General features: G+C 38.4%; 8 protein-coding genes, 2 long non-coding RNA genes and 1 other non-coding gene across 16 annotated transcripts; 4 read left to right on the top strand and 7 right to left on the bottom strand.

The window, feature by feature from the left end:
• Window positions 1-18900: 18900 nt before the first annotated feature.
• On the top strand, window positions 18901-54867 carry emilin1a (elastin microfibril interfacer 1a). Its single transcript, XM_086061630.1, has 12 exons — window positions 18901-19239; window positions 36246-36362; window positions 39939-40114; window positions 41999-42098; window positions 42186-42294; window positions 42526-42696; window positions 44387-45664; window positions 48084-48498; window positions 50034-50159; window positions 50290-50307; window positions 50395-50529; window positions 52446-54867. The coding sequence occupies exons 1-12, from the start codon at window positions 19130-19132 to the stop codon at window positions 52763-52765; spliced, it is 3075 nt and encodes a 1024-aa protein (XP_085917756.1). The 5' UTR covers window positions 18901-19129; the 3' UTR covers window positions 52766-54867.
• Window positions 54868-55368: 501 nt separating this feature from the next.
• On the top strand, window positions 55369-69400 carry ankef1a (ankyrin repeat and EF-hand domain containing 1a). Of its 4 annotated transcripts, none has more exons than XM_086061359.1 (10): window positions 55369-55454; window positions 57116-57351; window positions 58457-58618; window positions 61065-61264; window positions 63105-63254; window positions 63353-63476; window positions 63553-64354; window positions 66861-67087; window positions 68914-69035; window positions 69128-69400. In XM_086061359.1, the coding sequence occupies exons 2-10, from the start codon at window positions 57162-57164 to the stop codon at window positions 69131-69133; spliced, it is 1983 nt and encodes a 660-aa protein (XP_085917485.1). In that variant the 5' UTR covers window positions 55369-55454; window positions 57116-57161; the 3' UTR covers window positions 69134-69400. The 4 variants fall into 4 exon arrangements, with proteins under 4 accessions (XP_085917485.1, XP_085917483.1, XP_085917486.1 ...); XM_086061357.1 differs by lacking the exon at window positions 55369-55454 and adding an exon at window positions 55801-55939; XM_086061360.1 differs by lacking the exon at window positions 55369-55454 and adding an exon at window positions 56272-56379.
• Window positions 69401-97976: 28576 nt separating this feature from the next.
• On the top strand, window positions 97977-141598 carry snap25a (synaptosome associated protein 25a). Its single transcript, XM_086060711.1, has 8 exons — window positions 97977-98162; window positions 123296-123439; window positions 125337-125378; window positions 128102-128150; window positions 132783-132900; window positions 137312-137431; window positions 139233-139377; window positions 140019-141598. The coding sequence occupies exons 2-8, from the start codon at window positions 123368-123370 to the stop codon at window positions 140085-140087; spliced, it is 615 nt and encodes a 204-aa protein (XP_085916837.1). The 5' UTR covers window positions 97977-98162; window positions 123296-123367; the 3' UTR covers window positions 140088-141598.
• Window positions 113464-117275, bottom strand: LOC147158345 (uncharacterized). The gene is made up of 2 exons (XR_015090857.1): window positions 116878-117275; window positions 113464-113908 (listed from the first exon to the last, which is right to left on the bottom strand). It is a non-coding gene; the product is annotated as an uncharacterized LOC147158345 (long non-coding RNA).
• Window positions 141599-147428: 5830 nt separating the features above from the next.
• On the bottom strand, window positions 147429-156149 carry sccpdhb (saccharopine dehydrogenase b). The gene is made up of 12 exons (XM_086061405.1): window positions 155597-156149; window positions 155219-155331; window positions 155045-155125; window positions 154827-154956; window positions 153833-153882; window positions 153493-153623; window positions 152159-152276; window positions 150248-150367; window positions 149733-149789; window positions 148483-148594; window positions 148059-148140; window positions 147429-147985 (listed from the first exon to the last, which is right to left on the bottom strand). Exons 1-12 carry the CDS (start codon window positions 155790-155792, stop codon window positions 147871-147873), a joined length of 1305 nt encoding a protein of 434 aa, XP_085917531.1. The 5' UTR covers window positions 155793-156149; the 3' UTR covers window positions 147429-147870.
• trnaa-ugc (transfer RNA alanine (anticodon UGC)) lies at window positions 150025-150096 on the bottom strand. The gene has a single exon. It is a non-coding gene; the product is annotated as a tRNA-Ala (tRNA).
• On the top strand, window positions 155570-157697 carry LOC147158348 (uncharacterized). 2 transcript variants are annotated; one of them, XR_015090889.1, is made up of 4 exons: window positions 155570-155762; window positions 156940-157047; window positions 157123-157331; window positions 157575-157697. It is a non-coding gene; the product is annotated as an uncharacterized LOC147158348 (long non-coding RNA). The 2 variants fall into 2 exon arrangements; XR_015090888.1 differs by having other exon boundaries at window positions 157123-157607.
• LOC147158349 (uncharacterized) lies at window positions 156449-167291 on the bottom strand. Of its 2 annotated transcripts, XM_086061407.1 has the most exons (7): window positions 167195-167291; window positions 165976-166065; window positions 162979-163034; window positions 162789-162888; window positions 161769-161879; window positions 161479-161628; window positions 156449-159226 (listed from the first exon to the last, which is right to left on the bottom strand). In XM_086061407.1, exons 2-6 carry the CDS (start codon window positions 165977-165979, stop codon window positions 161513-161515), a joined length of 387 nt encoding a protein of 128 aa, XP_085917533.1. In that variant the 5' UTR covers window positions 165980-166065; window positions 167195-167291; the 3' UTR covers window positions 156449-159226; window positions 161479-161512. The 2 variants fall into 2 exon arrangements, with proteins under 2 accessions (XP_085917533.1, XP_085917532.1); XM_086061406.1 differs by having other exon boundaries at window positions 156449-161628.
• Window positions 167292-172626: 5335 nt separating this feature from the next.
• Window positions 172627-191994, bottom strand: cnstb (consortin, connexin sorting protein b). The gene is made up of 10 exons (XM_086061721.1): window positions 191752-191994; window positions 187631-188013; window positions 184209-184318; window positions 181893-181923; window positions 180295-180381; window positions 180113-180221; window positions 177849-177925; window positions 175844-176064; window positions 173748-173892; window positions 172627-173426 (listed from the first exon to the last, which is right to left on the bottom strand). The coding sequence occupies exons 2-10, from the start codon at window positions 187746-187748 to the stop codon at window positions 173218-173220; spliced, it is 1107 nt and encodes a 368-aa protein (XP_085917847.1). The 5' UTR covers window positions 187749-188013; window positions 191752-191994; the 3' UTR covers window positions 172627-173217.
• Window positions 191995-192678: 684 nt separating this feature from the next.
• LOC147158351 (uncharacterized) lies at window positions 192679-195120 on the bottom strand. The gene is made up of 7 exons (XM_086061212.1): window positions 194965-195120; window positions 194737-194814; window positions 194501-194548; window positions 194345-194410; window positions 193244-193533; window positions 193046-193170; window positions 192679-192947 (listed from the first exon to the last, which is right to left on the bottom strand). The coding sequence occupies exons 1-7, from the start codon at window positions 195062-195064 to the stop codon at window positions 192842-192844; spliced, it is 813 nt and encodes a 270-aa protein (XP_085917338.1). The 5' UTR covers window positions 195065-195120; the 3' UTR covers window positions 192679-192841.
• A 2165-nt stretch (window positions 195121-197285) lies between these two features.
• On the bottom strand, window positions 197286-229529 carry LOC147158352 (kinesin-like protein KIF26B). The gene is made up of 15 exons (XM_086061840.1): window positions 229295-229529; window positions 228741-229091; window positions 224127-224552; window positions 219181-219296; window positions 218904-219075; window positions 213565-213759; window positions 211713-211806; window positions 209630-209901; window positions 208244-208424; window positions 207917-208064; window positions 207399-207558; window positions 203896-206827; window positions 202537-202689; window positions 200158-200281; window positions 197286-198142 (listed from the first exon to the last, which is right to left on the bottom strand). Exons 1-15 carry the CDS (start codon window positions 229352-229354, stop codon window positions 198088-198090), a joined length of 5439 nt encoding a protein of 1812 aa, XP_085917966.1. The 5' UTR covers window positions 229355-229529; the 3' UTR covers window positions 197286-198087.
• Window positions 229530-231012: the final 1483 nt, after the last annotated feature.

Here is a 231012-nt window from a genome sequence, read left to right on the forward strand (position 1 = left end):
ATACAGTATCTGTGTGGATATTGAGGGGGCTTGCATCTTTTTCAGCACTCCTGAGCTAGCATTAAGCAAAGAGAGGACTGTATGCCCCGCCAGAACCATACGCGTCTTCAGGATAAAAAGAGTATTTTAGAAAACAAAAATTCCAAGTTGCAAAGAGAAACACAGGTAGCGTGGTAAGTTGGCTTTGGATGTTTCACTATTATGGTGCGGCTGAGCTGACCCCATTGCTACAAGTGCAGGGCGGCACCGGTGGCTGTTTACAGGACAGTCCGCTCCTCCCTGTTCAGCCCAGAACATTCAAATATACTTCTGTGTCTTTTCCTCCTCTTTTTTTTTTTTATTAGAAGCAGAACACACACACAAAGGAGGCCTTTCTTCCCAGTTGCTTTTTTAACTCTCATTAAAGCTGCTCCCTCCTGCCAGGATTGTACAGCAGAATGAGAAAAGCTGGTGATTGGCAAGGTTGAGCAGAATTCAGTCAAGCACAAGAAGACCCAGAATTTTCAAGACGGGGCAATTCCCTTCTAGGGTGTGGGAAGAAAAGACAGTAGTTTGGGATCGCTTATAAAAGTGGATTAACTTAATTTAGTGACAATCACTTCTTTAATTTTTTTTTTTTTTACTTTCTTTGGCAGTGTTTGCCATAATAAAATCAGTAATCCAGTCCAGGCTACTGTTGTTGCTGCTGGAAACATGAAACATATGACTTCCTGTGGGGATTTTTGCAGATATGGACCTACCTAACACTACATTTGGATACAACTGTGTCAATGTTTTTCCAAAATGGATATTGGTGGAAGCGCAGATGTGTATGATCAGGCAGCAACACATGAGCAGGCTGCTGCCAACGTATTATTACAAAAATAAAAATGCAATATCTGGTATTGTATTTTCTAGCCAACCCCTGTGCTTTGACCTCAGAAGGCCAAGGCAACAAGGTAATTTGTTTTTCACGAGCATTTGATGATGGTGTTAACACTTTGCACTATAATTATGAGACAATCCTAACATTAATCCAGAAACAAGACCCTCGATGTGAAGTTTTGTGCACCTGGGCAAGAGATTGCCCCACCAACACACTCCAGAAAAATGTCAACTATGTGTGAAAATAAAAAATAAAAAAAATATTTTGGCATATTGTGACAGGGTAAAAAGCATTGGGATTAGTTCACACTATTTTCATAATCTTAAAATTCTTGAGCCTAAAGCTAGGCATATACTGAGCAAATGGAAAGCAACAAGGTAGCTGACTTTCAAAGCACTTTCAGAGCTGCTTGTCATTGTCAAGATAGATTTTTTTCTGAAGCTGTAGCCCATTTTCTTTTCTCTTGAAAAACTCTTCAGACTTTATTTTACGAGTGCTAGATGTTTCGAAGGCTTCATTGGGTTGCGTTAGTCTGTACACTCCCCTTGGCTCTGCCTCGTTACCACTTTCACAAATCAGGTCAGGACTGCACTTGTGCAAATGGTTTAGCTTCACTTTAAATATTTCTTTTCAAACACGCGTGGAATCCATGATTTTCACTTTAACGTTTCTTCTACTGTACTTCTATGTACAGGTAAATAACAATCTGAAGGCTTATTGCCATCTAGTGGCCGGAAGCTAAATGATAAATTATTAGGATATGCAAAACATTTGCATATCCTTGGCAAGAGCAACACCTCATTTGTATTTAATTGATAACATATGCTTCCCGAGGTTGATATAACTTATAGCCCAGAGGCGCATAATTTTAATTATTTTGGTTAAGAATCTCTGGGCTAGAGGGGTCTCCAGGACACAAAAAAAATACTGTTTTCTTTCAAAAACAAAATAAATGTCACACATACTTTAAACATGCAAGTCTTATGAATACCAACCAAGTCAAAGTCAAGTTGAGTCTTTCATAAGCTGGCAAGTCTCAGTGTCAAAGGTGAACAAAGACTACTTAAATTTCAAGTTGCGGTCATATATCGAGAGATAGAGATAAAACAAAAGTAGAAGTTTTCTTGTTTAGAACTAGATACTGTATTTCCTAATTCTACCTATTTAATCTGAAGTCACATCTATACAAAACTATGTTCATCATTTTCAGAATAGGCTGTCACTATACCAAAATGTTAAAATTAGCTTATTTCCTGAGGGAATGTGTGCAAACCTACAAATGAAATTCCAAACGACATCGCGGCAAATTGACAAAAAGCAGAGATCATGATAAAGGCCATTTGGGTTTAAACATGCTTCCCCCTTGAGAGAGCACCAAAGTGGCAACACAGCCGCTGCATGATGTGCGCGATTGCTGCAGACACCTGGTAAACATTAAGCTTCAGGTTGACACTAACAAAAGGAAGAATTGAGCAAATCTTTTGTTTTAATTCACTGCAATAAATGACTTTTTTAAATCACGCTCTAGTTTGGGTTCAAACCTAAACCCTGGCAAATGCAATGGACTCAGTCACCCTCTCAACTAATAGTCCCAGAGAATTCCATACCTAGTGTGAGAAAATGTGTTTACTGCCAGTGGCATTTTTATTTGAACACCAAAAAAAAGTGGTGGTGCACCAACCATAGGGAGGTGCCCCGCTTCTCGCCAAAAGTCAGCTTTAGCTCACTGTGACCATGAAAAGAATAATGACAATGTATGAATAATAATAATAATAATAATAATAATTCACATTACACCATCTGCGCCACAAGTTAGACCTGTTTTTTTGCAAGTCTAAAACTAGTCTTCTTTTTGTCACCAAATTGCCAGCAACGGCACGAAAGCACCGCTCGCCGATCGCCAAGCGAGGCACAACACTGTCCCAATCATGGTAGACTAGTCTTGCCCCAGCACGAAAAATGACGATGGGTCCATTTTTACGCCTATGAAAATACAGCCCAAAGTGTTTTTGACTGTATTAGTGGTGCCTCTTGATTAGCATAGCTTTCCACTTTTACTGCACATTGGTGTGTGGCAAAAGCTAGTGCATTTCCCCATAAACTTCCTGGTGCAAGTCCCGCGTGGTTTCTTTATGGGCGCAGTCTCTTCAAACAAAGCCCACACAAGAGGCGGGTTTCATCCCACTGGTTGATGACTGCAATTTTGCATCATTCACTTTAAGCTAAGTGCCACAAAGTCAAGAGGCTTCAGAAATAAGCAACAATAAAAATGAGAAGAATGCTTATTGCTCTCAACTTGGCATGTGATGCTAACAGTAAAATGGTGGCGTGCACCCTCAATGTACTTTCCATGTGCACTACACGGTGTCCCAAATAATTCCAGGCAAGCCAGTATGCTAGAATATTCTGAGATTTGGGACGCAATGAGATTAAGTATGAGATTAATTAACTTTGAAGATCCATTGAAAAATACTACAAGAACGCGGGCCAGGATGAGAAGTACATTAATGCAAAATGCAGTGTACTAATAGAGGAGCTCTTGGAAAAATGTATGGTGATAAGGATAATGACTATAATGATAGAGAAATTGTTTCCCTGCGCCCCACCCGGCATCACTGGGACATCAGCTTCAGCAGAGCAAAATAGATAGAATAGCGCCAGTCTATTTATTTCCATGTGTGATAGGGAGGGGACATTATCTTGGGGAAATAAACATTAGTGTGCCTGTGTTAGTGTTTGGGGCTATCAGATCATGTTGGCTTTCAGGTTACAGCAGGTTTTATCGGATTCCTCGGCTGTAAAAAAAAAAAGAAGACAATAAAGTGTTTTTAAAGCGGCTTTATTTTCATATTTATGTGCCGGCTTGTTTGTAATGGATGCTCAAAAATTATCTTTGACATTTCCCGCAGTGTTATAGTGTTTTATTTGCCTATTGTTTCTCTTTCATTGCTTGTAACTTTACTGTTTTGGGCGACAGCCAATAATGTCTTAAGCAGGTTTTTTTTCTTTTTTTAAGCAGCAGGGAGCTCACTACCTGCTCAGCAGTGAAAGTTTAGCGACAAGCCGCTGAGCTTTCACATTCAATTATTCAGATTCGAATAAAGCGTAGGAAATGTTATTGCATTATTAGAACCACGAGATACTGATATAATGTCCCCAAAGGAGCGTTTCCAACATATGTTCCGCTGACTTTGCCAGAAGATGTAAACACGTTTATAAATTATTCACCGTAGTCAAGAGAATAGTGGCACAGTGACCTGTGGTCCACTTGTTACTTTGTTACTTTGCAGACCACTACCAAGAAGTAGATTTAGGTTGAGTTTGGTATGGTTCACATTTTATAGCATTTGCACTGTAAAGAGCCCCAGAAGCATGCTTTAATTAGAGTAACAGTTGCAGTGTGATACGTTATGTGTAGAGATGAACACGCTGCTACTCTGTGATTGCCCTATGTCCATGTTACAGTACATAGTCTTACTCAAAATGGCACAAAGAAGAATCGCAACATTACCCAAAAGTAGGATTGCAACATTACCCATAACTAACGAACTAACAAACTAACTAACTAACTAACTAACTAACTAACTAACTAACTAACTAACTAACTAACTAACTAACTAACTAACTAACTAACTAACTAACTAACTAACTAACTAACTAGAAGAAAACAACAGTTTATACAGCTGTAGCCTTGGGTCAAGCTTTTTCCTGTAATAAAACTTTGGACTGTATGCTATTGAATATTATTTTGGCATTCAGATATCAGACTTAAAATTCTATCGAGTATTTGGATAAAAAAAATTTTTTTTTACTTAGTTAAAGAACATTTAGTAAACACAAAAGGCAAAAAAAGAAATAAATAACAGATTTCTACTTAACTCATTCAATCCCAAAAATATGTAAAAACTTTTAAAAATACTTTGCCCTTCCCTTTTTATTTTATTTATTATATATTTTTTTAAATGCAAGAGCATACAGAAGGAGTTGATGCTGACATGAAGAGGTGGCTTAAAGCAATGGTAGTAATAAAAAAAAAAAACGGCCAGCAACGTCACAGACTAGCAGCTAGCCGCTAAGCAAGCGCTACTAGCTGCTAACGCTGTATAATATAACGTCAGTGTAATTAAGTAATTTCTAAAAGCATCCTTATTGAGTGATTGAACATGATTTCAGGACAATGTGTTGTTGTCCGTGACAGCAGTTTGCGATGGCATATAAACGCCCCAACTAGCGTTGAGAAGAGGAGTCAAGCCGGGATCAACTTCAAAATAAAAGTGTACCAAGGCATTAGCATCCGTATATTTATTTGCTAAGGTAAGATCCATTTTGAAATTGGCCTTCTCACTACGTTGGTGACTCGTTATTGTGATGCGTATCATGAACAAATGGTGCTGCGGTTGGCTTGACTTCTTCCTGGCGCTAAATAATCGAGTACCCGAAAAAATGCCTCAAGCATTTGTTTGGACCGAGGTACTCGAATTACTTGAGGACTTGTTTCACCCCTAAAAACTTTATTTATCTTATATATACTCTATTTGATGTAATATTTTAACATTCACATTGTTGTTACAATCTGCAGTCTGCAGTGCGGCTCTGCTCCACAGGTTGGCGCATCCTTGCTTTTGTTTTGTTTTTTAATTTTGGCCATCAATGTATTTGACACTGTGGATGTATACGCTTATCGTGACGCGTGGTAGCACGAAGAAGCCCACTGTTTTTGTTTCCTCTTAATAAAATAACCCTGTGGACTTTGTTGCGCTCCAGTTTTTGCTATCCAGCTGCGCCGTTCATGACTGATCAGCCAATGTGTAGATTGAAGTTAACTGTTAACTACCCTTGACTTTGATGTCAAGTGACGGGAAGTATTAAGGAATGTGGTGAGGCAGATGGGTGATTGTGCTTGGGAGTGAGTCATGTCATTTTTGGCAATTTAGCCATCTTGTGCTGAGTAGCCTGGACAGAGAGGCGAACGTAATCACATTTTGTTATGATTCTGTTACCTGTCAGCATTGATGTGTTTTTCAATTTCCCAGTCGCCTGGGTCAGTGATTTTGGGTGGAGTCAGTGCACACCTGACTACAATAAAAATCAGCAAATTTCTTAAGTGCGGGTGAAGTGGAAGGAAGACACCCGTCGATGTCAGTCATTTTTCCATTGTTCTTGTTTCTTTACCTTAAAGAGGAAGTCAACCCCCCCAAGAATTAAATACGGTATTCTGATTAATATTGCATTAGTGGTATATGACATCACAGTTGTTGAGATCTCAGGTAACAACCAATCACAGCACAGCTTCAGAAAACAGGTGAGCTGTGATTGGTCATTGGCTGAGCCCTGAGCAACTGTGATGTCATCGTCAGTCGATAGCATGTGGCAAAATGGCCGCCCCCAGAGTTGGATAAAAACGTCTACATAACTCATATTGCACAAATGTAATATTAATCAGAATGTCATGTTTAGACTAGTGAGGTCACATATAACATATTATTGTCAAGAAATGTGACTTCCCCTTTCTGTTTAGTTGCATCTGTTTTACACAGTTTTTTCTTTATTATTCACATACAATTTTATTGTTTGCTTTGTTAGTACTGTAGTATGATGTGTTGTTTAGTCTATAGTTTCCTTTGTGGGTAACGATTTGGGATTTACGCTTTATTGCATATTTTTGCTCTTTAAATCACTGGTACCTTTCTGTAGGGGCATCACAAGAACACATGCAGAATTTTTTTAAAAACTTTTGAAGGAATTGTTGAATTGGCCTCACATCATGCAAGGTCATAGATCAAAGATGCTGGATTTTTGTACAACATATTTTTGTGTGAAAATTGTGTTATGTGTAGTGCTCTGTTCTCTGTATTTCTGTTTCATAAATAAATCTGGTGGCAAAACAAAGGCAAATTGTTGAAGGTTTCTTATAACAAACATTGAACTTTCAGAGGGAGTAGGGTCTCTGCAAGATTGAATGTATTTACATCAACTAGTACTACCCTTTCTGGAATGTCGAGCTCCCAATTGGCTAATTAATGCGACCACTTGATGACCCATGCTGATTAACATTGGCTCAGCTAAAACTGTCGCGTTTGCACAGCACCCCCCCCCCCCCCCTTGATATTCTCAAGAGTCAAGATAAGTTTCACAATAACTGACTCCTTCTGTGTGTGTTAAGTCTAGGAAAACATAAGAGGTCTGGGTTTGTTTAACACTACTGCATGTTTACCACACACACACACACACACATTGTACTAAGACTAATGAATGCAGGTTGTCTTCTAAGTATGCAGAGCTTCACAAGAACCAGCCAAATGAGTCCAAAAGCTTGACAGAAGCTTGGCTTAACTACACTCCAACGATACCTCCCTTGAACTGCCAATCTTTTTTTGAACAACAGAGCATACCACACCAGCATCGGCATTTTTAAAGTTCCTCTAAAGTGCGAAATAACAACTGGGGGTGTCCCATAATAGTTAACGCAAACAAAACGGCCTGACCTGTACAAATGTGAAATGCGGGCCAGGCCTCAAAAGAATGTCAACATTGCAGATGCAAAGCATCGGAAACATGCGGCGGTCAAACACGGCAACCACGCACAAAAGGTTGAGATAAAGGTTGCAGAGGAAGCAGTGGGAGTAGATAGAAAAGGAATCGGGTACAATGGGAACAATAGTCTTAAGATAAAATACAAATCCTAAGGGGGGAAAAAAAGAAGATAATTCTGACTGGTACACTTCCGTAACAAGAAAAGCTGTCAACAATAATATTGTTATGCAGCTACAGCATGGCGACTTGCTTTTTGTTTTGTTGTGTATCGTGTAATCCACCTATTTATAAACACTCAGATATAGTGGCCCCCTCCCAGAGGAATGTTAATCTTCCCTAGAGGCTTTGGTCAAGAGTCCCGAAACACTGCCAATGAATTCTATGTAGACAAGTGGGTCCAAAAAGACCCTCATGAAGACCAGTTTTCGTGAAAATCTCATTTATCTTAAGTAAATGCTGTGTAGTGCCACAATATTCAAGGAAACTGAGACACGGACAACATTGCTTATCCAGCCACGTTCCAAGTTTGTTATTTGTGTGTTTTTCCCAACTTTATTTAGGACTGTAGTATATTATCATTTGATCATGTTTACTGCACTGTTCTGACTGCATGCTTTTAAAGCATGTTGTTGATTTCATAGTGGTGAGAAGGGGATGTATTCATTTTTTGAGTGGTGGGCTTTTGGGTCCTAGGTCCTCTTTTTGCTGCCTCTACCTGATTGTCTTTAGCCCCAAGGCTGACCATTGACTTTGGCCCTGGTTTGCAGAGCTAAATCTCATTCCCCTGTGGCCCCTTTTCACACTGAGGGATAATAGGCAGGATAAAGGTGCAGTAACCACTTCACCATTGTACCACCTGTATACACTACTGTACTTCCAATTTTGTGTAAAGCCACCCCTAGCTCAGCCGCTGGTCATCCATCACAGGAACGAAATTCATATTGGCTAGTGGTTCCACCGTATTTGTGATGGGAATGGATGAGGGCTGGCTGACTTATATATACGTATTACAGACTGACTAACAGATTGAGTTCAGGAAAACAAGGAACTGGGGGTGAAAAGTGTTTGCATTATTCTTGATCCTTGGATTCATTGATGATAGCATGATATTCGTGTTTATTTATTTATTTAATTAAAAAAAAAATTTTTTTTTTAATTATTATTATTATTATTTATTTTATTGACGATTTTTTAAATTTTATTTTTTATTTTACTTATTGTATTTTAGTATTTTATTGACGTTTTTTAAAATAGTATATTTATAGTAGGTTTTACAAGATGTTACGTGTATGATAGTGTGCGGATCTCAATGCGCAGCACTTTGGAAACGCTTGTTTATAAAATGTGCCATATAGAAATAAAATGTAGTAGTTTGGAGACATGTTATATCATATGACTGTGCATTTGATTTAGTTCTTGATGATTTTGTTTTACAACTGCTTCTTTTGTGACAAGGTGACACTGTATTGGTTACAGTACACTTGCCTTTTTGTGTACTTTTACTCCTTCACTCTGTTTGACCTGACAGCCCCCGTATTCCACCCACATGTGTCATCAAACAGTCACTTTAAAATACAGTATTTAGTCTCTCAGTTTCTGCTCGGTCTTGTTGGATCAGCGTTTTTTTTGCTCTTCATCTTCAATCATGCCAGACACCTCCTAAGTCTAAGGTTTTTGTTTTGTCTGCCCTCATCCTACTTCTCTTTTGTTAGTTCAAATAAACTTCGGTACCACCAGTTTCCAACACGCCACAGAACTTAAAGGGGAAGTCAAACTTAAACATTTCTTGACAATAATATGTTATATGTGAGCTCACTAGTCAAAACATGACATTCTGATGAGTATTACATTTGTGGAATATGAGTTATGAAGCAAAATCCAGCCGGTTTTATCCATCTCAGGGGACGGCCATTTTGCCACTTGCTTTCGACTGAAGATGACATCACAGTTGCTCAGGGCTCAGTCAACGACTTTTTTTTGTTGTCTTTTTAAAAACAACAAATCAATGTTTAGGGGGAATTAACTCTGTAGGGGGAGATAGTATACACTATACAACCCCGTAGTATACCTAAGATACGATTTTGTTAATTTGTTAAGAATACAGTGACATGTTGGAGTACATGTTGTGGTCAACAATTTTTCCCAGAGAAAATAATAAAAATAAAAATGATCTCTTCAAGGATTTCCATAATATTATCATAGAATCATCCATCCATCCATTTTTTTTTTTTTTTTACATTGCTTATCCAGTATCACGTTGCACCCGTTGCCAGTCAATCACAGGGCACATCAATATTAAAATTGACCCATGTTTTTGGAATGTTAGAAAAAACAACAACAATATTTTTCGGGGGGAAAAAACTAAACATTGGGGCTGGGTGAGCATACATACGCCAGAGATTTGAACCCAGATATTTTGACTGTGATGACTGTGTGATCTTAACTTTATGAGTATTTTATCTCATCAGTATTCGATTCTAATTTGTGTCTGCTCTCTTACATAAAATAATTCATGATTAAATGGTCACCGAGGACAAACCATATGTGATGTGTTTTTACAAAATCAGAGGGAGATTAGTTTTGAGTAAATCGCAAAAAGACATTGCTTGGACAAAAATGTCAATTTGGACATTTCTCTCCAAAAACAACCCTTTAACGTCTTTGTCATTTCCCAGCAGTTTACATTTTAGTCTAAGTTTATAAAAATAAGTGATTTTGTACACTATGTTTGTCGTAACTAGGGCGCGTTTTTAGCCGAGCTGCTAGGTAGCGGCGCCTCTCTGGCACCTGTTCCAAAATAATCTGGCGCTCGCCCTGTCACGTCATTCACAAATGATTTATATAAATGGACATAACAACCCATACAAGTTGCAAACACCATAATGTGTCCCTCAGCATGAAACCGAACAGAAGCCAGACGCACGTAGCTTTAACCGCGTTTTTCTCAAAATGAGGGATTTCAACCTGCCGAGATTAAATTTGATCTAACTTCATCCATTTTTAAGGTACCACCACATATTATACATAATTTGAAATGGAATTGAGTGTAGAGTTAGAATATATGAATGCCACAATTTTCATTTTCGGAGGTACAAGCCTGATTTTGTGAAAACACATCACATCTGATTTTTTTTCTGTATATCTGGGATGGTAAGCATCTGTTGAGAATAATTACTTCCCAAAAAGTACTTTGTATGTAGTGTTCGAAGAAGACATACATAAGCTGCAGTCACAATAATTTTGCCATTCTTTTCTTAATTAGAGGTTTGAACACATGAATTTTGTTTATTGTGCATTTCCCCTTTTATAAGAGCTCTCATTATGCTTATCACTCTCGCTGCAGTCTGGCCATCATCTCACAGTAAGGAGCACATAACAGCCAGCCTGACCTTTTCCTGTTTTGAAAAATGTAGATCACCTGTAACAGACTTGTACTTATGATTACCAAAAATATATAAGCCTATGTATATTATTCATAAACTGTGAACGTGGCAGGGAATGTTAGATTGTAGCCAATCAATAACGAAGGTGCTTCGTTATTGATTGGCTCCTGGTTTGTCAATCACACTTCTTGCGTATGTGCCCCGAGTACGTAGCTTGCGTAGGCCTCTAGCGTAACAGTGTTTACCAGCGCAGCGGCGGCGTAGCTTCTTCCTACTGTAGCTAGCTCCTCGCGCGTGTGTTCAAAGTTAACCAACAATGGCAGAGAAGAATACAGGAACACTGAGTCTTAAAAGAAAGACTGTTTTTGAGGTTGCTGAACAGAGGAGACAAGGACCGAAAGAGCGTAGCCAAACAAAAGTCCTTTTGGGCGAGTCTTTTCAGCGATGGCGTTCGCTAAAGCAGCAGAGAGGTCTGAAGACGGATGCTTTGGTCGCTAAGTGCTGGACAGGTAAGTTCAGTTTACTTTTTGAGTAAGAACTATACTTTATGAAGCTTGTTAAACATGTAAACCAGCGTCAATGCAGCTCAACGTTTCCTATTCACACAGCGAATGTTTCGCAAGTAGCCTATGTCGTGTCGCTTATGTAACAACAGTGGAGTAGTACAACCACTGGATGTAAACAAATACACGAGACTCCAGCGCAAGTTTCCAGAGAATGCGTTTCCTGAATAAAAAGCGGGTTTTTACGCATGCGCACTATACAGCAAATTCTGTAGTGTCAAATTGAGTTCAAAATCTAGTCTTAATTATTTTTGAGTAACTGGGTGTCATTTGAACGCTCACAGTGAAATAAAAGCTCTACGGGCGATGTTATTTCAGCAAGTCAAACTCATTGACTGCAGGCTGAGTTACCTTATACGTCCGGGCTCTATTCTCCTGCAAGGCAGCTGCATTTTCCCCTGGATTTTAAGGACAACTCTGGGTCTGGATTATTCGGTTTTATAACGTAAGAATAAAATTGTACAGTTCTTGTTCAGTTATTTTGATCATGAATTAACGTAGAAAAAGCGTGTGAGACATAAAACAAAAAGTTTCCGCATTTTCATGAGTAGTGTCATTTATGTTCATTATTTTTCTGTAAAGATAAAAACCAAGTGGATATGTTGCCTTATCGAGTCGTGCGGGAACTAGGTCTACAAGAAAGAATACGAACATGTACGTACTTGTTAGTGTCGTTGCCCCCCCAAGTGTTAGGTAATAGGTTCAAGTCCCACTGTCTCCATTTGGGTTGGAAAATAAAAACTTGTCAAGAAGTAACACTAAAACTGTGAGAAATTAACACCAAAAAAAGGAATGAAAATAACACTTCGTGGTTAAAAGTAACAACAAAACTGTGAGAAATTAATACAAAAAATATGAAAGGAATAATACTTTTAAGTGTTAAGAAATAAGACTGATATTGTGAAAAAATAACACTGATAGGTCAAAGTAGATAACACTTTAAAGTGTAAAAAAAATTCACTTTTATGTGTCAAATAACACTGCGGGTGTTGTAATTTCCCTCTACCAAAGAGTTAAAATGTTAGACTTTTTGAAGTGTCAATTTAACTTGGAACTGGTGAGAACTGTATAAACTCAGGGAAAGTGTTCAATTTAACACTATGGAAGTTAAATTCACACTTCCGATTTCACTGTGTATTGAGAAAATCACAAACAGCCGTTGGGCTACTCATTTGCCGCAGAATCCTCTCTAATATCTTTCATTTAGCAGGATTTACTAAATATTAAAGCCCAGTTATGTGAGCCCTGACATCCATATTTGTGTTTTAAGCTTAATGTCCATGAGGACTTACAGAATGCACGAGTCTCTCACACATTGCATATTTCAGCTGCCAATTAGATTTATTAGCAAAGAACAGGACAACCTGAGAAAACAAAGTGAATTTGTCATCTCCACACTTGCTTTGTGTCTTTACTAAAGTTCAATGTATCTAACTTAAAGCAGGATTTGGTTCGGTAGATGCCTACTGCAGTTTTAAGCGTTTCTGCTTTACATCACCCATGCTACCTGCTACGTGTTTGTGTAAAAGGCCTCATCCTCCTTAGCGAGCCTGGCAACACTCCGAGCGGGGAGTCACCGAGTCTGTGACAGAGCAGCTGATCTCATTAGTGGGCCGACAGGAGGACTGCTGAGCTGGCCATTCCTCCTTAACGCTAGAGGAAGGGATGCACAGCTTGCAATGAGTTACAAAACTCTACTCGGAAGAAGAAGGGAACTTAAGAGGGGAGTCAACAACCGCCTACAAATATTCTCACCAAAGTTAGTCAGGAGGAAATGTAAGAGTTCATAGATTACTAAAACAGTAAAGGATGCCAGAATGTCTTGCGTACAGATATAAAGTTGTCACTGAAGAGAACTAAATCTGACAAGGTTTAGGCGTAACGTAATTTATAGTACATCGGAATGCGGTGGATGAATGGGAAGGGGATATTAACTTCATTTGATGAGGGCAACTGAGAAAGTTGTTCGGAATCTTCTAAATTTGAACTCCAATAATGACATTAATGAGGTGGACAGTGGAATGAAGTGCAGAGTTAACCGTGGCCGAGAGTCAAAACTCTCTCACGGCTTCAGCAAGGACAACAGCATCAATCACACTCAGAAAACAGCCTCCTTATCTACAAGATAAGGAGGTGCTACTACATGCATGCGTGTGTGTGTGTGCGCATGTGTCATCCTCCTATTTTTAGACTGAAATGTGGTCCAAATGGCAGTGAAACGGTTCCAAAGTATTGTAAAGGAAATAATCGATTATCACAATCATAAAGGGATAGACCGATTATCAGCGAGGCAAATTATCTGTACCAATATTTCACATTTTGACAAATATAGGTATCGGCCTTTTTAATATGAATAGTAATGGCTCCGATTTATATAGCACTTTTTTTTGTACACTCAAAGCTGACGCTTCACAATGGATACATTATTCATGCACTCACACATTCACACTGTGGTGGCTGTAAGCTACTTAAGTAGCCACAGTTGCCCTGGGGCAGGCTGACGGAAGCGTGGCTGCCAGTGTGCGCCTACGGCCCCTCCGACCACCACCAAACATTCGCACTTTTCAGACACCAGTGTCACTGGAGGTAATGTGCGTGAAGTGTCTTGCCCAAGGATACAACAACACATGACTCAAGGAGAGCGGGGATCAAACAGCCAACCTTCCGGTTACCGGACGAGCGGCTCTTCCTCCTGAGTCACAGTCACCACAAATCTGAAGGCCGATAAAACTGGCATCTCACTGCTTGCGAATGTTTACTGAATTTTGGGATTTCATCAGGAATGGCAAGATTTTTACTTGTCGCAAAGACATTTTTAACATGTTCAGACAATTTTTCATTGTCTGTGAAGATATTTTGAAACCTTTTACGAACCCTGATGAAAACCCCAAAATAGCTACATTCATACTTGACTCAGCTGTAAAAAGTTAGTATTTTGTCCAGAATGAATTTGATAACTACATTATCTTTTGTATACAATTAATACCTTTAAAACTATTTGATGACATCACCTGTGCTGAGGAAGTTGGTAACAACCAATCATGGCCAGTGTTGGGCAAGTTACTTCCAAAATCTAACATTTCATATTACTAGTTACTTGCATTTGAAAGTAATACGTTTCTTTTACAATATTACCGTCTGTGTAGAGTAATGAGTTACTCAAGTTTAAGTTACTAAAAAATTTAAATCGAGGATTAATTTATTTAATCATAATGAGATTTAAAAAAAATAATAATAATAATTTGCAACCATAACTGGTAAAGTTAACTTGTAATAAGGACCTTTAACTATATAGTGTGTGGTATAATATTAAATATTTTTACTCTATGGTGTGAGATCACTGCCTTTGATTCATTCATTTTAAAGAATGCCAAAAGCTGATTTGATTTCCTTAATTCTGTAGTCTAAAAAATGTCCCCTGCGCTACTGTGGAACGCTTTTTACCGAGCGTGCCGCCAGCGGCACATTTCCGTAGGTGCACTTTGTACCTCTGGCACAGTTTGTGCTATCTGAAAAACTCCAATGGTGTCTGAAAGCTAAGCCCTTGCGCTTTACAGAAAAAGTACTGTCATTACGGTAATGCAGTGCAGATAAGAACAGTGGGATTTTCAGACATTTCTACATCAATTTGAGCAAAAAATGTTAACAAGAAGGTATGTATATCGACACTTTTATCACATGGTGGCTTTTAATAGAATCGCATGCACGTAATTGTGAGTGACGTATTGTGAGTGGGGAAAAAAACTCTTGGTCAGGTGTCCCTTTTTTTCCCCACAAATCCAATGTGGCAACCCTTATGACGTGATGTCAGCTTTAGTAGACGTCTCAAACTCTCCATACGTCGCCTCATTTCCCCAAAACATATCTAGTTCCTTCTCCTGTCTCACTACTCTGGCGATATGAGATGAAATGGCACGGACTTACATGTGATAAGGTGATCGCCGACGTGACACCATGCGGGACCTTAATTATGTACTTCGGTAAACACGGTGTCACGTTACGTCGTGTTTTGGGTGTACGCTAGTGATGGGCATGACAGTTCTTTTAAGTGAACTGAATCTTTAGAATCAGTTCATTAAAAATAACCTTCAAAAGATTCTTCATCGAATCGTTCGTCTACGCACCCCCCCGAACCCCGCCGTCACGAATGTAAAAAAAAAATGTGTTAATGTTATGTTGCTATATTTGTTGTCATAAGTGTGTTTCTATCAAAAACAAAAGTACGTTTACTCACTGACTCGTTCACTCGCTGATACGTTCGTGAACCGGAAATGGCAACGCGTTCACTCACTGAATTGTTCACTCGCTGATCCAAGTTGGTTTACGCCAATAGCACGGGAGTACGTTCGCCCGTGTCTGACGCTGGCTGCTGATTGGTCGTTCGCGAAGACTGACGACATGAGCGTGGCTGAGCTCAAATGAACTGAGAAAAGGACGAATCACTTCAGGAAGTGATCCGTTCACTCACGTTCACTGAAAAGATTCGTTCTTTTTGAACGAAACGTACGTGAACGACACAACACTAGTGTACGGCACTCGATGTCGTGCGCATGCGATTGGAGTTGCTTTGGAGTGACGTCATCAGCCACTGGAGATCTTCCCAAGAATGCATTTTGCTGGGGTTCCGGGTGGTGGAGTGGTTACCGTCACTTGCCTCCGGTGCAAGTTGGCGTGAGTTTGTTTCCCCGCCTGGGAGACCATATATGTGTGAGAGTGCACCCAAAAAAAATTAAGAATCAGCCAATCAGTGATCATCATTTTCCATACTGCAAGCGATGGCACATTCATTCAAATCATATCTAAAAACACAATAACGCCTACATATTCATAGTTCTAAACGCAGTTTATTATTTTTTTGTTTATGTACTTTGTTTGTTTGTGCTTGTATTTTGAATGTTTGGCGTTTTATTTTGTGACACCGTGACTGTGAGTAGCTTCACAAACAATGACTTCTTGTTGTAATTAATGCCTTTTTTCACTTAGTAGGTGATTATATTTTTGGTCACAAAACTCTAATGCGTTACGGAAGTCAGTAACTGTAATAATATTGTAATAATATTACCAAAATGTATTGCAGTAACTCGTTATATTACGCCGTTACTCACTAACGTAATGTAACGCGTTACCCCAAACACTGATCATGGTTCACCTGTTTTCTGGGTTTGGTCAGCAAACTGAGCCATGATAGGTTGTTACCTACTTCCTCAGCACAGGTGATGTCATCTTTAGCCGACAGCAAGTGGAAAAAAATAGTTTTTAAAGGTATTAATTCTACATGAAAAGTACCGTCACTTGCCTCCGATGCAGGTTGGCGTGGGTTCACTCCCCCGCCTGTATGTGGGCGTGAGTGAGTGCAAATAATAATAATAATAATAATAATAATAATAATAATAATAATAATAATTCTACCTGAAAAATAATTAAGTTATCAAATTCATTCTGGACAAAATATTAAATTTTTACTGCTGAAAATAGCTCAAGTCAAGTATCCCTTTAAATTTCCACTTTTCCTTTCTCTTATGTTGACACTAGGAACTCCCTACACTTTTTTTTTTTTTTTTTTTAATGTTTACATTATGTTAAAATTAAGAAATTCTGTGGAATTTTTGGAAACATTTATCTACAGTAGAAAACTTTAGGTAGCCTTTTACTTGCTTAGTTTTTAATTTAGTGATGACCCGGGAAGCTCCCTGCAATTTAAAAAAAATATTTTTTAAACAAAGCTGTCTATTCTTTATATTTTTTAAATGAAAAGAAAAACCTTCAAAGTGTGTGAAATTTGAAAAGTTGTTTTAACAAACATGCTTAATGGCATTTCAACAAAAGTTACTTAAAAAAATGACGCAAATATTTTATTTTACTGGAAATGAATATCGGCTTGAAATATTGGTTATCGGCCTCGGCCTTGAAAAAAACACATCGGTCTATCACTACGTAAAACCATCACAAAAATATTTTTCAATGACAAACAAAAATAATATCTATGAATATACATTGTGTCATAGATGGGCCTAGCATACTTTATAACATTTGTAATAGTCACTATAAAACTATAAAAATAAGTTAACCTCTGTAAATGGTGACACCAGAATCTGTTTAAATATTAGCCTGTATGTGCATATATAGATATTCACCCACTTCTCAAATTCTTATTATTTTTTTCCACGTGTAGTGTGCGAAATAAGCTACCGCTGGCAGGTAAAGATGCTTCTCAATCTAATGACAATGTTTCTCATTCAAACAAGAACGTTTCTCATCCTGGTGACCAATGGTTGGGCACTTTGGCTGCTAAATGCTATCTTGATTGACAGTTCAACAGCAAGTCAATACACTCACCAGATGCGTCAACTTCCTCGCTCCCTATTCTCCCAGCCTGCTCCTTTTTGGCTCAGTCCCAGCCGGTATTGGGAGCCGGCTGTCTCATATCCCTCTCGGTTCCACAAACCACAATTATATTATCCTACATTGATTTTATTTCACCACGCTGTGTGTGTTTGTGCTTGTGCTGCTTGTGATGTAGTAAGTACATTTTCGAAGCCGATTGGCTGTTGGTGACGAAATACCATAAAAAGGTGAAATTTGTTTCGTGTGACCGCGCAAACTGCATTAATTAATTACTAAATTACATATATGGAAACACGCTACAAGAAACAGCTCACCTTTAGTCTGACTACAGCATTAGATGTTATCCTGGCTTTCTTTGTGATCTTGTTGGCGCTGGGATTTAAAAACAAAAAAAATCACTTGATAAACAAAATCACCGCATTTTATGTTTAGCTATTGGGTTAGCTTTGTCTTATATTTACTGTACATTTGTTTGATGATATTCCACATTCTTTTTGTCAATGGTATTTTTTAAATAATACAAATATACAGTATCATTTTATTACTCACTATAGTGTTGTGGGAGGTACATACGGTAACAAGACTACACTGTGTAACTCCCAATATCAATGTACTAAAATGTATAGACACATCTGTAATGTTTTTGTTGTTATTTATTTATTTTCTATTACAACTGAATGAACATTTTAGCTTGTTAGCAAATGTAGTGGTAATCACTAGGTGGACTGCGGGGGTCTCTCCGTGGACAGAAAAGAAAAATAATCCAATGTCAATGAAGTATACAGAAATAAATTGCATAAACACTTGAAATAACAGTTATGGTGAATGAGTGAGACATAATGACTTGTAGTAGCTGGCAAGGAGTATGCTAGGAGCTGGGGGGCTTAAGAAAATAGCCAAACAAAATACAACTGTGTTAGTGTTTCTGGTGTTTGTTTCTAGCATAAATTCATTATTATTCTGTTGGTGGAAAGGGAGTTTGTTTTGGATACAGATTCACCTATTTTTAGCAACATTTTATACAAGGTGATGATGCTAACGAAACTGACTGCAAGTAAAAAAACACACGTGACGGAGAGAGAGAGAGCGCGCGACAGAGAGAGAGAGAGAGAGAGAGAGAGAGAGAGAGAGAGAGAGAGAGAGAGAGAGAGAGAGAGAGAGACAGAGAGAGAGAGAGAGAGAGAGATGACGCATGAAAGTTTCCTCTAGTTTCCCGGCGCCTGAGGAGGAGTAGTCACACTACTACACTTCCATCTATTAAGCCAACAGTTAGAAGTAAAAAAAGAATGCACTTGACTGTCCTCGGAGGGGCTTCTCATCTTATGACGTCATTTTTATACAGCTGTCGATAACGACAGAGAGGTTTTGTTTTTGTTTTTTCGTCTTTGTTGGATTCATTTTACAACGAAGGCTGACAGGCTGCTACACTGGACTCGAGGATGGAGACGTTGTTTTACCTGCTCACCCTCGCCTTGGCCCGGCTGTCTTGGGGGCTCGGATACGCGGAGCCCGGGGTCCTCAGTGGTCAGAGGGCGGCTAGTAGACACAGGTAGGATCACACGCATGCTATGTTTGTACCCTAAAATAATTTTGAGTTGTACTAAGGCGCGTGCTGGCTTCACTCGGGTTTACCTACAACATTATTAATTTATTCAAAAGCTAGTATGTATGTATGTATTTTCATCGTTATCTTCATCTTCATCATCGTGACAAATTTCTGATGGACATTGTTTAAAAAAAAAAGTTGTACGAATGGCAACAGGTGGATCCCCAACCCCAGGTTAATTCCACCTTCTGCCATCTTGTGGAAGAGCATTTAATTGTTCTTCCTGTTACTATAAATGACAGTCATAGATATATGAACAAAGAAACACTATTTCACGTAAATAAGTAATAAGCTTTCGACCAATTAAGTAAAACTGGATAATTTCTCCTGGCACACTCATAGTACATTATTATTCTGTCGTGGAACTGCGGTTGGAAATCAATGAGCTAAATAAGAAAGTATTAGTAACAAATATACGATTATTTAATTTACCTTTGTGGTCGTGTTAATAAAAACATGATAAAATTATAGTATGTTTGTTAGTTTACATTTGTGACCCATGTGTTAGAGTGATTACACAAACTGTTGCCTGTTAGAAAACTACAGTTGCTTGTTTACTTTCATATTCAGTTTGTAGCAAACATGAGTGACATGATGCATGCTGTGATCGTGAAATTACAATTTTAAGCGTCCTGGTCCTCTCAGACATCTTTGAAAATAAATAAATACATAAATAAATAAATAAATATAGGCATCCTCATCTACAAAAACAACAATAAATTTTGGCAACGTTTTGGTCCTTTGAGACTCAAAGCTTGCTCTTCTTTTTCATCTACTAACATCTTCACACAACACGTGCAACATGAGAGAACAAAACGTTGCACCTCCTGAATGCTAAATTCCAGTCTGTCAATTATTTTGTCATTTAATGGATTAATCAGATTTAAAAACAACTGTTTTAATTTCCATCTATTATTCAAAACCAGGACATTATTTCAAATTTGCAGTGCAGAAAATACACAAATGTGAAATTATTATGATTCAGTGACAGGTTTGGTCCGTAACATCAGTCCAAAAATTGGCAAAATGTTGACTATTGTTTTCCAAAGTAAAAGCAGAAGTCTTATTCTGAAAACACAAGCCTAATCAGTCTGCTTTAATGCATAGTTACTGTTGAGAGGCTGAAATTCTGAAGATTTGGACTATTTTAAGTTTAATAAGGGCTCTAATTTAGTAATCGGTTATCAAAAAAGATTATTAATTTAATGATTGATAAGTTATCAATTAATCATTGCACCTCTATTTTACTTATTGTCTTTTCATAATTAAGTTTGTTACAGCTGTGGTTGTTGTTCATTTATATTACATACAACATAGTGTAGATATTGAATGAGTTCATAGTCTTAAAACATACCAGATTGTGTCTTGTAGAAAGAAATATGGCATAAATCCTGAGTTTCTCAGGAAATCTATCCATCCATCAATCCAGCCATCTCTCCATCCGTTGTGATATCCTTTTCGAGACTATGGGCAAGCTGGAGTCTAACCCTGCTAACTAAAGGTGAAAGGCGGGACAGATCTCTATATCATTCATTTCCATGGCTGACAAATAACACTTTTTTTATACCGCTTATCTTGTTAATGGTTGCAGGGATCTGGAGAGTAGTCTTCAAATGTAACTACCATACTTTGTACATTTTTGGATTGAGTACCAAGAGCGAATACACACAAGTACAGGGAATATGTACTTTACCAACTCCAAGGTAAAATTCAAACACGGATCTGCTGTTGTGTGCAGTGCTTACCAGTCTGCCTCTGTGGTATAAAAAGGCAAATTGATGAGATAATTTTTTTTATATACCCAAATGCTCATGAGAGTCACTAATGCTGTAGTGTTGCATTAGCCTGACGGTGTGAATATGAGAGTGAATAGTCAGTCTCGATATGTAACCTGCGACTGATGGATGACCTGTCCAGTATGTAGTCCATTTTGCTTGTGAAACTGGACAGATAGAAAATGGATGGATGGATAATGCTCAGGGGTGAATGATCCAGGGAGCCGTTTTATAGGACTCCTATTACTGAACCGCCTCTGTTGTATGACCACAGTGTTTTCAGGGGTCAGCAAAGTGCTCAACTGGCCTTCCTGCTAGAAATGTATCATTCTGGTGAATATCATTTGACAAGAAGTTGATGTGTGTTCTCAGGGGAGGTTGATGAAATGCAGGGTCACAGAAACTTTAAGTCCAAAGCCACTGAAATGAAAAATGAAGAAACGTTTGGTGATAGGAATACATAACATAAATCTGTAAGATAGATGTGAGTGTGGCACATATCTACTGAATGAGAGTAGCTGCTTTGATTGGCAGTGAATGGACTCAGCTGTGTTCAAGCCCACAACAGCGCAAGTCACCCTTTTCTATCCCACATATTTTTATAATGAGCTTCCACTGTATCTGTAACAGCACCGCTCAATGTTTCTCTCAACAGTTCCAGTTTAAATTACGCGGGCACAATTTTGTAATGGCTCCCACATCCCTGTTTGTGGAATGTCATTAAGCTCACTTGTATGCTTTTTGTTTTGCTGTTGCCGCCCAGTAGTGGCTCTGTGTGAAGACAGGACATGAAGTTTTGGGACGTGTGCATGTTGTGTCTGTAAATGAATGAATGGCTTGATTACTTTTAGCTGAGGCAGTCAAGGATTATGCTGCATTCTAAGTATATGCACGTGTGCGTATTTGATAATAAAACGTATGCTCCCACCACAACAAAATGACTGACAGCTTACAGAACTACATGTGGTGCACAGCTGCCTTCATGCTTACCATATGTTTGCACTTTGTGCGTGTATACGTGTGTGTGGCTGTACAAGCAAAGCTTCTGGAGGTTGAGCTCCCGCAATATGAGCTTCTATTAGGTTTCTCTCTGCACATCGCAGGAGTCTGCTGTTTGGACTTATTGAGTGATGTTACATGGTTGGATGGCCTCTTTGGTGGAACCTATGCTTGTGTGGGTTCTCGACTACAACCAAGATCACTTTCACAATTGCAAAATGTTTATTTCAGGTGGATTTCAGATGAAACTTTTCAGTGGTTGTGTTTATGCATGTCGATAGGTATGATGATCTGAAAGGGTTCATTATGAGAAAGATTCTCCTGAGTGAAAAATGCCATTAAAAAAATAACAGGTAATTGATTAGTTTGTTGTTAATTTTCCACATAGTCCATTCATTCATCCATCTGTTGATGCCGTTAATCTTGGACTAGGGGCGGTATTATTGAGTGGGCCCAAAACTATTTGTGTCATGGTCGGTATAAGGCATGGGTCGATATTCTGATGGGATAACCGTGAACAAAAGTATTACGGTATCACAATATTAAATTTACAGCTATAACATGACCTTTTATTTTTGAGACATTCGGGTCGAACACAATAGATTTTATTTTTAAACAAAATATAGAATGTTTGGTTGGTACAGAAGGAATGTGTATGTACCATGTTATTGAAATTAATAAATCAATACATTTCAGCATTCTTCTTCTGTTTGAATTCCTCTTTGTAGCAGTGTCCCATAGCTGGTGAGCTTTTTTATTAGAACCAACCCTTGTTGCCCTTGGGGCTAACTAGTGCCCATTGGCATTTTATTTATTTATTTATTTATTTATTTATTTATTTATTTATTTATTTATTTATTTATTTATTTATTTATGTATTTATTTTTAGGGCAATGCACTGCAACGGCAACGTGTTTGCTGTATCTATAGTGGGATCTCCATCCAACCCTTTTTTATTTTAATTTTCAAGAAATGCGAAAATAAAATAAATGGAATTGCTAGAAATTAAAAAAAAGGCCCAAAATTCGCAAAAAAAACCAACTTTTTTACGCTTGGAGAGGGGGTGGATTTTGAAGCGTATCGAAAAAAAGAAAATGCTAATTTTGGCTCTGGAAACATGTTTTGCGAATAACCGTTGGCAAGACATCGTACGTTTTGACCGGATATTACGTCATACGTATGTTTGTAGTCACAAAGCAATGGCGGACAATAAAGTAAAGGTATGTTTGGGGGGAGGACGAAACTGAAATATTTTTGGAATTAAAGAAGCAAAGAATTAATGCTATTTTAGATGGTAAACAGCAAAGAAACGCTGCGGTTTATCAATAATTACAAAATTACAAGAGCAAACTCATACGACGTCATCGCATCGTGCATTCCAAAAACAGTTGGGTCAAAAATAACCCAACTATTGGTCAAAAATGGACCGATCCTCTACTTGGCTAAATTAGACCCAACTTTGAGTCAAGAAATGTGTCTTTTAGTGTAAAACAACGCATAAATATTGGTCATATCCTTTACTTGGGTCAAAAAATCGGGTCATTTTGTATAAAACAACCCAAAAAGTTGGGTCAAATTGACCCATAAAGTGGATTGGTCCATTTTTGATCCATAATTGGGCTACTTCTGACCCAAATGTTTTTAGAGTGTGACGTCACTTCCTGGTCTTCTTCTTTTAAATTACTGGTGGATCACATCTCTATGGTGTATACCGCCACCTACAGCGGCGGAGTCACCTCTCAATATTCGCAAAAGAAGAAGAGATGGCGTTTTGCGCATTTGCAGTAAATTTGCTTAACATTTTTTAAACAATTGGATGGAAACCCAATTTCTGTCGTCTTGCTCCCTCCCTCCCTCTCTCCTCCTCCTCCTCCTCTTTGTGTAACTGCTCTCTGCTCCAGAGAAGTCAGAACAAAAAGTTAATTGGAGGCAATTAACTTTATAGAGGCGGCTCGTTTACTCAACTCCTCAAGTTAGCTTGTCATAATGTGTTCTGCTTAGATGTCCCCTCAAAAAAGAAAAGAAGAGCTCATTACCAGTTACAGGCTTAACAGTTATTAATATTGAAACAATGACCTTTTATAACCATTGTTAACCATCAAACCGATAATCGGCTCATGTCTAGTCAGTGCTTTTCCACACAACAGATCCAATCATTTATTTTCTATGCCATTTGTTCGTAATAGTGTTGTGGGTAGCTCAAGCCTATCCCAGCTGATCTTAGGCAAGAGTTGGGGTACACCCTGCACTCGTTGCCAGTCCATTGCAGAGCAATGAAGACAAATTACCAGTCACACTTACATTCACATCTATGGACATTTGAAATTATTTAATTAACCCAACATAAAGGTTTTTGGACTGTCATAGGAAACATTAGCACCCAGAGAAAAACACTGCTGCCTTTTCCCGCAATCAATCAAGGCAAGAAAATGTTGACAAATGCCCAATCCTAATTTTGTGATTGTAAAAATACTTAGCCGCTTTGTGATAAATTCCAATTGCGGTCTAATGGTTTGGACAGAGCTCACAATGCAAAATAGCTAACCTTTATCATATTTAGGAAGAAAAGTTGAAATCGATCAAATCAGAAAGATTGTATTTCTGTGGTTTGCGTTTAGCACACGGCCAAGAAAATGGAACAGCAAAATAGAGACGCTAGAGAGATGAGCAAAGCCGAAATAAACATTGATTCTGAGTGAGTCAGAATACACAAGTCCAAGTAGAAGCAGAAGGCATGAGAGGACCAAAAGAAGAAGAGGGGTGTACGGAAAATATTTTGTAGAAGACAAACAGGCATGATGTTGGAAAAGTAATAAAAGGAAGAGACAGAAAAGCCTAGACAGAAGTGAAGCCAGTAGAAAGGACGAGACATGAGGGGTCTGCATAGCTGAGTCCCTCTAAACTAAATGCACCACAAGCAAACTAAGATGAGGGAGAAGAATGCAATGCAGGTTGACCCTCTGACATCTGCTTGAACTCAAATGTTGTGTTTTGACAGATGTGTCTAGTAGGCTGTAAGTGCTAAAGGTGCTTGAATAAAGTGAAGACGTCCAGCAGGCGTCTGACAGGAGGACATCTTCTTGTCAGTGTCATAGTGATGAAGTGTGTGGGTGGAGTTGCGGGGCTGTTGGAATCCAGCTGCAAGAGGCCCTAGTTCATGGGCTCACACGCAAAATTAAAAAATGTGAGCACCACCAGAGGCCAGTAAGGAGCAGTCATATCATCCCAGACAATAATCAACAACAATCGTACAGATTTTCAGTCCAGGATAGACCCGCCTCTCAAGTTAATGGGTTGTACACCTATATAAATGATATAAACTTAAATATTTGATACAGCTCATGAATTGACTGTCAATTGATTCTACAGGTGTGCCTAATAAATTGCCCTGTGAGTAGTGTAATGCATCGTAAGTCTTCACTATTGGATGCATCAGTGCTTTGGTCTCTAAATCTCAACCTATAAATAGCACAGTGCAATGCAGAGTGCTATTTTACTCACCGGTACAAGAGGGACAGCATACCAGGAGGCACCGCAATCTTACCAGGCAATTTGAGTATAATCGGATTTTCCTGTTCTTGGCCAAACCTTGGAAAGTATCCAAATGTAGTCTGTTTGATTTTCTGCAAATTAGGTCAGTTGGCAAATCTACTTATATTTGAGTAATAATGTGGGGGGAAAGATCCATTGCAGCCCCAGCTACTGCAAATGAATTAGCATAAAGTAGCTTCCACAATTCACAGCAATTTGGACCTTGTTGATTGGATTACCTTTACATTGCGTGAACGCAAAGGTGGGAGTAGTGTGTGTGTGTGTGTGTGTGTGTGTGTGTGTGTGTGTGTGTGTGTGTGTGTGTGGGGTTGAATTAACTTAAGACGAGTCACCACCAAATCGCAAGCAAGTCAAATCAAGTAACAATTTATATCGGAGGAATCATAAACTATTCCAGAGGCAAAGATGGGAAAAGTGCTGACATTCTGTACTTGAGTAAAAGTACAATTACTTGTATAAAAAACTTTGGTAAAAGTAAAAATACTTACTCAAGTAAAAGTTAAAAAGTACAGGCTCAAAAATGTACTTCACGAGTAAAAGTAAAAAGTATTTTTACCGTATGTTTTTTCCTCATGTCATTTAATTTGAAGACCATTACATTTAAAAGATCATCACTTTACAAACCTTTAAAAAATGACTAAATCGCCTCATGAAGCCCTTGCAACATTTTTTTTTACTTCTCTATATGGTGCCCTTGGTTTAAAGATGCAATGGAAATTAATCAACCAAGAATGCCATTTAGAGCAGTAAAAAAATATCACAAGTGCTTGTCATTAACCCCTTCAGACCTATTGATGGTTGTAATGGACATGACATCATCGCGTGTCTAAACCAATAAAACGCATGATTTGAATAATATGAACAGACTCAACACTTCTGGTTCATGATTTGGATTCTTACATAACCAATTACAATCACATGTTGATTTGCATGATGTTCATGTTAAAAATGTTGCATATAAGCTTATCAGTTAATAATACTTTACAGCCATATTATCCTGCCGTCCACTATAACAACTAAAGACACGCGATAACCCCCAAAAAACATTTCCAAGTTGTTCTTATGTGGGAAAAGAGTCAAAATCAGCAATAAAAAAAGAAATAAATACATTTTGGCCAGTAGAAAAAATGTGAGTCTGAAGGGGCTACCCAGGGCCAAGCTATAACGAAAGGGGAATTCTTTGTAGTCGGCTAGCTCGTAGACTTTAGGTTTACACAGGACACAATGCATTTGCCATGAATCGTTCTTCGAGCTGACCAATTTGAACTTCCCGCAGGTAAGGCCATGGGTCAGTTGAATTGTTAGCTCCTTCTGAGGCGAGTCAATAATGTTGACAACGTCGACACTCCGGGAGCTACGCTACATTCAGACCAACAGGGAAGAATCGCGTCTTCTCGCGTCATCTCATAGTTTGAAATAGAGGCCATCACAAGCGGGGATGGATTGTGGGGACCGTGTAAAGCGCTTCATATGATTGGCCGAGCCAGGAACATTGACGGCAGCGTTTGCGCCAGGTGGTTTAATCCCTTTTTTAATTGTTGTCATGCATGTACAACTAAAGTAACGAGTAACTACCCTCTGTTTTGAAAATGTATTGAGTACAAAGTATTATCATGACACAAAAAACAACAACATTCATGTCTCTAATTATTAAAAGAACACAAAAAAAAGTACATTTACTTCCATAAAAAATAAAAGAACAACTTACAACTATGAAAATGTATAGTTGAGTTAATATGTGACCAGCAATTGATGAGCTAAACTGTCAAGCTAACATAGCTAGCTTAGCTTCACGGTTCACACCTTCGTCTAACAAAGTTGTTGGAGATGTTGAACCCCACCAGTTTCCTACGCACATTCATCAAACCCTTCTTTATTGATTAATAATATGTTGTTTTCCCCAAATTCAAGATTTAAGTATAGAGTTTACTGATGTACAAAATGAACAGGGAGAGTAGCCCTTTTCCGTTATACATGTGAATTCATATTGCACCTCAACATACTTAGTATGAAGGGATTACAATTATAAAGAAATCACACGACCTACCATCACAACAGCCACAAGTCAACTACTGAGTGCACCAAATTTGTGATCACCTGCAGCCAATGGTGGCCAAGTGGGGTGTATCATCACGAAACATTTGAGTCAGGTGTGTGTCTTGACAGCCGCCGAACCCCTAAGATTGACTCTCGAACCCCTTGGGGTTCAATCCAACCAAGGTTAAGAACCACTGGTCTAACAGATGAAAGTAAACATCGTACATGTTTTGTCTCTTACCTCTGTGGCACTTCCGCAACAATGTTGCCTCAGCCCTTGTTAAGGCACAACAAAAACGAGTATTTATACACGTTTTTCCATAAATGGTCAAAACTTAAAGCACCCCCAGATGTCCCAATGTGTGGCTAATGCTAAAGCAAATGGCAGTATCATGGATCGTCTCTGTATATCTTTGTGACTGCCAGGCTAAACAATCAAAGAGAAGTTTACACAGTCATGCTGTCCCTACATTTTGGAGCAAGTCCAAATGTGTGTGTGCGTGTTCTTGTTTTGTTACATAGTGGGGCCAAAATTCTGGGATTTCACAGAGTTGTGAGGCCCACCCGTCCATGTGGGGCCATTTTGCTGGGCCCCACAAGTTTAGACCTCTTTTTGAGGGTCAAGACTTGGTTTTAGAGTTTAGGTTTGAATTGGGTTATGGTTGAGGTTAGGGTAAGGAATAGGGGTAGGCAATAATTTTAGAGGGTTGGGGTAAGGGGAAAGGGCTAGGAAATTCATTATGTCAATGAGATGGCCCCACAAAGATAGTAAAACAAACCTGTGTGTCTGTGTGTTTGTGTGTGTGTGTGCACGCTTAAACCACAGTCACATCGGAAGAATGTGTGTTCCGCCATTATGTTCGCCCGCATGCAATCGTTCAAGCACGAGTGAGTGCCCTCAAGTGTATATGTCTGTGTGTATAGTGATATACCTTTACAACGACACTGGAGGGAAGCTTGACCCGGGGTCAGAGTTCTAACATGGAGGCACACCTCTTTGGGAAGGGTCTCGAGGAGCTTATTGAAGTTGCTGTCAAAGCCGTCCCTTGAAGGCAAATGAAAGATCTCCTAACAAAAGGGACCGCTTAGTGATTTCTTTGTTTAAGTATTAAGCCTCATTCCTCCATTTTTTTCCATTTCATCTACGCTCCCACTTGCCCTCTGTCTCTGTTGTCACTGAACATTCCGGCTTGACCCACAATTCTCCATGCAGATGGAGCGTTGTGTGTGGGTTGAATTGTCAGACCGTGACTGCGCCATGGTGTGCTCAGTCATAGTGCCCGGCTGCTGTTTAACAAGGAGGTGGATTTTATGGATACTCAGACAGGTGCAATTGTTCGATTTGTGCAGAGTTCTGACCCTGTGAATAGAAATAAGATGTCTGTCTGAGAGACATTTCACAGATCAATGTCTGCACAAGTGGTAATTGAGCTGTTTGAATGCAAAAGGAGGGAAGACTTTAATTTGTACCTAGGTGTGAATATTCTTAGTGTCTAATTAAAAGTTTGCGCATTCTCCGGTCAAATCAAACCTGTCATTTACGCACTTTACCGCCAGATACGCATTTTGGGTAGAATAACCCTGAAAAGAAAGCAGTAAATTCTGTAGAGTAAATTTGACTCTATTTAGAGTAGTACCAAATAGACTCAGTTTTAGGAAAAAAAAATACTTGGAAGAGAGTAAAATAAAGAATTGAAAAAATTATAAAAGTCAGTCAAGGGTTGAGGAACAAACTCACAACCTTCAGCTACCACCTGAGCTTTGTCATTCCTACTGTTTGTTTATATCCAAGAGGAGACCACAAACATTGTTTTTGGTCTTGGAGTTACAAAAATTCCAGCTGACATGCTATGTCATATATTCTGTCTCCCAACTTGAAGTTGTGGGTTTGATCCTCAACCCTTGAATGACTTATAAAAAGAAGAAGAAGAAGAAGAAGAAACATTTTATTTTACTCTCTTCCAAGTGTAAATTATGCTCCAGTACAAAAACAAAATAGTATTTCCTTACATATATCTGTGTGGTCCATTACAAGCCAAGAACTGGTGGTTGGGGACCACAGTTGTATAGTAAACTTAAAAAAAAAATATTGCCACCATTATTTGTTATTTTAGCAATTCTATAATGGTCACATATAACTATAATGTCACTCAGTGGAGTGCAGACCTCCCCTAAGGCTGAAATGTTAACAAAGGGGTTGAAAAACAGAAAAATCAGGGAGCGCTGTGTTTATTTTTGTTTGGCTGTCAAATATGTAGTTTCTGTTTCATCGAGGATGACGAACAGAAGGTTGACACCTTCATGGTTACGGATGGTGGCCTTTTCCATTGATACCATACTGACTAATAATAAATACCTCCTTGTATCTGTGTTTTTGTGCAAATCCACATGCACTGTTCCCAAGAAGAGTCTATCCTTTTACTGTTGTTCACTAATTTTCTAAAACGTCCCTATAGTAGACGGCACTGTACTTGTAAACAAATACAGTATTTGCATCCTGCAAATGCACACTTATTTGTGGGCAATCATTTCCTGTTAGGCTGAGGCGGTAAAGGAAACAAGGAGATTAGCTGCTGAATATGCCATTCATGGGCGACACACACATCCACACAAACAAGCACGCACACAACCACACCCTTTCTCTCCCCAATCCCCCCCAACAAAAAAGTCCAATTCATGATTTATTTGAGTACTTGTGAATAACAAAATGATTTCTATGTAATACATTTTTCTATTGCTAAATGTTACTTTCTGTATGACATGCTAAACCAACACATATAAATATAATTCAGTTTACTCAACAGAAATGCTTATTACATGTATTGATATGTGTAGATCACATACTTTTTTTGCAGTCCAAGTTGCTTGTAACAAGTTTTGCCCTGACCATCCAATTAGAGGATGGGAAAATGCTGATGTCATCAAGGAACAGCGCTCTGGTGCTTTAAGGATCAATTTGAAATCTGATTGGGTAAAGATTGCTAATAGTTGCATAGGCCTTGATTGATTAAAGATTGCTAATCATTAACCCATTCACTCGCAGCCATTTTCACTGAAGCAACCCCCTTCGTTTTACTGGATTTTGACAGATTTTTGCAAGGCCCAGATAACATTGTGCTCTATTGCTATAAAAACATGGAACCTACCAAAAGAACGATTAAAGCCTCTTCTTTCATCTGGAAAAAAGTAAATTTCTATCTGTTTCCGTTTTGCATTAATTAGTATTAGAATATAAATCTAAATTACATCAATATTCACAAAACACTGACAAAAAGAGCTTGTTGCAGCATGGTCAATCTCTTATACTCTGCTGCCACCTGCTGGCCGTTTTTTGTAGTAACTACTATTGCTTTAAGCTTCCTCTTCAGGTCAGAGGCTTTGGATCAAAGCCTTCTGTATGCTCTAGCGTAAAAAAACATAAAAAAGGGACCATGGCAATATTTGAAATATAACATGTGTTTTTTGGGGGGAGCAAATGAGTTAAAAGGGGAAGACAACCCAAATCGTTTTTTTAAACAATAGTATAGTTGATTGCAACACCACTAGTCTAAATATGGTATTCTGGTTAATGTTGCGTGAGTGGAATATGAGTTAAGCAGCAAAATCCATCCGTTTTTATCCATCTCAGGGGGCCATCCGACCATCCTCAAATGCAGCATTAGTCTATGGTTTTGTATCCATTTTAGGGGGCGGCCATTTTGCCACTTGCTATCGACTAAAGATGACATCACTGTTGCTCAGGTCTCGGGTAACAACCAATCACAGCTCAACTTCAGAAAACAGGTGAGCTGTGAGTGGCCGTTGCCTGAGCAACTGTGATGTCATCTTTAGTCAACAGCAAGTGGCAAAATGGCCGGCCCCTGAGATTGATAAAAACAGCTGGATTTTGCTCATAACTCATATTCCACAAATTTACTTCTTAATCAGAATGTCATGTTTAAATTAGTGAGGTCACATATAACATATTGTCAAGAAATGTTTGAGGTTGACTACCACTTTAAGTTGTATTGGCCTGCATAATTGAGTCTGAAGGCCCTGGGTAGACTATTAGATACTTGGCAACGGCGCGGTCCGTCGCTCTGGGCCCGGTGACGCGGTTGTGGGCCGCCGGGGGTGCCCTGTGGTTCCCTCTCCCCTCCCCCTTCCTCCCCCTTGCTGCCTCTACCTCCTCACCCCTCTCTCTGCGGCCCTGCCGCTGCCCCTTGCCCTTCTTGTCGTCCCCTTCCCCCCTCCCTTCCCCTTCCCCTGTACGCCTTCCTTCCCCTCCCCTGGACCGGGGGCTTCATCCTTGGCCCGGGTCTCGGCGCTCCGGGGGCCGGGGGGGTGGGTGGGCATTGGTGTTGTGCCCGCGGGGTGGGGGGGTGTCTGGGGGCTTGGGGGCGGCTGGGGCTGGGTTGGGGTGGATGGGGGGCGGGAGGGTCGTGGGGGGAGCGGGGCTTGTGGACCGGTGGGGTGCCTGGCGGGCCTGCAGTGCCCCGTCCTGCTGCGTTGGGTTGGGGGCGCGGGCCGTGTTGGGGTGGGGGGGCGCTCCTGTTCCTGGGTTTGCTCTCCGGCCGGTGGCCCTGGCGGGGCCCGGGGGTCGTCCTTTGGCGCTGCCGCGGCCTGGGGGGCCCTGAGGTGTTGCGCTTGCTCTGTCCTGGCAGGGGTCGACGGCTCCCCTCTTTGGTGGAGATTTTCATGCATGCCAGATCCACCACACCAGCATCTATCGAAACTCAGACGCAATCTGCTTCTTCCTCAGGTCATTGAATCGGTGGAGGCTGGTGTCTGTGGATCTCACTCTGCTTCGTTTGTCCTTCCTTCCTTTCCTCAGTCTCTCCTTTGGTCTCTTGAGGTCTCCCTGATTTTTTGGATTTGTTGGAATTTAGATGTTTCTGGGGTTGGTGAAGAATTGTGGTTGGTGGCCCGGTGGGTGGTGTCTGGCCGGTGCTGGATTTCACTTTCCTTTTTTTCTTTGGTCCCCTCAGGTCTCCTGACGGCGGTGTTCGGTTTAGGTGAACGGTATGGGATTTTTTTATTATAGTTTTATTAATTTTTTTTGTTTATTATTATTATTATTTTTTTTAAAGAGATCAGTATTGTTCATTCGGTAATGTCATCATCATTGCTCTTTTTTCTTTTTGTATGTGGGTGAGTATGTGTATGTGCGTGTGTGCGTGTGTGCGTGCGTGCGTGTGTGTGTGTGAACTAACGAATACACCCACGCACGCACACACCCACATACACATACACATACACATACTCACCCACATACAAAAAAAAAAAAAGTGCAGTGCTGATGACATTACCGAATGAACAATACTGAGCTATTTTAGAATAAAAAAAAAATAAATAAAAAAAAAGATACTTGGCAACATACGAGGCTGAAATCTGATTGGACAAAAAAAAAAGTCCACATTCAGCACTGGAAGAAGGGCAGCCAAGAGAAACGCAACACAGTAAAGACAATAGACTGTTGGAACTAAATAAATATGATATAATTTTGGTCGTACCTAAAATGTAGATGGAAATGTAGATGGTGAATTCTTGTGACACTGTCGGCCAACAGAAAAGGCCTCACAGGTCCTGACTGCCCTCCATTATACACTTGTGGAATTGAGGCCAAGATTCTTTCAGGGACTTTCATCAGAGCGATTTCTTTCCAGCTTTTTGCATTAATGTTGCTTTACTGGATTACTGTATGGAATGCTCGACCTCACTCTGCTAAGAGTGTGAATAAGGCCAAAGGTGTCACCTGTTCAACAGCAAGCATGCGCACATACACGGGTGCACGTAAACAAACTTACTGTGCTTTCTTTCTAGCACAGGGAATTCACTAGGTTCTCTCTCTCTCTCTCTCTCTCTCTCTCTCTCTCTCTCTCTCTCTCTCTCTCTCTCTCTCTCTCTCTCTCTCTCTCTCTCTCTCTCTCTCTCTCAAAAACACACAAAGCCAGACACACCAATTGCCTTTAGTCGTCATCTTACAAATATAAATGCTCCTCTTGAGAATTTGGAGGCACTAAAGTACCTCAATGGAAAACTGTGTGCTTCTCTAGACACTCCAAAGATGGAGAAAGTTGTATGACTGTAAATGTATAGACATGTGTCTGCTATATGAGAGCGGAAAAAAAAAGATGATTATGTGAAAGGCAGTGTCTGTCCTCCATCAACTGGGATTACGGTGCAAACTTGATGCTTATCTTCTGCTTCTGAGCCTCTGAGTCCGTAATACGGGATAATACGTTGCTAGAGGCAGCTCACTGAATCACTATGACCAAAACTACAGAGGGACCAGACAGAGCACTTGATTTATTGCAGCTGTCTTATTTTAGATGTTCCCGATTCCAGTCGTCTGTGTCCCATTTCAACTCCTGATGGAGAAATTTCCCCTTCTCTAAGAAAGTCCAAAACGCACACAGTGAAACCAACCACAGAACATGATAACAAAATTGAGCGACAGCTGTGTTTATGGTGGCTAACAAAGGCTTATTATTCCAGAAGCAAGGTGGCAGATTGCTGGCTCCAAACACCATGGCTAGACTAGGGTGACATTAAAATGTGATACAAAAACAGCGAATAGTAAGTGACAGGCAAGTGGATTACAGTGATGAGCGGCAAATCTTCAACACTTGAATAGAGTCTAACAATATAATCTGCCAGTAATCTTAAAATGACCCAGGCAATCCTAAACTAGTACAGTACTCTTTTCAAGTTTGGATCTTTGTACATTCATATTGTCGATGGTGTAGTTGTACACTGCCACAATTTAATGATATCTATTCGGCATTCTGATTAATATTGACAGCCATTTTGCCACTTGCTGTCGACTAAAAATGACATCAGCCCTGATTGGTTGTTACCTGAGCCCTGAGCAACTGTAATGACATTTTCAGTCGACAGGAAGTGGCAAAATGGCCCCCTGAGATGGATAAAACTTCAAACCAGGAAGTGTGTACGGGGACGCCCCCTTGAACTCGGAAATTCCACCTGCGAAGTCGGGGGTGGGGTGGTTGTGGGAAGTACCCCGACTTCACCGACGGACTACAATGTGACGTCACTCTACAATGGTGACCGTTTTGGAATCACAGACCGTGAATGGTCAAACACAATTTACTCGAGTATAAAACTAGATAGCTTTCTTCATTCATAAATATTCGACATAACTTCACGTAACACAACGTACGTGACAGTATGGCGCTATCTCCCTGCATGAAATTATACGGTGAAATACTGAACTGTATGATATGCTTATGAAATAAGATAAAAACAATGAATGACGCAAAATTGTGAGAAGGCTAATTTGCTGGAGGTCAAAATTAGTTTTGAGGACCAAAATGAAAACCAATTTATCACTATCCGCCATTTTGGTTGTTTACTTTTGCCTCGAATGCTTTCAGATCGGAACTGGGAAAAACCAACTCGAATAAATCCGATTTCTGACCGTCCTCAAATGCAGCATTATATAATGTCAATAGGACCCTTGCGGCTTAAGCCAGATGGCAGCCATTTTATGTTGCCACCTTTACTGACAACTTCTGTTATGTTTCTGCTGAAAACTTATCAGTGTGCGTTTTAAGATAGGATCCCTGTATGGAGTCATGAGAGTCTCGCACAGAGCGACCTTAACTGTTTGTATTGACCGTTTATTATCTCAATATTGTGAATTGTGACTCATAGTGGTTAGGTTTACATTTCGCAGCAAATTTGTCCTCATGGGCTTTACTTTCACTTGATCGTTGATGGCTCTGACAACATGATGCAGACGAATCTTTGAGCAGCGCCCGGAGATCTACCTTATAAGAGAAAATTAAAATGTAGTGCTTCTGACAAGATTTATTGGTACAACGATGTTATACACGGTGGAGTTTTTGCTGTCGAGGCAGAAAATAATATGATTTATTAAGTAAACTATTGGTGTCCTTGATGATTTTGGTCGTCTAGAGTGTGATTGTTAGTGTCTTTACCATTGAGGTTATGCACAGTTTCATGGGTTCTGAACTTGTTGACCCATCTGTAGATCATTGAGTGGACAGGAAATTCACGACATCCGAACCGTTCTTTGAATTGCAGTTGAGCTGCGTGGATAGACTTTAGCCGAAAATATGCCTCAACTATAAATGTTTTTTCCTCAGTAGTCCATGGCATCTTGAACGTCAAACTTGGTAAACTCTTAGAACATTAATTCTTCTTGGTAAATCTGAAAAATATAAATAAATTATTATTTCTAAAGTTATTCAAGTTTAGGTGATGACCGTTTTTTTTGTGTCACCCAATGAATGTAACTAATACGATCTCATTTGAAGCCAAAATATGCTCAACGTCTTGTTGACTGTTAGTTTTTCATGTGTGTGTTTTTTGGGGAAGGGATACAATGGTATCGATTGTTCAATTAGTGAAATTGTCTTGACATGATCTGACATTTTCACTAGTAGACCACTTGAATGTACAAAATAAGCATGGGTGTGATTTCATATCAATTTGTTCTTGTTTTACTGGAAAACAAAGACACGCCTTGTCATCAGGCCTGACTCTGCATTTATAGTAAATGGTGACACTCATCATTTGTCATTACCTTCAGTCTGTGTATTTTTTTCTGTGGTATCATAGGAATTGGTGTGCTTATGTGGTGACCCGCACTGTTAGCTGTGTGATGGAGGATGGCGTGGAGACATATATCAAACCAGACTACCAACGCTGTACCTGGGGCCAGTGTCCTCGAGTGGCGTGAGTACCTATTACTCATGTACACACGCACACGCGCACACACACGCACACACACCCACATGCGCGCACACGCATGCACACACACCCACACGCGCGCACACACACAGGTTTGTTTTACTATCTTTCTGGGGCCATCTCATTGACATAATGCATTTCCTAGCCCCTTTCCCTAACCCCAACCATACAAAATGATTGCCTATTCCTTACCCTAACTTCAACCATAACCCAATTCAAACCTAAACTCTAAAACCAAGTCTTGACCCTGAAAAAGAGGTCTAAATTTGTGGTGCCCAGCAAAATGGCCCCACATGAATGGGTAGGCCCTACTATGTAAAAAAAACAAGACACACACACACACACAAAACGGAACCTCTGGGGCCAAACAAGCAATCCATTACGGGATGACAATTTTTACCATTGGAATTTATGGAAAAAAATTATCTAACTGTTCCCATCTTAAAAGTATGATTTGAACACACAAGTTAACTTTTTTTGAGCCTCAAAAGAAGAGTTTGCAGTTTTCAAACTCTATCAAATTAGGGCTGATATGGCCAAAAAATTCAATCTCGATTTTTTTTCTCCAGTTTTTCAGGACAATTATGATCGAGTTTAATCTAATAAACCCTACAAACGTTTATTTAAAGGTTTCATTTATTCAAAAATACTATACTGCCCTCTAATGGATTATCCTTGCAATGCATATGTCAGATCATATAAATCAGGGTTTTAATTGGAAAAAAATATATTATACTCATGAAATAGAGGGCTCAAAATGTCTTGTATTATATATGATACGTTTGGCTTTATAGTGTTAAATTAACGCTGCAGCCCAGATTGAACCCCCCAGCGGGCTGGTTTTGGCCCACGGGACATATGTTTGAAACTTCTGCTTTAAAAAGCTAATTTTTCCTGAAAATTCCTACTTCTACCTCAGGGGTGTTACTGTTTTCTCTGCACACTCAAACAAATATCTTTCTCCTCATTAACTTCCTGCCTTTTATTGCGCTGGCTTGTATTCCGTCTATTGGCTCCATCGTACCCCTTCCTGTCTGAGGATACTCATTTCACTCAACGTTGTTTTATTTTCGAGCCATCTTTCAAGAGAGTCTGGTCAGAGAGGTGCTCACTTGTTATCCTGGTGTGTTGCCAAAATGTCACTATGTGCATGCTCACACCGCAAGGGTTTGATTTCAGTGATGAAGTGCTGTATTCAAACCCACACATGCATTACTGTGTTGACCAGGGAATATCCAGTGTCCTCAGTCGAGGAACAATTTGACTATAGATGGGATGGATTTGATGATGTTCTCCAAATACGGATGTTACGCAGTGAGAAAACATTCAGCAAACTCTCGTGATGTTTTTGTTCTATTGAAGTAATAACCATACTGCTGTGGACACTGGTTTCGCCCCTTGATCCTTGTGCCTGCCTGAATCATCTGCCTAAATCTGGGCTGTGGCCAGAATGGAGCCGACAGGGGCTTCATCCATTCCGCCATCACCTTCTAGTCTAGCACACTGGAAAATAATCTCAATATTCCTCTTTTGTCCTTTTTATAATTGTTCTTCCACCCGCCACCTCTCTTGCTGTTTTTTATATTTCTTCTGAGAGCACATTGTATCCCTTCTTCTCACGCTTTTAGCGCAGAGAGCTGGAAGATGAAGATATTTTCCATGTGCATATAATACTTTTGAGTGCCGCCTATGAAGTGGCATTAAAAGGGAGCAACCTGCTAAACAATTACTGTTGAGGCTCGTTAATGCGTCTGAGTTGCTGCTGTAAACCTTAATTGTGACTTCCGTCCAATTCTGGGCTCATTATTGAGACGTGTATGGCCCTCAATCACAAGTTGGAGTGACACATTAATGAGGGGGAGAACTGGCCAAGATAAGCATTCTACTTTCTCCTACCAGAAAGACATCGAGTTTTCGTAGTGGCTAAATATAGTTGATATCTTGGAGAATGAAAATAGCAGACAATGTTTACAACTCTGAATGGTTCCACCTGTCGTCACACTTGTACTGTTCTGCGCCAAAAAACCTCGCCTATTTTTTTCCAATTCAGCCTGTAGTAACGATGTGTAACAGCAGTCATCTCTCAACTCTTTCAAACGCAATGTGTGGCTCATATGGGTGGAGTGAGTTGTTATTGGCTTCACCCAAACACTTATCGGTTCCCATAATATAGGACCAGGAAACTTTCAACAATGAGCATGAGGCATATCTCATCGTTCAAGGTGATGTCATGCCCTTAAATATCCAAATGGATTGCTGATATTACCCCCTTAAGGTAATATCTTACTGTGTGGCAAAGGCTTGCGAGTATTTGCGAATATAGCGAATGTTGTTTTTTCATCAGGCTTCGTTAAAGGTTGCAAAGGGTTGCAAAAACGTTCGCCAGGCGTTCACAAACAGTCGTTACGCTCGCACACATTTTAAATCGTCCCCAAGAAATTTCTTGGCAAAATTTTGAACCAAGAAAAACTGTTTGCAACCATTGTGAATGTCTGGTGAATGTCTTTGCAACCATTTGCCACCTTTAACTCATTCACTCCCAGCCATTTTTCACTGAAGCAACTCCCTTCGCTCCCCAGCGGTTTTACTGGATTTTGACTGATTTTGCAAGGCCCACAGAATATTGTGTTCTATTGGTATAAAAACATGGAACCTACCAAAAGAAAGATTAAAGCCTCTTCTTTCATCAGGAAAAAAGTACATTTCTATCTGTTTCCGTTTTGCATTAATTAGTATTAGAATATAGCTAAGTTTCATCATTATTCATAAATGTGTTGAAAACACTGGGGAAAAGAGCTTGTTGCATCATGGCCCTGGTTGATCTCTTATACTCTGCTGCCACCTGCTGGCCGTTTTTGTATTATCTACCATTGCTTTAAGAGACCTCTTCAGATCAGAGCCTACATCAAAGTCTTCTGTATGTTCTAGCATAAAAAAAAAAATATATATATATATATATAAATACGTTTTTAGGACCATGGCAATATTAAAAATAGAAGGTTTTTATGCGTTTTTGGGAGCAAATGAGTTAACAAACCCTGACAAAACATCAACATTTGTTACATTCGAAAACACTTGCAAGAATTCGCTGCTCAGTGACATACTACCTTTCAGCATCTAATCACTCAAATGCTATCCCTATTCTGGTCACAGCATTGTTATAATAATACCTTTCTTTCAGTCAAAGTTCTTTAAATAATACAATGTGATAAATTAACCAGTTCGAATTCAACTAATTCCATTTATTTTCATTCCCGCTGCATGGTACTTGCTCAATGCAACGTAACTTTTTTCGGGTAGCAATGGGCGCTGCCATTTTGTCCTCTACCACCCTCTAATGTCAAAGTGACCTCGGACTTGCATTGCAAACGTCATGTGACCAAAACCAGAAAACATAGCGCCTTGAGAATAATGAAATTGGATGGATGAATCCGTGCCTAATTCCTCTTTATTAAAGCACATTGCCAACAATATCTACACGCTTCCACATGCAAGTTTTTTTGTTGTAAAAAAGAAATTCAATGTTATTGTTGTTCACCAGTCAATTCCCTGAATTCTCAGGTACCGGACATACAGGAGGCCGAGGTACAAGGTGGCTTACAAGATGGTGACAGAAATGGAGTGGAAATGTTGCCATGGATACTCAGGGGAGGACTGTCACGAGGGGCCCGTCAACAGTGGACGACCCCATGTCACACAGACAGGCCACACACAAGGCAGCGGACAGAGTGGAAATGGTAATAAGCTGCACGCTACCAAACTTGAATAAAAAAAGTAGTCGATACAAATGACAGCAAACATATGTAAGGGTCATATAGGCTATATTTAAAAAATATATGTTACAGTATTATGAGTATGACATAATCATAGCTTCCACGGTTGTAGCCTGTAAAAGGGAAAAAAAAACAGACAAAGGAAACCCCACTTGATATTAGTACAACACTTTACATTTGTTTTTACTAATGGTGTCATTACCGAGAGTCAAATTATTCGAGCACATAATAAACAAACACCCATGAGTACCTTAGCATAGCACATGCTTTAGCCTAGCATGTGATTTAGCTTAGTTCCTGCTTTAGCTTTAACTTAGCTACTATGTGAAAAACACTTTGTCCATTTTTGTCTTTTTTTTTTTTACATTTCTATGTTTTAGGATGAAACTGAATGCAGGCATATCAAAAACATAAAAATATAAAAAATGGGGGGAAAATGGACATAAGTCTTTTTCACATAGCAGCGACAATATGCACAACCTCAAGTTGATGGTTTTATATTACATGTTAGTGTAGTATTTTACTGAAATATCAACCATGTATCTTGTTTATCCATGCCCTATTATTAGTAATATTATATTAACTGATTGACTGATCTTTACACATTTTCACTTTTTTATGTACCGTAGTAATGTTCAGCAAATGACATCTGTTGCATTTTTTTTTAGGATCCGAGCTACAACATATGCATTCATCGAAAGAGAAACAGACATGTCTAGTGGATGAGTAATTAACAATCATAATAATAATAATAATAATAAAGTATGATTTTAAGTGACTAAAGTTCTATATGAAATGATATTTTCTTTATTACAACATATGGTACATATGTTGCATATCAAGAGTTCAAGTGTTCTTTAAGAGAAGAATCAGTAATCAAACGCTGTAATTGTAAATTTAATGTTGTGGTTTATGACGCACCCTTTTGTTTTGCATAGACATGATGCAATACTTTCCATTATCTGTGACCGATATCAAAACCAGTGGAAACCGTCACACTGAGCCAGACAGCATTTGTACACAGCCGAAACCACACAATCTCAACTCAAGTCCAAAATTACTTCCTGGCCCAACAAGAACGTACTAAAACTAAACCAAACAATCTGGGGAGTAAAAATCAGGTTTGGCTGGATAATAATTAAGAGACACAAAAATTTTGCAGGAAGTCTTACCAGAAGAGTAGAAACTCTTTTTGTGGGAAAGGAGTCATGAACATATTTATGTCTTCTTTTTTTGGGGCGCGTGTGTGTGCGCATGCGTGCGTGTGTGTGCGTGCGTCCGTGTAAGTTTGTGCTCTTGAATTCACCTGAAACATGTTATAAAGCCCAGTCCCTTCACCTTAACTGTATACTTCAGAGTCCTGAAGTTGTCAGGAAACCAGAGGAAGGATCAAAGGAAAGAAAGATGAAACAAAGTGAAATCCCGCACCAATCAGACACCACCTACCACCCACAGTTACAAAACCAGAATCTTTCACCAACCCCAGAAACATCTAAATTTCAACAGATTAGGGAGACCTCAAGAGACCAGAGGAAAGACTAAAGGAAGGAAGGAAGGATAGATGAAGCAGAGTGAGATCAGCAAACACCAGCCACCACTGATTCAGCGACCAGTGGGAAAAGCAAATTCTGTTTGAAAATTTTTTTTTTTGTCAGTGGAATCACTGAATACTTTTGTCACTTTGTTAGTGAAGACTAAAATGACACTTCACGTCCAGACCTTTGAACATCAAATATTCTGCTGATGTACTTTACTGTGTCTAAGCACACTTGTCAATCAAATAAAAAAAGGCACTTGAGTATAATGTAACCAGTCCTCCTATGCCTGTTTTACTTTTCTTGTAAACAGGTGACAGTGAAAAGGTGAGACAGCTGGAAGAAACAATCAACGGCCTTACTAAAGACCTCCACAGCATACAGACCTCCGTTCATGATCTAAACCAGAAGTTGTATGTGAATGTGCTTTTTAATCCAATGCATTCATGCCACGTTATGCCTCTTGTAAGGAAAGTAATGTCAACTCTTCTCCTGTATAGTTCAGTTCTAAATGGAGCTATTGTGCCAGCTGATTCAGCCCAACCACACATGAAGGAAACGATCAACAACATCCACACAAAGCTGGACCATCTGTATAATAGAACACAGGTAAATAATGATAATAATAATAGAATATTTGTCTAGTGTATTGCATTATATTATCCAATAATGATATTGTTTGCGTTTTTCCCCTCATAAAATAGCCAACAAAGTGTAGCTATACAGTATGTCACTTTAATGAACAATAAGTTAAATTTTCTGGACACTACTTTATTGTGTTTGCCCCACAAATAATATTCAAGGCAAGCATAAACTATGTGATTTGATTTGTTTGTTCAGGTCCATGATGAGACCCTGCTCAACATTAACAACCACTTAGAGAATGGAGGGGGTAATGACCTAGATGGAGCCACTGTAGGGGGACACCAGGGGAACCAGCTGAACACACTCAAGGCACAAATACTGACAGAGCTAGAGAGAAGGGTGGCTCTGTCCTGCTCTGCCTGCCAGGTGAAGTCCGATGTACTAAACATAAATAAATGCCAGGATCAGATTAACATCAGGTGTTTTTTTTTAAAGAACCTGCTTATTTATCCAGGTGCTTCTTTGCTGCAGTATCAGTACTTGTTCTGGTGTCAGGTAGTGTTAGTAATGTTTCCAGGTATTATGAATATCTCTTATCTTTTTCCCTAGAGGGTGAGGATGACTGTATAAACCCATTTAAAGCCATAACTTTCCTCTCCATAAACATTGGGTCACTTCTGCCCTCATTCACCTTTCATGGTTCCTTACAAGGCTTATGCCTGTGAGTGCCCCTCACAAGAAAAAGTAAAAAAGTAACTGCATTTCCTGGAGTAAATAACGGTGATGTATAGTGCCCATTTTCCACTGCACTGTACCAGCTCCACTATTAATGTGTTTCCTGTGGAAAACCTACTGTAGACCACGTGTGTGACGTCAATCACTGTTGGCCATTCTTAATACAGGAAACAGATAAGCAACAAAATGCAGCAATTTATTTCTAGAAATCTACAGAAAAGTACATTACATACATTTTCATATGACCACTCCTACAGTATTCATAGGAAACTACAATGTCTTATCACCAATGAGTTATTTATAGAATTTACCTGCCTTGACTTGGTGCCTGTGGGCACCATGTAGGTGACCCCAATGCTAACATTAGCTTCTCCTTACTGTAATTTAGCTCGATGATGCTCCAATCTCCCCTTTGTTGCAGCATCTTGTTTAACTTCCTGCTCTTATTCTCCTCTTGGATAATAATAATAATTATAATAAAAAAAATCTCCTTACCTTGATGCAGTTGATTCTCATTCTCTTCCATTGTTGTTGTTAGCATTTCTCATTCCTTCCTGATTTGCTCAATGACGCATGGTTTTCAGTTTTCTGCTGTACTATTTTAACCCTTGTACAAAAAATAATAATAATAATAATCTAATCTCGCAGTATTGGAGCCAAGGGTTGGCTCCTCTCTTCAAACTGTGCTAACCAAGTCATTTATGATTTTTTTTGTTTTTACTTTTAATCAATCAAAATGTTCAGTGGCTTCAGACCTATCCGTACATATATAGTTTTTATATATTTGTTTACAATAAAAGTGACAATAAAAGCAATAGTCATTTATAATGGGAGTCAATGGAGCCAAACATTGGATAAATACTACATGTGTACTATTAAAAAATCTGTCTCCCACATATAATAATGACTATAATTATTTAGAAATGATTGATGGTGCCATTTTTTACTTCAACATTCTGGGTGAAAGTTCAGCTTCCTCTGATATGTTTGATCTATGATAATATTATTAATAAAAAGCAATACTGCACGAGGGTAGTGGAAAATCAACCACCCCAAAATGAGCTGATACTTTACAGTGTAAAAGTGGCAAAATGTTCTCCAAAAGGGTGAGCATTTATTAACTCATTCACTGCTAGCCCAGTTAAAGTGGATTTTTTTACGTCAATAGCCGTCAATGGCATTGAATGAGTGTACAGTGTGACATAAAGAAGAATTCCCATCAGGGCATAAAACAATGAAGCTAGAATGGACCAAGTACTTTCAAGTCAGCACATTCATTAATTTTGCAAGTTCTTGCATGAGTAATCTCGCGAACACTTCCTAAAGGAAGTCAATACCGTGACAATAGATATAACAGCTCTTGTCATGTTCTTGTTTTCAGGCTGGTGTGGAAGATCTGAGGCGACAGCAAGAGGCGGACCGAGAAAGAGTGAGAGCCCTTGAGAAACTGATCAGCTCCATGGACCAACATTTTAGGCAGAGCCTGCAAATCATTCGCAGTGAGACTGAACAGTCCCAGACGTGCTGCAACACAGTCACTGAGCTGGAGAAGAGATTATCAGATCTGGATGTCCAAGTCACCTCCACTTCCAGCAAGTGTGACATCATCAAAGGGCGACTGGATAAGGAGCTGGCCGGAAGTGTGGGAGGAAAGGGAAGGGTGACAGAGGACAGGATGAATGGCAAACTGAGAGAGTTGGAGAAGAGGGTGAACAACACTGTGAGAAAAACAGAGCAAAGGTGTACTAACACTGGCAATAACTTGAAGGATAGTGTCCAAAGAGATGTCACGCAACTACGAAACATGGTCCTCAGCCAGTTGGATGATCATAGCTTCAAAATCGGAAAGCTAGAGCTCGATGTGGCTGTTCTTGGAGACACTGTAACTGACCACAGTCGACGTTTAAGCCAGCTAGAGAACGTCACAACCTTCCTCGACAGAAGTTTAATAGCGACTACAAAAATCTGCAATGACACTTGTGGGCGCAACGGAAAAGGCCATAAAACTGAAGAGACTGTAAAAACGTTAGAATGGAGAGTTGTGGCTAATCAAGGGGAAATCCAGAAATTTAACACAAGATTAAATGATTTGTCTGTGTCAGGTGACTCACTGGCAGACAGGATCATTAACCTAACAGATGATGTCAAAAAGATTATTGCCGTGACAGGCAAGGATGGGGAGAACTTCAACAGGGTAGTCACGGAAGTTGAAACACTAAACCAGGATTTGGAAGATTGTTCTATTTGCAGGAATGTAGAGGAAGACTTACGTTTGCTGGCCAACTCCACCACAACGGGCCTCAACAATTGCCAGATCGAGCTGAATGGCATACGCAGAAAGGTGGACTCGGGAGAAACGGTGTGCTCGCAGGTGTGCTCAAACCTCCAAGAAGAGGTAGGGCGACTCAGAGAGGAAGTGGAGAAGAGCAGTCAACTGTGTAGAATCAACATCAATGATGTGAGGAATCGCTTAGACGGTCACACTGACCACAATGGAAGATTAGGAGGGGATCTGAAGTCCATCCAAGGAGAGCTATCTAAGGTCATGGGCACATTCCGATCCATTAATGACACTCTGAAGAGCATGGACACCACCATAGAGACACATGGTTACACGATAGATGATCTGACTGACACTCAGGACAGGATCCAGTCTGAGGTAAAATGAATTGGTCATGACACTGACAGTTGATTTTGCTATGACTGTACTTGTTCTTTTTACCGTGAAAGCAACCAGCAACCTCAAAATAGTTTAAGGGTACACTGGCTTTCAATAAGGCAAACAAGAGAACTCTTCTGCCCCGCAGGTTTCTGTTTTCTCCGAGCTCGCCTTAGGACACCTGCGTTACCGTTTGACAGGTTTACTGTCCTAAAGGTTTTTCATACAAACACTGTAATTATCATTCTTTATTTACTATTCTCATCATAATCCCTTAAAATGCAATTAAAATATTCTGTATATTTGTACTGCATACTACACAGCAAATGAGATCATACACATGCAGGCACGCAAGGAGAGATGTCAGAATCAAACAGCAGTTCTGCACCTCTAAAAAATTGTTGGGTAAAAAATAACGGCAATTAGATTAAAAACAACATAAAAACAAACACACACAAAAAGTTGGGTTAAATAAATAAATTGAAATCAACAGAAATTGAGTTGTTATATGAAAAGCAATAAAAAAAATAATTACAATTTTTTACTTTTTTTCCCTTTTTGGGGGGGGGGGGGTCAAAATGAATAACACTCTATATACAGTTGTTTTGAAAATAACCCAATTTGGGTTAAAACAAAACTGCACTGATTCACTACTTGGGTCAATTTGACACAATTCCTGGAGTTGTTTTGTGCAAAACTGGGTCAATTTGACAAATGTTTGGGTGTTGTATAAAATGAAAATTTTGGGGGGACTTGTTTGTAGACAGCAGTCAAAAAAATTGGGTCAAACTGACCCAAGTAGTGGATCGGTCCATTTTTGACCCAAATTGGGTTATGTTTGATCAAACTGTTTCTGGAATGCACACAGAACCCACAAAATTGGGTTATTAATTTGACCCAACTTGTTGATTTAAATAAATAACATGAAAAGTTGTGTCGGTCCCAAACAACCCAAAAAAGTCGGGTTGGTTATTCAGTTGACTCAACTTTGATCCAAGTTAGGTTCTAAATATAGAACTCAAAATGTTGGCTCGTCCCTTTTGACCCAGTTTGGGTTATTTTTGACGCAACTGTTTTTAGAGTGTAAGATGGTGCGAAGGTTTGATGCCTTCCTCAAGCGCACTTTGGCAGTCAGGCGGCAGAGGAACAACTCTACAAAAAAACTAGTTGCCATTTTGCAGTTTGTCCGCAGCAGAACTGTAACCATCACAGTCTGATTCCAAAGCCCAAGTCCTGACAGAAAAGGTTATAACGTTACCATAATGTTAGCATAAATGCTAACAACTAACAAGAAAAAGAATGCTGCCATAAATCGAGGACACTGTGAAATGTTGGACCAGAATAGCTTGTTTTGTTTGCACTAGCATCACTGCTATTTAAATCTGTGTGCAGTGCGTGTACAAGCTTTTCTGCACACTAAAACAATCAGGCAGTTATTATTTAAAGACATGACGCTAGAACTCAGACATGTTTTGTTGTTGTTAAGCTCTATGGCATCTCACCATGTATTTTCTCTCTGTAAACAAACGCAAGATTATTATTATTATTAAAGCTGCTCTATGTAGCAATTTACCCAAAAATAACTTTACAATAGCTTTTTTATTTGACCAATTATGACTAAAAAAATATTTAGTAGCAGATTAGCACCTTAGCTTTTCACAATGGAGACTCCTGCAAGCCTTTGGCCAATTGTTTTCCTCCGTCTTTGGATGTGGCATCATACACAGTTTGTACGTGAAGAAGGGAGTGTGCAGTTTCAGTTTTCGGCCTCACGTGGCAGTAGCGATTTGAAAATCAATTACCTGCGTTGAGCAGCTTTAAGTTACACAATATTGTTTTCATAAAGTCCTTTATGTGTATTTGAAAATGTAAACAAGGCCACTCAACAGTTAAGGTGCCAGTTTGATTCCTGGCAATCTCATATACAAATATACATTTTCTTACCCTTGGGAGTTATATTCAGATATGATTTGGTTGTTAATCAAGAATATAGCACTAATAGGTCTATCTGAAATTGTTGGTGTTCTATAATTTATACATGTAAACTGTACTACAACTGATTATGACCTAATCTGCTGTTACTGTATTTAAGTTTGGACTCAAATGTATGGACTGTCATTGCATTTTTAAGATGTTACATAGTGATTCAGTCAGAATTTGTACCGTAAGACCTAAATCATCCCGTGATGAACCACTGTTTTATGAAACCTTAAATAGCCTTTGAGAATGGAACACCATTTATGGCAGCAGTGTCATTGCTGCAAGGATGTTTTATGTGTTATTTCATTGAAGTGTATGGACTGAAACGTCTTTTCTTTATGGACTGTAACAGTTGTTTTGGCTTTGAGATGAGTCTCTATGCGGCCGCAGAATAATAGACTTTGTGTCACACACTCAGCATGTCTGTTTTCTGTTACAGGTGGACAATTTGAAGAACGATCTCGCTGAGCATGTCAAAGACTCAGACATTCGATTCGGCAGCTTTGGCAAAGACATTGAAGTGATCAGGAGTAACTATGTGACGGAAGTCGGGGAGTGTCGGCGGGCAAGCGATGGCCTGGAACGCCGTCTCGACAAGCTTGACGGACTGTGCGGACGCTTCGACTCTTTTTCAAATAGTTTACGGAGGATCAAGGAGGGCCTCAACCAACATGTCTCTGGGCTGTGGAGCTGTGTCAATGGACTCAATGTAACAGTCACATCTCAAGGACATCTTATCGATAATATCCAGAATGTGCAGCTCGAGAACGTCCACTCCAAAATACACAGGCTGAACTCATCTCTGCTAGACTTGACGAAGGAGTTCCATGATTTCATACGGCAGGATTTCATGGGTAAGACTCAGAGGATGCGGGGCATGGGATCTGACTTTTGGACAAGATATAGAGCTTGGTTAATGGGAGGCAGTTAGGGAATGTAAAAAAATAGACCAAAGAAAGAATCTGGCCTGTCAAGCATTCATTTAAGAGGCTATAAAGTCTAAAGTGTGTGAAAGAGGAGTTTTTGTAAACATCAGGGTGAAAGACTTAGTCACACTAGGTCAAAGCTCACAGATTTCTTGGCATACAGAAAAAGTTTTAGGAATCTCCCTTGAGCCATCGTTTATCAGAAGAAGAACGTTTGTCTCTTCTTTTTTTTCACTTCAAGAAGTAGTTTGCAATTTTAAAACTGCTAGCATGATTTGAATGTGGCCTCACTTCAATAATCCCCCGCTCCCCCCTTGAGGTGCCTCTGGTCAGACCAGAGGCACCTCTCACTAACAGGCATGAGATTATGAATATGTGCATATTTGTGATAAAGTCACCAGCCTAGCGCTAATGCTAAAAGCAAAGTGAGGATCCCATTAAAATGCTAACAGGAAGTTAGCATCGGGTTCTGGAGTGTTTTCCCTTCAAATAACGAATATCTGCACACATATCTTGTGGAAACACCACATGTGATCTAACACTACGCAAAGGCACAAATTCTTCCCAATGTGTGGAAAATGAGTTATTTTAATATAAATCAATCTCAACTTTCTTCTGTACTCTAAGTGTGTACACCATGGATGCATGGCACTACACTGCCCCCAAGAAGCCAAAACACAAAAGAACAGTCGGTATTTGTTCTTACTGTTTTTTCAGTTGCTATTATTTGAGTTCATTCTATTCTTATTTCACTTTATTGTTTTATTTTGTCATTGTCCTTTCAAGTTACATTTAAAGTTGATATTTCAAAGATTCAAAGACTTTCTTGTCTCAAAATTCAAAAATGCAAATATCCAAGAATTATCATTATTATATATATTTTTGTCTTAACACACATTTCCACATGACATGACATGGCATGAAATACAATCCCCGAGGTCTCAGGTTAACACAAAAAATCCCAAGACTTGTGAGAATGAAAAAAAATCGAATAAAATCTGCATTTTTTCTGCCCAAAATTGGCATCGACATCGGCCTAAAAAAATGCATCTGTGTTGGGCCCTGTGTGTAAACTAGCCAATGTTAGCAGAAGCTGCTACGTTGATAGCATGACTTGAGTTAACCGAACAGAGAACCTGGAGAAAAGTCACAGCCTGTATCCAAATTCACAAGGCTGGGTCCTCCGAAGGCCGAATTTGTCGGCTGCATGACGTCACTCCTGGCGCGACTCGACAACACGCGCAGACTTACAAATGAATGGAGTGTCGGTCAATGCGTTACTGACAAGCAGCATTGACAATCCCTTCATATGGAAGTCTGTCGAGTCGCGCCGGGAGTGACGTCATGTGGCCGACAAATTCGGCCTTCACAATTTGGACACAAATACACATTCAAACCACTTCTTTGACCCATATCCAAAACTGAGCTACAGAAAAATAAATTGAATTGTTCCTGTGCTCCAGGTCCACCTGGTCTACCGGGCCCCAAAGGTGAGCGAGGGCAGTCTGGGCCCCAGGGAGCTATGGGACCCCAAGGAAAGGTGGGGCCTCATGGTGAGCAAGGCAAACAAGGACCATCTGGACCCCCAGGTAGATAACTAAACTAAAACTCTCCTTTAGGCTATACGAACAAGAACTGGTTTGCAAGTTTCATTGTTTATTTTAAGAAGATCTTGATGTCGTAACTCACTATTTTTGTTTTCTCCATCTCATTTTCTAGGTCTCAGAGGTGAACAGGGTCAGTATCGATCTAACTGAACATCACATGAAAGTTCCCATTACTGTTTTGAACTCCTGCTTCTTATCTGTCTGCCCCCACCATCAGGTCTTGCAGGGTCTGACGCCCATGTGCCACGACTCTCATTCTCTGCAGCGCTCACCAGGCCCATGAGGGGTGTAGGAACCATCACTTTCAACGAAGTATTTGTTAATGAAAAAGACGTCTATAACCCCAGAACAGGTTTGAATGAGCATCTTTTCTTTTTTTCCCTTTTTTCTACATTTTTGCTAAAACACAATTTTGCAAGCTAGGCACACAGTTCACAAAACCACATACCCGAACTGCAAAGTCCCTCATAACAGGTATATCCTGCAAAATGAAACACTACAACCAAAACTACATATAGCTTTATCAAAATCAAACTTTTGTTTCAAGTGGCACACACGCCATTCATATGACCAGATTTATGTCTCAACAGCTGTTGGGCATAATAAAATAAACTCTCATCTTTAGTATGCTTTGCCATAATACTAAAATGGTTCAAATGGTTCTTCAGATTGTTCACATGCACAGAAATATTTGAAGATACATACACGCTGTTGAACATATGCACAGCTCTACCCCTACCTTTCTCTTCCTCCCCCTCGCATTCTCACCCTCGCTCTCCCACGTCTTCCATTGTTGTTGTTTAAAAAAAAAAAAAAAAAAATGTTTTATAGTGCTTACTTCCTGATTGAGGTAAATTAACCATTGAGGTGTTTGGCCAGGTGGCACATATATTGGCCAATTATCTTATGTAGCATCATTTTGAATGTCAGTGTTTTGAAATGGTAAACGTGTGACCTTATATCGTGTTCAGTGCATTTAAATTTGCAAAATGTTTGTAAAGCAGAACATTTGTTTAAAGTTTTGGAGATTTGAGAAGAGGTTTTGCTCTCAGTGTGTCTGTTTAAATAACTGTGCTATGCATGTCATTTTAGTGTTTTAACAATTAAAGTGACTACACCACAGTTGAACATCCGAAATCGACCCAAAGCAATTTAAAACTAGAGCTGCAACTGTGTACGGTGAAATAAAAAGCTTTCAATAACTTTTTAAACATCTTTAGATGAGACACCTAAAGTTTGAAAACAATCTATTACATTCTGGGAAATCGTTCAAACTTGACCTCTATAAAAGGCCAAAAATGTCACCCAATTCAAAAGTAATTCAAAATGGCAAACTTCCTGTTTAGCCAATTGCTCCAAAAGGCTTTTTATTTTTATTTTTTCATTTTTTTAGGTCTTAGTGATACAGTATGCCTCCCAATTTTCTCAGATCTAGGTGAAACGTACAACTAAGAATGCTTTGTTAAAAAATAAAATAAAAGAAAAAAAATTTTTTTTTTGACTGAACCAGTCATTAAAAATCACACAAGAAATCTCTACAATATTGATTGTTATGCCAGGTCTGATGTGTTTGTAAGTGAGTGTCTGCCCAGGTTTAGACGCTCAAAAACAGCATCATTTTTCTTTGCAAACAGTGGACAGCGTGCAATGAAATAAACAGCTGTTGATGATTCAACTTAAACATCTCAAGATAAAACACTCAAAGTTTGAAGACAATTGGATACATTTTTTGTTTTGTTTTTGTTTTTTAAATAAGACCATTATGAAAGGCCAAAAACGGAAACAAATTCCAAAAGAAGATTAGGTTTAGCAGATGGCTCCAAAATATTTTTTAGAGGTCATGGGCAATTACGTACAACCCCAATTTTAAGGAGTAATTATGAAACACAAAATTCGATATTTTTTCTTGTGCTCGTGTAGAACTTTATTTATTTTTTTAATGTTGCCGGCTCAATGTTTGTGAGCAGTTTGGTGAGTTTTTGTTCATGTTTAGGCCTTCAAACTTGCAATTGTTTGTTGAGAATAATAGTAATTCCTACAAAAACAATCGAGACCTCAGGCCCTGATAAGTCACAAGGCCATAAACCAGAGAAGTTGCAGTAATGAAATATTGCTTCATATTTTGCTTAAGATCAAACTGGTCAAACTAGATCCAGTTATGATAAGACACAAACTTATTTTAATCAATTTTGTTGAATTGAGCACTAAAATATGCAATTTTGTGAGATTATGTGCTGTAGTATCGAAATTCTTTCTTTTGCCCCGTAGGTTATTTCACAGCTCCAGTGAGAGGAAGGTACTTTTTCAGTGGAATCCTGACCGGCCATAAGAATGTGAAGATCGAGGCGGTGCTGTCCAAATCCAACACCGGTGTGGCTCGAGTTGACTCAGCAGGATATCAGCCTGAGGGCCTGGAAAAGCCCATGGCGGAAGCAAAACACATCCCTGGAGCTCTGGCGGTCTTTAACATCATCCTGCCCATGGAGGTGGGGGATACGGTCTGTATCGACCTGGTCACCGGCAAACTGGCGTACTCCTCGGAACCCTTGACCATCTTCAGTGGGACGTTGCTGTACGAGAACGTCTGATTGGATACACATTTTCAGAGCGTGGACTCTAACCAGGCAGTCATGGAGACTGAAATGATCCAAGAGGGTCTCCAGAGCATACAAGGGTTCTTTCAGGGAATTGCATATTTTGAACTTTAGACATCAGGCGTAAATAAAAATGCTTCCACTTCTGAACCAATCATTTGTGCTCTGCAGCTTTAAAGAGTTTTTATTTTATTTTTTTAAAGCGTTGAGGTTTTATGGAAGAAGATTAGGGCCAGTGAAGGGGAATTTAAAAAAAGGGTCGGCAAGATTCTCACTTTAGTCTCAGAATTCTGACTTTAAAGTGAGAACTCCGATTTGAATCTCGGAATTCTGACTTTAAAGTGAGAACTCTGACTTTAATCTCGGAATTTTGACTTTGACTTTAATCTCATTCTGTGTTGCATCAGTGTCAGAATTCTGACTTTAAATTGAGAATTCTGACTTTAATCTCAGAATTCTGACTTTAATCTCAGAATTCTGACTTTAAAGTGACCATTCTGACTTTAATCTCAGAATTCTCACTTTAAAGTGAGAGTTCACTTTAACCTGTGTAGTAATCCTCTTGCCTATCAAAATTAATCACCACGGTTACCTGTGGGTTGCTGTTTTGACGCATGGTTCAATGACGAAGATTCACTCCAGTTCTGACTTTACAATGATTTATTTACTTACAGTTAGTTCAAATTTGTTTCCACTTGGGACAGAAAACGTGATTCCATAATGACCAGACACAACACGATCTCGGTCCGACCACGGTCTAAACCTGTTTGCTTCTCCCACTGGTTACCCCTGAGACTCATCATCCCATTGATTAAGTAGTCTCGGGCCAGGGCAAATGGACACGAGGAGGTTTAACAAATAGACAGGTAACAGAAATAGCTTTTACACTCATAATTCTGACTTTAATCTCAGAATTCTGACTTCAAAGTGAGAATTCTGACTTTGTGACGTAGAGCTATGAATTGTGGAAGTCAGAAAGTAAGAATTCTGAGAATGATATTCTTAGAATTCTGAGAATAAAGTCAGAATTCTGACTTTAAAGTGAGAATTCTGAGAATGAAGTGAGAATTCTGAGTTTGTGACGTAGCGCTATGAATTGTGGGAGGAAGTCAGAAAGAAGGTATTCTGAGAATAATATTCTTAGAATTCTGAGAATAAAGTCAGAATTCTGACTTTAAAGTGAAAATTCACACTTTAAAGTCAGAATGCTAAGAATAAAGTCAGAATCGTGCCAACCTTTTCTTTTTCTCTCTTCACTGGCCCTAATCCTCTTCCTTAAGGTCTTGATATAATTGACAGAGCCACTTTTTGGTTATCTGACAAATCCGTCTTTCTTGCCAAAACTTGAATATTAGTGATATCATACCCCTCAGGTGCCTTTTTAATGAAATAAAAGGGGGTAAAAGCGTAATAAGAACTGGGGGTTCTTTGAGTTTCCGTGTTATCCACCCACAGCATACAATTCATTCATGTTTTTGCCATTTTCACATGCATTTTTCTCTCTAATGATTGCTATTCATTTCATGCTGACGTTTGCAATGTGACCACAAGCAGTTTCCGAGAACCATTATGCAGGAAGCCAACTGTCCTACAAAAATGCGGAGGGAAATAAGTAGGCGTGTGACACAGATTAAACCACTATTCTTTGCAGGAAGAGCAAAAGTGAAGTCGTCCACAGTTCATCTTGTTGGAGACCACAGAGGAAAGAGCAGGGCAGAAAGGGGCAAAATGGGAATTCTGTGTATTGTTGTGGACCATCAGTGGAAAGTTGGTGCAACATCACATCATTGAAGTAAACATCCTAAAATGAAATTAAAATAAACAATGCCTTCATACAAAGTATTTTTTGCATAAATAAATTGGCATGATTGGAAAGCTATTGTTTGTATTATTTTCACTTGATGGAAACATCCCCTTGTCATTCATTGTTGAGAATGGGATTTTTTTTCAAGGAACTGTACACTCTTGAAGGAATGTAAATATTTTTTGAAGCATTTTATCATATATTTTTATGTGCTACCACTTCACCTTGCAAGGTACTGTACATGTTTGTATATGTTGTGTAATATGTGTGCCAAATACAAGATACACTTACACATGGGCTCTGGCACTATGACTTTATTTGGAATTTGTCACTTTTATTTTTTACTTTATTGTACAATTACCATTTTAGACCTTTTGTAGGGGAAGAGACTCACAACAAAGTAACAAATGACTAACAATGAATGGACTATACTTCTCTGTTTGCACAGCAGTGATAAGAACATGTCAACAAGTGGTTCAAGCTATGCTCATTCACCGCCGTGCTTAACTGTTTTTCATTTATTTTATATTTTTATGGGCGAGAAGGGGCCCTAAGGTAAGTTCGATTGAATGTTTTGACTTTCGGTTTTGTTCCATTAAGGGTGTGCCACAGCGAGTTACTTAAATGTGGCGTTTCTTGCGCTGAACTACAGTGCCACCTTCCGGCCAAATACGGAAGTACAGATATGTTTGTCCACTGAATCAATATAGTGTACTGTACACAATCTTCACATACTCGTTTGTGCTACTGTATTATATATACTCTTCGGAAGGGGTTATAGGGAAAGAAAGCGGGCACTTTGCTAAATACTTTCAATAATAAATGACAGCTACGTCTCTGACTATCATTGTAGTGGAAACAAAGTCCCATCTACAGAAGGTAAGTTGATCACCACAAGTGCGACCTTGACCTTGAATCTGTAACCCTACCTGAATTGCTTGGACATGTAAGCTGAGAGACATGAGAAGAGGTCTTGAAACGGTTTAGAAGTAATATGCTGTGCGCCGTTCAGGCATTTTAACAGCAATCAAGTACATGAGCAGAACCCGTTTCAATTTTGCCGGTATATTTTTACACAAGTACTTCTAAACTACAGTGTGAGTACTTTTGCCACTTGAGTAAAATGGCCATTTCGCCAATATACCACATTGCATTGCTGGGATTTAAGGCGCGTTTCGTTGCTATGGAGACGAGTTACGCCTCTTCAACTAAGGAAACAATTACAGGAAGACCAAGTACGCTTTGGAAATGAAGTACTGTATAGCCGGCTGCTTGCAGTTATGGACGGAAGACGACATGTTGATAAAAGCGAAGGTTTTTGAGAATGTGTTAAGGCTAAATGGACTAGCGCGTTCGTAGTGCAGGTGAGTGCAGTCGTGATTGAATCTTACCTTTTCTTATTGTTAAAATTGCATTCCAATATTGTTTTTTTTTAATGTATTCCATTTAAAAAATATGCCTCAAGCAGATATAATTGCCATGGGTAGGAAACTATCAAAATTACTGCTGCTCTTGAGTTTCTTCGTCTCGTCGTGATGACGTCACGTTGCTGTAAATTACGGCTGAATACAGTTGCGTCATAGTGATTTAGGAACATGACGTCTTCACTATCATACTCTTGCGTCTATCTCTCCTTACAACAGCTGTGCAGAAATGTCAGTTCAGCCAGTAAACAATTAAAGTGTACATTCCACCATTCTAAATGATCCTCATACCGCCACAATGAAACGCACTCATTATCCAGCAAAATAAGATGAAATGACCTTTTTACTTCTATACAAGTGGATCAGTGCCACTTCAGCAGGTCGAGGTTGAGTTATACTATATACTCTAGATGTGTTTCATGCTTTTTATATGAACTGATCATATATTGTGCGTTCTTAAAAACAGCTGAGTAATCATTACTTTTATTAATTTGACTATATTATGGTAAAGTAAATTTTTACAGCTTACAGATTTTCAACACCTTAACACATTTTTTAAATGACAGTCCCCACACAAAGAACATTTTTGTCGTGTGTATTTTGATTTTCTAACGTGTAGTTTACTTGAGATGATCAACCTAACAATACTGCAGTTCTCAAACTTTCTACACCCTGTATACCCCACCCCCCTCCCCCCAAATGCTGTTGTAATGGCCAACAGTAAAATTAGTAATGTTCGAAACCACATTGCTTCATATAGATACCAGTAGGCTACAAGTACAGGGTACGGATACCACTAGTATTTTTGACATGTAAAATTTTAACCAAAATTTAAATTACAAATTTAAAAATCATGAGAGATAATTTTACAGAAAGACCTATGTATGCTGATATAGCATATTTTGCCTCAAAAGTGCATGAAATAAATGGCAATATTCTATTCTTGTTGGCCGCAAGTATCAATATCTTGAAATAAGGTATTAGCCAACTTTTGACAATCACTGCGATATTGTATTTTCCACTAAACATGAGTCTTCTCCCCCAACCCAGATGGCTGAAGAAGACTATGAATTGATGATAGCTCATTATTTGTAAAACATTTTTTCTCATCATCAGGTTTTGAGCCTCTTGGCATTTGCAGTTGTCTGTGTTGAACGGAAGCATGACGGGAAGGGAGGTAGACATCCGCCTGCAGGTGCTGCAGATCTATCGCTTGCTGCAGTACATCCACGAAAATGATGAGGCACAGATTGAGATGATGGTCGACCTCGGGGTGGCGAACCTCATTAATCTCACAGAGCCGCAGAATGGAACCGGGGCACTTCACATGGCGGTCGCATCCAACAATCAGGGTAATGACTTCTACCTTTGCTCGGTCAGTCTTTCTCCTCAATATCCTAGCTGACTTTTACAGAAGCGTATCGCAATCACTTGAGGAAAAAATTGAGATTTGTTTTTTTTTGTGTAATTTTTATTTTTATTTCTATTTTCTGAATATTTTTTTCTGTTCACTGCATTTGTTTCTGTCATAAAAAATCTTTAAAAAAAAACAGCAGGAAAAATATTCAGAAAAAAAGGGGAACAACTAGACTAAGTGCAATTTTCTGGTGAAATTGCTTGGGAATGCTGAAAGCTGAATGCTAAGATTTGAATGCATGTGGAATGCTAATGAAGTAAATTGAGAGATAAATTATGAAATTACGACATCCTGGTTACAGGACAATGCACTTTACCAACAGTGCTACCTGTGCCATCATTACCTCGCAATGATGATCAGTTATATGTATGATACAAAAAAAATTCAATGTCTGCCCCATTCAAAATGAATGGGGAAAAGTTTATATTTAACGTTAAATTTAAATTTAAATACTGCAAGTAATGTGGAATCAGACAATATATACTATATAAGATATAATATTATATAATATATAATTTTTGAAGCAAGTTGAAATTTGAACAGAGTAAATCGGAAGTGTTATGTAGGAGTTGTTACACGGCAAAAAAGTGTGGAGAATAAAAATCACAATGACATATGTGATTCAGCATTCCCACAATTACTCGGAAAAACAGAAAAAAAGGGGCGAGGAGATTATAAAAAAACAAAACAGAAAAAAATAATTTTTACCTCTGAACTCCAAGTGACTTGCTAATGGTGGAAATTTTTCTGCACTTATAAGTTCAGTTTAAAAAAAAAGAAAAAGAAAAAAATACTCCCCTGTTTTTCTGATTTTTTTTTCTTCTGTTTTTCTGAATATCCCCCCTCCTCCGACATAAAAATATTCAGTAAAACAAAAAAATATTAAGAAAAACAGAAAATAAAGAAAAAATTACACACAAAAAACAAAGCTCCCTGAAAAATAGGAGTTTATTTTTTTAAATTTTTTTTAAGTGAATGCAATACGCTCCCGTAGTCTTTGAAGTAATCTGACGGACTTTTTCATCTCAACACTTCCTCAGACCTGACCAGGTTTCTTCTCTCCCTGAGGGCGCACCCTGACGTCCGGGATAAGAGGGGCCACACGCCTGTCATGCTAGCAACGGAACTGGGTAATGATGGCATCGTGAAAATGTTGGCGGACCATGACGCTGATATGAGCATCCAAGACAACGAGGGCAAAGGTGAGTAGGGTACTCAAACAGTGGAACCTCAATTTAATGTACCCACAACCAACAAGACAGAAAATAGTGTCCATCTCTTTGTACAGTACAGTAGCTTTCAAAGTATGTTAGTATCAGAACTGGCCAGTAAATGGCGCTGTTGTGTAATCAACAGATACAGACTGGTATCTGTATACAGTAGCCTAGCTAACTACGTCCATACCTGGCGGCCATGTTAGCAAGGGCGGCATTAAATGTAGTCTAATGGAAAACGTAGACATTGGCTTAGCGCGCAGCTCAAAAAGCAGCATGACATATGCCTATTCATGTCTATGGCTGTTGTTTACTGGAGCGTGTATGTGTACACGTCTTTTAAACATGCTATTTTTGTTTTTGAAAGAGTTTCAAGCTTTTTTATGTTCATTTACAATAATTTGTAAAAACAATAATGTACTTAATTTGACATTTTTAGGCCATGAAAAATGGTACAGTGGACCCCCACATAGCCTATTTTATTTAAAAAATATATTTTTTTGTTTATTTTTTTGCTTGTTTCCCACATATTCCCAATATTTAATAGAAAGTGCATTTAATTATCAGCTGGGGTTTTCTTTTGATTATTTATATATTTTTAAAGAACTATTTGTGTTAAAAAATACATTTGTTTTCATTTTCCCAATGCAGGTAAATAGCCGTTAAATTTCACTATATTTGGGCCAGGTTTCATGCACTGTAAAAATAATAATAATGAGGAGTGATATTTACTTGAGAAAACCTAGTAATGTTTTTTTCACTCTGAAAATCTAAGTAATTTTTAAAAGGAGACTTTTAAGTACATTTTCCTTTTTATTTTATTTAATTTTTTTAATTAAGCTACTCAAGCGTTGAAGACCATACTCATGACCTTCAGCTTGGGAGACTCTACCACCTGAGCCATGCCACTTCTTGTTGCTTGCCACTACATTGCTGGTGTGTCCAAAATGAGACCAAAAAGGGGTCTGTAAAGTACGAGGATTCCACCTGACACCAGCAATATACTAATACACAGCACGAGTGGCATTGAGTCTCCCAGCCTGAAGGTTGTGGGTTTATTCCTCAACCCTTGAGTAGCTTTTATTCATTTATAATAAACTGATAAAATATAGAATTTACTTCGATTTTTTAAAGTTCTTTACTAGGTTTTTTTTCAAGCAAATATTACTATTCATTTATTCATTGTTATAGTGCACTGAAAGTTCTACAGGAATGTATCACAGGTTAGTTAGTAGGTTACTGCAGCCATGGATACTTGAGAGTCTGGTTTCTGTTTGCTAATTGCAAAAGGTGAATGCTGGAACTACTGTAGATGAACGTGGAAACCAAAATCCCAGTAATACATGCATACCATTTTTGCAAAATATTTAATTAGTGTTTTTGCATACCTAATGAAGTGGCTTGTTTTTGAGTGTTTGACTTGTAATGCTAGTCTTTAACAACCAAAGGTAATAGATTGGCCTGGGGTTACACCACTGCGTTTAATTCAAGCTTGATTGCAAAGGATCAGGTTCCTAATGGATGTGTTTTCCATCTTAAGTGAGATCAATAGGCTTATTTGAAGGCACTGCTTGGTCGTCCAGCTCATCAAAATGCAGGGCGAGTCTCATGAGATATTGATGAGGCTGCGGTAACTCAGACAGTTTCAATCAGAGAGCCTAAAGCCCTTCTTTGGGACCATTTATAAGCTGTCACACTAATTACGCAAAGTATCATCAGTGCTATTAATGACTACTGAAAGTTGCATTTTTTTGAGAGTCATTGGGAGTGTCGGATTGAAGGACAGAGGCAAATAGACGGCAGCCCAAAGTGTACTGTACGGGTAGATGTAATTACAGATCAGCCGCTACTGGTGAACCTCTTCTGTGAAACAGTGAGTAACCTGATAGTCAGGCCTTTTCTCCTCCAAGATGAATGTCTGAATCCTCGTATTGCACTTTTCACTGAGACTATCAATATGTGTTTGGCTAAGCATGTTTTCTTGTATAGTGGAACTGTTAAGATTGAACGTTGTATTGGGGTTGTTCCATGCCAAATCACCAAATGAGTTTAACCAAGCATATTTTAATTTTAAGGAAACTCGGTGTTCTTGTTTATATTGATGGCACAATGCTAAAAAAATTAATAAAAAATGTGTCAATCGGCGTAGGGGTTTTGGAGCTACAGCCTACCAAACTGTTGGTAGTAGTTAGCAAAATAGCAACTTAGCACGTCGTTAATTGTGCTGGATAACCGCTGATGCGAATGAAGGCGCTCAAGTTCTCATATATTGGCGAAAAACTGACTGAAGGGCAAAACTGTTTTGTTCTTTTAACATTTAAAGGGCTAACATGACAGCTGAATACATACGACAAACAATATAGCTGCTAGTGACGACCAAGCTAGCCAGGAAATGCATTTGCTGAACATGTTCATCCTTCTCCCCGCACTTTAGGGGTTCTATTCTACTGTATCTACCCGACAAGGCGGCACACACGTTGTCTGCAGACGGTGCTGGAGTATCAGGCAGACGTCAACAATGTATCATCGCAGGGGACTCACGTCTTTCAGCTGATGTGCCAAAATGCCAAAGACTGCGCTCCCATGTGTCACATGATGCTGGAGAAAGGGGCCGACCCAAATGCAACAGATGAGGTTCATATTTAGATGGAGGTTAGGGAGGAGAGGGGGAGCCTAGAATGTTTTGTGTACTCACTATTAATCGTTAAGGGTAGCATGTCTCCTGTTTATCTTGGGGGGATAGGTTCCACAGCTGAAAATGATATAGAAAAATATAATATATGGTCTAAAAACTGCATATAAACCTCTTCAAAATATTGCAGTAAAACATTTTCTGTCTTGATTAGCACTTGTTCATTAGCATTTGTTCTACCTCTTGCTTAAACAAATGTCCAGATAATAATTTGTCACATTCACATGAATTTATTGTAAAATTGACACATAAAAGACGATAAAATTGAAATATTCTCTATTATAACACCAAATTGATCAACCAAACCATATAATTTTGTCTAACAAAAGTCTGATAGCTTGATGCTAACAATGCAAAACAGAAGGGCTAATATACATTAGCATAGATGTTATGGCAAATATTCATTTTGAAAACAGTCTTTCCCAAACTTTATTGATCCAAAACAGCAAAAATACTTAAATAATAACGATCTACCCACAAATTTGACTTCATGTGAAATCAAGGCATGTTAATTTGGAACACAGCTGATATACTCGCAGGAAGCCATGACTTAGGCCTATTCTGTAATAAATGACAAATGGTTTATTGTGCTTTTTACTATCTAATAGAAACACAATTTGTTGTTCTGCCAGTTAGCAATATTTGACAAAAAACAACACTTCAAGTATTTATTGCTTGCTCTCTTGCTTGAACAGATGTCAAAATAATAATGTGCCACTTGAATTTATTGTAAATTTGACACGTAAAAAAAGGTAAAACTTAAAACATTGTATATTTTAACACCAAATTGTTTAACCACAGTATGTAATTTCATACAACAAAATTCTGCTAGCTTACTGATAACATTAGGCAAAACAGAATAGCTAACATACATTAGCATAAATACTGCAATTATAAACTTTGAAACCAGTGTTTACCAACATTTATTGAGCCAAGACAACAAAAATACTTGCAGGAAGCCATGACCTATTCTGCTTTATTAAGTGGCAAAATGTTTATTGTGCCTTCTACCATACTTTTTTTACATTGTTATGCCTTTTATGGACCCCAGGTAGATTAGCTTTTGCACTTTGCAAGAGCTAATGGGGATCCAATAAACCAACCAACAAACCAATTGGAGCACATTTCATTCTTCTGTCTGTTACTATAAGATGAACACTGTATATTAACTCATTCACTGCCATAAATTCATAAAAAATAAAAATAAAAAATAAAAATAAAAAATTAGGGGCAAGAGGCGATTAAAATTTTTCATTGTAATTAATCGCATGACTTCACTAGTTAATTCAGGATTAATCAAAATTTTATATCGGTTCTAAATGTACAATTAAAAAAATCTAGGATTTCATACTCTTGTTAACAAAAGTGGGAAAAAAATGTTAAACTAATAGAAATAGTTCAAATGAAATTTTGACATTTATAGCCGTCAATGGCAGTGAATGAATACATTTTTTAAAAAAGAAAAAAAAATTGGGGCGTCAGGCGATCAAAGTTTTTAATCGTAATTAATCGCATGACTTCACTAGTTAACTCGCAATTAATCACAAATTTCTTATCTGTTCTAAATGTACAATACAAAAATGTCTAGGTTTTCATACTCTTGTTAACAAAAGTGGGGAAAAAATGTTAAACTAATAGAAATAGTTCAAATGAATTTTTGACGTGTATAGCCGTCAATGGCAGTGAATGAGTTAATTTATACTTCCATCCAGCCATTTTCTATGTTTTGTAATGATAGGGGAATTAACTATATGAGCATTAATATACTCTACTTATCCTTAGAAAACTGGTGTGACAGCGTTGATGGAGGCTGCAAAAGCCGGATCCCTGGAGCTTGTCAGAGATATTCTAAAAAGGGGGGGCAACCCCAACGCCCTGGACCAAAAACGCTTGTCAGCGGTGCACTATGCCGCCATGGGGGGCTTTTTTGAGGTGAAACATCCCCAGCAGTCATTCTAGTTTCGTACGGAATGATATGTTTGAAAAATGCTCTTTTCGATTGCAATTATGTGACGTTTTGCATCTTCCAGGTGATTGTGCTGCTGTCTGCATTCAAAGCAGACATGAGTGTGATTAATGTGGACGAGTGCACAGCTCTCCACTTTGCTGCTGCAACGGGTAACGTCAATTGCTGCAAGTTCCTGGCTCAGAGAGGTATGAGACATGTCACACATTTGATCAAATGTGCCCAATTGAGTACCGTGCGGTGATGCGTGTCTTTGATGTTCAGGTTGCAACGCCAAAGTGAAAAACCACGATGGTCTTCTTCCGCGTCAGATCGCCAAAGATGCTGGCTACAAACCGGCTGTCAAGGAACTGAAGAAAGCTGAGAAACAGAAGGCCAACACCGATGAGTCGGTCCTGACGGACGTGTGGGCTCTGACCCTCCATGACTGGTCCAACGAATATCAGCGCGAACTGATGCAAGCGTTTGAGAGCGATAAAGCTCCCTCTGAAAAATTTGCCTCCGTTTTAACAACGTTACAAGCTCCGGTCACCCAAGAGCAACTTGAGCTAGTCATCTCGTTCCACGGAATTGGGAGAGATCCTACGATAAACGTTCCTGACTTCATCAAAGGTGTCAACTACATCAAGAAACCATACCTCCTCCTCTCCTATATCCCAAAGAAGAAAAAAGGTGGCAAGGGAGGGAAGGGGAAAAAGAAGAAGCCCAAATTTGTCCTCCCTATGCCTATTTGTACCCTCCCACCGGAGTTCAGGCCCCGGCGGGAGGACGGAGGCCCACCGGAATACTTGATGGAGACCTACAATACCGCAGACATCCGACAACTGGATGAAGATCTTTCATCAGAACATCCCGTAGTTGATGACACTGCCTGGTACACAGAGAGGCCAGACAAGATCTACCTCAATATCAACTACCTCGTGAAGAACGGCGATATCGAGTCTCTGGAAGTGGCTTTTAGTCAAAGGATTCCTGTGGATGTTCAAGATCCGTTTTACAAGACCCCGCTGATGGTGGCCTGCTCCATCGGAAACTCCGAGGTGGCTAAGTACCTCCTCGATAATGGGTGAGGAACAACCGTCTCTAGCATTGGTCATTAGCAAATTAGAGCTTTTTAGGGCTGTGAGCTCCCTATAGGAATTCTTATTATTAATCTTCAAAAACAATCGTATTTTTGAGACCCTAAACATGAACAAAAACTCACCAAACCTTACACATACATCAAGCCCTGCTAAAAAGTTTACATTTTTAAAGTTTTTATACACAAGTACAAAAAAATTGAGGTTTAATGAATCCCTATTCCGGTATGTTTAACCTACAGCTAGGAAAATTGGTAGGCACATATCTTCGGTAGCCATTTCTAAAAATGTACAGGAAGTGAGCTACTGTATGAGTTATTCAATGTCCAATTTTGACCCATTTTTTGTGGTCATATTTTTGCCCCCTTATCCTAGATGGTTAACCTGATTGGCTTCAAACTTGGGCTGTACCATCTCAACACCTGGGACAACTACAGGGGGAAAAAATTATATATTTTCGACATACTATATGATGGGGAGTGGGGCATCAAATTTTGCATTTCATAATTCCTTTCGAATAATAATAATAATTATTATATAATATAATTATATAATAATAATTCCGAAGCATTCTCGGTTATACGTTTCAGCGAGATCGACAAAAGTTTGGAGGCCCACACAGCCCACAACGTAGAAAAAAGTATTTTGTAGCCATATGCTAATACTAACAGGAAAAATGCAATTTTAATTTACTTTAGAATTTGTCAAAATTTTGGGGCCTTTTATAGAGGTTATATTCTACAACGGCGTATTAGGGCCACATATAAATATAGATATTTTTTAGAGGGCAAGGGCAATATTCCGAGAAAAAAAGCGTCTTTTTCAAGTGGCAGATTTGCGAGAGAGAAAAAACTCAGAAACTTACGAGAAATACACGTAGCGTACTACTCGGATGTTTGTGCCAATACTTTTCGGTCGGGTTTTCAAATAAGGAGATCGTAATTGCTTTAGGAGAGATTAACCGTGATATTAAGCATTCGCTCTTTGAAGCGTTGGGTACTGCCAGCGACAAAGACAAATCGTCTTTGCGAAGGTCCACACACTGAGTATTAAGCATTTAAGTAAATTTGTTAAAATGTGAATTTACTTTTACATTTATGTGTCCAGAATTATTATTTGCACATTCAAACATTTAGGTATTTTTTGTACAAGTAGCTAAGTTGCTAAGTTGATGTGTCGAATTTGCTGCTCTCTTCACTAGCATTTACCTAAAGTATGCTAGCATCTGATTGGTTAGTGTTAGTCAGCTGATAGGGGATCAGGAAGGGCTGTCGCTCTAGCTGTCATGTATGACGAGTAAAGTTTAAATTAAGAATGAATCCGTCTCCATCCTTTGTTTTCATTTTATAAACAGTGTCCCATTAACCACCAACAAATCCTCACATTGGACTTTAGCTATGCCACGTGTATTTGTTGTAAGTTTCTGAGTTGTTTTTTTCTCGCAACTCTGCCACTTTGGAAAGTGGCAAATTTGCGAGTTCTTTTCTTGCAAATTTGCCACTTAAGAAAAAAATATTTTTGTTTGTGGCCCTAACACATCGTTGTAATATTCTAACCAAGTCCTTCTAGAGAATATTTTCGATGTCCTCAAACTTTGCATGTTTCATCTAAAGATGTTTATGATGAAAAGGTTGGATTTAGTGGTTTCCGTCCTCCAACACACCTGATTCTGTTTTTCCAAATGACCCATGCACTACAATTTTTTAACAAAGCACCTCTGGTTGAAAGTTTCACCTGTCCTTGATCTATGAAAAATTAAAAGGATATGAAACTGCCCAAGACCTACAATAAAGTATTTTAGAGTCATGCGCTAAACATAACTGTATTAAGTTACTATATTGATTTCATTTTAAAATTTGGTAACATTTTTGCCCTTAAATGTCATATTTTAACCAACTCCTACAAAATGCATGCAATCGTCTTGAAACTTTTGTTATTTCATCTATAGACATTTAAGATGAAAAGTTAGTGAAAGCTTGAAATTAAATAATAATAATAATAATAATAATAATAATAATAATAATAATAATAATAATAATAATAATAATAAATGCATGAAAATATCTATAAGCATAGATTTGAAATGTTACAGTTGTCCCCTTTACATCATGAACTAAAAACACCGTTTTAAGATGCTTAACCTAGTTTCTTTATATTTCAAAATAAAAATCCATCATGGAAATGTAATTATTGCATTGCATGGTCAAAAGATAAGTAATAAGAATTATTTCAGTGACATTTTAACATTCCTAGCTGTCAATTCCTAACAAAAGTGGAAAAATAAAACACAATTAATACAAATCCCCTTTTAGTGATGCATGTGAATGCAAGTGAATTCTCTTGAGCGTTAAGTATTCCTTGCCATGTTGACAATTGAAATTCTAAATCCTTGTATGACTTTTGAGGCATATGTTGTTGTTTGAATGTGTAAGGCTTAGGGTTAATGTGGTAAAGTCGTGTAACGAAATCCCGGTACGGTTGTGTTCCGACCAGGGCGACGGTGGATATATGTGACCAGTTCCTGTGGACGCCGCTCCACCATGCTGTTCAATCTGGCAACGTGGAAATATTGGAACTTTTGGTGGAGGCCGGAGCAAACATAAACGCTCAGACCATCACGGGGACCACACCCCTCATGCTGGCCATCGAGTGCATGCACCTATCCTGTGTTGAGTTCTTCTTTGCGGCTGATGTCAATCTTTTCATGGAGAATAAGAAAGGTGTGATTCTCACTCATACATCAGAAATCACCATTATAAATAGTAGGGATGTTTGGTACAGACTTTTACCAGTACGAGTAGTCAACTCTTGAGTAGTCACAGATACCAAGTACTGATACAGCTAGTACTTTTGATGCATACAATTTCCCTCACAGATAATTTTATATTTTTTTTTTTGTAATTTCCATTTTAATTTTTAAAATTAATTTCACATTTGTATATTATTTTTTATTTGTATAAATGAAATGTAATTTTTTTAATGTATTTTAAAATTGTAATATATCCCTATATATACACAAAATATAATTTTTTTTCACATTTTCTAGTCTTCTAAATTCTAGTTCCTGATCGTAAAACGGCCACTGGTATCGGCCGCTGTCGTAAAATAAGGCCAGGTATCAATATCAATGCCTGATATCAGGGCTCGTGCATTCCTAATAGTGAGAAAGGTTTTGTTAACATTTCACAAATTCAACATGATTAAACTTTTAGATAAAATTAAACAAGTCTCTAAAATTAAACCAATATAGTTCAGGATGCTGTTAATATTTTAAAATTAATTTGCCTAATGACGAACAATTGAAATATCATTCATCTGTTCCAGTGGTTGAACTTTGGCCTTCATAATCATTAAATCTTTAAATATTGTGCATGCAATGTTTTAAGTGCCATTTTAGTCTACTTAACTGTTATGTAAGGGCAAAATTAAGTTAGACATGAACTGTTGTTTTTATTCAAATTTAAACTGAATAATAATAATACTTGCCAAATAGTTAGGGATTGGTGAGTACTGATACCATGTATTGTATTGGGCTCATATCTGTCCCATTTGAAAGTATCGGCACTCGCGACAGCGGCCGATACTATTGGCAGTTTTACGATCAGGAAGTATAAATTAGAATAATAGAAAACTGATTTTGTGCAATTTAACTCATTCACTCCCAGCCATTTTCACTGAAGCAACCCCCTTCGCTCCCGGCTTTTTTAAACTGGATTTTGCCTGATTTTGCAAGGTCCACAGAATATTCTGTTATTTTGCTATAACAACATGGAACCTTCCAAAAGAAAGATTAGAGTCTTCTTTTTTTCAGGAAAAAAATTATATTTCGCAGCAGTTAGCATAAGAATATAGCTAAGTTTCATCATTATTCACAAACCTGTTAAAAACACTGGCAAAAAGCTTGTTGCAACATGGCCCTGGTTGATCGCTTATACTCTGCTGCCACCTGCTGGCCGTTTTTTGTAATAAATACCATTGCGTTAAGCGACCTCCTCATGTCAAAAGGTGTATCAGTCTTCTGTATGCTCTAGCATAAAAAATAGAAAAACGTAAGTTTTTGGGAATGCAGGCCAAACTATTAAAAAACGTATTTATACGTTTTTGAGTTTAAATGAGTTAAAGGGAAAATGCTATGTTTTGGATATATAGGGATATATTACCATTTTAAAATACATAAAAAAATGTATACAAGTAAAAATATATATATAAAAATTCAAAGTTAATTAAAAAATTTGAATAAAAAATTCAGTAGTAGAAGTCGTTTTTTCATTAAAATTACCTGCCATTGTTTTTTGGGGGAAATTTTATACATCAGAAGTGTTAGTACTAATTTTATATTTATTAATACTCAAGAGTTGAGTACTCGTACTGGTATCGAACATAATAAAATGTAAAGGTCAATCATTGTCGTCACGCTTTATGATACTTAGAATGTTCAAAATTGTTTAGAATTAAGGTTAATTTGTCCTGAAAATATCGGTTGAGCAAAATTTTGCAACATTGAAAGCGGGTCAGTAAATGGGTATTTTTTTTCTTGCTCTTTTAGAACAAACATGCCTTGAAATAGCCACTGCATTTGGTGACGGTGCCATATATCAGTTGGTCAAAGACACATTTGAAGCCATGCCTAAACCAAAAAACAAAGGAAAAGGGAAGGGGAAAGGAAAGGTATCCAAGTTACACATTTGAATTCTTAACCTTCCGTTTGAAGTAACACTTTTAAAAACGTTTAATATTTCTGTGTTCTTTTTGTGTGACAGAAATAATTCTCCATCTGCCGCTCTTGGAACTCATTCACCCCAACTGTGCTTCCCTTTCTGATCTTTCTTCATCTTGGTCTGCTGCCAGCTGTTATGCAATACATTTTCCTCCAGCTGCATTTGTCTTTAAATAAAATCCTACTTTTTTTTTCTTTTTTTTTGCAGCAAATCATCTCACCCAACTTCTCAGCTAATGGGGAAATAATGTATGTGTTGATAACATTTCTGATATAGTCATCAACTTGGGAAGTGAAAGATCTTCAGACTAGTACATTGAGTCCCATCTATGCCACCTCATATCTAGGCCGCAATAACATTACATTTTCATGTCAAGTAGGGGGCCATAAAATGTCACCCTGCGGGCCGTAAATGGCCCCTGGACCACAGGTTTGAAACACTTATGTTCAGTATAATAATTTCTAACATGCTTCAAAGTTAAAACATTGCGGATAAGCAGTTGTCAGGTTGAGTCAACCTAGAACATTTCAACAATAGACAAGGAAGGAAGACAAGAGACTTTTTACTCGTGAGGAGAACAGACAGATGTGCTCGGTCACAAACTCCCACCCGCTCTGAGGCACACTCTCCCAAGCCCTCTCTTTTTATTATTTTTTTTACAGGGTGTTCCAACAACAAAATGTTTTAGTCCTTATCTTGTGCAAGAGCATGAGTCATGCTTTGCAATACTAAGACTAAATATGGGATAACTTATGTAAATGTATTCTAACAGCAGCGCACACTGATTTCTACCATAAATGCGCAACCCCAAGTACTTTATATGAAAAGGAGAAAACACACATAATATCGCTGCTGAGTCCTGTCCTCAAACCAGAAACCTCCATCCAGACCCCCGGACAATACAGAGAAGAAGAAATACAAGAAGATAGACCAACTGTTAGCTAATCTAGTAACTACATTGCAGTTGCAAACATTTTCACCCTGTGGAGGAAACTCATTTCGGCCGCTTGTATCTAGTTCTCCAAAAGCTCCATTGGCTCCCTGTACCTTAACATATCACTTTCAAGGTCTTCCTCCTCATTCACAAAGCCAACGATAACAAGGCTCCCCGCTACCTCTCCAGCCTGCTCCATTGCCACCCCCCTTCCCATAGCCTCCGCTCCTCTGTTGCCAACCTCTTGTCTCCACCTCACCAAACCAAGCACCGGACATGGGGTGACCGAGCCTTCTCCATAGCTCCCACCCTCTGGAACTCTCTTCCAAAACACATCCGTTACTGTACTGACATACCCGCTTTCAAATCTCACCTCAAAACCCACCTTTTTAGAACTACTTTTAATCTCCGATTGTTGTAATGAGTTTATTTTACATGATGTACTGTTGAGATGTTTATTTTAGTTGTACATATTTAGAAGTCCTACTTATATTTTTCTGTCGACTAGTTTTTACGAGTTTTATTTTTGTAAAGTGTCTGAGTCTTTTGAAAAGCGTTATACAAATAAAATGTATTATTTATATTATTATTATGATTATTATTATTATAACAATGCTCTAATTTGGTGCAATTATCTGCATGTGAGTACAAAATACAAACACAGTGCCTTGCAAATTATTAGCCTCCTTGAACTTGGCTTCAAATATAAAGATAAAATGTGATTATTAATTTATGGGTGAATTAATTAAGAAATGATTCACCCCCTTTTCTCTCAGTGCAGCGAAATGAATTCACACAAAAAATAAAAAAAATAAAAATCAAATTTTAGGCCTTTATCTTTGTTTGAAGCTGAAATGTGGCAAAAGGTCAAAAAATAACTGCAACTTCTGTATGGCCATACGAAATAAATCATTTTATACACCACCATAAGAAATGTTTGGAAATCTATTTTGTGGAGTTTGCATTTCAAGATCTTAGCAAAGAGATTGGTCAGAGGTCGGTCTGACTTTCTTGTTCAGTCGTTTTACTGTACACCTATCCAGTCTTGTCAGTAGAGGGCACTCTCGAGCGTTTCCAATGCGATACAGCCCGGAGTATATTTTTAAATTTTTAAACAAATACGTTTGCATTATACTATATGGTTTGAATTGCTATTTTCCCAATCTGATTCTGCAGTGTGTGCGTGTGAATGTACTGTAGGAATATGTGGACAACAGACAGTTTATATATATATTTGACTTATATTATTATTATTAGTAGTAGTATTGTTGCTACTACTACTAATATTTACAAGTCCAAAATAGATTTATCAACATCACTGCCCTCACTTTTTATTTTTTTAAATTCTGATGATGAGGTGCAGCAACACTGCACCTTAGGCATTATGGCAGTCCAGAATTAATTTGACAGCAGTAATTCAAATAATGTACTAATCTTGGCGTTTCCATTAGGCTGTTTACACATAGCGACCACAACAGAACCGAAGACTCCTAAGAGGCAGTCAAAGAGCATCATCCAGCACAACAGTGACATCACCTCAGGGAAGAACAACACTCGAGATATCAGCTTTGTGGCAAAAACGGTAGGTTTCAATATGACTTGTGTTTGGTTTGCCTATGCTGAGGCATAGAACATTCAGAAGTCTTATGTCTGTGCCAGGTTTGGGAAAAGCCACCATCAAAACGCCAGATGAAGTCCGAACTAGAGAGACAGTAGGCACTCCTGACACTCGAGACAGATTTGGATGACTTCATGTTTCTTTTCAGCCAGAATCACTAAAGGAAAGGAAAAATTGTGAGGCACCATATACTCGATTAAATATTCAACATAAGTTTACCACGAAAAACTGGGGTTAAATGGGGAAAAAACATTTTGGGAAAAAAACGTCTGAAAAAACAAAATGTATCAAAATAGTTTTTTTGTCACATGGTCAGTAAATGTGTGTTCCGATGTGCCCCCCAATAGCACTGATTAAAAAAAAAAAAAAGATTTAAAGAAAAAATATGTCACCATTAAGCATTTCAATTGCACTACCTGATTTAGACAGACTAAAACAATTTAGTTGTTAAGTACTAAATAAACAAAACATATTTGATAGCAAGTATTACATAAACAAAGCACAGATATTTTATAATTATTATATATATTTATATTAAGAAACTTTACTTGGAAAGCAAACTAAAAGGCATACTTGATTCATTTAGCCATTTTCAGTGCAAAAGTGCATATTTTGTCTCGAATTAATTTGATAACTTGTTTCTTAAACAGCGCCACACGTTGGTCAAAGGGTAGCAATGCTGTCAAAGAAAAAGAGAAGCCTTTTACAGTTTGCAGCATTGCCACCTTTTGACCAGCGTGTGGCGCTATTTGACAAACTTACCATTACACGGATTTAGGAATAAAATGAAATAAAATGAAATAAAATGAAATAAAATGAAATAAAATGAAATAAAATGAAATAAAATGAAATAAAATAAAATAAAATAAAATAAAATAAAATAAAATAGCATGTATACAATACTAGATGTTCAGTGTGGATTCTGGTCTTAATTGACTTGATTTATGTTTCACAAATTGTGCCAGTGCGGCTGACTCAACATTATTTTTATTATTATTTATCAGAAAGCATCAGAGATAGTGGGTGATATTTCTTAAATGCAGCATCCACTCACGCTCCCATCATCACTATCGCCAGATAAAATTAGATTGCAATGTCCTCAAGGTCCATGGGGACACAGTTATATAATCAAATCTACAGGCTGATAGGGGCAGTTGGATGGCTTTGAGCTTTGTGAAACAAGCCCTTGGCTTTTTAAAAATATATCCTCACAATATCATTGATGACAGGTAAGCAAATAGGAGGGTGAGAAACGACAAGAAGTGGACAGGACATGAGAGGGGGAGACGGATGGGGGTGGGGTGGGGGGATGAGGGGAGCGGCGATGATGAAGCAGCGGAGGGTGACTCAGAGGAAATGGTGGGAATGGAGAAGCGGGCGGGTGGAGAGCGTGAGGGCTTTTGTGGCGCACAGGTCAGAGGGAGCGTGCTGGGCCGGTGGCTGGCCGTGACGCAGTGTGTCTGTCAGGGCGTGTCCTTGCACTTACACAGTCATGCAGCGCGGCATGGCGCACGTACGTACGTAGCGCCGTATCCATACGTCTTTCCTCTTTCAACACCAAATGTAGGACTGCCTCATTTGTAGAAAAGATGACGTGACTGTGATGTTTATCTGGACGAGTGGGCGCTCACGTTGAGTTAAAAATGAGAGCGCATCTTCCTCTCTTCTCGTCTTCACCCCCGCCCCCCTCTCTGCTGAGTATCAGTGTGAGCGCCCATCAGTGTGTGTTGCTGCTAAAAGCACTGCAGTCTCCCAGCACTCGCCCTGCGCCGCTTACTCAGCACTTCATCCCCAAACCACTCACTGGATCACTGTGCGTGTTTGTGTGATATGCTGTTCACTTACATACCTGTATGTGTTATTGCATTGTATTGGTTATTAGGGTTGTAACAATAACGGCAATATGATATCGCAATATTAAAAAGCCACAATATATCATCGTCGTTATGTCACGATATTAAAAGCAGCCCATCTGTTAAAAAAGTCAGGTTGATTTCCATTTGTGCAGTGCTAGAACCCTCTGGTGGCTTGCTTTTTTAGTGCTGTTTAATTTTAACAAGGCATGTTTTGGCCCTTCTATGTTTAAAATCCCTCCTAATGGTCAGATGAAGGGGAACGTAATATGCTTGTGAACAGGGTCAATATGTGGAGGTTCTCAATGTGTGCTTGAATTAGCACGTAAGTGCCTCAATATAAATATTATGTTTATATATTTTTATATATAATATATTATTATAATATTTGTCATTGCTGTACAAAATTTTGTACAAAAGCACAATATTGTGAATGTGTTTTTTTTAGATTCTTGTGACTTTTTTTGTATCGCCAACCTCCCCACAATATCGTGATAATTATCGTTACCGTGACCTTCATATCGTGATAATATCGTATTGTGATGTTTGGATATCGTTACATCCCTATTGGTTATATACTGAGAGAATTGATACTGGTGTGCAGTAGCCTACTATATTTCCTCAAACAGTGACCGGGGATGTTTACTTACTTACTTATTTATTTGAAATAAATGGTTTGTTGATTGGTCGCTAAAGAATTTACACCTGAATTTTTCTATTCACCTATTCAATTATTCTTGGTTCCTATCATGCATTTTTGCACCGTCAATGAAAGCTGGCAAGTGCAAATAAGTTTTTAAAGTCTAAATTAGTCACAAAAGACCAAAGCACTTAAAGGGATAGGCGAGTACCGATACCCTGGTATTGTTATGTACTCGCGACGGTGGCCGATAATATCTGCTGTCCTCTTGTGGACATTTTACTATCAGAAACCAGAAATTATAATGATAGAAAAAATATCTCTATATATTGGCATACATGGGTTTTCTTTAAAATTATTTGTAATTGTTTTTTTGAGGGAGGAATTTTTATGTATCGAAACTACTATTGTTAAATAGTGAGTAAATCTATTTAGAGAGGGACCAAATAGACTCCGTTTTAGCGTAGGCTAATATTTACGCTTGGAAGAGAGTAAATTAAAGGATTTGTTGTTTGGGGGGGGGGGGGCACTCAAGGGTGAGGAACGAACTCAGGACCTTCAGCTTGGGAGACTGCTACACTACCACCTGCACCCTAAAACCAGATTGGTCAAATCTACCAAAAAAGGGTATGTATTGCTTTTGTTATGAAAATGTTTTGTGAATGTATAGTTTTTGTTGTGCATTTTATTTTTATTTTACTACTTATTTTACGATCTGTCTCGGAACTGCAGATGAAAATTAGCCTTTTGGCTAATTCTGGCATATTTACTGAAATGTTTATTAATATGTACTGTCCCTGATACAAATAAATCTAATCAAACAAACAAACATTGAGGTTTACGTGGAAGCCTCCTCTTACCAGTAAAAATATCAATATATATATATATATATGTATTTTTTAAAATATATATTTAAAAAAAAAAGATTAAATAAATATATATATTTTAATACATTGGTAGAAATTGACTTGCTCACACACCAACTACCTTCATGTCCTCTTTAACTACATCCATAAACCTCCTCTTTGGTCTTCCTCTAGACCTCCTGCCTGGCATTTGGAAACTCAGCATCCTTCTGCCAATATACTCACTATGTCTCCTCTGGACATGTCCAAACCATCTCAGTCTGGCCTCTCTGACTTTATCTCCAAAGCGTATAACATGTGCTGTCCCTCTGATGTACTCATTCCTGATTCTATCCATCCTGGTCACTCCCAAAGAGAACCTCAGCATCTTCATCTGTGCCACCTCCAGCTCTGCCTCTTGTCTTTTCCTCAGTGACACTGTTCACAGATCACAATGTCATCTGCAAACATCATAGTCCATGGAGATATCTGTCTAACCTCATCTGTCATCCTGTCTATTACCATAGCAAACAAGAAGGGGCTCAGATCTGATCCCTGATGTAGTCCCACCTCCACTTTGAACTCCTCCGTCACACCTACAGCACACCTCACCACTGTCTTACAGTCCTCATACATGTCCTGCACCACTTGAACATACTTCTCTGCCACTCCAGACTTCCTCATACACAGTTCCTCTCTGGGCACCCTGTCATAAGCTTTCTCCAGATCTACAAAGACACAATGCAGCTCCTTTTGACCTTCTCTGTACAAATATTGCATCTGTGGTACTCTTTTTTTGGCATGAAACCATACTGCTGCTCACAATTGTTCACCTCTGCCCTCAGTCTAGCTTCAACTACTCTTTCCCATAGCTTCATTGTGTGGCTCATTAGCTTTATTCCTCTGTAGTTGCCACAACTCTGCACGTCTCCCTTGTTATTAAAAATGGGCACCAGCATACTTCTCCTCCATTCCTCAGGCATCTTCTTACTATCTAAGATCCCGTTGAAGAACCCAGTCAGAAATTCTACTGCTACCTCTCCTAGACACTTGAATACCTCCACAGGTATATCATCAGGACCGAGTGCCTTTCCACTCTTCATCCTCTTCAATGCCCTTCTCGCTTCATCCTTACTAATCTTTGCTACTTCCTGGTCCACAACAGTCACTTCTTCTATTCTTCATTGTCTCTCATTTCCCTCATTCATCAACTCTTCAAAGTACTCTTTCCATCTTCCCATCACACTACTGGCATCCGTCAATACACTTCCATCCCTATCCTTTATTACCCTAACCTGCTGCACGTCCTTCCTATCTCTGTCTCTTTGCCTTGCCAACCTGTATAGATCAGTCTCTCCCTCCTTACTATCCAACCTAGCATACAAGTCATCGTAAGCCCCTTGTTTGGCCTTTGCCACTTCTACTTTCTCCCTACGCTGCATTTCCCTGTACTCCTGTCCACTTTCTCTAGCCCTCTCAGTGTCCCACTTCTTCTTAGCTAACCTCTTTCTCTGGATCCACTTCTGTACCTCCTCATTCCACCACCAAGTCTCCTTATTTCCTACCTGTCTCCCTGATCACATTTGCTGTAGTTGTCCAGTCATCTGGAAGCACCTCCTGACCATCCAAAGCCTGTCTCAACTCCTTCCTAAAAGTCATACAATCCTCTTCCTTTTTCAGCTTCCACCATTTTGTCCTCTGCTCTGCCTTTGCCGTCTTTGTCTTCCTCACCACCAGAGTCATCTTACACACTACCATCTTGTGCTGTTTGGCTAAACTCTCACCTACCACTACTTTGCAGTTGCTGATCTCCTTCAGATTACACCGTCTACACAAGATGTAGTCTACCTGTGTACTCCTACCTCCACTCTTGTAGGTCACCCTATGTTCCTGCCTCTTCTGGAAGAAAGTATTCACGACAGCCATTTCCATTCTCTTTGCAAGGTCAACCACCATCTGTCCTTCTGCGTTCCTCTCCTGGATACCAAACTTGCCCATCACCTCCTTATTATCTCAGTTTCTTGCACAAACATGTCCATTGAAGTCTGCACCAATGACAACTCTCACTTCTAGGGATGCTCTGCATCATTTCATCAAGGTCCAACCAAAAGTTCTCCTTCTCGAGCTCACATCCTACCTGTGGCGCATACCCACTAACAACATTGATCATCACACCTTCGATTCCTAGCTTCAGGCTCATCACTCTATCTGACACTCTTTTTACCTCCAGGACGTTCCTAACAAACTCCTCCTTCACGATAACCCCTACTCCATTTCTCTTCCTTTCTACACCATGATAGAGCAACTTGAACCCTGCTCCTAAACTTCTAGCTTTGCTCCCTTTCCACCGGGTCTCCTGAGCACACAAAATGTCCACCTTCCTCCTTTGCATCATGTCAACCTCTCTACTCTACTCTACTTTTTCCTGTCATAGTTCCAACAAGTTCCAAGTCCCTACTCTCAGTCCTAGACTCTTGGTGTTCCTCTTCTCTTTCATCCTACAAACACACCTTCCTCCTCTCCTTCTTCAACCAACAATAGTCCAGTTTCCACCGGCACCCTGTAGGTCAACAGCACCGATGGCGGTCGTTGTTAACCCGGGCCTTGACCAATCCGGTATGGAAGTCATATATTTGATTTGCATGTTTGATTTGGCCAAAGTTTTACGTCGGATGCCCTTTCCGACACAACCCTCTGTACTTATCTGGGCTTGGGACCGGCACAAGAATACACTGGCTTTGTCCCCCTTTGCGGCTACATTAAATCAGGGTATACAGTAGGCTACCAAAATGATGCCACCTGATGAAAAGGTAATTACAGCTATCTTGTAAAGTTCCTGTGGGGAAGAAAAGGCATCTAATCTTTATTATTTTGTTCAAGTAGATAACACATCAGCTATTATTTGAGGAAATACAGGGCATACATACAAACAAAAACTTGAAAGTTCACAAATGACTTTTTGGGATTACAATGTGACAGTGTTTCCCTCCAACCACAGCAGTTGCCGGTGGAGACCTGACTGACTGCATGTGACGCAGCAGTTGTGTGCTTGTTTGTTTGTTGCGGCGATTCATCATTCATTAGAGCGGCCTTGGCACCCTCATAGATTTCTTTAGCTTTCCATGCCACAGATTCCAATTTGCTGCAGGTCTGAGACTTTTATTATGAGGGTATCGATTTGAATTTCATAGTGAGACCAATAAGGCTGGGTGGTAAACACGGGCGGCTGGGTCTTGGCTCAGATGAGCAGACCAATTTTTGCGTCCAAAAACAGATGCAATAAATATTTCACTGGATACCTTACAGCTACCTGTACTTTTTTTTGTATATACTGCATTTTAGACATTTTGGCATGAACACATTTAGTGTTCAATGTATTCGCCTCCACTGTTTTTTTATTGTTTTTTTTTTACATGTGTTCTACAACTACAGAGTCATTGACAGTAATTAATCAACACTACAAGCTAGACTGACTGATATATTTCCTCTCTCTAATTTTTCGGAAGTTTAGTCTGCTCCAAAACTGCTCATTAGTGTAGCTAGCTAGCACAGATCAAAAAAACCTGGGGATGCCATTACTCTAAAATGCCATACTAGTTTTTTTGCCTTTTTGCAATAAAAGGCAGCAGAAATAGCACAGTGTAGTCCGTGTACTGTATATTTGTTAGTGGTGTCAAAATTAGTGCGTTAATTCTGAGTTAATTTAATGTTGCTTTAACGCCACAAATCTTTTTAACGCGTGATTAATGATTGCCCCCCTTACTTGGAAAGCCTGTACTGGGGGTATTCCAGCAGCTGACACATCCATGTCAACATTGAGCAGTAATCAATTTAATAATAATGCGTATATTTGTAGAGACTGGGGTCAAGTTGTATTTTCAAATTTAAAAAATGTGCAGAATTTCACAAGTTACTTCATGTCAAAGATTAGATAGCTCCTAATAAAAAAGAAATAAGCACTGAGCTGTTACCAATGTCTTACATGTACAATTATGCCATCTAGTGGCAGAAAAATGACCTCAACACGAATCAATATCACACGTTTTTTTTTTTTTTACAGAATAGTCCATCTTTTTAACTCATTCACTGCCATTGACGGCTATAGACGTAAAAAATTCATTTGAACTATTTCTATTAGTTTAACATTTTTTCCCACTTTTGTTAATAAGAGTATGAAAACCTATAATTTTTTATAGTACATTTAGAACAGATATAAAATTTGTGATTAATCGTGAGTTAACTAGTGAAGTCAAGTAATTAATTACACGCCTGTCGCCCCTAATTTTTACTAATCTTTTTTAAAATGAATTTATGGCAGTGAAAGAGTTAATTTCAACTCAAATTTATAAGTTATTATGAAATTACTGTATCAATGACTAAAAGATGCAGCCATATTTCTATTAGTTTAACAATTTGTTCCCACTTTTATGTTAACAAGAGTATGAACCTTAGAAAAAAATATTTTATTGTACATTTTATTGTCCATTTAGAACAGATATAACATTTGCGATGAATCCTGAGTTAACTATTGAAGTCATGCAATTAATTACGATTAAAAAATGACCCCTAATATTTGTATATTGAAAAGTCTACACACCCTTGTTCAAATAAATGTTTTTGTGATATTAAAACCACCACCAAGCAGATTGATGTTCCTGTGGCTACAGTTGCAAGTATTATTTAGAAATGTAAGCAATTTTAGCCAACTCTTGTGACGTGGCCGCAGGAGGAAAATAGATGACAAATGGAAGAGACTCACGGCTCCATGAAGCTGTGTGATGTTTACTGAATTTGAAACCCTTCTTTAATGGCATCCATGTAATATAATGTATAGGTGTTATGCTATGTAACATTTTACAAAGCAACATTGCTAACCCATACTAACACAATTAATTGAGAATTATTAATATATAAAGAGTCTTTGGAGTCACTGTTTTGTTCACTTGTTCCTGATGTTATCACACAAAGAGAAATAAGCTGCAGGGTAATGGAGAGCCATGGTGGCTAAGGTTTTACACCCTCGTTAATAGGGACGATGTAGGAGTCAAAGGAGGTAATGGGCTAGTGCTTGGTGTATTATTCCAAATTGGGGAATCTGCTGCATGGCCTGCAGCTTAGTTGTTATGCTGCCACACCGCTGGATTGGTGTGGTAGGCTGGGGTGTGAGAGGATCTGCCAGTTGTTGCACTGCAGTACATTCTATAATGTGACACTGAGAGACCCAAATGTCTCTCTCGCTCTGTCCTGCTGTCCTTCTCGGACGGTGCTGTCTGGCTCGTGGCACAAAGTGATTTTGGCAGGAGGAAATTGTCTCACAGAATCTTGAATGAAAAAACAAACAGGAAATGGGGTTGGATTAAAGTAGTGGGTTATTCCAGAATTTAGGCACCACCATTAAAAAAAAAAAATGGTCAATGTACTTCCTAATTTCAAGAACAACATGTTTTAAACCATCCATCATATAGTCTGATTTGTTCAATTCAAACCTCAACAGTACTACTTCATAGCATTAGCATGTACAGTATACTGTTGAGCCAAGCGCAACTCGGTTACAGATACTAAGGCCCCTGAAAAATATGCTTATCAAGTAATGATGAATAAATAATTTTCAGTGAAATAAGGAACATTAAATTGTATTTCAATACAAATTGACATTAGTCCTACTCTAATTACAGTTACAACGTTATAATTCAATGCTAATGTTAGGAGTTTTTGCTTGAAAGTACATGCTAGCATTCTTAGCTACTATGCTAACTGGTCAGGAACTTTGGTATTATACCTTTTCTGTTTGTGAGTATCATGGGTGTGTTAGCTTTAGTGGCACCTTAATTACAGTTGATTTTTTTTATATACCCATGGTGATGGTTTTTAGCTTGATGATGTCATTTCTGCTCAGTCAAGTAGCTGACTTTTTTTTCTCTTCCGCTCGATCAGGAATGTCAAACTCAGTTTCATCACATTACGGTTTCCCTCAGACTGTGTGAATCATATACCGTTACTGTAAATGTATAATCACCACATACTATTTTGTATTTTATTCGTTTATTCGAAATCAGAAGTTATGGAAAATCCAATAACGAAAACAAATCCAATACTGTTGATCAATTGATGTTAAGAAGGGATTTCGTTAGGGATTTTATTTATTTATTTATTTTTGTGTGGATAAAAACCAAAACTGAAGAGCAAATTTTGGTACAATTACATATATATATATATATATATATATATTCCAAATTAACAAATCCATTGAACCAGATACATATTTTTGTTGACAGGTGCCTGTGTGGTTGGCTGGCAATTTGTTGACCAGATTTTAGACTAGCTATAAGCAGGTCTAAGTTGTGGTGCAGGTGGTATAACGCGACTTGGATTTGATCAAGGTGCAGGAAGACTGATTCTGAGCTCAACAGGCGTGTGTGGTGCATATTGTCGTGTTTCATTCATAAATACGGCAACAGCATTGGAAAATCCCTCTGAATCATTGTGGAAATAATCCATTGAATGATCATCATTATCTTAAAAATATTTTTAATAGCACCCCCTTGGGTTGGAAAGGAGTGGAATTTTGTGTTTGTGTTTAAAGGTGTTTAGCAACAAGATTTATTATACAAATCCCAGGCAAGATGACTGAGGGTTCAAATGCTAGTTGTACATATTTTAAGATAAATGGATGTTATGGTGTTCTGTATGATATGGCTATCATAGTGACGTAATGTGAGTGTGAGTCCAAAAACTATCGTACAGTATATCATGTAATATGTACATAATATAATATTCTCCAATGAACAAATATGGCTTATTCGGAATAAGGTCAGTTTGATGATTAACATTCTTCTAAATGCTTTTTCTGTGCAACATAAATGCTATAGTGTTCACGTATGGAAATGCTCATTAATTCACGAAGCGTAGTCGGGAAATGATATCAAGCGACTGCGTGTGCGTCGAGCAGTGAGCGAGCGTGAGCGTGAGGCTGATAGACGGCAGCCGGAAAGCAGACCAAACATGGGCACAGGTGACGCACAAGAGGATCCCCAGTTTCCATAGCAACAGGCAGGTGCTAGACATTGGGAGTCGCTCTCGCTTTCGATCTGCGGAGGTGAAACATTTGCATGCACATGGCGGTGCGGCACACACAAAGGCAGGGATGACTATGTGATACGTAGTGTAAGTGCAATCTGATGAAATGAGAGAGAACACCTTGGTGATTAAAAGTACGAGGAGAAAGGAGGAAGTTTATGATTTTATAAAAGGGGGATAAGAGTATGAGGGAATGGCAGTAGTGTGGATCCATAACCTGGGGCGTGATCCACATTTGATATAGATAACCCATTAAAATGAATAAAATATATATTTTTAATGAACTAAAACACACATATATAGTAGAAGACTGGAAAAAATAATACAATCTCATCTCATCTTGGAGCACATTTGCGACGGTGGTTATCCAGCACAGTCCTGCCTGAGGCTCAAACCCACGTTACCACTGTCCCCTGGGTCGAGAATCGAATGCGCTAAGAGCCCGGGCTGCTAACCCGCTACTGCCTCTACTCATAAGGCTCTTGAGGAGTGAGGTTTGACTAATGTGCTTCTGCACAGCGCGGGCTGGCATCCGTTACAGACTCACACATGCTATTAAACTCAGCTCACAAGTGATAGAGTCACAGTCGCCTCTTTAGCATGTCATCCTCATGCTCCACTCTCCAGCCATGACTAATCATTTTGTGTAGAGACGGCGCTCCAGGTGGCGGAGTGGTTCCATCACTTGCCTACGATGTAGGTTGACGTGGGTTCACTTCCCCGGCTGGGAGACCATGTTTGTATGTATGTGTGCGTGTAAGTGCTAAATAAAAATAAATATATATATATTTATTTGTAGAAACAAAGGGTGTCAAAATTAGTGCGTTAATTTTGAGTCAATTTAAAGTTCTTCTAACGCCGCTAATTTTTTTAACGTACAATTAATGACCGCCCCTTACTTGGAACGTCTATAATGGGGGAATTCCAGTCGCAATGCAGCAGACACGGCCATGTCAAATTTAGTAGTAAATGTATTAATAATGCATATATTTGTGGAGACTAGTGTCAAATTGTATTTTACAGTTTTAAAAATGTGCAAAATTTCACGAGTTACTTCATGTTAAAGATTAGATAGCTCTTCTTAATATGAAAAGAAAAATACACTGAGACGTCACCGTCTAACAACTGCAAATATCCCATCTAGTGGCAGAAAAATTACCTCAATGCAAATCAATATCACATTTTTTGTGTTTTTTAAAAAAGTTTTGTTTTTTTATGAATTATGAAATTACTGTATCAATAACTAAAAGATGCAGCCATATTTCTATTAGTTTGACATTTTAACAAGAGTATGAAAACTACAGAAAAAATATTTTACTGGTCATTTTATTGTACATTTAGATTTAGCTAAATGTTTATTGTACATTTAAAATGTGCGATTAATCGTGACTATCAAAGTCATGCGCTTGATTACGATTAAAAAATGTAATCACCTGACACCCCTAAATGGTACTTCATTTATATAGCGCTTTTCCACCTTCAAATCCCTTTACCTTTTACCTACTTATGACGCAGCATCAGGAGTAACTGTGGGTTCAGTATCTTGCTCAAGGATACTTCGACATGGTCACAATGGCATGGAATCAAACCCACAACCTCTAGATTGGGAGACGACCACCATACCACTGAGCCACACCCCCTAGTAGAAATATTAGATCATCTTTTTTTGGGGGGTAGAGTTCAGTATTATTCATTTGGCAGCCTTCCCGAGTCAACATGTCATGTGTCAAAAAAAGCGCTAAATAAATCGAATGCATTATTATTATTGTTATCCTCATCGCTCTCTTTTTCATATCATTATTTTTATTTGTGTGTTCGTGCGTGTGAGTTTGTGCTCTTTAAATCACCTGAAACCTGTTCAAAATCTCAAACCCTTCACCTTCACCGGATACTTCAGTCCTGCCAGAGTCGTGAAGTTGTCAGGAGACCAGAGGAAGGATCCAAGGAAAGAAAGATGAAACAAAGTGAAATATAGCACCAACCAGACAGCATCTACCACCCACAGTTACAAAACCAGAATCTTTTACCAACCCCAATAACATCAAAATTCCAACAGATTAGAGAAATCTCAAGAGACCAGTGGAAAGACTAAAGGAAGGAAGGAAGAAATTGTTAAAATTGCTTTTGCTGTTAAGCAAACAAGACCAGAGAGCTGTCTATGGGAGAAAAGCAAACTGTCTGGTGAAGACAATGGGTTACTTGATGCAGTTGTTAAAAGTAAAGGTTAAGTTTAGGCTTTACACCAATCTGACTGGCTGGATCAGGATTGATGGATATTTTGCATTTTGTATGCAAAATCGGTGATCTGCAGTAATGTCTTAATTGTTCCAATCAATCAATAACCCCAAAATAAGACATTACATGTTATATTCAATGTTTATCAGTGTTTAGTTTTTTTAAAGAATTTTGGGTGATTCGTTTTGTGTTTTTTTTTTGCATTTCAATGGCAGTCAATTATACATGTGTTTTTCACTATTTGTGGGCCGGACCAGTCTTCAACCCACATGAATGGCGACTGTAAAGGAAAAAAAAGTTGTTTAATTAAAGAGATAAATTGCTCCATCTTCTGATCGAATCAGTGAGCGGTCATCATTTTGTTTTGTTTTTCAAACTCACTGATCGCTGATTAATGACTGGCCAAAGAATCCTAATCATGTAAAGCAGTTGTGTCCAAACTACTGCTTGGGGGCCATTAATAGATCGATATCCATTTTCTAGCGGCCCTCAGCATAGACAAAAGATAACTTTTGAAACACTCTGCTTTTCTAGATATGCAAAGAAACTATTCGATTTGTGAACATATCACATTAACACTGCCAGCCATTTTAGAAAATTTCAAAATGTTCAATACCCACACGACATCATCTTCAATAATTACATTTAAACCGAATCTGCCAAATGACAGAATAGACTCTCTCCTTTCTGCCTTGTCCCGTTGTTTTCTAATTGACAGTAGAAAAATGTAGGTTGCACAAAATGCAGCCATTACTCCCATGGACTCTCAAACTGTGTTTATTTCATATAAAATGGGGCTATGATGTCATCTACTGGTGGTTGTGCATCAGTAAACCTGTTACCAAGTTTGACATTTACAGTGGAGCATAATAAGATTCTCCCCCATCTAGCCCCGTAGAAAATTTTTAATTGACAATTATACTTGTCAATGGCAGTGAATGATTAATCCGATGCATTATTATTATTATTATTATTATTATTATTATTATTATTATTATTATTAGTAGTAGTAGTAGTAGTAGTAGTAGTAGTAGTAGTAATAATAATAATAATAATAATAATAATAATAATAATAATAATTAAGATCCTCAAGTAAACACTGCTTTAAAAATTGTCATTTTATAACCAATTACTCTTACTTTGAGTCTGCACTGTGGAGATTGGCTGAGGGCTGGGGCGGATCTATTCTAGTGGGATACGGGGGGGGGCACCCGGGGGGGTGGGCCACCCCAAAATTATATATATATATAAAAAAATCCCTAACTGTTTGTCTTGTTTAAAGAAATAACTAAAAACTCACTAAAATAACTATAGTATAGTATAGAATTTATTGACTTTGAGTTGTAGCGTGTTTAACAAAGTCAGACAATGTCAAAGTGGCCCTGGCATCCTTCGATTATTCTGTATGCAGCCTTCAAAGGAAACAGTTCTAACACCCCTGATGTAAAGACAAGTTAAGTTAATTTAATAATGTCCGACAGAATATACAGTCTATTTGCAGTCTCTTATGGGCTAATTAAAATGTTGTATAAAGTGTACTATAATTAGTCATGCGTTAGGTATTAGTAAAGAATGTAACCGGTAAACAACCAGTGGAACAGATTGCATTCAACTTTAAGGTTCCACTGTATTCCTCCGAGCATGAAAATAAACTCCACTCAATTTCTTCGTGCTTACAAATGATGAGGAGGCTTTATTGTAGTCATGCAGCAGGCAAATCTCAGCTGCTCAAACATTCAAACAGACACATGTTTATGAACAATTTTATCCACGCGTGTGTGCACATATGAGAGCTGGAGAGTATGCACATTTTGAGTTCAGTCAGCAGTAATGCGCGTTGGCCAGGAGGGATGTTAGATTCTGGGCCAGTGCATCGCCACAACTTCACTCCAGTTTGCCCAGTCCTGCTTCTCGCTGTTACATGTTACATTAGATGTTACCTGGATGTTACTGGAGTTACATTACTCAGAGCTGGTAGTAAAAGAGGACCAAAACTGCCCCCCCCCCCCAAAAAAAGAATGAATGAATAAATAAATACAATTAAAATGGATCTAAAAATATATATATTTTTATATATATATATATATATATATATATATATATATATATATATATATATATATATATATATACACCATAAATAAATAAATAAATAAATACAAGTAAAAATAAATATAAAATTAAATGTAAATATAATTAAATAAATAAATTGTTCTGCTCTCACATTTATTTATTTATTTCATGCTGCACAGATTCTGTCAGGATAAAATGTTATTCAAATGAGGAGGCGGTCCTAAGCGTGTGTTGGGTTGGACTATTTTTGTATTTATTTTTACATGTATTTGTACATTTTTTTACATATTTTTAATTTTGTTTTTTATTTATTTATACTTTTATTTAATTTATTTTTTTAATTAAATTTTTTATATACGTTTTTAGTTTTACTTTCAGTCATTTATTCATTTGCTTATATTTAATTTTAGGTTTCTCGTTGTAACTTAAAAGTCATTGTTGGATCTCCGCCTGCTCTGCCGGGCTCAGATGTTTACATGCAATCACTGTGGCCTTTTCGTCCTATTTACAAAGGCTGCGGCTAAGGTTCCAAGGTTCACGTTCTCCAATTGCTATCGAGTCACTCATGTGCAAAGTGAAGCAAAGAGAGAACGAAAGCAAAGATTGGGATGCGTGCAAATGAGCAGAGAGAGACGAATTGAAAAAGACAAGGAAGTAAAGGAGAGACAAAAGGAGGAATTGGAGGTGTAGCGCTGCAGGTCGATATGGGTCAATGTTTGCCCTCATCGCGCCAACACTTCATTCACACACTTATCAATGTCAGCAATCAATCTTGATCTAGCATTACCACAATTATCGGATTGAATATCTTTAGTGGGCCGCACAATCCTCCAAGCTATTCTTCATGCAAGTCCTCGCTCAGGTTTGTTGGCTTACATTCAGCCTGAGAAAATCAAACAACACAATTGGCCTGCAGGTGAACGGACGATGATGCACACATTTGTTGACAGGATGGATGGACACACACTGTGTTTGGATTAGGGTTATATTTTTCAATGCTCAAACTCACCTTTCAGCTTTCGTGGGCATGGGGAAAATCTGTAGTTTTGGCCTGCATACTTTAATTTATGCTATAATTGTCATTTTTAATCATTTTTATGAACAAAAAAAAATGACAACAGAACATGAAACTATATCATTTTGTGCAATGACAAAGATCAAAATGCGTTTAGATCTATTCTGAGACCTCAAAATGCACTGCACTAGGAAGTTACTTTCCAGACTTGTGATTGGCTATTAGATGGACGAGATCATCATGATTCACGCCCCCCACCTCCCTCACACCCTTTCCCCCCACTCTCATATAGAGTTCTTAGAGTTCTGTTGTAATTTCTTTTATGATTTGGATTCGTGCGCTGAGGTTTTTCCAGGTTCACACTGTGCCTCCTTTTAAAAGGGGCAGAACTTCAGCCTTGTGTTTGCCCCTGCCCCTGCCCCTTCCTTATGCGTTTTTTTTGTTGTCATCTAAGAAACTCGGGACGCTGAAAGTCGACTTGCCAAGCTTCCTGTCCTGTCTGCTGCTGTTGGTCATAGTTGGTTTCATGTTTCTTGGATGGCTTGTGACTGGGGGAATTGCTTTCTTAGTTCAAGAAAGTAATCTGAATCTGAATATATTTTTTAAATCATGTAATGCTATAGCAAAACTCTTTTTAATTATTCACATGTTCTGGTGATTGTTTTTTTCTTATTTTCAATTAAATTCAATATTTATTTGTCATTGCAAATAATATGCTTATAAACAACGAGATAATGTTATGAGCCCCAAATGCTGGCATAGTTTTTTTTTGTTTTTTTTTAAATAACAAGCATGGCAAACACAAGAACACGCAAATATTTACAGTCATCCATAGTATTCTTGTGCAAAAAAATAAAACAAAAATACAAATCAATTCAATGATTAATTGGTTTTTAATTTTTACTCTAGTCAAAAAATAAAATATATGGTACCTATTTACAGTTTTTCACAGTTCGTAACACACAACACTCGATATATGACACAGTTTGCAAAACCAATTTGCCTCATCTATACACTCCCTTATCAGCATTAGAATCTGACTTTCCTTCTTTACACTCTGATGTAAATTACACATCACCTTGCTGTCAAAGCTGTACACACAATTGTCAGTTGTTGCACACGCATCCCAAATAATATCTCAAAGCATCAACCCACAACACACAATTATGCAAATCTCTAAACACCGACAATTTTCAATCAGGAGAACTGCAGCATAAAGGGGCCTTGAGCCTCTGCTTTGTTTGGTGAACGTTGAACAATGGACAACGACAACCAGAGATGGAGAGGGTGAAGAGTGAGAGGAGGAAGAGGAAGAGTGGGGACACAGAGGACAGAGAAGGAGGAGAAGAGCAATAATTTCTGATCAGATCCGAGCCACTGTTGTTGACAGTCCAGCCAAACCTCAGCCGTTTCACTGTTGCAGGTACTACAGTAAATCTATGTGCCTTGTGTATAATAATGTAATACTGCATATCAATAGAATACAGTGTGCTGACAGTATTTGTACTGAAGGACAAATTTATCAGGGCGGGAGACAGAAATTGTGAACATGGTGAGAAAAAACAATGCCATCACACTGAAGCAAATCCAAACGAGGGTCCTTGCAGACCATGCAATATTCCATAGACCATGCAGAGGTGCCATTTTGCAAAAGCAAAAATCGGTCATTCTCATGAGGCATTGCCATTTACATTGTGTGTTGCATTTTTAGAATTGGGTTTTCAATTTTGCACTTCAGTGTGCTGTGAATGCTTGGTAGAGTGCAGCAAATGCTGAGCTTTGTGTACCAATTGACTAGCATGTGTGTGCCATTCAAGAATGCGGCTGTGTGTACCAAATGAGAACACGAGTTCCATTTTGTGAACAGGTAAAATTTGATGGCAAAGAGTCATCTTGAAAAGGGGAGTGTCAGGTCTAGCATTTTGTGTGTGAGGTTTTCAGGTTTGTGTGTACAATTTGAAGGAATGCGTGTTTTGAGAAACGTGTGTTACGAACTGTGAAAAAGTGTACGTGTTATTCTCAGACAATTTCCCATTTTTTGCAACACAAACATCTTAAAGTAGCTACATATGAAAATTGGAAAAGTCCAATTTAAATAAGTGAAAATGAAAATATGTTTGTACTTAGTATTTTAGTTTCTGCCATGTGATGGATGGATAGATAGATAGATAGAGAGATAGATAGATAGATAGAGAGATAGATAGATAGATAGATAGATAGATAGATAGATAGATAGATAGATAGATAGATAGATAGATAGATAGATAGATAGATAGATAGATAGATAGATAGATAGATAGATAGATAGATAGATAGATAGATAGATAGATAGATAGATAGATAGATAGTCATCCAATGAGGATGACGATGTGTGACATCAACTGCAAAATTAACTTTTATCCCAGTCACCAGTATATGTTGTGTATGATGTTTAAATAGTGAATTGGTGGGAGGAAGATTTGTTTGGAAGGTGTAACTCACATTATGGTTGTAGACTAGCGGGCTAGCTAGCAAGAAGCTACAGCGCGTAGCATGCCGCTGGACTCTCAGCTCAAACTTTCGCTCCGAGTAAGTTCCAGTGAATACCGGTCGCCATTTTCTCCTCCCGTCCGTGAAGCTTTTTCAAACTGTCCGCGTGTGGAGGACACGACTAGTCAGTTCGTTTGTCCCCACCTCCCCGACATGTAGCAACGGTCCCACTCGCGCGGGCGTGCACACGCTCTCTCTCTCTCTCTCTCTCTCTCTCTCTTTCACACTCTGTCCTTCTCTCTCTCTCTCTCACTCTCTCTCGCCCTCTTTCGCACTCTCTCATCGTATAAATTGTAATCCCTCGAAGTAATCCCCATTTTTAATAAATGTAGCTGTAATCTGATACATGTTTTTTCCTGCAATGGAATACAGTTTAAAAAAAAATTGCAATCTGATTACGTAACGGTGGTACATGTATTCCGTTACTCCCCAAGTGTCAGTATTGTTGTTCATCTGCTGTTTTTCTATTCACCTATTCATGAGTTCCATTATATTCCATTCAAAATGATTGTCATTGATTTTCAAATCATGTCTTACTTCACCGTGATGAAGTTACCAAATGTGGTTCCTACCACAATGGATGCAATGTGAATTCCTCGAGTAGATTACATTTCCACATATGACTACACGGTCGTGACAAACTCTTCAAAGGGATGAGAAATAGGTTGAATGTGTTTGGAATGACTAAGTTCTGATATTTGGAGAGAGAGAGAGGCAGATTTTCGTGCTGAGTCACTGCAAGGCTGTTCCTTCTGCAGCGCCCTCCCCCACATGAACTCATGCAGCTTGGCTGCATCTTGCTATTCTCCTCTTCTTTTTTACATCAATGTGTTCATCCTTAAGCCTCTATGTGTGTTTTGGTATCCTTTTTCACCGCTATCCCTCACTACCCTTGTGAATTTTTTTTTATTAATGGTTTAAGAATGAGTTATTATTCATATTATATGCACCTTGTAAAACCTTAATGAACTGCTATACGTTTTTAGGTAAGCAGAGTGACCTACTGTTTTCTGAGTAATGAGCTTGGATTTATCTCTGCGGCTTCACCGGTTTGTTGGTTATAAATGGCAATAGCTCTTAAATAAAGATATGTAAAGTGTATTGCGGTTCATTGTTCATGCCCCTGCTATAGCTCCGATTTGGAAGTGATGGTTTTTAATGGGATTTTAACGGCATACAAGAGGAGGTTGCACAGTTTCATCGTAGTTGCATGCCATCCCGCAACATGAGCTCTACTGCATGCAAAGGCAGAGAAGATCCCCAATTAAGCTCCAGGAATAGTCATTGTTCCCGCTGGGTAGAGAGAGCATATACTCTCACAAATGTGCTGTTCTGTTTGTATGCATTGCTGGTCCATGTGTGTTAAAATGGCAGCTGTTTGAAGGTTTAGAATTAACATACTTAGTATGTATGCTAATTTCTTTTAGCACCTCTATGCTCTTTCACATGAGTTTTGATAGACGAAATTGTGTAGGTTATTAAGAAATTGGGTGTTTAAATCCAACGAAATCACGGTACACCATCTGCACCACAACTTAGATCTACTCTGAGCTGGTCTTACATTTTAAAAACAGTTGGGCCAAAAACAACCCAAATTGGGTCAATAAGGGACTAACAACCTTTTGGGGTCAAGTGAATAAAACACAAAACTTTGCTTTGTGATTTATCGATTTGACTTTTTGGGGTAAATAAAAAAAAATTGTACAAAAATAACTATTGTTTTGGGGTTGTTTTGTGGGTTATTCCTTGTGACCAAACATTTTGGTAGGAATGTTCGATACCACTTTTTTTCAGACCGATACGATATGATTACTCATCTCTTCAGTACTCACTAATACCAAGTGCCAATACCACTAGTACTTTTGATACATAAAACTTCCCCCAAAAAACAATGACAGGTAATTTTAAAGAAACACTCATATATTCCAATATGGCATTTTCCTTTAAATTGCATGAAATCAGGCTTGGGGAGTACGTATACCGGCGTTAAGTATTCAGAATACAAAAACAAAAATGTAACTGTATTCCGTTACAGTACATGAAAAAATTATTCAAAATGGGGATTATTTCGAGGGATTACAATTTCTACAAAGAGAAAAAGAACAAGAGAGAGCGAGAGAGAACAAGAGAGAGAGAGAGAGAGAGAGAGAGAGAGAGAGCGAGGGAGGGAGTTGATACACATTACAGCAACAACAGCTTTGTTAGCAAGCAAAGCTTTACGTTACCTCATTGGATGACTGACTATCTCTCTATCTGTCTGTCTATCTAAACTGTGAGGTGTGGTTGCTTTCAGCGACAGTTAGTTTGAAAACAGTATATGGCCTTCAATCAAACAATCAACCTATCTATAGCCTGCAAGCATTTTAATGGAAAATCAATCACACAAGGATTTTTGCTATTTGTAGGCTGCCCGGGTGCAAATAGTATATATATATATATATATATATATATATATATATATATATATATGCACACACATACACACACACACACACACACACACACAAAGAGAGAGCAATGATGATGACATGTTGAATCTGAACAATACTGAGCTTTAAAAAAAACAAAAAAACAAAAACAAAGTACTCGCCCATCCATAATTAGGGGGTTAAATCATTTAACAAATTGAATTAAATGTAACTCTACAAGTTGGGTCGGTCCCTTTTTGAGCCCTATTGGGTTATTTTTTACCGAACTGTTTTTTTAGAGTTGAGGTCTAGTCTAACTTTCAGCCACCAAATGTTCAGGTGTGCCGGGGTTGTCTAAAAAAAAAACGGTCTTGTTGCACTTGAACACCCACAATGGTGCAGTGTGGTCTGTCACATTTCCAAACACGGTAAACTAAACGTGCCACGGCACAAATTTTTATCTTTTATTTTACGCTGAATGCATGCATGCTGTCTCCGAGAACAGAACCCGAAGTGTGCTTTGATAGACTTAAATGTGTTTAAAGCATGTGTGGGTGTAAGACTTTTAAAACAAATGCTGCAGCGACAGTACGCTATTGACCTTGAATCTACAGTGCTGCTTTAGCGATTGACTTGAAAAGCTGTTAACCATGCTGGAAGGTGTGATTCAATCAGACATAGGCCTACATCAATACAATCAAACATATTAGAAGAAATATGAAGAAGAATAGAAAATGAAGTGGCAGAAAGTGCATGTGAAGTGCTATTAGAAAGCCCTGGAAAGCGTTACAGGTCTGGCGACAGCTGGTAAGCGTTCTCCCCCGCCGTCTATCCCTCCCCCCAGAGCTGGGATGCGGGAGGCTCCCAGGGGACCTGCAAGCACGAAAACTGAAGAGGATGCAACTGGAGACCATCACAGGTGCAAACAGTTTTTGAAGCCCCTGCTTTCACACCGTTCATTTTCCTACGTATATTTAAGCACATGCACTCTACCATTTCTTTCTTCTTTGTGCTCAGTCACTCTTCAGACTTCACCCCTATTCCTTTCTCATGCAACATCCCACCTTTCATGTGAAGTCCAATTAAAAATGAAATACAGTAAGTCAGCAAAAAGAGAGGGAGAGAGAGAACCGTGTCTGCTGCAGGCTTGATAATGCCGCCGCTAATCTTCTCCTCCACTTTGCTTGTGTTTTGCTCTTTGACTGTAAGTGGAAGCAGCGCTCAAGTCGAGCTCTCCGTCCGTCCTTTCACTTCCCCCTCATACCTTTCTCTCACGCACACACCCTTTAGCGCAAATACCACTCCGGCTTCAAAGGCCTACCCTACAAAGTTCGACATTCTCTTCAGTTGTTGCAAAAACGGGAAAATGCAGCCAGCAGTTCTCATGGCGTGATAGTCCATAAAGATGACTTAGTTGTTTGAATGCTATACACATTTCCTCAGCATGGCGGTATTATAAAATTGTTGTACACAGCAAATAATGGAGTGTTTAAATTTCAGAGTTAAAGTTGTTTGAGTTAACTCTTTTACCGCCAAAAACGTTTAATGACGTATACTAAAATCCTGATGAATGCCGCCAAAAACATTAACTGACGTTAACTACATTTTTTTTTTAATGGGCAGTGCAACATCTTGTGTGGCGCTGATTTGTGAATATGGTTTGTGAAATCCAAAAACAGCCACTAACTATGGCCAGCAGATGGCAGCATTGCATCTCTTTTCAATGGGCTCCCGTGTATAAAATTACATGAAAACATGGCAGATCTTAGGAAATAGAACATTTTAAAGGATGACGTGAATGATCAAAGCGTTTGTCACATTAAATCTAGTTCACAGAGCGTCACTAAGCAAAAAATATTAGTATCAAAGTCACTGCTGAAAATGCATCTTTTCACAAAAAGCGTGTTCTCTCCTTATTTTTTCCATTTTCGCTTGATGTCACTCAAATTACCTATTTTCAAATGGTGATTACTAAAGAACGGAATACGGTAGAATTATTTTTTTCTAGTGAAAGAATGGAATCCAATGTTTCATATAGTATTCGCCATGTTTATGTACTCATAGCACACAATATTCTGTTTGCCTTGAAAGATGAGTGAAAATGCTCAAAATTGGCTGGCACTATAGGGGTTGTTTTTTGGATAATGTTTGGCAGTAAAAGAGTTGAGAAAAGTGTAATTTTAGCATTTTTGGAATGGGCCCCTGAAGCCATTTTCCCTCATGTTTGAAATGCTTAAAGGTGTTCTCAACTAGTTGGGTTAAAGTCGATGGTCTTCAATACAACCTTGGCTTTGTTTGCAGTGGAATGTTGACATTCCACTGTTTTATCAAATAACTGATGTAATTTTTTTTTTCACAATGAAGGTATTTAGAAAGACTTTTGATGACCATTATCATAGGGTAAGAGATGTGGTGGCCAACATTAACTAAGGAGAAGGAGCCAGATGGACTGTCAAGGAAAGACTGCATGGCAGGGAGGATACTGGGATACAAATCCCAGTCTAGGTAAACTTTCAAGGAGTCAAACTAAAAAATTAGTCTGACGAGCTACTTGTTCACTCCTTTAGTGTTAATGTAACTACTTGCTGTGTAAGCAAATCACATACTCTGTAGGGTTTAAATCTGGCTATTAACCCAGACTGGTCGAAAACATTCTCCCTTTTTTTTCCCATGATGAACTCCTTTTGGTTGTGTGTTTTCAGACATTTTCTTGCCGTGTTATTATGAAGGCTCATCCTCCCATTGTGTTATACTGTATCAATGAAGATTAATTAGTCCGTAGCTAAAGAAACCATACAGATATGATATTGCCTCCATTGTGTTTCAAAATGAGCCTGTATGTTTAGAATCATCAGCTTGAACATTTCCATCAACTTGTTTAAGGTTATTCTTTATTTCACCAGTTCTTAAAAAGTTGCCCCATAATATTTGAGGCTTGTATCTGAATGCATACTTTCCAATTGTTCTTGCTAATGATTGATACGCACCATCTTGTGTTCATGACCTTCAATCCTGTCCTCTGGAAGTTTTTTCTCATGCTATTTAATTTATTTGAGGGTCTATCTTTACTAATCTCACAATGTTTCTTGTCAATTTTTGATATTTTGCTTGCTTATGAGTCTCCTATTAAGCATAGTGAACAATTTTTATGTAATCATGGGAATGAGCAATGGTAGATCCTTGGAGATCCATTCTCTACACACTCACTCAAGCTTACCCTAACCAATACACTCAGACACACACACGCACACACAAACACACACAGAGCCTACCCCATCCTCTCATTTCTTCTCTTCTGGCTCCCCTCTCCAAATTGATTTTTCATGCTGTGTTATCATAACCATTCATTTAGAAGACAGGCTCACTTCAGAGCAATTGAAGACACATTTGTTATGGTGCCAAGCAGCGAAGCCGCTGGAGAAGAGGGGAGGAGAGCAGGACACTGCCTCGCTGCTGAGTCCACATTCAAAGATCAATATAATGCTGATGAACTGAGCAAAAATCTGCCAGTGTAATTCTTTCTGCTTTTATAACTCATTCTTGGACATTGCTTTTCTTAGCAGGTATGAGTGCATTGACATGCTAGCTGAAGGTTTTTATGTTGTCTCAACTTGTCAGCCCATTGATGTCCTTGTGCCTCACTGGGGATGACCTTTCGTCTTGACATTCGGCTACTGCATGATGATCTGTCTGAGGTGTAAAAAAAAGAAAGCGCTTCCCATCATTTGAATGACCAGCAGCTGCTATTGGACCCAGGCACTATCCAGGGTCAGGCCTCCAAGAATACGTCAAGATGGTGGCAGGGACAACCTGCTTAGTGAATGTTCAGGCAACAAAAGCCCAACAAGGAGAAGGAACCAGATGGGCTGTCATGGAACGACAAGAATCTGCATGGCACTTAGTGCCTGACATTGAGAAAACATAACAGTGGCTGGAAAAAGCTAGACTGAAATATAGCATGGAGGTACTAATCATAGAAGTACAAGTACAGGTCTATTACGTCAGACAGGACCATCAAAGAAGGGTGCAGCACATCACAGTTAAGATGCTGGCAGGCAAGGAGCACATGGAGTGGCTTGACTAGATAATAGGAATAGTGTACTGGAACGTCTTTACCAAATATGGACTGGAGGCCCCATGCAGAGTCAAGATGGCAGAAACCACTCAAGATGGTTGAGAACAACAACAAAATCTAGAACCTGTTAGACTTCCAAATCCAGACTGACAAAATGGTGTGTGTGGGATGTGCGTGTGTGTGTTTGTCTATTCAGAAGCATGTGTAAGCTTGAGACTATCCCAAATGACGTTGTACATCCTGGACTGATTATTGCAAAAACAATAAATTTAATGTGAGCCAATGACTTTGGCACAGTACTGTATATTGCTGCATCTGCTAGATAGTTACAGTTTCATTTCGGTGGTGAACTTTTACAATTAATCACATACACTATTTGTTGTCAATGCAGTTTATATCTTTGGCATTGGATGTGAAATTTGAATGGAAAAACTGAGCATCATATAGGAAGAGGAGGTTTTGTAGTTAGTTGAGAGACACTATTTTATTGTTAAATAATTCCACTTTACGAGTATCTGTCAATTGTAACAATAAATAAATAAGTTAAAACATTAAACCCATTAATCATTTAAATTCCAGAGTGTGCTCGTGCCTATCACAGCTAAGTTTAGGCCAAGTTTTTATTTTTTTATCAAATCAAAATCCCTCAATCTGAAACTGAAAAGAACATTAAAGTTTACGATTATTTATTAATTGATGGTCAAGGATGTCAAATTATTTTATTTACTTTAATTAAAAAATATTTTTATTGTTTGTAATTAATGTTTGACTAATTTCTGCTGAAATTCATGTATAAAAATGTGTGAAATGTTCAAAACGGTAAAACCTCAAGCGCGCGTTAAAAGTGAAAGTGTCGCATTAAAGCACATATTGGTGTTCGGTGGTTTCTGAGTCAAACAGTATCAATGTTCTTGTCAATTTATCAAGCACTTTATATACTGTAAATTTGAAACCATGCTTCGATTGCAATGTGTGTGTGTTATATGTAGCTACAATTGCCAAAGTCAAAGACTAAAGTCAAACACTTAAGTATGAGAAAACAATTCGTAAGAATTTAACTCATGCACTTTACTTTACTTAAGTAAAAATGAGGACAGACTGAAATGTGCTTAAAAGTAAAGGTATTTTAATGTTGTTTTTTAAACTGTCAATTGGATACTTTTTGGATAATTTATTTGTCGTCATTAGAAACGTAACAAAAATCTGGTGTTTTTGTTGTTGTTGGTCTAAACAGATTGATGGCATTTTAATTTATTTCAATGGGATATGATCTAATATGAGTAAGTTGCGTGATGACATGGCTATGGAACAAATTAACTTGTAAGTCGAATATATATCGAATAAATATAAGACCAGAAACCTAAATTTAAGTACAGCAACCAAGTATTTGTATTACTTAAGTTTTCACCACTTGCGGGTATAACCTACTTAATAAAGTATCTCAGACTATATTGAGAATATATCTCGCTCAAGATGCTCCTTGCATAGACCCATCGTGTAAAAAATTAAATATGTATTTTAAAAAAACAAACACCGCCTCCTTTTTTTCTATTAAACGCTGCTGCTGCTGACGTCAGAGGCTCCGCCATCTTTGACGAGAGCTGCACTGCTTCCCCTCATTGAAGAAGTGAGGAAGACTCCGGCGCAGCACCTTTGCAGCATCGCCGTCACAGCGTCAACACGCACACACAGACACACACAGAGGGGGCTGCTGGTTTAAAAAAGCGAACACATTCCCTCCAGTGCTGACTGCAGGCCGACAACAACAAGCTCGGGTAAGTCTGCTCTCCTTTTCTTTTCTTTTCTTTTCTTTTCCACAATTTGCGCATTGGGTGTCAGTTGCTTAACGCTTGTGGATGAACGGCAGTGATTGGCGGCGGTTCTGATATGTATTTGCGACAGATTCGTCTTATTTTAGAGTGTGAGGAATGGACGATGCGTGACCTCCCGAGCGCAAACGCGCAGTGAGTCGGATGGATGCGCTGCGCAATAATGCGTCGATGCGAGGTGGGCGTTTTCGCTCTTTCAGCACCTCGGATAGCGACGCATCAGTGAAAAGCGAGGATGGGAGGGGAGGGGGCAAGCCGCAATGTTGTCAAATATGATAAATGTATTTGGTTTCCATAGATTATAGTGAGCTACATATCATTTAGGTACACGTGAACCGGCAGCAGTTACACTGACGCCGCATCAAAATGGGCAATCATTAGCACGAAAATGTTTTTGTTTTTTGTTTAAAGAACAGAAAGACCGGGAGAACAGAGTGCATACAAGGTGATTGCGGCGGATGTGCAATAGTAAAGTGCGCCATGGGGAAGTTGACGGGAGGAGGGTAGCCCGTATAAACAGAAAGGAGGGGGCGAGTGTGGGTGGAGGAGCTCCGAATGGGTGCGCACCCGTGACACCCTCGACGCTTGTCGCCGTCAATGAGGACGCCACGCGTGTTCCGTCAAACGCGAGTGGCGGGGGGTGGGGGTGGGGGGGGGGGGGTAGTTGTCAATTAACGCGCTGCGGCTAAGGTGGGAGAAGGAAAAGAATCGCTGCGTTTATGTCACATCCCTAAGTTATGGGTCACCTGTGGGCCACTGTTGCATTATGGGGTGCGCCCCAGATAGATAGATAGATAGATAGATAGATAGATAGATAGATAGATAGATAGATAGATAGATAGATAGATAGATAGATAGATAGATAGATAGATAGATAGATAGATAGATAGATAGATAGATAGATAGATAGATTGATAGATAGATAGATAGATAGATAGATAGATAGATAGATAGATAGATAGATAGATAGATAGATAGATAGATAGATAGATAGATAGATGAGTAAACAGATGTTGTGACGATGTTGTCTGTTTGACACTAGTGGTTCATGTGGTCTGCGACAGGGGTGTAAAAGCAGCGTGTTTATGTCACATTTAAATATAGCCGCCCCGCATTTACGCCAGTAGCAAAATACAGCTCACATTGTGGAGAAGACGCCCTAACCGAGGGGGTGTTAGGATGTGGTTGTCATGACTGCTATACGCAGCTTGCACCGTTTGAACTGCAGGGAGAGCGAGAGGAGGGTGGGAGGGGGGTGATGGGAGGAGTGTGCAGAGCCTGTTGAGCACATTGAGAAAGGGGTTGCTTGCCAGATGAATGGTGACTCACTGATATGATCACCGTGGGTTGGCTTCTCAGAAACACCCTGGTACTGTTACACGCTTACTATACCGCTGCTGAAACGAAGCCCGGATAAACAGTATGATGGATGTTGCTCAATATGAGCCGACTGCGTAGCTGCATTGCCTTTTTGGTGCAGGCTGGTGAATATTTTATGACTTGTAATACAGTTATAGTTCCGTTTGTGCGTGGATGGATTGCTTCGAAATGTAGCATAACAACAAATAAACACTGTAAAAACTAAATAAAAGAAGAATAAAAAATATGGCAAAAATTATTCTTTGTTTTACTGCTTGTTGTTCTATTATACAGGCCACATCATTAGGTACAGCTGCGCAATCAAGGGATGCTGAGGGATGTTTCATTGTTGCAGTTGTTTTTAGATTGCTTGTTTACATGTTAGCAGATGGCATAATAACTATTCCACATGATTTAAGGAAAGTTGGGTGGCTCGTGTAAGAAAGAACCCATGAAGTTTTTGTGACGGTCCGGATGAATTTATTTATTTATTCTCCATTTTTGAGTCACTCAGGGATATACTATACGCACTTTCCTCAGAATGCAGTCTCTTCAGTCCATTAGATGATGATATACAGTAAGAGTAGATTCTCCGGAAAGATTCTAGTTAATACTGACAGACATGCACCCATCCCTTTGCTATACCAGTGATTCCCAATCAGCCTTAATGATCCTTGATAGATTTCCCTAATTTGACTTAATTTGTGCAAAACTCTTATATAGAGATGGGCGTAATAATAAAATGCTCTTCCATTAGATGGCAGAAAGTACAATGAACCCAGACACATTCACAGATAGACCCAGGACCTGCCTTGGATGAGGAAAAGTGCCCTTTCTGTTGTAGCCTCATTTGTAAAAAGTTGTATGTTATTAATTTTTTTATGAAATATACAGAATGCTTCAATTTTATGTAACTTATTCAGAGCAGATTTGCACTGTAACAAATTGACTGTAGAATTTACAAGAAATACATTACTATATATATTTTTTTGTATTTACTGTATATAAATTACAGTTACTTGCTGTATTTCATTTATAGCAATTCCCTGGAATCTAGTCTACAACCGTTTCTTGTATTCTATGTAAAAAATACAGTCTGTCGTTGTAAAATCATCCATCTATTTTCTTTACCGCTTATTCCTCAAAAGGGTCGCTGCAGCCTATCCCAGCTGGATTCGGACAGTAGGCGGGATACACCCTGAACTGGTTGCCAGCCAATCGCAGGGCACACAGAGACGAACAACCATCCACTCTCACAATCACACCTAGGGACAATTTAGAGTGCTCTGTTAACCTGCCATGCATGTCTTTGGAATGTGGGAGGAGACCGGAGCACCCGGAGAAAACCCACGCAGGCACAGTGAGAACATGCATCCATCTAAGAAGGCTGAAGCCCAGACTCGATCTCACGCCCTGAACACTGGGAGGCGGACGTGCTCACCAGCCAACCACCGTGCCACCCTTGTTGTAAAATAAATCCTCGTTCTGCAGCCGAGCGCATAAATTAACGTTAACTAATGTTGCAGTTTTATCTGAGAAAATAGAAATGCGATGTGAAGACGATGCAGACTGCCCTTGCGCTCAAATATTTTTCTTGTCCTTGCTCCGATGACAATACAGGGTCCGCTATTTGCTTCTTCTGCTATAGAGATACCCAAAATCCAACAATCTTTACAGTATTTACCTGTAATCCACATATAATACCTGCCAAAACATAGTTGCTGTAAAATTGACAGTATTTTACTGCTAATTATAAAGCAAATTACTGTACTTTGTTTTTACCTACAATGCGTTGCCGTATACAGTTAAATACTGTAAAATTAAAAAACAAGAACATTTTGTAATTTTTTACTTTAGATTTTACAGAAATTTGTTACAGTGTGGGTAAATTAAAAATAAGCAAAACAAAACATTTGTTCCACTAATTTTATATAGTGTGTCAGGCGATTACATTTTTTTAATCGTAATTAATCACATGACTTCAATAATTAAATGTGTACAATAAAATGTACAATAAAATAAAATAAAAAGTTTTCATATTTGAAAAAAATATTTGAAAAAAAGTTAAACTTATAGAAATATGGCTGCATATTTTAGTCATTGATACAGTAACTTCATAATAAATCATAACATTTAGTTAAAATTAAAAAGAAGTACTGTACTGTAAAAAAAACAAGTGTGATATTGATATGTGTTGAGGTCATTTTTCTGCCACTCGATGGCAGAACTGCATTTCTAAGACATTGGTGACAGCTCAGTGCATTTTTCTTTTCATATTAAGAGCTATCTAATCTTTAACATGAAGTAACTCAAAGTAAATTCTGCACATACTTAAAATGGTAAAATACAACATGACCCCTGTCTCCACAAATATATGCATAAGTATTACATTTATTGCTAATAAATTTGACGTGGACGTGTCTGCTGCATTGCGACTGGAATTCCCCCAGTACAGGCTTTCCATGAAAGGGGCAGTCATCAATCGCGAGACGAGATCATCATTTCAGTATTTCTGTTTGCTGTTTTTTTCTTGTGTAAAATGGGTGATTTGGCTAACTAAAACACTGTTTTATATTACTTGTCTTCATTAGGATCACGTGAGAATTAAAACTATAGGCGAAATTCAAGGTACCTTGGACTAGCCACCAGCCGATCACAGGCCAAGATTTGAACAACGCACCTCAGAACTAAGAGGCAGACGTACCAGCCACTAGTGCACCATGCGGTCTATAGAAAACAAGGCAAATTGCTTTTAAACCTTGGCAGAAGTCTTCATTTCATCGGCTGCCATTGCAGTCTATCGCTGCAAAAGCAGTTTTAATACAGCTATTATATTGCATTTGCTGTGCAATATAAGTAAATTATTAATAATAAATGTTACTCGTCATCGATTCTTTTGCATTCTACTGGCAGGACCAAGATGGCTATTGTTTTTCTTTTTACATAATGGATACACTATTTCGGAGTGTGTGTCTTTTTTGTTGTTGTTTTTTTTTTATACTCCTGCCGCATGGAAAGCAGCATATGGGGGTCTAGCGATATTGACGCTTGAGGTGAAAAGCAAGCAAGGGCATTTTAAGTGCCCTAGTTCCAAGAACTTGACCACTGGCCACTTTTTTTTTTAAAGTGCTGCGGTTGAACTTGTGAGCTAACTGCAGCAGTTCCATTTTTGGATGCATGACGAACATGATCATGCTAATGAATACAGCATGCCTTGTACTATCTGATTGTCACCCTGAATGTGTTGAGTTATGCCAGGTTTAGTCCCAAATAACCATTCACCCTTCTGTGCTCAAGGTCTTTAAGAATCTGGGAGGAAACTGGAGCACCCCAAGAAAAACCAAGCAATTACAGAGAGAACATACAACACCACACAGCCAAGATTCAAATACCAAACCTAAAAATTGTGTAGCATTTATATGGGTAACTCCAGATATCAACACAAAGTCTCTAGTAACACAACAACAGAAATGAGGATAATAATCAGATTTATTAGTTAAGTATGTAAAAACAAACAAGAATTTTTTCTTCAGCGTCACAACGCACTAGAGAAACACTAAAAATAACAATGACCAACCAAGGGAGACAGAAGGAGAAGTCTAGCGGTTTGCTAATTAGTGCCCCGAGTTCCTTAGATAAATAAAACAAAACAAAAATCGAAACATGAAGAAGGAGGGAGAAAAAAAACGAAGGTATGATCTGTGCTTTTCAAAGGGGAGCACAGTATGGAGCTGGGAAAAAAACTCTATCAAAAATCTGATTAAATGTTTACCTGCATTGTAAATATAATATACAATATACAAATATATTTATATCATTTGTGTCTGGATTTGGTGCGTTCAGCGCATGAAAAATACACAAAATAATGTGTAACATTTCACAATATTATATCCAGCAAATTCACGCCCCCCGGGGTATATATCGTCTGATTCCACATTACTTACAGTATTGCACAATTTACCGTTAAATTTAAACATTTCCCCGCTCATCTTCAACGGGATTTACATTTACATTTTTTGTAACTTTTCTCTCTTTAGCTTGTTGAGGCTTGACATGTACTCAACGATAGCGGAATTGAAACATACTTTAAAATATGCATGGCAATTGCTATATTTTTGATTTTTAACCTATATATGAAATCTTTTAGTTCCCAGTAAATCAGCAAGACACCCTTCAATACTATTTCACAACACTTCAGCAAGTCCACTCTAGCACAGTGGGTAGTGCTGTGGAGCTTTGATTTGAAACCCTCCCACTTATACTGGATGCACCTCAAGTTATTTGTTCATTTATCATTCAACTACAATTAATCATTTGTAATTTTCATTTACCTTTCAATTTACTTCATAAGCATTCCACATGCATTCAAATATTATCATTCAGCATTCCCACTCAATTTCTCCAGAAATTGCACTTAGTCTAGTTGACTGCAAAGGATTTCCTTTTAAAACTAGACATGGGATGACAGGAAAGCAACACTGCAATAGTCAAGGTGAAACGTCACAAACGCATGAATTATGATCTCTCTGTCACTAGAGGATGGAATGGCTCGTATCTTAGCGATATTGTGAGATGACACAACACAGTTCTGGTAATGTTCTTGATGTACATTTGAAAGGGGAGAGTTGAGTCAAATACAACACCTCGGATTTTTTGGTGAGTCACTTTGGGTAATAGAACATTTATCAAGCATGTATAGATGCTAAACAATAAAGGGCTAAGAATTGATCCCTGTGGAACTCCGCAGGTGACATTACAATACTCAGAGGTCACACGACCAAGAAATCGCTGTGCCTGTAATACCAACACACGTTTCAACACACGTTGGTAGCATGTTATGATTGACAGTGTCAAAAGCAGCACTGAGATCAGGTAATAGTATCGATGAGGTGTTGGGAGTCTTTTGCTAGGGATGTTGTAGTGACACAGTTTTGATTTAAAAGTCAAGTTATTAAACTGTAAATAATGTCAGTAAAATGTCTAGACAGGTTAATAATAATAATAATAATAAATTGGAACTGTTTTTATATGTAAAGAATTTCCTTTGTTAGTCAGTGGTACACTCAATGTAGCATCAATCAATTTATTGATATTTTCTGAAAATATTTTCTTTTTTTAAGAAGTTTTTGTGAACCTAAACGCTGAGATGCTGCGAAAATGTTATTTCAGGATGAAAGGCAGTTGCAGCTTCTTTTTTTTCTGTGTCCAGTCAGCCCTCTCAGGACAGCCTCTCGCTCTCTCGCAGACACGCTCAGCATATAAACAAAAAACGGAGAAACAAAATGGCTGCTCCCGAGGCGCCAGAGCTGCAGTAGTGCGAATACAGGAAATGCATGCGAGCCTCATCAGACAGCATTCTACTTGGATAGAATTCTTAGAAAGGAGTTGGCCAATGATGATGTAGTGATAAATACAGTGGATGTATTTTTTTCCCCCAGTATTCAGAGTAAATCAGGCAAGATAATCGTTCTGTTGATTGTTTTGAAATTGCTCCCCAAATGTCTTATTTTTCACTAAAGTGTTCAACTAATATTTTTAAAAATACTCTCTATACGTATACTGCATTCATGTGATAGTTATCTTTGAGGAGGGGCGGAGCTACCCTGGGAATACACAGGCATCAATATTTCCAAGGGCTCCCAAATGCCTCATAAGAACTGATTAGTAAAGAGTTCTTCTATTTAAAACAATTACAATTATTTTTGTATTAATTCACACACTTAAAAGCAGTTCAAAAATACTTACATTTATATTGTTAGTTTCAACTGCTCCGCCCTTTCTTGTCACGCAATGAAGTAGTCCAGAAGTTATCCAGGCAAACAAAAAAAAAAAGGAGAAGATGGTCCGGGGAAAATATATATTTTTTAAATCAAAGCTAGCAAAATTATTTTTCACATTGACAACGAATATGATTCACCAACAACAGCAAGAGCCAGTTGCACTTGCCAGTGCATGTACATGTAGTATACGAGTATTAAAGCGACTCAAGTGGTAAACGTTGATTCATGTTTTCATTCCCACGCCTTAGTCGATGTAAACATTGACATCCAAAATCTTTTCAGCCCCATGACTGGGGACTCCCAAATGACTAAATATACCCCTTTGAGGCAGATCTACCAAGATGACGCCATCCTACTTTCTGTCCTGTCTAACTATGCTTATGATTATTATTCATTTGAATAATGAAATGTATTATTGAGAAATCTTGGAAACATACTTAATCCATCTCTTTGCACCAGCACTCTCATATCACAATTCCAGAAAGCATCAATATTATACAAAACTTCTCAAATTCTTCCTCTTATTGAAAGGAACCCTGACTGTCATGACAATTTAGCTCTATATCTTTTATTTGGTTGTTACTAACATAACTACGAGATTCATTTTTTCAAAAATCATTTCCAGTTAAATACATTTTGTAGAAACTTTATTTGGACGTACACCGTCATTCTTATTTACGTTGCAACGCATTCAGTGCGTAATGAGGTAGAATGGCGGCAGGCTCTCTGCTGAGCAATGTGAAACGCCAATAAAGAAAACAAGGTATGTCTCCGTAGCGTTCCTAAAGGGACAATCGAAATTCTTGAATGCGTCTGGTGAATGATGAGAGCACGGCATGGGGGAGGGTGACACATACCGATCGCATGTTGTTTCTTTAGGAACGCTACGGAGACATACCTTGCTTTGCATTGAATGCGTTGTGACGTAAATAACAATGGCGGCGGACGTCCAAATAAAGTTTCTAAAAAATGTATTAAACTGGAAATGTTTTTGGGAAAAATGAATCTCACAACCAAATAAATAACAAATAACATAGAGCAAACTTGTCATTACAGTCGCTATTCCTTTTAATGTTTTAAGATTATCAATGAAATGTAAATATCAGAAAAATGCTACCTGGCCGCTGTGTGGAAAAAGTAGACTGAAACCTAATAACTGAAATGAAATATTTTATGTTTGGTTTTGTTTATAACTGGCAATGAGTCTTTCCCACTTCTGTGGAGATATTTTGGCCCACTTTTCCTGGCAGAATTGTTTTAATTCAGCAAAAAATGAAGGGTTCTCGAGCATGGAACGACCAAGGTCGTGCCATAGCATGTCACAGCATATCAATCGGACTCAAGTCCAGATTTTTACTAGCTCATCCCTAAACCATTTGGGGGGAGAGCAGACTTCATGGTTCAATCAATCACAGCAAAGTCGTCCAGGTCCTGAAGTACCAAAGCAGTCCCAGAACATCACACTACTAACATGTTTGACTGATGGTATGATGTTCTTTTTCCAAAATGCTGTTACATTTGTTCAACTTTTATCCTGGAAATCATTCAGATGGGTTATTTGTTTTTCTGCAAAAGCAAAATGAGCCTTAATGTTAGGAAGTTCCATCACCTCATTTAAGACTGTTTCTCTTTTCTTGTTTGTTAGTTTTTTCCCCCCTTGATTATTTTATCATTTTAGTTCTTGGTTCTATTTCCTATCACAGTAGGTAGAGTTTTTCTTATTTTATTTTATTTTCCCAAATAGATTAGAAAACAAACATGCACAAAATCAAAACATGATTGTGTACTGTGTGTGTTTTATCAGTTCATATTAACCTCTAAGCTGCACAAAGAACTCACCAAATTTTTTCTTTTTTTTTCTTTAGTTCAATTTCAAATTGTTAAAGGTTACAACCTTCATTTTATTGACTGATTGAACGAGGTTATCATCGGTTATCCTGATAAATTAACATAAATCGATGTGGTGCTCTGCAGGCTCGGCTCACAATTAATTTAAATATCAAATTTGAGTCTCCTTCAATTAATGACTCAATTGATGATTAATTGAATAATTAACAATTATTAATTGAATAATTAATTGGACCAAATTACCCTCTATTGCAGAGTCATGAAAGGAGACGTGCAGTTCTTTAGATGTCGTCCTGGGTTCCTTTGTGATCTCCTGGATGAGTCATTGCTGTGCTTTTGGGGGAAATTTCTGTAGGCCGGCCACCCCCGGGAAAGTTCACCACTGTTACATATTTTCTTCATTTGTGGATGATGGATTGCTGAAGTCCGAAAGCTTTAGAACTTCTTTGAAACCCTTTGCAGGATGATAAGTGTCCATTACTCTATTTCTCATATGTTTTGGAATTTTGGGGGGAATTTTGTTGTAGCTTTTTGAAATCTTTTGGCCGACTTTTTAGTCTTTCTAACGCAAACATGTCATGTTCTTGATCGAATTTACAGTATCGTAACTTATTGCTATTATCTTGCTTAGGGGCATTAAAAAAAAATGTCATCAAAGTGTAATTTGATCTTTTCTAGTGTGTGTATATGTTGAGTGTATTATCCTCTGGACAAGCCTAATTGCTTTTTAATGTCTATGATTTTATGACTTCTCAAATATTTAACATGCTGTGAAGTGGCCTGGCTACTTGCAGGTTGGGAATTAAGTCATCTGCTTAAGTGATGGAATCAATCAAAAACTTGATAATGACTTAACTTGATATTCGATAAATCAATATCTTGATCATCTGCGGCCGAATGTATTCTGGGGATGGGAATTAATAAGCTTCGGCTTCATCCCGTCAGCCCTTTTTCTTTTCGGGGGTAACTATACATGTTGTAAACTGCATGTTGAAAATTGTCACAATGATTGTCTGAAAGGAAAAATAAACAAATAAAAACATAACAAATTGCCCGAATTACTGATTGTGGATTTATTAATGTATTTTAGCTCAAGTCGGAATAATCATCTTTTATCATCTTCCCCAGCTGCTCCTGAAGGGAAATGGAAAGCATCAATATTGATTAAGGCGTTATGGATTGATTTTTGCTAAGGGTTTGCTAAAACATCAGGAAATTTGCTGAGGCAATGCTTGGAATGATTTTCAACTTGCAAGGAGGTCAAAAGACACAATTACTACTGTGGGAGTTTGTGTTCGGGTTATTTAGCGTTGGATTTGTCATTAAAGTTAGTTTTCATTTTGGCTTTTGTTTTATAAATTCAGTTAGTTATGATTAGTTTTTAGAGCAAGTTTGTTAGTTTTCATTAGTTTTTTAATGCTTCGTTTTATTTAATTTATTTTTAGTATTTTTTGAGTGTAAGATAATTGATCATTTGATCATTAAAAAAACAGTAAGTTATCATTTTCAAATAACTGACCTTTCCTTTTTTGAAGCTACGGATGCACAGCAATACCAAAATTAATAAATTTTAAATGAATCCTGATTGCTCATGCATGATATTAATTGACAACAGACTTTTTCGCTGTAATTGTAGTTATCTTTAGTTAGTTAAGATGTAGTTTCAATTAGCTTTTGGCTTTCTTTTATTGTGTTGAAGAAAATGTTTTTTCAATTTTAGTTTGAACTACTTTGTACTTAGTTTTTGGCAACTAACTAACTACAATAACATTGGTTGGAATACACGTTTGGTTATTTATTTATTTATTTATTTATTTTTGCGTATGCCTCTCTCCTCTCAAGAGAAGAGCTGGATCAGGGGCCGGCATCTCGGTGCCAATAATCAGATTGAGATCATCAAAAATGCCCTTGAGTTCACTTTCCATCTTCCTTTTACTGGCATCCACATCATTCCCTTAAGGAGGCAATCAATTAAATGATGAGACTGTTTACAGCATCGTGTTTTCTTTGCAAATCCTTGAATTAATGTGGCTTGTGCCTAAAGTGTAATATGCCTAGAAGGAAAGACTCAGTTTGATTTTTTGGGGGGAATTTTTATTTCCATTCATATACAGAAACAAAAATTAAAATCAAATTAGAAATCATAAAGATAATAATATTTTGTGGTGAAAATTCAAATGTCCAAGAATCCATGTCACAGTTGTCAGCTGTGCATGTGTGCGAGAAAGAGAGCTGAATAAGGGATGGGGGTTCAGGGGTTCTCTGGTCAATAATGCATGGAAGTCTCTGACAAGCGCTCCGTTGAGATGGCGCGCCAGCACTTAATGCCAGCTCCTCTCTGGAGAGTGAGCTCGAGCCAAAGTGACACTGAGGCGTATTGTGTCATGTTACATCACTGTTATTAGTCAAGGTTGTAAATATAGCACTTTGTTAATATTATATACTGTCATAATGTGCAGTAACAGACACTTTCACCACAAAGCACTTAGGAGAAGGACGTTGCTGATTATCTAAGCCCCCCCCCCAAATACTCATTAGATTTGAATTTATATATAATTTCATCAAAAGTGGTGCAAAAGAAAGCTGAATCCATTAATCAGCAGTCTCTATTGTAATGCACACCAGATCTGACCTTCAGAGGATTTTTCAAGTACTGCATTAATTTGTAAAAAAAAAAAAAAAAATTAAAAATCAGGATTTTACCCCCTAAAAATATAAAGAGAAAAGTTATATGAAATGTTGGAAAATAATTATCAAATTATATGAGAATAGATTTTTGATTAAACAATACAGACAAAATATTGAGATGATAATTACATTGATATGAGAAAAAAAGCAGAAAAGTCAGACTAATCTTACAGTAAACCTGCTCAGACCACGTCTAAAGCTTGGCACAAGGTCTTATGCAATTTTATTGAATTTGATCAGCGTGCAAGCAGACAGATACTGAGGTTACATTTACATTTTTTTTTAAATGTACAGTATTTATAAATGTAGCATATATTTTTTTAGAATTAGCATGTATAGCAAGTATTTGTTTACATAACCTATAGTTAGTCCTCTGCACTCCAGTGTCATACTTTTTTGTTCAAATTGTGAGCTTCAGTCATATTAATTTGGACATCTAAATCGGATGAGTCTTGTACAGTAGTCATCTAACTTTGCACTTTGGTTTATAATCATAATAGAGTATAACAAAGTACAAACTACGTGACAGAGAAAGGCAGTCTTCTACAGGAAGAATATAATTGGACAGCCCTGTGGTGGTACCATAGGTTGAAATAAGAGCATATTCATATCTGACGTTATTGTTCCCATGGTGACCTCGCTGCTCTAGAAGTCATAAAAACACTTGATGGATGAATGGATGGGTAAATGGATGTTCCTATAAACCTTAGATGTTGTTTTGTTCTACTCTTATTTCCCCTTTTTATTGGTTGTAGGTAGTATTGTAGTGATTATTTAAAACCCTGTGTAAGGATGGGCGCAGTCTTCAGCCTTAATCCAATAATTGCTTTACAGCGTGAGGTCTCCACTGCACATACCATAAATCACTTTTACTGGCCCTTCTTTAGTGTCATAAATTTAATCCAGCCACTAATCAGCATCCTCGTTGAGGCAACACACACACGCACGCACGCACGCACGCACGCACGCACGCACGCACGCACGGTTATGTATTGCAATAAAAGTGAGCATGTTTCTGTCCCTTTAAGTGTCTCATTTCTATTACCTCGCTGTTGACTTGGGGTCACCGTGGTTACCATTCATTGACATGGATCTGCGTAATCTCTGCTAGGTGAAGGTGGGAGGCAACTAAAGTGGAGAGCAGTGCGCCACCTTTTGTATGGGCACATACGCACGCACAGATGTTGGTGTGTTTGCTACACGTTTAGCACCTATGAGGCATGCATATTGTCGCTGACCGGTGAAAAACACTTATGTCCATTATTTTCTGTTTTTGGTATTCCTGCATTCAGTTTCATGATTCCATAAATGTAAAAATGTAAATAAAGAAAGAAAGAAAAAAATGACATAAATGTTTTTTCACAAGATAGTGACGATATAATGGATTATATTCTGGAATTGCTATGATACACTATGAATATTTGTAAAAATAAATAAAATAAAATAATAATAATAAAGTTCACAAAATTACTGGAGCACGTTTGTCACCTTTTTAGTGACATCTGACCAAGATTAATCGGTACATATTCCATTTTTGTGTTTTTGATTGTAGTTAAAAAAAAAATTTTACCAAATATGGCAATGCTAGGCAATAATCTCATCACTCACAAATGTTCTGAGGTATTGCTTTGTGTAAATCAGGGCCGGATTGGCCCTGGGCTACACCCGGTGGGCCAGCGTCTTTTGGGGCCAATGTAGTGCTATTTTATTAGTATAGTAAACTGAACCAATCAGCATCAGTGGCAAGAGCTATGTACGTTAGCAAGGCAGCCATGTCTGAATACAAATTTAGTTACCTAGCGAATGCATGAGATAGCATTACACCATAAGCAAAGCAAGAACAAATAAAATAGCATCATCTACTACATTAAACTCAGTTGTCTTTTTTTTTTTCCAGAACTCTCGTCCGGTTGTTACTTCTCACAACCATTTCTTGTTAGCACACAGTTGCTCGCGCATTATTTTGTGTAACAATTTGGTAGACGGACCTTGACTATGTGACCCTGCCCTTGTTCTTCATCATCAAGTCCTGTGATCCTGCTACTGCTGGTATGAATATTTTAAGACTAGCAGCGATCAGAATAGCCGAAGCTAGCAAGACTAGCGACTACTGTCATCAATAACTCTTATTTTTTGTACCATCTGACTGTGTTGCCTTTTTCGCCGAACATTGCGCTGCTCATCAGAGCATTATAGTCTTGATGACAGCAAACGGACGAGTTGAAAGTACATTCTGGGTTAATTGAAGATTCTGTATACTGATTGTATTTTGCTACATTTTGGCCTTATTCTCAAACATCTCCCAGATTGATTACCTGGCATCTCATCAGATGGGAATCTCCGAGAAGGTTGTCCTTTACAAGGGAGCGTTTCATGAACAAAAGGGTAGCCTTTAACTCAAAGGTCATCAGTTTGATCCATGTAGTGTACTGTATGTCAATAGCTCTGTGGTCATAGTTTATTAGCATCTTGCTGCTGCCTCGATGCATGAACACATTGTTGCTTGACAAACATCCCTGTGATAGCATAAAGCTTTGACTCAGCCTCATTTCTTTTATTCAATGATGGAAGTGATGGATTAAGGGACCCATGTGGCTGTTTTCCTTCATTTGGATTGTCAGAGCTGATGACATCTGTCATACATTAACATCCAAAGGCAACAGACACAACACAGTGTTCACAACAATTTAAGATCAGCTTTTTTTTCTTTTTCTTTTTTTAATCAGTATCTTTGGATACACTGGAAATCAGCGGGGGGAAATCCAGGCCCAGAAAGTGTTAGAGTAGACAATATTAAGTATTGTACTCTTTGCGTGTTCAATTAACTGAATGGTGAGATTCTGTTGAAGGAGTTCCTTTGCAAAGGTTTTTAATTAACAGAAGCTTCTGGTCCACATTGACAAATCATCCAAGCGATCATCTGTTCAAATGTGGCTCCCTCTCTCCAGCTCACATCGTTATTTATTCACAAAAAGGGTTCAGATAAAGGTCAGCCCACAACACACCTGGTTACAACTAAATTAATACAAGAAAATCCCTCTCTCCTCCCTTCTGCAAGTTCAGCAAGTTCCCATGGGTATAAATCAGATTAAAAGAATACAATAATAATAAGCCTGACTCCCTTCCCCGGAACCTCCCTCTGATTACGAATGAATAGACAGACCCGTTGCTCTTTCTCATGAAAGTAACACAGATAAGAATATAGGTCTATTCATACAGCCATACTAAATTAACATAATTATAAACGGCTAAAATATAATTTAAAACTAAAAACAATGTTAATAACTCATCATTCCCTCATTTGAGCTCATAAGAGCTCAACACATTAAAACATTTTTTTTTTTTTTTTCAATGGTTGTGTGGTAAAAATAATTATCCTTAAAACATCCCTTTAGCAGAAGAGGAGGTAATTTAGCAATCATATGACATTAAAAAACAATTTGATACATTTAAAAGATTTTTAGTAAAATAAGCATAGCATATGTGAGGCTTAACATAAAATGTTGTTCATTGAAAAGTGTCGCAATGTATCGGCAGACGAATATGTGTTCTTTGAAGCCATCTTGTGATGAAGTTCTTTGAAGGTCTTTTTTTTTTTTTTTTTTTTAATGAAAAGAGTGTCGCCATAGTTCGTCTCTTCTTTAAGAATTTGGGGTAGACTACCCAAATTCTTCGATTTGTCACCTGGGATTATTCTGCCCAAAATGTGACTGATCAAAGGAATGATTGCCCAAGAAAAGGCACTTGCTCTTGATCCGTTGACTGATGTCCTCAAACGGCAGCTCCGGAACGGCCGCTCCAGAACGATCACTGGGTCAGCTGACGTGGCTCCAGGTCGGAGGTGATAAGATTGATGCTCCAGTTGTGGAATTTCGTCTCTCCTTTCAACCTGAGAGCATCAGTTGATGAGATGGCCGAGCCTGGCACGTCTCCGGAAGCCTTGTAGACCAGATGTGGCATTTTCTCTGTGCAGAGAACTGCACAAGATTTCCTCACCAACCCCCTGGGGCCGTTCTCCTGAGTGCAAAAACTTTTCATTTTTAGTTTCTCATAAACTCACATAAATTTTATTTGGAGGAAAAAACCCTGATAGTTTTTGTTAGTTGGGATTAGTAAATGTTATTTGATTAAGATCCGTAGGTCCTGTGCTGTTGGAACAGGAAAATATCTATTTTTGTGACATTAAAATAGAGCCCAGCCCTTGATTGAGTTGAATGACATTCGCTCATTCATTAATATAAGACAGAGCTTATAAATATTTATCTTTCAAATAGGTTTTGTTCAATAATAGGTAATTTTTTACCATGACTAAATTTGTTCTAAATTTGCATAACTGTGCCTTTCATATCTTATTCTCTTCCCAGAATCCCATGACCGGCCGAATCCTGGCATGCTGGGAAAAACTCACATATATTCATATTATCTATACTCTTTTGCAAACACTGGGCTCCAAACATTACATTTTTCAAATATGATTCTGAGATAAAAGATATAATATAATATAATTACCTTCATTCGGCGAATATGCATTATTGTCCTTGCTTGCTTCAGACTTACTTTGCGATCGATTTCCTCTGATAGATTTCTTCATATTGTGGATTATCATTTTCAAACTCATCCTGTCAATTGGAGTGTAGGCCGATACCCCACAACCTTTTTAATTTCGTTTTTAAGTTTGATTTTAATTTTCTAACTCGTCTACATTGGTTAAATTCTTAAACATAAACTCCCTCATTTGACAAAGATCCACTGATTTTTTCAAACACGTCAAGATAAAAGGAGGACAAAATAGAGACCCCATGACTCAAAAGACGTCATAAATAACTCAACCCTCTAAATCAGGCTATGAGATAAACAAAAGAGCTACAAAACACTATAAAACTAAACATAAGCAGATACAACTTAAGACACTAATATATGATGACTTTAGGGCCATAAAAATAGAGGTAACCATATTACTCTAATTCTCCTAGAGTCCCGAAAATTATTTAAACTGCTAATCAACCTCACCTCTTTTACAGATTAGTGGGGCTGAGGATAAAATCTAATCTTTCACATATTAGCGGGGCTCATAAAAAACACAGCACACAAAATATTTCTGGGATTTATAAATCACAGTGCTGTTAAAAAAAAAAAAATCTAATTTAGCCATCAAACTCTTAGTTAGTCTTTTACTCGTTACTACTTATTCTATTCTATTATTTATTTTATACTATAGCTGCAGCTGGACGAAGTCCAAAAAAGTTCCTCACGGGGAAAATAAAAATATATCATATCATAACATATTAATAAAATTCCCATTGTACCAATTCAGAAACTGATTCTCCCAAAAATATAGGCAAAAATTTAGTAGGCTATAGATTGAAATAAATTTTCTCAAATCCCTCATTTCAAATTTACATATGTCGTTTTCAATTTCCTGAAATATCTTGCTATAGATCACAGTTCCCCACTCAACACATTAAAATGCCTTGCATATCACTATGTAGCATTTTACTGAATGGATCACATCTCATTCCGACCACCAACTTTCTTTGTCCAGACCCCCAGCAAAAGGCAGGACGGCAGCTGTTGTCAATGTTCAGTCCTGGCCAGCATGGCGGCTGTTGTGGCAGCAATGTTCAGAGCAGGCATTTAGATTTCCTCTGGATGCAAAACAGCCATAGGGGAGAAGTCACTAGAATGAGGCGTATACACAGTCACTGGGCATCGAGGAATTTGAACATCATGTTTTTCTTAGGCACAGGACGAGAAGACTGTTGCTCTGCGGCTTTTGACCTTTGATCTCTGCCACATCCATTCAGACGCTGTTTGCAATGTGGATCCGATGACACACAGTCTTTCTGAGAGCTCACCTGATCAAAAAATGCACATTCGTTGATACAATGCTTTAAAAATGCCAGACTGAGGATATGGGATCATAGCAAGACAGTTCACTCCCTGCTTTCTCAAAAATGTTTCGTAAAAAAAAAAAAAACACAGCCTCTTTATTAATTTCTCTTTTTTTTTTTTTCAATACCCCTTCAAATAGCTACTAGCCATACAACGTATCAGCAGCTGGGGCGCATCCCGTTCGCAGTTTGTAATCAGTGAAGGCCATCAAACCCTCATCTGCCTTGGAACTCAAACATCAGTTTCTGAAATGACACACTCAGAGAAAAAACAAATATTAAAAATCATTATCAACATGTCAATTTCAAAAACATTCATAACTCCTTATTCAACTATCTTACTTCCAGCCACAGATATAAAGATGTAGGCATAATTATATCAACTCTCAAACAAAATGCCATTATTTTATCATTACTCTTTATTCATTTGTCCCGAAAAGGGAAAGTTAACAAATTAACCATCGTCATCAATCATTAAAGTGTAAAGATTTATTAGCTCAGTCAAATACTATTACTTATTTTATATTGTTTATCATTCCTCTCTTACCATTTTGACAAAAAAAGAGTCCCATTACGAGGACACATTATGCTCACAGCGCACAGCCCAGCCCCCACCTTTTTTTCTAACCTAGAAACGGGGGAAGGGGGGGGGGGGGAATCTTAACATTATAAATCGCAAAACCTATTTTATCATATTCCCATTAATAAAACAAACGCCACTATCACAACAATATCATCTCACACAAAACAACACCAAACTTAGTTAAAATATTAAAGAAAAACAAACAAAATCCCCATATGCACACTTCTCACTTACAAACCCCCACCTTTTTTTTTTTTAGCTAGGTCACACACTCAAATGCATACGCACACACTCTTCAGTCATTATAAAATAAAAAATAAACGGTGTTATTCCTTCAATTCGTTGTCTACAAATCTTATAGCATTCAAACTGCAGTTTTATACGGTGATTTCAGTAAACGGGTAACTTTGAACAACCCATCCGTAAACTGCTCCACAAATGCTGGAGTCATTTTAGCATCAAATTCAGCCTTTTTCCATTACCAACAAAGAAAATACAAAAGTCTGACATACCATTTTGTCCAGCGAAAGCTTTGTATACAATCGATCCATAGTTCGTTTTTTCATTGTTCATCGACGCTTTTATTTTTCGCTGAACCGGAAGCGCATTCAGGACAAACCATTCTGTATCCGGGTCGAAATCGCCTCCATTTTTGTTTATAGTTTTTGATGTATACATTCGGTTTTAATACAGTGACGTCTCACTTTTAGTATTAATAGTTCAATATGTTAACACATATGGCCACACACAGACAGACATAAGAATTACGTGACCTCTCGTTTATACACAGCGGTTACCCAATCCCGCTGAGCTAAACTGTTCTCCATACATTGCAAAATTTCTGCAAGGCGCTCATTTTCAAAATAAAATGTCACGTACCATCGAATTTAACCGTAGAACAAAAGGTATTCATACGGTAATCCTGACCCCAAAACTACAAAAGTAGGAGCGCCATAACTCCAAATAAAATCTTTCACGTAATCTCTCGATTGCAAATACAGTGATACAAAAATCCAATCATCGCTGTAATCAACCTGGACCCCTTTCTGTTCAATTTCAAACAGGCGCTTTTTCAAATAAAAGACATATTACGTGCAGAGAACTTTCACACCAAGAGCCATGAACAATTATGTTACTTGTCCTCAAATCCGGCCAAAACTGCTTAAAAAACAGAAGCGCGCACCATAATCTTCGCGATCCTTAGTAACCAAGAAGGACTTGTTACGTCATCCGGCAAACCCTTTTATATATTATGGTCTAAGGATTCTTCATAGCGTTGACGAAAAACAAAACAAATCAAAAAATTAACCGCTATTTCTTCCTGTACAAAAAAGCTTCATCACTTCGAGTCTGCATTACGTCACCTTCAAATGCACCACTCCACGACGTGTTTAGTTCAATATCGTCGGAATTATCACAACTCACAATAGAACGACATCAAAACTACAACTCGTTCACACAGATCTCTTTTAAAATTTAGATAATTTGGAAGACGAAAAAACCAGCTGCAGCGGACCAGACAGACAAAACTTCTTCTACGTGGATAAAGATCTCCACTTACCGTACTTTATTTATTTAGGCCTAGAAGTTCCGCCCGTCTTTGAACGCCGCAGCCTGTTCCACGTCAAAATAACACCTTCCGTTTGGTTCAACGGAGGAGACCATTCGTTATAATTCAGCGTCGGCGGTCACCATTTGTTAGAGTAGACAATATTAAGTATTGTACTCTTTGCGTGTTCAATTAACTGAATGGTGAGATTCTGTTGAAGGAGTTCCTTTGCAAAGGTTTTTAATTAACAGAAGCTTCTGGTCCACATTGACAAATCATCCAAGCGATCATCTGTTCAAATGTGGCTCCCTCTCTCCAGCTCACATCGTTATTTATTCACAAAAAGGGTTCAGATAAAGGTCAGCCCACAACACACCTGGTTACAACTAAATTAATACAAGAAAATCCCTCTCTCCTCCCTTCTGCAAGTTCAGCAAGTTCCCATGGGTATAAATCAGATTAAAATAATACAATAATAATAAGCCTGACTCCCTTCCCCGGAACCTCCCTCTGATTACGAATGAATAGACAGACCCGTTGCTCTTTCTCATGAAAGTAACACAGATAAGAATATAGGTCTATTCATACAGCCATACTAAATTAACATAATTATAAACGGCTAAAATATAATTTAAAACTAAAAACAATGTTAATAACTCATCAAAAGTAAAAACCCTGCCACAGTTAGCCAGCTAGCTCCCATGGCGGTCGTTTACCTGCCAGGGAGCTAGCTAGCTTGTATTGACACAGTTAACTTGTATTGCCACAGTTAGCTAGTTAGCTCCCTAGCAGGTAAACGAGCACCATGGGAGCTAGCTAGCTAACTGTGGCAGGGTTTTTACTTTCTGGACCTGGATTTGCCACCTCTGCTAGGAATACAAATTATGAATTCTGCAGGCAATTTTTAGGACACATCTTAACTGTCTTCTAATCGGTAAGCACTTATCATAAAAGTTATATAACGCATTCTCCTGCTATTTGCAGGAGCTTGGGGCCGAGCCCTAGCACAAATAAGGAAAATCCACAAGCCTTTGGAGCCACACTATAAAGGTTTATTGTTGCCTGGAGATGTCACAAGATGGTGGCAAAACACATCAACTCACTTCAACGAGAGATTAGATCCTTGGCACCTAACTGCTATACGATGGCGGCAAAGCACTACTTTTTCTACGTGAAGCTTCACAATTCAGTTGAACATAGTTCTTTGGTTGTTATATTACATTTCGGACTGTAGGACTGTATGGTTATACAGTTTTCTAGCATGTTTTAAAATGTAAATACATACATGTTGACAGACACAAAAAAGAAATTGGGGGGGGGGGATTTCCCACACTTTAGGGGAGCTTGATCACCCCCAAAATGAGCTAGAAACGCCCATGTTTTTGGCTTCGTTTAATTGCGGAAAATGAGTCAAATATTGCTAGCGGTTATGTTAGATTTATTGAATAATGTCAAGTAGCAATGCCTGAGGAACCAAAACAGATCATGCAAACAATATAATGATACAAATAAAAGTAGGGAAAAGAATGAAGCTCAATGTAATGGAGAATTAGTGTTTCTTCTTAACAAAAATACTCAAATAAAAAAAAAATATGTTGTATTACAACTAGTACAAAGTACAAGGTATCCAAAAATGTACTTTGGTAATACACGTGGGAAAATGTGTTATGATCGGATGAAAGTTGTAACTTTTTGGGCAGTGGTGAATTTGAATAAAACTTTTTGTTAAATGCACACATTTGTGATAGCTGATAGCCTGCCAGCACTTCGGCACCAACATACAGTCATTTTAAAAAGACAATATATGCATAAACATCCGCACAAGTGAAGTTCCAGTGCCAGGAAAGAAATGCTGACGAAGGCTAGAGTGCAAAATGTGACGCTTGTAATTGAGCCATAAAGTAAAAGGTCAGTGCAGCCTGTTAAAACTTAATTGCTGGAATTTGGTTACATAAAGCAGGAGGGAGGCGATAATCCGTCTCCCCTCGGCAAGCGGCTCCGAAGTCTGCTGTAAATCGTCCTTGATTTCGATGCCAAGCACTGCGGTGCGCTGTCCACTTTTGAGGTTTATGTAAGCCAACATGGCCGCTGTTGGCGAGCGATGCAGCAGTGCGAGAGGAAAGGCGAGAGGAGGGAAAGAAATTAGAGCACAGGGAGAGCTGAAATTACATTGTAAATTGTTTTACATACAACGTACAATCCATCCATGGGTTTCTGAATTGATCTGATTTAAAGGAGGGTTGGATGTCTCGCCATGAAATGTGACTCAGATGCAACACTGAAAGATGGATTTTCGGCTGTGCGGGCTTTCAGGAGCCACACCTTGCTATGGTGTGATATCGATTTGGCTGTATACATGAATGTATATGTGCTTATGAGATGTAAGCATCTCTGGAATTACAATGCAAGGGGAAGAGTATTGTACAGTGGGTCCTCAGTTTACAATGGGATTTTGTTTCCATGGCGACAACATAACCCAAAATTGTACGTATGTCGTCTACATATAAATATATAGTTTATTTTATAAATGGTGCTTTTTGTGGCGGTGTATTGGTTAGCATGTCTGGGGTTCAATTCTGGGCTGCGGCCTTCCTGTGTGGCGTTTGGATGTTCTCCCTGTCCTTGCCTTGGTTTTCTGTCAGTACTTTGGCGTCCTCTCACATAGCTGGATGGTACCTTTGGTTTTCTTTATATTCAATTCATTAGAATAGAAAGATGGACAATCTCTGTCAAACTTTCAGCAGAGTGTTTCTAGCATCACCTTGTAAAAATTTACAAAATGAACCAAAACGTGCAACTGTTACCACAAGGGGGAAGTGTGATAGTTAGGGCTGGGTTTAAAAATCAAATAATCAATATCTGTTAATAATTGTTTTGCTTTTTGAGACGATATCGATTCGTAAAACCATTAATCGATTTTAATATCTCTTTTTCCCATACATTTATTTAATTTAATTTTTTACTGTTTTCTTGAAATGTACTGTTCACATGAATTTAAAAGTATTTTTTTTTACCTTTATGAAAGACTTTACTTAATGCACTTCAAGACAATTCTTTTTAATTTATATTTACAATTACAATTACAATTATGAAAATATTTTTCATCTCATCCTTGATGACAATGTGTGTGTGTAACAACACAACATAATACTTTCATTAATAAACAAAATCATTTGACCAGTTACTGCCTTCGCAAAATTTAATTTGGAATTTAATGTTTGTGGAGTTTTTATCATTTCCTTTATATTTAAGACGAATTGTGTTTCATAATTAATCGATATTGGACTGAATTTAATAGAATCGAATAAGGGGGGAAAATGTGAAATCGAATCGAACAGAACTCTTGTAAATAGAAATTAAATCGATTAAAGAAATTGGGCTACGTTCCCACTGCAGGCAAATGCGACCCAGATCGGATTTTTTTCCCCAAATGCAACCTGTATCTGACTTTTTTATGTCAGTCTGAATGGCTCAATTCCGATTTTTTTATATCCGAGCTGGGTCACTTTCATATGTGGTCCTAGATCGGCTATGTATCCGAATTTTTCAATGCGACCGCAGTCTAAACGGCCAGGTCGCATATATCTGACCTCGACGTCATCAAAAGTCCAATATGCGTTTCGCGTGGGCAGAGGGGCATTCAGCTTGATTTATGCTTGACGCATTCCGCCAGGTCCGCACGGCTCACGTACGTGAATCGTTGTTTCGTGTAACAGTTGTGCCTTTGTATTTGACTTTAATTTAATCCCACTTGAAACGTGAACTATAAAATGGCATTTGTGGTGTTGAGATTAGTAAATTAGCCACGCAGACGGCTTATTTATTACGCGCCGCAATGACGTGACGTCATCGTTAGGGAGAAAAAAAGGAGAGATCTCCGTGAGATGAGGCGCTAAACAGGCTCGCCTCATTTTCACAAAATATTATTTCTACTTTCTCCTGCATCACTCCTCTGTAGATATGAGATGGTAAAAATATGAGCCCCGACGACGGATTTATAAAGTCCGTGGCCCTGACATGCTGGGACCATACTTATTTACTTCCGCAAACACAGCGTTGTGAGTGACGTTGTATCTTCTTCTGCGCATGCGTGTCACTTTGGGACGCGTTACATCCACACAGCAGACAGACTGAGGTCGCAATTAATAAATAGGTTATGTGAATGCTTACTAAAAAATTGGATTTCACCAGAAAATCGTAATTGAGCATTAAGACCTGTAGTGTGAACGTAGCCTGAGAATAAAAAATCTTGGAAATTTACTAAAAATGTAAGCCACACCCAAATGATCATGACTCATATTGGACGGTCAAAATGCAACAAAATGTGTTTTGGGTTGTTTTGCACAAAACAGTTTTACTAGTTCATATGAATTTGCACACCTGTGGACAACTTAGAGTCTGCAATTAACTTGAAATTCTCATATCTGTGTAGATTATAATTCAGCACTTTCTGTTTCTCCTCATAATATAAGGTGTGACAATAAAGTTCTAGGACTGGTGTAAATAACTCATTCACTGCCATAAATTCATTAAAAAAAAAAAAAGATTATTAAAAATTAGGGGCGACAGGCATTTTTTTTTAATTGTAATTAATCACATGACTTCACTAGTTAACTCATGATTAATCACAAATTTTATATCTGTTCTAAATGTTCTAAAAAATTTAGGTTTTCATACTCTTGATAAAAAAAAAGGGGAAACAATTGTGAAACTAATAGAAATAGTTCAAATTAATTTTTGACGTCTATAGCTGTCAATGTCAGTGAATGAGTTAAAAAGGAGGGAAAAAAATAGTTTTTCCCTCCAAGTATGTCTATGTCCATTCAGTGCGTGAGAAGAAGTGAACGACGTGTTAGAAGAGGCTAGGAAACTGAGTTAGGACTCCTGTGGCGTTACTTTGAAGGGGAAAACAACTTGTAATTTGAAATACATGTTTGGCGATGCTAGTCCTGGAACATCCATAGTTTAAGAGCATTGTGCATGTATAAGAGCAACAAATCAAACGCAAATTGCTCCAATGCATATTATTAGCCAATTAGCAATTGCAAGCACGTCTGTGGTGTGAGTGCTCTTTTGTGGCGAGTCCTCATATTCCTGGTTAACCTCTTGATGATGATCTAACCTTCTATTTAATGAGACCAGATAAGTGCAAAGAGCTTAGCCTACTTCCCTGCAGCTAGAAGGCAGTATGGCCATCAATGTGAATGTGAAAGATTGACTGCAAGACTGCATTTCATCCAAAGTCAGCATCCAAATGAATGAACGGACATATTTGGGTTAAGTCCCTCATAATATGTCAATTTTCTGAACAGGCGTATCTCACACTTACAGCGTCTTTGGACTCAGCTGCTCACAACACAATCATTTTGTCTTTCTTTCAGCTCGTCCCGGATTCCCTATAGGATCGATTCTTCCCAGTTGGAGACCCTCTCCACCCCCCACACCCACCAGCCATGGCAGATGATGCGGACATGCGCAATGAGCTGTCAGACATGCAGCAACGTGCTGACCAACTCGCCGACGAGGTGAGAACAAGCGCTGACATTTATTCATGTCCAGTGCTAACTTAACTTCGGCACCAACTTTTCAGGAGCCGTCGTTCTGTTTTGTGATACAAGCCAAAATTTGAGGTCAGAGTGACCTTCAGTTATGACGTAACATCCACCCAGCAACACTGCAAAAACTGAAATCTTAAGATATCATTTCTTAAATGTAACCTAAATTTGCTCATTTTGCTTTGACAATTTTTTTTATTTTTTTTTAATAAATTTGGCAGGCAAGATCATTCTGCTTATTGCAAGATTCTTATTACTTAATTATCTTGTTTGATCAAGCAGTCTTGGCATTGAGTGTACTTGTGAGGCTTAAAACAAATATTTTCCAAATTGACAATGACTAACCAACATCAAAGGCCCTGAACTGGGGTTTCACAAGTTGAATGTTCTTATTTTAAGATTTTACAGATTCTAGTAATAAGATAAATGAGAAAAATACAAGTCTGAAAACAAGCTGACAAAAGTGTAAAATAGTTTTGTTATATTTGCTAAGCTCATTTTTTGTCTTGTCAGTAAATGCACGACCTGCTCATTGGTCGAGTGGTAGAGTGTCTGCTCTCAGGTTGTGGGTTCAATCCCTGACTGTTACATTTTCTACTGTCCTTTCCGCAGTGAATAGATTTTAATGTACATTTTTAGTCCAACTTTTTTTTGCCAATAATGTTCGCAAAGACATTAGACCACCAAAAACATAGCCAATGTCACAAACCTCCAAAAGTAGGTCATCCAGCGTTGCCATGGCAATGCCATATCACATTTTCCTCACCCAAAACCAGTGTACCATCAAAATGTCACACAAAATTGACACATAATGTTCCCGTCTCGCCTCTTGAATTGTATTACACGACTGGACGGAATTTCAATTATTTCCGTAGAAGACTGCGATGAGGGATTGTTTTCCCGATCATGGCTCCGATATTAATGTATGCGCTTGACCTTGTGAGTGTCTAAATGTGGGTGTTTGTTTCATCATAGCAAGAAGAGCCTCAGTGAAGGCCTGGAGCAGGTCACCACTCCCCCACTTTCACATATGACTCACATTGACAAACATGGGCAGAATATTGAACATTTGCAAGAATATGGTGGAATCGTGACGGTGAACAGTTTCAGCTCCAGTTGCTTTCGCGCACACACATAGGAAATATGTCCATTTAACATTTAGAAAAAAAATCTCCTCATTTCTTGATGATCAACAGGGTGCGCGCAGCAGGATGACCATGATCCATCCCTCAATTTTCTGAACCACTTATCCTCACTTGGGTCCTATGCATTTTAAATCTGCGCAGAGGCGTGTTAGACCGAGTGCTGGTAATTCTACTGATGCGCGAAAGGATCGTTTGCGCCGTTGTGGCCACGAAAACAGCCAACTGAGTTTGCCCCTATCAAAGTGACTCCTCTCATTCCCTGTGATGATGATGATGATGATGATGCCTTAAAAATACATAATGTTGATAATAATGAAGTGTTTAATGAACTGATTTCTTTAGTGATACCAAGGTTTTGATTCTTCCTCTTGTCATTTTTGAATGAATTGTGTCGGACATCCATGCATATGTCTGCGGAATTCTATATCTGCCTGCCTGCAACTCGATCAAATTCGCAAAAATCAGACCACCGGTCTACTTTGTGCCAGAAGTTGGATGCGGTCTGAGGAGGCGTACATTTAGACCAAGTTGTATGACAAATCCTCGCTATGCTTCAACGCCTAACAAAATGCTGAGTGGTTTGCCAAATTCCAAAAGAGACTCAGGGAGGCTTGCACCTGCACAAAAAAAACGGACACATTTCCGCATGCGCCATCTACGAAAATAGAGCCCTACAATATCAAATTTGTCACTAACGATGGTTTTGTTTTCCCCTCCCACAGTCACTGGAGAGCACCCGTCGTATGTTGCAGCTGGTGGAAGAGGTAATCAATTATTACATTTTTTTCATTGTGATTTCTTCAACTATACTGTACAGCAGCTTGGGGCAGCAAAACCTTAAATCATCTTTTAATTGTTTGCTCATTATGAAAAAAATAAGCATATGTGCGTACGGTTGTTTGCTCATGCAACATTCATGGCCAATTAGTGACACTGTGGCAAATTAGGAGGGAAGGACAGTGAGTTAGTTACCTTAGGCAAATGTGGATGCATAAAAAGGGAAGAGTGAAGGATAAATGTGGAGGCATGCAGAGCATCATGGGGGAAGGGAAGACCTGACAAGCTGCTGACGCAGATCTCAAGGTCATATTGATCCTATATCCATTTCTTACCAACCTTTGATAGCTGAAAACTGAAACAAATCACAAGCCGCACAATTTTATTTGTATGAGCTTGAATCATCTGATCTACAGTAATATGCTGCTATCAAGTGGGTTTAAAGGTCTTAAACTACACATGAGAGGGTATTCAGTCGAAGTTCTTCAATAACTCTCAATTTGACCTTTGGTTTCCTTGGCAACTCTTTTTATGAGCCCAAAAATCAAAGTGGACGCATTTGGAAATGGTTGATTGTGTCACGACCAAAATAATGTTAGCAGACTATTGCAGCTTTTGACCACCAGATCCAAAAATGAGCAAGACCGAGCTATTTCTTTGCCTGCTTGGGATCATGATTACTCCCCGTTTGGGAGTTCCCGAGAGGCACATTTCTACCACTTTGGGATTTCTCCTGGCTGTAGACATGCTGAATTACAGAATTATTTATACGCCTGCCTTCCCTTATTGCTCCCTTCTCGCCTCCCAAACGTCAATGTGGCTTTCATCCCAAACTGCTGAGGAGGCAGCGGTGGGGGGTGCAGGGTTAGGGGGGGGATGCGTTTATGCATGCTAGATTACTTGTGTGTGTATACACCGACACAGTGTAATGGTATATGTGCCTATTGGGTTGAGCCAAGTCCCGCATACCAGTATGAGTATGGTCTTGCAGGATTTCTAAGGAGCAAGCAGAAAGCAGGATTGCGGGTTTCAGGATCCTCCATTCTAGTACACATCAAGCCAGCCTCGCCCATCAGTTACTAATTGTTGCATTGATGGCTTCACGTGCTGGCTGAGTAGTTTGGACGCATGTCATGAAGGAGTTTAGATTAATAAGGATGAAGGACACTTTTCAATTAACATTTGAAGGAAACTTCCCATTTGCATGGTTGAAACAAAAAGCGGCTTATGCTGTTTGGATCCTGCATTATTATCTTTGTCATTCGTTTACATAGAGATCCATTGACAGGAGTTCTTCAGGTTGTCAGTGTTGTTATCCTCAAGGAAGCTGTTTTTGTGTGTCTTGCCTACACGACCTTTCCTCTGCGCAATCAATATGACCCCGGTGATGCTGGGGGGAAAAATATTTTTAAAATGTTCTTTGAGGAAAACATGCCGACCTCAGCACGGGGTCCTGGTAAAAGGAGATGAGGATGATGATGATGATGATGATGATGATGATGATGATGATGATGATGATGATGATGATTGCACCATTGGCTTCTCAACATAATATATGTGCCCTGTGATTGGGCCCAGCCGACCAGCAATTTTAGTTGAGGTCAAGATATTATTTTTAAAAATCAATAGATGGATACTGAAGTATTATATACATATATATTAGAGCCTAGACTCACACCTAAAATCGGCGCCATTTACATATTAGTTTACCGTTTAACCTGCAAGTCCTAAATCAACTTGAATGGGTTACTAATGTACTAATGTACTTTTGCCAACATAACGGAGTGTAACAAAACTGTATGTGTCTATTTTCCTTTTTAGTTAGTTTACTTACTTTAACATCCCGGATCACTCGCTGTACTCTGGCAAACAACAGAACGCAGGGTGTGTGGTTTTTTTTGCTTTTACATCCATGGTCTGTCGTACCAGCTAGCTAGCGCTAAGCTAACCTGTCAGGGTTGCAAATTCGCTTCTTGCTAAGACGAAAGCGAAGTAACAACAAATGTGTTGAGACCCTGCCTAGATGGGTTTTATTGACTGATTGCTTAACAGTTGAATATAATGCTAATTAGTTGGCTAAATACACTTCTGGGTGTTGCGTCTCAGAGAGCGTGCTTTAAACGAAGCAACACTCCATACATACTCTATGTCACATGCGTTGCCATTCAAACTTCCTGTGACTAGTACAAGCAAGATTGATAGGATTCAGAGTCACTCAAATCCGAAAATTCTGATTTGGCATTTATTTTTAACGGCCAATTTTGCAGCTCATTTCGAGTCACCACCGAAGTGTAGTTGATTGTATATGGACGTTTGACTCTGGTTACCAAGATAACTCTTACATGCTGTCAATCAACAGTCATTCCTACTCCACTCCACAGTCTCCCTAGTAAAGCACTTCACGATAGTTCATTTTAAGACTTAATAAGATTGGAGAGCGGTTTCTGTACTTTGAAAGAGTTTCCTAGAGAGAAATAGCTGTAGAACTAAATTGGCAATTTCCTAGCCTGTACTAAAAGTAGCAAAGAAAAATGGTGAGAAGCAGTGAGGTGAAAATGGAATGAGGAAACGGCTTATGGCAGCAAATATCTTTCAGCTCCCACTAACTCTCCAAGGCGATATAGCCTCATTACTGACCTCTACTTTATTTATTTTTTTTCCCCTTCCCTTCCTCACACTACCTTGCTACCTGCCTGACCTTGGGGAGTAGAGCAAAGATGCCGGCATTAGGACTTTGGTCATGTTGGATGAACAAGGAGGTAAGTGTGGAAACCAAGAGATTGCAATGAAATGTTAGGCCACATATAGATAAAAAATTATCAAATTCACATACTAGTAACACCTCAAGTGGAAATTAGTATTTAATTGTGCCAAAAATTGACTGTTTCATATATTTGCTTGATTTCTTTAAATGTAAATCTAAACGGTTTTACATTATTTTTGCAAGGGGTTTTGTTTTTTATTATTTGACATTTCTTTGCATTAGGGAAATTACATTTCCAGCTTCTTTTAACCTTTGTTTCCTTTTAGCAATTCTCTTTTAATATTTTCTTTGCTATTTGCCAGGAGCTTTTTGTTTCTTTCCATTAGCCAACACCGACAAGCAGCTGGACATCTTGAAAGTGCCAAAACGCTAGTGGTGCAACGGATCACAAAAGTCACGGTTCGGATCAGATCACGGATTTGAGTCACGGATCAGATCGTTTTTCGGATCAGCAAAAAAAAAAGTCTAATATAATTCAAAATGTCTAATATAGCCGTGTAGGATTTAGTGTCTTCCTTTATTTTGTAAAACACCTTTTCCCATTAAATTAAAATAATAATAATAATCAATTCAAAATGTCTAATATAGCCGTTTATGATTTAGGAACACAACTTTTAAGTGCAATATTTGGCAGAAACATTCTTATTATTGCATGGTTCATGTGTAAAATAACGTGGTATTAACGACTTTTAGTTGTGTTCCTATAATCTAAACAGCTAAGTTTGACATTTTGAATTGAATGTTTTTCTATTTAATAGGCAAAAGTGTTTTATAAAATGAATGAAGACAAAGTTCTATTTATCTTTTTTCTTTTTTTTAATAATGAAAAGATCTCAACGTGCAATTTAAGGCACATTCCATTCCTTTAAACATGGAGAGTGAATTACAAATTAGCCTTGGTCCAGAATATTGAAAAAGAAGAAATACCAGCTGTCATACTTACTTACCAGCCAACAGCCAGACAGTCATTGGTCATGCTAACAGCTAGCCGCTAGCGTAGGTACGTTGGGGACTTCCGCCATATCATACAATGATGGCGTAATTAATTAGCGGTTTCTTAGCATCCTAAATTAGCGATTGAACATGAGTTCAGGATAGCTTTGTGTTAACTTTATTTTAAAGTTAGGCTTAGCGTGTTACGTTGAGTATGTTTCATGCCAGAATGGTATATTGACGGAATGCGCACTTTGTTTTTGTTTTTTCCCCACCAACCAATCCGAGCCGAACCGTGGGGCCTGAGCTGAACCGACCACGGATCAATGATGATCTGTTGCACCACTACAAAACGCTAAAACTTGATTATATGTGCCAACCACCACAGTAACAAAAACCTGTGTTTTAACATCAGTATATATTATCCCTTTGTCTAAAATTCATGTATTTGGTGGCAGGATTACTTTAAAAAAGATATGAGATAAGTTTGTTGTGCAATCTCATGCAAAATTCCTTGTGGTTTTGGTTAATTGACATTCCAGAATTGAAAAAGGCCAATTTAAGATAAACGATCGATTTAGCTGGTAATGACAAAATATTCCGCCACTTCTCAGTCAACCCATTCACTGCTTTGTAAAGTCCCTGGTTACAATATAAAGTATGCAGCTTGCCTAGGGCATTTAGAATAATTCTAGAAAGCAACATCTGGTGATGCTTACTGAAAACATGTAAAAGCATCTCTTAGCTCTGGTATGGACACTGAAAGGCTCATAAAACAGTTTATGTGTTCCGTGAAAGACCATTAATTGCATGGACAAGGACATGAATGCTCCTCTTGGTCCTCTGACCCTCCGTTTGTGTCAGCATGCACCCAGTGGACTCCAAAACTTTTACAGCAGTTGACTGAACTGCTTTCATTTACGCTGCCTGCAACACTCTAACGAGCATAACATGCTCTGTGCTGTTATAAATCAAAACACTGAATCATTTAACAGCGTCAACTGGGATAGGCACAGCCATGACCCTAATGAGGACAAGCACTAAGGAAAACAGATCGTCGGATGTACCGTTGAGTGTATGTCCGTGCACCAACCAGGGATTTTACAAATCTGAATATACTGTAGTTAATTGATGAATATGCTTCATAATTCACATGCTGTCTTTAATCACTCGTCAGGCTGGAAAGTATTTTCTATGAACAGTCACCAAAACACCATCCACCTCATCAGCATGAGTAAGGAATTGAAATCCATAAAAGTTCTTTTAGACCCTAGCGACTGTACATGGAGACACTATATTGACGAAAGTTTCAGGTTATCTGGCATTATGAAGTAAAAAAGTAGAAGCAAATATGGGCGAAGTTCCCTCTTGGTAAGTTTTAAAAGACGCAACTCTTAAACAAAACTTGCTGCAAGATTTTGGAGTGTCTATAGGAACGTTTGTCCAGTCATCCAGGAGAACACACATACTAGTTTACGTATGCGATCCAGGACCACATATGAAAGTGACCCAGGTCGGATATGAAAAAATCGGAATTGAGCCGTTCAGACTGACATAAAAAAGACAGATACAGGTCGCATTTGGGCAAAAAAAAATCAGATCTGGCATTTGCCTGCAGTGTGAACGTAGCGTTAGACATGGAGACATCTCTTCACTGTTACAGATATTTGTTGGTGTGGCAACAGACAATGTAAGTACCTTCATTAAATACAGAATGAGCTGCAAGTGATAACCACTAGTGACTTTAATATGTCTACGGCAGAGGTGAGGAATCCAGGTCCAGAAAGTAAAAACCCTGCCACAGGTTCTTCTATGCAACTGCAGGTAGACGAGCTCCTGGGAGCAGATGAATTTAAGTACCTGAGGCTAAAGTCAATTCGTAGCACGGTTTTTATTTTCTGGACCTGAATTTTTCACCTCTGGTCTGCGGACCTCATGAATCCGATTTCTGATGGGGCTAGCAGCCCCTATCCTTGGTTTAGTCCCTGGGCTCCTTCCCCAAGCCAGACGTCAGGGTTGTACCAAGATGAAACCTATGTGCCAAAAGACATCCAGACTGGTGGAAAAAAATTTTATGGAGTGTCTACAAAGTAGTAGTAGTAAATGATGAAACAGAAGAAGCTAGGCTAACTGTTTGCCTTTCTAAGTTCAAGTTGCTTCCTAATTTATTATCATTTTGTTTCATGGCACAATCAAGTCTGCGGCTTGGCCGAACTTGATGTTGACCACACATAAGGATGTTCAACATTTACAATTGTTAGCCTGACCATTTTCTGAGCAGATTGGGGAGGAGAGGGCGTTCTTAGAACACACCACACCACAGAATAATTGGTTAGGAAAATATTTTCGATACATCCAACAATTAGGCCTTGGCTGACTTTAATCAGAAGAGGGGTTTAAATTTGCTCCTATTATTGGTATGTGTGTACCCCACTTTACTCCTGGCACTCCAACTTTTTCCAGCAAAGTTCAAAAGGATGGAATTCTCCAAAATTATCCTTGGTTATGGCCCAACCACTCCATGTTTTGGTGGTGATTGGTTAAGTAGTTTTTAGGTAAGCCTGCTAGTAAATCAACACATCAACACAGAGTATTTTCATTCTAGAGCAGGGGTGGGAGCCCTGGTCCTCGAGAGCCGCAGTCCTGCCTGTTTTAGAGATCTCCCTCCTCCAACACACCTGATTCAATGATCAGGATCGTTATTAGGCTTCTCCAAAGCAGGGTTTTCTACCCCTGTTCTAGAGTTTTCCTTTAAACTAAATTTCCTTGATGAAAGTCTGTGATCTCTGAAGGTTAGGTCATTGGTACTCCTACCAAACAACTCGGAAAATTCTGTCTCGTCCAGGGATGCACACTTCTGGTCATCAAGGGCCACTGTCCTGCATGTTTTGAATGTTTCCACAACACTCACCTGATTCTAATGATCAGAAACCTGATAACGACCCTTATCATTTGAATCAGGTGTGTTGGAGGAGGGAAACATCTAAAACATGCAGGATAGTGGCCCTCAAAGACTGGAGTTGCACTTCCCTGGTTTAGACAATTCCATTTAGCATCACACATTTACTTGTAAGAGCAAATTGCTTAATTTGTATGAATAGTTCTTGTAAATAAATAGCGAGTCATTTAATTTGAATCAAGAAAGCACATCCATCCGCCCCAAAATGCAGTCCACCAATTACAATTTCCTGACCCAATCAACCCAGTACAGATATGGGTGAGCGTCTCCCCTATGATACAGCTATACAGGGCACACATTTAGCCAGCTGACTCAGTCGCTGCTCATCATAAGTCATATTTGTGTCAATCAGCCAATGACATTCATTCCACTACTGTCATCCCTTTGTCCTGACCAGAGCAACTCGATCGTGTTGAAGATGGCATGAACCATATCAACCAAGACATGAAGGAAGCCGAGAAAAATTTAAAAGATTTAGGGAAATGCTGTGGGCTTTTCATATGTCCATGTAACAAGTAGGTACTGACAACGTGCCTCGAAGGTTGTCACATATGTGGTGGCGTCCAGTTTTTCCTCTTTTTTTATTTTGACTTTTTTGTTCTTACTTTTTTTCGTCACAGTGAGTGTCTGAAGTTATTGTCTTCTCTCCTTTGTCCTCTCTCTCTCTCTTTCTCGCTCTCTCTTTCTCTCCTCGTGCTTCGTTCTGTGGGGGATAAATGACTTGCGTTTAATCAGAACAACTGGAGCGCATCGAGGAGGGAATGGACCAAATCAATAAGGACATGAAGGATGCAGAAAAGAATTTGAACGATCTAGGGAAATTCTGTGGTCTTTGCTCCTGTCCATGTAACAAGTAGGTGCTGCTTGCCTGCCTGCCTGCCTGCCTTTACAAAAATATGAATTGAAACCGCTGGCATGATTACGGCCGTCAGCTAATAGTCTGCTCTGCTCCAGCTGCAAAAAGGCATCAGTACCTTCCACATCCATACACATGGGAGGCCATGATGCCGTTTTGAAGACTGTCCCAGACACAATCATATACTGCTATATGGATACACTCATAGAGGCCAATTAATGTTATACACCAGAACTATCAAATGCAATCCCTGGGGTTGTAGATGATGCAAATGCAGTGGCATAACTTTCTACACCACTCTTTCTACACGTCACGTAAGAAAACCAATGTACTGGGGCGGCACGGCTCAGAGGTAGAGTAGTCATCTCAAACCTTAAGGTTGTGGGTTCAATCCATTACATTACTGCTACTATAATAGACACGTAATAGCCAACACATGCAGTAGCTCGTCATCTAATTAGCGGCCCTTCACCACTGAACTGCATTTAGAGATACGATAAACCATCCCTGAATCCGTCACTCTGAGTCAATCTCGAAGAACCATGGAAAGGTTCTAGATAGATATTATCTTGGCTGCTGAAAAAATTAAAATAGTATTACCACCCTGCAAGAATCCGGTCCTCCGCTTACGCTCCCCTCCATTCAGCAAAGGTCTGTCAGCAAGTGCCTCTCTTAAAACATCCTTGCGCTAAGCACCCTTTCTTCTCAACTTCTACTTGGGAATCGTTTACATGCAGATGCAGCCAGAGAAATCCATAAGAGCAGGATTAAAGAATCTTGGTACTCAGATCGTTTTAATGTATTGAGCTCAATGATGTCGGTACCAAAATGCCCAGGACAGACGCTTCTCATCTGCATGATCTTTTCCACCGCCACACCACTCTAACATTCACAAGATGCTCACCTTTTTGCAAGCAACAAAAACTTTTATTTTGTTCCCCTAACACCCACGTCCCACCCACCACTACTACTACTACAATGACATGGAATGACCTAACCCTTGGAATGCTCATGCATGCATGGCAATGCAACTCATCCTAGCATTGCTGCACGTGATGAAGCTAAGGTTATGATCCCGATTAATTATGACATTGATGTACAGTATATGATGATGATAATGATGTACATGTATGTACATTTGTTTTTGTTTAGTTTGTTTTATCCAATACAAGTGATACAGAGCCTGGGGAGGTAATTGGTTTGCAATGGAACATACTGCAGACACTAAATGAACAAAAATATCGTAATACCTCACTAATTGCACATACAGAAAATTTGTAGCTATAATTGCTTCTACTCTACTAGAAAGTGTTTACAGGATTTTGGAGATTGCCTGTGAGAAATGAATGTTTATTCAACCCAAATAACATTTGTGAGATTTCGGCCAAGAGGGCCTAGCTGCTCCGATGTACTTTTTTTGACGGGCCCAAAGGTGTTTGCTGAGCTTGACGTGGAGGTTCAAAAGTTCATTCATGCCAAACTCATCCAACCATGCCTTTATGGAGTTGCTTTGTGCACTGAGGCACAGTCATGTTGGAAATAAAAAAATAAAAAAGATTATTCCGCAAACTGTTCCCAGAATTGGCCGAAATTTTTCACGTAAGCTTATGATTTGAAATTCCGATAGGAACTGATAGGTCTCGGACAACTTCTGGCTGGTTAGGTAACTGAGAGGCAGGTCACAGTACTTTCGTTCGTAAAAAGAGAACTGTTTATCATGGTCAATGATATTTCACTGAAGATAAATAAATAAAACCAAGTGACAAGGGACAGTAAATGCACCTGATGGTGTCTTGTGGGCAGTACACTAAGTAAAAACTGATTTACAGTATGCAGTTACCAGACAATGAAAGAAGCACGAACATCTTTCGGTCTGTGTTTTTCTGTAAAAACATTACATGATGCCGTGTTGTTTTTATAATAGCCTCAGATTTTCACTGTCTAAACGCCATAGGTGATAGATTTTGATCAGCGGACAGCTCATTTTAATAGATGGAGATTTGTTTGTTTTTTGCCACAATACTAATCTAATCACCTCAACTCAATTGCCACAAAGCTGATTAAGCGGCATTTACGGCATTCATTCGACAGAAGAGGAGGCCAGTGCATCTTGGAATAAAATGAGAAGATGAAGAAAAGCAGACAGATGGCAAACAAGTACAAAAACAATGAGTGTGTCAGCAGGGACTGGCATCTAAGTGAAGCCTTGCTTCAGTCCAGTTCTATTAATAAAAGTCAAGCAGGAGGCTGAATATTTGCTAGCCTACTTAGTACTGAAACAATACTTTTGCACATCACTCCACAATAACACGGACACTGAGGCTAAGATAATTAATATGCTTAAAGTTGAGATGTTTGAGCTAATATTATTGGAAGTCCTAAGTAGTAGAGATGGCCATTTGCCTATGGGAAGATTAACAATCAATCAAGTTCCTTTTGAGAAGCATGAACATGTCAATATGAACACAATCTAGTGACAGCCAGTCCAACAAATAGTGAAGTCGAGATAATGCAGGGATACTGGCATGCTAACATTAGCATTAGCCAGTGTGTTAACCTTGTGTAAACTCACTGGATTCACTTTCCATAGGTGTTTAGGGTCTACAGTAGGCTTTGCCTTACACTTCTTCAAGACCAGGGTTGGAAGGCTTACTTTTAAAATGTATTACCGTTAGTGATGGGAAAATGAAGCTTCATGAAACACTTGTGATATTTTTGGACTCCCCTAGATGGTGCTCTTGGTTTAAATATAAAGGCTAGTGCAAAGGAAATTGATTACATTTCCACTGCATCTTTCAACCAAGAGTGCCATCTAGAGGAGTCAAAAAATATCACAAGTGCTTCATGAAGCTTCATTTTCCCACCACTAATTACCATACAGTTACTCGTTACCTGTTCAAACATGTATGCAAAAAGATACTTTTGTCTCACTAACAAGTTAAGATGTTTATATTATTTTTTGTTTAAATAGTAAATCAGTGGGTGATTTGTACGCAAGGTGGACTCCACATTAGCGGTGTAGCAGGCTAGCAACTAGCTCCGCCGTACCAGGACGCCACAGGACTCTGACAGCTCAAACCTTTCTTTGTAAGTGACAAATGTTATTTAAGATAAATCAGCCCTTCAGTGAGTATGTTCCAAACAGTGAATAACGTGTGTTGTTACTCCCCAAGCCTGTTCAAGATTTAATAAATCAAAAGCCAATACCAAGTTCTTAGCAATTATTTAATAAGCTCATTTGTTAATAAGCCCATACCTAACCACATTTCTAGAAAAATGTGGTATTCTAGTGGTGTATACGGATCATATTAAAAACAAACAAACAAAAACAATACTGAAGCGGATTGCGATCAAAAGGGAGGTACTTCCACTGTCATCAACTTATGCTTAAGAACGCAAAATGAATCAGACAAAATAGAAAGAACTAACAGACAAGCCAGAAACAAAACAAGCCAGGAGGTAAATAAGGCACAATATGGTTGTGCTATATAGTAAAAATGACAAACCAATTAGTCTATGATGATCACTTTCCCCTATTTCTTTAATTGTCTGGGGTAAAACAGATGAAACTAGAGTGAGGCAACACTGACAAAGGCACTCTGATTGCATATCTTGTTAGCACAGCTCTATTTGTCAGTACACACTTCCTGTTCAGACAGACACTGGATGAGTTTGATATCGTTATCGCCCGCCTCACTAGTAATTAGGGACACAAAGCGTTTTCCAAAGGTGATAGCACAGAAAACAGTGGTGACTGAAACAAGGAGGGGGTGTATTGGGGTGTGAGGTCCAAGAATAGTACATGGAACGTCATGTGTTACTCTGTCGACCTTATTCAGTTGTTTTTTCTTTTTGTTGTTTTTGTAGTTTGTTCTCCGCATTATTGTTGTCCCTCCTCTAATGATGTGACAGTCCTGTACACTCTGTTGTTTGTCTCCCAGGAGCTCGTCTCCTCTCTGTTATCTGTCACATTGGGAGAATCAACTGTGGGACTGGGGGAGGGATTGTTTTTAATTGCAACAACATAGATGATACATGATAATATAAAACTGCAGATGACACTTAAAGATCTTAATAGCATGTTAACACACTTTCAAGATATAGTATCACTCACATTGCTATTGTGTAAACTGAAGCTTGCACCTTCCGAACCCTACCAGTCCATGCCTGCTATGCTTTGCTTGACTTAGTCTAGTCTCCACTATTACTTATACATGTATGTGCTGAATGCATGAAATCAAGTAATTTGACATTGATATACATATAAACCCACCCTGAAAGCCACGGCTCCCCGCGTTGTTTGATGTGAGTCATTGACCAATGGGAAGCCGGCCTGCTTGAGGGAAATGATGGCGCACCCCATCAGAATGTTGAGTAACTGTTCATCTTGATCGCCTTCGCCGGCCAGGATGAAGAGTGGAGCCAGCAAGGCCTGGGGGAACAACCAGGATGGCGTGGTGGCCAGTCAGCCAGCCCGTGTTGTGGATGAGCGTGAACAGATGGCCATCAGCGGAGGCTTCATTCGCAGGTAAACCAAAGTCACAGGAAGCTCCTCGTTCCAGAACATGGCTTCTTTCATAGGTCACATTTACGTGGGAATATTTATAGCATGTGTGTAAAAACATTAGTTTCAGATTTCAGATTACAACTATGGATATTCGATATCTTGTGTGGGGTTTTTTTTATTCTAAGGCTTGCTGTTTTACTGTTACTGTACTGCTTTTCTTAATTCACTGTCAGTCACACACAAAAACTGCGGCTGTAACTTCACAATCACGGAAGCCTTGTTGAATTGACGTTCAGGTAATGCTTATTACAGTTTGGTTCGGCTTGAATTATTGACGAATTGTCAATGATGAAAAGTCCCTGTCCCGACTGTTGACGATTGCCGAATGACGGATGACAAAATTCATTGATGCGCACACCTCTGGTTTTTACTTTCTTGACCTAGATTTGCCACCTTTGTGTAGTAATGCCAGGTACACAAACAAATATTGTACATGAAAATACTAATCTTATAGTAGGAGATAGATCATCTTGACTTGGTCATTTAAGGATAGTTCTTAAATATCAAGATTTCCTATTGCACTTGGTCTTGTTTTACCTTAAAAAAAAATCTAATGAAAAAAATACAGCCAATTTGTTGTTATTTATGTTAATTATTTACCTAGTCCAGTCCATTGGATGTCAAATTAGGCTGTATATGGCCTCTGAATTACAATGAGTTTGACACCCATGCTAACTGATAAATTTAAGTTGGCTAATGGCTATATTCGTATGAGGCCCCATTCACACACAAACACATTTCAGTGTATCTACATTTTTGTTGTTGTATTATCATATCAACGTTTATTTCACACAGCCGTGTTTTGGGGGACAAAAAAGTATATTTTGGCATATAAAGAATAAGTCCATCCATCCATCACCCATCCATTATCTACCGCTTATCCGGGGTCGGGTTGCGGGGGCAGCAGCTTTAGCAGGGAAGCCCAGACTTCCCTCTCCCCAGCCACTTCAACCAGCTCCTCCGGCGGGATGCCAAGGCGTTGTCCTGGGTCGTCCCCGGGGCCTCCCGCCGGTGGGACATGCCCAGAACACTTCGCCAGGGAGGAGTCCAGGAGTCATCTAAATCAAATGCCCAAGCCACCTCAACTGTATAGTAAAAAAATAATGAATAATACTACTAATACCAGTACTTGATTACTATCACCTTTTTTTTTAACTACAAAAAAAATTATGTTGAAAAAAATGTAACAGGAACAGGTTCTTAGGCTCGGTCTAAAAACATGTTTTTGAGGCAATTTGTCGAAATAGAAAGTGAAACAGTTTCAATATGGATTGGAAGAGTTTTCTCCAATGAAGGAGCAGCAACTGATCATACCCAGTCACCACAGACAATGTCCTTGATCATAGGTGTTTGGAGAGTTTGCGAAGGGGTGTGGTAATGGATTCGGTCAAACATATGGTGGGGATGGATTTTTGAAGGCCATGTGGTTGGTGGGAAATGTTGTCAAGAAGACATAACCTCCCTAGGAAGCAAATGGGGAACTGATTAATTGTGATTTCTAGCTGTTCTTTTAATTGAGATTTTTTTTTTTAACCAAAGTGAAGGTTGTTGTGGTACTTTTGCCTGGAGTTGGTTGACACAGAGCAGAAAGGGAATAATTGGATAGAAGACCTTGTTGTGGGATAAGTTATACTCTGCATTGCAATCAGAGGAAATTATCACGAGGGGAATAGAGGGAGGTCAACGAAGTTCATTACAGCTGGTTTGATGCAAACGATATTCACGTATATGTGCAATTTGTACTTGTTTTTTTTGTCCTCAGGGTAACAGAGGATGCCCGGGAAAATGAGATGGATGAGAACCTGGAGCAGGTGGGTGGTATCATTGGAAACCTGCGCCACATGGCTGTGGACATGGGCAACGAGATCGACACCCAGAACCGCCAGATCGACAGGATCATGGACAAGGTAAAAAACACACACTGGGGGAAACATGTTAGCCTATTGCTTTTACTTTGTCAAATATTATCTATAATCTTCAAGTTAAATTATTTAAGAATATACATTATTTCCATAAATTGGCTTTTAGCCACACCAACAATAACACATTACATCAAAAACCAAAGACTGCATGATCTGGAAATGTCATCAGTCTGCCTGCGCCTGGATCAACTCCACCAAACCTGCACCACAACATAGACCTGTTTTCACTTGATTTAAAGTCTAGCCTACTTGTTGTCACCAAATTGCCAGGTGCGCCGGAAGCATTTAGTAGAAAACGTTCTTAAACAGCTAGCAAGGCGCAGCGCGGTCTGCCATATTCCCAAACACTGTAAGCTAGACCTGTCCCGTGAAAATGAAGATGCACCAGTTTTTACGTTGAGTGCATGGGTGCCTGTCTATGAAAATAGGGCCCCTTATCTTGTCTTACTTTAAGAAAAACAAATAGCTGATGCTATGCTAAGTGTTAGCTAATCTGGTAGCGAGCTTGCGATTCCAAACTCTTGTACTTGAGTAATTCTCAAGACATGTGCCTACTAAAATCTGGAGAGGAAAATTGTTCCGTCAACCCGGCACAAACCCTTTCTATTTTCTTTTCGCTCACGTAGGCTGATTCCAACAAGACCAGGATCGATGAGGCCAACCAGAGGGCCACAAAGATGCTGGGCAGTGGCTAAACGCCCCGGCCCCGGCGAGCATGACCCGTTCCGGTGTACGGCGCCGCACGTCATCAGACACCGACATGCTTTCATTATGATCTTGACCTTCTAGGTTTGCACACATGCACATATCACCTCCCCTCCCCATTGTAAATGTCGTTCTGTGTGTTGTTTGTCAAGCTTTTTCAAGATGATTGTCCTCGTAAAAATGATGATTTCTTATACTCCATACATCATTCTTTCCAAAGGTTGTATATAGTGCTGAGTTAATGGCGCTCTGGCTCACCTGTGAAGTTTTTATTCTCTTGATCAATATATATACATATATATATATATATAATATATTACTCTATATCACATATATTATATATATATACATATATATGTTAAAGTACACGGCAATGGATGGCAAGTATATAATAGGAATGTAATACAAGCTTGTTTGTTTTGATTCTTTTTCAGTATCTCAGTATTGTCATAGTAAAACGGTTTCATGTAGGCTACTGTCACGCTCCTTCTTTTAGCGTTTTGTCACAGCAAAAGGGAGAAGACCCATGGCAAGTCAGGATTCACTGAGTTGAAGAAGATTGCAAACAGCACTTACAATCATAAAGGGCAGTCGCTGGTCCATTTTCCACCATTGCGATCATACTGAGTTTACCGTTTAGACAATGTGCAACTAGATTCTCTGTAGCTGTATTAGGCATTTGCATTCCAAGTGATGTGAATTGTGCGTTCTCTGCATGACAAATGGTAGATTTTAGTCTTCTAAATAAAACCTGTCTGAAAAAATATATATAAAAAATGATAACACGGCAGTAGCGACTTGACAAAAACGCATGCTCAGTATTAGGACACAGTTGACCGTTCCATTCTTCCCTGCAAGTTTGCAATAGTGCCACTCTTTCTGTCTTGATATATCTACTGACTGTGACCATCTTGTTGTAAAATAATGCAAAGGGGATCAAAAACGTGAGATGAAAGACAAAACATTTGTGGTCTATTGCAAAAAAAAAAGACCTGTTTTCTAAACGATTATGCAGTTCTGTGATGAGGATGTTTAAGTGCTGAAAGAGGAGGACTGGTTGTGTACTGTAACATAGGTTTTGGATGCTCTGAAAAAAATAAATAAACGTTTGCAATGTAAAGCAATGGCGCATATTTCTGAGAGACCTTACTTTTATAAGAAGACTGTACCTGTAAGTTTATTCTCCCCATGTGGTTTGTTATTAGTATAAAAAAAAATCATGACAATGTTGACGATAACTATACACTGAAACAAAAAAAGAAACATCAAGGGTTTTTGTTGCTTCTGTACTTTAGAGCTATGCATACCAAATCTCCAAAAATGTCCTTTGGTTAGAGTAAGATGATGAAATACCCCAACCTGAATGACACAATAGATTCAACTGTGAGATTGATGTTCTCAACGCATGTTATATTAAAAGACTCCCTCTCTGTATCTTGTCAGTGTGTAAAGTGGTGGACATTTTGTAGCTAGCTGAATTGATTAAAAGTAATCAACCTGAGTTGTACCTGTGTTTGTCTTTATTGCTCTAAATGATGCCCAATATTGATAAACAATTATATCTCCATTAAATGTTCAAAACAAGTACGGAATTTGTTTCAGTAGTTCAATTCAAAAAGTGAAACTGACGATCAGATGCAGGTCATTTCATTCTAAAGGCATTGAATCGATCGTAACTGGACTGCTCTTTTTGTCTCCGAATATGCTTTGCCTCTCATCAGTTCATGAAACAAGACTTGGTTACAACTTGGTTGCTTTCGCAGTAAGCTTTTAAGTCAGGGGTGTCAAATTCAGTTTTGTGGCGGTCCATATTGCTGCTATGGCAGGGTTCCCCAATTCCAAACAACTAGCACAGCATGCCTGATAACGATCCTGATCTTTAGTATCAGGTGTGTTGGTAGGCGGAAACATCTCAAACCTGCAGGACTCCGGCCCTCGAGGACCGGAATTGGGGAACCCTGTGCTACGGCTTCCCTCAGAGGGCCAATATGTGTTATTGTATGTTACGTGAAACCAAAAAAAATTCTTTAGTAGTGCTGCCAAGCGATTAAAAACTATTTTCTATAATTAACTCTTTGACTGCCAAGCATTTTCAGAAAAGAGGATATGTGGGTGCCAGCTGATTTAAGCATTTTGACTGATCTTTCAAGGTCCACAGAAAATTTTGGACGAGACAAGATTGAACTCTCATCTTTCATCAGAAAAAAAAAGGTTTGTCTCTACCTTATTCCGTTTTTCGCTAATCAACAATAGAAAATAGGTTTGTTTCATCCAAATGCTCTGTTTTGGACCAAAATACGGAGAAATCAAGCTTTTAGTGAAACGATATTATTTCATGCAATCTAGTGAATTTGACACTTTTTTTTCATGAATGATGCCACAAACACCTAAACAGTGCTTTACTTCTGTAAAACACTACCACCAACAATGAAAACGTGTTTTTTGATAGCAAAATACGTTTATTTACATTCAACAGTGTAACAATTTGACAAAACAATTTGGCAAACTATTTACAAATGTGTGCAACTGTGCATGTGTGGTACTATTTACAATTGTGTGGATGTTTCAACTACACAGTTTTTCTTTTTGTGAGGTATATTGTGTAAAACTCTCCTGCGTGCAAGGAGACGCAGCAGGATTTGCACCACAGATTAGTTTCACTGCGATTGCCCCTTCGCGTGCACTTTCTTGCCAGCCTTTTTTTCCGGGGAGTAGCAAGTATATACTGCAGTGTGTGTATGGCCATGTTGCCATCAAGTCTACTATCAGGATCATGATACGGTTACGTTACGGTAGTGTTACGTCTGGCTTCCTCATGTCCTTCAGTTGCTATACCGGGTGGTAAGAGATGTTCTGATCCATCTTATCCACTCCATTCATGGTGGCATCGTAGTCCAGAACCAGTGTCTTCTCCGTGATCAGACTGTACCCACTCCTCCAATGAATATGCATTGGACTCGGGGTACTCTTCATCGTCCGATTGAACGTCCGCCTGTGCAGCAGTGCTCGTTTTTCGCCGTTAGCATCGCTAGCCGGTGAGGCTTTACGACGTGATCGAAGCCGCCGCGTCAACGATTCCAACTTCGGCGTCAACCTCGGAGTCACCATCATCATCATCAATGTGCTCTTTAGCATTGGTCGATGCTTTTCGTCTTAGAAAAAAATGCTCAAGCGTGAGCTGCTTGCAACCGGTCGTCATTTTCGCTTCCTCAGCCATTCTCCCCTCAACACTCTAGCTCCGCTTCACGTCTTCTACTGACGCCTACCAGAACTTGTCCAAAGAGAGTCATCGCTGCCATCTAGTGCCAAAAAATAGTCATTACATTAACTCAACCTGCTTGATACTTTCAGTACAGCTTGCCAAGGCTTTCCTCCACCCGTTTCCAAAAAACAAACAAAAAAAACATAGTGAATGTCTTTTAACGTCTTTGGCGGCGCTCATTTGGATTTTACTAACCGTTATTAGACGTTTTTGGCGGTCAAAGAGTTAATCGCAATTAATCATTAATCAAACATTTTTTCACTCCTACGTCTACTTTTTTCTTCAAAGCTTGTAACAGATATTTACTTGAGTAAAGTCTTGGAATTAATGTAATTCATCAAATATAATACTTCTCTAAAATACCACTGTTAAACAAAATGATTTAAATGGACTCAGCCTTACAGGCCATCTTTTTTCTCATAGAAACAATTCTTAGAACATAGTTCTGCTCATGAGCACCACACTCCAGCACCACTGGTTTGCGAGGCCCCGTGGAGGTAACTTGAGCAGGGAATTTGGCTCTGAGATGATATGCCAAAGGCGTACAAATCATATGCTATTTGAATTTTGATCTACAAAGTGCACAAATTACTTTAGAGTTCTCTAACAAGAATCAAGCAAGTACTGTAAATTAGAAAGTAAAATTACCTATATAGTCCATGTTTATTCATCTTCCCGCCAGACTCCTCCACGTTTGGCTGCACACTGATTTAACTGAGTTTTTTCATGCTTTAATTAAATTAATATCCAGAGTTAATGCTTTAATTCTGACAGCCCTAGATCAGATTAACGTCATTATATATATACTGTACACAACAAATAGATGGATTTGTTGATTAGAAGTCTGAAAATATCGATCAATTTCCCGTCATCTCCTTGCTCAGCATAGTTCCCACGAGGCTTTCCAACTTCCTGTTGAGCAACAACAGGTACATCAGGGAGACAAGAGAAGGCAGAGGGGATGTGGCTGTGCTATGGCTGGAACTGACCAACTCCTATGGCTCAATACCCTAAAAGCTGGTGGCTGTCGCACTGGAGTAATCTCACGTTCACCTGACGCTGAAACACCTCATCCTGGACTACACAGCAAGCTCATCTTGAGAGTCTCCTCTGGCCATTTGACATTGGACTGGCACCAGGTGGAAGTGGGCATTATCACTGGTTGTACCATCTCTCTTTTTGCACTAGAAATGAACAAGGCAGCAGAAACAGAATGCTCAGGCCCCCTCAGTAAATCTCGAGTAAGGCAACCTCCCATCAGAGCTTTCATGGGCGACCTCACAGTGACTGCAACAGCCGTACTAGGGTCCAGGTGGATCCTCCAGGGGCTGGAGAAGCTTATGGTATGGGTTTTAAACCTGCAAAGTCCAGGTCCTTTGTTCTAAAGAAGGGGAAGATAACAGGCAAGTTCCGCTTCAGGATGGGAGAACATCGGAACCCTTCAGTCACAGAGAAGGCAGTAAAGATCCTTTGGAAGGTCTTCAACTGAAGCTTGAGTAACAGAGAGTCCATCAAGGCAACCAATGCTGACTTGGAAGGCTGGTTGGTTGAATACAGTGGATAAGTCTGTGCTCCCTGGAAGATTCAAAGCCTGGATCTACCAACATGGAATCCTCCCAAGAATCCTCTGGCCTCTACTCATCTATGAGGTACCGATGACCTGGAGAGGCATCTGAGAATTCCACCACACATCACCCAGTCCAGATTGAGACCTGACATCATCTTAGTCTCAGAAACCACAAGACAGCTAATCTTGCTGGATCTGACGGTTCCCTGGGAGGAGAGGGAGGGAGAAGTACCAGGGGGATTGCCGAAGGAATAGGTGGAGGACCCAGTGGAGCAGGGGATTCGCCAGTCACTCTTTGAGCAAGGTCTACGGCAAACTGGGAATAACAAGTGAAAATCAAAGGAGAGCTATAGGCAACAGAGAAAACCTCCAGATGTCTCTGGTTGAAGAGAGGAGAGCAGTGAAGGCAGCAGAATGCCATTTGATCAGCCTGGGTTGGGTCGCCTGGACGAGGGTGTCTGTTGTAAGACGCAAAACACCCAGTAACTCCAGAAAACAGGTGTTTCTGGGGGGGCAGTGTTGACCAAGAACAGACAAGACTTAATTACTCTGAGTTACTTTTTCAAATCTCTTGAATGTGCATCATTCCACTGGAGGGAGGACAAGTACAGACAAACGGAGTCAGACAATGAAACAGCAATACAATAAAAGACTCAAGGAGGAGAAGAATGGCTGCAAAACAAAGCCCAAGCAAACACACTAATATTTATATATCTCAAATGCCAAATACGGATATAAGCCAGACGACCAGCATCATAATGAGCATCTTTGGACATTTGAATTTGGTGGCTCGGGTTCTTCACAATCAGTCGAGCTTGATGTGAATCTTTTGGAATGCCCCAGCCTGGAGTTTGCATGATACCCCAATGCGTGTGTGGATTTTATTTATATTCCTGCTTTCCTATTAATTAATGACCTCCTTCTAAATGATGCGGCCTTCCTGACAAATTCCTTATTAGAGTGTGTCGGGGGTTCATATTCTTCAAAGCACTGCACTTGATGGGTTTCAGGGCAGTAAGTGAGATGTGATTACAAAAGTGTTGACAGATGAGAGGAAATCATACGAATAACAGCACAACCACAATGGCGAAATGTGGCCAGGCAGTAAGGGTGGGGCTGCTCTCTGCTCCACCCTCGGGAACCACTGCAATCTCTCGCCCTCGCACCAACACCGCAGCTCCTTATCACACAAGCGACGTGACGCAGGGACGACACTACTGACATGTTCCGTCTTCACAACCACTGTTTGGACAGCGTTTATTGGAGTGGTGCTGACAACTGGGGGATGGGAAGCAGATGTGACAGGGAGATGGCTCACGCGGTGACTCAGAGAATGGGGAAAGAGGCGGGGGCTGCCAAATATTTCCTTCTAATGACTGTGGCCTCAGTCGAGTGGTTGTAAAAAGTGGAAATCTTCAGAGAGCTTTCACGGTGACCCACTGTCACTCCACATACCGCCTCCGCATCCTCAGAGGCATGAAACGACCTCTACTGTCATGCCAGGATGTGGAGGGTCATTGCTTATTAGAGGAAAGAAGGGGAAATACTGTCACTTAGTGGTACAGTAGGTGAACTACAACCAGGCGAGTTTTGTTTCTTTTTTTAATTAAAAAAAATATCCTTCAAAAAGTAAACACAAATGTGGATATATGGTTGTGATTTCTATATTTTAACAAATGTATAAATAAAGAGACTGGATAGATTTTTTTTTTTGCAATAAGTTATATGATGTACATTTATGTATATCAACACAGTACATTAAAAAATGTTGAATTTGTTTCCTTTTAACCAAAAATAAATGAAAATTGAAAATGATGTGTGTTTTTTTTAATGGAACAATATTGAGCATTGGGTATTGGAAATATAATTGTTTAATACGTAAACTATAATGTATCAAATTTAGAACTAAGGAAATAATTAAGAAAATAATTACATAAACTAAAATCCATCACTAAATAGTTTGAGCTTTGAATAATTTAATGATAAACACCTTCCTGGGATGTTCGAAACCACTTTTTTCAGACATACCAGTACGAGTACTCATTTCTTGAGTAGTCCCGAATACCAAGTAGGTTACCGAAACCACTAATACTTTTGATACATAAATGTCCCCCCAAAAACAATGACAGGTCATTTTAAAGAGAGACCTGTATATTCCAATAAAGCATTTTTACTTAAAGCTGCAAAGTAATGACAATTTAAATTTCAAGTTCCTGATTGTACTTGTATCAGTTGCTGTCGGGAGTACCGATACCTTGAAATAAGGACAGGCATCGGTCGATACCAGGTATACTCACTCATCGCTAATAAAGAGTATTTAAAAATTCTTTAGATTCATTGGCCATAATAAAGTTCTGGTGGATCTTTAAAGAGTAGAAGCCATTTTCAACACTTCCGATTGGACAATAATAAGTACATAAATATTAAACAAAGATTGTAGTATACATTTGTGAAACATATGAAGTGTATATAATTTGTACACATGAGGTTTTAGCTCGACAGTGATGTGCAATTATTTATTTATTTATTTCACAACTGAACATGATCACATGAAAATGAATTTAACTTATTCATAAATGTATAGTAGCATATAAAAAAATCCTCAAATTGACATCTAGAACAGAAGAGAAAAGGGCTGTATTTACTCTAATCTCCAAATGTTTTTCAAGAATTGGAAGAAAAAAAAAATCTAACATTATGAATCATAGTCACTTCAGCCATGCATAACAGTGGTAGTGTTTTTAATCCAATTATTATTTACCGTTTTTAGCATTGATGATCCCTTTTCAATTTTTCTCAAACAAATATTGGTCAATCTTGTTTTTAATTGCAAGTCTTGTACACTGATTGAAAAAAAAGACCATCTGGCTCCAACGGGATTCATGTTCGCAGCTACGAATACTTTGCAACGGGCCAAGCAGAACACACACAAACAACGGAGGTCTTATGACTTAGTGTCTTCCTCGTAGTTTCTCACAGAGAACTTGAAGCTGCGGTTATGAAGGCGGTCAATGAGGTTGGTTTTGTAGAAGGCGCTTCCAGGTGTGTACACTCCTCCCCTGATGAGTTAGACAGAAAACATCAATGTCATTTCAGAAGACGTGTTGGGTAGCGTGAAGAGTCACTACTAACCTCCTGGGAAGGGAGTGTCTTTCTTTCAGCACTGTTACTGCTGCCTGTACCATAGCAATCACCGTGGCCACATAACCAGGCTCTAAAAAAAACCCAATAATAATAAAGTCAGCAGTGAATCATCATCAAGCAATTGTTCCATCCAGCATTAGTTTAAAAAAAAATTATAACAAGGAGAGCTGCACCAATAACACTTTTTTCAAACCAACTATGACTACAAGTACCTTTCTTATTTTAAGGATTATACTGCGACATTGATGATGATGCTATTCGTTAGACAGTTATGGCATTACGCAATATGTTAGCATTAAGCTAACTTACCTTTTAAAGGCAAAGCTATGAGTTTGTTTAAATGACTTCAACTGGGCGAGTGTCAATAAACAGCTCCAAGCGAACACACGTTGGAAAATCTTCCAATGCCTACCTGCTCCCATGACCTCAGTGCAGATCTTAGCGTCAGGTTGCCCCTGGGAGGGGTCTGTACCCTCTGAGTAACCCTCTCCGAAAAATGTGATGCTGAAGCAGGTGTCCTCAATCTGGTAGGTGACAGTCCAACATGAGAGACTAAAAGCGACTCAACTAGATCAGTTTACAAGGCGCATTACTGCTTCAAAATGTATAGTTCAAAGACGTTTGCTTCATTCAGTGCGAAAGAAGAAGTCAAAGTTGTGTCGGAACAGCTCATGGCTTACATGTATATAGTACCAAGCTATGGAGGACCAAAAGTGCCAATACTAAAAATGAATGAAAGAATAAATAAAAGTGAAAATAAAAATGGATATAAAAAATATGATTTCAAAATTAAACGACTTGTTGTCGAGCAATAGTTGTCCGCTTTTGGAGCTCTCCATGCAAGCCGTTGAGACTTTCTTGTTCACCGACCCGCTCACTCGACCATTGAAAGGCAGTTTGCAACAGCTGAGTCCAACCAACCCAAGACATGCTTTAGACCGCCCCCTCAGTTGAATAACATTTCGTCCTGACAGAGCATCTGCAGCATGAAATAAATGTGAGAGGAGAGCGTTTATATATATATATATATATATATATATATATATATATATATATATATATTAGGGGTGTGAATAGCCTAGTACCTGGCGATTCAATTCGTATCACGATTCATAGGTCATATCGATATACCGATTAATCACGATACAAATCTATAAAATGATTATTGCGATTTTTTTAAACTCAAATTTAGAAAATACTAATCAGTAAACTTGTACATGTACACTGTAAGATTTGTATGAAAATGTATTTATTTATCTGAAAATTCAGGCATATAACTGGTTGCAGTCTGTTTCATGTTTGAACAGTAAGACGTTTTGTTGAATTTTCCATTAAAAAAATTATGTTTAAAAATTGATTCGGCCGCATATCGAATCGATTCGAGAATTACGCTCTGTAATATCGCGATATATTGCCGAATCAAATTTTTTCTAACACCCCTAATATATCTATATATATATATATATACATATACACGCACACACACACACACACACACATTTTATATATTTATAATTTTTGTATTTCATTTTTGAAATTATATTTTTTATACCAGTTTTTATTTTCACTTTTATTTATTTTTAATTTTGGCAGTTTTGGTCCTTCATAGCAGGCAAACTTTGATTTACAAGTAATTGAAGGATTGATAAATTAAACTCTTACCTGTTTAATTGTTGGACCAGCCTTACTGAACAAGCCAAAGGAAAAAAAACTAGGAAACTTTGGAAAGGCAGAAACCAAATATCAACATGGAAAACAAATCAATTTCCCATCTACAGAATCTGGGTTCACCATGCAGTCCAGTTCACTTCAGTGCCACAGTTTGAAACAGTGAAGATGAAGATCCCCCTTTTATGTCTAAAACACGCCTGTACGATATTTGACCTCACACACACTGTTCTTGGGACACACTGGAGCAGGGGGCTTTTGCTCCCCGGGGCGCTTGCAAAAGCAGTGGAAATGCCGGGGATCGATCCCGGGACCTCATACATGCAAAGCATGCGCTCTCCCACTGAGCTACATCCCCACATGAAGAGCCTATTGCTCTTGGAAATACTGAAAAGGTAACTTTATACGAAGCCTCCAAAAAGCAAACATATCAGATATTACCCATGGAATTCTGAAGGAATCGAACTGTACCGCTTGGTGAAACGATTATAAAGGAATGGTGTTTGTACCTTGGTGAGAAGTTTCCTTCCCAGCCTGAATTTGACCAAGATCCAGAAGAGCAGTCCACCACAAAAGAGCTTGGCAACTGAACAGAGACCACCTACCCCAACATATGCACAATATTGGATCTGACAAGGGAGGAGGGTGGCGGATTGGAAGAAAGGGGGAAAAAAGTGGTCATTAGTGGTTAAACAGAATGACACGTGAGAGGTAGCATGGGCTGTAACATACAGGTCATACATGGTCCGAATCGTCTTTGTACAAAAGGCCCAATTGATAAAGCTGGTGCCGACATTTGACGCAATACACAATAAATAGAAGCTGTACACACCTAGAATGATCATTTTCTAAGTGAGCTTGCATGGCACCCTGTTACGCTACTATGGCGTGATATTGAATCACTTCAGGTGACTCATTTTCCCAGGGTGGAAGATGCTTAAAATCATAAAACTTCTGGGCTCCCTGTCAAGTTTTAATTGTAATTTACTCACATTTGTTGACAAGCTGACAGTTAAATCAGTTAAAATATGGTATGCAATATTATTATATGCATGCCATTTTGTAATTGTAATTACAATATGATTTTAAAGATATTACTCTAAAGGCGACATCATTTCACAAAGCTAAAATAAACAACAAATCGATTACTGATAATCGTTTAGCGCAAGGGTGTTAAACATTTGTATTCATGGGCCACTTTCACCCAAATTTGATCTTAAGTGGGTCAGACCAGTATGTCCATGACCTCTACAACAGGTCCAAATATTTCCCTATAAGTACATTCTGAAAATATTCCCATTTTTAATTATGTTATTGCAGAGTAATCTGATTTTTTTTTAAGAAGTGTAAAATCTTTGCATCAAATCCAGAATAACAGTCAAATTTCAGAATGTCATTGAAGTGGCCGTCCTGTGCCCTCCAGTGGACAAAATTAGCAGCATAATTGTAATCTTTTTCTTTTTTTTTTAATGCAGTTTGTGTTCTGTCCTCACAGGCCAGACTGGACCCTCTGGTCGGCCGGTTCTGGCCCGCAGGCCGTAGGTTTTATCCCCACACCCGGTTTAGGGACATTGTTTAATTTAAAATTGTCCAAATCCTCTAAAGCCATGTTCAACATTTTTGACCCATTTTCTGACATATCACAAACCAAATAAGTAACTGAATCACAATATATGGACTGCACTGTCAATCTGAAATAATGTCCTATTTTTGTTTTTTTATTATTATTTTAATAAAGGGATGCAAATAAAAAGGCTTTTTCTCATTAAAAAATGAAATGGACAGATTAATACATGACTACAATCAGTCCTAATCAGTTGCAGCCATACATACAGATAAAAAAAAAAACTAAATAGAAAAAAGGTAAACAAATAAATAATTGAATAAATAAAGCTTCAATTTCTGTAGCGTTCTGCTTAAAGTACAGAAGAAATTGAGTAGTACTGTATTTTTTTTTTTAATTGTATACAAATCCAGCATAGAAACTGTTTCCTGGGGCACGTTCAAGCAGAACAACATTCTTCATAACGTGCCAAATTATTGATTAGAAGGAAATGTTGTGAAGTGTTGTTTCTTCCCCTCAGGCTTGGCACGCATAATGAACAATATGATGAGAAATATTCACATTCCCAGGGAGGTTGGGGTGATAATGTTTGGCAAATCACAATATTGCGTAATTTACATGGAGTGCAAATGCTGATAGTATTTCTACTCCTCAATCATAACAAATAGTGTGAACATATTCCAGGGTGTGTAGTGGGTTAGTACAGTCCCCCATGGTTCAATATAGAGCACATTAATTTTACAAAATTGACAAAATTAAGTCATATAAAAAGAAATATCATTCAAATGTTTGCAAATTAAAACCACCTCCAATAACTGCATTCTATTGGTGGATTGGAAGTGACATGAATACTTACTGGCGAGCGACGTTCCTCCTGGTAAAGGAAACGCTGTGTTCTCTTGACCACAGAGGGGTCCGAACCCATGAAAGGGATGGCGTACTGCATAATCTCTTTGCTAAAGAACACAAAACCTCTAGACACGCACACGCACCCACACCCACACCCACACCCACACCCACACCCACACCCACACACACACACACACACACACACACACACACACACACACACACACACACACACACACACACACACACACACACACACACACACACACACACACACACACACACACACACACACACACGTCTTCGTATCATCCATCGTGGGGACATCTTATTGACATACTGCATTTCCTAGCCCCTCCCCTTAACCCCAACCATCAGAAACGATTGCCTACCCCAATTCCTTACCCTAACCTCAACCATAACCCAATTCAAACCTAAACTCTTAAACCAAGTCTTAAACCTCAAAAAGAGGTCTAAACTTGTGGGGACCACCAAAATGTGCCCACAATGGTAGTTAAACCTAGAAAAACACGCGTGTATGGGCCCCACAATGTAGCAAAGACAAAACCATACACATGAGATCAGTCTACTCATTCTTAAACACAGCCCCGTAAGGCAGCAAATTTCAACAGGACCTCAATAATTCAATTACAGCCAAATATGTCATCTATGTAAATAGGTTACTTTTTTGTTTGTTAGCTAACTATTAAATGAAGAGAGGAAAAAATCCATCTCTCCTGCTTTTGGGGGAAATAAATCATTCTCTATTTGGTCTTAGCACATCTAAGCATTATACACCACTTAACTCATTGAATCCCAGCCATTTTCATTGGAGCAACCCCTTCAATACTGGATTTTGACTGATCTTGCAAGGCCCACAGAATATTGTGTTCTATATAAACATGGAAGCTACCAAAAGAAAGATTAAACTTTCTTTTTTCAGAAGACAAAAAGTGTATTTCTATCTTTTTCCGTTCTTTAGTTTTCACTTTATAAAGTGGCAAATTTTAGAGGTTTTTTTCTCATAATATTAGCCCACCTCTAAAAATATATATATTTATACGTGGCCCTAATGCGGCGTCATTGATAATATACTTGCTGCCGCCTGTTGGCTGTTTTTTTTTTTTTAATAACATTGCAGTCAAGCCTAACCCTCCAACCAGAAGCTGCGTCAGACCCTCCTGTAACTCTTGCATGAAAAAACACTTATGATGTATAGATGCGTCATATATACGTGGTGACTATGACTTTCATGACATAGTGATACGTCTTATGTATGGAAAGAGTTAAGCTATAATTACCGGAAATAAGGAGAATTTGCGTACTCCTTTATCTCCTTACCTTGGGCAAACTTTAGTTCCCACCACAGGTAGCGGCTTGTGGCCAAACTTCCTCCTCAGCTGGCGAAGGGCGCCGCTGTCTGCGAAGCCGTGCACAGCCGACTGCCAAGTGGCATCGTGACCGCATGAGCCCTGTAAGGGTTAGCAGAAAAAATACTCCAGGTTTTTTTTATATAAGCTTATATTGACAGATTGCAGTGCTTTAAAATAGTTTTTTTGTGTTGTTTTATTCATGTATTATTCATGCTAAACAAAGCTATTCCATAAAAACAAATTAATTATGTAAATATTTCAATACAATTTCTTTCATTTACTAGTAAGGACAATTTGATGTTGATTACCTGAGGCCCACTGCTTATTGTCAGAAAGCTCTCCACTGCAGTCAGCGTCCCTAAAATTACGAGTAAACTATCATTTCCAAAATGCAATAGAGAAATTCAATAAATGGGTATTTTTCAAACAATTTGATTAATAACAGTAAAGCCAATTGAATAAAAAATAATAATAATCAAATTTCACAATTTTTTTATGTCCCTGTGGTTTTTATATGTGTAACTGCCTCGCATCTGAAACATACACAATTGAAGTCCTATTTCCCAAAAATTACAGTATTAATGATTTCAAATTTTAAGGCACGATAGTAAAGATAATTTAAATTTCAACTCTGGAGCTACAGGCGCATAAATAATCCTAAATACCATATTTTAAATTGCACTTTTTTTCCAAAGTTCAGGTGGTCCTGTGGCATCTTCTCAGATTTGTCTTTCATTTGTCTATATAAAATTAGACACCAAAATCCCCGTTCCCTAATCGTGCTGATTTTCTTTAAGCGGTTGGAAAATACTTCTGGTGTATTACCAGATTATATTCTTAAATATTATAAAATAATACAGTATGACAATAATAATTATAAAAGCACAATATAAGCGCAATCCATTTACCGTTTACCGCCAGTGGCCACCTTCTTTACCATGCCAAAAAGGTGGTGGTAATGCAACCGCCAAACGAAAGTAGAAGAAAAATGGAAGCAGAAGTAGTGGTCATGGCAGTTCATGTGTGAGGTATGACTAGTTTAGCGTGCGACTTCCCTATGCCACAAGAAAGATTTACAGCAGTAAAAGGCGCAATAACCTACCAAGGTTCTATCTTTGGCCACAATGCAATGTGGGATTCTAATTAAAGTAAATCATACATGACTTCTGATGGCCCGTAGCATCAATCTTGCCATAAAAATAAATCTATCTTTAACAGCAGTTACTTGTATTACCTCTTTTTGCACTTACGGGACTTCTGAGGGTCTACTGGACCAAACTTGTCACAAATAACAAGTCTAACCTTTAAAGTGGCTCTGAGTGTAGATAATTCCCAGTTCTGCTGGTATGGAGTCAAAACCGCAGCTGCCAATTATGTACACCCCTCTGTCTGAGGCCTTAGTGTGGTACTCCAGTTGTATGCGCTCCAGGAACTGTCAAGACATTTATTAAAGGCACAGCAATAGTAGTGTGAATCTTAGCCCTCACATAATTAGACCAAAAAAAAAGAGGTCCCTTTACCTGAGGCTCTCCACAGATGTCAATGTAGTGAGCTCCGTTCTCCACGCATGCAGCGACCACCGGCTCGCCATAAAACCTGTACTGGAACATTGACACACACACAACATGGTGCAGTCCTATTTTGAACATGTTTTTTTGATTAATTCCTTAATAAGAGCGGCATTTAATACTTACTGGACCCACACAGTTGAGAACAACCAGAGCCTTTTGGCACATAAAGGCCAGAGATTCTTTGCTGGACACATCTGCTATAATGATGTCAACGTCTGTGTTTAACTCGGGCATTGCTAAAAAATAAAGAGATCTTTATTATTGTTATCATGAATAAAATAAAATAAAACATGAGCATTATGAAAAGATGAGCATCATAATATATACCATGACAAACCACTGGATTTTTTCCGCCCCAGGCAATTGTGAAGCTACTAACAAGTTACTCGGTACATCATTTTGTTACTGCATACTTACTCTTTATTTGGCGGACTAAAGTAACAGTACTCTTACTTGAGGACAATTTTTGGCTACTCTACCCACCTCAGAATGGGTACTCACCCAGCCTGTCGGCGGCCTGCTTTAACACCCCCTTCAGACGCTGTCCGCTTCTCCCGGCCACGGCCCATGTTAAACGGGTGTCTCCGGTACTGTCAGCGGCGTATCGGGCTACTTCTTCAACAACAAACTTGCCGGTAAAGCCCGAAGCTCCAAATATTATGATGTGGTAAGGTCTGCTGGATGTCACCGCTTCCATTGTGTGCTTGTGCAAAGTCGCTCCGGGTAACGTTAGTTCCGGCCGGTTCCACTTATTTTATTTCATTATTTATTTATTTTTTAACTAAGATGATAGTGGTTACGTTGTTTTCATCAATGACGAGTTATCACTGCCATTTGCACCTACTCGTGACGCAAGAAAATGCGGGCACAGGTCAGTATACGTTAGCTGTGTCACCTTTGCCAGTCAATGGCATAAGGTTTCCCCGTGAGACGTTAATGACTGTTTAAAATAACCTTTACAGTAGGTTCAGATAGATTTTGGATTTTGGATAGACATCAATAAGTTAACGTTGTTTTGCACAAGCTATATATAAATGGATGAGCTGAATGACGGAGACGTGAAACAAGAAACGGAACTACGGAGCAGCCTTCCAAATTAAAAGCTTACATTTCAAAATAAGATATATAAACATCACACAAACAGCTTGAAGAATACTTAACACTTAGTGTATGTGTGTATATATATATATATATATATATAAATCCTTAAACAAATGAAACAAAACAAGTTTAAAATGTCATTCATGTTAAACACTGATGTTAATTATTTCATAGACTTTGAATGTTTTTGTACATTGTTAATAAACAGCATATTATGTGCAAAAATCTCCTGCATGCTTAATATGTACTTAAATATATTTCAACATTTAGAGACTCCGACTGAAAATAATTTATTTGGAAACTAATTATTTGGCATAATCTGTGGACTGATTTACACATGAATAGATTGTCGGTCAATGTGCTACCCACAAGTAGTCATGACAATCCATTCATATGTAAGTCCGTGCGTGCTGTCGTGTCGCGCCATGAGTGACGTCATACAGCCGACAAATTCGGCCTTCGGAGTTCGGAGGACCCGGCTGGGTCCTCCAAAGATTGAATTTGTCGGCTACTCGGCTGCATGACGTCACTCCCGGCCCGACTCGATAGCACGCACAGACTTACACATGAATGGACTGTCGGTCAATGCGCTACCGACAAGCAGTATGCTTTCTCGGACAAGGTCCGAAGAGAATCTACTAGCCACAAACAAATAAATTGAAGTGGCAAATGAGGGTTGCTATACCAGGAATCTCTTTTAGCGCACTGCATTTGTAGCGCCTCATATCGTTTTCTGTTCCCAGAAAAAGGAAAACGTGAGGAGGATCCTGGTGGAATATGGCAAAATGCAATTCCCCAAGGTCCTGGAAAGGGATTTTAAGTGCATCATCTGCTCAGAGGTCTTAATTGAGGTGCGAGTCAATATAACCTGCTCATGATTCACTACCAAACAAAAAGCGACGACTTTTTCTTATTTGTATCTTCAGAATGTTGTTCTGAACTGCGTTCACGGCTTCTGCTGCCACTGCATCAAGCAGTGGCGCAAAAAGAGAGAGAGAAGTGCCCCATCTGCCGAAAGGTCATCGAGTCGCAGACCCGATACCAGCCACTCAACAACTTCATCGACGGGGTGGTGGAGGACCTAAACCTGGACATGAAGACCAGACGGTAGCGGCTCTTCTTGGAGAGGAGAGATGTGTGTAAATTTAACATTTTATTAAGTTCCCAAATGGAATGAATATTGTGAATATTATTGATACATGTCACACTAACCTGCAAACGGACACTCATCTCTAGGCATGTTGCAACCTTCCCTAAAGTTTTCTCAAATGGGAAAAAAAAAAGATGAAGTCTATGATTCATAAAGACGTGACGTTCTTGTTTACACAATGTCTACTTTCTGCTCTGTGAAGTCTGTTGACTGCACTTCTTTTTGCAGTTACCTGGCAAGACTAAAGATTAAACGAGAATAAAGAAAATGTTATCAAACAAAATAAAATGGTGTGGGATGCACATTTCCACGATGGTGTCATGAAACGGCGTGCGTGGATGAGGGTGGACCCAAATGCGGGGAGAAACGGCAGGGAGACAGGGAAGAAGGACAATGTGAGGATCTTCATTGAAACATACAAAGTAAGGTGAGACGAGACGGGTCGCCAGGACGGGGCGAGACCAGAGGAGTCGCCAGGATGGGGCGAGACGAGACGGGTTGAAGTAGTACACGGCAGTGGCTAAAGGAACATGATTTTACCCACTACAAAAAAAAATAAAAAATTGCCAACAGTATGTTGACAGAACATTTTCTTTACACGTTGCAAACATATATATATTTTTCATACCTTGCATCCCAAAAAGTATATTGTAGCTGACTTTGAGTGAGAAGATGCCGGGTAATTTTGAATTTACTTTGCATGCGTGTTATTGGTTATAGTATGATACAAAATCTATTTTGACACTAATTTTAAGAAATTCTTCCTCCGAAAGCCTGTTTGATGTAGATATGCAGCCCTGTTCAAGAATAAGAACAGAATAAAATTTAATGGATATAAAAAAGCATAACCCATTGTTTTAAAAAAACAAACACATGCAATCCTAAAAATGACAACTTTGTTATTGTATCAGTGCAGAGGCAAACACAACAGAAACTCAGTCAAGAGTAATTGGAACAAAGGATAAAAAAAAAACCACACACAAATGACTAAACAAGTATTGATGGTAAAATACGGACACAAGTGAAAGCTGCAAGACCCATCTGAGGTTTGGAGCGCGGCGGCGGTTCGGTGCGATCGCCAAATCCGAGACACTTGGTCGTTCAGGGAACTGGGGAGTCATTTTGTTAGTTCTGGGCCAGACGAGGTGAAAAAGGGGAAAACCGTGAAGCAGGAACGAGAGGGCCAGAAACAAGAGTGCTGAACGAGGTTCGCGCCGGCTGTTTTAAAGTTGCGGGGCGTGTCCGTCACAAGGGGGTGCGGGCGCCGTCCCTCTTTTGGCTCAACCCAAGTCAGAGACTTTTAAACTCCAAATTATTAAATAATTAATAATTAAGAATTAAATTTGGTCAGGCTGGCAAGTCAATTCACATATCAACTAATAACGCATCGTTCTTTCCGGAGTAACTAATCTCTGGTTTTACAATCATCATTCCTGTTGTACATATGACATCCCTCTTCATAGACAAAAATAACATGACGTGAAACATTCAGTTGTGCGTAATTTTTATGTGAAATGTGTAAGATTGCTTTGTGGAGTATAGGTGTTTCATGTGATGGCAATTCCGATCGTGACCACTTGGAGGCACTCTGGTCACGTGCAACTTCCAAGAAGGTTGGAATGTACTGACCAGGATTCTAACGGACGTTTTGGCCCATGACTTTACTAAGAGTTTGCAGAATGCCAGCAGGGGTGAAGATGATGCTTTCCGATCAAATACTTTGATGCCATAAACTCGTGGTTCTGGCTGGTGACATACAAACATTCACATCCTGGTGAGATGGCCTGTGGTTGACTTCAAAAGAGTGTAATCTCTTTTGGATTATCTCTGGTTTAGGCGAAAAGGGGGAGAACGAAGACATCTCACCCCACCAAGGTTGACTGAACGCACAACGAGTGAAATGTTAAGGAAAGGAAGAGAACAAAAACAATTGAGGGTGACTGGACTATAATTGTTACTAGCACCCCTAAACCTCTGTTCCTAGAATCGCCTCATGGCAGTCTGACTATGGTGAAGTGTTCATTTCAATAGAAACACTGTATAACTCGGCTGCTTTATCTCGAGAGTAAAGCCTGTGATTATTTTGTTATGGTGCATCTATACAATCATAATAATAACAGGTGCTTGGAGTTATTTCGCTTTTGTGATAAATTGTTCTTAACTGTTTAATGCCGAGTTGGTCACCATTAGATCTGGTGGAACAACATGAGTGTCTGACCCTGCCTGTTGAAGCTCAATGGCAATTGGCTCTCTCAAACTACAGGATCTGGCAATTATTCCTTGTATTAGAAGTATAATTTTACACATATCCTACAGTATATTAGTCCCGAACGTGTTGATGGAGCTCTGTAGAAAATAGCACAAAACGTTCCATTGTTTTTCTCTAAACAGTAGTAGACAATTTTCATATCTTAGGGTGCCGTAAATGCAAGCTTTGTGTATCAAATCCAAAATATATATTTTTAAATGCATTATAATATTTGCCCAATTATATCAGATTTGCAGACGGCCTGCATCAACGTCAAGTGGACATGATCAACGACGACATTTCTTGAACCTTGTCCAATATGGCTCAAAGGCAGCAAGCAAGTGGCCAGTGCATTGTGGGTCGGCATCAGTTTGTTACCGTTGATGAAAGCCATTTCAGACATAAAAGAAAGGCAAGCGCTGCAGCGCAAACTACCATTGAATGACAGACTATTCCGTTTGTTAAAAGAAGAATACAATACACTAATATTTGATGTTTTCAACAGTACGGACGGAGACGAATGGCTGATAGCTAGAAGAGGAAGAAGTGGATGGAGAAGACATGCCAAGCCTGTTCTTCGCTTAGTTGAGAGAAGAAGAACGAGAGATCTGTTGCCACTTATAGCTCATCATGTTAAAGTGGGATCTACAATAATAAGTGATGAGTGGCGGGCTTATCGCAATGCATTACCTTAGCTAGGTTAAACCCATTTTACTGTCAATCACAGTGTATCATATGTGGATGCTCAAACAGGTGCACATACTCAGCACATAGAGAGGGCGTGTCAGAACGGTTAAGGAAAATGTGCGGGGACTCAGGGGGAATGGTACAGAGGAGTTACTGGTAGACCATCTTACATTTTTGAATGGCATGAGTGGCTTGCCAATAAGAGTCACAAAGGGCCGTTAGGACTGAGAATCCATGACATTTCTGTGATGTATGGACATTAAATGTCCCTCTGAAATTCTGCTGTCTAGGTTTATCACAGGGGTCACCAACTCAGGTCCTCGAGGGCTCCTTTCCAGCATGTTTTGGATGTTTCCTTTCTCCAACATATGACTGACTCATACGATCAGCTCATCAGCAAGGTCTCCATATGCCTGTTAACAATCCTGATCATTTGAACCAGGAAACATCCAAAACCTGCAGAACAGGTGCCCTCTAGGACCATGGATGACCCCTGGTTTAGCACACAAAGTGTCCAAACCTCATGGGTTTACGGTTTGATACTCTCGTTATGCTATGTGATGGCTCAGTATTTGTGTTACTACAATATTCAACATTTCATCTGTGGTGTTTCTTTGGTCAAATACAGTACACAGAAAAGAAGTACAAACATTTGATATTTTCAATATACATGTTTTGTACCTTTAACTTTTTCCACTCATTTGCTGCTCTACAAAGTTTCACTGGTATAGTATTAATATATATTTAACAAACTATTAACAACTGTAAAGGAATGAGTTAATTTACTACTTAAATATTAGTTATTACTCTATTTATGTTATTGGGATGTTATTCTCAAGTTGCAACTGTTCCACAGCTAATAAATAATGAATAGTAGCAACAAAATTTATAATTAGAATTAGAATAACGTCCTAATAATATATGAAAACTAGTAAGTGATACTTAACAAGTCATTAGTAAGTAATTTACTAATAGCTTGTTAACAATGTTTTACTAATTGATAGAATATAGTTATGAATGATTAATATACAGCTAGCAAGTCATTTAAAACTCAATAACTAACAGTTTAATAATTACATATTTACTATTTATAGACATCATTATAAAATCTTAACAAACACTTAAGTCATCAATTAACAGTTTACTAATGATCTATTAACTAGTTATAACGGGTAGTTATTATAAAGTGTTACCCACTTTGGTATTGAGAGAGGGCAGAGGGGCAAGGGTGTCAGCACCACAAGGGATCTGCCTGTCCTCTATTTATGTCTTTCAGAAGTGCGGCTACAGCTCTTTCTGTTTCCCCACCACTGTCTCTCCTCTCCCTAGCTTGGTTTATAGAAAGAGCTGCAAAAAAGGAAGGGAAAAAACCGATATTTTTCACATTACATGAAAACATTTCTCTCCTTAAGTACTGACAAATGAGTGAAATTATGGAGTTAAAATCATGTCAAAACCCCTTATCACACAAAACGTGATTTACGCACACAAAACGTGATCTGCCTGTTCTTTATTCATGTCTTTCAGAAGTGCTGTTATAGCTCTTTCTGTTTCCCCACCACTGTCTCTCCTCTCCCTATCTTGGTTTCCAGAGAGATCTGCAAAAAAAGGAAGAAAAAAAAATCCCATAATTTGCGCATTACATGAAAAAAATTCTCTCCTAAAATACTGACAAATGAGTGAAATTATGGAGTTCAAATCATGCCAAAACCCCGCAAACACACAAAACGTGATTTACGCACACAAAACATCATTCACAAACGAATGTGTTTTGTTCTACACACACAAAGAAGCATATCTTCAATTTAAAAAGAAAATATTTTAAGTATACAACAAAACACCTTCGAGTACAAAAAAAATATCTTTCAAGTGCAAAAAAATCTCTTGCGTACGTAAAAAGCAATCCTACAACTACGGATAACATTCACGTGACTTTTGGCAGTAATATTGCCAAGCAGTTCTACGTGCAAAGAGGGTTAAATGAATGGATGGTGTCTTGGATAGTGCGCTCGCCCCATAAGCAACAAGGTGCGGGTTCGTCACCCGCTGTGGTGCTTTTTTTTTTTCTTCTCTCCTTTCCTCTAACCTCTCTGCTCCCCTCCTCATCCACAATTTCTTGCGGCAAGGACTCGTTTTGTTGTATACTTGAAAGATATATAGTATTTTTTTTCTTTTTGGTCATTGAAGATTATGCTTCTTTGTGTGTGTAGAACAAAATACATTAGTTTGTGAACGAGGTTTTGTGTGCGTAAATCACGTTTTGTGTGTTTACCGGGTTTTGGCATGATTTTAACTCCAGATGAAATTCCTTTATTTGTATTTGAATCCACAACACAACGCTCCATCCCAGCCTCTCGCCACGTACACAACGAATTGGTTTAAAGACGACTGTGGACTGTTAAGTGCAGTGTGAAAAGGGCTTTTTACTCTGCTGAGGTCATTTTGTGTCAAACAAAATGCCCCCCAAAAGAAAAAGCTCATCACATGCTACCAAACGTTAAACTCACTATAAGAAGAACTGCTGGGAGAGGTAGTGGAGGTCTTGCTGGTGGTCCCCACGTATTTGACCGTGCTGCAATCGCTGATGCTGGGGGTATATGTGCTGAGCTGTATATGTGTTGAGAATAAATTCAGCAATGAAAAAAAAAAACAATGCAACGGAATGCATTACTTAATCATGTGTGATTTGGTGTTTACCTCCTGCAGGGCGTCTTCCAATTGTTTCTTCAATTGTTGCTCCGGTGTTATCTGTGCTTTTAAATCCATAAGAGGAATAAAACAAGACTGAACTTATTAAACACGGGAACTGCTAATACTACACAGTAAGTTCTGTGGAGTAAATTTGACTCTATTTAGAGTGAATTTGACTCTATTTGAGTGGGACCAAATAGACTCGGTTTTAGAGTAATATTTTCACTTGGAAGAGAGTAAAATAAAGAATTTAAAAAAAAATAAAAGCCCCTCCAGGGTGGAGGAACGAACTCACGAACTTCAACTTGGGAGACCACCACACTACCACCTGAGCTATGCCCCTCCTACTGTTTGCTTATAACCAAGAGGAGACCAAACACATTTTTGGTCTTGGAGTTACGAAGATTCCAGCTGACACGAGTGATAAACTAACACATAGCTCCTGCTGTGTGGCTCAGGGAGTAGATCGTGGCTGTCTCCCAAGATGAAGGTCATAAAGTTAATTCCTCAACCCTTGAGTGACTCCCCCCCCCCCCAATTCTTTATTTAACTCTTTTCCCAGTGTAAATATTACTCTAAAAGCGAGTCTATTTGGTCTCACTCTAAATAGAGTCAAAATTACTGTGTATCTGAGCTAAGGCAATTTCTAAGCAGATTTGTAAGATTTGCAGGAATTTCAGTTACAGACAGAAAAGGAGGGAGGGAGCAAAACGAAAGAGACACCGCAAATACAGATGCATTTTTTTCTCGGTTTATTGTGTCCTGAAATGGAAAGGGAAAAAAAATGTGCCAGTGGTTACTAGTTAGCCCCAAGAACAAATGATTAGCCCACAGGTGTGTTCTAAAAATAGCTCACCAGTGATGGGACACGGACTTACTGTAAAAAATTAAAACAGAAGAAGAATGTTAACATTATTTTATTTAAAGTTAACATGGTACGAGTTTTTTTAACGTTTCAAATATTCTGTATGTTGTTGAAAAATGAAATAATGTGCAATGGGGTTTTTAATTTATCCAAATATTTGTTTGAAAAATCAAAATAGATTAAGAAAAAAATATTTTCAATATCAGCTGATATGCAATACTTAAATGCTTAACAGTTAACTGTTGAGCCTTTATTATTTTTGCACTTCCTATACTATAAGTGCTTGATTATTATTCATTTGGTCGGTCTATGTATATGTGTTGAGAATAAATTCAGCAATGAAAAAACAAATCCAATGCAATCATGTGCGATTTGGTGTTTACCTCCTGTAGGGTGTCTTCCAATTGTTTCTCCATCAGCCCCTTTTGCACCTGTGTTATCTGAGCCTTTAAATCCATAAGAGGAATGAAACAACCCTGAGTGGACCCTGAGCTGCATTGCTTAAAACCCGTGGGCGTTATTTTTTTTGGATTAAATTCTTGTAATTTTTGCCAAAATCTGGCATTTCCTTTGAAGTGTGATAACTTAGTCATTTATGAATATTTTTTTCACTTTCAACCGCTCAAAATGTTCACTGGCATCAGACCTATCTATACATATATAGTTAAAAAAATGTTTTTTTTAATGCCCTCTATGGACAATAATAGCAGTATTATGCTAACAGCAAAATTAACTATGCTGTATATATATATATGTAAAATAAAGGTCTAATTTGAATATTTCATATGACATATTTAGAGGCTTGAATAAGTCCATAAGTAATAACAATATAATTTTTTTATGCATGCCCATTTTTTCACAATGGCATTTTTCTGAATAGCACAAAACTCTTGTAATTTTGCCAAAATCAGGCATTTCCTTTGAAGTGAGATAACCTAGTCATTTATGAATATTTTTTCACTTTCAACCGCTCAAAATGTTCAGTGGCATCAGACCTATCTATACATATATAGTTTTTATTTTATTTTATTTTTTTAATGCCCGCTATGGACAATAATAGTAGTATTATGCTAATAGCAAGACTAATTATGCTGTATATATATATAAAATAAAAGACTAATTTGAATATTTCATATGACATAGTTAGAGGCTCAAACAAGGTCATAAGTCATAACAATATAATTTTTTTATGCATGCCCAGTTTTTACACAATGGCATTTTTCAAAACTCTTGTAATTTTGCCAAAATCTGGCATTTCCTTTGAAGTGAGATAACTTAGTCATTTATGAATATTTTTTTCACTTTCAACCGCTCAAAATGTTCAGTGGCATCAGTCCTATCTACACATATATATATATATATATATATATATATATATATATATATATATATATATTATTTTTAATTTTTTTTAATGCCCTCTATGGACAACAATAGCAGTATTATGCTAATAGCAAGACTAACTATGCTGTATATATATATATATAAAAAATAAAATAATAATTTGAATATTTCATATGACATAGTTAGAGGTTCAAACAAGTCCATAAGTCATAGCAATAGAATTTTTTTATGCATGCATTTTGTATTCATTTATTAGCCTTTGGCGCCACCTAGTGGATGTTTGTGTTAACACTCTCAACACACAAATTCCTCTATTTTCATGTTTATGACTCGTCAAAGAAGCGATTGCATCAGTAATCACGGAAAATGCATTATAACACATCAGGTTTGCAGCATATCAAAAACTGTGATTTATAATGGGAGTCAATGAGCCAAAATCGGGCATTATTACAACAATTTCGTGTAAATCTCTCCCTCCTGTTTGGTAATAATTATAAATTACAGCATGGCGCCAATTTGAACTTCTACATTTTTAAACAATCCTGGTAAAATGTCAGGCCCCTAGTGTATTTTTTTCAAATGCTTTTTCTTTGATGAAAAACAGAAAAACAGAAAAAAGACAGAAAATGGACAAATAACACCGACGGGTTAAAACAAGCAGTCAAGTATGATCAGGTAGGACAAATTGGTAGCTAAACTGACCATTGAAATGGACTAATGAAATGAGAGCTTTAGCAAAGAAATTGTGCATCACTGACTGAAACAAAGACAAAACCACGTCACTTTAGTCTCACCCATACAGGTCAGTCATGCTGAGAGGAAGAGAAATCTCAGGGGACCTCAGGAAGTGGGTAGTGACAGCACATCTGTCTGGGGAAAGTCATCTAAAAAAAAAAATTTGCTTCATCATTCCACTGTGAAGCAGATCATCTGCAACTAGAGAACACTGAATATTACTACAATCCTGCCTAGTAGTGGACAACCTTCTAAAATATCAGCAAGAACCACAAGCAAAATTATAATTCATGTAAAATGCCAACTTGAACATCACATCAAGGGATGTGCATGCTTCAACAATCAGAAGAAAAATCAATCAACAAGACTTTCACGGAAGGCTTACTAGGTAGAAGCGCCTCTGCTCACAAAAAAAGATCAAAGCTGCCCATCTCAACTTTGCCAGAGAGTACCTGAACAACAGTGAAGCTTTTTGGAAGTCCCAAATTGAACTGTTTGGTTATAACTAAAACAGTCATGTTTGGTGAAAAGTCAAAACTGCATACCAGAAAAATAACCATCTCCCTACAGTGAAGCATGGGGGTAAAAATTTTAAATTCTGGGCTGGTTTTTCATCCTCAGGACCTGGACAACTCCACATAATCTAGGGAATCATGAATGCAAAGGAATATTGTGAAATCCTGGAACATAACCTGAATCCGTCCTTTGTGAAGTTACAGCCTGGTAGAAGATGGATCATGCAACATGACAATAATCCAAATCATTCCAGCAATACAACCAAGGAATGGCTGAAGAACAACAAGATTCATGTTCGGATGGGCCCAGTCAAAATCCTGACTTAAAGTCTTTCAAAATACTGTAGCGGGACCCGAAGCGGGCAGTTTATGCTAGACGCCCATCCAACGTCTCAACTGACTGCATTTTGCAAGGAATTCCCCCAAAGTAGATGTGAAAGACTGATAAATCACTAAAGAAAGTGTTTGGATGAAGTTCTCATAGCAAAAGGAGGTGCAATGTCCGATTAAGTGAGAGGTTCACTTACTTTTGCACCCATGAAATCTGAGTTTTTCTTAAATCAACAACTTTTGCTCAAGAATGAATGACAATATTATCATTCTTTTTGTTCAAGTCCATTTATTTCAATGTCAGCATTGTAGATTGGGGTATGACTAAACATTTAATGAGGTTATTTTAATATTTTGTACAAAACATCTGCAGGGTTCACAAATTTTTGAGCAGCACTGTAGCCTTACTAACTTTATATGACCTTATACTCACAAAGACGAATGTTCTTCCAATGCTCAAGCATCTGGAGCCTAATAAACGTGTTCTACAAGTATGAGTTGTCCACGCCAAACTGAAAAGGGAAAGTCCATCAAAGAGAACAGTTGTTCAAAGAGGAGAATTACGTCAAAGCACCACTATTTGCGACAGATACTCCTGCAGTAATAAAAAAAAAAATCTAAACGCTCCACTAAAAGAGGATTTCTCACTCTGACAATTTTTTTACATACATTTGAGCTGTTTGCACTATGAAATACACTCTACCACAGGTGGGAGTAACTTATTTGGTCTAGTCGCAAGTCAAGACTGACAAGCGAGTCACAAGTCCTACACTTGAGTTTCAAGTCCTTTCGAGTCATTTTAACAACATCGTAGATTATTATTATTTCGGATGACCATCAAAGTAGGAGTCAGGGACTCAGGGAGTGAACCCAGAATGGTGCAAAAGATTGCCTTGTTTGCAATGTGTTACCAGTGAGTTTACAGTCTCATTAACTACGCAGCTAGCAACAATAATTAGCCGATAAACAACTGACATTAGCGTACTTACCGTTCTTTGTGCAACTTCAGATGTTGAACGAAGTTTGAAGTTGTTGCCTCTTCGTCAGTGATCTAATCTTGGACATATTGCAATTCATTGTTGTTGACCACTTCATAGTTTTTGTACCAAAATAACTAGTGGTGCAATGGATCACAAAAGTCACAGATCGGATTGTTTAAAAAAAAAAATTTTTTTTTAATGAAATCAGATAAATAGAACTTCATCTTAATTTATTTTATAAAATGCTTTTGCCCATTCAAATTAAAAAATATATATATAAACTTAAAATGTATAATATGGCCATTAGGATTTAGGAACACAACTTTAGATGCAATATAAGGCAAGATACATCATTATTTTATACATGGTCCATATATAAAATAACAAGGTATCCTGCCTTATGTTATATTCCACTTGTAATGCACTTGAAGTTGTGTTCCTAAAATCTAAATGGCCATATTGGACATTTTTATTTATTTTTTTTAAAGCTAGTGTTTTATAAAATAACTATAAATGAAGGCAAAGTTCTATTTATTTATTTTCATAATAAAAAATACATCTAAGTGCAATTTAAGGCACATTCCTTTCGTTTAAATAGGGAGAGTGTATTACAAAGTAGCATAGGTCCACAATACCTGTATTGAAAACAATAAGAAAAGCAAGCGAGCCAAGCAACAAGCACGTAAGCAACCGCAGTCAAACTACTGTTGCAACTTGCCAGTCAGGCACCCGATGCTAACGCTAACAGTTAGCTACTAGGCACGAACGCCAGAGACTTGTACCGTATCGTGCAATGACGCCGTAATTAACTTGCGGTTTCTTCGCGTACAAGTCGAGTTGCAAGTCTTTTAACATTTGTGTCTAAAGTCGTCAAATTCATGACTCGAGTCTGACTCGAGTCCAAGTCACATGACTCGAGTCCACACCTCTGCACTCTACTATTATAACTTATCTTTTAGCAAATATGAACTTATTTATAACTTTTAATTAACAGATGACACTTGTGACATAAAAGGAAATATCGCCTCTTCACCAGAAGACATGACAATTGTGCATTTGAAGACACTGGAAATGCTTTTCATGTAGAGAACTCTAGCCTACCTGATAATATTCAGGTTTCCTTTAAATTAAGAGAAGGAAACTATAATTTAAGGGGTTTGTTTATGTTTGTGTATTTGGTGGTACTTCCCGCTCCCAAAAAGTCAGTGAGTAAACCAAATAAAAGGTTATGCAAAAGAGAAAAGGACTGTAATAGTAAAATACAAACATATCCTATTTCTAACCCTAATTTATTGGGAAGGGTGGTTTTTTTGATGCAACAGCTCCTCAACATACACATTGACAGTATGCATGTTTCTGGAGTAAACCACAGTTTACAGTGAAAACAAAAATGGATGTTGATCTTATTTATGAACCTTTCTTTTAAATGAAACACACAACATATTAACAGACGATTGTGATTAATTTAATACAGAATGTTTGTATTCTGACTTTATATTGCTTGTCTGTACTATGTTATATATATATATATATATATATATATATATATATATATATATATATATATATATATATATATATATATATATATTAATGCATGTACAAGTCTGTATGGGTGAAGTGCAGACTCATCATAGAAAACATGTTTAAAACCCTTACCCTTCCTGTCATTTTTGCTGAAAACGCACCCAAAGTAAATTTGAAGCTGTTCTTGAACCATTTGGAGTATCAGCAAAGTTTAGGTCTCTTTTTAAATATATCACTTTGAACACCCCCCCAAAAAAACTGTCAGAATCTGCTTAAGTGCTACTGGCACAGACTAATGGAAGTTTGAATACAAAAAAGACAAATTTTATGTGTCAAATTTTTCACAAATTATGTCTTGAAAATGAATGTAGAATGGTGTGGTGAACTGGAAAACACTACAGGGTCAAAACTTGAGGTCTTCCCTAGTTCCACTTCAAGTTTGACAATAATGCTACAGAAAATGAGCATTTTACACAGGTTTTTCCAAAACAGGGGAACAAAAGTGTGCCAATTTGCCATTTGGGGGACCCTTGAAAGCCCGATTCAAGTCTGATTAAAATTCATTTTAATGTCTCACTTTTCAATTCTAACCAAAATTGAGAGACTGTATCCACATCACTTTGCCATGAAATCAAAGCAAACGCTTCAAAGAGATATGACCCTTTATGACGCACTATGATGTTGCTGCCCCTCGCCCAGCTGGGCTTTCGGGGGAGAAAAAACAAAACAAAACCACATGTTCGAAAAAAAAGGAGTGGAAAGAAGTAAACACTTTTTAACTCCTACCTATATAACTTATTGAAACATTCTCAAACAATAAGAATCAAACATAATTCAAAACACAGTCCTGTACATTCACATAAAGTCACATAAAAATACAACAAAACAAAGCAAATAATCCCTGCACGGACACCAAAGCGCCTTAATATTTTACAATATATATATTATATATATATATTTTTTTGATTCCGATAAGGAAGTACATAGCTTCAGCTCATCATCAAGACTATTCTACAATTTCACACCTAAACCTGAGACACATCAGTATTTTACATTAGTCCTCACTTGACGTATTTCAAAACATAATTAAACCCTTAAATTGTAGATTCCTTCTCTTCGTTAAAACATTTTTTGAATACAAAGAGGTAAACTATTATTTAGTACACAAAAAAGTGTTTCCATTTTTTTAAAGTACACAATATCCATCTATTTCAAGATACCAATCCTATAAATAACTCATTGTTTCCCTATAACCAACCTTATTTATTATTCTAATTGCTTTTTTCTGTAATTTAACAATTGTGTCTATATTTGTTTTACACACATTGCCCCAAGTTTCAGCACAATATGGCAAGTGAAATAAAATAAGTGAAAAATACAATATGTTGACTTTATAAAGAACAGCCACTGATTTTGCCAATTTACATTTCGTATATATATATATATATATATATATATATATTTGTGACTTCAGACACAATTTATTATCAATAATCACACCCAAAAACTTTGCTTCAGTGACTTGCTCAATTTCTATACCATTTAAATTTAGTTTTATTTCACTGCTGAGTTGCATAGCACTAAAAAGCATGAATTTGGCTTTTTTTCATTTAATGATAACTTATTATCAATTCCCTTTCTTCACTTTTCATTAATTGTGCCATGTTTTCCCCTGTGCAAAATATATTTGTATCCTCAGCAAACTTGAAACTATTTGAAACTATGCAAATGTCATTCAAATAGATTATAATGGGTGATCAATGGTATCAAATGATTTAAATAAATCAATAAATACACTTACAGCATGTTTTTTTTTTATCCATTGCTGTAGCTATAGTTTCTACAAATTCCATCACTGCCAATGCTGTTGATCGCTTGTTTCTAAATCCATACTGCTGGTCATTTAATAAACCATCTTTTTTTAAAGGCATCACTTATTTCTACAAAAAGTTTTTCAAGTATTTTAGAAAACTGGGATACAAGGAAACAGGTCTATAATTTGACACAATATGCTTTTCGCCATTTTTATACACTGGTATCACTTTTGCTATTTTCATTTCATCAGGAAAAATACCAGTCGAAAAGGATTTATTGCAGACATAAGTAAAGGGTTCGATAACACAATTAATTACTTCTTTTATAATCTCTTGAATACACTCAAAGCAAGCATTTCCTATCTGCAAATTTAAAAAAAAGCATAAATTGTCCAGGTTGACTGCATATGTCCAAATACAGACAAAGACATCTACAGCATCTGTACGTGACTAACAGTTGATTCCATTTCATCGTCCAGCCCAAGACCCCGGAAGTCAGTATACGCATCTTGGCTTTTCTTATGGACGCGTGCACATCATGTCTATAACGCGTCAGGATCTACACCTCCATAAGACGACCAATTAAGATTTGGTACAATTACTGTTTTTTAATTTATTTACATCTGCGGGGTAATAGAGCCTATTTTGTGAATTTACCTACTTTTCCTAAACTCACAAAGTGTATCATTTCTTTGTTTGATGGATCTTAAAATTTCCTCATTAACAGTCTTCGAACTTAAAGGAGGATTGTATTTTTACACAACTTAAAATAAACATTCATCACTCAACCACTGGAACCCAAAAGCAATTAGCTTTTTAATATGGTAATCAATGAAGTACACGGCAGTGGGTAAAGGAACATGATTTTACCCACTGCTAAAAATAAAATAAAATTGTCAGCAGTATGTTGACAGAACATTTTCTTCACGTTGCAATAAAACATGGCTTACAATTAAAATATTCATTGTAAACCTATATCGTAAATGTTATTTTCCCAAACTATGTTGACATGACATCATATATTCTAAATAAAGTCCAACTTCATTTCATGTCTAGAAAAGTCAACCTTATGTACGTCTTTCACCATCTTTGTAACTACATTTGCGCTGCACTGCTCCTTTGGTATTATGGCGTAAACAAATTGTGCTCATATTAATCCAAACACATGAACGTGAATTTCATGGATAAACCTTAAATGGGGACCTACGAGCATTTAAGAGTACAAACACAATTTAAGGACCTGAGTAGTATTTTATGGGCACATATGAACATTATCCCATACAGTATTGTCCTCACATGTATGTCATGTGTCATTGTAATGTGATTCTCATTCCATTTAGTACAAGCCTGTGACGGTAAACCAACCCATGCATATATTTTCCATACCTTGCGTCGCAAAAGTATATCGTAGCTGGCTTTGAGTGAGGTGCTGGCTACAGCCTGGACTGGGCGCATATAGACAAACAAGCATTCACACAAATCCAAACAATACACATGAGTAGAGAATTGATTTCAGATCTTGGCCGAGGTACTGGAATTGGAAACGTGATTTAGAGTCTTTAATTTACTTTGCATGCATGTTTTGGGGAAACAAATTTGTATCAACTGTGTTATTGGTTGTAGTATGATACAAGGTCCATTTTGCCACTGGTACTAAGAAATTCTTCCTCCGAAAGTCTGTGTTTGATGTAGATATTCAGCCCTGTTCAAGAATAAGAACAGAACAAATACAATGGATATAAAAAAGCATAACCCATTGTTCTTAAAAAAAACAAACACATGCAATCCTAAAAATGACAACTTTGTTATTGTATCGGTGCAGAGGCAAACACAACAGAAACTAATTGGAACAAAGGATAAAAAAAACACACACAAACATGATACAAATGACTAAACAAGTATTGATGTTAAAATACGGGCACAAGTGAAAGCTGCAAGACCCATCTGAGGTTTTGTCTACGATAAACGAACCACACAAGCAAAAGTCGACTATCACCTTTTGACTTGAAACATTGTACATCTTGGTGTTCCGCTGAGATTGAAACCCAAATTTCCAAATCATGATAAGCTTAAAAATGCTCCTTTTCTGTCCGTGACTTTGACTCCAAACTGCTTCAGACTTCACATGATGGCTCTTATGTCCCATAAGGCAGCCAATGTCCGAGTCTTTGGAAGAAACTCCGCACGTTTGTTAGGTAGAAGTCGACGTTGAGAGTGAAGTCACTGCAAATGTTGGACGACGTGTCCACCAAGGCGCAGTAGAACGCGGTCCCACCTACGCTGATCACCACGGTAACCAGACACAGCAGGAGCAGGATCAAGCAGGAGTCTCCGCCCACCTCGTCTATATTGGAGACATGGGACGCAGATTTAAGGAGGGCATAAAGTCAGTAAATGCGCGATCTTTGGGTGCCTTTGATTGGGGTGTCCAAACTACAGCCCAGGGGCCATTTGTGGCCCAGCATATTTTTTTCTTTTCTTTTCTTTTTTTTTAGCAGCACTGTTTGATACCTTGACTATGATTAAATTTCAATAATTTTAACCCAATTTTGTTGTATAAAAATCCAATATTATCCATTTAATCAAATAAAAATTCAATAAATCTGTTTAAGTCCCCCCAAAACAGACAAAAAATTATTTAAAGTGGTGTGGTTTAAAATGTAACCTTGTTCGATGCCGTCCTCCGGCTCAGTGAAGCGGACTTTGCGATTGGAGTTCATCTTGTTGTCTATATTGTTGGGGGGCGGCAGTCCATCCAGGGATGCTCTTCTCCTCTTCAGAATGGAAACCAGACCATCAGAGGAAAGACTCTACATTTGAAAGACAAGCAAGATAATATTGGATCTTGCATCACAGCATAACTGAAAATGTTTAATGCCATGTATTTGATAAGCAGACGAATTGCTGTTAGAAAACGACAGTTGTTTGTTTACATTCAACCATCAGCTGCAGCAGCCAACATGAGTGATGTCATCTTCACAATCCAAGCACCTTAATACCGCTCAATTACTCGTAGTTATTTTACACCTTGTTGCTGGAAATACATTTATGAGTATTAAACTAATGCAAAATTCAATTTAATTTGCTGGTGTTTAATCAGCATTTTGTGGTTTAACTACACTTCCACTATCCATGTTGAATAGAGTGCCACATAACCAAGATACAAAATTGCTAAGCTACACTTCATATTCAAATGATTCACTAGCTATCCCCACTGATGTGTACTTAGACATTTGTCCATCAGGGGGCAGTAATGGTGACTTTCAGCAGAGGCTTTGACACTCAACAACAACAACAAAAAGACTTAACCCGTGTCCATAGTGCAGAAATAATACGATACAGCCCGCAGCATATGCTGCTAACTGTAAAACGATGTCATTTCTTTATATATCTGGAGTGCTGACATCACAGGCCAGTAAATCAGAGCCTTGTACTACGCATCATGTCTCATCACCAACTGTGACTGAGCATATTGCATGTCTTGAGATAATGATTGAATTCATAAAATGAAGTTAAATGAAAAATCTACATATCTATACCCTATTTTCATTTATAGAGATAAAGGAGACATCATAATTTCAGTGTGGTCTGAAAGTCAACCATAAAATGCATGGTGAGATCATGATGTAGTATTCATATATACTCAATGAGCATAAATGTTGATTGCTAAAAATAGATATCCTGTAATAAAGGCCACATCATGCACACACATCTAACGTCGTATTGTGCTGAGAGTGAGAGCCCATAAATGCACAGCGTTTCAATGCAAGCTATTACGCAGTGTATATTAAGGTTGCCACCTGCTGCTTATGGTTTGATCAAGCTAGCCTACATGTTGCTCAGTTGATGACAGATCTCAGGACAGACAAGCTTTGTTTTTACAACAGAACCCAGTGAAGCACAATTTGCAGAAACTGTGGCCACTTTCACACAACACAAGTGTGACAACTACAACCATGATGTTCGATGGAAATGCTAAAACTTGTATGCTGAGCAGATGTCTGTCTGTCTACCTACCTACCTAGCTTATAGCTAGCAAGTGAGCTAGATAGCTAGCAAGCGAGCTAACTTGCTATCTACCTACCTACCTAATTACCTAATAGCTCGCAAGTGAGCTAGATAGCTGGCAAGCAAGCTAAATCGCTTGCTAGCTCTCCATCCATCCATTCATTGATCCATCCATCCATCCATTCATCCATCCGTCCATCTGTCCATCCGTCTATGTCAACAGACAGGGCGCTGTAAAAGGCAGGCTTGTTGTGTATCCCCCCTGTTGGTCATTGTTTTTTCTACGTGTCTTGATCGGGTTGCGTCTGTTCCATATTGTTGCACCTTGTGGTACAGACAATAAGGCTATTCTGATTCTGTGTAGAGTTGTACGTGTGAGTACTCCCGTTTTAAAATGTGGTTCTTCACTAGAGTAAAGGGCCTTGTTCAATTGTTCATTCAATTCAGCATGGCTCCACCCAGCCAAAGCTCCACTGGGTTATGTAGCAATACTGTGAATGTGTTTCTTAGAAACGGCTGATTTCCTCCCCGCCCTGCAGTCAAGACATGATGTCTTGGCCCCATCTCAGTAAGACAGCATGCTCCCAATGTGTCTCAAAATGAGAAATTGGGGATGATGTCACTCAGGGATCAAACACTGGGAGTGTCCCAGCAAACGCTGAATGGCTGCGGGCTGCAATTTGGTTTGCACAAATAGCATAGAATTTCATGTATGAGTAAACAGTGACGAGAACGCGAGAAGGTCTTTCCTACCCCATCCGCATGGCAAAGTTTGGCCAAGTCCGTGTCTGACGCCTGCGTGACTCCTGCTGGCCACTCAACTTTCACCTCGTACTCCTCTTCCTCCTCCTCATCCTTCACTTCATCGTGCGTCTCTTCACATTTTGTTTGTTTAGGATTCTTAGGATGACCTGACTTGGACTTCATCCTTCCCGCTTCGTCGTCATCTTCGTTTGTTGTTTCAGGGTTGCATGCTGTTGACACACAATATCAATATTACAGCAACTATTGGACCAATTGTTGGGTATTTAAAGCTAATTTACTATGGCTAATTTCATTAGCTCACCTAAAAAAAAAAAAAAGAGCTCCATTACAAGAATGGCTTTTACTCACATAACTACAAAAAAAAAAATAAGATACAAATAATGTAGTGCCTTGTATTCATATACAGCTCAGAGTTATTTACACCCACTCAATATTTTAAGATCAACTATCAATTATTATTTATTTGGTGAATTAGTGTAGCAAACGGCTAGAACAATGTCGAACCAGCTTTTGTGGTCAAATGTTGATGTTTTAATCAGACAGATAGAACAGGTCACTCGTAAACCAGGGAAAAATATAAAAAGTGAAATATGTAATTCCCCCCCATTTTTATTTTATTATTCTACTGAATGTACTGTATTTCTAATTAACACATTATTCAATCAAATAAAAAATAAAAAATTAACTAATTAGCTAATTAGTTAATTAAATAAAATTCTAATTAACCAATTGGGACGGGGGGAAACGGCTGAATTATTACATCAGAGGATTCTCGATAATGCTAATTTTCAGAGGGTTCGATTCAAAAACAGACCGACCCTAGGCAAAATGGTACATACATTAAATTAGGGATGGGCGATTTTCAGCTCTTTTGGGTGATCCGGTTAATTTGGATCGGCTCAGTGAATAGCGCTGGCTCTTTTTGGCTCTCAAACCGCTCTTTTAATTTGAGCTTTTCTTTTAAATATTTACAACAAATTTAGCATACATTTTGATAAATGACTTAGTGAACTAAATATTGCACTCTTGACTGCAAATAGCAACAATTATCAAGCAAAGAAAAAGATTGTTTATTTTATTGAAAGTTATAAAAAGGCTACAAACAATAAATAAACAACAAAATTAAAACTTCAACCAACAACAATCAAAATAACAATAAAATAACAAAAATAGTGAGCAGTAATTTAAAGGCTACAGCAACAAAACAAACATTATAAGCTACTCACCAGGTCCAGGATAAAATACCGCATTTTATTTCAAATTGGCATTTAGAAAAACTAAATACATAACTCTCGTCTTCTGTTTTCTCCTCCTCTTTCTCTCTCTCTCTCTCTGACTGGCTGAGACGTGGAGCACGTGCTCCGCGTGCAGTACACTCACTGCATGCCCTCGCCCCTCCCCATTCTTTCCCCATCTCTTCCTCTCTGAGCAGCGCAGCCAAACCTCGCTTCAGACATGTGAAAAAAAGAGAGCGACATAGGAAGAGAGAGAGAAAGAGAGGGAAAATGACGGAGTGGCTCGTTCACGAATGACCCATCACTAATGGCTGAGTACCGATACCAGGTATCAGTATTTTAGTATTAGGTCGATACAAGGCCTCATTTCAAAGTACTTGCAAAGGGGACCGATTGTGGTTGTTTTACAATCAGGAACTAGAAATTAAAATAGAAAATGGGCATTAATTTCATGCAATTTTAAAGTTTTCTTAAGATGGAACCCAGGGGTGAGCACATACATTGGAAACAGCAGAGGCCCCAGAATTTAACACTGTGGAACACGGTTCACGTTATATTGTGAATTCATATTGCACATATTCAATTCATATGTCAAGCAGAGAGTTGTTCGGCCTTCTAAATTGTACAGTAGCCCCACAAAGAAGGGCCACCATGTTTTTTATCAGCTGTGGAATGCTTCACAATCATGGATAATGTAGCTCAACATTATACTATATGGATCCAGTTCTGTTTTCAACAAAATAATCAGTTGGATTTACCTTTTCCCTGATGGGACGCCTCTTTCTTGCTATGTCTTGCTATGTTGATTAGCGTCATATCCTCACCAAGGGATGGTCTTAGTCCACAGACAACGATGAGGGAAAAATAGAAAAGACAAGTATGAAAAAACAAGGTTAATCAAAATGAGCTGACGTAACAGAAATTTGAAAGCGAGAGTTGGTATTCTCTGCTGAAGCTGAAACAGATCCACCTGCACCCGAAGGCTAGGCTGGGGGCTACAGTCGCATAGCAGAGTGTCGTGCAGGTACGCAACAGTCTGGTGGCAAATAGATCTGTGACTTATGTCTTTATCAGTCAGCATGGTCATAAGTGAGGATCCGACAAATCAATGTCAGTTGTGGTTCTTTGGTTGGTTTCAAGCAAAGTGTTGTGACTTCAGGATTCATGTTGAGCATAAAGCAAGTAATAGATATTTGCACATCGCTGCCGTCGGGCCGAAACCTTTATGTACAAAATAGTTACTTTTCAGAAGATCCTCAAAATGTTTGTACATTGCATCCTTAAAGGGATCAAAGTCATTTTCAATTTAGAGCTTTTAAGTACCACCATATTGATCATTATTAACTCATTCGCTCCCATCTATTTTGACTGAAGCAACCCCCTTTGCTCCCGGCTGTTTTACTGGAGTTGGACTGATTTTGCAAGGCTCACAGAATATTGTGTTCTATTGCTAAACAAAACATGGAACCTACCAACAGAAAGATTAGTGTCTCTTCTTTCATCAGGTAAAAAAGTATATTTCTATCTGTTTCCATTTTGCAGGAATTAGCATCAGAATATAGCTTAATTTCATCATTATTCACAAATCTGTTTAAACCAGTGGGGAAATAGCTTTTTTCAACATGGCCCTGGTTGATCTCCTTTACTCTGCTGCCACCTGCTGGCCGTCCACATTATTAAGCAGCTGTGTGTTGCCCCTTAATGAAAACAATTCACGCATATGAACATTCCTAGGACATCACAATGTCCCATCACTGGTGAGCAATTTTTTACAACAGTGGTGAATCCACAAACTATGATCCCAAAATAGGTTCATTTCATTTCACACTACAATACCTTGACAAAAAATGGATTAGACTCAGTGGAAATGTGTCACTTCAAAAGAGAATAGACCTGCTTTCCTGTTAAAAAAAAAGAAGAAAAAAAAGGAATTGGCACCATCTTGTGCATACGATGGCGTATATTTTTTTTTTCCAGAGGGTAATATTCCGAGAAAAAACTCTCAAATTTGTCACTTTGTTAAGCGGCAAATTTGCGAGAAAAAAACTCAGAAACCTACGACAAATACACGTAGCGTAGCTATAGTCTAATGTGAGGATTCGTTGGTGGTTAATGAGACACTGTTTACAAAATGAAAAGGCAGGATGGAGACGGATTCATTCTTAAATTTAAACTTTACTCATCATTCACAGCAGCTAGAGCGACAACACAACAAAGAGGAGCTGATTCGACACATCAACTTAGATACTTGTACAAAAATGACAAAAACAAAATGTATGAATGTGTAAATAATAATTCTAGAAACATAAATGTACATTTTAACAAATTAACTTAAATGCTTGATCCTCAAGGTTTGGACCTTCGCAAAGCGAGGCGTCTTTGTTGCTGGCCAGTGGCCGTACACAATGCTTCAAAGAGCGAATGCTTAACATCATATGGTTAATCTCTGCTAAAGGAATTACTATTTCTTATTTGAAAACCCGACTGAAAAGTATTGGCAAAAACATCTACGTGTTTTTCTCGTAAATTTCTGAGATTTTTTTCTCACAAATTTGCCACTTTATAAACTCGCAAATCTGCCACTTTATAAACTCGCAAATTTACAAGTTTTTTCTCGCACTTTACAAAGTCGCAAATTTGCCACTTTACAAAGTCACAAATTTGCCACTTTATAAACTCGCAAATGTGCGAGTTTTTTTCTCTGAATATTGCCCCCACCCTCTAAAAAATATATATTTATACGTGGCCCTAATACGCCGTCATATGTGCCCTCTTAGTCCCTCTTAGAAAAAGCACAAAAAAATGAATAAGTGCATTTTTCAGGAAATAACAAATTCCATAAAACATTCACATATACCGGTAGGCACATTTGCAAGTAGCCAAATTAAGTAGAGGAACACCCATTAAAACACAATTAAGCACTACATGCACATTCACATTTTCTCTTCAGCATCACAACACAAGAACCTAACAGCGATTAAATGAGCCATCCAGTATGTGTATACAGGCTGTGATGACTCACTTGAGGTGTGTCCCACAGATGTGCCTCAGCGTCTCAATGTGTTTCTGACCGATGTTGTCCGTTTCAGCGGGCAAACACTTCTCAGCGTCCTTCTCTTTGCAGCGGCTCTCTGCAAGCACAAAAAAAACAAACACATCTGTATTTTCACCAAGTACCCAGTTAAAAAGCAGCATTTGCAGTACCCCAGTTCTCCTGCAGGACAGTGAGGTTGAAGAGCACACGTTCATGGTAGAGCTTCTCTAGCTGGAGAAGTTGGATGGCTAACTGGTCTGGTGTCATCAGCAGTTAAAGAGGTTCAACCCATTCATGGCCTCAGACTAAAAGCACAAACAGAAACGCACGGAACTGCGTTGTCTGAAACTGAGTTACTTTTTTTAAACCAGTGTGTAGTTAAAAACAAATATAAAGACATAAAATACCTTAGAAAAAAACATGCTAACTATTTATTGCTTAGTAATGGTAAAAATGAGAGGACTACAACTTACATTGAAAAATAGTCCGCTTCCATAATAACGTGGGGAAATTCTGATTGAAGTGCTTTGTTTTTTGTTTTTATTTTTATTATTTTGGTCAGGTTTTTTTCTAATTCAATGGTTAATTTTGTCATACTAATCCAGGAAAACTTGTATTTTTCTGTAAAAAGAAAGTAGAATATATTTATTTTATATATTTTTTAGGCCAAATTAAGATATTACAGCCAATCACCGATTTTGCCTAAAATGCTGAACATGGTCTAGTCCCGATCCAGTCGATCAGATTGGTGTAAAATCGAATACATTTTTGATTGATCACCAATGAGAGCTTTCTGTAGTGCTTCTTTGGAGTGGACGTGGCATGCTGTGTCTGGCATCTGTGATTGGGTGAATGTATTGTATGTAGGTGGAACTTCTGCCTTGCGACAATATGTGTGGACGGATGATTACACCATTCATTAGTTCATTAAAGTTCAATGAAATAAAATACATACTGTAAGATAACATTTTCAGACCTCTATTAGGTAACCATGACAATCATTTGCAATTGGAGGCGGAACTTGCACTCTAAAGACAGTTGGGTTAAAAATAACCCAAATTGGGTCAAGAATGGACCAACCCAACTTTTTTAGTTATTTGATACAAAAATTTGGGTCAAATAATCTACAAAGCAATCCTTTTTGGGGGTTGTTTTGTGGGTTATTCATTTGACCCAACTTTTTGGGTTAATTGAATAACCCAATTGAAGTGGGTCAAATAAGAACTGACCGACTGAATTGTTTAACCCAAAAATTTAATGAAAAGATTTATTTAACCCAAAAAGTTGGGTCAAATTAAATTAACAACCCACAAAGCAACACGATTTTGGGGGTTGTTTGTGGGAGTATGCATTTGACCCAATTTTTTGGTTAATTGAATAACCCAATTGAGGCCAAAACCTCATACCTCTGAAATCATTGCTTTTCAGGAGACCCCCCCCCCCCCAAAACGCCATATTTTTTCAACGATTATAAATAAATATAAAAAATGCAAAATTGTGATTTATGAGCCCGACACTAGCGATATGCAACGGTTTTCCGCCTTCCGCCATAGTTGTATACAACTATTATTCACTTTTGGTGTGTTGGCATGTAGTCAATGATGATTACACAGCGTGAAACAAAGCACAATATAGCTCCTTCTGCTAGTCCATGCCAAGACCTTTCATATAATTTGTCTATGAAAAATTTGTGCCTAACTCACTGTATTATAAAACGCACTGATGGCTATAGAGTTGTTCACTGTCTTGTTTGGTCTTGAAAGGATACAGTCTTCTTGGAGTGAGCAGGCTTCTGCGATCTACAACGAAAAACATGTTTAATGTACGCCAAACGTTGTGAAGGTTTTTACCCTTGAGACATTTTAAACAACAACTTTAACTCTCATGACTGAGCACTATGGATCTGGTCAAATTAGGCTGCTCAGCCACGAGATGATGATTTGAAGTGAAATGCACTCCATTCCCACAAAGAGATGACGTGCACATGGTGAGACAGAGCATGCGGACCTGTGAAGCTGAAAGTTACGTGCAACTACTTATAACTCACGTTTTGCTCATTATTCTTTTACTTTATGTCACAGGTGTCAAACTCAAGGCCCGGGGGAAAGATCAGGCCCGCCAGACCCTTTTATGTGACCCACAAAAGCAAATCATGTGTGTCAACGTTCATGATCCATGCCTAAATATGTATGAAAACACCTTTTTCAACTGTTGGAATCTACTAGAATTCTCCCTCAAATAATAATCCATCAAAGGAGTTGAAAAATGTGATGCACTAAAGCAACACAAATGCTTCTTTGTAGGTAATATTTCTTTGGTCTTTATTTCTCTGGTTTATTTATCCTAGAACAGAAATAGCAAAACAGAAGGTCCAAGTCGATATGACCTAATAAGGACCTTTGTTTCTAATACACTAGGCGGAGTTTTACAATGATGTATTTGTATTGCTAGATCTTTTACCACTGCATTGTCATGTGTAAAAAGTAAGAATAAATTACTTTGAACTACATTTTGCATTAAGGTTATGTTCCCTTCCCACCAAATCCAACAGACGGACAGAAAATACATAATTATTAGTTGAGTTGTGGATTAAACTTTGAAATCCAATTTTTTTAAATTGGACTTTGAGGATCAATCAACATATTCTGCCTAGCAACTAGAGGCAATTCTGTCCAACACATGCTAGCAACCTTAACGTTAATTTGTTGGGCATTTTTCACACTTCATGTGGAGTTAATTATAATTACAGGGAATTAACACCTCATTTTCTGTATTGGAAACATAATCAAAACAATTTGGTAAGCATTCATTTGATATATTTGACAGGAAAAGGGTCCTCATGTGGCAAAAAAAACTTAATAGAGGTATTTATATATTCGAATTCTACACTTATTCCCCTTTAAAATTATATATAATACATGGACGTACCTCAAAAGTTGAGAAAATTACAGCAATTTTAATGTTGGAAGGATGAAATCTCAAATTTTGAGGAAAAATGGGTTTAGCTAGCAACGCTAGCTAGCAGCTAGGCTAAAAACACACCCTAGTTACGATGCATACTGTTTAATAATTGCTTATTTTCATACACTTGCATTACAATTTTAACTTTTGTGCGGCTGGAAAATGAAACTAGAGACCTCAGGAGGCTATTTGTGGAGAAACCTCAAAATAATCTCTAAAATTGTCCGTATCTCAACATTAATCCTAGAGACATTTGATTTATTGGCTGATTTACTTCCAGTGGTTGCACGTTAAAAGTTAATACAATATTTTAAATATAAAAGCCCAGTTATCAAGTATGATCTGCAAGATGTTTTTCTTCAGCCGTTACCATTTTTGAGAAACCACAAAATTGCTAAATGTTCACATCGTTGCTGTTAATGTCTGTAAATTAGTTAGGTCCCAGGCATTGCTAGTTTGTCATCGCATATATTCTCTTCAGGAGAAAAAAAATTACGTAAATAAGCATTTGAGTGCGTTGACTTTTTTTTTAGCGCTGTTGAACTGTCAACCAAGGTAGCATTTAGCATTAGCTAAAATAGTAACACAACCACCGGTCACTAGACCAGGTGATAATTTATTGTCACCCTAGTCTACAAAAACATTTTGTTTGCCAACTTAAAGAAAATGTGACCAAACTTATGGGAAGAACTTTTATTATGCAGTAAGATAATGACCCAAAACTTCCCAAAACAACAAAGCAGCTCATCAAGGGCAAGAAGTGAAAAGGTTTAGACTGGCCAAATCAATCTCTAGACACCAGATAGTGTTCAATATGGGAGTACTACTATTCTGCCTCTCTGTCATGCTTAAAAGGTCCAGACAGTATCAGAGATCCTCTGTCAGTAAATAGCTAGCATACAGGATGTTATTGTGCTAGCTGTGGTGGAGCGAGTGGTGTGTTCGATCAATAACACGTTGCAGCGGTTACCTCTATCCAATCCTCAAGCTTTACCACATAACTGTACCTCAGAATCTGACACCTCACCAGATGCTTGTTTGGTCTCTCTTAGTAAAAGCGTATGCTCCCGAAGGATTAGAGGAGGGGGAAAAAACATTGCCCTTTTTCCACACAAACACCCACCTGGTGCAGCGAGTGCGGCAGTAGTGTGTAGTCAGTGTTTTCTCCAAGAGACTGCAGAGAGGCGAGCAGCTCTGGGCTGAGGCTCGACGCTCCATATCTGGAGACACTTCCTGGAAACATACCAGAAAACACAAAACACCTCTGAGACTCACCTGCTGTTTCTCATGTCCAATTAATTATGTGAAGCCTTGCATGTTTCCCTTCAGAAGCATTGTCATCCGCAGGAAGATCAACCTGGTGATGACGCGGCGATGTCATCCATGACGTCAGAAGTGTGTGTTGTGCCTGAGCAAACATGCCCCTCATGGAAAGTGTCACAAAAGTGATGATGCACTAATACGAAAGTATGAGTCACAATGATGACTAGCTGCGAAGCGAGAATAGCACGTTGACTGAACTAGCATTGAATCCATTTGTAACTCCATGAGTTTGATCGGGTATGTTGCCATGACAAATGCACTTGCCAGGATACTATTTGCATTGTAATGTCTGATTAAAATGGCTGGCAAAATTGTTGTCTCAGCAGCCATTACTATGCCTTATGAAACAAAGCTGTATAATACAGCTCTTACATAACATACTGTAGCTTACCATCTCCAACTGGTTGGTACATTGTAGGCATGCGCCCAAGAGTCATTTTCTAGAGCTTACGATCATCCTGCTCATCTTAATGCTCTGGTTGCTTGGCGCACACTCAGAGGGGACAGCATGATGATGATGACGATGTTTAATTTTTGCTTTACTTGAATTGTTCATAAATTAAAAACTGATTTCATTGGCTTACATACAGGCATAATAATCCATTCATGAATTAATTAAGCATTAACCCGTTTACGGATAGTGGTTACTACAGTGGACAGCTATTAAAACATTTCCGGCGATATAATTATTTATTTTTTTGCCACTTTTGGCCATTAGCCACTCCAGTGGACACTAGTGTAGTCTTGACATACACTGCCATCCAGTGGTCAACGTTTGTAAGTGCAAAAAAAAAAAAGACAGGCAACAAGATGACCGACAGAAGTTCAGAAGTGACGTGCAAGGAATGAATAATGCTGCCTTCATCTGGTAAATTATGGTAAATACCACATGTCGAGTAGAAAATTGCAGGTGAACGCCCCCTCATATCGTATTTTCCACTGGACAACTGGGAATTTATTTTGATACCCGAGTTTCCGAGATGAGAGAACCTTTCAAATTTCAACATGGCGGAGAGCGCCGAAGACTATAATGGCGTTGTCGTCCGCTAGCAGGTTGTTTTACAATCTACACATTTACGTAGCATACACAATTTAATGTCATGTTCAGTTGCTCAAATACACGTTATCCACCCTAGTGGACATGTCACCAACTTCTCTGAGAAGAAAAAAAGAAGAAAAAAAGAAAAAAAAAGAAAAAAGGACATGTCACCAACTCCTTGAAAAATGTATGTTTAAAAAAAATAAAGGTGATTTTTTTTCATGCCTAAACAGAATAAAAACAGTTGAGAAAAAAAAGCATTGATGTAGGTTATCATAATTTTTGCATGAAAGGGTTAAATTACACCTTTTCACAATATAGTATGATTATGTCAAAATATTTCAAGGATCAAGGATCAAGGTTGTCTCATGCCAGTGGGCAACCCTGCCCACCCCACCTTGGGAGGCTAACGCTAGGCTACGATGCTAGCATGGTTCCTACTCATAGCATCCTCTCACAAGCAGACATGTTTAGATAACTGAAAACTAAATAAAAAATCTTAAATTGCCCATTGGTGAGCTGCAGACTGGACAAGCAAAATGGATGAAATATGGCAAAATAGTGTTCAATTAAAGTAACTGACACCCCCTTAAGAAAAAATACATAACCCAAATAATTTTTTTTACAGTAATATGCTGTATGTGCCTCCACTAAAGTGGTTATTTCCCAAAATATTTTCTTTTAAATACAGACATTTTAGAGCTGTAATTTCCATCAGGAAGTGACCTAATACCAACAGGAAGTTTTTCTAAAGCATCTGGGTTATATTTAAATTTAAAAAAATGTGAGTTGATGTCAATACAAGATGATCACCCACCGGATTTATATGGAATTCCAGTGAAAGATGAGGTGAAATATTTAGGTGTGACCATAACAAAAAACTATAAAACGAGAGAAAACTTGAATGTTGTACCAGTGTTGGAAAAAAGCTAATCTATACTTAATTCCTGGTTACAAAGAGATCTGTCAATTTTCGGACATATTTTGTCATTGAGTTTCCCTCAAAATTTATATACCCAGCCTTTTCTTTATACATAATTAATAAATCAAACACATTTTTATTTCATTTGGAAAAACAAACATTACTATTTTAGAAAAGGACATTTTTTGTTAAGGTGTGATTTTTGTGTTCCTAAGTTGCCAGTTAAACTATAAAAATTTCATCAGCGAGTTTTGTTGTATTGGAAACTGATTTATAATCATAACTTTACCGCACATTCTGTTCCTATCTAGAATAATAGACGTGTTCTAGTGAAAATAAAATCTTTGTTTTATCTTTCTTTGTTTTAATATGTTGGATACAAGAGGAGAATTTCTTAGATTTGAGGATTTTGTCACTAAATTTGATTTAAGATGTACGAAACAACAATATTCAGGGGTAATACACGCTATACCACAAGCTATGGTAAACATAGTGAAAGGAATGTTACTTTTTGACCTAAGAACACCTACGATTCCATCACTCTTTATTGACGAGGTTAATCTTATAGATAAAAGATGTACTAATAAATGTTTACATGGTAGCCTTACATCCAAGATATTTTCATTCCCTACAAAAAGGAAACATTTGTTAAAAGAGTATACTCAAGAAATGAGTGTTAGAATTAGAACCCAGTACCTTACTCTACCCATATCACCGAAGGCTAAAGAAACACATTTTAAGGTGATGAATGATGTTTATCCTTGTGGGGACTTTATGAAACAGAGGTTTAAGGTAGAACAAATCTGATTGTTTTTTGAATGTGTGTACACCAAGAATTTATGAATAAATTGCTTTGCCATTATTATCAAAGTATTGATCATCATTTCCCTTGTTCTGTCTTGTGTTACAATCCCACACTTAATATTCTTAAAATCCAGTGTTAGTGAATCATTGTCTCAATTTCAACATGAAGTGACCTGTTTGACCAGGAAGTGACCTGTTTCAACAGGAAGTAACCCGGAAGTTATCTGGTATCAACAGGAAGTGACCACACAATGATTATTATTGTGTTTGTGAAATATGAGTCAAGCAGCAAAATTCACCCATGTTTATCCATCTCAGGGGGCGGCCATTTTGTCACTTGCTGTCGACTGAAAATGACATCACAGTTGCTCAGGGCTCAGGTAACGACCAATCACGGCTCAGTCATAAGCAACTGTGATGTAATTTTCATTTCTTTTTTTCTTTTTTAAAATAGTACCTGTGACACTGCTGTTGGCGTCATTCTCCTTCTGGTGAGTTGCAGTATCTGGACCTTGAGGGGGCCCAGTGTTCTTGTTACCCATCACCTCTGTCACTTCGGCCAGCTTTTCCTTCATGTATATGTCCTGGCAGCCAGTATTTTTCTCCAGTAATCGTCTCCGGCTCTGCGTGATGTGTATCTGAGAAACGATTCGAGTTCCCAGGAAAGTAATGCCACAGTCTTGTGTGTTGAAGACACCAGAAGTCTCAGCAGGTCGCTTCTAACAAAGCATGTGATATAATCCTCAGTGGACAAGTAAGGGGAGATGCACGTCTTCTATGCTTTACTCTGAGATTGGAGGTAAGAAGGAGGAATCAGCGTCCTTAATTGTTCCCAGCCAGCTGTCGAGTAAAAATATGATTATTTAGTTATTTTATGAACAGAACATTTGCCTTGAGTGTTTTGTATCTTTGCGTCACATTGCATGTGAAATGGCACGGACGCCACTGACTAAATGAGCTGTTTTGTGTCTAAAACTAAAACATGGCTGCTTACTGAGGCATAGTCAATTCTTGAATGGCTCCTAAAATCAAAATCACATCCTTGAAGTCAGCATGTTCTATGCTATTCATGAATCATTTGCTCACTTTCTCCGACCTAGATTAAAAGAGACAATAATATACCTAAGGCTTTAGAACTGAGAATATGTTGGAATTTTTGACCCATGGTATGCCTAAAACAGTGGGATGAAATTAAATCTGCAAGCAGGATCACATCAAATAAATCAAAAGTACTAGAGCTTTCAAAATTAATCGATTAATCGACAAGTAATCTATTATCAACTATTTTAATAATCAAGTAATCACTTGGAGCCATTTTTTTATTTAAAATTGTCCAAATCCTAGGATTTCAGCATATCAACAGTAATTGTGCACTGATTTCTGTAGTTCTTATTGGAAGAAGACTGATTATCTTGTGTGTTTAATCAAAATAAGACATTTGCAAACATATGTTTTACTTTGGAAAACAATGACCGAATCGGTAACATCATAGTATAACATCAATCCACCTTTTTTTTTAAATACTATACAAATATGTAGTATGAAATAAACACCAATCACTGGTTAACAAACAGTAATCAGGGCAAAAAAAATGCTTTTGTAATACAATTTAATGCAAAATTAAAATTAATCCGATTAGTCGATTAATTGATTGAATAATCGATAGATTAATCTATTCTAAAAAATGTTCAATAGTGACAGCACTAAAAAGTATTGAAGACTGACATATCATTTTGAAAATATCATCCAGTCCATCCTTTTCCCCCCTGCAAAATGTGAGAGAATATACACGGTTATTTCTTCACGGTATTCTAATTTTTTTCAACCTTGTTTTCTTGGGTTTTACAAAATGGAAGCTCAACTTTTGCAAAAATAAACAAATTAATACTTTTGTTAAATTTTTTTAATAGAATTATGGAAAATCTTCAACTTTTCCAAAATATTCACACGCAAAATTTAAAAGGGTCTGTATTTGCATATTAACAATTTTTTTGTAAATTTTTCTTAAATGTGCCCCCTTAAGAAGCTTTTACGAAAATACCAACTGTACTCCGGTGAAATATCCTGGTTGGCTCATTAACTGCCGACTTTCTAGGTTTATTTTCCATCAAAGAACATATCTGTCACATTATGTAAAACAAATAACAAATTAATACGAAGTGGTTATTTTCATAATAAAGGCCTTATTTATGTTATCGACATTTACCTAATTAGGCTAATGAGGATAATACTACTACTAAAGAGTTATTTGAAGATCTAAAAAAGACCTGTCATTTACCAAAAGACTCCTTTTCAAACCCTCCTTTCATTATAACCACACACAGTACAGGTCCATTACTTTTTGCTCAACCCAGCTAATCACCTGCACCCATCTGTCAGGGCTTCCCCCATGGGAAACAAATCACAAGGCCTGCTGCCATTTTACACACTAAAAGCTTTTCAACACCAACGTCATGACTTCCTGTCTCTTAGCATTAGCGCAGAATGAATAGTCCAGAGCTGACATGGTGCGCATGAATTACATGTACGCCTTATGACGTGCGATAGGCCTACAATGTTCTACATAAAGTAAAATAGTAGAATAATAAATAATATAATAATAATAGTCAAATAAACAATTGATACATGAATTTTAAATAACCAAAGAGAAAATAGACTAATTATACCATATTTAAGGGCAAAACAGCTAAATAAATCCAGCAAATATTAAAGAACTCTTGATAATATAAATGCTGCATGGGTCAGATTCAAGCACGAAGCGGGCCGTATGTGGTCCCCGGGCAATACTTTGCGCACCCCCACCTTGAGAGCCTCAAGAAGTTGCTGAAATACATCAGAGAGATACTGTGAGCTGAAGTGCCAGGATGAGGCAGTTGTTTAACATTCCCACAATGGATGTTGTCATTTCTCAGATGTGTATGATAAATTACGGCCCGAACAATTAATCGGCTGCCGATTATAATCGGGCGATTATTGCCCTTCAAACATCTGCCAAAACAATCGGCCAATTGGGCCAAATGGCTGATTATTTTGCCCTTAAAACGTTATAATTGAACAAAACTGACGTTTCCGACACTGCGAAAGTGCCTTGAATGCACCATTTTGCTTGTGAAGCATTAGCAACTAGCAAACGTGTAACGTTTGCTATTCTGGTTATTTTGTTGTCCCTCAGCGTCCTTTAAGCTGTTTAATGACACCCCAGTTGGAGTTAACTGTAAAACTAAACACACGACAATAATAATTACATCAACTGTATATTTAAATACAAAACATGCTTCATTTTTAAAACATTGCTAGCCTAGCGCTAATGCTAAAAGCGAAGGGAGAATCCCATTCAAATGCTAACCATAAGTTAGCTTCAACTTCAGGAGTCTTTTTCCTTCAAATAGTACATATTTGATAATAACCATTCTTAGTTGTAAACGAGTAAGACGGTTTTATTATTGACACATAAATCTATACAATAACCTTGTATACTTCATGAAATTTGTTGATAAGGTCATATTATGGATTTAGCATTCAAAGCAGTGTAAATCTTAATAGCAAAAGTTTGTGCGTAAGTGACACCCATAGAAAATGAATTGGGGGGGTGGTACATGGTCATTTTATGCATGAAATATTTTTTTTAATAATCGGCAGATTCATCACTAATTGGTATTTTTTTCTGCTAAAAATCGGTATCTGCATCGGCCTAAAAAAATGCATATCTGTTGACCCTAGAATGAATTTGAGAAAATGTCAGAACAATTACAAGTCCTTACTATTATTCCGATTGTAAAAAGATGATACCAGTATGAGTACTGAACTCTTGAGTAGTGACTGATACTGACACATAAAATAAAAATAAAAAAACAATGACAGATCATTTTAGAGGGAAAAAAATGCTACATTGGGATTTATAGTTCATGCCAAATATATCATTGTTCCTTAAAAGTGCATGAATTGAATTGCATCCCTAATATATATATATGGGTGTATGTTTATTCTATATATCAACACATAATATAGTTGCCTTCAGAATTATTCAACCTTTCTCTGCAAAAAAAAATGTTGAAACGTTCAATAGAAGCAACCTTCAAAAACTAATATTGGTCAGTTCAACTAAAGTTACTGCTTAACATTTGCAAATATAATTTACATTGAGAGCAACTCTATAGATAACATGACACCTATATAATCTAATACAGGGCAGGCATAAAAACACTATTATTTAAAATGGATTACTATGTGGTATGCCCCTACTTTATCGCTGCATAAACATTATACCTGCACTTTTCAGTTTAATTGGATGAGGTCAAGTGGGCTACATTGTGGTCCTCGTGACCATGCTTGTGTCTACCTCTTGTAAAGTCAAACACAAACAAGAATAAATGTTCGTGGCTCAATCGTTTTCACGCACCAAACGGGATTTTCCAAGAGCGTCTTGTCAAATAGGTGAAGGTGATACACTCTTCCCCTCTCCATCGCTCCCTTTATATGGCGTGACTTCCTCTACCGAAAGCCAAACGCTACGCATCGCATCTTATATAACTTAAAGACACATCTGGGGAGATATAAAACATCATGTAGGCTACTCACCACTACATGTGCGTGAACATCTTCTACCGGAAAGGAAACACACGTCTCGGGCGTCTTGCCTTATTTTTGGTTGCAGGTGCACATCACATCAGTCTTGTCGTCTCGGCGCCTCCAATCTTCTACTTGCACGTTCATCTTGTTTAGCTTCCATCCGGGGAATTTGCAGCACCAAACGCCTTCATGCGAATGGGCTTTAGTTTTTAATTTAGTCACACATGTGGCCGGGGCTGCCATCTTCTGGCAGAGAAGTGGACTCGTGCTGTGTGTCAGAGGTTACGTAAACGAATCATATGATGATTTAATCCAGTGTAGTGCGCGTCAGATTACCAGGAAAACAAACATATGGTACGTATGTATAATTCTCCGGGGACACAAGCAACAGTCTGTAGTCTTTACTTGACCTTCATTCTTATTGTCCAGGTTGTTCTATACCACAACAAAATGGAATAAGAATCTGGACCTATTTATTTATTTATTTATTGACTATTACAGTAGGCCTAAACTACTTCATAAGCACCTGCTTCACTAATTTATATTTTTAATATATTATTTCTATTACTTAAAATGTATATCATTAATTTAAGATAAATATTTAAAAATGTCATTCTTTATGTGTCCAATATTTTGTTCTGGGATATAAATTATGTAATTATATCAGTTTTTGTTCATTTTTTAAATAATAAGTAATTTCTCAAATTTAATTATTTTAAAGAGTAATTGTCTGTATTTAAACATTCTCAGGTTTTATGATTACTGTACATTTTTAGATGAGTTACAGTTTTATGAAGTGATGCTAACCCTGTAAAACATACTGTATATTAGTAATTCTTGTGTTTTATAGCAATGGAAAAAAAATGCATCTAAACTTTTTTATGCCATGCCTTTATTTGATAACTTTTGGTGATTCAAAAAAATGAACAAAAGACAATCCATTAGGCGTTTTTCATTTGGATTAGGATATATAGAAGCAAGAATAGACCTCAGCCAAGACTTTAAATGTTGTAGAGCGGACAAAAAAAAAAATGAAACAATCATTTAACACAAGTTTTCACTCTTCTGAGCCTCATATGGTTCCCTCCAGGTTCCCATCCTATTTTTGTGGCTGTTGGTTGCAACACTTGACTGGATGAAGTTCTTCCAGTCGAGACACTCCCATCAGCCTATAACGGAGGTTGGACCATTTCAGCACAGAGCCTCTGGGACAACGAAAAAAAAAACAAGAGGGGGTGATTTAGTTGACTTTTCCTGTTGTGGAGTTACCATGAGAGGTCACATGACTTGACAGGGAACTTACTCGTAGTTGCCGTTGGTCATGTACTGGTAGGTGTTGGCCACTGAGGGGTAATCCCACATCTGCAGGTCTGTCACATGACCACCCGGACCATACATGGCAATCACAGGCTCACCAGTGAGCACATACTGAACACACATGAAAGACCATATTGAGAATTATGGATGGATGGATAGATAGAAAGACAGACAGATACTGTACTTTCTCAGGTATCCACGCCAAGTATTTCTCACTGCTTCCTCTGTAGAACATGGCGGCGTGGTAGTTTGGGTAGACAACGAGGCACATCCTAGTCCACTGTCCGTCCTTGGCTCTGACCCCAGACCACTGGTTGGCCCCCAGCCTCCTCGTCCAGGTGGTTGTACTCAGCCAAAAGGCACCGGTGTTGTCTGACTTCAGCGTCAAAGGGGTCTGGCTGAACGGGCCGAGCGTGAAGATGGTGTGGGGCGACATCTTGTGGTCAAGACAGTAGTGCAGGCATATGGTCACACCTAGTGGAGAGATGGATGAATGGTCATTTATAGAATTACTTTTTAGATTTATAATTTATTTCACTGCCATAAATTCATTTAAAAAAATATATAAAAAATTAGGGGTGAAAGGCGATTACAATTTTTAATTGTAACTAATTGCATTACTTTACTAGTTAACTCACAATTAATCCCACATTTTATATATGTTGTAAATGTACAATAAAAAATTCTAGGTTTTCATATTCTTGTCAACAAAAGTGGAAAAAAAATGTGAAACTAATAGAAATTGTTTAAATGAATTTTTGACGTTTATAGCCGTCAATGGCAATTAATGATTTTTTTTTTTTAGGAGAGAAAACATTACAAATTTGGGGCGTCAGGCGATTAAAATTTGTAATCATAATTAATTGCATGACTTCACTAGTTAACTCACAAAATTCTACTTTTCATACTGTTGTTAACAAAAGTGGTAAAAAATGTTAAACTAAAAATAAAATAAAATAGTTCAAATGATTTTTTGACGTCTATTGCCGTCAATGGCAGTGAATGAGTTAATATTCTCATAAGTAATTGGCACCAATCAAAATAGCTTTGTAATTACTTACAGATGCTACACGATGGCAGCAAAGCACTTTTTTCCTATTAGACAAGGCTATGTCTTATCTAAATCAAGCGCCTTCATTGCCCCAAAGATGCCACAAAATGGCGCTAAAACAATATTGTTATATTAGACATGGCTTTCAGCTAATAGAAATAGTTAAAATGAATTTTTGACGTCTATACCCGTCAATGGCAGTGAATCAGTTAAGAGATCTCCCGTTACACTCACCTCTTGGGTAGGTGAAGTCACTGTCAGGGTCAGAAGAGGAGTCAGGCGGGTAGAACTCCACTCCTCCTTTAGAGGTCACCACAAGGATTTGAAATTTGAAATAAAATCATCAGTGTATAGGAGAAGAGACTTAATGTGCTTTTTGATTATTCTCACCTTTTGGGTAGGTCTCAGGGACATAAATTGGGTCATAATCAACTTGTCCTTCATCAATAGAAGACATGATTCAAGATCATCCCATTTGAAATGCATTAGTACAGTATTATAATATTTAAATGCCTTTATGGATCTCCACAGGGAATAAAAAAAAAAGAGAAAATAACTCAAAAGTATTTGGACAAAGTAACATTATAGAGAAATTGTGCCTTTATTTCACAATCTAGTATGCTCACCATTTGTAAGGTCATGGTCGTAAGGAAAGTCATCAGAAAACAATGTTGTCATCAAACCGTTTAAATTGGAAGGGTCAGCTGCAAAGAAAAAACACGGCAGAACACAAAAACATGCTGGAGTCGACATACAACATTGAGTGAAAATAAGACAAAAAGCTTTTGTATGAAAAAAGTTGATAAAATTGTTTTCTTCTTTTTCATTACAAATATGTGTGAGTGTCTGTCTACCTTTAACCCCTTCCATTTCTTCGTGTCTGGGATAGCCAGATACTTCCACGATGACGATTAATATCAGCATCAAGGTTGTAGCAAAAATAATTGTCTTCATCTTTCTCGGTGTGTCTTCCCACGCGAGTGTGAGCGCTTATATACAGTACCAGCAAGGACACGTTCAAAACATTTTTTTGTTTCACTTCCGATCAGGGGATGTCCAATTTTTTTTTCTCTCCGAAGGCCGCATAACCCGAAAAATGGAAAGATGCCAGGAACCTGGTATGCCACTTTGAAATGTTTCCACTTTAGTCGCTAGTACATTTAGGAGGGGAAATAAAATTAAATTAAAAATGTAGAGAAAATAAAATGAGTGAATAATGAATAAATTGGCTGTATTTACCATCACTTTCGTTTATTAAGATCACTTAAACCAATCTATCAAGTCCTATAATAATAGCGAATCTACACAGACATGAAGAAAAAAACAAATTTTTAACAGGAAGTCAACCCTAAAAATTATTTGCAATGTGTTCTATACATCCCCGCTAGTCTAAACACTGTTTTGTGATTAATATTATTTTTGTGGAATATGAATTAAGTAGCAAAATCTCCATTTCAAGCAGCTGCCATTTTGATACTTGCTGTTTGTAACAATCTGCAGTGTGGCACCGCACCATAAGGTGGTGCCTCTTTGTTTTTGTGGGAATGTAACGCGCGGTGGCGCCTAGCCCACTCCTAGCCCAGTTTTTTTGTTTTGTTTTTTAATAAAAGTGAACCTGTAGATTTCCAGTTGCTGTCTTGTTTTTTTGTTTGTTTTTTTGCTGTCTCGCTGCGCCGTCCATGGCCAGTCAGCCACCGCGCAGTACATGTTGACTGAAAATGACATCATCAGGTAACGATGTCCTGTTTTCTGAAGCAGAGCCGTGATTGGTGATTACCCGGACCTTGACCAAATTTGATGTCATTTTCAGTCAACAGCAAGTGGCAAAATGGCCGCTGCTTGAAATGTAGAAAAACAGGTGGATTTTGCTCATAGTCCACAAACACAATATTAGTCAGAATGCTATGTTTCGACTAGTGGGGCTGCATAGAACATATTGTAAAGAACATTTTGGGGTTGACTTCTTTAAGCAAGCATTTTGGAATTTTGTATTGATGTTGTAATAGTACGTTCACCGTTAATGTCCGACAGATTTCCATTGCTGTTTGTAAACACAACATTCAATACTGACACTCGATGAACCCAAGGAGAACAGCCAACCAGGAACTAGCATGAAACCAGTCCACCAATCAGGAACGGGGGTTCGCACAGCAAAATTTGTCACTGATCACTGCCGTCAAAAATATGTCACTGATATGTATATATTTTTTTTTTATGACACTTATAGTAACTTGCCTCTTCAGCATAGCTGGAGGGAAAATGTGGAGTGTCTCCCAGAAACATTCTGGACAGGCCCCAAAAAAGTTTTGGAGGGTATACAAGTAAAAATTTATGGAAAAAAATAAATGCATTACTCTTCCCACCTACTAAATGTCCGCATTCCTCAGCCCATGGGGGATTCTGAAGACAAAAAGTCATGTGCGGGTCCAGTGTTCCACAAGTTGCTACATTGTTTGAGAGTTGACTATATCTCTCAGTTACATAAGGTGCAAGGTCAGTGTTTATTTATTTTGTGCATTCGGTGTACTGGAAATAATTAGTCTGACAATGCAATCTCATTGAGACTGTGAAGGAGAATGAGATCACAAATTCAAATGTATTAAGAGCGCATGTTGTGATCTGTACATTGGAATAAATGGGAGTGTGTGCGCATTTCAACCCAAATTCAATTTGCTGCCCTCGGCACAGCTCACAAGACCTTGAAGTGTCAACAAACATGGGAAACAACAGAAGCGCTGCTGGAAAAAATGCTAATGTTGACCATGCGGACAGATTCAAAAGCACAACAAGCCTGTCTGTCGGGCTTAAGGGGTTCTCACATCAAATCTTGAGTTGGGAATGTGAGTCGTTTGAAATTGAGAGGGTCTCCTTTCCCTACCGAAGGGCTTCTACAGAAATGATGCCCCTTAAAGTATGTTAAGCTATTTACAACTTTAAAAGGGTTTGTCTACATGATACCAGGTGTGCTAATCTTGTTGTCGATATGCATTACTTTAGTTTTACTTTTTTCCCCCCCTTAAATCTTAGTGATGTCACGTATAGTAATGTAACACAGACAGACACACATACACAAACGTCAATATTCCACACAGTAACAAACATCAAAGTTGGGAAGTTTATTTTTGCAAATTTGGGTTTTGAGCGACCACAAGGGAATTTACCCAAGTGTGCCCCTTCAAAGCAGATATCAAACCGCCCTATTGTGTGAAGCCTCTTTGCCTTCACCATCGACATTAAATTCAAAAGACGAACAATTTTATTTCATTGGTTCAGCACCAAAAAGTATATACAATACAGCAAGTCATTAAGGATTTTCCAATAGGAAACTAACACAAAAGAGCTAAACCTATTGTCAGATCAATGAAAATTTTGAAAAAAGCAAACATGTTTTTTCATCAGACTAAGACAGAAATTCATTTGAGCTACAGTGAGTGTCGTAATAGTGTTTTTCAGTGCCTCTCCAAATAAGGCAAAATGGCAGACAGGCAGAGAGAAACAATGTAATATACTGACAACAATGTATATTCGATGATGAAAAACAGCAAAAATGATATCATTAAAGAAAAAAAAACAAATTCACAAGTGTGCATAAATTAGAGGCTGAAATGACCAACTGGACCAACAACTTTAAAATATACAGTAGATCATAAACCATATATACAGCTATATACAGTATTTTTGGCCAAGAAAATAAAACATGCAAGTGCTGAAAGGATGGTTAAAAAAAAGTTCCTCCATTGTAAGTGCATCAAAATTGTCTTTATTTACAAGAAAATACAATATTATATCGTATCTGACTACACTAAAAGCAACATTAAGGTGACATGTATTTAATTAATAAGTGAAAATTGTGTAGTTAACATATATGTAGTGTGTACCTGTTTTACTTTAACTACCGTGTGAAACTCTGGTAGCTCTCTGTAAGGGCATCCAGACAGGTCCTCTTCTCCCTCTTTACCAGCTGTGCAGTCATCTACTCAAGGTCCTCCAGGAGCGCCAGGGAGGCTACCTCGAAACGCAGCTAAAGGTCGCCTGCAGTGATGTAACAAGTACAGTATATGATGAACAAGAGACCGAACACTAACGTGGCACACAGCAAGTGTGAGGGCTGTTTGATTACTTTTGAAAGGTGTAAATGACTGTGCGCACTTCGATGCTGACAACCTGACACACTTGCCATGCTGATCTTCTTTTCTTTCTTTTTTTTTTTAACAAACCAGGCGTACTCAAATCTTGTCTCATAGGCCAAAATCTATGGAGAGAATTTCGAGAGGAAAATAGTGTGCCGCTAAGCAGTTTAAATTTAAGTAAAAAAAAAATTAAAAAAAGTTGATTATTTAAAATTGAAAACAAGTTGGTCGGTCATTATTAAGTGAAAATGTGTTTTTTTTGTCTTCTGTATTTATAATTTATTTATTTATTTGTAACACACTTTACATGTATAAAATAAATCTCAAAGTGCACAGCACAGGCAACAATAAAAGCACACATTAAAAACAGTCAATACAAATCTGAGTAAATGTTACTCTTGTCCTTGCTCCGGTGACAATACAGCGTCCGCTATTTGCTTCTTCTCCTTTACATAGTATTCACATGACGTGACCGACCCCCCACCTATCGACGCAGCACGCCTTTCGTGGGGCAAACGACCAGCAAGACAACGCAACCAAATTCTGAAAACCGCTAGTGTTGCTTATTACAAGTTACTTTTATTCATTCATTTGTTCATTCATTCCGGATTTTCACCAACCGCTTCACAATGGTGCACACGTGTGCCGTTCACAGGTGCAAAGTTGGGCAAACAAAGATGTGAAATGAAACTTCTAGATAGTATTCACATGCCGTCATTTTGCCCCACATTGTGTGCAAGAAGTGTCCGGAATTACAAAGATACATCTAAAAGATTTCCAACCGACAAAGTCTACCAAAGTGTGTTCTGGCCATTTTGATTAAGGTAAGTGTCATTGCAAGATGGTAAAAATGATTTTACCATAATGCGATCGTGATATATGTGAACCGCTAACCATGGCTAGCTCTGGCTAAACATAGATTTGTGATCAAGCTATTCGATTTTGAAATCTCTCCAAATACCTTCCTTAAGGTCTCTTATTTTCCTTTAACAGCAGCCCAAAAGTTGAAATTGTTGTACGAAAATAAGTGATGAATCAACAATGTTGTTGTTGTAACATGCTAGCGCTAGTAGCTAGCGCGTTCGGGGGGAACTAGCTACTTTAAAAATAACCCGAGATTCTTCACCTCAAATTCACAATTGATAAATACACATAGCAACCAATAAAATCCGACAGTACAGAAGACGCAAGAATGTCCTTGTTTTGAGAGCCATCCTACCTTAGAGCATACGTTTTCAAGTCGTCCGGTGCGGGCAGTATCGGCAAATGTTTGTAATCCAATCGAATTCCACTAACCAAACGTTTCAACGTTTACCGCGGCAAAGAGTGTTGAGCTAAATCTTCCGCATACGTCTTGCTTACACAAGTAACGAGGAAGCTCGGGGTGACATTTGTCAATAATAAAATAACATTCGATGTAAACTCAATAGAAGCAAAGCTGACTTCACTGGAAAATTGCCCCACCATGAGCTCGCGATCCAATGACGTCAGTGAATACTACGTATAGAGATACCTGCCAAAATACAACAGTCTTTACAGTATTTACCTATAATCCACATAAATACGTGCCAAAACATAGTCGCTATAAAATTTATAGTATTATACAGTACAGCAAACTACTATACTTTGTTTTTACCTATAATGCACTTTGTTTTACCCATAATGCATTGCTGCATACAGTAAAATACTGTAAAATAAAAAAAAAACAAGAAAAATGCTGTAATTCTTTACTGTAGATTTTACAGAAATGTGTTAGTGTAACGCCAAGCCATCTGTGACTGAGCAGGAAACACTTCAAAGCTTCTTTTTTTTTCATTGACAGGAAGAGCTACAATAATAACTTCAACAATGACAAATAACAACATTGTGACTTTGTAGAGTAACTTGCATATTTCCCAGGAAAATCCCATCACTCACAGTTTTGGTTCTGTATGGTACGCTCCTGCACGAGATTCTGCTCCAGATCTCTGCTCATTTTGTGGGATTGGGCTCCGACGTCTATAATCGTCTACTGCTGCTTGCCGCTGAAACATGTGAGACCCTGAAAATGCAAACAGTTTCATATTGCACATGATCTCTTCACTTTCATTTATTATCACGTTTCTGGCAGGTTTATGAAAACAATTAACATTATTAGCCTCACCTTGACCGAACCCTTACATTGGCCCCAAGAACTGTGTGTGTATAAGTAGGTCAGGACAAGAAGTCTGACACACCCCAACACACACACATTTTACAACTGCCTCCACTCTTTGTCCAATAAAGACATCAGACATGGCCCACTGGGGACTGAAACAAGGTCTCTTATGTCTCCATCCAAGCCACTCAACAAAATTAATCAAATCATGCTTATTATGGTTATGTACAACATGGGTATTATTTTTAAAGAAACACAACACTGTGTTTAAAAATCATATTTCAGGCCTTTGCCCACAACATGTTGAGCTAGTTCATTCTTTGTTCTTTACTGCACATTGACCCAATTCACCCCCCCCCCCCCCCCCATGTGGTCATTAAAAATGCATCAACAGGCAACGTTTGAGTGTGGTGGAGGCAGGCTTCGGTCTCTTGGGGCCAGACTGCTCGTCATGGGGACATAACGTCACCATATGCGGCAGATTGCGCTTCGGAGCACATTTCAACTCTCAATGCAAGGTGGCCATCTTTGATTTCAGGCTAGTTGGGCTTTTGTAATATTGAAATTATCTGTTTGTAATACAACATATTCACACTAGTGATTTTTTCCCTCAAATTGTTAGTTGCCCAAGATGTATTTTTTTTATATTAATATTTTGGTTGTTTTAATATATAGAATTATTTTTAGTAAATCCAAAACAGCTGTCTTCTACAAATACGCAACACTCACATCGAACTTTGATTACTAGTCATTATTTATTATTATGCTAAATTGTTCCTTCAGTATTTCTTTCATTATTTATTTATTTTTAATCTTTTGAATTATTTTTATGAGTGGAAGGAAGCTAACAAAGTAAGAATTTAATTGCTCAGTGGTACCATTTATTTATTTATTTTACTCTGCATATGACAAATAAACATCTTCACACTAAAAATAACCAATTATGGATAAAAAATGTACCAATCCACTTTATGAGTCAATTTGACCCAACTTTGAGTGAAGAAACGGGTCTTTCAGCGTAAAACACTTTATAAATATTGGTCAGATCCTATGGGTCAAAAAAATTGGGTCATTTTGTATAAAACAACCCAGAAAGTTGGGTCAAATCGACCCAAGTAGAGGATCGGTCCATTTTTGACCGGTAGCTGTTTTTTTTTTTTTATCTAACTGTATTTAGAGTGTTGGATCTCGATCTTGAATCTCAAGCTGTTTTGAAAAGTCAGTTTAATTTACTATACACCAAAAAGACTACAATACATCTTCTATGTCTCTATTTTTTTCTATTATTCACTATTTATTATTATTTTAAATTGTTGTTATGTACATTGCCTATGCCCTTTTTCCTTCAGTATTTCTTTCATTAATTAAAATTAATTAAATCATTAATTAAAATTGATTTATTAATAATCTTTTGAATCCTTTTTATGGATGGAGGGAAGCTAGCAAAGTAGGAATTTCATTGCTCAGTACTACCATTTATTTTTATTTTTTTACTCTGCATATGACAAATAAACATCTTGGATCGTGATCTTGAATCTCAAGCTATTTAGAAATGTCTGTTTCATTTTCTATACTGCTAATCACCAAAAAATACAACCACAGTACATCTTCTATGTCTCTATTTTTACATGTTTATGTCATTTTGCCCATTTTCCAGAGATTTCTTTACTTTTTTTTTTTATTCATGAGAGAGTTTTGTTTACTAACTTTCTAAAGTATTATCATTGTCAATATAAATAAAATAGCTTTGTGTCCACTAAGAAGGCAGTGTGCTGCAAGTTTCCTCAACATGAGACTAATATAGATTATTTTATTTTAAATATTGCTGCATCAAAATGGCGCAGCTTGTCAGTGGTCGACTTTGGATGCGGCGCATTTTCAATGTTATATGTTGGTGTCAGTTTAAAAGCACTTGATGGATTAAAAGGGTTACAAGGTTTCCAATTTGATCCTTGCTGTAATTGTATATTTGGTTGTGTTAATGTACAATCAAGTGTTAACACAGCCAATAGGAAATGTTCAGATATATACATAGTAGTTGCTATTAATCATTTTGAAAGCAAAAACAAAAATGATCAAAGATTGATGCAATGTATTACATACAATCTTTACATTTAGAATATTTTATTTTGTATTTTATAGTGCATAACAAACCCGACCTTTTTTCTGCATCCGTCGCACATTGTCAATCTCGTATACTCTGACGTCCAAGTTCTCTGGGATTCCATGATCCGCCCAGCGAGATAGCAGACTGTTAGATGATTGTCTTGTGGCGAGGGGTGTGTCACTGGAAAGTTGACGGGGGTGCGTGCCTACAAACAGAAATTAATCCAGCATGAGAACTTTGTTGAGCTGTTTTCAATTTTTGAAACTTGTGAATGTACAGTATACACAAAAAACACCTTCAAATTTAGCATTTTTATAATTTTTGTAATTTTGTAATTGAACAACACAGACATAACCCAATGTATCCATGTTGCAGCTCACTTTTTAACAGATCTTTGCATCCTTTTTATTTTCTGAACCAAGTGCAACCTGATTTTGTATTTTAACTCCTACTGGGTGAAGTGTCGGATTCATACATTAATGATGTGACTTCTGGCAATGTAAGGCTTTCCTGGTCACTAAGTGTGCTTGATCTGACTGCATTCCACAGACTTGTCATCTCCAATTCACATCACAACATGGTAGGGTGGAAGCATTTTTCTATTCATTAATTAATATAAAATGTCTACTCTCTTTTAAAATCATTTCTATGAAACTATTATGAGGTTTTTCAAAATTTGACAACAGTTAACAGTCAGGAGCCCCTTTTGCAACATTTCCTGTCAAAATTGTTGTCTGAAATGCAACTAGCTACTTAGCATTATAAATTTCAGTACCAAACAAAGCAGATGTTGATTTTAGAGTGTGTTTTTTTCTTTAGTTATACTTAACCATCTTTGACTGTCAGATGTTAAAATTTGGCATTTAAAAGGATATCCTGTTATTTGAAAATAGAAAAAAAAACTCGCTCATTTTGTTTTAATGGCACGATAACAGGATGTAAAAATCAGGTCTTGCTTCAAATACGAGAAACGGATCACTCATCCTTCCTACTAGGGATGTTCGATACCACTTTTTTTTTAGATTTATCTCAGTCAATACTATGCTTGACTATGCTCACTTTATTCTCAGAATTCTGACTTTAAAGTCCGAATTCTGAGAATAAAGTCAGAATCATGCCAAACTTTTTCTCTCTCTCTTCACTGGCCCTAATCCTCTTCCCATAAAAACGAACTAAAAAGAAAATTACAAAGCTATAATAACCCTGCAAGGCACTCAAAACACTTTTGACTTTGCATTCACCTACTGATGGCGCAGAATCTTTGACACTTTGACATGGTCACAAGGGCTGGAGATGGAACCCACAACCTCCAGGTTGGGAGACGACCACTCTACTACTGAGCCATGCCACCCCGCTTTTACAAGTTTGTTTTGCATATAAGCATATCTGACACTTGGACTGCATTTTGTACCTGTATTGCCTCTCCGCCGAGATGATCTGCTACTGTGAGCCTGTCTGAGGAGGGAGCCGCTCCTGTCGCTAACAGAATCTCTGTTCGATGTGCTGCTGGTTGTGGCTTCACTGTCCCTCACCAAGCTGTCATAGCCACTGCTCATTGTACTATTCCTGTTTGAGAAATACAGCGACGTTTTACCCATAGCTGGTGGCAAATCACCACTCAGGACACTCGTGGTGTCACTTGCATGCCCACTCATGTGAGGGGGCGTCCGGGCAGAGGTGACTTGGCTGTACGGAGAAGGAAACGAGCCCAATGGGTCCGGTCCTGATGAAGTGGGGCTGGCGGACCTTTCCTTTAGGAAGTCTGAAATGCGGCCGTTGGTGATTCCCTGAATGGCAGATTTTGTGGACGAGCATGATGAGCTTTGACTGGGCGTGCGGCTGATTGAGTGGAAGGACGCTGGAGGGGAAGAGGAGAGAAATGAGGAAGTCCTCTCAATGCTAACAGTTTTGCTGTCCGGGGAAAGACTGGCACTCCGGTTGATGGACTGCTGCAGGCCTTTACGGGGGAGACTAAGGTTCTTGATGCTCGGGGCAGACAGGCGACGCACTTTGGGACAAACCATTTTTAGTTTCCCGACAGCAGACAGCTTTGAATGTGTCTGCCTGGATTGAATTACAGTTTCAGAAGGGCTGGGATTATGACTGTGGCTAGTCTGGCGAGGCTTTCTGGAGCTTCTGCTTGCCCTTGGTATCGTACAATCCCCAACACTCTTTCCTTTGTGAGCACCTTTACCAAAACCATCGGAACTTTTCTTGTTGATCCCCTTATAGCTTGGAGAGGTGCTGCTACTTCCCCTGTCAAAAATTGGGAAATCACATGTGTTCCTCCCAAGGGATTTGCTTGTCATCTGATCCATGTTGGCACTAAAATGTCTGCCACTCTCCTCCAAGGGTGACATCATCTTCCCAGGACCCCTTCTGAGAGATCTCCTTACCTCCTGCTTGGAGTCTGTTTCATATTTCGGCAAAGAAGCGTTGTGGAGGCTGTGCTTCACCGGGGAAGGCTGCTTGCCTCTTTTCCTCTCTAGGGTAACCCCGGGGCTGCACGGAGTGGATGATGTCACCCCCCTTGGGTCTCCACAACCATCTGCCATGTGATGGTTGGCGTTTAGCCAACTTCGAGGCAGACTACCTGCATTAAAGGATTCAATGCCCGTTTCCAGGCAACCTAAAGAAAGACCAATTACCCGACTATTCCCAACACGTCTGCGAGTTGACTCGTCCCCCAGGAAGGCCTTTGGAGGGTTCATGGAGTAAACATGCTCGCAGTCTCCATGGTGGCTTTTGTCTGTACCTCTCATCCTCTCGCCACACATGGAGTCGTTCTGAGAAGATACATTTTCCAAGGCCAGTCGATGGCAGGGAATCAGATTGCAGCTTGAGTTACATATCTCTTCTGACCTTATTATGTGAGTCTCTGAAGCTGATTCCGGGCATTTTATTTTAGTCGCAGTTCTTTGTCTTTCTTTGACATCGCACTGTTCATCAGCATTTATAAGCATGGGATTTATAAATGACGGGAGGAATCTTTCCCTTCTTGAGGTATACTGTGCTTTTTCAATATCGGTCACCCGGCTCTGTGCGGCATTTGTCTGACTTGCTTCTGCAGAATCTTCAGTTATATTGCTTATGATTTGGATCGGTTGGGAGCCTGCAGAGCCTTGCATGTGTGCCGTTGACTGGGCAGTATCTTTGATGCAAATTATGTTCCCTCCCGTCCTTCCACTGTCAAGTGTGCCGCTAATGGTCACCTCCTCCACCATAGAGAAGACAAGTTCATCTTGACCTTTCAAATCCAGCGGCTGTTGAACAGTTACAGTGATGGTTGCTGTCATTTCCTTAGCGTCCTTTTTGTTGTCAAGGAGAGAACTGCTAGGTTTTGAAGAGGTGCAGGGAGGAGAAGGGGGAGATGCAGGTAAACTCTTTCCAACTGGTGAAGTCCTTTTGTCTGCTTTGAACCAGACAGCTGCTTCATGACTCTCCTGTTTCTCTGTAGGCTGAAGGGAACTGTTAGTAGCCACGCCCTCAACTTTGACATCTAAGAATTGAGAAGCTAGTGTTTCAGCAGACTGAATTGCTCCAGGTTTTGGTAACTGATAGCGACAAGTCATGTTTCGATTGAGCGTTTGATTCAGTGGCTCCTCACTGGAACTGGTTGCACTGCACTCCTCGCAATCATAAAGTCCGGAGTCCTCTCTCTGAAAATTGTCCCCATGAAAGGCACCATCTGTTTGTTTCTCTCGACCCAAAGTCTGACTGCAGCCTAGCCCCTGCTTCAATATCTGTGGTGCCTCCAATGCTTCTGTAGCAGTCTGTTTTTCCGTCTCTTTCTGGGATTGTGGTTTTTGTGTGACGTCGGTAATAGGAGGCCCTTTTGGGGCGGACTTGAGCAAATCCATTGTCTCCTCGCCGTCTATGCAGCCCAAGCGCTCCTGAAGCTCGGCAAACGTGTCACATTTAAGACAGTCCCTCTCTGGCTTCTTCATTTCGGCTTTCAGCATTTCAGTCTGCCCTTGAGTGTCATCTTTCTTCTTCTCTCCATGGAGTTTGGGGATTTTCAGCAGCTCTTGGAGCAAAGCGGTAAACTCCGGGTCTTCCACGTCAGCCTTATTTGGATGTAAGGAGGGTATAATGGGCACAAACTCCGGTTTTGCTAACCTTGGGGGAGCTCTAGGTTGGATCAAGCCATCAGAGTCTATTTGGATGACTGTATCACAGGACTGGTCACTACTGGAGCGTTCATCGAGCTCCCCGCGGACACGGAAATGTTGCACATCAACGTCAACCTCATCTGTGGAGTGGAAAGCTCGCAGGGAAAAAGATGTGGGGCCTCTCTTTTGTCTTGTTAAACTCCTGCCACTAGGTGAGCATGAGCTGGATTGCTGTTGAGCAAAGATACATTGGCAAGGTTAATTTTAGTATTGGACTATATTTGACATGAAATACATATTAAATTTTTAGTGGTGTCAAAATTTGTGCATCGAGTTAATTTAAATTAGGGCCCTACCAATATGCATTTTTTTAGGCCGCTGCCAATACTGATTTTTGTCAGAAAAAAATACAGATTACTGATTAATCTGCCGATTATTTAAAAATATATATAATGTATAAAATTACCCTCTCTCCCCAATTCCTGTTCAATGGCTGTCACTCTCGCACAAACTTTCGCTATTAAGATTCTCTGCTTTGAATGACAAGTCCACTTGCACTGTGCTGTCATCAATGTTCAACATTAAATGCTTATGCCATCTACTGGCAGAAATATGACCTCAAATCAAATTTAAGTATCTCTAGATAGGCCGAGTGTCCTCTTTTTTGGAAATCTAAATACGGTCACCCTACTATACTACTATTAAAATGTTTACATTTTAGACAAACAAATACTGTATGTGATCCTTTCATACAGTCGCACCTCCAATTGAGAAAAAATATTGAATTGATAACGTGTAATACCTTTGTCCTCTTTTGGGACCTTCGGATACGAGAAGCCAGCTGGATGATGGAGGTGGTTTCGTGTAGCTGCGCCAGTGAATTGGCAACTTGAGCAATGACTGCGGTATGGCAGTTAGCATGATTCAAGGACTCCCGAAGAAGCATGGTTAACTTACTTCCCCTGCACACACACAGACATCCAACAAAATAATACTTAAGCAATATTACATTTCATTTTCCATTGACACAGTCTTATCTTGTCTTACCAACAATACACAACATCACTTTGATGTGAATATTGCACTCATATTATGCATACAATGAAAAAGCTACATGGGAGACAGAGAAAACACAAACCCCATCTTTTTAAGATGGCAACTCAATTGCAATTTGGTTATCTGATTGTTGTCACTGTCAGGCGTAAAACAATGTCCAAATTTGGTCCATTTCAGATTTCACCACATGGCTCATTCATACATTGATACAATGGATCAAACGACAGTTATACAGTAACAAAAATGTTTTTAAAAAAATCTTACTTTTTGGGGATGGTTTTATGTCCACTTAGTAGTGACAAAACAACAGGGCCCAGGTCCGAATGGGGAAGTTTGTTTTTGATATATCCGACCCCGCCCCTCATGCCACTACAGACGTCAATCATAGTCAATTTGGTTGAACCACGTGAACCTAAAGCACACAACAACAAAAAATACAGTTCATAAAAATAGAAAACATGAGCTCTTTATTAAATGTTAAACTGTATTAAATAAGATGCAAATTCGGGGTTAGCTTAAGTTATAATTAATATAGAACCATCTAATTTGCCTGGTACAAGCTCCCATGGTAGATAAATATTTTATTACAACCTTTCCCAACCGTGCTGCTTTCTTGCGTGCGAGGGGGTTGAACGTGCAGAGTGAAGAACATTATGGAGCTGTGGGACAAGAACGTGGTGAAGTCATTGTGCCGACGTGCTGCAATGGCGACATCCAGAAGGGAGGCAGCCCGCTCAGCAGTTGGGGCTTTGACCCGATTGTGGTTCCGGAGCTGAAACGGAAAACTGTATTGTCACAATCGCACCTTAATAAGCAGGAACAGGAATCGTACCATAACTGCAAGAATGTCTTCTCAACTATATGCCATTAGTATTAGCAATTAGCAATCCATTTAATGCTTCGTCTGTGAAAATATGTAAATTTTGTGGAAAACATTTTGTGAGAAGTCGGCTATCTGGCTTACATTCAGTACTGTACAATACACTCATCGGCACCTGCAAGATCTAATAAATTCAAAATGGAAAAAAACAACTGCCTTCACAATTATAATAAATGATACTTCATTTTCCTACTGATGACGCAGGATCAGGACTAACTGGGGGTTCAGTATCTTGCTTAAGGACACTTCACCATGGTCACAGTGGGCTAGGATTGAACACGCAACCCAAATTGCGGGATGACCACTGAAAATATTGCACTGTTTCAATCTGAGAAGACTTCAAATAAATGTGTTAATTTGCATAGACTACATAGCAATGTAAATGCATTCATTCAGTTGTATGCATGAGAAGATCCAATTGATATGTATCCATTAATGCAGCCGTCTCTGGCCATGCATTTCTAGTTAGTTAGTTAGTTAGTTAGTTAGTTTGAACTCTTATCTTTTAGAGTGAACATTTGAGGACACCATAGGCAACCACTGCTCAGCCACTTCTACACTTATCTGGGGTGTACCGCAAGGTTCAGCTTTAGAGCCAATTTTATTTTCCACTATTTTTTTTTAAATTGCTATTATTAGTGTTGGTGATGTTACTGTTAAGTGGTTAGGTAGTTTGTATTGCATTGTCTGGAATACCACTTTTTTTCAGACCGATACAATACTCAACTCTTGAGTAGTCACCGATACCAGATACCGATACCACTAGTACATAAAATTCCCTCCCAAAAAATTGACAGATAATTTTAAAGAAAGACCCAGTAAGTATTTTTCCTTAACATTTAAATTTTCCATTCCTCTAATTCCTAGTTCCTGATTGTAAAACGGCCACTAGAGGGCAGCCGATACTGGTATCGGCCACCGTCACGAGTACCGATATGATATCGACGCCGATATTGATATCTGGTATCTGTGCTCGCCCATCTCAAATTATTATTATTAATAGTAGTAGTAGTAGTAGTAGTAGTAGTAGTAGTCATAGAAGACCACTAGACATTCCAAAAGAATTTAGTCCAAAATGACCAGATTTCTCTTTCTACCTGTATCCCATGGATGGGGTCGTCTTGGAGCCGAATGTGGGCTCTTGGGCTGTCCTGTACATTGCCCAAAGAAGGGGCGACCTCCCCCAGTAGATCTCTCAGTTTGTCTTCCTCTCCGCAGCAGAGTTCCACAGCAGATACGGATACAGTAAGATCCGTCCACGTCTTCTCCCGACGCTTCTCGATGGCGCTATACAGCCAGGAGATGGCACATGGAATCAGCCCAAGCTTGTGGAGGCTCTCAGTGTTCCCTACCATGCTGGACCAGGAGCCTATGGCAGACAACAGGGATTGTGTATGCATTATAACACACAAGGCATAATGACATTTTTTGATTTGTCATATTTGTGTTATTAACTTAAGGCCAGCACAGACACAAATCCATATTAAAAGTATTTCCATAAAGAGACATATGAACATATGCTTTGACTGAATGTATCAAATGTAGTATGTTTTCCATGTGTAAAATATAGCTGTGGCGACAACCACAGGACACGAGGCTAGTTAACATATGCCCCTATCTGAGACAAATGTAAGTACGTGGACTATTTCAAAGGAAAAAACAAAATAAACTATTATAGACTATGCATAGTATACCATTGGAATGCCTATATACAGTATATGACCTCAGGCATTAGACATTTGGAAGAATTTGGACAAAGTGAAATTGATTTCATAATAATTCATAAAATTGAGGTAAAATTAAAAAGATGTACTATACTGTAAAAAAACTGTGTGATATTGATTTGTGTTGAGGTCATTTTTCTGCTACTAAATGGCATAATTGCATTTGTAAGACATTGGTGACAGCTCAGCTTTTCTTTTCATATTAACGTTAAAATAATTAGTGGTGTTAAAGGAATTTTAAATGAACTCAAAATATACACTAACTTTGACACCCCTAATAATATGTTGCAAAAAAAACAACAACTTACAAATAGAAAGAGTTACTTGGTTGTTAAATTCCACACTTAATGGGTGGGCAGCCACTACTGAGATCTGTTTTTATTATACAAGCTACTAAAAAGTCTATTTCTATTATATATCCACTTTAAATATATATATATGATCATATGTTAACAATTACTGCATGTCTTCAAAATACTTCTGGACCTAATGGACCTAACTGTATACATAAATTATGATTATTTTTTATTTATTTTTATTTTCTTACAAACATATTTTTATGAACTAACGCCCAACTCTACTTCATCATGCACTTTTACCCGGCATCCGGTTAAATATACAGGCCTGTTTTACCCGTTTGTCTCATCCAGACATTAATTGAATGAGGATAAGAGAATTGGTTTATTCCAATTAGGGGCCAAACTGCCTGTTATTCAGACAGAATAGTATTCTGTGGAGGAGATTGATATCCCTCGGCTGCGGGCCACGTGTAGTCTGCATCGGCCAACTAATTCATTTACGGAGAGTGGCTTCATGTGAAAAAGGAGCTCCAAGGAGACCCTGCCCTTACCCCTGTGTGTGTGTGTGTGTGCGTGGGTGTGTGCGTGGGTGTGTGCGTGTGTGGGTGTGTGTGTGTGTGTGTGTGTGTGTCCTCAACAGTATCTAACATGCTCTCAGCAAGGCTAAGTGCAGGGTCCATATCTTTAATAGCAACATTTTACAGTCCATTTTCTTTGCAATACCCTCTGCGCTCAGAGCATCCCCAAAATACAATAAAAAGTGTTTGTGTGTGCTGTATGCTTGAGTGTCTATCATTTATGGGAAGCTTTACGGAGAAAAAAAAGATCATATGATCAAGTAGTGGATTTTTCAGTGTAATGTCATTCATGAAAGATGAATGGATTGGTTGAAGAGGATTTTAAAAAGCAATACTTTTATGTCATTACAAATCCCAAATAGTTAAATTGAAGCAAAGAGGGCTCGAGATGGGTATTGAGGACGCAGACAAAAATGGAGAAGGGGTTGAAGTGATAAGGGAAGGATGGATGACAACAGGAGTGGGACGAAGGTGTAAGAGGAGGGGGGGATGGATGAATGGTCCTTGAGCGTAGATAAAAGCATCCCACTCTCATTTTAAATTTGAACCCGTGGCCCCTCGCAGCGAGCCATTACTCACCCACATCAGCGCACCCCAAGCCCAGGACACATCCGTCGTTGCCGCTCAGCACACAGCGGATGACATCAGCCAAGACGCCTGAACACACCTCAGTCTGGTCAGAAGGACGGACAGAAGACAGAAAACATTTTATGACTCAATTCTGCAGGGAAATAGCATATTCAATGGAAAGGGATGCTTGTGTGCTCTGTCAAATTCCCGTTGGCTTAAATATCTCATCACTGTAAAAAAAAATAAAAAGAAGAAAAAAAGAAGAAGTAATATTTACTTGGAAAAAAACTAGTATAGTTTTTTCACTCAGAAATTCTAAGTAACATTTACAAGGAGATTTTTAAGTACAGAAGTTCCTTAAGCGTTGAGGAACGAACAGCTCATCACCTTCAGCTTGGGACACGGTGACTCTACCACCTGAGCCATGCCACTCTTGCTGTTTGTCACAATACACTGTTAACTCGAATAAGTTAGCAGAGCTAAAAAAAAATAAAAACATTAATGAGGTAATCGGTTGCCTCACTTTTTTTCAGTTGATCAACTCAAAAGTTAAAGTTTTGCAGAACATGAATGGTTTGATTACACCAAATATTTTTGGGGGGATGCATAGTTAGAAGCTTTCTATTACAGCAACTCAATAATTCTCAGTTACTAACTTATAAATGTTATAAAACCACTGGATTAAGTTAACAGAAGTCCAAACCATAAACACACTGTGTGTCCTCACGAGAATCCCGGGAATGCTGGAGCCTATCCCAGCTGTCTTCGGGAAGTAGGCGGGGTAAACCCTGAACTGATTGCCAGCCAATCGCAGGGCACACACAGACAAACAATCTAGGGATAAATTCAGTGTTCAATTAACATACCATGCATATTTTTCGGAATGTGGGAGGAAACTGGAATACCCGGAGAAAACCCACGCAGGAGTGTAGAGAACATGCAACCTCCAGCCAGGAAGGCCAGAGGGCCGGATTTGATCTCACAACCTCCGGACTAGGAGGCAGACAGGTTAACCACTTGTCCACCATGCCGCCTGCTATGAACATATGTATATAATCTAACGTAAATTATTATTAATTTATTTAAACCAGGTAGGAAACTCAGAAGAAATTATAATATAATTTACAATGCCAACTATAGGGCTAAAATAAAATTACAAATGAATAAGTAAAATAAATTATGAAACATCAGCTAATTTATGTTTTTAAGTTTCCCAAAAACTAGTATAGTTTAATTTAATCAAAACTTTTTAGTACAAATTACTCGTAAAGCATACAAAGTTACACTAACTTAAAAAAGTTAAGTTGGTAGAAGTTATGAAACTTTGAGTATTGTGTACCTGTATTTGATTATTTTTACTCAATTGCTGGTGTGTCCAAAATTAGACCAAAAACAGGTTGTGGAGGTACAAGGATTCCGCCTGATACTATCAATATACTAACACACAGCAGGAATGGCAAGGCTCAGGTGGTAGAGTGGCTGTCTCCTGACTGGAAGGTTGTAGGTCCGTTCCTCAACCCTTGAGTAGCTTTTTTTTTAAATAATAAACTGGTCAAATGTCCTCAAAACACTCTTGGTAAAACTTACTTAGAATTTGTGAGTGACAAAACATTACTAGGGTTTTTCAAGTAAACATTACTCTCTTTTTTACAGTTAGACAGCCTTAAATATAATCCATTGATTTGCCAATTGAGCTACCCAGACTATCATTTTCCAAGTCATCAGATAGACAGAAAACCATTCGTTGCGTGCAGAGTAAAGCTAAACTTCCATTAAGTTAAATCAGTATTAATACGCTTCGAGCGGAATATTGAACATCCAAATGAAAGTGTTATTTAGTGATGAGGAAGAAGCACCAAACCTGACTGGAGTCTTGAGGATAGACAGCGTCATAATGAAAAGCCTTGAGAAGATCTTTGCTGGAGGCTCTTTTAGCCCGCGGTGGACTTTGGCACACAGGTTCTAATAAAATGGCTCTTTTCTTGGTCGGGTCGATGTGGAGAACTGGAGGGTGGCCCTCGTTCATTGTTGGGTTGATTCGCAAAACAACTTTGACCTGGAAACAAAAAGACAAAAATAAACCATGCTAAGGTTATAATAGGAACTACAACAGGAATTCCTTTAATCCCTTCACTTTTTATCACGTTTCCATTTTACTAGCTGCTCATCACTTTTTAAAATTTGCCGATGGATTTTTTTAATGACAGTAAACGTGCTGCTAAGTTTTACCTCTGGTGATTGTCTTGCATTTGTTTGCTTGCTGCAACATATTTGCCATTTTGTTACTGCAATTGCTAAAACCTGATGGCAGAATTTCATTAAAGATCAATAAAATACTATCAAGTTACTGAATTTGACTTTAGTTATATAATACTATATTTTAAAGACAGTCAAACCATCATGCAAACTACAATTTTTTATTTCCTCAGAATGTACACAGGCGCTCAAAAAAGCATTTACCGGTAGTCAAATATATTCACAGTGGTGCCTTGAGATGCTAGTTTAATTCATTCCACAACTAAGCTTGTAACTCAAAACACTCATATTTCAAATCACATAATTTACTGGACATTGTACCACTCATTCTGGTGTACATGCTTTGGCCACCTGGGGTCAGTTTAATATGTAAGGATATACTGTACATGGAGCCACCCTCAGCTCAAGTCACAGTAATATTAGTCATTCTTAGCAGAGGATAAAGAATATATGGCTGTGAGTATTGTTACCATGTTTGTGTTCAGATATCCATTGCTTGAAAAATGATCAAAGCTATTTATTAGCCCTTCTACAGCGATTTCCATTGTGTTAGCATTAAGCTGCCAGCCTTTCAGGCAAAGTAATAGATAATATGTAGTTCTCTTTGTCTGCTGTTTACTTTGGCAATACATTTAACTGGACATGGCAGTAAACTGCTTGAAGATTAATTTTTGATGAATTGTTCAATATTAGCCAAACTGCTACTCGTTGTGAAGTGAGTTGTATTGAGCTCACGGCCACCAAGTCAAAGCAAAAAAAAAAAATCAGCCGAATGACAGCCCATAGATTGAATTTTTTTGGGGGGACACTTTTCATTCACTTTTCAAGTGTACTTACCAGTATTCAAAAGAAAAAAAAATCAGGGCTCATGGAGGGCACGTGGTTAGGATAACTTCACATAGATTTACTGTGCTGCAGTGTTTCTAAAATATCTTCATATTAGATTCACAACTTTTAAAAATGCATGGCTTGTGAAAACCATGAAACATTTCAACATATAGTGTGTTTATGCTGCCAAATTTCATATTTGCTGTTTAAAGTGTTTTAACTAGAGCTGTCAAACGATTAAATTTTTTAATCAGATTGATCACATTTTAGTTTTTTTTTTTTTTGATTAATCATGATTAATCGCTTAATAAAAAAAAGCTTTTTTATCAACTTTTTTTTTCACACCAAATTTGAAGAGCACCGGTTATGTGTTAATTCTTTTGACATTTAATGTTATGAGGACGTCTTCAACATTTTTTGATCCACTGCACTCGCTCATCCTTCTCTTTTTCTAATCAGTTAATTACTTGCATAATTTAAAATGGAACAAAAATGGTTCCAATATTTTGACATAAACAAATATTCTAAATGTGATACGCAAATTTTTTTTTTAATGCTTTACTTTAATGCATGTAATTATGTTTATTGCTAAAACACAACCTGTGCTACCTTAAACGTAGCCATCTGCTGTCACGCTAAAGCATAATCTATGGTCAAAATTAATAGTGCGATTAATCTGCGTTAATTCATGATTAATGCGATAATTTTTTGTAATTAATTAATCAGTTAATGCTTTAACTTTGACAGCACTAGTTTTAACTGGACATGGCATTCAACTCAAATAGTCACTTGGGATGACTTTGGATACTGCTACATTACAAATTCTAAATTTTTTATGGGTTTTTACAGTAGACAGATAATGTAAATCCTAATTTTGAGTTGTGTGCCTTCACTCCAGTACTGTGACACAACCAGGGTTATTATAGTTTTGGAATTTTCATTTTAGTTAGTTTTCATTTTGTTTTGAGTTTTGTTATTTTAAATTTAGTTAGTTTTGATTAGTTTTCAGGGCAGTTCTGTTTTTATTAGTTTTAGTTAAAGTATTAGTTTTCATTTTTTTTTAAATGTGTATTATTTGTGTGCAATATTTAATGAACCTCATGGTAAAATGATTTATTTTATTTTATTTTAGTTTTAGTTATTTTGTTAGTTTTAGTTAACTAAAATAATCTTGGACACAACATACTGAGCAGCACTGAGCTCTACTGGAAGAGATGCAGTCATAAGAGCCAGAGAAAGAGACAAGGAAGGTCCCCAACTAAGCTCGAGTAATAGTCATCGTTCTCACAAAGCATGGACAAAATATGCCTGTGAGTATTGTTGTATGCACTCTTTGTACAGTATGTGTTGCTTCTCTGCGTGCATTTGAAGATTTAGAATTACTGTACCGTCTATGACCATTCCAATAACCGTATGTAACCATTTAAGAGCTGATTTTTTTGTGTGTGCCAAAATTACAGTATAGTTTGGTTGTATATTTTGGTGTTTTTATGAACAATTCTAATTCATTCAGTCTTTTCTATTGATTCATAGCACACGTCTCGTATCCACAAACAAAAATAAAATGACGGATTTCATTAGCACAGCTAGTGGAACTACGTATTCACTCACAGCTACACATGGCGATGCAAACCGCCCTGTTTTTGACATGACATTAATTACTTAATGCAGTGGTTTACGGGAAGGTGCTCGGAGGTCTTAAATTTGGCTCAACCCTGACTGACAGCCACTTAAAATGGCTCACAAGCTCATACATAGAATGTGTAGCTCACAAAGGATAATACAGAGAATGAATGTAAAGGGATGTTAAACTGATGTATGACATTCAGTCGAGTGCAGCAGCCGGCACAATGCCCGGATGACATCATCAATCATTGACTATTTGAAAGCCATGCTGCCGCATGATATTTCTTTTTTCCCCTCTCCTCCTCATAATTTTGATAATGTATGCAGCTAGTGTCCACCGAACCATATTGAACCTGTGTCAACCCAAATTTATGAGAGTTCAATTATTCAACAGACACTTCAACAACTCAGAAATGTTTTTCTTCTCTTTCACACACATAAAATCTAGCACGCAGAAGCACAACGGAGCTGAGTGCTCAGGCAGCTGGGGCAGGCTCTATATCTGAGCCTTTATCTGTAATTCTAGACTCAACCCAAGAGTCTGTCTATGAGACAAGGACGAGTAGGCCGTCCTTATTGATCGAGCCCACTTTTCCCAATGGTCAAGAAGGATGGGGAAAGAGAGAATAAGATGGAGGCATTAGCGCCACCTAACATTGCATCATGAAGAAGGGGGGTGATACAGGATCCCCTCCAAATTGACCGTGATGTCTTTACAATTCAATATGGTTGCTAATGATGCTTACACGATGGCATTTGTGGTTTGGAATGGCGCTTGTAAAGATGCACCACCAGTGCACTAATACTGCTGTTTGTCTCCACACATTACATTCTACATTGAAACCATGACTTCCAACGCCATTGTGAAAAGGAATCAATCAAAATCAGTTCTCTTCTTAGCAACATACCAATGTGAAGTATTATAACTAGGGGTGTCAGGCGATTAAAAATTTTAATCGTAAATAATTGCATGACTTCATTAGTTAATACACGATTAATTGCAAATTTTATATCTGTTCTAAATGTACAATAAAATATTTTTTCTAAGTTTCATACTCTTGTTAACCTAAAAGTGGAAAACATGTTAAACTAATAGAAATATGTCTGCATCTTTTAGTCATTGATACAGTAATTTCATAATAATTCATACAATTTAGCTGTACTGTACTGTAAAAAAACGAATGTGATGTTGATATGTGTTGAGGTCATTTTTCTCCCACTAGATGGCATAATTGCATTTAACACGTTGGTGACAGCTCAGTGCATTTTTCTTTTATTATTAAGAGTGATCTAATCTTTAACATGAAGTAACTTTTGAAATTCTGCACATTTTTAACTTTGTAAAATACAACGAACCCAGTCTCCACAAATATATGCGTTATTATTAAATGTATTACTGCTAAATTTTGACATGGACGTGTCAGCCGCTTTGCCACTAGAATTCCCCGAGTACAGGCTTTCCAAGTAAGGGACGGTCATTAATCGTGCGCTAAAGATATTAGTGGCTTTAAAAGAACTTTAAATTAACGCACTCATTTTGACAACCCTAATTAAAACACAATTCTAAATATGTTCTGCTCACTTAATTGATTGAAAAACTGTGAAATGGCAAGAGCAACAGTTAACCTCCAGCCCTGTAGGTGGTGGTAAGGCAAAGTACTGTACAAAGTGAGTAACAACTGAAACATAACAAGCTGCTGGATATGGTTCATCATAGCTCAAGTACTTATAATTATAGATATATACAAACACTAGATGGCTCATGTGCACTGTGAGCCAATGTGAAGTAACGTCGTCACAGTGCAGCCATCTTGGGACAGGGCTGCTCCATCGTTCAGAACATTACAGTCAATGGGGCATATACTTTGAAATAATTGTCGATTGCTAAATTCTCCCAAATTCTCAATCACTTTTGCTTTTTGTTGTAAGATATAACACCGAAATGACACAAACAACTATGCCGCGTAAAAAAAAAAGTGATTTTAAAATCTAGCCTGAATCTTTTTTTTTGTCTAATAAACCAATTTGTTTGTAAATCCGTCAATAATTCAGCAAGTTACATGTATTTAAGGGATTAGGCAAAAATAATTAGCACTCCCATCATATATGCTTATAACAATATAAATAATTTGAAATAAACTGTTATTTCTCTGTAGAGAGCAGATGATAGAGAGCGGATGATATACAGATTTGAAACAAGGAGAGACAGTAACACCACGACATGCACTAATGTTATGGCCAAAGTACTGAATTGTATTCTATGTGCCTCTGCTGCCAAGAACAAGAACCAAAAATAGAAATTGTTTTGGCCACGAACACTGGTTGGACTCTCACTGGGTGCGCCCAACTGACGCTGATTGATTAAGTCCTAGTGGATATTGATGTTTTGGACACAAACCATGTAGCAGGACCCTTGCAGTAATCATTTGATAGATAGCTTTAAATTTAAGGAACTCGTGTGATTGTTAACAAATAATCTTCAGTAATTACCTTGCCAACATTGGGCGAGTCTTTGGTTCTGATAGCAGCTTGGAGCAGGCAGGAGGGGACAGGAGGAGGGTTTTTCTGGATGAGATCCCTGAAGCTGTTGGAGAGATGAGCAGGAGCTGCGTCGGAAGCCTGGCCTTTTCTCCTCGATGTCAGGTTGAGCTTCTCTGCTGCCCTGTGGGGAAAGTGAGAAGTATCGTAGTGCCAACATTCTCTAGCATAATTGATATGTGCAATAAATGCAGTCATATCTTGACATTGTTGTTAAGGAGACATTTACCTGGCCAAAAAGGACATGGCAGCGGTGTTTGCGATGGTCACCACCTTGGAGAGGTGAGGGATCCTGGAGCTAGTGTGTACAATATCAGTACATCTTAACACGGCATTGTCTGAAGCCTGCCACGGAAAGAGCTGTATGTTAAAATCCAAACATGTAATTGCACTCAAGCAGCCAGTCCTAATGGTACTATTATCATGACGTGTTAGTCTAAGTGGGGCACACTGGGTTAAACGTACACCATTAGTCACATGACGGCTGCGGAGTGCGACGAATCATTTGTAAAGGCTCCAAATGTGCATTGTCTGAGTTAAAGCGTGACTCAGAAGATAAAATGATGCAGTAAATTGAACACACAGTGTAGTTCAACATAGTATAACACACACAGAGACAACATATAAATTAGCTACACGGCTACATTTGTACACCGTCTTCACATTCAGCAAGCTAGTGCTGGAACGCCAACATCTTACATCATATTATCAATCTCTTATTTAATGCACTCAAGCCAACTATTCTAAGCCATGAAGTTAGAAAAGTATTTGGATTTTATTTATTTATTTATTTATTTTATTTTCACTGTTTTTTTCAATAGACTATTAGCACTCGCCACTCATATCTCTCCATCATATCTCTGGACAAACAACCATTCATGCTCACATTCACAAATTTACACAAATTAGGGTCTTCAATTCACCAAAACCTGCACGTTTTTGGAACGTGGGAGTCAGCAGCCAAGATTCAAACCCAGAACCTCATAACTGTGAGGCAGACGTGCTAATCATATTTACTTCGTGTTGCACAATAGCAACTATAACCTTCCAGAAAATAAAAAAAAAGCTTACTTAATAGTGACACAGGTGTGTTATTTACTCAACCGCTGAGTGCCATGCCTTTATTTGAAGGAGTCATCTATTTAAGAAGAAGCTTTTATCTGTTCAAATGCTTACATGTGCATGAAGATTTATACGTAACTGTCTCACATTAGCAGTTCCTATCAATAATGCAGTGCAGTCTGAGATTAAATTAATTATTCCCTACTTGTTTACCGCTACTTTTCCTTGGCACACCTGCCTGAACAGTGCTTATAGTTTTAAAGGCCATGTAATTTCACCATTTTATTTTTCTAAAAGCATTAATTTCTTGAAGATAAGTGTTGAAAACATTTGCAAAGACTGAGAACAATTTAGTAATGAATTGGTAAAGATACTGTGTGGCATTAAATTCTTCTTTCGCAATTGATAATTCCAAACATTTGGGCACTTCTGATATTTCCGCAATTTCCACGACATATTGTATTGCTTTTGGCTGTGACAGGCACACAAACCACACAGTAGAGTAATTTGTATTCGCCACAGGTAGGATGTGAGCTGGAGGAGAAGGAAAACATTTGGTTGGACCTTGATGAAATGATGCAGAACATCCCTAGAAGTAAGAGAGTTGTCATTGGTGCAGACTTCAATTGACACGTTGGTGCAGGAAACAGAGGTGAAGAGAAGGTAATGGGCAAGTTTGGTATCCAGGAGAGGAACGCAGAAGGACAGATGGTGGTTGACTTTGGAAAAAGAATGGAAATGGCTGTCGTGAATACTTTCTTCCAGAAGAGGTAGGAACATAGGTTGACCTACAAGAGTGGAGGTAGGCGTACACAGGTAGACTACATCTTGTGTAGACGGTGTAATCTGGAGGAGATCAGCAACTGCAAAGTAGTGGTAGGTGAGAGTGTAGTCAGACAGCATAGAATGGTAGTGTGTAAGATGACCCTGGTGGTGAGGAAGACAAAGACGGGAAAGGCACAGCAGAGGACGAAATGGTGGAAGCTGAAAAAGGAAGAGTGTTGTATGACTTTTAGGAAGACAGGCTCTGGATGGCCAGGAGGTGCTTCCAGATGACTGGACAACTACAGCAAATGTGATCAGGGAGACAGGTAGGACAGTCCTTGGTGTGTCATCTGGAAGGAAATGAGATAAGGAGACTTGGTGGTGGAATGAGGAGGTGCAGAAGTGGGTCCAGAGAAAGAGGTTAGCTAAGAAGAAGTGGGACACTGAGAGGGCTGAAAAAAGTAGAAAGGTACAGGGAAATGCAGCGTAAGGTGAAAGTAGAAGTGGCAAAAGGCCAAACAAGAGGCTTACAATGACTTGTATACCAGGTTGGATTGTAAGGAGGGAGAGACTGAACTATACAGGTTGGCAAGGCAAAGAGACAGAGATGGGAAGGACGTGCAGCAGGTTAGGGTAATAAAGGATAGGGATGGAAGTGTATTGACAGATGCCAGTAGTGTGATGGGAAGATGGAAAGAGTACTTTGAAGAGTTGATGAATGAGGAAAATGAGAGAGAACGAAGAGTAGAAGAGGTGACCGTTGTGGACCAGGAAGTAGCAAAGATTAGTAAGGATGAAGCGAGAAGGGCATTGAAGAGGATGAAGAGTGGAAAGGCACTCGGTCCTGATGATATACCTGTGGAGGTATTCAAGTGTCTAGGAGAGGTAGCAGTAGAATTTCTGACTGGGTTCTTCAACGGGATCTTAGATAGTGAGAAGATGCCTGAGGAATGGAGGAGAAGTGTGCTGGTGCCCATTTTTAAGAACAAGGGAGACGTGCAGAATTGTGGCAACTACAGAGGAACAAAGCTAATGAGTCACACAATGAAGCTATGGGAAAGAGTAGTTGAAGCTAGACTGAGGCCAGAGGTGAACATTTGTGAGCAGCAGTATAGATGCAGCAGAGATGCAGTATTTGCTTTGAGAATGTTGAAGTACAGAGAAGGTCAGAAGGAGCTGCATTGTGTCTTTGTAGATCTGGAGAAAGCTTATGACAGGGTGCCCAGAGAGGAACTGTGGTTTTGTATGAGGAAGTCTGGAGTAGCAGAGAAGTATGTTCAAGTGGTGCAGGACATCCATGAGGACTGTAAGACAGTGGTGAAGTGTGCTGTAGTTTTGAGTGGAAATGGGACTACATCAGGGATTAGCTTTGAGCCCTTTCTTGTTTGCTATGGTAATGGACAGGATGACGGACGTAGGTTAGATAGGAATCTCCATGGACTATGATGTTTGCAGATGATATTGTGATCTGTAGTGAGAGCAGATAACAAGTGGAGGAAAAGCTAGAGGCGTGGAGGTGTGCCCTGGAAAGGAGGGGAATGAAGGTTAGCCGTAGCAAGACGGCATCTCTCTGTGTGAATGGGAGGGATCCAAGTGGAAGAGTGAGGTTACAGGGAGAAGAGACCAAGAAGGTGGAGGACTTTAAGTATTTAGAGTCAACAGTCCAGAGCAATGGAGAGTGTGGAAAAGAAGTGAAGAAGCGTGTGCAGGCAGGCTGGAACGGGTGGAGAAGTGTGAGGTGTGATGTGGGATAGAAGAGTTTCAGCTAAAATGAAAGGAAAGGTTTATAAAACTGTGGTGAGACCAGCGATGTTGTTTGGTCTGGAGACAGTGCCACTGAGGAAAAGACAAGAGGCAGAGTTGGAGGTGGCAGAGATGAAGATGCTGAGGTTCTCTTTGGGAGTGACCAGGATGGATAGAATCAGGAATGAGTACATCAGAGGGACAGCATATGTAAGACGCTTTGGAGATAAAGTCATAGAGGCCAGACTGAGATGGTTTGGATATGTCCAGGGGAGACATAGTGAGTATATTGGCAGAAGGATGCTGAGTTTCCAAATGCCAGGCAGGAGGACTAGAGAAAGACCAAAGAGGAGGTTTATGGATGTAGTTAAAGAGGACATGAAGGTAGTTGGTGTGAGAGCAGAGGATGCAGAGGACATGGTTAGATGGAGGCAACTGATTCACTGTGGCGACCCCTGAAGGGAAAAGCCGAAAGGAAAAGAAGATTTTTACTTCACAGAAATTTTACATGTTTACTTGTTGAATGAATAATTCACTGGTGAGTTATTCATTGTCCCCACTACTATGATATCACTCTATTTATATAGCTAATGCATCATCAAGTACCATAGTATGCTGAACCAAACGGTACCACTAGGTGAAAACATGTAGCAAATTACAGCTATGTAGTGGCACCTTCTGTTTTTTTCTTGAGGAGGAAAAGGGCCTTTCTAAATGACGAGTTTACTTATGTAGATGACGCACCCAGCATGTAATTGAGGATAGCATCTTTCAAGCGCAGGCCACAATTTGGGGAAATGTGGCAGATATTGTACGTTCTCAGGAACTGACATCAAGTACATTCAGCAGCGTCTACACTTCACCTTTTTAGTGAACTAAAACAGATAAAATATTATAACCAACAATAAGAAGCTAAGCATTACTATCTATGTAAAAGCAGTTTGTTTTTTTCATTACTTCTTTTATGGTCACTGGATTCCAATATTTTCCATTCTTGTTTCCGCCACACACACCCACTTTCTCTGCAGTCCCATTTCCTTGCTGCCATCCAATGTCTTCACTCTGTAACTCCTCTCCTTTCACATTATTCCACCATATCCGCATAATAATGTGTTCCTACTCGACAGACCAGTCTGTATTTCCGTGCATTTTTTTTTTCAGGAAATGCACACCAATAGTGTACTGTTGTTGTGCAATTCAATTAGACAGTGTTAGTAAAGAAACGTGTGTTGATTGCAATAAAAAGTGTATCGATAGTCATAGTCATAATGTTGTTTTTTTATACAGGACTTGCTGATGCATATTTATATCTCTCTGTCCACCCTTTTAAATAGGACCACCTCTACTATTGAGGACAAGAGCGTTTTGACTTGCTGCATTTTATGACAAGGTTAAATCACGACCCAATTTCATTCCATTAGCAGAAGTACTTATGAAAACGTCTGCAGCCATGGCATCTAAATTGGCTGTGAGTAGGACCAATAAATCATCGCTTTGCTGACATGCACTCGTAAAGATGTACATTATCCCTGAAGCTCATTAAAAGAGGGATCACATGAGGGACTGATTTCTGATTTAGCGTTAAGGAAAGGCTTTTAGGTATACCTGATTATGGGGATAAAAAGTGACACCATCACGAGGCACACGGTGCTGCTCCTCCACCCAGTGGTCCATATCCTGGTTGGGGGGCTTGGCTACCCTCCGCCTGAGGGTCTGTGGGGTTCTCTGAGGCGTTCTGGGGCTCCGAGGTGTCCTGGGGCTTTGAGGGCAATGATTCAGGCTATGTGGTTGTGAGGCAGATCTGTCCCCGAGTTTTGTGTTACTTTGTCCCAGCAGTGTAGCGTTCCTAGTGCTGGATAACTGATGACCCCTGTTCAGAGCCAAGTGCACTGCCTCGCGTTTGAGCTGGTTCAGTTTTGTGCCACAGGTGGCGCATTCACCCAGCTCCCTGCCTCTGTCCCTGGACTCTGTGGTAGACCGGCTGTGGACACGGAGGTTGTCTTGAAGAAATGCACACAGGTCACTTGTGTCCTATAGAATTTGAGAAAACAGGTAACAGTGACTGTTATTCATCCATGGCCTTAGCTAATCACTTAAGGAAAAACTTGCCATTGAACAGTTTTAAATTTGTTGTTGAGAGTACAAACATGCAAATATTCTCTTATTTTGAATTTGATAACATGTTCCAAAAAAGATGGGACATGAGGGGGGGGGGGGGTCTGGGAAAGTTGAGGAATGCTGAAACAACACATTTGGAGCATTCCACAGTCAAACAAGTTAATTGGAAACAAGCCAGGATGGAGCAGCGTTCACCACTCTGTAAACAAATGCATAAGCAAATAGTCCAACAGAACAATGTTTATCAACATAAAATTGCAAGAAATTTGGGATTTAATCATCCCAAAAGCTTCAGAGATTCTGGAGAAATCTCTGCACGTAAGCGGTAAGGCCGAAAGCCAACTGTGACCTTCAATTTCTTAGGCAGCACTGCTAAAAAAAAAAAAAACAGCATCATTGTGCAACTGATATTGTCACGTGGACTCATAGAACAACTCAGAAAACGATTGTCACTTAACAGAGTTACATGACACAAACGATAATCTTAACAGATTATCCTGCCGTGTGTGGTGTCATTGCTACATCTACAAATGCAATTTAAAGCTCTTCAATGCGAAGCAAACGTCATGCCCGAGATCATCTGAGATGGATTAATGAAAAATGGAAAAAAGTGCTGTGGTCTGACAAGTCCACATTTGCAAATGTTTTTGGATAGTAAAAAGATAGTAAAAAGAACCATCTGGATTGTTATCACCACAATTTTCAAAAGCCAATTTCAATGAGACACACAAATCGGCCTTACTAGCTGTGGTCTGTTCTAAAGATAGCTCAGCAGTAATGGGACACTGACTTCTGCTAAGAATTCAAAGTAGAAAAATGTCTCTTTTTTTTTTACTTAGCATGGTACATGTTTCTTAATTTACCAAATATTCTATATTTTGTTTAAAAATGTAATAGATTGTGTTGAATGAAAGAAAGGTGTTTTTATTTACTCAAATATTACAAAAAAATTACAAAAATAACAGCATAAATGGATCAAAATAAAAATCTGCGAGAGAGTGAATACGCAATAAGTGAACCACAAAGTAGTGAGGGACCACTGTATTCTGTTTTTATTTACGTTTTACACTTCATTGTGCATTGCGATGCAATTCCGTTCAAAAGATCTTGACATGGTTGTGTAATCACGTCATAAAAGTAAAATAATAATAATAATAAGAGTTCTAGAGCTGGACCCTGACTGTCTACTGTGTCTATGTCAATCAAACCAATGTGTCATGTCATTGCAAAAGATACACTGGTGTCATTTGCTCTGGCCTTGACCACACAAAAACACACACATACACTTTTCTTCCATCTTGCCTTTTGTCATCTGTCTAACCCATTCTGAGCATGCAAGTTCACTTTGACAGTGACCCAAATTCCCTGAGTGAACTACAGACGGGGCTCATATAGCTTTTGGAAAGAAAAAAAAGAAGAAGAAAAAACATTGGAGACTTAACATCATCAAGTGCTTTAATGCAAATTCCTTCTGTTTCAGTGAGTTATTTTACCAATTAAAAAGGAACGGGTAAATTCCATATCTACTCAGCTTTTTCAGTTTATATGAAAGCATAAATACACTTCCAGAAACAGTGTTCATTACAAATTTCGGCTTTAACATATCAGCAATATATTTCATATATGGAATTCTTGCTGCCGTGTAGACGAAGAGTGCAATGAGTTTCTCGAACCTTGTGAAGGCGGCCCACTTTGGCCAGATTGCATTTCTATAAAAGGATGATGCAACTCACTGATGCTATAGAGAAACAGTGCTTGAATCAATAAAGCTGCTATCTGGCTTATTTGATTATTATACATGACCTCAGCCCAGTGCGTCTAAAGTGTGTGGTCTCTGCCTTAAAACATGAACCATCCCACTGAGGAAGACAAAAATAAATAACCTTTCCTCCAAGGGGAGACTTGAGGACATGACACAGGGATGTTGAGATTAAATATTTACGCCCTATTGAAGCCACTTGCGCAGGAATGGCACTTGTCTACTTTGTCAATTGAAGTGTGGATGATGGATGTTAGTGGTGTGACCTGAGAATGCGGATAAATGGGCCTTTGTTTTGAAGGAAAACTGTCACTGGTGAGGCCGCAAGATCACTAACACGTTTTTTTATTGCTACCTTCAAGATGAATTGTCCATTTGCCTCAACAACAACAAAAACAAATTAAATGATTAGTGATTGGTTTGGCTCACTTTCTCATACGGTGGCCTGAAAGGGTCAAATAGACTCAAAAGAGCGCAAGTGGAATCAGTCAACAAAGCACAGGGTGCAAATACTTGACTTGCCCCTGCTGATAACACACGTCACAGGTTGTAAAGAAACGGCTATTTAAATTTATGTAGACTTTTACTCGTGTTTTTATTGTCAACTGGTTCCACACAAATAATATGTTCTAGTTGATTAAACCATATAGGATTATGGCTAACAAGGAAAAGCTTGCATCAGACTTTAAGAAAAAGTACGTCCATCTATCCATCCATCCATTTTCTGAACTCTCGGGTCATGGGTGAGCTGGAGCCTATGCCAGCTGTCTTCAGGGGATAGGCGGGGTACATCCTGAACTGGTCACCAGCCAATTGCAGGAGAGTAAAGTTGTACGGTCATAACATAATTTTACCAAAATGTTATGGAAAAAATAAAAAGTGTGGTCTGTAACGAAATGTATTGTTGTATTGTATTTATACAGTATAGAGCGGTTAATTCATTTTTACACCAGTATGCCAACTGCCTACAACACTAACATCTGTCATGCATGTGACATCAAAGGATTGGTCATTTTATTATTTTTAGTATTATACAGTGGCAAATGTGAAGTCAAGCCTTTTTTTTTTTACAACAATACTGTATATTCTATGTGGCACCACTAGTTTAAATATGGTACTACGATTAATGTTGTGTTTGGGCAATATAAGTTAAGCAGCAAAATCCACCCGTTTTCATCCAATTCAGGGGGCGCCCATTTTGCCACTTGCTGTCATCAGAAAATTACATAACAGTTGCTTGGGAGGTAACGACCAATCGTGTTACGTTACATTACATGAGCCCTGAGCAACTGTGATGCCATTTTCAGTCGACAGCAAGTGGCAAAATGGCTGCCCCTTGAGATGGATGAAAATGCGTGGATATTCAATATTTCACAAATGCAATATCAATCAGAATGATGTGTTTAATCTAATGGATTTAAAGATCATATTATTGTAAAGAACATTTTTTACTTGGCTTTTAATTAAAAAGTGGCGGGAAGGCTTGTGTAATTATTAAAGGTTTAATGGTTATGGTGATGTTAATGCTGTTTACCCTGGAACTGATTCATTCAATGTAGTTTTTTTTTAAACAGCTTTAAAGGAATAGTTGACTCATTTTGCCATTTTAAAGTTAATATTTTGTTAATCATTAATGTGATAACATTATTATTTTTCGTGAAGGAATTAATTAATAGGAAATAATTCATGTTTAAAAACACATTTTGCCACTTGCTGTCGACTGAAAATGACATCAGGTACTTAGAGCTCAGGTAACGACCAATCACGGTTCACATAGTTTCTGGGTTTAGTCATGTGACCTTCATATACTGAGCCACAAATGGCCATTGTCTGAGCTCTGAATATACTTAATTGTACGTGAAAAATAATAAAGTTATCAAATTAAATAGTAACTTCTTAACTGCTGAAAATGACTAAATGAGTACAAAGTTAAAAAAAAAAATTATAATTAATGAGTCGGGCGAAATCTGCAAACTGGTGAGTTTGCAATTGCTGTAGGCCTACCGCGAGTACGGGAGGTCCACTGTATACAAATTGGTAGAGCACCATCTGCAGCATCTGATAGTTCTCTGCCCTTTATGAGTGTGTTGTTGTTGTTGTTGTTGTTGTTGTTGTTGTTGTTGTTGTTGTTGTTGTTGTTGTTGTTGTTGTTGTTGTTGTTGTTGTTGTTGTTGTTGTTGTTGTTGTTGTTGTTGTTGTTGTTGTTGTTGTTGTTGTTGTTACTAATATTTGCCTCAACGTCTAAAACGGGCTTACTCTGATATTTCCAATAATAATTTGCACATGACTTATAGTGAGCAGTGTGTCCAGATTGAAGACACGGTCTGGACACGTTTACTAACCTTGCAGGAGAAGTGATGATGCACGGACAGGGTGAGAGCTTGTTTCTTGAGAGCAACAAGGGTCGCTGAGCATCTTTCACAGCACGCATCTTTCTTCTCAAACCTCCCGAGACCAGGATTTCTGTGCAGGGTTTTGCTCAAGGACATGATGCGCTCTCCCACGGAACCAGGAAGAGTCCTGTAGGACGGGACCGCCTCTGCTCTGGGGTGGTACATGTTCCGATGCGGGTCGCTCCCGAATCCCCCCGCACCTTCTGGAGTGGGACGCTCGTTAGGACGAGAGGCGTAATCGTTCCCTTTAATACTTGCGCAAACTCGGGAGGACTCGCAGTGATGCTGCACTTTAAGATCCTGAGAAATAAAACAATTATGAGAAGGATGTATGTGGGCTCTAGCGGCGGCAAATTAGATATAATCGACGTAGACAACAGAAACCACACCCAAATATTTTCGAACAGCGAAACATACAATCACGTATATGTATAAACTAAAGCAAGCAATATTATTTGGGGCAAATGCATAAAATAATTGTTTTGTAAGAAAATGTGACTTACCAAACGCGTTTCTCTAGTAGATGCAGTAAATCTATCTCTCTCTCCTGTCAGAGATGACATGACAACTTGTTAATATTTAAAAAGATATCCGAACAAAGGCTGGATGCACTTTCGCTTGATTTTTCCACAGCTCCATTCGTGAAAAGCGAGAATCTTCCTCCCATAGTGGTTATGATGGGGAATGGGACGGAGTACAAGTGTGCAGGACGCTGAAGTGAGATGGATGACGGCGACAGTGTCGGAGATGGAATGAGCGCATCGCGGAACGCTCGTGGATTTCCACACCGTGTCACTATTCAATAACTCCTCAGGGCGGCGCCAAAGAGCCATCTTTTTTCTTTTTCAATGTTTTTATTGAGCACAATTTAAAAACAGTGCAAAGAGGGAATGAGGCCGAAATGGCTTATACAAAATTCCACCCCATACTCAAAGGGTCATATCAAATTTGAACAAAAAAGATTCTAGATAGACAATAAAATCTATCAAAACAAGAGAACAAAATAAACTGATTTAAGGAAAGAAAGAACAGAGAATAAGAGGTACATACAGTAAAAAATTGATTTAAGATTTCATTATAAGTAGGCAAAGAGGGAGATGTAAAATAATTATAATCAGGATAAGAGTAAATGTAACTTAAATAGTTAATATCCAAGTCATTCCAAAATTTTGGACCACTGAATGCAATATTGTTCTGGTAGTGAGATGTTCGACATAAGGGCAAATGAAAATGACAGCCATTCCTAGTAGAATACTGGTGAAAATCAGAAAAAAAAAAGGCAAATGAACTTTGAAAAATAACAGGGAGATCTTGCTTGCTATAGACATATTTGTGCATAAGTAAGCAATAATTTAAGTTTAAGTATGTAATATTTTTTGAAGAGAGGTAAAAACATTTTTAAAAGGTTCACAAGGGCTGGATAGAGAAATTATTCTTAAAAGTCACTTTTGCGTAGACAGTAGTTTACTCAGATATGCGGAATTGGTTGCTGCCCAAGCAATATTACAATAATTCATAAAATAAAATAAAATAAAAACTATAATACAAGGTTACATGGGCGGATGGATGGACCAGGGAGTAAACCTTTTTCAAAATACCAAGCATTTTTATTGATCTTGTGGTTACTACATTGACATGTTTTTTCCAGTTGAGACAGTCGTCCACAACAATACCCCAACATTTTGTATTGTATTAATCAATATTTGTATCCTTTCGGTGGTATATGTTCTTACCACAAAATATTGGATAGTTAATTTTTTTTTACATTGAGATATAATTTATTAATCTGGAGCCAGTTAAAAGTGGCTGAAAGTTCTCTGTTTACACCCAAAAGATAGTGAGAAAATATGGGTGAGGGGACATATAATGTAATCTATAGTTTCTTTGATGAGAACAGTTTTTAATACCATCATGGCCCTGAGCGGAATTTTTTTAGTTCTTAATTATTTCATATATATTTCTTTGCACAGAAGGGAGAAAAAACCTTTATAAAGCTGCAAGGATTCACAACAGACTTCAGGGTACTATGCCAGAGAATGACTTATATTAACAAAATACTCGTTAAAGCCTTCTGCTATGGAACTCGGGTCACAGGTTCCAGGTGTTGTATCGTTTGAGGCTTGAATAAATTTACTGGCATAAAAAGCTTTTTTAGTCTTCCTAACGGACACTGTAAAATATTTTTCGTATTTCTTGTATATGTCATCATTTTTGGAAGTCG

Source organism: Leptonotus elevatus, chromosome 18 (genome assembly GCF_054856555.1).
Source record: "Leptonotus elevatus isolate MCC_2025b chromosome 18, RoL_Lele_1.0, whole genome shotgun sequence".
Classification (NCBI taxonomy): domain Eukaryota; kingdom Metazoa; phylum Chordata; class Actinopteri; order Syngnathiformes; family Syngnathidae; genus Leptonotus; species Leptonotus elevatus.

Bases quoted from the DNA above. Each gene is read 5' to 3' on its own strand.
- sccpdhb (XM_086061405.1), bottom strand. From the start codon at position 155,792: ATGGAAGCGGTGACATCCAGCAGACCTTACCACATCATAATATTTGGA. The intron at 153,624-153,832 runs GTAATCAACATC...TAACCCTTACAG, and splicing joins CAATAAGCAGTGGGCCTCAG to GGCTCATGCGGTCACGATGC. The intron at 147,986-148,058 runs GTTAGTAGTGAC...CTAACTCATCAG, and splicing joins AGACACTCCCTTCCCAGGAG to GGGAGGAGTGTACACACCTG.
- LOC147158351 (XM_086061212.1), bottom strand. From the start codon at position 195,064: ATGAAGACAATTATTTTTGCTACAACCTTGATGCTGATATTAATCGTC. The intron at 194,549-194,736 runs GTGAGCATACTA...CTATTGATGAAG, and splicing joins CGACCATGACCTTACAAATG to GACAAGTTGATTATGACCCA. The intron at 192,948-193,045 runs GTAAGTTCCCTG...TCGTTGTCCCAG, and splicing joins ATGACCAACGGCAACTACGA to AGGCTCTGTGCTGAAATGGT.
- LOC147158352 (XM_086061840.1), bottom strand. From the start codon at position 229,354: ATGTCATCTCTGACAGGAGAGAGAGATAGATTTACTGCATCTACTAGA. The intron at 229,092-229,294 runs GTAAGTCACATT...TTTATTTCTCAG, and splicing joins CTACTAGAGAAACGCGTTTG to GATCTTAAAGTGCAGCATCA. The intron at 224,553-228,740 runs GTTAGTAAACGT...CAAATTCTATAG, and splicing joins ATCATCACTTCTCCTGCAAG to GACACAAGTGACCTGTGTGC.
- emilin1a (XM_086061630.1), top strand. From the start codon at position 19,130: ATGGAGACGTTGTTTTACCTGCTCACCCTCGCCTTGGCCCGGCTGTCT. The intron at 40,115-41,998 runs GTAATAAGCTGC...TCTTGTAAACAG, and splicing joins CAGCGGACAGAGTGGAAATG to GTGACAGTGAAAAGGTGAGA. The intron at 50,530-52,445 runs GTTTGAATGAGC...TTTGCCCCGTAG, and splicing joins CGTCTATAACCCCAGAACAG to GTTATTTCACAGCTCCAGTG.
- LOC147158349 (XM_086061407.1), bottom strand. The intron at 161,880-162,788 runs GTGAGTTTAACG...CTTTTTTTGCAG, and splicing joins TCCCAGCAGTTCTTCTTATA to ATCTCTCTGGAAACCAAGAT. The intron at 161,629-161,768 runs GTGCGTAAATCA...CCTTTTTTGCAG, and splicing joins ACAGGCAGATCACGTTTTGT to CTCTTTCTATAAACCAAGCT.
- cnstb (XM_086061721.1), bottom strand. From the start codon at position 187,748: ATGAAGGAAAAGCTGGCCGAAGTGACAGAGGTGATGGGTAACAAGAAC. The intron at 177,926-180,112 runs GTGAGTCATCAC...CTGTGGACTAAG, and splicing joins ATCTGTGGGACACACCTCAA to ACCATCCCTTGGTGAGGATA. The intron at 176,065-177,848 runs GTAAATCCAACT...GTGTGTCAACAG, and splicing joins GGCGTCCCATCAGGGAAAAG to CATGCAACCCTGAAACAACA.
- ankef1a (XM_086061359.1), top strand. From the start codon at position 57,162: ATGACGGGAAGGGAGGTAGACATCCGCCTGCAGGTGCTGCAGATCTAT. The intron at 64,355-66,860 runs GTGAGGAACAAC...TGTTCCGACCAG, and splicing joins AAGTACCTCCTCGATAATGG to GGCGACGGTGGATATATGTG. The intron at 67,088-68,913 runs GTGTGATTCTCA...TTGCTCTTTTAG, and splicing joins TTTCATGGAGAATAAGAAAG to AACAAACATGCCTTGAAATA.
- snap25a (XM_086060711.1), top strand. From the start codon at position 123,368: ATGGCAGATGATGCGGACATGCGCAATGAGCTGTCAGACATGCAGCAA. The intron at 123,440-125,336 runs GTGAGAACAAGC...CCCCTCCCACAG, and splicing joins CTGACCAACTCGCCGACGAG to TCACTGGAGAGCACCCGTCG. The intron at 132,901-137,311 runs GTAGGTGCTGCT...TTCGCCGGCCAG, and splicing joins TGCTCCTGTCCATGTAACAA to GATGAAGAGTGGAGCCAGCA.